The 240540-nt window shown below is 37.2% G+C and overlaps 1 long non-coding RNA gene across 1 annotated transcript; it reads left to right on the forward strand.

Annotated features, from left to right (window-relative positions):
* The first annotated feature begins 40835 nt into the window (after positions 1 to 40835).
* LOC144305306 (uncharacterized) lies at positions 40836 to 217414 on the forward strand. Its single transcript, XR_013372361.1, has 6 exons — positions 40836 to 40984; positions 65597 to 65633; positions 202143 to 202253; positions 206702 to 206751; positions 209685 to 209824; positions 217250 to 217414. It is a non-coding gene; the product is annotated as an uncharacterized LOC144305306 (long non-coding RNA).
* Positions 217415 to 240540: the final 23126 nt, after the last annotated feature.

The following is a 240540-nucleotide window of genomic DNA, read 5'->3' on the forward strand; positions in this document are numbered from 1 at the left end:
CAGGGAATGGTTTGTGAGAGATTCCAAAGCTCAGGAGAACGTGAGAGCTTTATTCAACGCTCTTACGAAGGAATGGGATATTGCTCTGGCATTTTTGATTTTATTCTTTTAATTACACAGATAATACCTTAAAATGTGCTTGGTGAGAATATTTCAAACTATATAAAAAACATAAACTGTTGTGGTCTCCTTTAGTTTATGTTGAGTTTCCTTCCCCCTATTCCATCCAGAAATTAAACACTGTTAATGTTTTAATATCTACTCTTCAAGATAAATACTACTTATACACAAATATAATGTGCAGAGTTTTAAATTTAATTTTTGTTTTTTTTCAGAGTGGCATAATACTGTATGTATTATTGTGTGGCTTGTTTTTTTTTTCCACTTAACGTGATGACTTGGAGTTCTTACTAAGGCAAGATTTCTTAACCTTGACACTGTAGGTATTTGGGACCATATAGTTGTTTGGAGGTGAGGTGTCCAATGTGTATGTAGAAAGTCTGTGTATTGTTAAAATGCTTTGCAGTATCCCTAGCCTGTACTCACTAGATGCCAGTTGCACTTCCCCCTTTGCCAGTGGTGACAACCAAAAATGTCCCTAGACATTCATTGCCAAATGTTTCCTGGTGGGCAAAATTGCTCTCAGTTGAAAGCCATGGGTATTTGATTTCCTTAATTTTTAAAAACTGCTGATTGGTATCCAGAATATGGGTTCCACCATAGTTTATCTATCTATGCTCCTCTTGATTGACGTTTAGGATATTTCCATTAGGAGCAACACTGCATCTTTATGGGTGACTCCTTCATCCATCCTTTTTTTTTTTTATTAAAGATTTTATTTATTTATTCATGAGAGTCACAGAGAGAGAGGCAGAGACATAGGCAGAGGGAGAAGTAGGCTCCCTATGGGGAGCCTGATGTGGGACTCGACCCCAGGACCCCGGGATCATGCCCTGAGCCAAAGGCAGATGCTCAACTGCTGAGCCACCCAAGCATCCCTCCTTCATCCATCCTTACATGTGACTCTTTCTTACTTGTACTAACATCACTTTAGATAAAAAAAAAACCTGGAAATTTAATTGCTAGGTTAAGGAAGAGGCACATTTTATATTTTAATAAATACGATCAATTTATCCCTCCAAAGCTTTGTCCATTTCTCCACAGCCTTGCCACAACTGAGTAGTATAGCACCTTCTAAATTTCGCTAGTTAATAGATATAAAAATTTATATCTTGTTATTTTCCCCCAATTACTAGAACTTGAGTGTCTATGCACTTCATTTCCATTTCTGTGACTATTCATATTTCTTGCCCCTTACCATTTTTATGAGTGGTTTGAGTTGTAGGAGTTCTTCATGTATATTCTGATTCCTGATCCTTCTATTGCTACATACATTGCAAAATATTTCTCCTAATTTGTTATTTGTTCTTTAACTTTGTTAATAGAGTCTTTTATGATTATAAATTACAAATTTAAAAATTTAAAATGCTTAACTATTTTAAGCATTTGAATCTTATTTAAGAAAGCCCTTCCAAACCTCTGTTGTGTAATACTTTATATTTTAATTCCTCTTCATATATATTTTCATGCTTCACGTTTTATCTTTTACATCTTCAGTCATCTATAATACATTTTTTTGGTATATGTTTTTATACAGTGATATTTTCTCTATTATTGACTTAAGCATTTGTATAAACAAGTCTGAAGCTCTATGACCAATCTGTATATGGATCATCTAATAGAAACCTGAGAATAGAACACAAATAAAATTTGCATTTTTATCCATTTAAAATTTATTTGACAATCTTCTATCTCTCTTTTATATAGAAATTCATGGCAGGTGAATTTCCGACTGTTGTCCCTGCTGCCTTCACCATTCCTGCTCACTGCACGGTGTAGGTAATGGTATAGAGCTCTCCCTTGTCAGGGAGCAGAAGAGCGGGATTCTGATGATTTGTAGCTAGTGGCTCCTTTTCAGAGAGCAGAGTCACCATCCAAAGAGGCCCCTGAATTCCTCCTCCATTTTGCTCTGAGCCAGCCCCGCTTTGAAATACACACCATGCAAGACCAATGGCTTTTTTTTTTTTTTTTTTTTTCATTCCTGGATTAGTTAGTCTGGCTGGTTTCCAAAGATGCAGGGCCATCACAATATTGGAGAGCTTATTCTTCTTGGGTTGCAAAACCTGAATGACTGGCTGAGGGCCTGGGAGGGCCTAAGAGGCAGGGAGTTGAAAGGGGCTCCTGAAAAGGGAGCAGCCCATAGTCCAAAGCTTTAGCAGAGATGGAATAAATCAGTAGTTTCCTTACATCTCATTATCAATCCTGCCCTCACACTGGATGAGTTCAGACCTTTTCATATTCATTGCAGATTAATTGAACTTTGTACTCAAGAAGGAGAACGATGAAAGAAGTAAAGAGAGTCTGGAAGAATGTAACACTAGTGAGACTGTACCTGAAAAAGAATGAAATAAAACCGGGTGGGTGGAGACATCTGTTTCTTCCTCTCTGACCCTATCTCCTACCTCCTCCAACCAACCTTCTCACAGGACTCTGGCCACCCTGGCTGCCCTGCTCCTCTGCATACATTGCAATATGTCCCACTTTGACCAGAGCACTCTTCCCAAATGTTCCAGGCCCACTCTCTCACTTTCTGCCTTGGGGGTACACAGGGAGCCTGTTAGTGAGAGCCCTGTGCACTGTCTATGCAATAACACACCTCTCTGCTCACCTGGCTCCAGTTTCTTTCTCTGCAGCACATCGTACCTTCTGCTGTGCTGTATACTTACGCATTGTGCACACTCACTTAGGCACATAGATTGCTGTCAGCTTCCCTTGCTGAAGTGTAAATTGGAAGAGAGGGTTTTCTGCTCCTTTGGTTCATGCTGTATTTTCAGGTCTTGGCACCACAGCTGGTACTCAAAATATTTTTGTGCTGAATAAATGTCCCCATTGAGATAACTCAGCTAAGACGTGGGAAGAATAAGGTGTGATACATCCTTTGATTCCTGGTTGACTTCATAGGAACCCCAAAGTATTAACATTTAAAACGGATATGACAAAAAAATAAAAAAAATAAAATAATATGGATATGACATTCTGTGTTGAAATAAATATACTTTTAGTGTATATTTTTTGGTATCTTGTACTGTACATCCAACCTGTGGGAGTTTAAAGGGCATGTTACATTTGCTACAATAAATGCTTTTGTCAGTAACTTTGAAATTCTGTAAGATTGGAAAGCAGAAACTAGGGGAGGCAGCATTTTGTGATAGATTTCCACTGGGCTGTGGCTAGTGTGCAGCTCTCTCTGAGGCCATTCATGCAAATCTTTCTATTCAGGCTCATTTCAGTAAGGTGCACTTTTAGTCAGAGATTTCTCTTTTTGTGAATAATGGAATTGATAAAAGATTAGCAGGATGTTTCTTGAAAACTAACACGTCAGCCAACAGAGTGCATATTTAGGCAAAGGTAATATTTTTTCGTTTGTAGACTCTGTTTTCCAATAATTGTGAACATGATCTCTTCATCTTGTGATATTGCTATGTGAAAAACAGAATCAACTGTATTCAACTTTAATGAATGCTATATTTTTACAGAGGGCCATATAAAACCTGTGAATCCTGTTTTGTATATTTTGATAGGATGTTTGAATCTTTTTATTGTATAAAATAAGAAAAATGAAGTAAATAGAGAGTATTGCATTGAAATGGAATCTGTTTCCAAATCCTGTCTCAAATTCGATATTCTTAGCAAGCTTATCCTGAGCGCCTCAACCAGTTTGAAGCTTTCCTGCCTTAGAACAAGGAAGGACTTTGGATTTTCCTAAAAACACTTGCTGGCTTTGTATTATGATAAACTATACACATGTCCCATTCACTCTATGAGTTTGTGATTTTAAAATTCATAGTTGCTTCGGAATAAATGTCGAAAATGTCAGCTTCATAATAAGATAAAATATAATTTAATCTTATTAAATTATATTTAGGACACAACAAATGTTTATTTAGAATAGGGATATGATTTAACATTTAACAAACTGCATGACTAAATGCTGGGAAAAGAGAGACTGCCTTGTACTCTTAAAGGGCTCTGGCAAAAAAGCATTAAAATGAATCTTTGGAATACATGGGGGAAATAACAAGAAAGAATGAGCAAAATTAAATTCTTAATTCCAGTATTTAAGCATCGTGCTGTTTCGAAGAGTTCTCACTGTAAAACTATGGAGGAAAGACAAATTAATAGAAAATTTCCTTTGAGTGAACAATGCAATTACTAAAATTACCAAAGTGAATATTTAAGTTTATGAAAAATTGAGTGCTTACAGTTTATATATGCACTGGCAACATGACTGCTAGGACTATACCATCCTGCAATACCTAGTCTTATTAAATGATGTTAAGTGTATGGCACGAATTCACTTGAATTATTTAACAAATAGACTTATCTCCAATATTGAGTTGTTTGCATGATTTTCTTGGAAATCTTTTACTTGTTTTTGAACATTTCAGTGTTTGCCTTAATATCAGTTGTGACAGAACCATCAGCTCTGAGCTTTCTTTTGCAAGGATGATACTCAGGGATGAGTTAACTAATGCTTTCTTGGAAACTTTCTTGGATTTGTAATGCTCTGGCTCTTTGGTTCTGTCCAAGTGTTGTCCATTTAATAGCTTCACTGACCTAATGAGATACTACTAGAGACTCATTTAGAACCCATCAGTTCAGTGGGAACCCCTAGTGGATCCAAAAGACATCCTGTATTTGTTGGCGATTGTGAAATGAGGTGGGAATGGTTTCTAGTGAATGTAAAATGAAAGCCAGGGCTATAGATGATATTTGCAGAAAACAGTGCCCATAAAACTGTCAGAAAAATAAACTTTCCTTTGGTTAGAAACAGAAAAACTAAAAAAAAAAAAAATGTTTCCAGCCAAGCCTAACTTATATGACTTTACATGGTGGTCATTTTCAAGACAGCATTTCCTTCCTCCTCCCTGATAGGCAGCTACTAGGTATTTGGACAGGCGATAAAGCAGAAGTATTTATTTCTGAAAAGAAATTCAGGAAAGAATGTCATAGAAATTGGAACGATTTCCTCCTTCTCTTTCCTATCTAAATATTCATATAGTTGCTCTTCCCTCTGCTGGGCACACAGTATTGGATACTATGTCTATTACCAAGGATAATGTCAGGATTGCACACTTCTTTCTGCATGTCATGCTTTTATAGGGCATTGACTCTAGAAATAATCACCGACAATTACTACTGTTAGTTACATAGTATGACAGAGACCCTTAGACTATTATCCTTCCATGGCATTTTCATTACAAATCCCATTAAAATGTGATTTACTGTCTCAAGTACTTCATACATTATCCAGAATCGCTGTTCAAGGATGATATTATAAACTACTCTATACCTTTCTTTTTTGATATATCAAACAAACTAAGGCTCTACTGTCTAAAATCTGTGTATATGTCATAGTAGAAGAATGCCTATTGCGAATTTAAAAGAAACTAAACTTTTATGTGAGACCATTTTCAGTGGGGACTCATGCTGGTCATTTCTTTATTTATTGTGTTACTGTTGACATTAAGCAGCACAAGTTCTCTCAGGGCTCCCCCACAACCCCCAAGCCCAGGGCCTAAGCACATCTGTAAAATATAAGTTGTCTCAGAACAGGATCTACATCTTTGGAAGCTGTTTGAATTTATAGTACTTAATATCCATGTATACAGAGTACTAAGTGATAATGAATATAATAAAAACAACTGGGTTTTAATTGCAATTTATTGTGAGAATCATAACAATATTAGTACTTTTGATCTCAAAGATCTCACTGCCTTTTAGATAATTTAATAAACCGTCTCAGATTTTCTCCCTTTGCCCTAGATTAGTTCCTGCATAGGTATGCAGTGGGCCACGAAGCTCGGTTTCTTTAGGTAGGACAGAACACCACAGGGGCTTACTTAGGAAAGAAGCTTGCTTCTTCAATTTCTTTCTTTCTTTCTTTCTTTCTTTCTTTCTTTCTTTCTTTCTTTCTTTCTTGATTTATTTATTCTAGAAAGAGAGAGAGAGAGCACAAGCGTGAGTTGGGGAAGGGACAGAGAGTAGAGAGAGACAAGCAGACTCTCCACTGAGCAGGGAGCCTGATGTGGGGCTCGACCCCAGGACCCTAAGATAATGACCTGAGCCGAAATCGAGAGTCAGTCACTTAACGGACTGAACGCCCCCCAGGTGCCCCAGAAAAGAACTTTCAAAGTGCTGGATTACGTGCTCTCCCTGACAGGAGAGCAGGCCCAGGCTCAGGGCTGTGTAACTGAGTAGGGCCCTGGAGTCTCTAGGTTACTATCCACCGTAGTTCCTCTTTGTTATTGGTAGATATGAAGAGTCCAGCTCTCAGGCAAAAACCTGTGGTGTGTGTGTGTGTGTGTGTGTGTTTTCAGATCTGACCACAGGAAATAACCAAGACTCAAAGGGAAACCTGCCCTCCCCACACCAGGTTTGGTGCACAGCCAGTGCATTGTTGTCTCAGAAGGGAGTTACAGTCAAGCACTCTAACCCCTGGCTAGCTGCCATGCTCTCATGTATTTCTGGCTTCCTAGCCCATATGCCTTTATTTAGGGGCTTCTTTACTGGGGGACTTTGGCAGAGTTCTTCCGCCAGTGCCTCTGCTAAGACCTCTGTATCCAGTGGAGGGAGGAAAGCCTTGAGGACAATATTCTCTATTCTGCCCAATACTTGGTAGTATTCCATGTCTAGCCTTTCACACTCCTCCCCTTTCTGGCGTCTAGGTTCTTAAAATTTCAAGAGCTTTTTAGGGGAGACCCTTTTGGTAGAGAGATAATTTCCCACATCTGGGCTGATCCACCTGATGGTGACGCAGTGGAGAGCCATGGGAAAAAGTGGAATAGTGAGGGAGCTGGCATTTTTTCCTATTTGACTTCTTGCTCCTACTATCACAGTAAATGATTAAAGGCTTGACTGTTTCATTTTTGGCTTGTCATCTAAATCAACAGCACCATATAAGCTAACATCTGGTAGCTCAGCTCAACTGAGCTTAACTCTTGATAGTTGACATTACTTTTGTGTAGAATCAGCTCACCTCCCAGTTTCACATCTGAATTCTAAGCATTAGAATTCAAAAAGAAATCTAACCATTAAACCAAACTTGGAGTAGTGTACAGAGAAAGGGAATCTACTTTTGACTGTTGCTAGGATAACTAATTTTGTAGTGAAGCCTGATTTTGGTGGTAAGATTCATCCCTGAACTGTGTTCCTTCATCTGTCCACCATTCCGACTTTACCTTTGATAGCGATAGAAATGTAACCAATCATAATTAGAGAATTAAGTAATAATGATGTTTATTGATTGAAAGCTTGGTGCCACACACTGTGTTGGGAAGATGGTAATAAAAAAAATCTCACAAGTTCTGTATAAAATATTAGAAGAAAATGTGGGTGGATAATGCCTAATTAGGTGAGCACAGTATTATTTTTGCAGAATCCATTCTTTACAACAGCAGGGTACTGGTTAGCACATGGTACAGGTGTAGATGAGCAGTTACAAGAGTCTGGGTGGATGGCAAAATTTAGGTAGCATCATTATTCTGGCCATATAGGATGGAGCCCAGGGTATGATACTAATTTCACTAACATGTCAGATGAGAAACATGTAAGATTAGTCCTATAAAAAAGTAGAAGCAACATGGTAAGGTTTTTATGATGTGGAGAACAGTTGGTATATTAACGTATGGTCAGCCAGGCTAATCCCATAAACAGACTCTAATCCTAAACCTTCCACCTTCATCTCTCTGCATATAACCAGAGGCTGGTAGGCAAGGCAGCGAAGCTGATGATCTGCTGCTCTTGTGAGGATTGGTTTATGAGTGGACCAGGAGGAGGGCATCAATCACTCTAGTTGTACAACTAGTAAGTAGGAAAGAAGTTTGAGTAGGTATTGAGAGCTCATTTAGGACTGGCTAATCTGTTGAGTGAAAAGGTATAGATCTTAATATATTTAAATACAAGGACTTCTGCTTTCTGTTTTGAGGTAGGAAGTTGCAAAAGACCATTGTTTCCACGGTGAGAACAACCCAATGAATTCTAATAGCAAAGAGCTAATTAATCATAAATGAATTAAATTCTAGAAAGAGATCAATCCTTCCTAGCAGAGGAGGACTCATGACTGCTGGTGTCCCTTGGGGAATGGCAAAGGATGTGTCCATCCACCTTAGACTGCATAAAATGAAGTTAGGTGAATTTTTAATAAACATTTAACAAAGCATGCTGGTTGGTTTGTTGGATTAAGGCCTAAGAAGCTCTAGTCAGAGAGCAAAGCCATACCTGCTTTCCAATTCTGGCCTATTGAGAGTTCAGAGATAGTATGCTGAAGGTTGGGGGCATCATAGGGGAACTAAGAAAATTACCTTGAGGTACACAATATCTTCTTAGGGTTTAGGGTAAGTCAAGTGCATGTCACCTATAATGCACTTAGGGCTGGAGGCAGAGCAAGAGACCTGAGAGAAATCCCTCTGGTATACTGATTGCAAGGCAGTGGCCCACTGAAAGCTAGGGGCGGGACAGGAAACTGGAGAAAGATCTTCAGAGTTTGGGACAGAGCAAAGGGGCCCCAAAGGAACTTAAAAGCTGATGGGTAGATTATAAAGCATAGAGAGACTTTTGAAGCATTACTGTTATTCAAATCACAATTCCTGATCCTGCCATTAAAATATTGGGAAGCCATTGATTACTAGAATTTAAGTAAAGCTGAAACAAATCCAAACAGCTCAAACAAAACAAATCAGCTCAACTACAGATTAGGTTGACTCAGCATGGAACTAGCACAGCATAACTTCTGTTGTATTCTGTTGGTCAAAGCCAGTTAACAAAGCCAGTGTGGACTCACAGGTAAGGTAAATAATCTCCATCATTTTTATTTTTTATTATTTTTATTTTTTTTAATCTCCATCTTTTGATGTGAGCAGTGGCACGCATGCATGGAGAGAAGAGTTGTTGGGTCCATATCTGTAGAGTAATTATGATATTAAGCAGTGCATTTGCAAATAATCCATGATTTTAAGAATGAGCCATAGTTTTAAGAATAAACTAGAAGAAGTTAGAAAATATTTCAAACAATGAAAATTCAGTCTATCAAAATTTGTGGAATGCAGCTAACACTGTACTTAGAGGAAAATTTGTAATTAAGTGCTTATACAGTTAAAGACCTAAGAGTGAGACTGGAAACCATAAAAAATCCTAGAAGAGAACACAGGCAGTAATTTGTTTGATGTTGACCACAGCAGCGTTTTTCAAGATATGTCTCCTAAGTCAAGGGAAAGGGAAACAAAAGAAAAAAGAAACTATTTGGAGTACCTCAAAGTTAAAAAAAAAGTACCTCAAAGTTTGCTGCTGCACAGCAAAGGAAACAACCAACAAAACAAGCCTACTGAATGGGAGAAGATATTTGCAAATGACATATCTGATAAGGAGTTAGGATCCAAAATATGTAAAGAACTTACACAGCTCCACATGCAATCACAAAAAATACTACAATACTATACTACAATTAAAAATGTGCGGAACACTTGAACAGACTTTTCAATGATGACATGCAAATGGCCAGCAGACACACGAGAAAGTGTTCTGTTCAACATCACTAATCATCAGGGAAATGTACATCAAAACAATGAGATATCACTTCACACTAGTCAGAATGGCTAAAATAAAAACCACAAGAAACAAGTGTTGGTGAGCATGTGTGAACCCTCATGTACTATTGGTGGGAATGCAAACTGGTATAGCCATTGTGGAAAACAGCATGGAGATTCCTCAAAAAATTAAAAATTGAATTATCATACAATCTAGTTATTCCACTACTGGATATTTACCCAAATAATGCAAAAACACTAATCCAAAGGTAGATGCACTCCCGTGTTTCTTGGAGTATTTTTTTTTTTTAACAATAGCCATGCTATGGAAGCAGCCCAAGAGTTGATAGGTGAATGGATAAAGAAGTGGTTTATATGCATGATGGAATATTACTCAGCTATAAAAAAACACAATCTTGACATTTACAAGAACATGGATGGATCTACAAGGTATAATGCTAAATGAAATGAATCAGAGAAAGACAAATACCACGTGATTTCACTCATTTGTGGAATTTAAGAAACAAAACAAATTTACAAAGAAAAAGACAAACAAAAAACCAGACTCTTATATACAGAGAACAAACTAGTGGTTACCAGAGAGGGGGTGGGTAGGGGAATAGGTGCAATACGTGAAGGGGATTAAGAACACGCTTATCTTGATGAGCACTAAGTAATATATAGAATTGCTGAATCACTGTATTGTACACCTGAAACTAATATAACACTGTATGTTAACTATATTGGAGTTAAAAAACAAAAGCTATTTTGAAGAGAGATGGACAGCAAATGACAAAGTAAATTAAATGAAATATTAACAGTATGTACAATGGATATTCATGTGTTTTGATACTATTCTTAATTGTGCAAGTTTTCTGTAAACTTGAAATTATTTCCAAATAAAAATTTAAATTAAGACAAACAAAAATTTGTGGAATGAACCTAACATGGTACTTAGAGGAAAGTTTGTAATTTTTTTTGTATATTTTTTTATTGGAGTTCGATTTGCCAACATATAGCATAACACCCAGAGCTCATCCCTCAGTGCCCATCACCCAGCCACCCCATCACCCTCCACCTCCCCTTCCACCACCCCTTGTTTGTTTCCCAGAGTTAGGAGTCTCTCATGTTCTGTCTCCCTCTCTGATATTTCCCACTCATTTTCTTTCCTTTCCTCTATAATCCCTTTCACTATTTTTTATATTCCCCGAATGAATGAGACCATATAATGTTTGTCCTTCTCTGATTGACCCAACAGCAAAGAAACAAACAATCCAATCATGAAATGGGCAAAAGACATGAACAGAAATTTCACCAAAGAAGAGGTAGACCCATATGGCCAACAAGTACATGAGAAAATGCTCCGCATCATTCACCATCAGGGAAATACAAATCAAAACCACAATGAGATACCACCTCACACCAGTGAGAATGGGGAAAATTAACAAGACAGGAAACAACAAATGTTGGAGAGGATGTGGAGAAAGGGGAACCCTCTTGCGCTGTTGGTGGAATGTGAACTGGTGCAGCCACTCTGGAAAACTGTGTGGAGGTTTCTCAAGAAGTTAAAAATAGAGCTACCCTAGGACCCAGCAATTGCACTACTGGGAATTTACCCCAAAGATACAGATGCAGTGAAACTCTGGAACACCTGCACCCCAATGTTTATAGCAGCAGTGTCCACAAAAGCCAAACTGTGGAAGAACATTTGTAATGTTAAGTGGTTTTACTGTTGACCCTTGAACAATGTGGAGTTTAGGGGTGCCAATCCAATGCACAATTGAAAATCCATGTATAACTTTGGACTCCATCAAATGATAACTTAGACTAATAGCCTACTGTGGACTAGAAGCCTTACTGCTAAAATAGTCTATTAACACATATTTCATATATGTATTATATATTGTGTTCCTACAATAAAACAAGCTTGGGAAAACAAAATGTTATTTAGAATATCATAAGGAAGAGAAAAATACATTTATAATATTTATTGAAAAAAATCCACGTATAAGTGGATCCGTGCAGTTCAAACCTATGTCTTTCAAGGGTTAACTGGTTATAAATACGAAAAAAGTTTTAAAAATTAATGGTCTAGTTTCCAGCTTAAGAAAGTAGAAAGACAAGAGCAGATTAAATCCAAAGTAAGAGGAAAGCAATTAACAAAGATAAGACTACAAATTAAAGAATTATAAAGTGCACAAACAATAGAGAAAATCAACAAAGCAACAAAACCCAAAAGTTAGTTCTTTCAAAAGATTAACAATATCAGTAAAACTAGAGCAAGAGAGCACAAAAGAAAAAGAGGAAAAAAAAAAACCCTAGTAATTATGAATGCCAATAATGAAAATGGGATCTCACTTCAAGAATAATATAGGAAGGGCAGCCCCGGTGGCTCAGTGGTTTAGCACCGCCTGCAGCCCAGGGCCTGATCCTGGAGACCCTGGATCGGGTTCCACGTCAGGCTCCCTGCATGGAGCCTGCTCCTCCCTCTGCCTGTGTCTCTGCCTCTCTCTCTCTCTCTGTGTCTCTATGAATAAAAAATAAAAATAAAATAAAAAATCTTAAAAAAAAGAATAATACAGGAATATTATAAACAATTTTATGCTAGTAAATTTGACTAGATAAAAATGAATAAATTTATTGATAGACATATATTACCAAAGCTGAATCAAGAATAAACAGACTATTTGTATAGCTCTGTATCAATAGAAGCAATTAAATTTGTGATCAATCACAAGAAAACTCCAGGACCATATAGTTTAATGAATTCTATTAAACATCTAAGGAAGAGAATGCCTACTAATCTTACACAAACTTTTTCAAAATATAGAGGAGGAGAGCCTTCTTCCTAATGTGTATTTTGGTCATATCCCTAATACCAAAACCTAAAAAGGATATTTCAAGATAAGAAAAACACAGATGAATATCCCTCATGAGCATAGGCACAGAAATCTTTAGTAAAATATTAGCAAGTAAACTCTAGCAATATATTAAAATTATAATATATTCCATATAAACATTCTATGGCCATCCATTGTACCAAGGTAAGTATTACTGTTATTGTAAACCAGTTTCAAATGATTATAATGACAAAAAAAAAATCATGATAGAAATGCCTTCCAGTTAATCACAATCACAAAATCAGTTGCTGGGTAAGACTTTATTTTTAATTAAAAAACTTTTTTTCTAAGATTTTATTTATTTATTCATGAGAGAGAGAGAGAGAGAGAGAGGCAGAGGCACAGGCAGAGGGAGAAGCAGGCTCCATGCAGGGAGCCCGATGTGGGACTCTGGGACTTGATCCCAGGTCTCCAGGATCACACCCTGGGCTGAAGGTGGGGCTAAACCACTGAGACACCTGGGCTGCCCAGTTTTTTTTTTTTTTTTTTTTTTTTTTTTTTTAGAGAGAAAACGAGTGTGTACTTGAGACTTAGTGGGTCAGGGAGGGCAGAGGAAGAGAGCGAGCAAGCCTGAGCTCTCTGTCCACTGAGTGGGGAGTGTGACACAGGGCTCGGACAACCCTGAGATCATGACCTGAGCTGAAATCAAGAGTCAGACACTTAACCTACTGAGCCACCCTGGAGCTGCAGGACTGCAAACATGTTAGTCAAGTTAGGTCTTTGCCTTTAGGCTGGTGAATGTTTAAACAGTTGCAATTATTGCTGATTGAATTCTTTCTTTCTTTCTTTCTTTCTTTCTTTCTTTCTTTCTTTCTTTCTTTCTTTCTTTCTTTCTCTTTCTTCTTTCTTTCTTTCTTTCTTCTTTCTTTCTTTCTCTTTCTTTCTTTCTTTTTTCTTCTTTATTTCTCTTTCTTTCTTTTTTCTTCTTTCTTCTTTTTCTTTCTTTCTTTCTTTCTTTTTTCTTTCTTTCTTTCTTTCTTTCTTTCTTTCTTTCTTTCTTTCTTTCTTTCTTTCTTTCTTTCTTTCTTTCTTTCTTTCTTTCTTCTTCCTTTCCTCCTTCCTTCCTTCCTTCCTTCCTTCCTTCCTTCCTTCCTTCCTTCCTTCCTCCCTCCCTCCCTCCCTCCCGTCTTTCCTTCCTTCCTTCCTTCCTCCCTTCTTTCCTTCTTTCTTTTTTCTTTCTTTCATTATCTATCACATATCAGGTTAGAATTATTCCACTTTCTTTGATTATGTCCTTGTTATTTATTAGCAAGTTTTAGTAGACTTTATCTGTCTGCATTAGTGCTTCCTAAAATGCACCGATCCTTAATTCTATGGGCTGTTAAGAGTTTAAGTGAAACCAAATGGGCTTCTTTACAGCCAGGCTTCGCAGAGCCTCATTGGTCCTGATGTGTGTAACACTAAGAGAGGTGAGCTACTTTGCAGCTGTCTCTGTTGGTGTATTCCCCAGACTCACCACTTTGACTCCAAATGCCTTAAAGAATAATGTGAATCCTAACCATCAATAGTCTTGAAGGGATAAACATAGTTTGTAAAGTGTATTACAAAGCAAAGCATCCATCATTAAAGCAGCTGCTCAAAAAATATTTCCTCTGTGCCTCTTTCTCCTTTTTTTCTGTCTGCCTTTCTCTCTGTCCTTTGGTCTGTTTCTCCACCCATTCATTAATCTATTTATTTCATTCTTTTTGCAATATTTTATGTTTCTTTGCTATATATATATATATCACAAGAAAACTCCAGAATATATATGCATTCTGTTCCCAGTTATGAAAATGATTTTTGTGTTTTGCAGCAACCTTGGAAGTTTATCACAGTTTATGCTGTGTTTCTTTTTCTTTTCCTTTCTTTTTCTTTTCCTCTTCTCCCTCCCACCCCCTTTCATTCTGTGGGGATAAACACCCTGGATTAATGGTAAGCACAATTTCCCATCCAATTACATTTCAGTTCTCTGAGAGAGGTATATATTATATAGGGTGTGTTGTTTCCTAAACTTATTTAACCACAGAATATATTTATATATTTTTTTTCCCTGAGAAAACAGTTTTTGGCACTAATTTTATATGGAAAAATATGGGCTACTCGGCTCTATTTTAATAAATGCCATTTTCTTGTTTGCTTTCAAAATATTTTTTCAATAATAAAAGGAAAATAAATGCTCATTGTAAATGAAAAATTTATAGAAATGTATAAGGTAAAAATGTCACAATTTTCTATACTTATAATTTCAACACAGATGTGCTCCAGGAGGGGAGGGGCTGTCTTTGCTTCATAATTATATCTTCCGTGTCTAGCATGTGCTGGATATGAGCAGGCCTTGAAAAAATATGTGCTATATTTTCTAAACTGGTACAAACATATAAAGCGTATTGACTATCAGAAGCAAGATATAACTCTTCTGCATTTATACACCGTCTAGTTCTTATTGAGTGACTCACGATGAACTCATAGCTAATCTACGTAATGCAAATGTCCCTGTCCAAAAGAGCAGATGCAATCCAAAGTTTTAGATTGAATTATTGCAAAAATTTAGGAATATATTCTGAGAAGCAGTGGGCTACTTGAGATCCCTGCATGCAAGCTTCATTTGGGGACCCAGAATTCTATTTTATGCAACAATCTCAAGTTCACCTGCCATTTCTCTGCATTATTCATACTACAGGCAGTGGTGGCTGTACTATCATTCTGGGAAAATATTAGAGACTTTTAAATCACAGACCAAGGTAATTGCCATTCTGTCTATAGGAGGAATCAGTGTTGGCAGCTGTCTTCTAATTTAAAACCACATTACCCTGTGTACGGTTTGTGGCAGATCATGATTTAAATGTATTTTGATAATTAGTTCTCATTTGTGGAAACAAATTCAGGCAATTATTGAATGTTCAAACAGCATGGAAGAGAATACAATAAAAAATGCCTAATGACTCCCACCCACCTAACTCATCCTTTCCAGAGACAAATGTTATTTCCTTTCAGAATTTTTTGGATCACAAATTTTAGCTTCCAAGATTGTTTTTTTTTGGGGGGGGGGAGAAAGTTAAACAGAGATACATAGAGAAAGGACATAGGACATAAGAAAAAGCCATTAAAAAAGAAAAAAAAAATAAGAGCCCTACAGAGTCCATATATCAAAATAGGAATACACACACACACACACACACACACACACACACACACACACCTTTGTACCCCAAGCCTTCTGCTTTCCTCCATGGGGGTGTTGTGAATCCTAGCCAATCTTTGGAGCAAGAGCACTTGTAGAATGGGTGGTTTCTTAGCTGTTGCCCTGGGGATGAGTCATTCGATCGACCTTCCTTTTAAGGAGTCATGTTAAAAAACAATCCCTGCCTGACTGATAATTATTCATAGTATCTTGGATAAGGGATGTTAATGACAGATTAGGAACTGGGCAAGTGTTTATGGGCTTTCTTTAAGCCAGTAGTCTACAAATAGGAACAATTTGGTCTCCCCACGGGACATATGACAGTGTGTCTGGAAACACTGATTGCCATGATTAGGGACGGGCGAGTATCCTGCATGTAGAGAAAGAGGGCAGGCATGCCGCTAAACATCCCGCAGGGCACAGGGCAGCCCCTTGCAACCAAGAATTATCTGGTCCAAAATGCATAGTGGTCGGATTGAGGAACTCTGCTTTACATGAACTGTTTTGCCATTTGTTCTTTTGGGAACAGTGATTTTCATTCAGAGAAACAACTCAACATAGGGAACAATGTCAACAGTGATAAAATCCTATGCAGTTTTCCACTGTGTTTACAGTTAAGGCTCTTGAACCTCAGAACATAATGGGAGGATGTGGTGTCCTACTAGTTCATACAGAAAAATAATTTTCTCATAGCATTATCAACGCTTAGCCTTTTCCCCTTTTCACCTTTTGAATATATTGCCTATGGAAAACCCCAATATATTGCAGGGAGATGAAACTTGAAAAGCAGGGAATAATAGCAAATAACTTCTATATTTGTGTGGAAAAAGACTAAAAAGTAGTAAGTCATTTGCTGGGTTTTATTACCAGCTACTTTTTCCTCTGGTTCTCACCAGAATCTGCACAGATGCCATCTTTCAGTTAAAAGATGATACGTAAATCCCTCTCAGGGTGAAGCCTAATAACTGTGTTCTGGTGGGCTAATTGTATTTAATCCACTCATTTCTGAATGTCATCACAGATTAAAGCATGTAAAATATTAAATAATGTGAGATTGCATTGACTCTAGGTTAGAAAGATTCTTGACCCATAGTAAATCCTGTCTTTGCTTCATTTCAGTGTAGTTATGTTGGCCTAGAGGAAAATGTGGAATGTTGAATGCTTAAAGTTGTCTTGGTGAGGGGAATCAGATTGTTGGATCTGTAATAAGATGGTTTAGAGGGTGTGGAATACATCTTCTTAAGTTATTGATGAGGAAGCAGCAGATAAGTGTCTGGCCCTGGGAAACAGGTCAGTGGTGATCACAGCTCAGTAGTGATCCTGGGGCTGGAGTCCAATTTCCTTCATCTGAACCCACTGCTTTTTGGCACTATTTCTGTGCAGCAGCTCATAGTTACTTCCATGTGGCCAGAGATACTCAATATAAAATATGCTAAGGTCAGACCATAATATCTTATATGTGTCATCACTTTAGACTGTTAAAGCTACTTTCATATGAATTATCTCATATCAAAAACAACCCCATTACATAAATAAAGCAAGAGTTTTGTCTCAATTGATTACGAGAAGTAAGTAGAGCTACTAAATATCTTAGATGAAGTTAAATAACTAGTAAGAGATAGATGCAGGTGTCCCAGTCCAGGACTCTTCTCTCCAGTTCTCCACAGATTTATTGCAGAGGTGAACAATTCCATAGTCGTATTAGACCAGCTGCTCTTTATTGGTTGCTTACAGTATACCTGGCACTGCGTAGGGTATGCTGTAGTCCATCTATTTCTCATCACAACTTTAAGAGATTGGCATCATTATTAATATCATGTGTTCAATAAATAAAGTGATGCTTGGGGGAGGTTCTAAACCTGCTTAAGCTTATACCACTATTAACTTTAGACTAAGGCCTGTTTTATTCTAAAATCCATATCATAACAATTATACTTTACTACCAGCACTGTTCAATATGTTTTTTCTATGGCTATTTTGGTAACCAGTATGGCTTCCTGATTGGAATAGCCATTGCACATCCAATTTTATTCATTGATGCTTTAATTATTTAAAAAACATATATTTTTTTTTCACCCTTATTTATAGCTGATGCTGAGAATGGAGGCAACAGGTTAGGATAATCTTCTCTTCCTCCTCCACATTTATACAGTAGTTCCTATCTGATTTTTCTCCTTCAGCATACCCGCCTGTACACATTCCATCTAACCTACCCAATGCAGAACAAGCAAGCTTTGTAGAAATCTGATTGTGTCACTGTTTAGAAGCCTTTAATAGATCACCGTAACTTAAAACACAAGATACTCTAAAATCTATTTCCTGCTTTATTATGCAGTTTAATCTTCTTCCAATCTACCACAGACTCTGCTCTAGTCATCCTGAAATTTGATAGTTTCCTAATGACATCATGCAGTTTCATGTGTATGCATTTTCATTTTTCAAATCACATCTCTACACTGCCATCTGCTTCCATCCCCTGGACCAACTTGGCTCTTATTTCATTCTTTTGTTCTTTTTCAAAAATCAATGTTTATAATTTTCAGAGGACAGGTCTTTCACCTCCTTGGCTAAGTTTGTTCCTACGTATTTTATTCTTTTTTGATGCAATTGTAAATTGGATTGTTTTCTTAATTTCTCTTTCTGCTACTTCATTATTAGTGTATAAAAATGGAGCATGTTTCTGCATACTAATTTTGTATCTGTGACTTTATTGAATTCATTTATTAGTTGTAGTAGTTTTTTTGTTGGAGTCTTTAGGGTTTTCTATATATAGAAATATCATGTCATCTACAAATAGTGGAGGCTGTACTTCCTCCTTGCCAACTTGGATGCCTTTTATTTTTCTTATCTGATTGCTGTGGCTAGGACTTCCAATACTATGTTGGATAAAAGTAGTGAGAGTAGACCTCCTTGTCTTGTTCTGGAGCTTAGAGGAATAGCTCTTAGTCTTCCAACATTCAGTATAATAGTAGCTATGGATTTTTCGTATATGGTCTTTGTTATGTTGAGGAATGTTCTCTCTAAACCTATCTTGTTAAGAGTTTTTATCATGAATGGCTATTATACTTTGTTAAATGCGTTTTCTGCATCTATTGAAATGATTGTATGGTTTTTATCCTTTCTCTTGTTAATGTGATGTATCACGTTGATTGATTTGTGAATATTGAACCACCCTTACATCCCAGGAATAAATTCCACTTGATCGTGGTGAATAATTTTTTAATTTATTGTGTTATTCAGTCTGCTAATATTTTATTGAGGACTTTTGCATCTACATTCATCAGAGATATTGGTCTATAGTTTTCTTTTCCTTTTTTTCCCCCACATAGTGTCTTTATCTGATTTGGTATCAGGGTGATGCTGCCCCATAGAATGAATTTGGAAACTTTCCTTCTTCTTCTATTTTTTGGAATAATCTGATAAAAATAGGCATTAATTCTTTAAATGTTTGGTAGAATTAAATTGTGAAGCCATCTGGTCCTGGACTTGGGTTTGTTAGGACTTTTGTGATTACTATTTCAATTTCATTGCTAGTATTTGGTCTGTTCAAATTATTTATTTCTTCCTGATTTGGTTTTGGAAGGCTATATGTTTCTGAGTATTTATCCATTTATTCTAGGTTGTATTTTTGTTGCATATAATTTTTCATAATATTCTGTTATAATCATCCTTTGTATTTCTGCGCTGTTGGTTGCTTTCTCCTCTTTCATTTCTTTTTTCTTTCTTTTTTTTTTTTTATTCATGAGAGACACAGAGAGAGAGGCATAGACACAGGAAGAGAGAGAAGCAGGCTCCATGCAGGGAGCCCAATGTGGGACTCAATCCCAGGACCCCAGGATCATGCCCTGAGCTGAAGGCAGATGCCCAACCATTGAGCCACCCAAGCATCCCTCCTTTTTCATTTCTAATTTTATTTATTTGAGTCCTTTGTCTCTCTCTCTGTCACTGTCTTTAAATGAGTCTGGCTAAATGTTTATCAGTTTTGTTGATCTTTTCAAAGAATCAGCTCTTGGTTTCATTGATCTGTACGGTTTTTTTTTAATGTCTATTTTATTTAGTCTCTATTTCATTCTAACCTTAATTATTTTCTTCCTTCTATTGACTTTGGGCCTTATTTTCTCTTTTTATTCTATCTCTTTGGTGTAAGATTAGGTTCTTTATTTTTTGTTTTTTTAAATATTTTATTTATGAGAGAGAGGGGGGTAGGGAGAGGTAGAGACACAGGCAGAGGGAGAACTAGGCTCCATGCAGGGAACCTGATGTGGGACTCCATCCAGGTCTCCAGGATCTCATCCTGGACTGAAGGTGGCGCTAAACCACTGAGCCACCCGGGCTGCCCCAGGTTCTTTATTTTAATTATTTTGCTCTTTAAAACTCCCTTCAAGGATATTGCTTCTGACACTTACCAGGCACACAGAACATAGTTCTATCATGGCCCTATTGCTGTAGTTGATAATTGACTTTCCTTTCCAACTATGTTATGAACTGTTTGATAGAAGGCACCATTTCATGTCTTTATTTTCCCAATGCTTAGCTCAATTCCTGGCATATGATACAGCAAACTAATAAAGTTGAATGAATGTGGTAGTATTACAAGAATTTGGGGATTGAGTAGATAAGAGAAGTAAAAGAGAAAGGAGTGAAGGATGGTTCCAAGATATCTCCTCTGGGTAACTGGGAAGATCATTAAGCTGTTAACTGAAACAGGAGATTCAAGAGAATGATATGAATCTAGTGGTGACAAGGAAAGTTGATAAATTTAGGTTTGTTCATGTGGCATGTTGAATATGATAAGATGACCATAGAATGGTAATCTCCAATGTCCTAAATATATTATGTGTTGAATAAAGTAATTAGAAATTTAGATTTCATGTCCAAAAAAAGATTTAAGAAGGCTCTGTTATCATTTGCAATTATAAAATAAATAGATCTTGAGTTCCTTAAAATAAAAGGAAAGAGCAGACTGACTTCATTGGTCAGACTCCAGGTTTTCCTCCATTACTTTTCTGACATGTCTCATGCAGATGCAGAAACTGACTTGAAGCTTTGTGAGCAACTGATCTGCATCAAGCAAGAAAACTTCATGAATTTGGCTGAAATGGAATGCTACATATGACGGGAATGTTTGTGTTTATGTTTGTTTTCCTTTTTTTGGTAGCCAAGTGATTCTTAATAACACTGTGTAAATATTAACAGACGAGGAGTAGTTCTCTTTAAGATGCTTATGCCTTCAATTTCTAAGCCTTTTTATTTAAGCAGAAAATTTGTGTACGCATGAGGATTTTCTTTTCTCAAAGTCTGGCTGTGGGAACCCAATCTAGACTGGAAACAACAGGGAACAGAGTCCTATGAGTAATACATTTGCTTTGTGAGTTTTATACAGATAAAACGGAAGTGTAGATAGTAGACAGCTAGCCATTTTGCTCTTTCTAGAATGGACCCGTCTGATTACTTCATTCCCATTTAGCTTCTGTGTGCATGTATAGCTCTTGGCAAATAAAGTCACAGTGATTTGTAGTTCCACAAGGATTTTGAAAATATCGAATGCCTCCCTAATTCTCTGGTAGCATGGCTTGTTAACAAAGCTTAGAAATCTCTTAATAGAGAACTTACTGCAAATGCGGTTAAAATATATAAAAAAAAGGTGCGCTTACTGCTGGAAAGTAGGATTCTATCAGGCAAGTGCTAGATAGCAACACAATTTTTGCCTTCCCAGGCATTCCTGTGGGCATCTCCATGAACAATCACATATGTGTATTCTGAAATGAGAGATGTGTCCATTATGGGCTGAATTGTGTCCCTACCAAAATTAAACTGTTGAGGTCCTAAACTTAAAATGTCTTCCTATTTGGATATAATGTCTTTCTGGAAAGAATTGAGTTAAACTAAGGTCGATAGGGTAGACTCTAAGCTAATAGAAGGGGAAATTTGGATACAGATACACATAAAGGGAAGATGGTGTGAAGATCCAGGGAGGAGTCAAGGAGAGAGGTCTAGGAACAGATTTTTCCCTCATGGCCCTCAGAAGGAGCCAACCTGAAGACACTTTGATCTTGGATTTCTAGCTTTCAGAACTATGAGAAAATAAGTTTCTGTTGTTTAAATTACCTAGTTTGTGGTACTTCATTGTGACAGCCCTATCAAAAGGAGTCTTAACTTTGTTTCCTCAGGCGTTAGCATGTGGCCGGGGATAGAGAATGTTCTCAACAGGTGTATCTGAACCAAAAATGTAAAAAGGGGCCCTTTTGGTCTTTGTAAAAGGGTTATATAACTTGGAATAATATTCATAACCCACAATTCCATTTTTAAAAGTTTACTGACCAAACAGGGATTCTTGGGTGGCTCAGCAGTTTAGCACCTGCCTTCAGCCCAGGGCGTGATCCTGGAGTCCTGGGATCAAGTCCCACATCAGGCTCCCTGCGTGGTGCTTGCGTCTCTCTCTCTCTCTCTCTCTCATAAATAAATAAAATCTTAAAAAAAATAAAAAATAAAAGTTTACTTACCAAACAACAGTTGATACAGCTTTAGATTTTAGGTCTTGTAGTGGGCCATTTAGGTCAGTTATACTCAGAATGAGTATCTGTCCTGCCCTCAAATTGCTCATTGTTTGAATTTGTCCTTCCTACGGAAGCAAAAACTTAGTGAAAGTTTTCATGTTTTCATGATAGCCCTATCTGCTAGGCGATCCTTCCTCTTTACTTCTAGTCTTGTCTGTACCAGTAATGGGACTTTTTTATTTTTTATTTTTTTTGGTGGCGGGGGTTGGGGAAGTCACCAATCATTCTAAGAGCTTTTTTTTTAAAAAAGATATTTATTTATTTATTTATTTATTTATTTATTTATTTATTTATTTATTTATAGGCAGAGACACAGGTAGAGGGAGAAGCAGGCTCCATGCAGGGAGCCTGAGGTGGGACTTGATCCCAGGTCCCCAGGATCACGCTAAACCGCTAAACTGCTGAGCCACCCGGGCTGCCCTAAAGAGCTTTTTAAGCATAAATGTTTGGATTTTCCTGCTAGTAGGTAGTGATGTAGGCTGACATAATCAGGGATTGGTTTTTGGTCTGGGCTAATGATCAGGTGATCATTAGGATCCCCTGGGATTGAGGTATCCCCATACTTTTGTCAATATCATTTTAGTCTTCTTTACTTAAACTTGCGGCAGAAGAGAATATTTACTCTGTGGATGGATTTTTTAACTGAATTTACTGTGGAGTTGAACAAAGCACAGAAGGTTGTATTTAAGTTATATTAATAATCTTTTCTCATACTGAGAGCTGCTAAGTATTCTTTGGCCCTCCAAGGATACTTCAATGTTTTAGTCTTGCCTTCTAGAAATGAGAATTAGACTTTATTGCAACTTTCTCTGTATAAAACATATTTTGTTGATCCTTTTAGACACTGTGTCATTGAATTCTTACTACAGCCCTATGCACCGAATGTAGTTGTCATGGCCATTTTACAGATGAGGGGATTGAGGAACATAGAGATTAAGATCATCTGATTCATCAGTGGCAAAGCCAAGGTTCAGGGAAAGACATAACCTGTGTCCCTTTGCTGTGTCATATCACCTTCCTGTTTCTGTCAGTATTCCTTTCTTTGAGCCACTATTTCCCTTTCTTTTATTGCAAATGTGTTGTATGTAGTGAATAAAATTTGAGAAGGCTTGCAACTTCTCAATGGCTTTATGATTGCCCACCTTTCCTACTTTTTTTTATTGGTTTTCTTTGTGACTCTGTGAGTTCTCTGAAGCATATCCACTGAGGAGTGTTCGCAGCTGCATGCCCTACTGCCACGAATCCAAATTCTGTGACTTCTCCTCACTATTCCAGCCCTCCACTTGGGGAGTTTGTCCTTGTCTGTCCTCCCATCTTCCAGTTTTTCTTTTTGTATCTTCTGCATTTCCTTTCTTTGTGTTTCCTGATACCTCCCTCACTCTGTTTACATTCTTTGGACTTGCTTGTCTTCTAGTATATGATTTAGCTCACCCTAGAGCCCTAAGCATTGGATAATTGGTTTCATGTACTCTGCTGGTCCCACTTGTTTCACTTGTTATATTTATAAGTAAAACAGAAGATTGTTTTGCTTAGAAAACTTCACTCTTGAAATGGGAAAGACCTACCTTTAATAGCACTTGTCAAGAAAATTATCTACTCAACCATGAAACAACCTTTTATGATTTTCTCATTTTCAGGAATTCCTGTGATTGATGGATATCAAATCATAGAAGTTTAATCCAGCATACTTCTAGACCTACAGTTTCCTGTCTGTGTAGCAAGGAACATCAGTCCTACGAGTTTCCTTAAAAATTATAACCACGTAACATCTCCCTTTTTCCAGTGGCGTGTTATTGGGAGTTGTGGGAGCTCGTCACAGAGCTCAGTATGCTCCTTGTGGGTCAGCACTTTCTGTCACTCTTGACCACTTGCCCCATCTCTCTATTACAGAGTGCCCGAATGGCCAGCCCATTGAAGGAGGCTACAATTACACCTAATGATCTCCCTTTCCCTAAGATGGCATCAAGCTCTGCATCCTTGTTTTTCTCAGTCACTGCAAGAAGTCTCAGACTCCCAGCCCATCCTCCATCCCTAAGACTCTCACCTGGCTCTGCACATTCTCACAGCTCCCCCACTGTACATTCTGGGACCCAGTGGTGTGTGTACAAATCATGAGAGGCTAGGTTTTACTGTGGTAACAAATCAGCCACACACACACACACACACACACGCACGCACACACACACACCCCAAAAAACACCACCAGCCCTTAAAAAAACAGTCTTATTTGTTACTTTATGTCCAACATTGGTTGGCAGGGAATCTGTTCTACACAGTCACCTAGCAAAGAAGCTGACAAAGGCTCTACAACATTTTTATAAAAAATATCTGGAAATGAAGCCTTGTTGGTGGTCTCAGGAGAGGAAGAGTGAAATGGGAGGATTTCAAAAGGGCTTTCTACTGCCTCAACCCAGAAGTAATGTGGGTAATAAATAAATAAATGGACCATTTATCACATTTCTTTACCAGAAATATTCAGATGATCCTGCCTAAGTCTAATGGAGTTGAGAAGACCTGTCTCCCATGTGAATAAAAAAGGAGTGAAATGATGTTGGTAATCAGGAGAGAAGTCAATCTCAGTCTGTCATTTATAAAAAATGACCTATTTTCAATCTCTTTTCATAAATTTCCCTTCAACCTCTTGTTCTAAAAAAATGGCTTTTCCTAAGGACACTGCTTCCCTGGCAGCCCACAAATAGTGTCTTTTTTTTCCTTCTACCCACCATCTACTCTTGGATTTGTAGGTAAGATAGTGTATCCTTTGGTAACTGTTCTTCTACCAGAATATGGCTCTCCTGTGCTTTCCTCACTTCCCTGTACAATGCCCTCATTTCCTTTAAACTACATGGCATCTGACTTGACCATCTGGTACCCTTCCTTGTTTCAGCCATCTGTCATCCTCTGGTCACTTCCTACTTGTTCTTCTTCCTCTACATTAATGGAAGATTTTTAGCACTTACTCTACTTTGGTTTACCGTATATTTCTTCTCTGTGCCTTCTGTCATCAATCTTAGTAACTTCAATATCCACAAGGATAATCATTCCATACCCTGTTTGTGACCTCTTCATCCCTAAATATTTATCTTTTCCTTACCTCTGGTATCTATTATCTTGATCATACTTCAGGTCTTTGCCTCAGAAACCTCAATTTCTAACATCTCACTTGCTGGCCATTACTTTCTATTTCTCCATTTCAGCCCTTTCATTATGGGCTTAATTGTTTTCTCCCAAGATTGTTGTGTTGAAGTCCTAATCTTTAGTACTTTGGAATGTGACTGTATTTGGAGATAGGGTCTTACAGAGGTGATTGAGTTAAAATAAGGGCATGAAATGGGACCTAATCCAAAAAGACTGATGCCCTTATGAGAAGAGGAGATTAGGACACAGACGTTCATAGAAGGAAGACCAGCTGAAGACATAGGGAGAGGGTGGCCATCTACAAATCAAGGAGAGAGAAGCTTAACTTTGTTAGCACCTTCATTGTGGATTTCTAGTCTCTAGAACTGTGAAAAAATAAACTCTCTTTTTTTTAAAATAACATTTTATTTATTTGAGAGAGAGCGTAACATGAGGGAGGAATAGAGAGAGCAGGGAGCCCGACACGGGGCTCGATCCCAGGATCCTGGGATCAGAACCTGAGCTAAAGGCAGACACTTAACCAACTGAGCCACCCAGGTACCCTGAGAAAATGAATTTCTGTTGTTTTAGTCACTCAGTCTGTGGTATTTTGTTTTGGCCTCCTGAGATGACCAGTAGAGCCCTCTAATATCTGTGTGTACTCACATCTTTCCTCAGATAGGATTACATGGTCCAGCACCATAATCATGCCCTTCTATACATATTTGTTTTTCTGTCCCCTCATCAATATTTTATAGATCATATGTTATAAATTCTGCCTGGAAAAACTTTCACTCTGGTTAGATCCAGCTCCCCACTTAGCCAAGCGGCTGAGCATGGCCAAAGGAAAAACAATACCCATCAGTATGTGTGGGAGCATTGCACTCTCAGTGTTCCTCTAGTCATTCACTCTCCACTTCTCGGAGAAGACCATTTGACCAGCATCTTCTTGGTCTTCAGACTTTCATTCCCCTTTACATTCTCAATGATCTGCCTCTTGTTTCAGGGCCCAAATTGAAGCAACTAAAAAAGTACTCTTCGATTTTCCTTCACCAAATCTCTCAACTGCCTTGCTTCTATACCTAGGTACTCTGTCGTCTGATCTGTGAAAAAGGATGAGTCAGCCCTCTATCTAGCATGGAAACTCCTTTCCTGGTACTCTGGGTTTCCTACTTAAGGTAGTTGCTCCTGCAGTTGTCCCTTCTCTCTCCTGCATAAATGCCCTTCCTCACTTTCTGCAGGCTCATACATGCCAGGCTCCCATATCTGCTAATGCTTCACTGCAGTAGGCTTTGTTGTGCTGAGGTTAAAAACCTTGAGATCTAATGTATGCAGCAGTGATTTATCTCTTGCTTATACAACAGCAAATGGGTGCTGGGTGGCTTTTCAGGGCAGGGTTTCCCCATGAGACTGACACAGGGATCCTGGTTCCTCTAGCTTATGAGGTCACCACCTCAACATATGGCTCCCAGTCTCCCTATGGCCAGGAGAAAAGAGAGGGGAAATGGTATACACATAATTGGGAGAAAAACATTTATTATTTTTTTCTAGGAAAGGTTGCTGTAGAGATAAAAATTTTAACTTCCAAGATATTTGAAAATAACTCTTCACTATCTATTGTGTGGGATTTCACCTACCATTCGTAAATAAAATCAGGATGATGATCTCCTTAGTATACTGTGGACATACCAATGGAATATTCTCTTTCATTTTTTTGGTGTGTTTTCCATAGAATTCACAACAATACACTTATTTTGGAAGAGCAAAGGTGATTTCATTTAATAAATATGCAATTAGGAGAGAGGGATTATTCATTCATTAAGTTTTCTCTTTCCAACTCTGTAGCATTTGGAATGAAAATCAGCTGAATTCATATATGAAAGGAAACTATTTGCTGTCCATTTTGTCAGAGTGAGGGCAATGAATTTGTTCATGCTTGTGCATCCCTGCTTGACGTTTTCAGTAAGCATTCATGGTGCTCCAATCTAATCTTTGGTTTTGGTTTTAAGAGTCCAGCTGCATATTCACAAATATGTCCTTTGAAACTAACATATATAATGAAGAAGAATATGGTGTATAGTTCCCTTTTATACATAAACCTCTTCAAAATTTGGTCGCTTAAGACACTGAAGTTTATGTAGTTCATGGTTCTGCTTAGGCACGTGTCCTCAGCTTCCTGTCGGCTAGTCAGCTCTGCTTCTGAGGGTTCTGGCTACAGGCTGGGTGGCAATGTAGATGACTTGGGCATGTGTCTCTCATCTTCCTGCAAGACCACCTGGGCTTGTTCACATGGAAGGTGGGCAGGGTCTCAAAAAAGAGAGGGGAAGGCTGTAAGGCGTGGATCCCAAAGTTTGGAAGTGATAAGCTCTCAGTTTTGCCACATTCTGTTGGCCTGACAAGGCACAGTGTCAGCCCATATTCAAGGAGTGAGGAAGTATCTTCTAATTCTTCATGGCAAGCATTGTAAAGTCAAGGATAACCAGATACAGAAAAAATGAAGAAAAATGGTTTATGGCCACTTAATAATTTATCACAGGACAGACACTCAAGAAGTGCACCCTGAGGTATTGAAATTGTTTCTTCACCTAACACTAGCCAGTGGGGAAAGCAGAAGTCAGAAGTATGGTTGTCTTTGAAAATGAGGCCTTTCTCAATATTTCTCCTTTGCTTGTCCATCTCTATCACTGTTAAATACATATCTTTAAGAAAATAGTCATTTTTTTAAAACTAAAAGCTTCAATTTTTAAGCTCATTTATTTTCCAGTGGAAATAGTTTTCTGAAAGAGGAAGTGTGTTGATTGCACTGAGAAGGGCCAGCATCTTGTCCCCATGGTAACAGCATCTTGAATTCTCCAAGTGTTTACCACCTGGTGTTTTGAGGCCCAATAGCCATATAGTACCATGTTATATAAGGAGGAAGAATCCGCATGCACCACATGTACAAGGACAGTGGTCCCACAGGTGCTATTTGGTATCAGATCAGGTGTCTGATGATTGGATCAGATGATCTGATACCAAATACTCCTTCTAACAACATAGGAACAGAGTATATTTTAATGCTTTCAAGTATGTCTTAGACCAGGTTTATATGCACATGTGCAAATACACAGAAACACACACAGTTCTTGAGTTCTGAATTGCAGCAAAACTCATAGCAGCTGTAACGGTCCTGTTACTAGTTACTATAATATTTGAAATTATTACTCTTGTCCTGACTTGCTGTAGTCTTTTAAAGAAGATGTTTAAGAAATACAATGTCTAAGTCATAAGATATTTGTGTGGGTGGTTGCCTTTCCATGAAAATTGTCTTCTTTCCCCAAATCCTTGTCTTAGTAGGTGTCACTAGGGCTTTTGAAAATTAGAATTTAGAATCAAACCAAGCTACATCTCCATGCAGTAATATTGGGTATGTAAATGACAGATTTAATATCTGTCTGTATCTGTGGCTTCTGTTAAGCTTCATAGGTACCACAAGAGAACAAATCTTTGCTAACTGTGGTGGCTGAATGGCTGCTGTAGCTGCTGAAACTGTAAAGCAATTTTCTATTGTAAAACCTGTAGTAATAGAATTTGAGAAAGGTGGATCCCTAGGGGGACTGAAGAGGGGATGTGTGTGGGATGTTTTTGAATGAGTCACTGGGTAGGAGTGAAGGCATTTTTCAGATTAGAAACAGGACAATAGTGGGTTGCTTGGAAAAGTGGACATGAGCTTTGAACTGAGAAGAGACAGGTCTTCCTGGACCCCAGGAGAGATCTTCCACGAGGCAGAGAAGTTCCCAGGATGACATCATGCACCTGAAGGGGACGCAGAATGTGAGGAAACTAAATTCCGATACTGCAGACAGTAGGTTAAGACTTGCCCCTCATCGACTGGTGTAATGATTAAAGAAGTCAGTGGAAGCAACATGCTTTAAAAACTGTACAACAATGTACAAAGCTCTTTCCTTTTCCTTGGAGACCCACAGAGGCAAAAAAAGGGTAGGTGCAGTCTTAAAAAAAAGGGAAATGCTGTTGATCTGTCCCTCCCTTCCCCAAGCTGCAGAAAAGCTGGCTCCCATGGGCTTGGAGATCCTGCGTATGAAGAAAGGAATATTGAGTGGAAGAAAGAAATAGGGGATCAATGCACCTTTCCAATTCTGCTTCTCAGGTCACTTGGCAGCTGAATGTCAGTTATCTGAGGAGAGGGAGTTTATCTCAGGAAAGATTTGTTTTTACTTGTACTCGGACGCCCTGAATTCCTTGGATTCTCAATTATAATCCATCCTACTTAGTCTTATATGAGGTTTTGTCCTGCATGTGTCATTCATTCCTCGCCATCACTGTAGGATGAATATATTTATAGAACACTCATCCTGTGCCCATAATTCCAAAACCCTGAAAGTTTTATTTATTTTTATTATTTTTGAAAGCTTTAAATTAGAATGTTATTTTTGTAATTTTGGTGACAACACGTGACTTGAATTGTCTTTTGATAAATTTTATTTTCTCGTTCAGTTGACTACTGATACATTTTTGTGAAGGAATATCAGTGTGTTTGCTTACTAAGTGCTGGCCCAGACATAATGGGTCTTATATAAAATTCAGTATATGCACTGTATAACTTTATGTAATTAAAATCTAGTCCCAAGGATTTCATGTAAGAGACTGTGGATGTATATTATTTCCACATGAAAGGTTGAAACTGAGTCTTTGTGAGTGCCTGACATAAGGTCACATAACCAAGAAATGGTAGATTTCAACTCAGGTACATTGGATTGTGGTGTCTTTTTCTACCGAATTGGAACTGGTTTCAGTGAATCCTTTTTTTTGGGGGGGGGGGGTCAGGGAATTCTTTTGATGCACCACTTTTAAAAGAATAATGAAAGATGCTTTTGAGAACTGTAGCCATAGGCAAACATTCACCATCAATCCATTACTAACTCTGTAGAAGATGGAGAAACCTTCTATTGTTCTTTTATTTTTTATTTTAATTTTATTTTTTTATTTTTTTCCATTGTTCTTTTAGCTTGCAGCAGACTGTTCATTCTGTCCACCTTTCTCTTTAGCATTAGTCCCTGGATGACATACTGGCTGCCAGTCATCTTAAACTGCGTGTCTTCTTAGCAACACAAATAAAATATGGTGAGAGCAAAGCAAGTTCTAAATACAGTCTCTGGGCCGTCAACATGTGATGTCTGAATCTTGTCATCCTCGTCACTCTTTGCAGACTTTGATTCTTCATCTCAGTCTGTTTCTGTGTTCCTTTGTTTTTCCTCTTACATACTCTGGGAAAAGAATGTTATCTGACGCTGTCTTCACTTTTTATTAATTTAATTAAATTAATTAATTTATTTAGTGTAATATAGTGTATTGTTAGTTTCAGTGTAGTTTAGTGATTCATCAGTCGCATGTAACACCCAGTGCTAATTCTATCAAGTGCCCTCCTTAATGCCCATCACCCAGTTACCACATCCCTGCCTCCGCTCCAGCAACTCAGTTTGTTTCTTATAGTTTAGAGTCTCTTATGATTTCTCTCTCTCTGTGATTTCATCTTATTTTTCCCTCTCTTCCCCTATGTTCATCTGTTTTGTTTCTTAAATTCCACGTATGAGTGAGATCATATGATGTTTGTCTTTCTCTGACTGACTTGTTTAGCATAATACCCTCTAGTTCCATCCATGTTGTTGTAAATGGTAAGATTTCATTCTTTTTGATGGCTGAGTAACATTTCATTGTATATAGAGAGACAGAGAAAGACACAGAAAACAAAAGAGAACAAGAGACTAAGAACTCTGGTTTCTCTCTCTTCTTCTTCTTTTTTTGGACTTTTTCCAAGTTTTTATTTAAATTCCAGTTGGTTAACATACAGTGTACCATTAGTTTCAGATGTAAGATTCAGTAAGTTAACATTTATATACAATACGCAGTGCTTATCACAGCAAGTGCCCTCCTAAATACCTGTTAGCTCATCCCCTACCCACCTGCCCTCCAGCAGCCCTCAGTTTTTTCTCTGTAGTCTGTTTCTCTCCCTTTTCTTATAAGGATACTAATTCTATCATGGAGGCCCTACCCTCATGACCTCATCTAAACCTAAGCACCTCCAAAGGCCCCATCTCTAAATATTTTTACACTGGGAATGAATTTTGAGGACAGAATTCAGCCCCTAACATAATCTATTTCACAACTAGATCCTTTTAATATTTGAAAATGCTACAATAACACTGGATTGGGAGTCAAAGAGATTCTGTTTCTTGTCTTAGAATTAGGAAAAACAGTCTTAATCTTTGGACTTCTTTTTCAGCATACATTAAAAAGTGGGGTAAAACTAAATGATCCCCATGTAATACCCTAGTTTAAGTAATTTTGTCAAGGGTCCTAACATTATATTACATGTATAACAACAACACAGAAATAATACTATCTACAGTACACTTCAAAGACTTTTTTGTAACCTCACTTTTTCTTAGTAGTTCATAATCTATCCATCTATTCTGAGTTGCTACTAATAAACATTTTCCTTGTTTCACAGATTTTGGAGTAATTTTTTCAGCTTCTGCTTGTTGGGTGTTTGTATCATAATAATTACCTTTTCCTTTTTTTTAGTTTTTTTTTTTTTTTCCCTAATGCTTGTGGGTTTTTTGTTCCTTTTTTTGGGGGGGGGGTAGCTTGGATTTTGCTATTTGGGGATAGAATTGATAGAGATAGCACTGTGGTTACACGAGGTTAAAAAGATGTTATATGAAAATCCTGTTTTTCTTAAGAATATAATTGATATACAGTTTGTAATTTCAAAATTAAACAATGACATGGTCTCCTTTTTAAAACTAAGAAAGGTATAAGATACCTAGGACATGGGTTCTAAAGCATTCTCCCAGAGTGAGCAAAAAATCATGCAAGATATTTAAAAGATTTTTTTTTTCTAAAAGACTGTCCTAAAGTAGCCCTGAATATGTCATTTCAAAATGTATAAAGAAAGAAAACTGTCACCTCTTCGGGTTGGGTGTGACTTTGTTCTTTGTCTTTTCTGTCACATAGCCTACGGTCGTTTGCTTAGCTCGGCCCACTTTTCAAAGATATGATTGTGTGGGTTTCAGGGGCTGTCAAGCTTTGCTTTCCCCAGATGCTCTGGGCCTGCTCTAGCCTCTAGACACCTCTGATGGAGGCAAATCCCAGAGTCACTAACTCTGAAGAGGCTGCTGATCCCCAGACAGATGACAAGATGTGCTAAGCCTTGGGGACAGACGCGGCAGGACGTTCCTAATAAAAGACAGCCCTGCTGCCACAGAAGGGAAAGGAAGCAGATGTGAGGGCAAGATCCAGGTGACAACCTGGGCATTATAGAGATACAGGATGTTATGCAGGAGGGAGAAGAGTAAGTTGGCATTTGGCAGTATGTGCAGAGGCGGGACCTGAGGGGAAGGAGCGCCTTTCAAACATTTCTGACCTTCTGCCTGCCAGCTTGGAATTAGATTTCTTGATGGAGGGGGAGGAGGAGGGAAGGGGTGAGAAAGGCAGATGCCAAGAGAGATTATTGACCTGGCAACCAGACAAAAGGATGCTGGGGCTGGCACCTGAGGTAAAGAGGGGCTGAGCAGAGTAGCTGTAGGTCTAACCCAGAAGGCTGAGTGCCAGCGTTTTAGCTGCCAGAGTGGCCTAGCCTAAGATGGCCTCTCCTGTTGACAGCAGAAAGTAGTCTGTAGAGAAATTAAAAAAAAAAAAAAAAAAAAAGCGATATTTCATATCTTTGGATAGGTTTTTGGGTTGGCATTCCGAAGCACATTCCACTTCCTTTCTCCTGTCAGAGAAGCATAACCTCTTGTAGTCATTTGAAAATGCTTTTTTATAAAAAATCCCATCAATATTGCCACATTTCCAATTCCAGGACTGAGGTGGTGTGGTGTTGACTACAGGCTTCCCCATCCTCCAGCCCTGAATCCTAAGTGACTTTTCCAAATGTTGACCCAGAGACACTATCATTTTCTGGGAGACAGGATTCATTGATTCCATTAGAATACAGTTTTGTTGCCACATAAATCAGGAAATTTTAAACGCAGCAGCTTGGTTCCAGGCCTTTGCTGTCGGCTCTCACGAAGCATTTGTCTCACTGTCCTATAAACACTAGATGTCACTGTTACCCGGTCCTTTGTGTGACAAGAAACCTGGAACAGGGAGAAAAATCTTCAGGAGGGGATGATAACTCTGTCTCATGCGGAATTCAGGCTAAGACCTCTTTACCTGGCATTTTCATCCAAAAACAGACACTCTGTATGTTGGGTTATTTGGGTGCTGTTTCCCCCCTTTTTTTTTGTTTTGTTTTTGAAAGGAAGAGACTGAATGAAGTTTCTTTTTTTGCATTTCTTCCCACCCATGCACCTTCCCCTCTAGCCTTACTAATTTTTGATTCTCCCTTAAAATGTGGTTTTCAGCTCTATAATATGAGGACTGTTTGTTAGCAAGTTTGGAAAATGACTGTGCTGCAGGGATTCAGAATCTATATATGGACTCCAAATATGTTTCTCTTCTAATCTCTTCAAAATCTTAGAGGACAGTTTCTAATTTCCTTAGGGAAAAAAAAATGATATAACATTAACCCCCAACTAGGAAGAGAATCCTGTGAGAGCTCAGAGTTAAGGACTCAGCCTTCATGCCCACTCTCAGATGCCCTTGAAGCCTGGCTTTCAGGTTGTTTGAGTGGTGGTGTTAGACACACAAATCATTTGTTTTTCTGCTAAATGTCCTTGCATTTTATTAAAAATTGGATACAGTTACACGTTTTAAGATGTGGTTATTAGGGTGCCTGCATGGCTGTCGGTTGCAGGTAGACTCTTGGTTTCCGCTTGGGTTGTGATCTGAGTCCTGGGATTGAGCCCTGCACTGGCTTCCCACTCAGCAAGGAGACTTGCTTCTCCTTCTCCTTTTGCTCCTGCCCCCCGGGCCCCAAATAAACAAATGAATAATATCTTTAAAAAATGTGGCCATTGATGAATATATAGAACAGCATTATTTCATCATGAAATTAAGTAATGTATCTAAATAATAATACATTTATAAAATTCCTTTTTGAAAATAGATGAATTATTATAGCAAATTAAGTAAAGATGTCTCAGTATAATTTCATTATAGAAAATGATAGGCAGGGGATCCCTGGGTGGCTTAGCGGTTTGGCACCTGCCTTTGGCCCAGGGCACGATCCTGGAGTCCAGGGATTGAGTCCCACGTCGGGCTCCCGGTGCATGGAGCCTGCTTCTCCCTCTGCCTGTCTCTCTCTCTCTCTCTCTCTCTCTATGTCTTTCATGAATAAATAAATAAAATCTTTAAAAAAAAAAAAGAAAAAGAAAATGATAGGCAGTAATAATAGCATTAAAAGAAAAAAGTTACAAAATATATCTTTTTTTTTAAAGATTTTATTTATTTATTCATGAGAATACACAGAGAAGAGAGAGAAAGAGAGAGGCAGAGACACAGGCACAGGGAGAAGCAGGCTCCCTGCAGGGAGCCCAATGTGGGACTCCATCCTGGGGCTCTAGGATCACACCCTGAGCCCAAGGCATATGCTCAACCACTGAGCCCCCCCGGCCTGCCCCAAAATATATCTTTTTAAAAAAGATTTATTTATTTAAGAGAAAGAATGAGCGAAGTGAATGTGTAAATAGGGGGAGGGGCAGAGGGAGAGAATCTTCAGGCAGACTCACAGGCAGTCTTGCGCGGAGCTGGGCTGGATCTCACCACCCATGAGATCATGACCTGAGCTGAAACCAAGTGATGCTTATCCAACTGAGCCACTCAGGCACCCCCATCTCGTAGCATTTAATACTCAGTCTTTTTTTCTATATTAATGTAATTTTTTAATGTATGTTTTTTATTGGAGTTTGATTTGCCAACATATAGTATAATACTGAGTCTTAAATGGTTGGCTGTCCTCAACAACTGCTAAGGCAGTTGACGTCTGAACTAGGACCATACCAGTCTGTTTTCTCTTTATTTGTGATGCTACAGGATTTATAGATTACTATGTGTTGTGATTTTATGCCCTAGAGCTAACTCTCAACTGTGGGCCAAGTGCCAACTCACTGTGACTCAGGTTGGGACAGTTGTGTCTGAGGTGACATTGCCATGGGCAGCTCTGATGTCATTTCAGGAATATGTGAGATCTTAGTCTCTCCTGTCCTCTCCTTTCCTCTACTCAACTTCCCGCATTTTCCTCTTCCTTTCCCCTCCTCTCTGCTTCCTTCACTTCTCTTTTTTTTCTTCCTCTTACGTCTTCTCTTTGTTTTCCATTTGTATGTTCTTTCAGTTTATTGTGGAATTATATTAGAGAAAGAATCATGACCACGTCTGTATTAGTTTCCTAGGGCTTCCATAACAAATGACTACAATCTTGGTGGCTTAAAACAACAGGAATTTATTCTTACAGTTCTGGAGATCAGAAGACTGGAACCAGTTTCCTGGGCTGAAAGGAAGGGCTGCTAGGAAAACCTGTTTCTTGCCTTTCCCTGGGTTTAGAGCTACATTCTCTAGATTCTTTGGTCTGAGCGCTTCTTCGTTCAAAGTCAGCAGTAAATCATCTTCAAATCTCTCTGCTGAGAGACTATGACATTGTCTTCTCTCTTCTGTATCAAATTTCCCTCTGTCTCTCTCGTGGGACAACTGTGATCACATTTAAGGCCCATCTGGGTAACTCAGGCTGATAATCCCCATCTCAAGATCCTTACATCTCCCTTTTGCTATGTAAGGTAACATTGTAGTTTCCAGGTTAGGACCTAGATGCCTTTAGAGGCCATTATTCAGTCAAGCACAGCTTCCTAGCTATATTTTTGGTCAATTTATTTAGTCCCTCTAGATACAGTGACTTTGCCTAATAGTGTTCCTGTGAGGATTCATGAAAAAAACAAATGCTTGTAAATTGCTCAGTGTAGTACCTGGCAAAGAGTAAGTCCACTTTAAATTAAAATAATTTAAGTGCTAATAAATACTGTTCCTATTATTAAGTATAATTATCTTAAAGATCATCTGGTTCTTTATCTCCCAATCACCTTTATGGTACTTCGGTCTGGCTTCTGTCCTCACTACTCTCCTAAAACATTTACTTCAAGGTCACTGCCTCCTCCAGCTGGTCAGATTCGAAGACCAATTTTGGGACTTCATTTTAGCAGCATTTGATATAGTCGACCATTTACTTTTACACAGAAACACTCCTTTATTTCTGCCATACCATATATATATATATTTTTTTTCTTTTTCTTTTTTTTTTTTTTTTGGTTGTTTTCTTTCCTCACTGGCTATCTCTCCTGTTTCCTTTGCCATCTTTTCCTTCTTTAAACCATAAAATGTTGGTGTTCCTCAGTACTCTGTCTGGAGTGCTCTTCTTTACACTGAAGTGGGGAGTAGAATGGCATGTTTGATGATCATAAAGAAGATAGTGATGGGGCACCTGGATGGCTCAGTTGGTTAAGCATCTGCCTTTGGCTCAGGTCTTTATGCTGGGGTCCTGGGATCATGCTGAACAGGGAGTCTCCTCGTCCCTTTCCCTTTGCCCTCCTTCTGCTTCTGTACTCTCTTTCACTCTCTCAAATAAATAATAAATACAATCTTTTTTTAAAAATAAAGAAGATAGTGGGGGAGGATACAGATAGCAAGGGGTAGGAGTGGCATGGGATATGGTGGGTGTGGTGGTATAGGTGAGAATTTACAGTGATTGAAAGATCTTTATGATAAGGGTTTTGGCATTAATCTTATGTGTACTGGGTGCCATGGGAGGCCTTGATGTTAGTGTGTTGGGTGGGTATTGGTAGTGAATGCCTGAGTACTTCCCTTTCTATGAGGTCTACAACTGATAACCTTCACTGTCCTGAATGCTACTGAACCATTGAGCCAACATACCACCTGATAGTTCTGGGCTTGGATAAAAGGGCAGGAGAGAGATGACAGAGATGTGGGTAGAATGACAGGCTCAACTCCGTTGTCCACATTTAGCAAGGGTATATGATTTTCCTGTTTGTAGGGAGTATACCACTATTGTGGCTGGTATTGAGACAGGAAGGAATTGACTTAGCTTCAGCCTGGACTCCCAACCAAGGGATTGTGCAGGGAGAGGCACAGTGCCCACATAAGAACTGGCAAAGAGCCCACACTTGGATATCTCTTTCAAAGGTGAAATGGAGAAGCAGTCAGTCTTCAACAGAGAAATCTCAACAATTAAAGGGGATGGTGGGCTTTTCACCAGGTATTGTGGTCACTCAAGTGATAAGATGTCTCCCCACCTCCTCTCACTGACACTGAAGCTTAGGCAGAGGGTACTATCTCTGGAGTCCACACTCCTTCCTCCCCACCCCTTGCACTTTCAGGTAGTAGTGTGCCCTGCTTCTATAGAAGAGGGAGAAATGTAAGATATGAGATCATCTTAAGACTGAAGAAATGGTATAAGCATGAGCTGAGAGATCTTTAAGGAGCTTACCTAGGTAAGAGGTTGAAAAGAGACATTTGAATAGATATTCTTTTGGAAAATGGTAAAACGATTTCAGATTTATAGTTTAATGAGTTGAGAATTTTTAATCAAACCCAGTAAACATATGTTAATAAATTTTATTATTAGTTTGATAAATGTAACAAAACTTTGAATTCAGTGTTCCTATTCCCACACTGCAGATGGGTAAGAGGAGGTTTAAGGAGGTCTGGTGCTTACCCAAAGGTACACAGCTAGTGAGATATACATCAAGGATTGGAACCTTCATCTCCTGGACTTTATTATTATTATTAATATTTAAAAATTTTAATTCCAATATAGTTAACATACAGTTTTATATTAGTTTCAGGTGCACAATTTAATGATTCAACAATTCTATACATTATTCGGTGCTCATCATCATAAGTGTAGACTTAAATCCTCATCACCTATTTTACCCATCCCTCCACCCACCTCCATTTTGGTAATCATCAGTTCTCTATAGTTAAGAGTCTGCTTCTTGGTTTCTCTCTCTTTCTCTTTGCTCATTTGTTTTGTTTTTAAAGTTGCCTTTATAAATGAAATCATCGGGTATTTGTCTTTCTCTGACTGATATTTTCACTTAGCATTATACTCTCTTGTTCCATCCATGTTGTTGCAAATGGCAAGTTTCATTCCTTTTTATGGTGAGAAATATTCCAGTGTGTGTGTGTGTGTGTGTGTGCGCACGTGTATGTGTGTGTATGCACTCCCATGTGTGTAAACCACATCTTTTTTTATCAATTCATCTATTGATGAACACTTGGGTTGCTTCCATTATTTGGCTACTGTAAATAATACTGTAGTAAACATTGGGGTGTATGTATTCCTTTGAATAGTGTTTTTTTTGGGGGGGGGTAAATATCCAGTAGTGTGATTTTTGGATCACAGATTAATTCTACTTTTAATTTTTTGAGGAACTTCCAATCTGTTTTCCTTAATGTCTGCATTAGTTTGCATTCCACCAACAGTGTACAAGGGTTCCTATTTCTCCACCTCTTCACCAACACTTCTTTTTTCTTGGGTTTTTGCTTTTAGCCATGCTGGCAGGCATGAGGGGATATCTCATTATCATTTTGATTTGCATTTCTCTGATGCTTAATGATGTTGAGCATCTTTTCATGTGTCTATTGGCCATCTGTAGGTCTTCTTTGGAGAAATGTCTGTTCATGTTGTCTGCCCATTTTTAATGGATATTTACCTTTTGGGTGTTGAGTTGTAGAAGTTCTTTATATATTTTAGATACTAATCCTTTATTGGATATATCATTTACCAATTTCTCTCCCATTCGGTAGGTTGATTTTTAGTTTTGTTGATTGCTTCCTTCAGTTGTGCATAAGCTTTTTATTTTGATGTAGTTCCATTAATTTATTTTTACTTTTGTTTGTCTTATTTTGGGAGCCATGTTTAGAAAAAAATTGCTATGGCCAATGTTAGAGAAATTATTGCCTGTGTTCCCTTGTAGGATTTTTATGGTTTCAGGTCTCATGTTTAGGTCTTTAATTCATTTTGAGTTTATTTTTGGTGATAAATGTGGTCCAGTTTCATTCTTTTGCATGTAGCTGTCTAGTGTTCCCAACACCATTTGTTGAAGAAACTGTCCTTTTCCCATTGCATATTCTTTCCTCCTTTGTTTTTTATTTTTATTTTTATTTTTTTAAATTTATTTACGATAGTCACATAGAGAGAGAGAGAGAAGAGGCAGAGACACAGGCAGAGGGAGAAGCAGGCTCCATGCTGGGAGCCCGACGTGGGATTCGATCCCGGGTCTCCAGGATCACGCCCTGGGCCAAAGGCAGGCGCCAAACCGCTGCGCCACCCAGGGATCCCCTCTTTCCTCCTTTGTTAAAGATTAATTGACCATATAATTGTGGCTTTATTTCTGGGTTTTCTATTCTGTTAAATTGGTCTATGCCTATTTTTATGCCAGTACCACACTGTTTGATTACTACGGTTTTATAGTAAATCTTGGAATCTGGGACTGTGACACCTCCAGTTTTGTTCTTTTTCAAGATTGCTTTGTCTATTTGGGGTCTTTGTATTATCTTGAACTTCTTTCATCATTTTTTAACAGTTTTCAGAATACGGTCTCTCACCTCTTTGGCTGAGTTTATTCCTAGACATTTCATTGTTTTTGGTACAATTGTAAATGGGATTATTTTCTTAATTTCACTTTCTTCTGCTTCATTATCAGTGTATAGGAATGCAACCGATTTCTGTACGTTGAAGCCTATACCCTTTCTAGCCCATTATACTGCTCCATATACCACACTGTTTACTTTGTTTTATGGCAGTGGCAAGTTTATATAGAGATACAATTAAATAAATGCTAACGATAATAGTCTCATGTGAATCAAACTATCTTAGGTTGCAATGGGTGGAATGATGTAAATAACTCTAGTGTAGTGGCAATTCCAATTTTGAAGTTAGTTTCTGGTAAGACTACAGAAAAAACTATGGTACTTACCCATTTGTTCTGTTTCAGATAGCCTTGGATTATTCTAACCATAGGACATTATTATTTACTTTTGTATCATCTATTCCACACTCCTTCCCTGACTCCTGCCACCCTTCTCCACCTTTAGAGTGACAGCTCAGTGATCTTATTTGTCTTCTTTTCTCATGTTTTACCAGCAACTGAGAACCAGCTCTTGGCAAACAACAGGCCTTCCATAAATACTTTTTGGATGAATGAGCGAATGAGGAACTTATATTTAAGCTACCACTTAAATTTTACCTTAAAGAGTTAGAGGCAAAAAGGAGAAAAAAAAGACGATTCTATGAATTGAATGTTTGTATCCTCATGTGAAGAACCTCACAGAATCTCCCAGAAGATCATGAGGGGAACTGAGGGATAAATGACAGTGAGTCATTACTGTTGTAGTTGGTGAAATTTTCCAAGTAAGTTTACTTAGGTGTTTGAGGAAGTAGAACTACTCTTCAAAACATATCAATACAGATTCTACTTAAAGGTAAAACACATGGGGAGGGGCAAGATGGCGGGAGAGGAGGGTCCCCAAATCACCTGTCTCCACCAAATTACCTAGAAAACCTTCCAATTATCCTGAAGATCTACGAATTCGGCCTGAGACTTAAAGAGAGACCAGCTGGAACGCTACAGGGAGAAGAGGTCGCGCTTCTATCAGGTAGGAGGACGGGGACAAAGAAATAAAGACACCAAAGTCCTCCGAGGGGGAGGGGCCGCGAGGAGCCGGGCTGAGGCCGGGGCGAGGGTCCCCAGGACAGGAGAGCCCCGTCCCGGAGACGCAGGAGCTGCACCGACCTTCCCGGGGGAAAGGGGCTCCAGGGAGGTGGAGCAGGACCCGGAGGGCGGGGAGGCCCGCGGGCTCCCGGGGACACTGACAGGCACCTGCGCCCCGGGGGAGTGCGCCGAGCTCCCTAAGGGCTGCAGCGCGCACGGGGGACCCGGAGCAGCTCGGGGGGCTCGGGGGCGGCTCCGCGGAGGGGGCTGCGGGGGGGAGCAGCTCGGGGGGCTCGGGGGCGGCTCCGCGGAGGGGGCTGCGGGGGGGAGCAGCTCGGGGGGCTCGGGGGCGGCTCCGCGGAGGGGGCTGCGGGGGGGAGCAGCTCGGGGGGCTCGGGGGCGGCTCCGCGGACGGGGCTGCGGGGGGGAGCAGCTCGGGGGGCTCGGGGGCGGCTCCGCGGAGGGGGCTGCGGGGGGGAGCAGCTCGGGGGGCTCGGGGGCGGCTCCGCGGAGGGGGCTGCGGGGGGAGCAGCTCGGGGGGCTCGGGGGCGGCTCCGCGGACGGGGCTGCGGGGGGAGCAGCTCGGGGGGCTCGGGGGCGGCTCCGCGGAGGGGGCTGCGGGGGGGAGCAGCTCAGGGGGCTCGGGGGCGGCTCCGCGGACGGGGCTGCGGGGGGGAGCAGCTCGGGGGGCTCGGGGGCGGCTCCGCGGACGGGGCTGCGGGGGGGAGCAGCTCGGGGGGGCTCGGGGGCGGCTCCGCGGAGGGGGCTGCGGGGCGGGAGCAGCTCAGGGGGCTCGGGGGCAGCTCCGCGGAGGGGGCTGCGGGGGGGAGCAGCTCGGGGGGCTCGGGGGCGGCTCCGCGGAGAGGGCTGCGGGGGGGAGCAGCTCGGGGGGCTCGGGGGCGGCTCCGCGGAGGGGGCTGCGGGGGGGAGCAGCTCGGGGGGCTCGGGGGTGGCTCCGCGGAGGGGGCTGCGGGGCGGGAGCAGCTCGGGGGGGCTCGGGCAGAGGAAGAGGCTCCGTGCGGAGGGGGCTGCGCGGTTCCAGGAGCAGCTCGGGGGGCTCGGGGGCGGCTCCGCGGAGGGGGCTGCGGGGCGGGAGCGCGAATCCACCAGCGCAGGCTCCGGAGCACAGGGCGCCGGGACACAGCCCAGGATCCCGCCTCCCCCGGGACAGGCAGAGGCCGGGAGGGCCCAGGACAGCGAGGACGCTCCTGCCCCAGCTGAGCAGATCAGCGGCCCCGCCCCGGAGCCTCCAGGCCCTGCAGACGGAGTTCCTGCCGGAGCTGAATCCAGGTTTCCAGAGCTGGCCCCGCCACTGGGGCTGTTCCTCCTGCGGCCTCACGGGGTAAACACCCCCCACTGAGCCCTGCACCAGGCAGGGGCACAGCAGCTCCCCCAACTGCTGACACCTGAGAATCAGCACAACAGGCCCCTCCCCCAGAACACCAGCTAGACTGACTGACAACTTCCAGGAGAAGCCAAGGGACTTAAAAGTACACAGAATCAGAAGATACTGCCCCGTGGTTCTTTTTTTCTTTTCTTTTCTTTTCTTTTCTTTTCTTTTCTTTTCTTTTCTTTTCTTTTTTGTTTTGTTTTGTTTTGCTTTTTGATTTGTTTCCTTCCCCCACCCCCCTTTTTTCTCCTTTCTTTCTTTTTCTTTCTCTTTTTCTTCTTTTTTTTTTTCGTTTTTTTTTCTTCCTTTTTTTTCTCTTTCTCTCTTCTTTCCTTCTTTCTCTCCTCTCTTTTTCTCCTTTTCCCAGTACAACTTGCTTTTGGCCACTCTGCACTGAGCAAAATGACTAGAAGGAAAACCTCACCTCAAAAGAAAGAATCAGAAACAGTCCTCTCTCCCACAGAGTTACAAAATCTGGATTACAATTCAATGTCAGAAAGCCAATTCAGAAGCACTATTATACAGCTACTGGTGGCTCTAGAAAAAAGCATAAAGGACTCAAGAGACTTCATGACTGCAGAATTTAAAGCTAATCAGGCAGAAATTAAAAATCAATTGAATGAGATGCAATCCAAACTAGAAGTCCTAACGACGAGGGTTAATGAGGTGGAAGAACGAGTGAGTGACATAGAAGACAAGTTGATAGTAAAGAGGGAAACTGAGGAAAAAAGAGACAAACAATTAAAAGACCATGAAGATAGAATAAGGGAAATAAACGACAGCCTGAGGAAGAAAAACCTACGTTTAATTGGGGTTCCCGAGGGTGCCGAAAGGGACAGAAGGCCAGAATATGTATTTGAACAAATTCTAGCTGAAAACTTTCCTAATCTGGGAAGGGAAACAGGCATTCAGATCCAGGAAATAGAGAGATCCCCCCCTAAAATCAATAAAGACCGTTCAACACCTCGACATTTAATAGTGAAGTTTGCAAATACCAAAGATAAAGAGAAGATCCTTAAAGCAGCAAGAGACAAGAAATCCCTGACTCTTATGGGGAGGAGTATTAGGGTAACAGCAGACCTCTCCACAGAGACCTGGCAGGCCAGAAAGGGCTGGCAGGATATATTCAGGGTCCTAAATGAGAAGAACATGCAACCAAGAATACTTTATCCAGCAAGGCTCTCATTCAAAATGGAAGGAGAGATAAAGAGCTTCCAAGACAGACAGCAACTAAAGGAATATGTGACCTCCAAACCAGCTCTGCAAGAAATTTTAAGGGGGACTCTTAAAATTCCCCTTTAAGAAGAAGTTCAGTGGAACATTCCACAAAAAAAAAGGACTGAATAGTTATCATGATGACCCTAAATTCATATCTCTCAATAGTAACTCTGAATGTGAACAGGCTTAATGACCCCATCAAAGGCGCAGGGTTTCAGACTGGATAAAAAAGCAGGACCCATCTATTTGCTGTCTACAAGAGACTCATTTTAGACAGAAGGACACCTACAGCCTGAAAATAAAAGTTTGGAAAACCATTTACCATTCGAATGGTCCTCAAAAGAAAGCAGGAGTAGCCATCCTTATATCAGATAAACTAAAATTTACCCCAAAGACTGTAGTGAGAGATGAACAGGGACACTATATCATACTTAAAGGATCTATTCAACAAGAGGACTTAACAATCCTCAATATATATGCCCCGAATGTGGGAGCTGCCAAATATATCAATCAATTATTAATCAAAGTGAAGAAATACTTAGATAATAATACACTTATACTTGGTGACTTCAATCTAGCTCTTTCTATACTCGATAGGTCTTCTAAGCACAACATCTCCAAAGAAACGAGAGCTTTAAATGATACACTGGACCAGATGGATTTCACAGATATCTACAGAACTTTACATCCAAACTCAACTGAATACACATTCTTCTCAAGTGCACATGGAACTTTCTCCAGAATAGACCACATATTGGGTCACAAATCGGGTCTGAACCGATACCAAAAGATTGGGATTGTCCCCTGCATATTCTCAGACCATAGTGCCTTGAAATTAGAACTAAATCACAACAAGAAGTTTGGAAGGACCTCAAACACGTGGAGGTTAAGGACCATCCTGCTAAAAGATGAAAGGGTCAACCAGGAAATTAAGGAATTAAAAACATTCATGGAAACTAATGAGAATGAAGATACAACCATCCAAAATCTTTGGGATGCAGCAAAAGCAGTCCTAAGGGGGAAATACATTGCAATACAAGCATCCATTCAAAAACTGGAAAGAACTCAAATACAAAAGCTAACCTTACACATAAAGGAGCTAGAGAAAAAACAGCAAATAGATCCTACACCCAAGAGAAGAAGGGAGTTAATAAAGATTCGAGCAGAACTCAACGAAATCGAGACCAGAAGAACTGTGGAACAGATCAACAGAACCAGGAGTTGGTTCTTTGAAAGAATTAATAAGATAGATAAACCGTTAGCCAGCCTTATTAAAAAGAAGAGAGAGAAGACTCAAATTAATAAAATCATGAATGAGAAAGGAGAGATCACTACCAACACCAAGGAAATACAAACGATTTTAAAAACATATTATGAACAGCTATACGCCAATAAATTAGGCAATCTAGGAGAAATGGACGCATTCCTGGAAAGCCACAAACTACCAAAACTGGAACAGGAAGAACTAGAAAACCTGAACAGGCCAATAACCAGGGAGGAAATTGAAGCAGTCATCAAAAACCTCCCAAGACACAAGAGTCCAGGGCCAGATGGCTTCCCAGGGGAATTTTATCAAACGTTTAAAGAAGAAACCATACCTATTCTCCTAAAGCTGTTTGGAAAGATAGAAAGAGATGGAGTACTTCCAAATTCATTTTATGAGGCCAGCATCACCTTAATTCCAAAACCAGACAAAGACCCCACCAAAAAGGAGAATTACAGACCAATATCCCTGATGAACATGGATGCAAAAATTCTCAACAAGATACTGGCCAATAGGATCCAACAGTACATTAAGAAAATTATTCACCATGACCAAGTAGGATTTATCCCTGGGACACAAGGCTGGTTCAACACCCGTAAAACAATCAATGTGATTCATCATATCAGCAAGAGAAAAACCAAGAACCATATGATCCTCTCATTAGATGCAGAGAAAGCATTTGACAAAATACAGCATCCATTCCTGATCAAAACTCTTCAGAGTGTAGGGATAGAGGGAACATTCCTCGACATCTTAAAAGCCATCTATGAAAAGCTGACAGCAAATATCATTCTCAGTGGGGAAGCACTGGGAGCCTTTCCCCTAAGATCAGGAGCAAGACAGGGATGTCCACTCTCACCACTGCTGTTCAACATAGTACTGGAAGTCCTAGCCTCAGCAATCAGACAACAAAAAGACATTAAAGGCATTCAAATTGGCAAAGAAGAAGTCAAACTCTCCCTCTTCGCCGATGACATGATACTCTACATAGAAAACCCAAACGTCTTCACCCCGATTGCTAGAACTCATACAGCAATTCGGTAGCATGGCAGGATACAAAATCAATGCCCAGAAATCAGTGGCATTTCTATACACTAACAATGAGACTGAAGAAAGAGAAATTAAGGAGTCAATCCCATTTTCAATTGCATCCAAAAGCATAAGATACCTAGGAATAAACCTAACCAAAGATGTAAAGGATCTATACCCTCAAAACTATAGAACACTTCTGAAAGAAATTGAGGAAGACACAAAGAGATGGAAAAATCTTCCATGCTCATGGATTGGCAGAATTAATATTGTGAAAATGTTAATGTTACCCAGGGCAATATACACGTTTAATGCAATCCCTATCAAAATACCATGGACTTTCTTCAGAGAGTTAGAACAAATTATTTTAAGATTTGTGTGGAATCAGAAAAGATCCCAAATAGCCAGGGGAATTTTAAAAAAGAAAACCATATCTGGGGGCATCACAATGCCAGATTTCAGGTTGTACTACAAAGCTGTGGTCATCAAGACAGTGTGGTACTGGCACAAAAACAGACACATAGATCAGTGGAACAGAATAGAGAATCCAGAAGTGGACCCTGAACTTTATGGTCAACTAATATTCGATAAAGAAGGAAAGACTATCCATTGGAAGAAAGACAGTCTCTTCAATAAATGGTGCTGGGAAAATTGGACATCCACATGCAGAAGAATGAAACTAGACCACTCTCTTTCACCATACACAAAGATAAACTCAAAATGGATGAAAGATCTAAATGTGAGACAAGATTCCATCAAAATCCTAGAGGAGAACACAGGCAACACCCTTTTTGAACTCGGCCATAGTAACTTCTTGCAAGATACATCCACGAAGGCAAAAGAAACAAAAGCAAAAATGAACTATTGGGACTTCATCAAGATAGGAAGCTTTTGCACAGCAAAGGATACAGTCAACAAAACTCAAAGACAACCTAGAGAATGGGAGAAGATATTTGCAAATGACGTATCAGATAAAGGGCTAGTTTCCAAGATCTATAAAGAACTTATTCAACTCAACACCAAAGAAACAAACAATCCAATCATGAAGTGGGCAAAAGACATGAACAGAAATTTCACAGAGGAAGACATAGACATGGCCAACATGCATATGAGAAAATGCTGTGCATCACTTGCCATCAGGGAAATACAAATCAAAACCACAATGAGATACCACCTCACACCAGTGAGAATGGGGAAAATTAACAAGACAGGAAACAACAAATGTTGGAGAGGATGCGGAGAAACGGGAACCCTCTTACACTGTTGGTGGGAATGTGAACTGGTGCAGCCACTCTGGAAAACTGTGCGGAGGTTCCTCAAAGAGTTAAAAATAGACCTGCCCTACGACCCAGCAATTGCACTGTTGGGGATTTACCCCAAAGATACAAATGCAAAGAAACTCTGGACACCTGCACCCCGATGTTTCTAGCAGCAATGGCCACGATAGCCAAACTGTGGAAGGAGCCTCGGTGTCCAACGAAAGATGAGTGGATAAAGAAGATGTGGTTTATGTATACAATGGAATATTCCTCAGCTATTAGAAATGACAAATACCCACCATTTGCTTCAATGTGGATGGAACTGGAGGGTATTATGCTGAGTGAAGTAAGTCAGTCGGAGAAGGACAAACATTATATGTTCTCATTCATTTGGGGAATATAAATAATAGTGAAAGGGAATATAAGGGAAGGGAGAAGAAATGTGTGGGAAATACCAGAAAGGGAGACAGAACGTAAAGACTGCTAACTCTGGGAAACGAACTAGGGGTGGTGGAAGGGGAGAAGGGCGGGGGGTGGGAGTGAATGGGTGACGGGCACTGGAGGTTATTCTGTATGTTAGTAAATTGAACACCAATAAAAAATAAATTAAAAAAAAAAGGTAAAACACATAATTGTAATAGTTTTCGGGTAAACTCAATTACTTTTATGTGTTGTCTTACTCTTTTTGATGTAAACTGAATTAACTCAGAATTTTCCGTCTCCCCTTACCTTCTCCTCAAAGTGGCATCAGAGGCAGGCATGGGGTCCAAGTTGTCCTTTCTCCCATACAAACATCCATAAAGTGGGATATCACTCATCCTGTCTGGTCTTTGGCCTTTGGTGTTGCTCTGTGCTCCCTACTTTGGAGCTGTCTGTGTTACCATCTGGAGGCTGGCTGCAAGTTCTCTGTTGTGGTGGAGTGCGGGGAGAGGACTTGTCATGACTGTAAGAAACTTCAGGACTCCCTGTTCAACTGTTCTGTGCAATTCTAAGGGCCAAGGACATTGGGCTCTGTCCCATGCCATTCCTGCCTGGGCCAAAGACGTCCTGGCTTGGCTGCCTCAGGCTCTCTGCTACAGGAACAAACTTTGTTCTGTTGCAGCTACACTAGGGGGCACTGCCCAGTGCTGGGGATTCTAGGACCCATTCCCTATTTAGAGCCCCTGCCTTGGAAGAGAATGTCTCCCTTTCTCCCAGATTCTTAAATATTTCTCTTATTATCTTCCAGTTTGGAGCTAATCAAGTCATATTTTGATTATACACTAAGGTGGAGGCTGAAGACCAACTGTATATAATATATTAAAAACTGAACTCTTGCTCTCAGCTTTCCCATTCTTCCAATCTTTCCTGCTTCAAAAAAATGGTACACTATCCACCATGGGAGTCATCCTAAAGTCCCGCCTTTTGTGCATCCCCTGCATTCATGCCAAAATCAAATCTTGTCAGCTCAGCTTCTAAAATATACCCTGAAGGTGTCCATTGCTCATCATTTCTGGCATGACATGTAACCACCACAGCCCTTTTCTTTGTCTCTCCATATTTACTCTTGTTCTTCCAATCCATTTCCCACAAAACAGAGTTTTTAAAAAATATAAATCTGATCACATCACTCTGCAGCTTAAAACCCTATTAATAGCTTTCTGGTGCACTTTGCCCAAAATGAAAACTCCCTGCGCATCTGTGAAGTGAGGGTCATAATAGGGTGGTTTTGAGGATGACATATTTTTAATGCATTAATGTATGCAAACATGCCTGGCACATGGCAAGCACTATGCGTCAGCTGTTGGTGCAGGAGAGGAGATGGAGCCAGGCCATGGTTGATGTGGGCCCATAGAAGGAGGGTGGTGGTACTGACAAGCCTGGAGAGGGGAGAGGGGACAGCTGAGAAGTCAGAGACAGCCTGCAGAACAGCATCTGCCTGAAAGGCGGCCTCCAGGAATGTTGTTATCAGATGGAGGCGCCATCAAAAACAATTTATCCTTTGCCTAATTTTGCCTGCAGCTTGCAGGAGGGCTGTCTGTCACTGCAAGGGACCAAACTGCTCCTGATTTTGGCAGGGGTTCATGAAACTGATATTTTGGAATTTGTTCTTCTCCATGAAAAAAACAAAAATTAAAAGCTTGATTAACAATCACAAGAGAAATGTGCAGGCTTGCAGACTTGTGGTTTGCAAATTGCTTATAATTCTCCTCTTACTGTCTGCCACCAAAATACCTCCGCCTGACGAGATCAGAGCTACCGTCATCCTTTTACATTTAATTTTAATTTACACGAAATAATGTTCTCACTGCTCCATTTCTTCCAATTCTTTTCTTCTCCTCCCCTGTTCATTTTTCCTTATCACTTCAAAGTTCCTCCTTTCAGCAATGTCATCTTCTCTTGCTGTAATGTGCTTCACCTTTATCCGTCTAATAAACGCATTATTTTCATTTCAAGTTTATGTCCTCTGCAGTCACACTTCTTAGCTGTAAAATTAAACTCAGAAAAAAATATCAAGCTGACTAATGTATAGAGACTATTTCACTTTTGTTAACAAGCATTAGGGTTGACATTTCTTGATTTTGGAAACTTGTTTTGGATTTGATTTAGAAATTCAGGGAGCACTAAAGAACTCACGAATGACTCCTTTTCCCTCTTCCTTTTTGACTTTCTTTCTTTCTCCTCTCTTCTTTTCCATGCTTTACGATCCACTTATAACATGAGCATTTAAAAAAAGAATAGAGGGGACTACTGGCTTGTATATTTTCTCTACCTTGGATGTATTACTAACAGATTTGCAAGCAGTTTTCTTTACAAAAATATTGGCTGTGATGTGAGACCCTGCCTTAGGGAGTAATTTCACCGTAAGATCATTTCCCCTACTTGAGATAAGTATACAACGTGCAGCCTTACGGATAGGCATTTACTTTCTTCTTCAGCTCAACAAGTATGCATTTCCCAGCTACCACTTTCAGAGACTGAATACTATCCAAGGTGAATCATAAACCTGCTCTAATTTGGTAATTCTTCATGCTTTTATGTGCTTGCACCAGAGCTACACATTTCATCATAATTTATTGCCTTCATAATTGTTCTGCTTTGGAATATGGAAATACTACTTAGTGCTCTCATTTCTCCGTTCTGGTAAATTCGGGTTAGCTTTGCCTCCCATTTCAACTCTAACCTCTTACCAAAGGCCACCACATTCCTAATATCACATGTTGAAGGTTCTGGCCAAGAGACTTTACTTTTGCTAATTCATTTTTTTCCCCAAGAGACGATGGCTACTATTCTTTTGAATTATTGCCTCTATTTTAGAAAAGGAACTAATTATTCTTTATTTAACAAGGAATATCCTATGACTGATATAGTTGGATTCATATAAAAATGCGTAAGTGGTAGTGAGGACATCATTTTCTCCAACAAAAAGTAATTTCAAAAGTGATTTAAATGGAGCATAAAGAAATACTCATGAAAAAAAAAAAAAGAAATACTCATGAGTATGGTTGCTCTTCTAGCTAATGCAGATATCTTACTCCTACCACTGATATTCCTGAATTCCTTATGCTCAGCAGGTTCTCAGAAAACATTTCTTGATACTAAGAGTTTCCCAATCCTGACTTTCTTTGTCGGCTCTTGAAAGATTTACACTGTTTAGGAATGCATGTAAATACACAGATATGGATCTCATATTTTCTAAGGTGATATAATAATAGCTGGTGACTTGGATAATTGTGTGTCGATGTGGCCCCAAGAGACTATCAACATTCCTCTTCCTACTGCATAAGGATCCATTTATGTGCCCTGGCTTGCAGCAGTTCCTTCAATTACAGATAAAGCTCTGCTTTCTTTCAAGGCACATGCTTTGCTTCACTGTAGGATGTTTTGTAACAATTATAAATTTACTTTTGAATTTTCTGCATTACAGATTCTACTTCAGTGCACTGCAACTGCCTGCAATTAAAAAAATATCATATATTCTGTGTATGCTTTGCATTCCATCATGAATGCTTGGAAGGTAACAATTTTTTTTTCATGCTATTGACTTTGATGAACCTCATCACTACTGTAAAAGGAAGTCACAGCGAAGCAAAAATACCCCTGACATTTGAGCCCCAAAGAGGACTCTAGATAGAAATCTGGCATGGGAATAGCGATGATCAATGACTTCACTGATTTATTGATTCTTTCATTCAAAATCTTTAAATAAGTGTTTATTAATTGCCTATTATCAGTCAGGGCTTCTTCTGGGGACTTTGTTTTCCTTTCATATCTGCTTTTTAAAAAGGCCTTTTATTTTACAATTTAAGCGGGATTTTGTTTCATTTGGGCCATGTTGTTTACATGATGAACAGTTACAGTTAGAATGGGTTTCAGTGATTGCCAAGAAGACGGATTAATCTGCCAGGTAGGGTATCAGTAGGAATCTAGTTGTCACATGGAGACTTAACTACAACACCCTTCCTTTTGGAGCTTCCGATTGGTTGATGGTGTTCAGGTGAGTGTTGACACGGATTTTATCAGTTTCTAAAGGCATGCCACACCTGGACTTGATGTTTTCTCTGGTTGTTTGCAGATTCCTTGCAATGTAAGATGTCTACTTCACTCCCAGCCACAATCCTATTATTCTGAGAACAAATCTCCAGAATAACTTTTGAAACCTGATGCAGGCTGCTGACTCACTTGTTTTTCCTTAGGCAAATTACCATATCAGAATAATATATCATCTAAAAAATGTTTCATAGTTAGATATAAAGCACATTTAAAGTAAGTTCCAGTAACGAATTATCAGCATATTTGGAAGCTTCCATATGACTCCTCTGGTGTGTTTTGTTGAAGCTTACAGATTAGCCCATGCTAATTTTCAGAACTATGTAAGGCGGGGATCAACGTGTAGTATTTGGTACTCCTTTGGTAATAAAGGAACTAAATAATAAAAAAAATATATCATTGTTTATGAAAAAAAGGCATTTCTTTTTTTTTTTTAAAGATTTATTTATTTATTTGGGGGGGGGCAAGGGAAAGAGAGTCTTAAGCAGACTCTAAGCTGAGCATGTGGGCTTGATCTTACAACCCAGAGCTGAAACCAAGAGTTGGTTGCTTAGCTTCCTGCACCACCCACATGCCCCCAAAGATACTTCTAATATATAAAACACTCTGCTAACGCCCTCACCTCAATACTCTATTGTGGAAAGTGTCAAGTCATCTAGCTTCAACTCTGCTTGTCCTTTTTTTTTTTTTTTTCTCTGTTTGTCTTTTAATTGCTCTGGCTGACCATTGTGTTCTCCTCATTCTTTCAAGAGGGGAAATATGCTGGCATAGATGTGAGCATAATGTAAGAACTCGGATCTAGAAGTACATTTATTTATTTATGATTTTTTAATTTATTCATGAGAGACACACAGAGAGAGAGAGAGAGAGAGAGAGACAGGCAGAGAGATAAGCAGGCTCCACGCAGGGAGCCTGATGCAGGACTTGATCCTGGGTCTCCAGAATCACACCCTGGGCTGAAGGCAGGCGCTAAACCGCTGAGCCACCCAGGGATCCCCTAGAAGTACATTAAATGACAATAGTATTAATAGGAGATATTTGGCCCGCAGGTCCAAACTTTCATAATGGCAGGACACTGAATCTACTAGAAAGCAGATTCCAGTGAGATTTAGGCCAGAGTTATGCTTCTCAAACATTAGGTACACATGGATCTTCCTGGGGACCTTGTGAAAATGTGGATTCTAATTTAATATGCCTGGAATGGAGCCTATGATTCTGCATTGCTATGAAATCAGCACTCAAAACGGGTCTAGAGGAGCAGAACACTTTTGATTTTAAATACAGTCACTAAGTATTACAGGTTTTAGGTAAAATTTATATTCTTAGATTTCCATGCAGAGGAATTGAACCTGAAGCAAAGGCCTTGCCACTGACATTGTCATGCTGGGTGGGCCCTCTCAAAATTTTCAACCCAGAATTCTAGGAGTACAAATTCTTTATTCTAAAGAATACCACACTTCTACTGGGCCTGAAATCATTTGACCTGAAATTATTTTCATGAGTCTTGTGGAAGTATCAGAGATAGCTTGGATGGATGGGGAAAGCAGAGTACCTGGACTCAGAAGTTCTGAATTTGAGCCCAGCTTTGCTTCTGCTGGGCTCCATAAGCTTGAATAAGTCATATATCCTCTTTCAGTTTCTATTTCCTTCTGTATGAATTGCTAATAGTAAAATACAACTTTATAGGTTTGCTTTGATATCAAGTATGAGAATATATATAAAACTGTTTTGTAAATGTCACAAATGCTATGCAAATATTAGTTGAGGAGCTTGTAATCTAGCAGTGATAATTTACATTCACATCAGAACATTTGTGGTGCCTCAGATCCTTTCATTGTTTATTATTAGCAGTGAACATTCTGACCAAGAACACAGGTATTTTATTGTTTCCCTTAGGTGTCATTTGTATGCAGTCATTGGTTATAATCCTATAGTAAAAACCCCATTATTTCTTTTCTCCTTAAAACACCGGTATTGTTGGTACCACTCTGGTTGTTTTGGGGAAGGGGAAGTAATGAGTAGCAAGTTTGAAAGTTGGCATAAGACTCTGCTCAGAACTAATTAGTGTTCTGTGACAGTGGTGGATGGTACCCTGACTTACACACAACTGATGAGAATTGCTTAATCAACACAGAGGCGTGCTTGGTCTGAGGAGAGCATGCCATCTTCATCACCTAGGGAAGAAGTCGGCCTGCAGGCAGCTTGCATTTTAATTGATTTTATGATGAGCATTGACTTTATTAAATTTTAGACAAAATGCCCTATGGCATCTGTCAGTGATAAGTGACAGGAAAGACATTAAAAGTTTAGTGAACACTTAGGAATTCTTTATCAGCAGGCATTTATTGAATGCCCCCTGGATGAGAATAATAATGCTTGCATTTATATCGTGCAAGTCATTTCCACAAATTTTATTTATGATGCAAATTTTCATAGAGTCTATTCCCTTTTCTGATGTAAAAACCAATTTTTGTGGGGCTTTCATTCATCATTATGTTACAAACTCAGCACAATTTCCATTTTGGGGAGAGATAATTTATCTTTGAGGGAGGAAGTAAGGAAGGAGGGAGAACCAGAAAGTAGGGACCAGAAAGCTCAATAGCTGTTTTGGCATGTGTTTAGTTAGATTTAGTACCACTTTCTGCTTTTCTTCCTAGACCCTGTCTGATTTGTTTTCAGCCTTCACCATGTCTTTTCATGCCTGTCATTCTCTTTTATAATTAGAATACTCTGAGGATTTTCATTAAAGTGTAACCTACATTGAGCACCCAAGGTCTTTTCTATTAAGACAGTGTTTTGAACAAGGTAGATGACACTTTTCATGGATATCTTATTTAGAAAGTCTTCCCATCACTAAGGTGGCCTCACCTTGGATTCTAATATCGTCATCCTGTTGCACAGATTTGTTGGTTGAACAGGTGGTACCCGAGTGAGGCTCCATTTACTGCAGGCTGCTTCTGCAGTGCCTGCTTTGGCTCAGACCTCTGTGGTGATCCAAGTCATGGGAGACTAGATCAGAGTAAGTAGAGAAAGGCAGCAAGAATTTCTACAAGTTCTGAATTAAAGGATGATTCCAGAAAATGGAATTTTTATTTTTCAGAAATATGTGGGACATACTATATCTGATTTGATTAGTAAATAAGCATCTACACATGAAGTTAGAAAGAATGAAATGAAACAATCTGCTATTAACTGGTTAATAAAAAGAACTTTTCTAAATGTTTGATGCTTATATTCAACCATTATATATAATATAATTTATGTTTAATCACATCGAAGCCTTGCCAAGTAGTAGTCCTACAGGAATTACTCTAATGAATACATAAGCACCTCTTATATTGAGCATATTAATTGCTTATATGCAAATTATTTTAAGTACTTGAACAGTTTGACTTAAGAAGGATAAACATTATCTCTATAATCTTATATGTGATATTCATTTGCTTAGCAAGCCTTTTTTTCTGATGGATTACATAAAAGCAAACTTTATAATCAACTGAATATAAATTATCCTTAGTTTGGAAAAACAAATTAATGAGGTTTTATGATCTTAATTCCTAGACTTCTCTATCACCTAACTCAATATGGGACAGTAATATACCATAAGTTGGTGTAAATGACTCCTAGTTTTACATTGACTTTTTGTCTTTATTTTTTTCCACTACCTTTTAAGTGAACTAGGCAATTTTGAAAAATAGAATTTGTATTAGTATCGAATTAGACATCAGGCAACTCAGTCTACTTATATATATGAGTGGGAGTACCATAATTTTCGTCATTAATATGAATGGATCTTCTAGTACCTTTGAGTCCAAAGACACCTTTTTTTTGAAGATTTATTTATTTACTTGAGAGAGAGAGAGAGACCCTGAGCAAGTGAGGGGAGGGTCTGAGAGAGAGAGAGAGAATCCTGAAGCTGACTCCCTGCTGGGCACAGAGCCTGAGGCAAGGCTGATCTCATGACTCTGAGATCAGGACTTGAGTGAAAATCAAGAGCTGGCTGCCCAACCACCCAACCTCCCAACCAACTGAGTTGGGGGCCCCCAACTACCCAACCCCCCTTACCCCAAGAGCTCCCAGAGAGATCCTTGATGATATTTCTCTAGGGTCTCAAGATATCACCCATCTTTTGGGGATGTTAATTCTTAAGTATGAAAAAGTAGAATGATAATACCTCAGAGTTAGCAAGACCTTTAAGATTAGCTTGTAAAAACCACTGGTTGATGCAGAAATCATAATTTCCAGAAAATCTTTTCTTTGTAAAGTTCCCCTACTGCAATGAAAGGAATTTTCTATATGCAGAGCCAGGCACATGCATATTAATTCATCATAACCCCACACATACACACTCATAGCAATCAGCTTATCATATAAATTATCACTAGAGCCAAGTAAACATGTCATAATTAATTTTAACCACACACATATGGATCACTGTATTTTAACTTTGATCACAGGGTCACCAGTTGATGCAAAAGAAAAAGGGAGAGATCTGTTCTTTCAGAATTCACCTGAAAATTTTCAAGAATATGTCCTCAACTCTCCTAATCAGAATTCTGCTATTTGCTCATATCCACAGATACATGATCTTCTGGCTTTTAGACTTGAGTGAAATTTCCTCTGGATTTATTTTTCAGTATGTATCTTTATCCCAGGGAAGTTCAGATTATTGGCATGTTTCCTGGAGCATGTTTTGCATAATATTAAACAGAATATTTGTAAGTAGACCTTGCAGTCTTTTTTTTCAAGTAAATTAGGGGAATTCTGTGTAAATTTAGTTATTCTTTAAACAAATGTTTATTACCTATTGTGTGGTGAGCAATATACAAGATGCTGTACATATAATGACGAGCAAAATGGACATGATCCCTGCCTCATATTGCTTGTGATCTAGTAAGGAAAATATACATGAAGTGCTATGGCTTAAACATTTGTGCCCCCTCCAATTTAAGTGTTGAAATCCTGGTGCCAAAAGTGATAATATTAGAAGGTGGGCCCTTAAGAGCTGATTAGATCATGAGAGCAGAGCCTTATGAATGGGATTAGAGTTCTTATAAAAGGCTACACAAAGGTCCCTGCCAGCCCCTTGTACCATGTGAAGATGCAGCAAGAAGGCTCTGGCTGTAAACTAGGAAGAAAGAGGGTCCCCTCACCTGACCATGCTGGTGCTTGCTCTTGGACTTCCAGTCTCCAAAACCATGAGAAATAAATTTCTGTTGTTTATAAGTCATGCAGTCTATTTGGTTATAACAGCCCAAATAGACTAAGACATTGATCAGCTAATTACAGAAATATATAATATCTAATTGAAATAATTGCAATGAACAGGAAGTATAGGACACATATGGTAGACTGTTCTAGGATGTCTTGTATAGTTTTGGAGTATTTGGGACCTAGAGAAACTTTTCCAGGAGAAGAGGGAAATTAGCAATGTGGGAATGGAGCAGCATGTACAGAGGACTTGACATAAACAGAAACATGGTGTCTGAGAAATTTAAAGGTCATTGCAGTGGAAGCATACACAGGGAGGCTGGTGAGGTAAGCAGATACCAGGATGAGAACACCTATGATTTTTTAAAGACCGTTTTTGAAAGAAAATGGCATGGTCAGATTCTCATCTTAAAAATAACGCTTCGGTTGCAGTATGGAAATTAGAGTAGAAATGGGTGGTATGGACTGAATAGTGACCCCATCCCCCACCAGATTTTTATGTTGAAGGTTTAATATGACTATATGTGGAGTTAGGGTCTAAAAGGAGGTCATAAAGATTAGGCGAGGTTATAAGGATGATAGGACTGGCATCTTTATAAAAAGAGGAAGACACGTCCCCATTGTCTCTCTCAGCCTGGGCGCGGCCTCATGAGGACAAGTAAGAAGGTGACCATTTGCAAGCCAGGAGGAGAGGTCTCACCAGGGACCAAATATGCTGACACTTTGATCAAGGACTTTCTGGTCTTCAGAGCCATGAGAAAGTACATTTTTGTTATGTAGGCCAGCCAGCCTGTGGTATTTTGCTATGGCAGCCAAGCTGACTACTATGGGCCGAGAGAATGTATATGGGAGTTCTGGGTAGGGGACCACAGCAATAGTTCAGATAAGAGATAATGGGGTATGTGCTATAATGGGAATGGCAGACATTGAGAACAAATTACAGAAGCAAGAGACTTCCTTTATGTGGAATTAACAGGATTTATTGTTGGATTATATATACAAGATGAGAGAGAGAGTGAGAGAGAGAGAGTTAAAGTTTTCTGACTTGCACCCTAGACAAATGATTTGCATAGCTCAGGTGTCACCGGAAGATCAGGTTTGGAGCTATAACCACTCCATTTTTGATACATGAAGATTTTTTTTTTTTTAAGATTTTATTTATTCATGATAGACATGACGAAGCCGGCTCCATGCAGGGAGCCGGATGTGGAACTCGATCCAGGGACTCCAGGATCATGCCCTGGGCTGAAGGTGGCACTAAACCACTGAGCCACCCAGGGATCCCCTGAGCCACCCAGGGATCCCCAATACATGAAGATTTAAGTGCCTTTGGGTATGTCAAAGAGGGAGATGGCAGTGGAGTTTAGAGAGGAATTAAACAATGCGTAACAGATTCTGTGACTATGTGACTTCTCAGAGGTTTTGATGTGTTTAAATATGTATGTGAATTGTGACTCTCCAAGACAGGGTTTGGGGTTTTTTACAGCACCTTTCCCAAATTGGACCTCTTGTGAAGAGAAAGAAATCAAATGACTAGTAAGTACTCTGTAGAATGTATTTGGTAATTGCTGCTCATTTTTAATTATTCTCCTTCCCTGCTGCTTAATATCCGTAACTTTTTATTTTTTATTTTTTGATAAAGCATCCTTTGGACACATCATGGCCAATGTACTTGCAAATTGTGGAAATGAGGTAGAGAAAGATTCAAGACAGGGCATTCGGTGTCTTAGGGTTCCTCAGCAGGAGTGCCAGTGCCCTTTCGAGTGCCAGGCAGGAGCTGAGCTGAATGCTCAGAGCAGGGGAGACCCTCTGCCTTTCAGGCCACATCTGGTTACTCTCTTCAGGTAAGAGTTCATGAATAACACCCCTGTCCCCAAATCCTTGCCTTCTGCATAAGTTGTTGGCTCTCTCTCAGTGTTATTCCGCTCCTGGAATACTGAAAGTATTTAATATACTGAAAGTATTTCAATACTTGAAAATGTAGACTGTTTCTCCCTTGGGTTTGTCTATCCCAAGATTTCAAAGTTATTGCCTAGAAACTTTAGTCAATTGAGTATTAGAGGCTTAAAATTTAGTTATATAGTATTACATATGTTATAATGAGTTTTCCTTAGTGCTTTTTACGTATAAAATATGATACTGTATGCGACATTTTACAACTGGCTTTTCTATTCAACATATATTTTGGAAATTTATCTATCTAACCACTTGTAAATCTATCTTTTTTAAAAACTATTAATATTTTACAGTATGAATATATCGAAATATATTTCGCCATTCTACTATATTCAGCTAGATTAAACAAAACAAAAGGAAACAAAACACTATCCACTGGGTAGTATCAGTAGTAAATACAAGAACAGGAAGATCAAGCAAAGGGTTGAATGATTCCACCTGTTTTTTGCCCAAAATATTATATGGACTATAAGAACTTACATTTATTAATTGTAATTACCTTCTCTTCATATTTATTTTGAGAAATAACTGACCGCTAAACAGAGCTCCAGAAAAACTCTTTATGCCAAATTTTATTCCTAACGTGCAATCCTGCACAATGCTTTTGTTGTTGTGCCAAAAAATACAATCTCTCAGTTTTTAAATGATTCCTCTCCACTCTAGTGAACTCACTTGGAACCCTATATTCTAGTTATTTGCAAAAGCTTGTTAAGGCATGCAGGCCCTTTATGTCCTCCAGAGGTCCTTGCTCACAGGAGATCTCCAGATACTTTTTGGTTTGATTTTTGAATTCAACTAGATTATTTATTCAGTTCTGGTTGTTAGGTGACCAGCATGTTCCTGAGACTCATGTGTACCATTACACTTTTGAGGGACAGTTTGTTATAAAATGCTGAATTAGGAGGTCAATAATGATTTATTTATTTATTTATTTATTTATTTATTTATTTATTTATTTTTAAAATTTTTATTTATTTATGATAATCACACAGAGAGACACAGGCAGAGGGAGAAGCAGGCTCCATGCACAGGGAGCCCGACGTGGGATTCGATCCCGGGTCTCCAGGATCGCTCCCTGGGCCAAAGGCAGATGCCAAACCGCTGCTCCACCCAGGGATCCCCCAATAATGGGGGATCTATTTGTTGTCCATGCTTCCTAATGCCTCTTTCCACCTTATTCTGCCGGTGTCTGCATGAAGTACAGCAGCAGAATAATTGCTAAATAGTTAAAAGCCTTGAAATCCATTTACCATTTACCACAAAGTAGAAAAAAGAAGCCATAAGCCATAATTTTCATTATGAAATATTCATAGAAATGAGATAAAATCTGTGTTTTAATAAAATGTTAGTAAGACTTTAAGAAAACCATTAAAGAAACATGTTTACTCTTCGGATAACTGAATTCAAATCTATTATTCCTCAATTTGGCAAAAAAGGAAATTTTGGGGATAATTTATGTGTAACATTTTCTGGTAGGTACTTGCTTTCTCTAGGAAAATGTTCCATTGCTAGGAAGTTTCCATATGGATAACAATAATTTGCAGGATTTCCCTGTGGCAAAAATAAAACAATTGGAAGTATATCTAGATATGTGCTCATACCTAACAGCAGTGTGTTTATTTTTATTTTTATTTTTTTTATTTTTTTTAGCAGTGTGTTTAAGAGCAACTGATATCAACTTCATTTTGGGGAGCTCAAATTTGCCATCTACTGTCTAAGATTCTTTGCTGTCCAAGTGAAGATCGCAGTCAGGGAATAATAACATTGCTCAGAGTTTAGGATTTCCTAGGTGGAGACAGAAGTAGGAAGTCATAATGTCTGCCAAGAATTAATAAGCTATAATGGGATGAGAGAAGTCTCTCCAATATTTTCATACTCCTCAATTGACTGACTCTCAACAAATGTATACAGTATCAGTCCCCTGTCACTTCACATGGAAAGTCTAACATCAGCTGAGCAGATTAGCCTATGAACTCTTTGCCTCCATCAATTTCACTGTTCATGGAACTGACCATCCTGGATGAGAATGCTATGAGTTGCTTTTCTGAAATGTCAAGAAATCATTGATTGGAAATCTTGCATTCTGTGACAATAGTAAGTTCTTTGAGGGACGTGTAGCTTGGCTGTTTACACTACAGGGTGTGTGTGTGTGTGTGTGTGTGTGTGTGTGTGTGTGTGTATTTAAGACAATTCTGGAGTCAGCAGTTATTCTGTTGGAATTGCCAATGTGATAGCCTCAAATTTTACGATATGCACTAATAATACAGTGTTCACCATGACTTGGGGTATAAATCATCATTAGGAAGCAACGTTAGTATTATGTTGAAGCCAGAGGAAAGAGGAGAAGGCCGTAGTATGTACACAGGAGGCTTGAGGTTTTATTAAGAACCCAGGTTCTTCTGAACTTTAATTTAACATGCCTTGGGTTTCTTCAATTCAGCCTCATTTTTAAAACATGTTCCTTTATAAATTATAGGCAAATGGACAACAGTGTCCTCTCACTTCTACATAAAACTACTGGTACTGAATTGTTATAAAGTGCTGAATTAGGAGGTCACATTAGGGTCACATTAGGGTGTTTTGGCCACACTGTGTGTATTCGTGGCTATTGCTTTGGTTGGTGTTCAGATAATTGCACTTATCATCTCTATATGATTCCATGATTAAAACATTAATATATGAATGTAATTCTGGTGAGTACTGTACTTACGTTTTATTATCGATTTTCAGCACAGAATTATGCAAATCTAGGACCTCATGAATGTCATTTAATGCTAATGATTTGCAACTTGGTGAGGAGTTGCAGCTTTTCAGAGGAATTAAAAGAATAGAGAGAATTTTACATTTGTGGGGAATACAGTATAAGTGAAGTTCCTAATTGGAAGAACAGTTAATTTTTTGTTTTTCCCTGCTTAAGAAGGATGCTAATGTCCCCCTTTCTCCCTCCTCAAGCCTTTCTGAAGATGGAGACACCATCTCTATCACCTGACTTGGGGTGAGAAAGCAGTGTAGAAATATTGCAGCTTTTTGTTATCCCAGCAATATGAAACACTAATTTTCTGGGATAAACCATGAGTTCAGAAAAAATAGAATTTCCTAGTGTGTCAATTGTGGGCATTCTGTGAGTGTCCAGCAGAGAATGCTGTGAATTGCTTCTGTCAGTATGACTGGCACAAGCTCTTAAATCTGTTGACAGCTTGCAAATCCTTTTGCTGACTTTCAGATTATTGACACCATTATGCACTGACTTTCATGTTAGTGCAATAACAAAATAAATGATTGAATATACATTTTCAAATAAAATCTCATAATCAAAAATTAAACTTCAGATCTATGTTTATTGTCATTCAACAGCCACTTGATTGTACCAGGGTGTTGCACTTGAATTCAGTTTTAAGTATATTAGAAAATGTGAGGGGACTTCTGGGATGTCCACATATTTGAACGGGATAGGGCTAACATTGTATTATTATTATGGATTGATCAATCTGGATAAATTGCATCTGACTTGTGCTTTTACTCTGTGGCCAGTATACTTTGAATTATGTTGTAAACTGTGCCTTACCAGATTGTTACTGTGCTTTAACTAGTTGTATTCCTACATACTTTAGAATTGTTTATAGTCTAATAAAGTTAACCTAATTTATCCTACTTTTCCAAGCCCGGATCTCAGATGATAACACTTATTTATTTTAGTGTTTAATGCTAAATTTCACCTTTTGATTAAAACCTTATTTAGCCTACTAAAATAGGGCTTGGTTTAAATTCCAATTAACCTTTTGTTTCATCTATGTGATTTAAATGCATAGTATTATTATACCTCAATAATAGAGTATAATTTTATCCTTTAATTCTTCATTGAAGCTGACTATATTTATTAAGCTAGCTTGAATTTCCTGACTCTAGCTATACTGCTGAGATGACTCAACTAATCATTATTAAATAAAATAAATTGTTCCCTTTACAAAATTCATAAACCTTATTTCCTTAAATATTTTTGGAAATCTGAATAAGCTATTTTTTTCATAAAAGTGAATATGAATCACATTTTTGCAAACTTGGATGAGCTTAATATGAATCTAGCTTGGTCAACACTGCCTATACTGAAATATTTAGTAGTACCTTATATTCACTTTAATTCAACAAGGCACTTGAGGCCCTCACAGTATAGTATAAATGTTGAATAACATTTCTGGACTTTGAAGAACTCACTGTCTAGCAAGGAAGATAAGCACATGAGTAGTTAGCATATTATGCTACATGCTGTAATGGAGGGGTGTATGTGAAGTATGGCTTCAAGACTGAGAATGGAGCACTTGATGTGGGACCACAAGGGAAGGCTTCCCAGGAGACATGGGACATTTGAACAAGGTCTAAGTGAGAGTACATCAGATGAGATGAGATCCCGGGCTGAGAGGGTAGCGTTAGCAAAGGCACAGACCAGTTAAAGTGTATTGCAGATTTGAAAAGTTTGAGCACTCATGAATGACTGGTTCATGGTATGTGTGTATGGGGCACAGAAGATAGGTAGAAAGATAGGAATAAGAGGGATAGGAGATTAAAATGTAGAAGATTAGATAACTACATGATATTTTGATGCTTCATATCTAACACTTGCATTGTCAGCTGTTCTATAAACTACCTAGAGATAGGATGAAGGTCAAGGTTGTAGGGTGCTGTAAGAAATGGGAGGGAAATCCAGATTGGGTACAGGTTAGGGTGATTATGTTCATATTAACTGGCTTCCCTATGAAAGCTATGAAACTAGTCAAAGAGAGTCAACACAATTGTCATAAGTTCACCCCTTTTCTAATGACTAAGACCATGCCTTACCATAGTTTTCCCTACTCAATCTTGGAACTTGGGTCCCACATCTAGAGACTTTATTTATTCCATAAAGAGAAGTTAAGAGGAAGTTCCAGACACCTAGCCTTTCCTCAGATCAGATCATTAGCAACTCAGATCATTAGCAACACAATTTACTTTGAATCCACCAGGATAAATCTTACACCTCTATCTCATCAGACTATAAGAGAAGCCCTACACTAGCCCTTCAGTGATCTTGTCCTGTATCTTATTTCAGCTCTCACTCCTATGGTATTACTCTTGATCATATCATAATCAATAATTACAGCCCCTCCAATATATTAATTTAATGCATCACACTCTCTAACCGGGCTTGAATTCTATGGACAATCATTATAGATGCTTCCGGCCTCTAGCTCAGTTCTTTTGTTTCTCTGTTTCATATTGACTTACTTGGGAAAAGGCCATTACCCTAGTTAAAAGCAGTTCTTTGCTTGCTCCATGCTTACAGTTGTCTTCTGACTAGAGAACAATTCCCAAATATGCTGAATGATTCTACTTTAAATTCATGACCATGAACATTAGATGGGTTTTTAATGCTGCCTGGCAATTATACTGAATTTTCATAAACTAGCATGAACTCTCCTATACTACTCTTTCATATTAGTCCCTTTTTCTCAAACCTAAAACTTATCCTCCATCTATAATCTCAGATAATGGCATCCCACTGAGAAAATTGAAACCCCTCAAATAGAACTTCTAAGGACTCCCACAACTGTATCTCCTCACCTATCAGCTTTTCCAATTCTGTCCTTTTCCCTTTGTGCTTGTATCAGCACTCCTATCTTAACCCAATCCTTTTATATATGTTATCAGATTCTATTCTTGCTTTCTATTTGACTATCTTTCCACTTAGCTTTTCAAAAGTGGCATTGCAGCAATTATCTACACTCTTTAAAAAGTTGCAGTGAGGGGATGCCTGGGTGGCTCAGTGGTTAAATGTCCGCCTTTGGCTCAAGGCGTGATCTCGGGGTCCTGGGATCAAGTCCCACATTGGCCTCCTTGCATGGAGCCTGCTTCTCCCTCTGCCTATGTCTCTGCCTCTCTCTCTCTGCATCCCTCATGAATAAATAAATAAAATATTAAAAAAAATGGTGACGAATAATTGGTATTCAAGTAAACTGAAGATGCTTAAAATACAAAAACCCGTGAAACCATCACCATATTTACAATAATGCACATATTCCTTACCCTTCAAGGTTTCCTCATGTCCCATTGAAATCTTTCCCTCTCCTCTCCCCACCCACTCACTATCATCAGACAACAACTTTGTCACCATACTCTGTCACTAGAGATTATATTTTCATTTTCTTTAATTTTATATGAATGGAATAACACAATATGTACTCCAGTTTGGCTTTTTTTATTCAATATATTTAGTCTGAGATTCACTGATGTTACATGTATCAGCAGTTCATTCCTTCATCTTGCTAAATAATATTCCCTTGTGTAGATATACCAAAATTTGTTCATCCATTCCTCTTGTCAATTTCTACAAAGCAAAAACAAAACAAGACCTTTGACAGGCTTTTAATTGAAATTGCATTCAATCTATGGATCAGTTTCAAGGAAATACTGAATTTTCTGACCCATGAGTATGGATTATCTACTTAGTTAGGTTTTCTTTAATTTCTCTCAGCAGTGTATTGTTTTTGCACCTTTTGGGGGGTTAGATTTATTTGTAACTATTTCATATGTTTTGTGTTATATGTGGTATTTTTTTCAACAACTGTTCATTGCTAGAATTAGGAATAAAACTGATTTTTTCATATTTATCTTTAATTTTGTGATATCATTAAACTCACTTATTAGATTTAGTATTTTGCTTTGCAGGTATCATTGGATTGTTTTCAAGAAGATGATCATATTGGTGAGTAATCACAGTTATTTATTTATTTATTTGTACTATGGATGCCTTTTATTTCCCTCAAATACTGCACTGGAGAACTTCTGGTATAATGTTGAATAGAAGAAATGAGAGCAGAAACATCCTTGTCTCATTACTGATACTAGGAAAAAAAAGCAAGCTGTTTCTGACCTTGTAATATGTTCTTAGCTGTAGATGTTTCATAGATACTTTTTATGAAGTTGAGAAAGTTCATAAAAATATGGTTTTTCTATTTTAGTTTGTTGCTGTGATTAATTACATTGATTGGCTTTGAATTACTAAATCAATTTTGCATTCCTGTGATAAAACTCACTTCGTTAGGATATTATTCTTTTTAATACATTTTTGGATTTAATTTGCTAAAGTTGTGTTAAGACTTATTATAGCTGTTTTTGTGACATTGACTTGTCATTTTCTTTTCCAGTAATGTCTTTCTTTGTGTTGGTATCAATATAATGGTGGCCTTATAGAATGAGTTGGGGAGTACTACCTGTCTTTCAATTTTATGGACTCTTTATATAAAAGTGGTATTATTTCTTAAATATTTGGTAGAATTCACCAGTGAAGCCATCTAGTCTAGTAGTATTTTTTGTGGGAATGTTTTCAAAAGCAAATTCTTTAATAGATATAGGGCTATTCAGAGTATTTATTTCTTCTTGACTGAAATTTGGTAGTTTTTCTTCCAAGTAACTTTCATTTAATCTAAGTAGTTTATCGCCATGGTATTTCTCATATTGTGCTCTTAATAACAGTAGAATTTGTAGTTTGTGATTTGTTCATTCCAGAAAATGATAACCTGTATCTTCTCTTTTCCTGGTTAGTACAACTAGAGATCTATTAATTTTATTAATCTCAAAGAACCGGTATCAATTTTTGTTTTATTGATATTCTCTATTGTTTTTCTGTTTACTACTTTATTGATTTAAGTTCTGATATTTTTATTTCCTTTCTTTGTTTTAAGTTTATTTTGCTCCTCATTTTCTAGATTCTTAGGTGAAAGCTGAGGTCATTGACCTAAGATCTCCTTTTTTTCTAATTTGGGCATTTAAGGCTATTATTTTCCCTATAAGTACTATTTTAGTGGCATCCCACAAATTTTAATATGCTGTGCTTTCATTCTTTCCAGGATACTTTCTAATTTCTCTTTTGATTTCTTATTTCACCATTGGGTTCCTTAGAACTGTGTTATTCAAGTTTCCAAGTATTTAGGAAATTTCTAGATATCTTTGTGTTATTTATTTCTAATTTAATTCCATTGTGATCAGAGAACATAATACGTATAAATCCAATTCTATTATGTTTATTCATACTTGATCTATGGTCCAGGATATGGCTTACCCTGGTAAATAGACCATGTACATTTGAGAAGGATGTGTAGATGTGTATTCTGCTGTTGTACAGTAGAATGTTTTCTAAATGTAAAGTAGACCTAATTGATTGATAGTGTTACTCAAATCTATTATATCTTTACTGATCTTGAGCCTCCTTGTTCTATCAGTCATTAGAGTAGTATTGAATTCTGACTGTAAATGGATTTGTGTATTTTTTTTCTAACAGTTCTATCAGTATTTCCTTTATGCATCTTGAAACTTTATTATTAGGGCACAAAAATTTATGATTTTTAGGCCCTTTTGAAGAATTGACCTATTTATCATTATGAAATGACCTTGTTTATCTCCAGTAATATTCTGAGCTTTGAAATCTAGTTTATCTGATATGAATATAGCCACTTCTGTTTTCTTTTGATTAGAATTTGCATGGAATCACTTTTTCTATTCTTTTACTTTTAAGTTATTTGCTTATTTATATTTAAAGTAGGTTTCTTGTAATCACCAAGTAGTTGGGTCTTGCTTTCTTATCTAATATTTGAAAATATCTGCTTTTTCATTAGAGTGTTTAGATCACTTACATTTAGTGTGAATCAACACCCACAGTTTGCTACACCTGTAGTCTTAACATTTGATGCCAACTCCATTTTTTTCTAGGCACAAACAAAAAAGCATAAAAAATCTTGGAATTAAACTCGATTCTTTTCTTTCTCTCATAATCTCCATACAATCTGTTAAGACATTCTATTAGTTTTACCTTAAAACTATATTCAGAATCTGACCACTTTTCATCATTTTCAATCTTCAAAAGTGATGCCATCCTGTTCTGAGCCACCATCATTTTTTTACTTGGCATTCAGTAGCTACTTAACTTTTATCCCTGCTTTTTTCCTTTTCTTTTTCTCAAGGCAGTCGCTAGAATATTGCCTTGAAAATGTAGGTGTAGATCAGAACATATAATTTTGCTTAAAATCTTGCAATAGTTTCCTATTTCATTAAGAATAAAGCTGTCATCTTTCTAATATTAACCAGGATTCCAAATAATCTATCCTTACCTTATACTACCTTTCCCTTCACTTCCTCTATTCCAGCCATACAAGCCTTCTTGTTATTCCTTGAAGATGTCATGCCCTTTTCTTTCCTTACAGCTTTTGGGCTGGTAGTTCCTTTTGTCAGTAACATACCTCTTCTGATATGTCTATGGTTAACTCCTCAGCTCCTTTAAGTTTTTTGCTCATATGTTACTTTCTCAATGAATTCTATGCAAATAATCATGTTAAAAATGTCAAACTTCCCATTTTCCAAATCCAGCATATTTGGTTCTCTTACCTCTTCAGCTTCTCATTGTGCTACTCATATTAAAACTTATCAATTTCCAAATGACATATTAGGTAAAGGGATATTATCCAAGATCTCTAAAGAACATATCAAACTCAACACCCAAAAAACAAATAACCCAGTCAAGAATTGGGCAGAAGACATGAACAGATAGAGACATGAACAGATATTTCTCCAAAAAAAATATACAAATGGCCAACAGATGCATGAAAAAATGTTCAACATCTCTTGTCATCAGGGAAATACAAATCAAAACTTTACACTAATAAGAATGGCTAAAATCAACAAGACAGGAAACAACAGATGTTGGTGAGGATGTGGAGAAAGAGGAACCTTCTTACACTGTTGGTGGGAATGCAAGCTGGTGCAGCCACTCTGGAAAACAGTACAGAATTTCCTCAAGAAGTTAAAAATATAGTTACCCTATGACCCAGCAATTGCACTACTGGGCATTTAGCCCAAAGATACAGATGTAGTGAAATGAAGGGGCACCTACACCCCAATGTTCAGAGCAGCAATGTGTGTATATACACACTATATATATAATATATATTATAATATATATAATTTATATATTTTATATATACATAGTTACACAACGCAGCAATATGTGTGTATGTGTGTGTGTGTGTGTGTAAAGGACTATTACTTAAACATCAGAAGGGATGAATACCTACCATTTACATTTACATTGGAGGGTATTATGGTAAGTGAAATAAGTAAATCAGAGAAAGACAATTATTATATGGTTTCACTTATATGTGGACTATAAGAAATACTACAGAGGACCATAAGGGAAGGAGAGGAAACTGAATGGGAAAAAATCAGAGAGGGAGACAAACCATGAGAGACTCTTAACTCTGGGAACTGAGAGTTCTGAAGGGGAGATGGGGAATAGGGTAACTGGGTGATGGGCATTAAGGAGGGCCTGTGATGTGATGAGCACTGGGTGTTATAGGCAACTGATGAATTATTGAAAACTACATCTGAAAATAATGATATTTTGGCTAATTGGATTTAAATTTAAAAATCTTACAAATTTCCTTTTATATTAGTTTATTTTTATTGTCTTTCTCATTTCACTAGGCTTTAAACTCCCCAAGGCATGATCTTTGTTTCATTCACTGATATATATACCTGTAAGTGCTTGGTTAATAACAGGCACTTGAGAATGATTAGTTGAAGTAACAAATAAAAGTGTTTTGTGTTGATATTTTGATGTGACCATTTTGCCATGGGAATGATAAAATAATTGTGTCTAGAAAATAACAACAATGAAAGCCATGCTTACACATAGAGCAGATTTGTGGTTGCCAAGGGGTGAGGGTGGGTGAGAAAAATGTGTGAAGAGGTTCAAAAGGTAAAACAAAACAAAACAAAATAAAAATGCCAGAGATGGTTGGACTGAGTTGTGAGAGAACTGAGCTGTGCTTTTCATAGAAAGTGAGCAAACAATATTTGCTGAACTAGTCAACCCTTGGTTTAAAACAACAGCCCCCCATTATATACTTATATTAAACATGGGGAAAGGGAATTGAATACTGCAAAAATAACCTATAAAACCTATTTGTTTCAATAATAAAATTTATAATAGTATGTGAATATGATATGTTTTTGTCAATCTAAGCATCTGAAAAAACTACTATTATACAAGGCAAGTAGTCCAGAAAAAAATTGTGACAAAAGAAATATTAACATTGTCAAAAATTATGTCATAATTATAAAACTATGTCAAAATCCACTTATTGCCACCACTGCCAATAGGTTAAGCCCATAGTCCTATTTCAAGCATGGGCCATGCATGCTTAGAGGCAGAGTTTATGCTATGGGAAATAGGGGATATACATTTTTTTAGGAGTTGCACTACACAACCAGACATGTTTTAGAAAAATAAGTCATGTAAAGAAGGGTGTAGATGAGAAAACATTTCTGGCAGAAAAACACAGGATATTACTATGTACCTCTATTCCATGGATATTTGGCTATTTGACTATCTTTTTGTGCGCCTTGATCTTTAGCATCTTGCTGCCTTGTACATGCTGTTTCCTCTCCTTAATGTAGACTTCAAAACCATATATCTACATTGGCCTTGCTCAAGGAAAATCAGTTTTTTTCTTTCTAGAGTATTTAACATGATGTATTCAGTTGTTTGATTATGCATCTGTTTTTGCATCTATACTTGGATATCTGCTGTTTTCATTTCATTTTTTGGAAACCCAGTAACAAGCATGTTATTCAGTATAATACAGTGAAGTGATCAATAAGTTATTTGGGAATGATTGAGCAAGATGATGAGGATGTGAGTTGCAGTAGCAATCAGGATGGAGGGGTGTGTGTGTGTGTTTGAGCAGTTGTGTAGCAGAGAGGGAATTAATCAGTTGAATGTGAGTCATGAAGGAGATAGTGGAGGTAGGAGTGTCATATAGGTTTTAGTTTTGTCCTTTGGATAAATATTTCATTCACCAGAAGCTTTAATACTGTGGTAGACACAAAAATACTGTCTCTATTATTCTTTTGGAAAAATTGGGAAAATATCCCTGGAATGTTTGTGTGCTCTCTAACTTATAAAGGAAAATAAGATGCTTTCTCAGACTTCAAACATAGGTCCAAGTCTGATTCAACCAAGTGTTGGAGGGAAAAAAGCTTTTGCCAGTATTGTGTTATCTTAATTGAGCACAATATTGTACATTGGCCGTGTAGCCACATTTACAGTCATTAATATCTTTTTAAAAATGTATGGCTACAACATTGGAGAGCTGCTGTATAAAAGAATTCTAAGCAGCAACACAACAGCTTAGTGATAGCATCTGTTTGAATTGAATTGATAGCATCTGTGGCTCTAAAGGCGCTGACTGAAAATTGATTTGGAGGAAATCTAGAAGTCAGTTCAATTTGGTGGGTTCTAGTGAGACATACAGGGCGCAATTCAGAGTAAGAATGTAAAATTAAACAAGTGGGCAATTCTCCTCAATGATAATCTGGTTTACTATAGGATGGAAAAAAGGGAGCTCCCAATCACAAATAGTTTCTGACTCAAATTGATTTAGTCTCCAAATCTGGAAGAACATCCTTAAATATGAAATAAGGGGCAAACACATTCAGATTTATCTATTTTATTTGTTGTCATTAGCTGTCATTAATTTACGCAAAACAAAAATTGTTTTGCATGTATCAATGACAGCAGTATTTGAATGGAATCAGGTTCTCATAAATATCTATTGATTTAGATACAGACCATGGATGAATTAATATCAGACCAGTCTCAGGAATTATGAATAGAGTGTGTGCTTATTTATACAATAAAGCACGTATATTTTGAACTAAGGTATTTGGAGATATTTTCTGCAATTGTGTTAATATGGATTCAGAGATAACTAACTTCTTATACTACTGTTGTAAGGATAAAAGAAAATATATAAAGGACGTCTGATTGAAAAAGAAAGAAAACTCTGTCCATATATATGAGGATAGGAAAAATTCAATTTTCTGTATACCAGTAAGCTTTGACTTTTTGCTATCCACCCCCATGAGAGAGTCATATTTTACAAAATGGCAGATTGGTGTATTAAAACTCAGTTAGTTATGTTCTGTTCTCTTCTATACAGGTGGGCAGACTGGTAGATTCAGTCCAGTTCTTGCTGTTTCTTGTCTTTTACTCTCTTTTCACCTCCTCTGTTAATATAGGGCATGGGGTAGTTGAGATAGGGCCCAGTCTGTAAACCCAACTGATTCTTTTGCTTCCATTTCCCATGTAGCATGTAGATTCCTTAGATTCCAATTAGTTGAATTAAGAACTGTCTAGTTGTTGGACGGGTATTCAGAGACATTTATTTTTCTTTATACGAGTATGAGGAATACAAACTCACAAAGATGCACAAAACACAGGTAGCCTTACAGATATAGTGGTGTTTACTTGGGGGTAGGAAGATCAATTTTATGAGTTACCATCTACCTAGACACAAGGTTTAGTTTAATAGGGTGAACATCAAGGGGTAAACTGTTTGCTGTACTTGAGCTCTTATGATGAAATTCTAGATTGAATTATTGGGTCTTTATCATGTTATAGGAAGCAATATAGAGGAATGTTAAGAACACAGACTGTGTATTCAAATCCTGAGTTGAAATCTGAGGTTTACCACTTATTGACTATTTGACTCAGCTTCTTTTTGACTCTTTCAGATTCACTTTTTTCTTATAAAATGGGAGATAAAAATGAAATTTGTTTTATAGATTTTCTTTGAGAATCAAATAAGATAATGCATATAATGCTTAGAATGAGCTCTGATACATAGTAAGTAATTAAAAATTTTAGTTGTTATCATTACTGTTTTATTCTATTTTTTAAAGATTTATTAATTTAATTTAGAGAGAAAGAGGGAGTGAGTGTGGGAAGGGACAGAGGGAGAGGGAGAGAATCTTAAGCAGACTCCCTGCTGAGCATGGAGCCCGACCTAGGCTTCTATTCCATGACACTGAGATCATGACCTGAGCTGAAATCAAGTGAGGCTCTTGACTGACCAAGCCACCCAGGAGCCCCCTATCATTGCTGACTTATTAACAAAACTATACTTTAGTTCTTATTTATTACTCTTGGTATAATTCCTTTGGGAAAGCCTTGAAAACAACAAGTGATTGACAGGATAGGATTTAGGAACTCTTCCAGGGTCCCTGGAAATAATATTTACCTCAACTGAATAACTTCTAATGCAGTTCTAAAAGAACAGGCTATTTCTATTAGCAAATTGAAGGCTACTTGTATCATCTATGGAGGTTAGCATAATGTTTTACATATGGTTGGTACACAGTAAATATCTGGAATGAATGAACCCTCCTTGTTTATGGGGAAGCAAACCATGACATAGAAAGGAGAAATTAGCGGAAAATCTCACAGCTAGGTACCAAATGGCCATTAGATGCTACCTATTGTAACGAATCTTAGTCCCTTACTTTAAAATTTTTTTTCTATTGCTTTTTGGATTGTTTTGTATTACCTTAAAACTACAGCTCTTCTTAAGAGTTCAGAAAAAAGATCAACAATCTACCTGCAAAGCCACTTGAGCTCAGAAATCAAACACAGCCTTAAGACACTGAGTGTAGTGTGTAATCAAATTCTACATTGGATTCCAGAAATTGGAAGCAAGAAGCAGCTCTTCTGAATGAAGTTCACATTTAGACAATAGTGCTGGTGCCTGGCATATCGTAGTTGTATGTATGTGCGTCAGTTCTTCCTGATTTAATCTTGATTTCTAAGACGTTTGAGGGGTTGTAAGAAATCATGGAAAAGTCTGGCCAAAGCACAGAAGGAGTTTATTCTGATTACAACACTCATTGCCTGAATCCTGTTCAGCAGGATTTTCATAGACAGGTATCTTGAAAATTGACTTGATTTTTAAGAGAAAAAATTTAAAATATCATTAGAAAAACTCAGTAGGCTTACTTATCAGCAAATATGTATTAGTTATGAAAATATATTTTGTACATTTAAAGAGCCTTTAGCAATGTAGCTTAATTCTTCATTTATATACATGTAAAATATAAAAATATATATACATTGGTATAAATAAATTTAGAAAAATATGTATTTTTCAGGCTTGAAAAAAAACCCTTATATATTTTCCAATTTCATAGGATTCAAACTACCAAGAGAAATACTGTGCCCTTCTCTTGTGAAGTGTCACAGTAAAACAATTTTAATTGAAAATCTGGAATGCGAACTGTTTTTGCCATGAAAGAATTGGAGTAAGGCTTCAGAAATATGTTGGTTATAATCCTTGAAACATCAGCACATTAAATTATATTTTAATAGGATTTCTTCAGTAGTGCTGATATATAATTGACATACAGCACTGTGTAAGTTTAAGGTGTACAGTGTAATGATTTGGTCTACATATTTGGTGAAATGATTACCGCAATGAGTTTAGTTAACATCCATCATCTCATATGACACCGGAAAAAAAAAAGAAAAAATGTTTTTATTTCTTGTGACAAGAACTCTTAAGTTATATTCTCTCTCTCTCTTTTTTAAAGATTTTATTTATTCATTCATGAGACACACACACACACACACAGAGAGAGAGAGAGAGAGTCAGAGGCAGAGGGAGAAGCAGGCTCCATGCAGGGAGCCCGACGTGGGACTCGATCCCGGGTCTCCAGGATCACGCCCTGGGCTGAAGGCAGCACTAAACCACTGAGCCACCCGGGCTGCCCAAGATTTACTCTCTTAACACCTTTTATATATACCATACAGCAGTGTCAACTGTAATCATCATGTTGTACATTAAATCTGTAGTACTTATTTATCTCATAACTGGGAGTTTGTATCTTTTCACCATATTCGTGCAATTCCCAACCCTCTCTACCTCCACTTTTCACCTCTGGTAACCGTAAATCTGATATCTTTTTCTCTGAGTTTTTTATTTTTCTCTTTTTTTTTCTTTTTTTGAGTTTCCACATATAAATGAGATCACATAGTATTTGTCTTTCTCTGACTTATTTACTTAGCATAATGTCCTCAAGGTCCATCAGTAGTTGCAAATGGCAGGATTTTCTTCTTTTTTATGGCTGAATAATATTCGTGTGTTTGTGTGTGTGTATACACAACATTTCATCCTTTGATTCATTGATGGATACTCAGGTTTTTTCTGTCTTGGCTGTTGCAAATAATGCTACCATGAACATGGGGATACAGATATCTCTTTGACATAATGTTTTCACTTCTTTTGGATAGATTCCCAGAAATGGAATTGTTAGATCATATGGTATTTTTATTTTTAATTTTTCTGAGGAATCTCCATACTGCTTTCCATAGTGGCTGTACCAATTTACAATCCCACCAACAGTGTACAAGGGTTCCTTTTTCTCCACATCCCTGTCAACATTATGCTATTTCTTATCTTTTTAATGATAGCCATTCTAGCAGGAGTGAGGCGATATCTTACTGTGATTTTAATAGGGTTTAATTTTGAAATAGAATGCCTGTTATTATGTTCAATACTATAATGTAAACTCTGTGAGGGTAATGGCTTTGTTTATTCACACAATCAATACTTTATGAGTACCTGACATTTCCAGGGTAGTGTATGAGATAGAAAAATAGGTAAAACCTCAAATTCTGCCCTGCGTCAGTATGGTGAGATAGGCAAGGAAATAAATCTAAGAAAATATGATTAGCATAATTGTAGAGCCAAATGCAAGGTATTGTGGAAGCATAAAGATTCCAAAGAGGGAATATATCTTGGACCACAGGTTGGGGACTATAGTAGAAACATCTACTGAATTGGATGTATTGTATTTTCTTTGGGGGTGATTATCTTAAGGACTTTGAAGCTGATGCTGTATCTTTAAATATTTGCATTCAAATGATTCTAGTGCTTTCATGAGGCAGATCTAATACCTTTCTTTAATGGTGCTTAGAAAGAGACTTTATGAGATTGAGATTGAGTTTGGAAAGGTCCAAATTACAGTCTGTGGTTCCTCATATGGAGTTCACTTTGTGTGGATGGCAGAGTGCAGATTAAAGGCTTGGTATTTGGAGCCAGATGCCCAGGGATTAAGTTTACTCTGACTTCGTGCCCATACAGAAGTAATCAATGCATTCTTGCTTTGTTTTCTTCACTTGAACAAATTTGGATGAAAATAGCACTTACCTTTTATAAGATTGTGATAAAAATTAAATGGGCTTATTCTTTAAAAAAAAGATCAGTTTCTGACACATAAGGGCTGAATAAGTAATAACTATTATTATTATTATGTGATAAGAAAAATAAGTGTGTAGGCTTTTGACCTAACATTGTTTGTGGATATTTTATATTAAAACAACAACAAACAGAACAACTAAATGCCATACAATGTGCCTATGTGTTTGCACCTCCAAGACCAATCATGAATGTCTGGTTAGAATGAGTTGGGTCTCTTGAAGGAGTGGAGCTCATTGGAATGCCTCATATGTGGAATAAGATTGGATTGTACCGTTAGCATGTTTTTCATGACAGTAATCCATTGGATACAGTTTCCAGAGATACTAGGCAAATGTCCATCAAGCTTAAATACACAGTTCATTGGACGTATTTTTCTGAGACTCTCTAGTTGGATTGACCTATGAAAGATTACAATTCAAGCCTTTCCAAACTCAATCTGTCCTCATCCTTGAAGTGAATTGGACAGAGGCCTTACAAAACATCCAACTCATATGAGACAGACTTTTTATGACCTGAGTGAAGAGAAGGGAGTAAGAGAATGATAAACTTCATTTTTAAATCTTTATGGGGAAGATATCAGTAATCTATGTGTAGTGAGTTTCATCTGGATAGAAGTCTATGAGAAAAAACTAAGGTGGGGGGTGGTGCTAAGATTGGAGAGACTCACATGAGGTGGCTCATTACAAGGAAAGTATTGTATACTTCAGTGTTCTGTAGAGATTCAATCAATCAGTTACTAGCAATATATTTTACCTAATTTTCCTGGTATTCAGTTTCCTCATCTATAAAATGGTTACAGTGTTTCCTAATTTCAGAATTGTTATGAGGAATAAACGTGACAAAGTATGCAATATAGGACATGATTATTTCCTAAGTATCAGATCTTTCCCCCATTCCAGAAGTTCCCAATAACTAGCTACTGCCTTCTGGGAAGAAAGCCAGTCTAGGAGATTGTGAATGGATTACTATGGGCAGGTGCTCCTTTCTTCCATCCTTCTACAGGGCATTCTGTAGTTCCATGTCTGGCAGATGAATCTTCTCTCTACATCTACTTAATAGATTAAAAAAATTCTCCTTTTCTTGCCTAATGCTTCATTCTAGAAAATATTAGGGAAAAGAGTGTATGTGCAGTCCCAGCATTGGCTTCTTTCCTAGTGAGTCTTCTGATACAATTTAACTTACCTCTTTTATATGTAGTTAAAAAAATGTAAATATTAAATCACTGAATTTTATTTTCAATGAGGAGGAGGATAAAAGGAAAAAGAAAAAAAAAACTAGATGCACAGAAGAAAGGGGAGAAAAACTTGATTATTTTGGAATTGCAGCCTCTGCTGATGCAGACAAATGGTGGCCGTGTGTTTTGCAGAGCCCTGGCATGCCGCCAGCCATGATCCACCTTAATATTTAATAGGCATTTGTGCAGAAATACTGTGTAAGTATGAGAAATGTTAATTGCTCATAACATTTTTGTTTTATTTTATTTCGCAGCCTGTTAGACATAAAATAAAAAAATGTTGTTTGCGTAGGTTGAAATTTTTCTATTTGGCTCTTAATTTTTTCTGAGATAATTTTTTTCTGTGGAAAGTTAGTAATAAATACTTTGTTTTTGCATAATGCCTCATTCTGAGAGGATCAAAGTCCTGATCACAAACTCATTGAGACCTGGGAAGGATTCCAGGCTCTTCTGTACTCTGCTCAGCTCTCCTGAAAATGCCATTCCTAGTGGTGGGGCTGAGCTGTGGGGAAACAGTCTCTTTTATGTACCATCAACTTCTTGAAGTTGATTTAGCCCTTGTGGAAAACATCACAAAATCACAAATTCTGAAGGTTCACTGCCTGTCTGGTTTTAGCTTCATTACCAAATGAAATTTTTTCATGTTTTTGTTAAAATTTCACTTAAAAATCAGTTTTAGTTTGGATAGAATTCTGTAAAATATCTGTACAAAGCACTAAGTAAAATAATTTCTAGTAACTTCTTAGGTTTACAGCAGAAGGAAAAGTGATACCTGCTTGTAAATGTAGAGAGAATAAATGTGTTTTGATAGAGAATTCTTACATAATGTGAGATTTTTCTGGCCATTCGTAGTATAGTACAAGTCTATAATTCTGTGTGTGTGTTTTTTTTTTTAATGCAACGTGCTGTTCATGCTTTTAATGGGCTTCTTTTTACTTCTGTGAAGCCTTATTCTTTTTTTTGTCTGTTCAAAAGTTACTTTTGTCGAGTTTTTCTGTGCCTACCATATGCTCAATTTGTCATTATTTACCCCAGCCTACATATTTCCTCAAGTCTAATGGCACTTACCCATGGCACTGTAATTATGTGTATACATGTTTATTTCTCTCACTATGCTCTGAACCTTTTGAAGAGAGATTGTCTTATTGTTTTCTGAATCTTTATTGTCAAACAGAGTACCAAATACTTTTAAAATGTTCAGAAACATTTTTTATATGAATTATTTTTATACATAAACAAAAGATGCTACAAAATTTAAAACTTCAACAGATGTTTCATTTCAAATTGACTCTTCAAATCAGTATCACTTCAAGAGACTTTTTAAGTGGTGTTTTAAAAGCAATTAAACTATATCTTTTATTAATTTTAAATGAATATTTGAGAAAAATAGGAGAAAATAAATAACTTGAAATCCTAAGTAATAATTGGATAAGAGATAATTATAAGGATCAGTGTGGACTTTAGAAAGTGAATTTGCTTTACTATAAGGGAAAAATTGTAGGTGCTTATAAACAGAAAGGTAAATATACCTGTTTATGAAAGGCGACAAGGTATTTCAATCTCTGGAAGCTTCTACAGATAATGTAAAATGTAATTCTTTACAATTTCACCTAAAGCAATATAGTCACTTGTTTGCTCTTGTGTGTTGTATTCAACTCTTCATTTTTATCTCATTTTGTCTGCTTGAATTTTGTAGCATACGGTACAATCTTCAAGAGAATGTGAATGTTACTTTCATTCATGCTTACTCTGTGGAACTTTGAGGCAGCTTTTCAAAATAGTTCATTGAATTGCCATAGGCCACTGAGCAAGTTAGCTGTAAGGAAGGGAAAAAGGTTCAAGTCTCTTATTTCCCTGGGATCCCATTCTCCTCTATGATGAGTAAAATGTTCTGTCTTTAGACTACATACTTCAAATGATCTATAAAGGTATAGAGTTTCTACAATAGTGTGAACCTCCATAAAGAAATACAGATGCATATCAATAATAGAACCTTAGTACAACATGTCTGGAATGCAGAGCTTTAAAGTGTTCATCCTACTAATTTACATTACTGAGAATCTATCTTAAAGAAATAATTAAAGAAAAGTGCAAAGGTTTATACTAAATGACTTCAAATTGTTTTATCTTAGTAAAAAAATGAAAATGATTAAATGCTCAACAATGTAGAATTGGTAGATAAATTATAGTATGTCTGTGTGGTGAAATATAAAACAAAAATTCAATTATTGGAAGATTTTTGCAAAGACATTGGTGAATGGCGGCAATATAATGTTACATGAAGAAAGATGAAAATAAACTGTTATATAAAGCATGATTTTACTTTTAGCAAAAAGTATCTACACACATACACATTAGAATAAGAAAAAGAAAAAATGTAAAGGAATTAAGAACAATTGTATTAATTTTTTCAATATCCTATAAGAGCATATATTGCTGCAAAATTAAAAAAATCGCTCTGTACCTCCTTATAGGTTAAGCCTCTATTACAATTTGTAAGAAGTTACTTGTCAGAGTAGATTCAGCACATGGTAGAGCATTGATACAAATGTTGTTTTGCTGCCTGATGTCCTGGAAAATGCAAATAGATCTCATTTGAGATCATGGGCTGTGCATCAGAGTGACGTGGGTAGAGGGACGCTTTCCTGCCTGGATTCATCTAAATCCTATTGCATAAGTACATCTGGGAATGTGGCTGTAGAATCCGGTATATATATTTTCACAAAGCTTTTTCTAGGTAATTCAGCCTCACTGATTGTACTCCTGCTTTGGTTAGAAATAAAGAGACCAAATCTTGATTCAAACTTAAAAAGAAGAGGTAAGGATGGATGAGCAGGAAACATTTAACTTCTGGCAGAAGGGACCAGTGAGGCACTCAGAGGTCTCTGAAGAGGGAGATAATCATTGAAGCATATTTAGTGGTAGTAAATCTGTCTGTTATAATATAGAATAGTAGTTCGTGACTTATTACTTTCTTAAACTCCTGAGTTGAGGGTAGGCAAAGGGGGGAATGGATAGATATCCTTTTTTATTGGGATTATGACCTGAGAAAGATATTTGAATCATCATGAGGATATGCAAGTCTAAATTAGCAGTTTAATTTAATAAGTATTCCTATCCTTTATCAGTATAATACACATAGCTCAGAAAGTTTTAATTCCTATACCCTTTCCCATTATATCTAATAAAACTACTTCCACTATTTAGTTTTACCTAGTTTTTATATGACATTTTTTGGTTTGTTTTTTTAGAGTCAATGTTTGTTCAAATTGGCCCAGAAATTTGGCGATTTATTTGCTCACCTTATTTTTTTCATACCATACCTGTTTTATCTAAATTGTTTTTTATGAAAAGTTAGTGGTTCACTTTGAGAATCTACGTGGTAAATTTTCTCAGGCTTTGATGTTTTAAAATGTCTGAATCTTACCCACACTCTTGAATATGCAAAACAAAATATGAGCAGATGTTAGCAAGATGGAAGAACAGGAGGTTTGTGCTCTCATTCTCCCATTAGGAGCACTGATTTAGCAATAAGATACAAACCAAAATACCTTCATTTGATTTTCAGAATTCAGTTAAGAAGCTTCAGTACTCCAGGTGAGCAAAAAGCAGAGAACAGTTGCATTGAAACATATAAGAGCAATTTCATTTTACCCATGTCAACCCCTCCCCCAAGGCAGCACAGCTCAATGCCTGGAGAGATTATTCTGGCTTCCACTTCTCACTTGGGGAAAAAGAGAAGAGTGGAGCATGTGTACCAGTGTTCTAGCTCTTCAGAGGGCTGCCCAAGAGGCTAATATCTGTCTTTCCGACTCAGGGAACTGATAGGAAGCCAACATACTTTGGATGCGTAGGGCCTGCAGCTTGCTGCTGAAGAGTCTGAGAACTTGCAATGCCATAGACAGATACTAGCGGAAGGAAGAAATTATGAGCTCCTGAAAAAGAAACCAACGGGTTTCTCTAATTAGGAAATTTCATATACAGACCCAGAGAAATTGCTTCCTAAAATGGTTTCAGAGATCCTCATAATCTGTAGTTGGACAGATTGGTGAGGGCCTCTACCTGTACGAAGCCAGGCCTGCACAGGAAGAGGGATGCTTCTTCAAGTGTTTGGATATTAGGTCAAAGCTATGAGGCACATGAGAGGGAAATATGGCCCAATCAAAGGAACAAAATCTATCTCCAGAAACCAATCTTAATGGAATAGAGGTAAATTAATTACCTCACAAAGGATTCAAAATAGTTTTGGTACAGATGCTGTATGAACTCAAGATAACAGTGCATGCACGAAATGAGAATATCAACAGACACAGAAATAAAAAAAAAGAACCAACAAATTTTGGAGTGGAAGAGTACAATAGCAAATGAAACATTCACAGAGGAGTTCAACAGCTGACTTATCAAGCAGAAGAAAGAATCAGCAAACTTGGGATGCCTGGATGCCTCAGTGGTTAGGCATCTGCCCTCAGCTCAGGTCGTGGTCCTGGAGTCTCAGGATAAGTCCCACATTGGGCTCCCTGCGAGGAGCCTGCTTCTCTCTCTGCCTCTGTCTCTGCCTCTTTCTATCTGTGTCTCTCATGAGTAAATAAGTAAAATTTTTTTTAAAGGATCAGCAAACTTGAATATAGGTCATTTGAAATTATACAATCAGAGAAACAAAAAGAAAAAAAAGTGAAAGTGACTGAAGACAGCTCACAGGATATCTGATATATTAAATGGACCTATTATGAGAGACCCAGAAAAAGAAGAGAGAGAAAGCTAATTTAAAGAAATAATGGCCAAACGCTTCTTAAATTTGAGGAGGAAAATGGACATACATATTTAAGTAGCCCAACAGAACTCAGCTACGGTGAACTCCTATAAATCCATGGTGAGACACTTGATAATCAAAAAATCAAAGAGAGAGAGAATTTTGCAAACAACAAGAGAAAAACTACTCATCACAATAAAGGGAACTCCTATAAGACTATCACTGGATTTTTCAGCAGACCTTGCAGGCCAGAAGACAGTGGGATGACATAATCAAAATTTTGAAAAAAAAAATAAGAATATTATATCCACCACCATTAAATCAGCCTCCTTGTTGATCTAGTAAAGCAGGTTGATTTCTGCATGGTAATTTGCCTGGGTACATTTGTGTGTGTTCTCTGGCCTGTAGAATTTGTTGATTCTAATTTTGTTATCTGTTTCATCAGGCCTGCCATTGCTCTTCTTGATACAGAAGATTTCTTTTGTTTAGCCAATTTGGTATGGCTCAGGGGACTCCAAGTCACTGCCTTTGGTGTAACTGAAACATTTCCAGTAGTGTTCTGGATATAGATCATCTTTATCCCAGGTTCCTTCTGTGGGTGTTTCACAGGACTGGATGGCTTGATGTTGAACGTGAAGCCCTCAGGGAGGAGGTACACGCCATCACCCATTTGATACCAGATGTCATTATTAGTGACTGATCTGTAGAGAACATGGCTCTCCAAGTCTTCAAGCTATTAAATGACCCCGGGAATTTCTTTTTTGCCTCATTTCAGCCAGACTGGCACAGCTTAACAGAATGTATATACTTGTCCTCCATTGACTGAAGGGGACTCAAATCTTGCTTAGTCTTGATCATATCACAGCTGATAGAAGTAGGTCTTTCCATAATTCTATATCATCAAAGCCTCAGGATCCACACCTCCCTAAGGCTGAGTTTTCTGATGCAGCTTTATAGATGATAGATATACTCACACACCCTGCAATATTACTCAGCCACAAAAAAAGAATGAGATCTTGCCATTTACAACAACATGGATAGACCTAGAGGATATAATGTTAAGTGAAATAAGTCAAAGACAAACACCATGTGATTTCACTCAAAAGTAGAATTTAAGATATGAAACAAAGAAATAAAGAGACAAAAACTCCCAGACTCTTAAATATAGAGAACAAAGTGGTGGTTACCAAAGGGGAAGTTGTTGGGGGGAGGGGATTGGGTGAAATAGGTGAAGGGGATTAAGAGTACACTTATTATGATGAGCACTGAGTAATGCATAGAATTGTTGAATCACTATATTGCACACTTGAAACCAAAGTACTGTATCATACACCTTAAACCAATATAATATTGTATGATAATTATGCTGGAATTAAAAATATATATACATAACTGTCATATGATTTAGCAATTCCACTTTTGGGTATTCATCCTAAGAAAACAAAAACACTAAGTTGAAAGATATATGCACCCTATGTTCAGTGTAGCATTATTTACAATAGGTGAATTATGGAAACAACCTAAATGTCCATCAGTGGATGAAATGGATGAAGAAAATGTGGTATATATACATAATGAGATACTATTCCATCATAAAAAAGATTAATTGCCATTAACAATAACATGGATGGAGCTTAAAAGCATCATGGTAAGTAAAATCAGAGAAGGACAAAAGCCATGTGATCTTGCTTATATGTGGAATCTAAAAAACAAAACAAAACAAAAGATAAGCTCATACATACAGTGAACAGATTGGTGTTTGCCAGAGGGGTTGGGGATGGGGGTGGGTCAAGTGGCCAAAGGGGTTCAATAGTTACAAACTTACAGTTAAAAAATAAAAAGTCATGGAGATTAAAAAAAAAAACAAAGAAATTATGGGTTGGTTTCTTGAAAAGATAGACAAAAATGGACACATCTTTAGCTAGATTAACTAAGGAAAAAGGAGAGTACTCATGAATAAAATCAGAAACGAAAGAGACATTACAACTAATACTTAAGAAATACAAAAGATCATAAGAGACTGCTAGGAACAATGATAAGCCAATAAATTGGATGGCTAAGTCCAAAACTAGCATCATATTCAATGATGAGAAACTTAAAGCCTTTCCTCTAAGATCAAGAACAAGACAAGGATGCTCACTCATTTTTTAAAATTTAATTTAATTTATTTAAAAATCAATTAACATACAGTATAGTCTTAGTTTCAGAGGTAGAGTTTAGTGATTCATTGGTTCTGTATAACACCCACTGCTCACTACCTCAAATGCCCTCCTTAATGCCCATCACCCAGTAACCCCAACCCCCCACCCACCTCCCCTCCAGCAACCCTCAGTTTGTTTTCTAGAGTTAAGAGTCTCTTATGGTTTGTCTCCCTCTCTTATTTTATTTTATTTTTCCCTCCCTTTCCCTATGTTTATCTGTACTGTTTCTTAAATTCTGCATATTGAGTGAAATCATATGATAATTGATTTGCTTATTTTTCTTAGCAGAATATCCTCTAGTTCCATCCATGTTGTTGGAAATGGTAAGATTTCATTTTTTTTGATGGATGAGTAATATTTCATTGTATATAATTACACCACATCTTCTTTATTCATTTATCTGTTGGTGAACATCTGGGCTCTTTTCATATTTTGGCTATTGTGGACATCTCTACTATAAACATTGGGATACTGGCATCCCTTTGAATCACCATGTTACAGAGAAACAGAAGTCACCTACGTTGGAAAGGAAGATGTAAAATTCACAGATGACAGGAAATTATACGTAGAAAACAGAAAAGATTGCACAAAAAATTAACAGTTAAATAAATTTGGCAAAGTACAAGATACAAAATCAACATACAAAACCCAATTGCAATTTTATACACTAACAATGAAAAATCGAAAAGGGAAGTAAGAAAGTCCTATTTATAATAGTATCTAAAAGAATAAAATACTTAGAAATAAACTTATCCATGCTGATGAAAGATTTCTGCACTGAAAACTAAAAGAAAAAAATAATAATCAAAGAAACTAAAGAAGTTACAAATAAAGGAAAAGATTTTTATTGTATTCATGAATTGGAGTACCTAATATTGTCAAAATGTCCATGCAACCCAAAGCGATCTACAATTTCAGTGAATCCCTCTGAAAATCCCAATGGCATTCTTTAAAGAAGTAGAAAAAACAATTTCAAAATGTATACGAAACAACAAAGGGCCCTATATAGCCAAAACATGTTGATAAAAGAGAACAAATCCAGAGGTCTCATATTTCCTGACTTCAAAACATATTATAAGGTTACTGTAACCAAAACAGTATGATATTAGCATAAATACAGACATATAGACCAATGGAACAGAGTAAAGAATTCAGAAATAAACTTATGCATATTTGGCTAAATGGTCTTTGACAGAGGTGCCAAGACCACACAAGTGGGGAAAGTATAGTCTCTTCAATGAAAAATTATGTTGGAAGAACTGAATATTGACCAATACAAGAATTAGACCTTTTTTTTTACGTTGTACACAAAAATCAAGACTTAAGTGTAAGACTTGAAACCATAAAATTGTAGAAGAAAATATAGGGAAACATCTTCATATCATTTGTTTGGTAATAGTTTCTTGGATATGACACCAAAAGCAAAGGCAACAAAAGCATAAATAAACAAGTGAAACTAAATCAAACAAAAGTCTTCTGGGCAGCAAAGGAAACAATCAAGAGAGGAAAAAGGAAGCCTATGGAATGGGAGAAAGAACTTGTAAACTGTTTATCTGGTAAGGGATTAATATCCAAAATATATAAAGTACTCCTACAATTCAATAGCAAAAAAGCAAAAACAAAAAACCCCAAAATGAAAACCTGATTAAAAAGTATACAAAGGACTTAAATAGGTATTTCTCCAAAGAAAAAAATATAAATGGACAAGTACATGAAAAAGTACTCAACACAACTCATCGTCAGGAAAATGTATATCAAAGCCACAATCAAATATTACCTCATGTCTGTTAGAATGGATATTATCAAAAAGATAAGAGATAACAAGTGTTGGTGAGAATGTGGAGAAAAGGGGACCCTTGTACGTTGTTGGTGAGAATGAACATTGTTATAGCCATTATGGAAAACTATATAGAGTTTCCTTAAAAAACTAAAAATAGAACTACCATATTATCCAGCTGTCCTACTTCTGAGTATCTATCCAAAATAATTGAAATCAGAATTTTAAAGAGATATTTGCACTCCTGTGTTCCTTGCAGCATTATATACTTTAGTTAAAAGGTGGAAATGATCTAAATGTTCATTAGTGAATGAATGAGTAAAGGATATGTGGCATATACATACGATGGAATGTTTTTTTTTTAGCCATAAAAAGAAAGCAATCTTGTCATATACTACAATATCGATGAGTTTTGAGGATATTATAATAAGTGAAATAAGCCAGTAACACAAGGACAAACACTTCATGATTTCTCTTATTTGATGTATCTAATCGAGTCAAAGTTATAGAAACAGACAATAGAACGGTGTTTTCCAGAGACATGAGGGAGGAGGAAATGGACAGTTGCTATTCAGTAGATATTGAGTACCAGTCATGCAAGATGAAAAAGTTCTAGTAATCTGCTATACATTGTGCTTCTAGTTAACAACACTGCATCATATGATTAAAAATTTGAGAAGAGAGTAGTTGCTTTTTTTACTACAATTTAAAAAAAAAGAGCCAATTGAACTCAGTAATACATAAAAAATGCTAATCATAAATGAGGTGTATTCTAAGGAAACATTGTTAGTTTAGCATTTGAAAACCTCAGTCACTGTGTTGACTAAATTAACCAAATCAAGGTAAAAAGCCTTGATTATCTTGTTAGAAAACTAAAAAAGATTTGATAAATTAAACATACATTTATCGAAGAAAGTTTCAGTAAACTAGAAATAGAACTTTCTAAATCTGAAAAGAACATCTACAAAACATTTACATGAAATACTTAATAGATTAATAGAATACTTAATAAAATGTTGAATCGTTTGTTGTTTAAAATCTAAAATGAGACAAGGATAGCCATTATCACTACTTCTCTTCAAATTATACTAATAGTTCTGATAAGTATAACAGTGCAAAATGAAGAAATTAATATTCATAGTATTCATATTTAGTGAATATTGAAAATATAGATTAAAACAGCTGTTATTTGACAAAGCTTATATATATAGACCATTCCAAAGGAATTAACTATGAACACATTAGAATTAATAAGTGAGGTTGGCAGTTTTCCTGAATAAAAGGTAAATATAAAATAATTTGTATTTCTATATACCAGAAAAGGTGTTTGAAAGAAAATATCAAATACCTAAAAAATAAATATAATAAAAGATGTGCTAGACTTTCTAACCCTGAACATAACAAAACATTTTAAGAAAATATTATAAAAGACCATAATAAGTGGAGGGATATACAATGATAAGACATCAGAGAACCCTATATCACTAAGGTGTCAATTTCCCCAAAGTTGATTTGTAAATTCAAAAGAATGTGGATCAAATTCCAAGCAGGTTTTATTTTCATGTGTGTGTGTGTCAAGTTTGCAAGCTGATACAAAGGATGTAAAATAGGCAACAGACAATATGATATGGAGAAAGAATAAAATAGTTGAAGGACATCGCCACACAGTAGTAATCAACACAAATGAAATTTATGAAATTATCAAGGCAGTGTGGGATTTTGGTGTAAGGACAGAAAACAGTTTGAACATGTAAATGTTTACATTGATGTAATTTAGACTCTGATCTCCTGATCAAATATAAACTACTTTTATTTTCCCAGAAAGCTTTGCCTTCTTGCTTTCCAGGCTTTTCCCACCCTTCCCCAGAGACTAGCATTGCTATAATTTCTATGAGCATAGGCTATTATTTTATTTAATTATTGAACATCATATAAATGGAATGAAGCAGCGAGTACTCTTTTGTGTCTCCCATCTTTTACCTCATGTAATATGAGAGTTTCATTCATGCTGTTGAATGTCTCAGGTTTTGTTTTTGTTTTTGTTTTGTTGTAAACGCTACTACCCCCAACATGAGGCTTGAACTCACATGACCTGAGAGTAAGAGTCCCATGCTCCACCATCTGAGGCAGCCAGGTGCCCCTCACCTATTATTGTACTTTTTTAATTGTTGAGGACTAGGAATATTACATTTTGTTTTTTCATTAGCACTTAGGTAGGTTTTTGGGTTCTTTTCAGTTTGGGCCAATATGAATAAAGCTGCTATGTAAACTAGGTACCAGTCATTTCATGGACATCTGTTTTTATTCTTCTTGGACAAATGCCTAGGAATTGCTAGGGCAGGGGTAAGGTGTGTGTTTTATAAAAACTGCCAAATAGTTTTCCAAAGTGGTTGCACTATTTTGCACTCCCAACCACACATTTTGAGAGTTATTCATCATACATTCTTGCCAATGTTTGGTTTTGTCAGCCTTTTTAATAATTTTCTGAATATATAATTCCTTATCTGATGACTAATGATGCTTAGTACCTTTTAATATACCTATCAGCCTGGGAATTGACCTCAAAATGACTTCGCCGAGAAGTCTTTTCAAGTTAATTGCCTTTTATTTTCCACTTGGTTGGTGTTTTTCTTATTGATTTTTAGGAGTGCTTTATATATTCTACATATATGTTTTTTGTTAGCTATATTACAAATATTTTCTCCAATCTTTGGATATCTTATATATTTTAAAGCATGTTTTTAAATACATATATGTTAAGGATTTTTTTATTTTTTATGTTAAGGATTTTATTTAATGTATTATTGAAGTAACTGGTAAAAATTTTAACTGGTTCATGTGAGAATTTGAATTATAAAGATTTATATTCTCTACTGAAAAAAATTGATTTGCCCTGTTATGAACAGGGATCATTTTATTGCTAAGAATCCTTTGCATGGCTATCAGTTTTCTACAGTTTAATCACTACCACTATAAAGTCATAAAATTGCCCAGTCAATAGAAAGTTAATGAAAGGTACATTCCCCTAAAGAGCCAGATAATTAGAAAGTGCACAAAGCAATGCCTAGCAGTCCACGAAAGTATACCTACTACACTCTTCTGTCTCTTTCCAAGACTTGGGACTTTTTTTTCTGATGGTATTCCTCCCTTTAATCTCCTGTGACTGACTATAAATAATCTCTAAAGCTTATTCTTGTTCATCCACATGCACACAGACACACAAGTTTGGTCTCATTAGATTTGGTTTGATATCTTACTTAGGTGCTCCAATAGTATTAATTAATTATATATGGCTCATTCAATTTTCTCTGCAAATCTACAGCCAACAGTAAAGAGCAGCTACTAGATTTAAAGAATTTTCTTTTGCCTAATTTTTTTTTTTAAGTAGGCTCTGCGCCCAACAAGGGGCTTGAACTCATGATCTTGAGGTCGAGTTGGTATGCTCTTCCAACTGAGCCAAACAGGCACCCCTTGCCTGAAATATTTATAATGATTCTTGGACTGGAATTTTTAAATCCTTTATGATTTGGTTGTCCATCTTGAGGCTAGAAAGTCAAATCCAAGAAATTTCTTCCATCAGATTTCACCTGCAGTATTTCTAGATTAGATAAATTATTTCTAGTAGAAATTCTCAAAATTTGCTGTTTCCTGGTCTGCTGGGAAGTGACCCAGGTACAAGGCCAGTTTTCTTGGAAGGGCTTTGCAGCCCTTTGCAGACCTGACTACACATCTGGTTAGTACTTCTACCTCAACATTGGGTTTGTCATTCCTAACTAAAAGAAAACAATGCTAACATGACCTTGGTTGCACACATTTGATTTGTCTAATTATTTTCTGGTGAAATGACTTATTCTTATTGAATGAACTTTTACAAATGATATTTCTCTGAAGTGTAAGAGGAGTCAATAAAAGTGTCTGCATTCTTGGGGGGTCAGTGAAAATCAAAGTCCATGTAAATGTATTTATTTTAGTTTATAAAACAATTTTATTAAATTGGGAGTTAGATATATCTTAAGAAGAAAGAGAAAACTTTTCTCATATGTCCATAAAAATAAGACATTAAAAATTGTACCAAAAGTATTTCAAATAATCACATTTAAATTCCCCTATTCATTTTTTTCATCTTTATAATATTACTGCTTGTTCCGTCCAATCTCGAGTCCATAATTTACCCCTTGACAGGAAAAGAGTTCTTGAGATCTGACTCAGTCTACTGCTATTATCCAAAAATAGTGTAGAGGTGTCAGCTTTGCAAGTCTGAATTCAGAGTCTATACTTTGAAGTATTGCATATATATATATATATATATATATATATATATATATATATGATAGCATATGTATTATATTTTACATAATTTTGTAAGTTATAAATTATATATATGTATATGTGTGTATGTATATATATATATGTATATATAATGATATTTTGACATCCTAAAAAAAAAAGAAAACTTCCTGGCTGCGAGAGACTGCTCCTCTCTGGGCTAGCCAATTCTTAGAGACACCAAAGGGCTCTACAGGGATCATGCTTTTTTTTTTTAAGATTTTATTTATTTATTCATGAGAGACACAGAGAGAGAGAGGCAGAGAGAGAGGCAAAGACACAGGCAGAGGGAGAAGCAGGCTCCACGCAGGGAGCCCAATGTGGGACTCGATCCCAGGCCTCCAGTACCATGCTCTGGACCCAAGGCAGGCGCCAAACCTCTGAGCCACCCAGGAATCCCTGGGCTCATACTTTTGGTATGCAAACTGACCAATCCAGAATCATACCTCCTCTATCTGGCACAGGTACCCCAGGAGGCAATATTACTCTGCTCTAGGCATCCCAGGGCAAGGTACCAGGCAACTAGAGACCACCCATAGACCAAAACCCAGCAAAATTCCTCAAACCAGACAATCCTTAACTGTTCACTATGCACTGCCTTAACTTTCCCATGGAAACCCCAATAAAGTCTCTGGCTTAATGCTTTTCCCTTGCTCCTGTCTTCCCCCCTCTGACCAGAATGGGGTCATTCTCATGTAGCCTGGTAGGGAGTGCTGCACCTACTAACTTTAGGACTTATAATATTTTCTTCTCTGAGCCTCTTCTCAGTCTCTTCTTGTAGCTGTACCTGACTGAACATTGCATAAATAATACAAAACAAGTATCAGTAGTAGAGTGTACCTAGTACAGAGCTTTCTGTGAGCCTCCAACAATGTCTTTCCTTGATGAAGATGCAAATTCTGGCCTGCAGTTTACAACAGCACCATCAGGCAATTGCTAAAGTAAAGCAGAAATAACCTTAACTTAAAATGACTAAATAGGGGGGCTTTTGGGGGGCTCAGTCAGTTAAGTGTCTGCCTTCAGCTCAGGTCATGAACCCAGAGTCTTGGGATCGAGCCCGGACCTGGGCTCCCTGCTCGCTGGAAGTCTGCTTCTCCCTCTCCCTCTGCCTCTCCCCACCCTCTAGCATACCCTCTCTCTCTCAAATAAAATAAAAATCTTTAAAAAAAATGTCAAAATATTTGTAGTTTATTGTATGAGTCAATAATTAAACTGATGTCAAGTAAAATTTTCTCCTCAGATTTTATAGATCAACTTTAAGAAAATTGCATCTATAAATATTGACTCTTCTGATCCATGAACATGGTGTATTTTGGCTTTCTTTAAAATACTTGCAGCAGTATTTTGTAGTTCCAGTAGGAATATTTGGCACTTAAAAAATTTAAGTATGTAATATTTTTTATATTACCTTTGACTTTCAGAGAAAAATGGAAGGTAATTTTTTGGTAATATACAAGAATTTTAGCAGCACTAAAACTCGTGAATAAAAAAAATCACTCTCTACAGCTATTCATATCCTTTAAATATTCTTTAAGTGCAAGAAATGAACATACTTTTCAAATAGACCCAAATGGATGCATGTAAACCTAAAATTATGCTCAGTGATCAGTCTTCCAGTAATCAGCCCTTTCTAGAAATCTTCTACATATCCAGTAATTACCTAATTATTAAGTCAATTTTAATATTAGTCAAAGTTTTTACAGTAGTTAAAGATTTTGAAAATTATGGTCAGGTTGACTCTGGAAAACATAATTACTATTGGTAAAAATAATTGTCAAAATCATGTTTAATTTAGGTAAAAATTTACAAGCATTACTTTAGACATTAAGCATTAGCCTCACTTCTTTGAGAACAGATTCCAAGATGGCATTGATTATACAAAAAAAATCCATTGGTGGATCCTCCTGTGAGGAAACAATGAGGAGGGGGCTGGAGGAGGCTGGGAAAGCATCTTATTGCAATTCATGTCCAACCTCTGTGGAAGATGGAGGGAAACAAAGAAGGAAAGAAGGCAAGAAAGAAAGGTCTTCGGCTGCAGTGCAGTTTTATGAATGTATTGACAAGGCCAGTGGAGAGTCTTCATGCCAAAGTGGTTTGTTAGGGAAGCCTCAAATCTCACAGGAATTGGCTTGCCAAAGCACCTTTATTGCACGGAGTCGTGGTTGGGAACAGCTAAAGGAAACACGCCCTGCGTTATGATGCAGTGATATATTCGGGGTGTAGTAGCTGGGGCTGTCAGTCAATTGCGACCTTATATTGGGAGATTTGGGAGATGCAGGTTTTGCCTACCACAGTCTATACCTTCTATCAGACAGATCTACTTCTCTACACAGATTCAGAGACCAGTTTCTCCAAGACTTCTATGAGTCTAACCTTCCTGAGGGGAAACAGGGAAGAAAAGAGATCAGTGAAATAAAGGATAGCTCTAATAGTTGCAGGCGATATTGGGGCTAAACCTGTGCTCACTCTTTCCCATCTCCACTCTCATTCCATCACCCTCTGCTCTTACTTTCAGTAGCTTACCTGGCGGGATGACCCAAAGTTCCATTCAGATCTGAACCTCTGGCAATCATTTGCAGGCCAGGGTTGCTATAAATGTCCACTTACAGCTGCAGTGGGCAAAAGAATACCAGTTGGCCTCCAAGGGGATCACCTGGGTTCCATGTGTATTCTTTTGTCTCCCCGTTGTTCAGAACCACTTTACTCCTATTGTTTGGGTTAAATACCCTGGATGATATGGAAACTCCCCTTCTTGCCTGCTGGTCTCTGGACACAAGAGATGCAAAGTGCCTAGCAGTAGCTCTAACTTATAGTTTAAAGGAACCCTTGCTCTGTCCACCAGCAAGAGTATGTCCTTATACTATCAATTGATGCTTCATATATTTAGAAGTTGTATTATTAGGTACATACATCTGGAGGACTTATTTTGTTCTTGATAAATGGACCTTTATTAGTACAAAATGACCAACTTTTCTCTGGTCATACTTCTTCTACTGAAGTTCACTTAGTTATTATGACTACTTCAGTTTTCCTTTTTTTTTTTTAATTTTTATTTATTTATGATAGTCACACAGAGAGAGGGAGAGAGAGGCAGAGACACAGGCAGAGGGAGAAGCAGGCTCCATGCACAGGGAGCCCGACGTGGGATTCCATCCTGGGTCTCCAGGATCGTGCCCTGGGCCAAAGGCAGGCGCCAAACCGCTGCGCCATCCAGGGATCCCCAGTTTTCCTTTTATTATTGTTTGCCATAGTATCTTTTCCCTTTTTAATCTGTTTGTATCTGTAAATTTAAAGCAAGTCTCTTGTAACCAAGACTCTGTTCTTGACACTTTAATCACTTTGACAATGACTATTAATAGGGATGTATTGTCCATTTGCATTTTACATCTATATGATTTTGGTGTAAGTCTATCATTCTTTGCTATAAATAAACATGAACGGAACCAAGATACGTGATAGTATTTAAACCTTCTAAAGTGTTCTTAGAACTTCATCCGATTTTATTTTCATAACATTTCATTTTACGTATCAAGAACTTGAATGAGGATGCATCCATATGCCTGTTAGACACCTCCATCCTTCAGTTTTCAAAGTACATTTCATCTACATCATTATTACCTTGATCCTAGCAACCGTCCTTTGAATCTGCTGCTCATAAAACATGGAAAAGCAGAAGAAGGAACTGTATTTGAAAGGAAAAGCCGAGGGCGGGGGATAAGTCTCAATGAAAAAAAAGTTTGAATCTCTGCTCATCTGCTTGCTGGCTGTGTGACTTCCCCATAACCTCCATGAACCTCTGTATCTGTTAAAATGAACAATAATTCCTACTGGTAGAGTTTGTGCCTGACCTCTTTCTAAATGTTGGCTCATTTTTTTCTTTTCTCTGAACTTAGTTTTGTCCCTAGAGATCAATTCTTCCAAATATAGTTTGTTTGTTTTCCTTTCTTCATGGAAAAGAGTATTTTTAGGTCTCTAATTTATCTGCAAATTGGCTTGGGCCTGCACATGAGAAGGTAAACATGAACTGCATCTGGCTGTGTACTAGACTGCTAGAGCTGTACCTCTTTCTCTCACATGAAACAAAGACCCAGGAGACATCTCATTCTGTGCAAAATTTATTTTTTAATAGCACATCAAAACACCCCAGATAGAATAATCTCTGGAAAATAGAAAAAAAAAAAAAAAAGGAACCTGAAAACTATTATGTGGCATGTGTGTAGCTGCACAAATTCAAATCTGGTAAGAGTTCAAATATAACAATTAATGTCACACCTCACTTCATTCAGATTAGTCTAAAGCTTATCTGCCTCAGGCAATAATAATTGGGACTCAATAAAAGATGTTGGAGCAGATGGAGGTACTACAGTTTCCAATTAAACTCTTCTTTGTTAAACTTTGTATTCTTTCATGATTTATTGAACTGACTTCAGCTCTCTATCACCTATACAACTGTTGTTTGTGTTTGACACAACCCTGTAACTTTGGTTACTTTTTAGGGTAGAGAAAGGCTTTGTTTAAACAGAGAATCTCATTTTACCTTAATGAGATAGTTGTAGAATAGATAGCATTTCCTTTTGTAGCTGGAACAAAAAGAGAAGTAGAAGAAGGCATCTGATGTTTATTGAGCATCGGGAATGCCTGGTAGGCATTTTGAATAAATCTGCTCTGGGGCAGCACTTTGTATGTATTACTACTCCTAACGATCATAACCGTACTATGAGGAAGAGGTTGTTTCTTATTTGCTCACAATTTTATTGTGAGAAAACTGAAACTGTAAGGGGGATGGTGGAGCTTGAATGAGTTAGCAGATGTGAAAAACAGAAAGACCTTTTTTGCTGCTCATAAAATCATATCACCACAGGAAAGGTAAGAAAGAATTTTAAAAGAGAATTTTGAAAATGATATGAATAAAAACTTCTTGTTTTATTAAAAGAAACATAGCACATACATATGCATACATGAATCCAAAGAGCTGATCTTTAAAGAATTCTAAGAGCTTCTTTTGCATGCAGATAGCATCACTATATGAAGCATATAACAAACATGCATGTGGATATCACAAGGCCAGACACTGTGCCTAAATATTGGTAGCTTAATCGTGGGAAAAAAATGGGCTCCATTTCTGTTTTCATAGAAAAAAATAAATACAGATATTTATGTAATTTCAGTAAGTCTTTGTTCACTAAAAAAATGGGAGTTTTGCCTGCTTCACGGGTCCGAGATAACAAGGCAGAAAGGATGCACTACTATGTGAAGTGCAAAATAACTCAAAGAAGAAAATAGGAAAAAGGTAGGTCCTACCTAACCTAATTAGTTCTTGAAAAGGAATATGGAATGGAGTAAGGTTCAGATCGGGATTTTCAGTGTTTCATTAAGAAGAGCAGGGTCGGGACGCCTGGGTGGCTTAGCAGTTGAGCCTCTGCCTCTGGCTCAGGGCATGATCCCGGATTCCCAGGATCGAGTCCCACATCGGGTTTCTTGCATGGAGCCTGCTTCTCCTCCCCCTGCCTGTGTGTCTCTGCCTCTCTCTCTGTGTCTCTTATGAATAAATACATTTAAAAAAATAAAAGAAGAGCAGGGTCTAAGGATTTCTGATGGGTCAGTCACTTAAGCATCTGACTCTTGATTTCATCTCAGGTCACGATCTCAGTCAGGGTTGTGAGATTGAGCCCTGCATCAGGCTCTGTACTGGGCATGGGACCTGCTTAAGATTCTGTGTGCCCCTTCCTGTCCGAAAGAAAGAAAGAAAGAAAGAAAGAAAGAAAGAAAGAAAGAAAGAAAGAAAGAAAGAAAAGACACACAAATAAACCAAAAAACCTTGATGAAGTCCCAATAGTTCATTTTTGCTTTTGTTTCTTTTGCCTTCGTGGATGTATCTTGCAAGAAGTTACTATGGCCGAGTTCAAAAAGGGTGTTGCCTGTGTTCTTCTCTAGGATTTTGATGGAATCTTGTCTCACATTTAGATCTTTCATCCATTTTGAGTTTATCTTTGTGTCTGGTGAAAGAGAGTGGTCTAGTTTCATTCTTCTGCATGTGGATGTCCAATTTTCCCAGCACCATTTATTGAAGAGACTGTCTTTCTTCCAATGGATAGTCTTTCCTCCTTTATCGAATATTAGTTGACCATAAAGTTCAGGGTCCACTTCTGGATTCTTTATTCTGTTCCACTGATCTATGTGTCTGTTTTTGTGCCAGTACCACACTGTCTTGATGACCACAGCTTTGTAGTACAACCTGAAATCTGGCATTGTGATGCCCCCAGATATGGTTTTCTTTTTTAAAATTCCCCTGGCTATTCGGGGTCTTTTCTGATTCCACACAAATCTTAAAATAATTTGTTCTAACTCAAGATAAGAAGCTTTTGCACAGCAAAGGATACAGTCAACAAAACTCAAAGACAACCTACAGAATGGGAGAAGATATTTGCAAATGACATATCAGATAAAGGGCTAGTTTCCAAGATCTATAAAGAACTTATTCAACTCAACACCAAAGAAACAAACAATCCAATCATGAAATGGGCAAAAGACATGAACAGAAATCTCACAGAGAAAGACATAGACATGGCCAACATGCATATGAGAAAATGCTGTGCATCACTTGCCATCAGGGAAATACAAATCAAAACCACAATGAGATACCACCTCACACCAGTGAGAATGGGGCAAATTAACAAGGCAGGAAACAACAAATGTTGGAGAGGATGCGGAGAAAAGGGAACCCTCATACACTGTTGGTGGGAATGTGAACTGGTGCAGCCACTCTGGAAAACTGTGTGGAGGTTCCTCAAACAATTAAAAATATACCTGCCCTACGACCCAGCAATTGCACTGTTGGGGATTTACCCCAAAGATACAAATGCAATGAAACGCCGGGACACCTGCACCCCGATGTTTCTAGCAGCAATGGCCACGATAGCCAAACTGTGGAAGGAGCCTCGGTGTCCAACGAAAGATGAGTGGATAAAGAAGATGTGGTTTATGTATACAATGGAATATTCCTCAGCTATTAGAAATGACAAATACCCACCATTTGCTTCAATGTGGATGGAACTGGAGGGTATTATGCTGAGTGAAGTAAGTCAGTCGGAGAAGGACAAACATTATATGTTCTCATTCATTTGGGGAATATAAATAATAGTGAAAGGGAATATAAGGGAAGGGAGAAGAAATGTGTGGGAAATATCAGAAAGGGAGACAGAACGTAAAGACTGCTAACTTTGGGAAACGAACTGGGGGTGGTAGAAGGGGAGGAGGGCGGGGGGTGGGAGTGAATGGGTAACGGGCACTGGGGGTTATTCTGTATGTTAGTAAATTGAACACCAATAAAAAATAAATTAAAAAAAAAAACCAAAAAACCAAGCAGTCTAAAAGTGATTAGACTTCCCCAGAAAGTGGAATTTCTTTCAGTGTAACTCTCTTCACTCTCAAGAAGTTAATGTTCTTGGACTTTTTAATGAACAGTCTAGCTACCCAATAAATAACACTTGTTAACAATATATTTCAGGAGACACTTAATTGTCTTAAAAACAGCATATTTGATATGTCACTCTACATACAAAGATTCAGTTGTGTGTCACAACATGAATTCTCTATGTACCATAATTTGAATTAAGCCAGAGACTTTATTGTTGATAGCTTAAATGTAATATAAATATCTTATTTAAAATATTTTGAGGCCACTGAGTTTGTCTGATGAATAGGTGTGTTGGAAAGGCTCTAATTTCACAAACTTTATCAAAAGGTCAGAAAAATGAGCTATAGAGAAAACTTTAATTAGAAATATAAGTAGGCCTAACCCCTTATTACCATATGACTCGTAACACAGATTTGAATGTAACACAGTCACATGACTCCTCAAAGAAGACTTCCCAGTGAAATGATCAAATGCTTAGCCTATAACATAGCAAGCAGTTCTATCTCCTATCTTAGCATTTGACATTGGACTTAAAAAGAGAGCAATGAGAACAGACTAAATAGCTTTTGGTAATAATTCTTTATGTGGTAAACCAAAAACTTTTGGAAGAAATGTAAGAAGATGAATGATTTTGAGATGATGGCAATGCACTAGTCCAAAACAGGAACTGGATTCTAATTCCAGTTCTTTGTAGCATGCTGGATATATCTTGCTCATTTATATGTGGAGATTACACTTGATTTATTCATTTAATAAAGTAAGAGGATAGATTAACATGCTTTCAGAAAAAGGCTTTGAAAATTAAAATTACAAAGTAAACTTCTTGCACATTGAAGTCAAATGATAGAATGGATCGAAGTAGATAGTTGTGATGATACCACAAGCAGGGGGAAATTATTTCAGTCTTGACTCTAGAAAGTTACAGAGACACGATGACCTGTTGTCACTCAGAGACCTGAAATTTTGATTTCTTTAGGTTTTAGCAAAGTTCCATGTATAATTTAGTGGCCTGCATTCTAATCTGGGGTATACGAATGTGAAGATTCCAAAGGTACTTCTTAACATGCTATCTTGTTCGTCTCATACAATAGTTTGTAGACAGGTTACCCCACTCCCCAGTCTATTTGTGGGTCTATGAAGTAAAAAGCTAGAAATCCAAACAAAATCTGTTGAAGAGGTGAAAATGTGAAGTTCTCTTAGTGCTGTTAAAAGAACCCATGAATTAGGAAAGGATTATCTTTCTGCAGTGCGGCTCTCCTTTTAGAGCTGATTTAGAGATTTATTTCTGAGGGGTCATCAGGAAGTAAACAACTAAGTATGAATAATAAAATGTGTTAGGAATATGAGAATTTAATGTCATGAAAATATATGAGCCTAGTGGGAGGTACTGCAATGGTGAGCGTGTGAAAGAATTTATAATTTTAAAGTGTACGTGTGTGCATCTGTGGTGGATCCACATTTAATTTCCTATTCAGTTTTAGGAATATATCTACTCTGCTAGAAAGGGAAGTCAAAAAGAAAGTGAGTTAATATTAAGCGTCTGACATTTTAAATAGAAATAAGTCAATCGGAGAAGGAAAATCATCATATAGTTTCACTCATACGTGGAATATAAGAAACAGTGAAAGGGATTATAAGGGAAAGGAGGGGACTTAGTGGGAAAAATTAGAGAAGGAGACAAACCAGAAGAGACTGATAACTCTGGGAAACAAATAAAGGGTTGCGGAAGGGGAGGTGGCTGGAGGGATGGGGTAGCTGGGTGATGGGCACTGAGGAGGGTACTTGATGCGATGAGCACTGGGTGTTATAAGTTGGCAAATTGAATTTAAATTAAAAAAATACAAAGATGAAGAAGCTCTGGGAAAAAAAAAAGAAATTTACAGAAGACAATAATATTGAAAGCCAGGTTTTGTTAAAACAAGATGATTTTCTAGGTTGTTTTTGTTTTTCATCTCTGCAAGAGGCGAGTGAGGCTTATAAAACTTGATCATAGAGTTCTATTTTCAGGGGGTCCCTATCAAGCAGAGACAGAGGTGGGGGTAAACTGCTACTTTTAGTAGTTGGTGAGGAGAGGACAGTGAGAGAAAGGGCAGAGAGGTAGTTGAGTAGATCAGCAAAAAGTGCGGGTATGATCTGCCTACATTTGAAAAAAGGCAGTTGCTGTTGGGTATATTCACATGGGTATGAGGGGCCTGAGTTCATCCAGGCTGGTCATGCTTGCCTGGGTGTACTGGAGGAAATCTAGTGCTCAGACACTTTTAACACAGCATGTGGTGGCTATGCATGTCCTTGTCACAAGGCCACTAGCATTCTGGGATCCCAGTGATGTAATGAAAAGATGTCGAAATGGCAGGGGTCTGAGGTCAAGACAAAGTGGCTGCCATGGGTGAGGAGCTTGAAAATGGATGAAAATGGTGCCAGAGGTTTCAAGCAGAGGTGCCAACATATCACCCTAAAGGCTTGGGGGAGCGAGCTGTACATCAGCAGTCACCAACCCGAGGAGCAGACCAGTCCATATATTCCACTGAAGAGACTGTAGAGATCCAGGAGACACCACATGGACCTGAGGAACAATCCATCTCCTCAGTGCTCTCTCTGTCCCTCACCCTTGTCTGTGAGGGCAAGGTTAACTTTCCTTACATGCCCTTATAAACTTGAGGCTAAGAGGTGAAATCCAAAAGACTAAACATTTACCTAAACATTTACCTAAAAAGTCTGAAGTATATGTGATAGAGGTTTTTTTTTTTTTTTTTTAAAAAGCCCCTGCTCAGCAGGAGTCTGCTTCTCCCTCTCCTCCTTGCTCATGCTCTCGCTCTCTCTCTCTCTCTCTCTCAAATAAACAAATAAAATCTGTTTAAAAAGGCGGGGAGGAGGCACCTGGGTGGCTCAGTAGGTTAAGCATCTGCTTTCGGCTCAGGTCATGATCCCAGGGTCTAGGGATGGAGCCTCATGAGCTCCCTGTTCAGCAGGGAGTCTGCTTCTCTCTCCTCCCTCTCTGTCTCTCTCTCATATAAATAAATAAATAACTCTAAAAAAAAAGTCCCAATGTAGAGTTTAACTTAGAAAAGACTAAGGATTGTTGAAACCAGAGGAGGTAGAAATGTATTTTAACTGTCTAGTTGAAAAAAAAAATTTCTATCTAGATGAAACATCTATCTACAACATCTATCTAGTTAGATGTTGTAAATGTTGCATCTCTGCTGTTCGTATGAACTCAGAGGGTTTGGAAAAAATAATAGTTGGAGAATCAAAATGTTGGCATTTCTCTTCCATTCTTAGGGGAAAATGATGATAATCTCAATTGGTACAACCTGGAGATTAGAAAAAAATATCAATTAAGAAAAATTAATAAGACTTTACTGTTGCCTCAATGAACTAGCCTCCAGCCTTCTCAACTTGGATGTAGTAAGTCAGACTTGACCTAGGAAGTCCTGGTTGGATGAATTCATTATTTGCCTGGGTCACCTCCAATAAGTCAGTTCATTTCTCTGAACCTGAGTTTTTTCACCCATAAAATGGGTAGCACCTCAGGGAGTTGTGATGACTATCATAGGTGAGTGTGCCTGTGACCTGAAGTGTAGAGTGGGGCCTTGTTGGGCCTGCTGCATGTTGTGTGTGTGAAGTGTTGCTAGAAAATGGCCTTGCCCATTGCTTTCTTACCCCCTTCTCCATGCTGCCTTGTGCTGCAAAGGCAGGGTTCAATAGTTGTGCCAGAGTCTGTGGCCCATGTTGCTAGAAATATTTACTTCATGGACCTTTATGGGGAAAAACTTCCCTAGCCTGGTGTAGAATGTCATAAGCGCAATGAGCAAGTGCTATTGTTTGTCTTACACTAACCCCATTTGCTGAGTTCATCCTCAGATGTATCTTGACAAGCAATTATTTTTTAAAATCTACCTTCATTCTGAAGAAGACTCTTCTTAAGTCCGAAAGCACGTTTCTCATTGTAAATTAACCAGTTGGCATCAGGTTTATCAAGCCAAATAGTTATTCAGAATTTGGTTACATTTTCTTCCTTTGCCAAGGCCTGATCTCTCTGACTGAGTTGATAAAATTAAACTTCTGCATCTATAATCTATGGACCACCTGTTCCTCTGAAGCCACAGCGAGCCATCCCCCACCCACCAATGTCATTGGGATCAAGGAACCTGCTACTTCACTCAGATTTATACTTCCCACAAAATTGTCAGCCACCATCTTTAGTTCCTTATGTGAATGTGAAATCAAAAGATAAACCACTTCCAAGAAAGACATAGCATATCTATTTTGATATTTTCCCTTTGTCTTTTCTCCAGTATCTATCCTCACTCACATGGACTGTGATTTCACCTGCTGCAGGGCAAAATCTAGTGAGAACAACAGACGGCTGTTCTGTGAAAGGGAACCTTGGGTAGATTTGGCAAGAGGCTAGGATTATGAATAAATAATAATTTAAAATGTTAGTTTATTATTAAATGAAGCCTTCTTCTTCTTCTTCTTCTTTTTTTTTTTTAATCAGGAACAGGACATCCAGCCATGGGAATGTAACATACTTGGACTAATTATGTCACCCTTTAGGTAAGAAGTTGGTTGTTAACAGCTAACCACCTGCCATGTGTTAAAAAATAAGAAGCTTTAGATTCTTTTCTGGAAATAGAACATTTTTGAAGTGGAGATGCTGTAATTTTGCCAAGTGCTGATGAAACTCTGAAAGGTAATTATGTCAGCTTGAGAAGACTATGATAGTGAAAATAAGATTAAAAAGAAAAGAGTTGTGGGTTTTCAGCCACAATCAGCAGACAATTTTAATTTTGGAAGTGAATGCCATTGTGCTTGGGCATAGTTTAAATCTTTTCCTCCCTACCAACTGTTCCTCTCATCTGCCTGAAAAACTTCCAGATCTCTCTCTCCCTCTTTTCTCTAGTTTCTTTCTTTCTTTTTAAAATTCCTTTCTGAACTCTGTAGTGCTCTTCACCCCACCTACAGCCACAAATACTTTTAACACAGAATTGTATAGAAATCTGTGCTCTTTCAACAGTGAGGGGAAAGCAGAGTGTTTTCCCAGTGTATCAGTATTGCTTCTCATTATTCATGGAAAAAGTAATTAACAGCCCCCTCAAGTTCAGTGCAAAAAATTTGTCCTGTAGATAGACTCCCACCAGTGTGCAGGGTTCTATTATGAAAACACACATTACAGCATGAACACAGAAAGAGAGCTGCAACAGCAGGAGCAAGAGGGACAGGAGACACCAGGACTGGGGAGGGGAACAGAGCAAGCTTGAGGAACATAGGAGAGAAGAAGTAGCATGGAGGGCTTTTCTCCTTCCCCATCCCCAGAGGGCTCTGTGCCAGGAGGGTCCCCCAACAGCCTACTCAGGAGCACTGGATTCTGAATATCTTCCACATCCAAGATTAGTCTGTGCTCTAACTGAAATGATTAAATTCAGTGATGGGGACCTTTGGCCTTGTAAGATGGCACGGCAAGGGGGGAGAAAAATCAGTCTGTAAAAAACACGGAATGAAAATGAGTCTTTTCACAGAATTCATTTTTGAATACTGACCATTTCCTGCTTGTTTGATCAAGGAAAACCTAAATCATGTTTTCTCAGATCTTGGCACGTTTTACACCAGTAGTTGTTAGTGAACACATTATTCCTGGGAGCCGTTTCGTGTTTGTCCCTACTCCAGGCCAGCATAACATTAAACATCCGGTGATTTGAAATGTTAGTAAAACACTTAAAGGAATATAATTTACTGTAGTATAACAAAGCATGCCGGTGCCAAGAGACAGCGAGATAGTCCTTTCGGACGCCTCAGTTAAAGATAATTTAGTAACTCAAGGTTTATCAAGGTGCGGTAACTGTTTTCACTGTTGTCCAGCCCCTTTCAGGAAGTCAGATTTGATGTGATGTGAAATATTACTCATTTCACCTGTCAGTATTATCTCACAGATTCCCAGTAAGGTCAAGATTAAGAACCTGAAATAGTTTTTCAGCCACTTCATAAACTCTGACAGAGGTCTACTATGGGTGACTTACTCTTCTAGGCGGTATACACCTAGGTGGAGGACACCTTGAGAAGAAGGTATTATCCCGTGTATGTTATGGGCTGAATTGTCCCTCTTTTCCCGTAGATCCATATATTGAAGCCCAAACCCTAGAACCTCTGGATAAGACTATAATTGGAGATAGGGCTTTATTTTTTTTTTAAATTTTTATTTATTTATGATAGTCACAGAGAGAGAGAGAGAGAGAGAGAGAGAGAGAGAGAGGCAGAGAGAGAAGCAGGCTCCATGCACCAGGAGCCCGATGTGGGATTCGATCCCGGGTCTCCAGGATCGCGCCCTGGGCCAAAGGCAGGTGCTAAACCGCTGTGCCACCCAGGGATCCCGGAGATAGGGCTTTAATGAGACAACTAATTTAGCATGAGACCATTAGAGTGGGCCCTAATTCAATCTGACTGGTGTTCTTATAAGAGCAAGTTTGGACTCACAGGGAGACACAGCAATATGCACAGCACAGAGCCCATAGAGGACACAGAACGAAGGTAGCCATGTGCAAGCCAAGGAGAGAGCCCCAGGAGAAACCAAACCTGTCATCACCTTGATCTTAGACTTCCAGCCTCCAGAACTGTGAGAAAATACATTCTGTCACTTAAGCCACTCAGTCTTGGTATTCTGCTATGGAAGCGCAAGGAAACAAATGCAATGTGTCACAGACTCTATACAGCACAAACTATACAAATATTATTAACTCAGTATCATAACCATAGATAGTCTTATATTGTTTTGCAGATAAGGCATTAGAAATAGGCTCAAGGTATCCTAGAATAATGCTGGGTGCATCTGAGGGTGCTTTTCACTGACATTGTATTAGTGAAAGATGCCAGAGAGAAAGAGGAGAGCATTAGGCTGCCAATAAGGTACTTACTGGAATAAATGTAGTAAGGCAGATCATGTGACCTGATTGGGCTAAAGTCGTTTGGCCTGCAGCAAGAGAAAAATATGTTAGGAATAGGCAGTGCCAGGGCTAGGGAAACCCGCTCAGCTGGAGAGTTTGCCTGCAAGAATGGTGGCAGGAATCTGAGTCAAGATCCAAGTTGATGTAGCAAATTTGTTCTCCATCTGGGCTCGAATTGCTATCCTGAGACCCAGATTAGGTGATGGGGGTCTGTGGCCTGACTTTCCCCACAGAAGCGCTACTCTGAGACAGGTGGGCGGGAATCGTGTGGTTTCTGGAGTGTGGGAGGCCATCTGGGTTAAGGCAGGATTCTAGCTGGCTGTTGGCAGGAAGGGCAGAGGGTGCAACTTCTAGGGGAGACAGGCTTGTTTGAAAATGATATTGTGACTGTTCAGGCCGAGGAGCCAGATCCAATCCTAATCAGGAAACCGGGGGTGTAAATCAGGGCCTGAGACAGTTTCCCATTCCCAGGGAAAGAACTTGGAAGATTGGGCTGGGGAAAGAAATAAGCTCAGTAGGCAAAAAAGCATTTTGGAACTCACACCTGTTACAGGGCTGAGAGTTATTCCAGACCCTAATACAAAATTATACAGTTGAGTTTGTTCATTTGGTTCAGGCTTGGAGAGGGCAGTGTGAGAAGCAATAGAGATGATAAGAAATGACATCCATGGTGAAATCATAAGAAATGTTTTGAATGGTGCTGACAATTCAAAAGATCCTGGAAACACAAGCAAAGGAGATAATTTTCTGGAGGGCAAATAAAACAGTTCAGGGCTGATTACTTCAGTCTTTAATTTATTAATTTATTCTTCAAAAAGTTAGCAGTGTTCTACTGCCCTGAAGGATAGACGGCTCAACATTCCTCGCTTCAATTTCATAAGAAAAATGCAAATGAGCAAAAAGCAAGCTAATCATCTACTTTACATAGAAAGCAAGTATCTGAGTATGGCTCTGGATCCATCCTACTTACTCTCTGTGCCCCATATCAGGAGCAGCAGTGGCATGTAGAGTTGACGGATGTTATAATGATAATTATGAGTAGTTAATAAGATGTGAAAATTGGCTATATTGTACTTAAGAAGGCAAAGAAAAATATGCTATTGAATGTGTTGCTTTAAGAGGCTATATTAACATTGTAAATATTTTTGGAAATTTGGTTTATGCACATTTTAATCCTTAAGTCTCTATTATATAGTATCAGATCTCATTCATGTTTTGCAACTGTGAAATTCTATGTGGTAACTCAATTACAACAACATTTCCAAAGAGGTATAAAAATAAATTATTTAACAGCTGTAACATGTTTTCATTCATAATATATATGTGGGTATGAATATTTATACCCAGATATATCCATTGTATGATTATACTGACTGGAATGGATTTTGTGCACATCATGATAATTCTCGTTAGCGGGTGCTTACTAGTTGTCAGACACTGTGCTAAGTGATCTTACAAACATTAACTCTTTACTCAGAAAAATTCTATGTAGTGAATACTCTTGTTCTGGTTTCACAAGGGAAGAAAGTGAGACTGAGGGCTCTAAAGCTAAGAAGGGGCAAAACTGCCTCGTGCCCTGGAATTGGAAGTGGTGAAACTGGAATTCAGAGCAAAGTCTATCTGCACCGACACTCTTAACCTCTCTGCTGCATTGCTCACACAGATTAATTTACTTGCATATTCACGGATGAAGCCACAGTTGTAGTCAATTGATACACAAGCCAGTTGGCTTTGCAGGGATGAAGGAGCACTGCTTTATTGTCACCGTCCTTGACACCGCTTGAAACATCTGTGCCTCTAATTTCAGTGCGCTTGGGCAAGACCGAGGAGATATTTTTGATATAAAACTTGCAAATGAATAACTCTTAAATTCCACATTTTGATGCTGTGGTTTGTAACATAAAGAACAGTAATTTATTACACTTTAAAACACTTTTTAATTTTATCTAATTCAACAGCAGATGGTAGGATGGAAAGAGGAGCATGTCATTATAGACAATGCCACTTACTTTTATCTACCCCACTTTGCCCATCTGTAAAATAAGGGTCTCGATTAGATGTTTTTTTCAGATCACTTTTATTCTTGGAATTATTGTTCTGAGCATGTAATCCATTTCTGGTCAAATTATATTTATTATGAACATAAATATAAGTTAGAAATACAACTTTGCCTGGATGAGTGTAAGGGTATGCCTGCATGCGCGCGCACACACACACACATTCATTTATTTAGTTATGTAACATAATTTGTGTAGCAATCCTGTATAACGTGATATGCTATACATTTTATAGAAAAAAAACATACTGAGATTCAAAAGTCACTTAACTCTCTAAAGATCTCAATCACAAGATACGAGCTTGGTCTTTAAAACCAGGTTTTACCAAACTCCAAAACCAATGCACTTTTAATGACTTCAGTTTTAATAATCTTCAGTTTATCTGGAAAGTAACTTGTTTAGAGCACATTGCGTATCAGTTAGGTCAGGTAGGTATATACTGTGTAACAAATTGGGACGTGAGATAACAGTGACTTAATATGGCAAGAGGTCTTAAATGGTTCTTCAGACTACAGTTTACATGGATCAATTCTGTTCACATTCTCTCTAGATGGACTAATCAGCTCTGACCCAATAACAAGAGCAATTCGTAAATGTGGTCTTTTTGTATTTTCAGAAGGAGAAAAATGAAATAGGATTTCATAAACCCATAACATTCGTTCTACCTACACTGTTCCACCACTGATCATGGTGCAGATCACCGAAGGGCTGCTACATTGTTTTTTTTATTATTATGCTCACAGACAAAAAGAGGATAAAATAGACCTTTGTTATATCTTCTGGATAGCAATGTTCTTTGTTTGGAAATTTCTGGAAAGCTGGAGTATATATAGTAGGACAGCAGAGCCTTCCTGTTGATACAGGAGTTCCACACTTTAGTATGTTCTTGTGTTCACCATTTCACCTCCAGTATCTCTCACAGAGTATAGGCTTCTATATGTGTTGCATGGCTATTGGAATGTGGCTGTAGTGACAGCGGATAATTAGTGGGGGAAGTTGCTAATATTTTACATGTACTTGAAGATCCTCTTAATGAAAGTAAATATTTAGAAAGACACTACTGAAATTTTGAAACGTTTTTACAGTAAAAGTTTTATGATAAACTACCTTTTCTCAATCTCAACTTATCTCTGTTAAAAAAAGAAGGCAGGCTTCTTCCCTAACGATTTAAGCTATTTCTGACCAAAGGCCTGACCTTTTTGCCGAAACAGAATTCACCAATGTAGACAAACTCAGGCAATGATGCCCAGAGCCCTTTTAGAAGAGAAGGCTTAGCAGGAGCACTTCTCGTCTTTGTATATCCTTGACTCAAGTGCCCTTTGCTGCTTTCCCAGGAGCTTGGAGAGGCCAAGTTGGCATTTTAGTGATGAAGCATGACCTAGATCTCTGATTCTCAACCTTTCCAAGTATATGATTCCCTTTTAAATGTCAAACTTCTCAGAATCCCAGAAGACACTAGTTTTTTTTTTTTTTTTTTTTTGAATCAGTTGCTAAGGAGCTACAGAACAAGGAACTACAAAACAATGAGAAACTAACAGAACAATGATAACTTCATTGAAGTCAACAATCATTTTAAATGTGTTTGTGTTTCATTAATTATAACCACATATACCTGAAAAGGAGTTATGTAAATGCAAGCAGGATTTAGTCAGTCAACTATACTCAGATCACTATGGACTTGCAGATGCTTTGCAGTATCTCTGGGGACCATCGTTTGGGAAGCATTGAGTTTGGCTGAAGCATGGGTCCCCATGTTGCCAAGTGCACTGCTGGGCTTCATGATAGCAACTTCATGTTGCATGTATATATTTGACTTATACAGGTACTTTGAATAGTTTTAATTATTTAAAAAGGAACACCTGATTATGAATATTTCACATTTCAATAGCAAGTAGGATGTGCAAAGTGTACCTGTGTCTTTGTGTGTTTGTGCATTTATCCATTCATTTGCTGTTCTCAGCATTAAGGCAATGGTGACAATTAATCAAAGCTAACATTTATGCAGTGGTTAGTATCTATTAGATATATTGTGTTATTGTGTATTTTTAAATATATTAATTTGATCATTAACTCTGAGACATTGAGAGTTTAAGTGATGTGCCCAAGGCTATAATCTGAGTGTTTAGTCTTCAATTCCATGCTTTTAATCATTATGCTGCATTACTTCTCAAATGATTATTACCCTATGTCTCATGACCTTACATCCATTAGATGAAAAAGAAAATAAACATGTAAAGAGATAAATAAACTCTGTAAATTAATGCATAGACAAGTTTTGTGATAGAGTGAGTGTAGGGCACCTAAATTCTATAGGAGTGTTTGGGAAAGTCTCACCGAAGCAATTACATTGGAGTATTTACATAAGGTTATGTTCAACTCCTCGCATCTCAATCAGATTATCCCCACTGAAGCCTCTCTATAGGGTACCAACTGCAAACACAGTGCTCATGAAGTCATAATTTACAGCATCTATAGAATTATTAGATTGCTGGCCCCAATATATCTCTCCAACATAGTTTCATTACATATTTGCCACTTTGTATGCATAATGATCTCTGGGCTGGTCCTATAGTAAAAATTCTCAGGAATTGTTTTCAGTTTGTGATTTTATTGCAAAGCTATGTTGTACTGGATCAACTGTCATCCTTTTGTTACCACGCACCACATCTTGCAAGAACTCTGAGGATAAGTTATGCCTAGAAGTTGAATTGAAAGAAAACAGTATCTACTCAATTTAAGACAGCAGCATATTAAGGTGACTCGCCATGTGGGCCATGCTACCAAACTCCATTTGAATGGCTTTCACTCTGTTCCAGCAAAGGGAGATTTGAACTTACTGTTCATGAACTTATTGATCATGAGCCTTGCGCTCATGCTCCTTATGAGCATTTCAGGGGCAAGTTCCATCCCATCGGCACTATTGCTTTTGATTCTTATATCCTTGTTGTTTTTACCCAAGAGGTCTGTTTTCCACATTTGTGTGACCTATTGGTAGATTGTTAGTCTAGATGCCCTCATATCTTTATGCTATTTGCTCACATTTGTCCTGAAACACATAGTATATACACACATATCCTTCTAACCTTTGTGGAGAGGGTGAAACCTCTCTTCTCTAAGTAACTTTCTCTATTATTCATCTCCTCACATACAAATCTCTGTGTCTGTGGTTTCCCATATATATTTTAAAAGACTCGAGGCTCCATTCTCTTTAAAGAGCCCTCTTTCCAGTTTATCTCTCCAGCTTTCCTGATCCCTCTTAAATCCCCCATGTGATTCAATATCTGTTTGGGGAGACCTAGCATGATTAAGCTGTCAGCTTGCTCATGTTCATAATTTCAGGAATTTTTCATATATTTCCTTGGAAAATGTTTTGGGCATTGGTTCAATGAATTTCTCTAGGTTGAAGTAGAGTTGAAAGAGAATTGGTGCAATGTCATTACCATCATGAACTCTTCTAATAGTTTAACCATCAATATTCAATATTAGCCTATTTCTCCCTTTCTGTATTGATTGTTTCCCATGGGAAATACTTATTGCCTGCCTAAATCTATGAATAGCACTTTGTGAACTGCTGTGAATATAGTTTCAAAAAATTCACGATCCTTTGTCCTCAAGATAATTTTTACAAAATAAGGGAATTAGTGTAAAAACTTGTTTGAATATGCAACATGTACGTGTAATAAATAATAATGAGTAAAATAATAGTGATTTTTTATTGAATATTTATGATGTGCCAGATCCACTCCAAGTTTTTTCTTCCACTTATAATATGAATTTAAGTTTCCTCCATGTCTAAAATGGCTGCATATTTGATTTTATTTTTAGCAATGAAAAATATTTTATTACCCAGAAGTGCCACAGTTTACTTATTCATTTTATCTAGCAAAGAACATCTTGGCTGCTTCTAAGTTTTGACATTTGTAAATAAAGGTACCAGATACACCAGCTTTTTTGTGGACATAGTTTTCAGCGACTTCAGGTATATATCAAAGAGTACAGTGCTGGATCATGAGAGAAAAGTATATTTCACTTTATAAGAAATTCAAGCTGTCTTCCAAAGTGGCAATACCATTTTGCATTTCCATCAACAATGAATGAGAGTTCCTGTTGCTCCACATCCTCACCAGTATTCACTATTGAAAGTCTTCTATATTATGGCCGTTCTAATATGTATGTAATGTTTTGTCTTTTTAAAAAAATTTTCACTTCCTTGATGATATATGGAGTATGTGTGAAGTATTGTGTGGAGTATCATTTCATACTTTTTTTTTGCCATTTTTATATTTTTTGTATATACTACCTCCTTGGGTAAGGTGTCTCTTAAGTTCTGGACCGTTTTTTTTAAATTTGATTGTTTGTTTCTTATTGTTACATTTTAGGCATTCCTTGTATATTTTAGACGGCAATCTTTTATCGGATGTATCTTTTAAAAATATTTTATTTTATCTATGAAAGAGAGAGCGCGAGTGTGTACACGAGTGGGGGAAGGGCAGAGGGAGAAGGTGAGGGAAAGCAGACTTCCTGCTGAGTGGAGAGTGTGAGATCAGGGTCCAGGACCCTGAGGTCATGACCTGAGCCTAAGTTGGGCTCTTAACTGGCTGAGCCGCCCAGGCACCCCTGTCAGATGTATCTTTTGCAAATATTTTCTTCCAGTCTGTGACTTGTCTTCCCATTCTTTTACATTGTCTATTTAGAGTAAATATATGCATTTATTTTAATGAAGTCTAGTTGATCAATTATTTCTTTCATGAATTGTGCCTTTGGTATTCTACCTAGTATGTCAACACACCCTTGGTCATTTAGATTTTTTCCTATCTTTTGTTATAGGAGTTTTATAGTTTTGTATTTTGCAGTTGGGTCTATGATGTGCTTTGAGCTAGTCTTTGTGAATACTGTAAGGTCTGGTGTCTAGACTCAATGCTTTTGTATGTGGATATCCAGCTGCAGCATTTGCTGAAAAACAAAACAAAACAGTCTTTGCTACATTTTATCATCCATTCTCCTTTGTCAAAAATCAGTTGACTGTGTTTCTTTGAGTCTATTTTCTATTCCAAACCCTTAACCTCTATTAATCCATTTAATTTTCTTAATAACCCAATAAGCTAGGTAATTTATTATGCCAACATTTTAGATGAGGAGACTGCAATGCAGGAACTTCAGAGAGTTCTTCTAGGTAATGTGGCTAGTAAATAAAGTTGCTGGGAGTCTAACCCAGACACACTCATTCTAGAGCTTGAATTCTTCCAGTATATTATATACACTTAAAGTGCCCAGGAAAATCTTTAGTTTCTTAGTTCATTTTGCCCCTGCTTCCAGATTAAGCTTCCAGAACAAAACCTACAGCTTGTCATTTTCCCACTTCAGTCCTTTTAATGGTTTGTTTGTCTTTACAGATTCTCATGTGACATTTAACACTCCCCATTAACTAGATAGTATCATAAATATCTTATTGATGAAGCTGCTTCAATCATATTGGTTAACTTCTACTTCCTACGTGCTTTTCCCCATTTTGTACCATCTTCCAGTTCTCCCTCCCACACAAAAGATCTCCTTGCTTCTTCACCAGTCAATCAAACACCTATTCTTCTTTCAATGACAGTTTGAGACCAGTCTCTTCCATTCTTTGCTAAATTCCAATAGTGAGTAAAGCCTGAAAACATTCTAGTGTGCCCTAAAACACTAGACTGTAATTATTTTTTTACTTACTTCTAGTTGTCTCTTAAAAAACCATCCAGACTTGGTTCTTTAGTGGTAGAGATAACATATTTTACTCTTTTTTAAAACCTCCACAGTGACTTGAATATATTTGATGATGACTAACTCCTTCTTGATTGACATCTTTTGGGAGAGTAAGAAATAATAATTTGATTTCAAGTACTTCTTCTTTATAGAAAGGATGTTTCCAGAGAAGAGTTAAAGATACAGGTTAATGCTGTCTCTTTATGCAAGTAACAGTTTGTAGCACATGCAATATTATGTGATATAACCCCAGAATTTTACAATTCTATGCATTTTTTTTAATTCTATGCATTTTGATTGCAACATAGTATAAATGAAAGTACTCCTCTGACTTACTGGTATTTCTTGGATGCTTTCTAAATATGTATCTGTTTTGACCTTGTCACTCTTGGAACAGACTGAATAGGGATAGCAGAAGAGGTAGCTTATGTTGCATAGGACATTTCCTTATTAATCCTATTTCTTTTACCATTGGCTCTGTGGAAAAGGTTGCTAGGCCAGGCAGTAACACATGCTCTTATCACTACTCAGAATACGAAGTGGGTGAGTAGGCTTCTGATAATGTACTCTTGGCACTCCTGCTTTTTTTCATTGGATGAAACTATCTCTGTTTCAAATTCTGCTTTCTTTATAAATTATAGTTGAAAATGTCTATCAAGAAACCCAGAGTAAGTATATACAAGTCTCTACTAAATAATTATAGTGAATGGCATGTCACCAAGGTAGGGAAGGCTGTCTTACTTTCTGATGTAACTCACTATGCCTTAGTCACCAAATGCAACAATATAATAAAAGATAAGACTATAAGGATTTCAACAATAGTTTTAGTTATAGTCCTTAAGCATTCATATCAATTCTTGTTGCTCATATATTTTTGAAAATATATTGGCAAATAACAATCATTGTATTTCATAGGAGAAGTTGCACATCAGCTGCATACTTTAATTTGCAATATTTCATTCATATGGACTACAGAGAAGTTGGCATTTCCATTATAGACAGTGTTTTAGAGCATTAACAGGACCATAATAATTGGCCACCAGACAAAATCTGCAATGCCAGGACTAACCTTGGAGCAGTTTTTAAGCAATTACTGCTATGAAGTCAAACCACTTTGGAGTATTTATTTTACAAAGTACTGTATACTGAAATAGACCAGGGAAATACGACTTCATTTTCAATATGTTTTAAAAAGATTTCTAGCTTTGAGGCTTGAAAATACATTTCCTCTTAAATGTAGAGGATTCATAACTCACCATCAAGATAAAGGCAATCAGAACCTACCAGCTTTAATACATAAATATTCCATACATATTTTAAGCATATACACTTAAGGATAATTACTCTATTTGAATACAACTTTAGTGAATTCATATGAAAGACTTGAGATTTATGCTGTTCTGTAGAAGATTAAAAAGCGTTTTTGTGAAAGCTCTGATAAATGGCTTGTTAGGCAATATGAATATTCAAAATTGTGCCAAGTACGCAACAAAATTTATCTGAGATATCCTATTACGTGTACAATAGGGACTTATTATTCTGCAAAAATGGAAATAAATGTCATTGAATATTTTAGAGTGATATATATTTTTTCAAATTATTTTACAATCATTGCATTACTTTTCCTTCAAGCACACTGGCTGGAAATGGTGCTATTTGTTTTAAATTGGAAGGCTGGGGAATAGAAAGGTATATACACAGATGGAAGGAATCACAATCTCTCAGATAAAGATAGTGCCACATTACTAAACCTTCTCCCCTTACCCCCTTACTGTCATTTTACTGAGGGAGCTTAAGCATGTATTTTCTCAGAATTCCTATCTTTTTTGACAGTATGTAATCTCCTTGGGCCTCTGTGGACTTGAAACTATAGGATTGGTTACCACTGGAGAGCTGAATGGACACTGGGGAGCAGAGAGAATTGGGGGAGATCATGGAGCTGTTGCTCTCCAAACCACAGCCGAGTCTGAGTTGAATTTAATATTAACCATGGCAGGAGTGAGGCTGTCAAACTAATCTCAGGGTTATTTGAGTACTTGGGTTTCCTACTTAGCACTGCCACTTGAATGGATAACTTACAACACAGATGTGAGTGATGTGACTGCTTGAAATACTGGTTATGCCCCTTTAGAAGGGATCATTACCTATGCCTGGGCCATTTACTTTTTTTTTTTTTTAATGTCAATTTCCCCATCTGTAAAATGGAAATAATAATAGTACCTATTTCATAGTGCTGTTGGGAGATTAAATCGTATCTGTTTGCATTTCTTAGAACAGTAAAACAGTACCTGATACAAAATGAGTCCTATACAGGCATTAGCCATTATTATTATTGCATACCTTCAAATATCTAATGAGATGTTTCTCTCTGAGCTTCCATGTTCTCAGATTCTGATAATGGTAGAAATTCTGCTCAACATTAAACGTTTGTTTTATTTTTTAAAAAGATTTTATTTACTTATTCATGAGACACACACACACACACACACACAGATAGAGACATAGGCAGAAGGAGAAGAGGCTCCTTGAGGGGAGTCTGATGTGGGACTCAATGCCAGGACCCCAGGATCACGACCTGAGCCAAAGGCTCAACCACTGAGCCACCCAGGCATCCCTAACATTTGTTTTTTACTGGGTTTCATGACTGCTACATAATCTTAAAGGAGTATAAAAGTGTAGGCAACAGTTGTTTGACAGATTTTTTTTAAATTCAAGAATATTCCCTTTATGCAAAAAGCAAAAATAAAATTATATATGAAATCTTTGACCTTTGTAGGATTTTCTGTAAGAAAGAGGCATGGTCTGATAGTGAAATAGAGAAAGTTATCTTCTTTGAATGTTTTTATAAAGAGAGTAAATTAAATAAAGTATGAAGATGTATCTGTTATTGGATAGTTTAAACATGCTGAGAATGTTGTCAAGGTTGGGAGGGAGATAGAAATGTTGTAGAATTTATTGGAAAAACTTGAGTATGTAGCTTATAAACTTAAGGGTAGCATCTCACACACATACAGGAATAACATACAGAACTCCCAGATTAGTTATAGGAAAGGAGAAGAGGAAAGGAAAGAGCAAGAACACTTGGTCAGTGCAACAGAAAGCAGGAAAAATGGAAAAAGAAGAACAAAGAAGGGAAAACCCAAAACACTCAGAAAAGTATGGTAGCGATAAAATCAGTTATATTCAAGCTAAGCAATCCAATAAGAAAAAAGTTAATTTGTTGGCTTGGTAATATGTGGGTGTTAAATACTATTCCTATAGAACAGAACTTACCAGCATGAATCAGTTTCTGATGCTCCCAGCCAAAAAGTGAAGGTGACTGAAATGCCCATCAGCTGATGAATGTATCAACAAAAAGTAGTATGTATCCATAAAATGAACAGTATGTAGTAATAAAAAAGGAGAAAGTATGGATGTATGCTATAATGTGAATGATCATCACAAATATTTTGATAAGTTAAAGAAGCCAGTCACAAAAAGCCCACATATTTTGCATGATTCCATTCGTATGAAATTTCCAGAGTAGGAAACTATAGCGATGGAAAGTGATTGTCCAGGGCTAGGCAGGTAAGGGTGGGGAGTGAGTGCAATGGGTGTGAGAGTTCTTTCTGGAGTCATAAGAGCTCTTAAAGTTATATTATGTCAGTGGTACCACAATTACATGACAGTGCTAAAAACCATTGAACTGTACACTTTTAGATGAATGATATTACGGTATGCATATTGTATCAAATAAAGCTTTTAAAAATACATTAGTGAAAAAGCAACTGATATAATTTACTATACCAACAAAATAGCAAATAATTTAATAATCATCTCAAGAGATTCTAACAAAAACCTTGATTAAAATACATTTATTTATAAGATGTATTTTAAAAACCCTGCAGTGATCATGAACTTAATGGTAAAATTTTGAAAAATTGTCCCATCAGAACCATAAGAGCACAAAGATGTCTGTTATCATACTGAAGATCTTTGGTAGTGAAATAAAGCAAAAAATATAAAAATAGGTAAAATATATACAGGAAAAGAAGAAATAAAACTTTCATTATTTCCAAATATGATCATTCATATAGAAAATCCATAAGATAACCGGAATTTGTTAATGCATATAGCAAACTTGCCAGACATATACGTTTAAGAGAAAATCACCAGGGTATTAATATATATAAGTAATATACATGTAGAAAACAAGACAGTAAAATAGTTACCTCTATCTAAAAAAAATCAAATACATAGGAATAATTTTTAAAATGGGCAAGATCATTGCATAGTGAACTACAGAACCCCACAATAAAAAGTATTGGGAGAAGTTAAAGAAACAGGTAAGCAGAGGAATAGACCATGTCCATATATCTTTAGTATCAATATTTTAAAGTTGTTTATTTTGCACCAATGGCTTGTAGATCTAGTTCAGCCGTGTGGAACTCAACAGATTTCTTTAGAAATGACAAATTGATCATACTAGGTACATGGGAATGCAAAGTGCTAGTATAAGCTCAACACTGTTGAAGAAAGCAAGTGGTAAGTCTTGCTCTACCAGATATTAGGATGTGTTATAAACTATACTAATAAGAAAGTGTGACATTGGCACAAGGATAGTCAAATGGACATGTAGAAGAAATTTGAGAGTTCAGAATTGGAATAATGTTTGGAAGGACATTTAATTTAAGAGAAAGGGGCACTACACAATGCAATGAAGAAAAACCCATCTTTTCAGTAGATGTTGCTGGTTCAAATGAATTCTATTGGGTAAGAGGGAAGGAAGGAAGGAAGGAAGGAAGGAAGGAAGGAAGGAAGAAAGGAAGGAAAGAGAAAGGAGAGAAAGAAGAGAAAAGAAAAAGAAATGACCCACTTCATCTGATACATAAATTGAGAGGCAAATAATAAAGTTTTTAGAAATTAATATAGGAGAATAATTCATGACCCTGGGGTAGGGAAAGATTTCTTTCAAAGAAGACACACACACACACACACACACACACACACACCACTAACTATTAAGGGAAGAGGAATAAACTGGACTATAGTAACATTAAGAACATGTTAATCAAAAGGCACCATTAAGAAAGTGAAAAGGTAAGCCACAGAGTGAAAGACTATACCTCAAATATGTACAGCTAACAAGGCATAGCAAATATTTAAAAAAAAATCAACAACAACAAAAAGACAATCCAATCTAAGAATAGGCAAGAGATTTGAACGGGAAGGTCATATACTTGCAAAATTCCAAATGACTAAATGAACATATAAACAGGAACTCAGCCTCATTAGTGATGAGGGAAAAGCAAGTTATATACCACTACACACTCATCAGAGTGACTGAAATTTAAAAAGACGACATTACCAGGGTTTGCTGAGAGTGTGGAGAAATAGGAATCCTTCTACCTTCTGCTAGGGCTAAAGATTAGTGTGACCACTTTGGACAAATGCTTTATCTCTTAAAGCTGATCTTTTGCATATCTTATGATCGGGCAATATCACCCCTAGGTACCTCCAGCAGAAAAATATGTGTGTCTGTGCACCGATAGAAATGTAAATGAATATTCATAGTATCATTATTCATTATAGTCCTAAACTAGAAAACAACATAAATGTCCAGCAAGCAGTATTGTAGATAAATAAATGGGTTATAGTTATACAATGAAATACTCTACAAGAATGGAAATGAAAGGACTGCCATCACACCCAACGACATGGATGAATTTCACAATTATAATAATGGAGGTGGGGGAAGTCAGACGCAAAAGTGTATATATACTGTGTAATTTAATTGATATAAAATTTTACAAAATAGTCAAAACTCAGCTGCTATGGTGGAAGGTAGGAGAATGGTTTCCTTTGAGGAAATAGGAAAGGACAGTGTTTGGGAGAGGACTGGATGGAGGCTTCGGCAGGGTTTGCAAGGCTCTTTGTTAACCGAGCGATAGTTATATAGCAGTTGGCTTTGTGATAATCGGTTGAGCTGTACATTTATATTTTTTGCACTATTCATTGTGTGTACAATAGTACAAAACCGTTTTAAAAAACCAGCTATACTGACACAATTGTGGATCTTTCAGTGTGCGGGTGGTGAGTTTACATCTCTAACTGTATAAAAGATCCCCAAGTAAAATACAGACATAAAGTACAGTAACCAAAATCACACAATGAAATGTCATGTGGCATACCCATGAATATTTTAAATTTTAATATTGCCTTCCATTCTGCACATTTTAATAGCAAATCAGTCTACTTTCCTCTTTTCATCAGCCTAAGATTTAAACAGGCATTCTTAGAATGGCTGGTTCACGCCAAGCTGTTGAAGAGGCTGCTATTGAGAACGGAGCTGAATACCACTGCCTAGGGTTTTTAGCAGACAAGAACACAATCAAGGCAGTTTTTCTCCTGTGCCAGCAAGACTGGCATCATGTTATTGGCTCTAGCCCTCTAAATAGGGCCTTGAGAGCAAATGCAGTTGAGGTTGTTTGTCACTAGCCTATCTGGAAACTGTTGAACCTTAAAAATGTCCTGCATATTCATTAGTGATTGCTGCTGCAGACAGGACTTTAAAACAATCACACAGATGAATGAGTACCTTCCACTGACATTTTTTGGCACAGTTCACAGTCCATGAAATTGTAAATAAAAGCATCCTGGAAACAGCTGCGTGATTTTTCTGGACCTCACTGGCTATTTTATCTTAAAGATCTGAGCATGGTACATTGATGCTAATCATTTGTCTCTTGGAAAGCATACCCTTCCTGGCCCGACACATGTGTCACTTCCTGGCCTGACACATGTACCACAGAGGTGTTTAGGTGGATGCAGGTTACAGGCCTCTTTACTTTTCTTTGAACTTTTTGACTCCTCTTAGCAAGAAGTGGGCTTCTGGATGGTGAAGAGTGGTTTATGATTTTGGGACATTGTGTGAGTTTAGTTAAGATTTAGTATAAAACTCTTTGCATTCTGGTGGTAACGTTAATGCATTAACAGTAAAGTTACATCCGTAAAGTATTTAAGTCAAATGTATAAAAGAGCTTTTGGGCAATTGAAAAAAATATTAGGATGGATCATCACAAAGGAGGAAATATTTCTTACTTGGAAGTCTCAGGAAATAGGATTTAGCCTCATCTGTGTGGGATACTGTAAGTGGAACACAGACTAGAAGACCTGACAATGGTTCATTCTAAGCACTTTAACTTATCTTTCATTGGGAAAAAGCATATGGGTGGCTTTAGACAAATGGTGGGCACCTTATTACCGGGTTATAAGTTTTTACCAATTGTAGTCCTAATGAATTTGTGACTCTTGCTGGAAAACCATTGCAGCTCACTACTCTAAGCCAGTATTTTCCAAATATTCCTCATGAAAGATCCTACTTTGGATGTTTTTTGAAAACATATTAGTCTGGATCTCCTGAATCTGAATCTCAAGATGACATTCTAGAAATTGTTACTTATGTAAGAAGCAATCCAAGAAATTCTTATGTTTAAACGTGATGGGGACACATGATTTATAACTGAAATTTCAGACTGAGATATTAAGGAAATCAAGGAAATATTATTTAACTATCTATCTCTCTATGAAATCAGGATGGGATAGAAAGATATGATTATTTACATAGACAAAAACATTGCAAAATTTCTTTCATACATAATGAATTAATTTAATAATAATAAATAGCATTCATTATCTGTTATATGGCAAAAGCCCGAATATGTGGCAAAGTACTGTTTTAGAAGATTTTACAGTTTATAAAAAATAAAATCAAATATACTTACCCACTTAGTCCTCACAAAACCCTGTGATGTGTATGCTGCTATGATCAATCTCAGTTTCTAAATAAGTCACTGAGAGTTCACGGAGGTTAAGTGGCTTGATCTAGCGTTTTTTGCAAAGTTAGATTTCATCTGATTTTAGAATAATTTACATTGAAATTGATTTTTTACTCATGACTCTGTTAGGAGCTGAGATTCTGAGTGCCATGGGCTACATCTTTTCTACCAAACTCCTTTTCATGGACTGGCTTAAAGAAAACAACTTCTTGGAACAAAAATCATCATTTTGATGCAAAACATCTCCATCATGATTTTTCTTTTTGGAGAAGGATTATTTTTGAGCTGTTATTTTCATACTAGAATCTGGTGGTGGTAACATTCTACCCAAAGTTCTCTAAGAAATTATTTGTTTTTGTCTTCCAGGCAAAATAAATATTCAACTTGATTATTTCATTTAAAAGCTAAAAGTACACTCCAATTGTCTAGAAGGCTAAACGTGCCAGAATAGAGTTTATCTTTCTATTAGCTGTTCTGTCAGCATTAAATTCATTTCAGGGCAAAAGCAGGATTGCAGTATAGCAAAACAAAACAATGAAATGAATGCTACAGAAGGCACTCTAATAATGGAGAATCTTCCCCTTTAAAAAAAATATTTAAATTCAATTTGCCAACACGAAGTATAACACCCACTGCGCATCTCATCATGTTTTCTTCTTAGTGCCCATCACCCAGTCACCCCATCTCTCCACCCACCTCCCCTTCTGCAATCCTTAGTTTGTTTTCCAGAGTTAGGAGTCTCTCCTTGTTTGTCTTTCTCTCTAATTTTTCATCATTCAGTTTCTCCCCTTCCCTTAAGGTCCCTTTTACTATTTCTTATATTCCACATATGAGTGAAACTGTATGATGATTGTCTTTCTCTGATTGGCTTATTTCATTCAGCATAATACCCTCCGATTCCATCCACATCAATGTAAATGGTAAGTATTCATCCTTTCTGATGACTAATACTCCATCATGTATATAGACCACATTTTCTTTATCCATTCATCTAATTGAAGGACATCGTGGCTCCTTCCACAATTTGACTATTGTGGACATTGCTGCTATGAACATTGGGGTGCAGGTGTCCCATAATTTCCCAACATCTGTATCTTGGGGTAAATATCCAGAAGTACAATTGCTGGGTCATAGGATATCTCCACTTTTAACTTCTTGAGGAACCTCCCACTTTTCCCAGAGTACCAGTTCACATTCCCACCAGTGCAGGAGGGTTCCCCTTTCTCCACATCCTCATCAACATTTGTTGTTTCCTACCTTGTTAATTATAGCCATTCTCACTGATGTAAAGTGGTATCTCATTGTGGTTTTGATTTGTATTTCCCTGATGACAAGTGATGTGGAGCATTTTTTCATGTGCTTGTTGGCTATGTGTAGATCTTCTTTGGAGAAGTGTCTGTTCATGTCTTCTGCCTATTTCATGACTGGATTGTTTGTTTCTTGGGTGTTGAGTTTGAGAAGTTCTTTATAGATCTTGGATACTAGCCCTTTATCTGATATATCATTTGCAAATATCTTTTCCCATTTGTAGGTTGTCTTCTAGTTTTGTTGACTGTATCCTTTGCTGTACAGAACCTTTTTATCTTGATGAAGCCCCAATAGTTCATTATTGCTTTTGTTTCCCTTGCCTTTGGAGATGTGTCTTGCAAGAACTTGCCATGGCCAAGTTCAAAAAGGTTGTTGCCTGTGTTCTCCTCTAGGATTTTGATTCTTGTCTCGCATTTAGATCTTTCATCCATTTTGAGTTTATCTTTGTGTCTGGTGTAAGGGAATGATCCAGTTTCATTCTTCTGCATGTCATTGTCCAATTTTCCCAGTACCATTTATTGAAGAGACTCTCTTTTTTCCATTGGATATTCTTTTTCCTGCTTTGTCAAAGATGAGTTGACCATAGAGTTGACCATAGAGTGTCCATTTCTGGGTTCTCTATTCTGTTCCATTGATCTATGTGTCTGTTTTTGCGCCAGTACCATAATGTCTTGATGATCACAACTTTGTAGCACAGCTTGAAGTCAGGCTTTATGATGCCCCCAGCTTTGGTTTTCTTTTTCAACATTCCTCTGGCTATTTGGTATCTTTCTGGTTCCATACAAATCTTAGGATTATTTGTTCCTACTTGTGAAGAAGTCCATAGCATTTTGATAGGAATTGCATTGAATGTGTAAATTGCTCTGGGTGCCATAGACATTTTCACAATATTTATTCTTCGAATCCATGAGCATAGCATGTTTTTCCATCTCTTTGTGTCTTCCTTGATTTCTTTCTTAAGTGTTCTTAAGTGTTTTTTAGAGTACAGGTACTTTACCACTTTGGTTAGGTTTATTACTAGGTATCTTATGGTTTTGGGTGCAATTATAAATGGGATTGATTCCTTAATTTCTATTTCTTCAGTCTCATTGTTAGTGTAGGGAAATGTAATTGATATCTGTGCATTGATTTTGTATCCTGCCATGTTGCTAAATTGCTGTATGAGTTCTAGCAATTTTGGGCTGGAGTCTTTTGGGTTTTCTATATACAGTTTCATGTCATCTGTGAAGAGTGTGTTTGACTTCTTTGACAACTTGAATGTGCTTTATTTCTTTTTGTTGTCTGATTGCTGAGGCTAGAACTTCTAGTACTATGTTAAACTACAGTGGTGAGAGTGGGAATCCATGTCGCGTTTCTGACCTTAGGGGAAAAGCTTGAAAAACTCTCCTTTAAAAAGACACATGAGATAAAAATTTGAGTATCCAGAGAAATTCATCACGTGAAAGAAAAACAACACAGAAGAATTAAACCCAAAGAAATTGTTGTTAGGACAAACAAAAGGATTTCATTTTAGAATATATTTTAGCACAAATTGTTGCAAGAGGATATTGCTGCCTAAACATTTATTAATTATATTATATGGATAATAAAAGTTGGTCATTTAATACAGAATAGATAAGCTAAGTAGAGCAGAATTGTCCCTGAAGTTGAAGAGTAAATTTACGCATCAAAAAAAAAAAAATTGAACTGAGGAATTCTTGCAGAATTCAGTTCAAAAGAAAGAGATGAAAGGTAGGAAAGGTAAGGTAATCTCATATCTTAACAAACTTCATTTAATAGAAGATTCATAAAAAGAGTAGAAGAGACATAATAAATAATATTAAATAAAATAATTATTTAAAAAAATTCTCAAAATTGGAGAAAGTTGTCTCCTTAGAATAAAAGCACATAACCCCTATAAACACTCAGCAGAATTTAGAGGAACCTATCCTAATGAAATTTAGAACACCAAGAACAAAGACAAAACCCTAAAAACTTCCAGAGAAAGAGACTAGGAAAGATTGTTTATCGGGAAATAATAGACAAATTGAAAGTAGATTTAGTTCAAAATTCATTAGACTAACTACGTGCAAGAAGATAGTGAAAAAATATGTTTTAAGGCAAATTACTTTGAATTTATAATTCTGTATCATAGTATTCAATTGTGTGAGAGAGCTAGGGTTGTTTTGCTCATGGAATGATTCAAAAATAAGTTACTTACAGATAAAAGTTGAATTACTGTTGGATATTCTCCAGCAAGAAGACAAATATGAATCCAAGAGGAAGAGTAAGGATTCCAAAAGCACTGATAAGCAACTGAATTAGTAAAAAATATTGTAAATTCTAAATAAGTATTGACCATAATTATTTTTTTCTAAAATTAGCTGTTTATAATGAAACAGCTAATGAAAAATTTCCAAGTGGTATCAAGATGGCAAAATAAAAGCCTAAGCATGCTACAAACTTGATTTTTAGAGAAGCTATAATATATACACAGTTGAATTCCAGCCATTGCCAGAAACAATAGAATTACAATTAATTATAAAGTAGTTTAAAAATTAAAGTTATTACTGGAAGAAAAATAGATGTATAACTTTCAACCATTAGTAAAAAGAAACAGAAAAGTTGATTGATTCAGTAAAAGGCAAGAAAGGGGGAATACAAATATTTAGAAGTTTGATAAAGATAAACTCATATGTAGATTCACAGAGGAACAAAATAAACAAAGATGCAAAATTCTTAAACATTTATAAAAAGTATCAAGGATTACATTGGAATTTAAAATATGTCATGAACATAGGTTTTATCCCAGAAATGTAACAATATTCAACAACACGAAAATTTGTCAATGCAATGAACAATAGTGACATGGCAAAGATACAAAAACCTTTGAAATAAAACTTAAGTGCCATTCCTTATCAAATAGGGCAGAGACTGTAAAGATTATCCTGATGAAAGTTTTTTCTGAAAACCTACAAAAATAAATATCATGTTAATGACACTTGATGTTTTCCCATTGAAAAGAGGGACACAAAAGAGGACCATTATTGTCATTATTATCTACTAGGACACCAGAGGCCAGGTCAGTGAAACAAGGGAACAGCAGCAATAATCTTGTAAGTGGACAACCTGCAGGAGGTGACTGTCATATACACGTTTCAAAGGACCAGTTGACAAGCTGTCCCAACTCATAAACCTGTTTAGCAAGGTGGCTAGAAAAAATATTAACATACAAAAGTAATCATTTTTCTGTATATAACTTAACAAACCAAGGAATTCAATATTAATATTAAAGGGATTCATGTGAAAAAATAAATAAATAAATAAATAAATAAATAAATAAATAAATAAAGGGATTCATGTAAATGTAGATTATAAAACTATCAGAAGACAACATAAAGAATATATATTTGATCTTTAAGTTTGGGAAACCCTTCTAAAATCAGTCGCATAGACAAAACATATGAAGGAAGAATTTTTAAAAATTGACATTATGATTAAAATTTAAGTAGAGCGTGAGACACAATACAAAATCAAAATAGAAGAATATTTGAAGCATAGATAATAAGAAAAAAGTAATTTTTAGAATCTACAAAAGCTCCACAAATCAATAAGGAAAAAAATAAAGAACTTTATGGGAAAAAAATGGAAGAAATAATTTGTGTAAGTAATTCATAGATTATGAAAGAAAAATAGCCCAAATAAAGCTCATTCTCTGTGGTAACAGGTATATTCTTATATTGCTATTATAACGTTTATGGATTTGTGCTTATATATGTATAAAACATATGTAAAGCACTGTATAATTTTACATACATATGAAAGTATGTAGTATTTTACGTATATGAAAATATATAATATTTACATACATTTTATATATGTAGTTATGTCATAAATATGTGCACACACACACAAATCTATAAAAAGGAGAATGAAGGATATACAAACTCTGCTGATAATGGTTACCTCTGGAGGGGAGCCTGGAATTTAAGTTGTATTCCACACTTTCTTCAATCTTATAATTTCTTAATTTTGCACAAGGAGAATATGTATTATATACTGTTGAAATTACTTAAATTAACTTGTATGTAAAGTATTAAATAGGCAAAATGAATAGCTCATATCAATAGTTTTTACCTAATTCCAAGCTCTAGATATCAGTAACCTAAGCCTCTTCATATAACAAAGTAACCTGACCAATGTTCATTTTGGAAAAACAGTTGCAAATATTTAATGAAATGATCATTAATAAAACACCAAAGTTTTTATGCTGCTTCTAATTGGCATCTAGAAAGCATTCTGTGTTCCACCCACAAGGTAACCCTCTGTCCCTTGTAGAATTTGTTTCACAAAGTTGATGTTAATCTTGCAGGCCTCATTGACTTCTTCCAGAATTTGTATATCAGTTAAAGCATGCGCATATTGGTAGGAATAAAACTATTACTTATTAAAACATTATTATCATTTGTTGAGAGCAGCATAAACAAACATTTAATTCCACTTTGGGAAGATTTCCTAAGGCAGTTTTTCAAAGGAGAATTTTTAGATTTACTTTGAAAGACAGGGGAATGGTGTTACAATGTTTGTAGCACAGAGATGCAAGAACATTCAAAGTATGCTGTCATTTAGAGGTCACCAAATGTTAGATAAAGACCAGTATATTTTGGGAATAGATAATGATGATACCATAGTCTGAAGAAAATTTTCTAAAGCGTTATTTCCTAAAAAGAATTGTTGGAGACAAAGCCTTGACATCCGTGAGTCATCACCTTATACAGAAAACATCCTACCCATAGCATGACTGAGGAAGGTGGTGAAATAGAGCCATCCTGTTCTGTACTTCAGTGGTTCATTTACTTGCCAGAAAGCTTTTTACACTTGAGAAAGACTAGTACAAAAGAATAGAATTTCCTTACTCACAGGAGAGCCGCCACAGAGGAATAGTATGCTAGACAAATTATTTAATCAGAAGCTCTTGAATTGATAGTGCTATTGACAAGCCCCTCTATACACACAATTAGCTCAATTTTTCTTGTAGAGAAAATGACTTCCTTGACCTCCTTTTGTAGTCACCTTCATAGCATTTATGCTCAAAAAGTCCATGATTTATCTAGAGTCCAAAATTTAAGACAAAAACAATTGATTAAATTTAATTTTACTTTCAAACCTTCAGTAATTTGATAACTTGTGTCCAGGATTAATTATTCAACCTTACTCATCATCATACCAACTCTTTTAACTTGTTTTCACATATTCTACATTATACACATTTTTTAAAAAAAGGATGGTACCATCTGCTATAACAAATCTATCATAAAATATAAATGAAAACACCAATAGGCAAGGCAGGTAGATAACTGTATTAAGAAAATAGAATTATGTGATTATTTTTCTCTGAATGACACTTGGCCCTGCATTTCCTGGTAGGCAAGGATGAAAGAGAAATAAGTAGGTATGTAATTATCATAATTCCTTAAAAAGAATGACTCAGATTTTCAGAATAAAAAAAAATCCTGTTGAGAATTATAAGAGAAAATCATTTATTGAATTTTTACATGAAAGAGAATGAGTAGAGTTTTCCAACCAAGCTTTAAAATTACTTTTACCTGTTATTTTACTAATACTTGCCAGATGCTGATGTTTCTTTTTTATTTTTCCTTTCCAAATGTTTCAAATATTTTCTCTCCTTATTCCTTTTTCTGGTAGTAAGTGATAGAGATTTGTTTTGAAAATATAGAAAGCAAAAACAAATTAAATCTCTCATACTATGTCTATAGAGCTAGAATTACTCTCAACTTTTTGGGCTATAGTGTTTCGGGCTTCTGTGATGAATATTTTATGTAGTTGAGAATTTGTGTATTCTTATTATTTCATATGCAGTTGTTCAAAACATTAAAGTCTTTGTTTATTAATTATATATCAGGATTGCATTTGATCATTCCCTAAAGTTGAGTGTTTATATTGTGTTTATGTTTTATTGGTAATAAACAATGCAATAATAAATTGCATTGGCATACATTTTTATCTTTTTAAAAATTTACATTTCATAAAACAGACATCCAAAAGTAGAATTACTTGGTCAGAAGTTTTAGATGCTTTTCAAGCAACCAATAACGATTATTTTTCATAAAAATTACATCAATTCAGACTATTATCAGTTGTGGTTGAGAGTGCTTTACTCCAATGCACCATTTCCAAAATTAGATATTCTTGTTGTTTTTTTTATCATTGCTAGTTTTATGAGTTAGACTGGATTAGATTCATTTAATTTGCAAAGAAGTATTTATTAGTGATGTGAATATTTGCTCAAATATTTATTGTGCATTTATTTTTGCTATTTTTTCAACAACAGTAGTTACCCCCACCCCTTATCCACAGAGGATATGTTTAAGATCCCTTGTGCATGCCTGAAACCATGGATAGTAACAAACCCTAAATATGTACTATGGTTTCTCCTTTACATACTATGTAAACTTTAATTTACAAACTAGGCACAGTAAGAGATCAACAACAATAACTAATAATAAAGTAGAACAATTGTAACAGTATCTTGTCATAAAATTTAGGTGAATGTGTTTGTCTTTCAAAATATCTTTTTTTTCCCCAAAATATCTTATTGTACTGTACTCATCCTTCTTCTTATGATGATGTGAGATGACAAAATGCCAACATGTTAAAATGAAGTGAATGACAAAGGCAACGTGACATAGTGTTAGGCTGCTGCTGACCTTCTGGTGACATATAAGAGGGAAGATCATTGTCATCTGGATATCAGTTGGCTGGGGGTAACTGAAACTATAGAAAATGAAACCATGGATAAAGAGGGACTGTTGTACTTCTTCAACAGTGTTATTTTTTCATAACAGATAAAAAGTTCTTTCATTTTTATTAATTAATTTACATAGTCCTTTATGTGTGAATAATAATGCTTTGCCATATTATAAAGTTTTTATGTTGTGATTTTAATTCCATATTGTTGTAGATATATTGCTTAAACTTCTGTAATTGACCTTTCCTTTCTTTCCGAGTAATCAACCCCCTTACCATACAATTTCTTCATTTTTAAATATGTTAAGCCTTTCTTTTTGGCTTATATCAATTTTTGTTTATAGTTCATAGATACAGTAAGATAATTCTCTCTCCATGAAATAAATGGTTTTTCTTAATTTGGTTTAGAGTCCAAAAAATTATTCTGATGTGGATACTCATTGGATAAGTACATTGGATGACTAATGTTTAGTTACAATAATTGAAAAAAAAACAATAATTGTATTATGTGATGGTATAGATTGGTTTATTTTGCATCTGTTTTAAAAAAATATTTATAACACTTTCTAAAAATGGGTTAGTAGTCTAATATTTATGGGTAAACAGCAATATATATTCAGTTATTGCAGTCAGCTACTTGATTTTTATTTATTTTTGTCATATTTTATTACTTGTTTGACAGAGAGCACATGATAAAGCACATGCAGAGGGGTTAGCAGAGGGCAGAGTTCCTGCTGAGCAGGAAGCCTGATGTAGAGCTCCATCCTAGGACCCCGGGATCGCTACCTGAGCCGAAGGCAGACACTTGGCCCAGTGAGCCACCCAAGTGCCCTTATTTTTGTTGATTTTTAAATAAAGAATACTTATTTTTACATCAGAGTATGACTACAGGTTCTGAGTGAGAAGTAACATGTTGCTTTCTAAAGACTGAAGGCATATTACATGTTAATAGGTTTTTATCTTCATTCAATATTCATATATCACTATTTTTAGAAATTAGACCTTTAAAAATATTCTGTTCACAAATGAACACCTTTAAAATTAGACTCCAACACTTCTCTACAACGTGTATGAAACATTCCAGAAGAAAGTGCCTTAAATGTAATTATTCAACCTTTGACAGCAACTGAGTTGAAATTTGTCAGCATTCAAGTTATGAAGTGTCAGTGATTAGCTGTGGATGAGAGGAACATTATAGACTCTGAACTCTCAAGGTCAATAAATGTCTAAAAACAAATTTGGAGTAATTATGTTTTTGCTGTGCATTCCTCTATAATTCTAAGTGGAGATGTCAGCTTAGCACACCTGAAGATCTTGCTCAAACTGCTTGCTTATTGTAATATTTAAAGTTTCCTGAAGCTTTGTATGTAGCTGTATGAAGTTAGCTTATTAAAAAAAGAAGTCATAATCCTTATTACTAAAGCTTCTCAGAAAGAGTGAAAATGCTATTGATGACTTGGGCATTATTACAGATACCATAATAAATGAAAGATGATAGCATTTTAAGCATTTAATATAGCAGAGTATATAATTGGAAGAGAACTCTGTTGGAAGTTAAGAGATTTTGAATTGGAACTTAGACAAGTTATTGAAATTATCTTTGCCCTACTATATTTGTTTATTAACTAGGGGTGTTTGATAGAGGAGCCCTAAATCTTCTTTTTAGCATTAAAATCAGAGAAAAATGTTTGTATATCAAATACAGACTCTTAAGATACAAGACTTGAAATATTACTGCACCTTGAGTTTTAGAGACATATAAGCATGGACATTTTAGTTTTCTTTTACTGGTATGTGTAGCAAATTGTAGTTTCCCAAAACAGTTGCAACAAGTTCTCCTATTCCACCTATACTTCTTATAATGTGTTATAGGCATTTCTTCTCCGGAAGATTTGGGGCAAGTGAGAAACATTGTCTGTGTTACCTTTCCTTGAGTTTGGGCATGACTGTGATTAAGGAGTAAGTCACACTATGTGACTTCCAAAGCTAAGCCATAAAAGACAATGCGGCTTGTTCTTTGAACACAGTCACCATACTGTGAGAAAATGAAGAGACCATCTGCAGAGGATATATGTAGGTGTTCTCACTGGTAACCCCAGTCAGGGTCCTAGCTGAAAGCTAGCATCAGCCTTCAAGTCATTGCCAGCCTTTGAGTCTCTCCAGCTGAGAGTCAAAACATTGAGGGGCAGATGCAAGTCATCTCCTCTCTACTTTGTCCAGATTTCTGATATTCAGAGACTGTGAGACATAATAAAATAGTTGTTAGGTGTTGGAGTGATTTGTTGCCCAGAAACAAAAAAACCAGAACAGATTGAGTGCTGGGAATGGAGAGCTAAACAATTAAAACATATAGTTCTGGCTTTGGATGGCATGTAGAAGCTGGAAAGATATTGAGAAGCCTGTTAGTGAAAGCCTAAAAGGTCTTAAGGAAAAGTTAGGGAAAGCCTAAGGCATCTTAAAGAATGAGTTCCATGGACACTTAGAGGGCTACAAAGAAGCTCTTGGAGAAGGCTTAAAGGAAAGTGAGAAAAATGTTATTGGGTAGTAGAGATAGAGGACCAATGATTATGTAGTGGCGGTAAGTTTGATGACACTTTCATCTGCAATATATAGGAAATAGTATTTGTATCTAATAAATTCAATGACTGAGTTAAAGACTTTTCCAAGAAGAATATTAAAAGTACCACTGAACTTTTTGACATCTGTGCTAAAATGTGAAAGAAGGGGAATATGCTGAAGAACAGACTGTTAAGTATAAAAGGGTAAGGACTTGTGCATAAAACTTTTTATTCCCACCTCTACAAATGGAAAATGATTCTAAAATTAAGAAGAGTCTTCCTAGTAGAGGTCAAATCCAGTTCATTGTCAGGAAAACATGGTCAGAAGGAAGAGCCAAGAGTGACCATAAGAACATTTTATAAAGACCTCAGGAAGAGGTCCTTTTAAGGAAGGACCTTCCTTCCTTTTAAGGAAGCCAAGACAGAGAAGAGCTCTTCTAGAAGAGATTTGTGCTTATTGTATTTGCCTGATGAAGTGAACTCCAAAAAGATTCACAAAAAACCACAAAATTTTTAAGAGAACTATTTCCATGGGAGCATCACCAACTTGAACTAAAAAGGACATAGAGTATTAAAAAAAAAAAAAAAAAGGCTTTTTGTCCCTTTTCCCCCAACTTCTCCTAACAAAACACATCTTTAGAAAACTACTCAGTTGCAAATGTTCGCTGACATACATAAAAGGAAAGATAATTCAGAGGTCAGATAGGACCATTCCTGGGGAGCGGTACTATTTCTTAAGGAACTGGCAATCTGTATGAGGATGGATTTCAAAATTGCTTTTAACTGGTGACTGTGGTGTGCCTCCTGTTTTCTCCCTTTTTGAATGGGAATTACAGGGTTTGAGGGTTTGTCTTGAGCCCATTCCACTCTTGCTGCCTAAGTCATTTATAGGAAAGATATTGCTCTGGTAATCTATTATTGCATAACTTGTCTTCTTAAACCATAGGTCTCAGGCTTGAGAGGAAGGGTACTTAAGGAACTGTACTGGAGACATCTCAAGAAGGAACCTCATCAGCTTGATTTACATCATTCTTATGAACTTTGATCTGTAGCTTTAGTGAAGTGAGATTTGGTAGTCTTGGTGGTGGGAATGGAGGTGTTTTGTATCTTTGGATGATTATGGATTGTTATGCCCAGAGGGTGGACTGTATTTTTCATGTAGACCATGGCAATAAGATCTCCTATCCTTTGTGCTTTTCTTTTTTTTTTTTTTAAGATTTTATTTATTTATTAATTAGACACACACACACACACACACACAGAGCCAGAGACACAGGCAGAAGGAGAAGCAGGCTCCATGTAGAGAGCCTGATGTGAGACTCGATCCCAGGACTCCAGGACTGCTCCCTGGGCTGAAGGCAGACACTCAATCATGAGCCACCCACGGATTCCCCCTTTGTGCTTTTCATACAATGTGTTGATACTCTTTTCAGAGTCTGAATGGATCTGTGACTATGGTGGAAGTGAAGCTATGTAACTGCTGGACCTAGATCACAAATGGTGATAGAGCCTCTGCAAGTTCTTGGGAAGCATTTTCTTAGAACCCACTCATTATATTCTAAAGTAACAGAGAATCCAAGGGTTTATTAGCAAGAATTTTGTCAAGTAGCCCCAAATAAACCCACAGCTGAGGCCCAAGTCAGTGGCAACAGCCTCCAGGTATTTGAATGAATGGGCATGTAGGTGATTTTGGCCTCCAGCCATCCAGCCACTTCCAGCTCTCAAATTTTCTCAGCTGAGATGTCAAACGTCTTGAGACGTCTGTCATAAAGAAGACACAAATTGTTCCCACTGTGCCCTGGTCGAATTCCTGACTCACAGAAACCATGAGAGGTAAATGAAAGATTGTTGTGGTTCTAAACCACAAAATTTTGAGGAATTTGTAGATAACTGGATGGGTATCTTTTATATAAATGATTTAGGAAACAAATACTTCATTTGTACCCATACTCCCTATGTGCATGAGTTACAGTCATGGGGCTATGATTCAGTACATTTCAAAATAACAATTACACAATCAAAATAAATCTTCTGATTGAATTCCAATAATTAGTCCATGTATTCTGAATAATAGTCATATAACATTGAAATAGAGTTTAGTACATTTTTTTTCTTAGCCAGTGTCATTTACCAAACTCTTTTTGAACACCTACTGTATTCCAGACACTACATTAAGTTCTAAGGATATAGCGATCAAGACTCCACTCTTGTATGTAAAGAACTCTTAATTAAGGCTTTCTCAGATTGGGAAATTTATGTCTAGTTATCAGAGTTCTGTACCTTCTTTATCCGGAGTTTATTTCTTTGATGAACCAAATTTATACTAATTAAAATATGCTATTTTGAGGAGAACTTTCCTCAAGTTGCCCAGCATATCAAGGTTTTAGAAGTGTTGGTTCTCCATTTTCTGTTATATCTCAGTTGGGACAGCTTCGTTTGTTTTTGTCTTTGTTTTTATTTTTGGTTTGTTTTTTTGATTTGGTCATTTAAAATATGTTAATTGAACATTTATTAAACATTATACTGGATTCCTAGGGATAAAGTAGTGATACAGATTAATAATCTCTCCTTCATAGAACTCAGCCAAGTGGGAGATGCTGACAAGAAAGTAATTCTAGTATATTCCCATAATAGGACAAGATATGATGAGACCATTGATGAGGACACTTGACTTATCTGGGGAAGTGAAGGAAGTTTCCCTGGAGGCTCTACTCTTACAGTCTTGAGGAATTTCATGATTCCCATGTTTTATAAAACTCCCTCCCTCCCTTTTTTTCCCTTTCTTAACTGTCCTATGTTCCCAGGGATATAAACAGTTGGATTACGCAGTTGGAATTCCAGATTCTAGCACTCACTTTGGAACCAGATCCTCTGATTCATAATTAGCAAATAATTATAGATATTTACTCTTATAGCACATAGATTCACCCTAACTCTTAAGCTTTAACTCTCATTTTTAAAAGACCTCAAGAAGATATATACAAAAAGTGGCCTATTTGTCATATGTCTAAATATTTAAAAGTTATAAATCAAGCCAATAAATTGCTAAAAATTATTAATTCTATACTTCTTCTTTGATAAACATAGTTTTATGATTACCTGGAAGACCATGTTCAAATTTCACTTACTGTTCTCTTGCATTCACATCTTCTGCAAAATATATCCTTGACCATACCACAGGCTGAGGGTTATTCACACCAGTTTATATGCTCTTAGGAGTACAGACCCTGGGAAGTGCCTTGGTCAAATCCTGAAGTTTAGGCCATTTGGGTGAATATCTAGTAGAGTTCTAGGTACACAGAGAATGGCTCAACAGCAGCGCTATGGATCTGGGCGGACCTAGCCCCATGGCTTCAGAGACTCCTCACCTTATAGAGTGAGTGGGAGAGAACAGGAGCAATATCCTCTTTCCCTGGTACAAGGGTGGTACCTCTTATCTTAAAAAAAAAAAATCTTAGTTACATTCCATTGGTGATGAGATTTGGGGTCTATCTTCATTACCTTTTGAAGTGAAATTATAGCTGATTGAACCTAATGCAAATCTAAGAGGCAAGTGGGTGACCAGTGAAAGAAGTATTGATGGAATAAATGTCCTCAGCAATTAGCTATGAGTGATAGTTGAGGATATTCTCATGGTCTATTTATCTTTTCTGGAAATCCTTGTCCATTGAAGAGTGAGGAGTCTTCTTGAGATACGTTGATTTTCCTTAGCTTATCTACCAGACTTTTAAGGTCTTTAAAAAGTAAAGTCTGGAGGTAAGGACTTAGTGATAAGAGGGTGCCAGCTCCTTACCAATCCTCACAGTCGTTCAGGGAAAAAAGGGAACAAATGTCAGGAAAGAGCAAAGACAGAGTAGATAGTCCTTCCAGATATGAAAGATAGTTCTAGATGTGTGCATCTAAATGGCATAAAATTAAATCCTCTGGCATATAGTGTACCAGCAATAAATTGTTTTGACAAGGAGTTGTTTATTATAAATTTTGCAACTTTTTATTCAGATGCCTTCAGTTTCATTAAATTAAACATTGAGATAGGGATCCACAGCTGAAGATGAATATTCCAGTATGAGTCTTATAGATGTAAAATAAATTTAGTGTCTCTACATTCCTATTAGCATATTTTAAGTCCTACCTCAGGAAAGTGCTTGCCTGGCAGTGAGCTGAGCAAACTGTAACCAATGATTTTCAGATCATTTAGGGCGGCATGTCAGAATCAAGCATGGAACTATTCAAAAGACCATAGGTACAGGGAGAGATTTCTTTCTTGAACTTAAGAGGCTTTATCATGGCTCAGGATTTTCTAATGTGACCTTCACGGATGCTCTGAGACATAGGGAACTGTCAGTGTCAGTAGAAACCAAGTTTAGAGTGATAGCAGTAACAATAACAACAGTAACAAGAACAATAACAATGTCCTTTCCAGCTAGGGAGTTATCAGTGTTGTCCTTTTGTGCTGGTGGAGTCCCAACCTTTGTTCAGCAGTAACAAGTAGCCCCCACTTTGGGTACAAGTGAAAGCTGAAAGGAGCACCTGGATATCTACCTCCACCTGGCAGCAACAAGTCAGTGCCTCTCTTTCCTCTGCTTGACCTTGTTTCAGAGAAAGTCAGTTAAAGCAGAAGACTTGAGTGAGATAAAGTGTCCTATGATACCCAGATGTCCAGGTTTCCATGAAAAAAAAAATCACTCATTATACCAGGAACAAGGAAGATCTCAAACTAAATGAAAGAAGCCAATCAATAGATGCCAAATTCCAAGGAGACAGAGATGTTATCATCATCTGGGGGAAAAAAAAAGGACTTCAAAACAGCCATCATGAAAATGCTTCAAAAAGCAGTTACTAACATGCAAAAAAAAAAAAAAAAAAAAGTCTTAAAAAATAGAAGATATAAAGAAGAACCAAGTGGAAAATTTAGAACTTAAAAATAGAGTAACCAAACCAAACCAACCAACAATAACAACGACAACAACAAACTTAATAGACTGACTGAAGAGTAGAATGGTGAGAAAAGAGAGTCAGTGAACTTCAAGATAGAGCAATAGAAATTAGCCTTTATGGGAAAAAAAAAAGAGAGAGAGAGAGAGAGAAAGTAGGCAGAAAAAAATTTAGCAGAGTCTCGGACCTGTGGAACCATAATTAAAAAAATCTAATATTTGTGTTATCAGAGTCCTGGCTGTGATGTTGGTGGAGGGATAGACATGTGGCTTGATGGAACAGTGTAGAGAATCCAGAAATAGGTTCACAAATGTACATCCAACTGATTTTTGACAAAAGTGCAAAAGAAATTTAATGGAAGAAAGATAGTCTTTTCAACAAGAGATATTAGAGCAACTAGATATCTGTAAATAAATTTTTATAATAGAACCTTGATATATATCTCACAACTTGACATTTTATTCAAAAAGTAATTCAAAGTGGATCACAGACTTAAGTTGACAATTTAAGACCATAACACTCGTAGAAAAAACATAGGAGAAAAAAATTATATCCAGGGCTAGGCAAAGAGTTCTTAAAGTTGACATTAAAATAATAATCCATAAAAGGCAAAAGTTGATACAAATGAACTTCATTAAAATTAAAAACCTTCACTCTGCAAAAATCCTGTTAATAGGCTGAAAAAAAAAAGCTGCAGACTGGGAGAAAATATTTATAAACCCTATACTCATCAAAAGATTAATATGTAGAATATGTAAAGCACTCTCAGAACTCAATTGTAAAACAAACATTCCATTAGATAATGAACAAAAGACATGAACAAACATTTCTCTGAAGATGATAGACAAAATGGCAAATAATCACATGAAAAGATGTTCATCATCATTAGCTATTAGGGAAATACTAATTAAAATCACAAGATTTCACTACATATCAGAATGCCTAAAGATGGCTAAAACAAAAGCAGTGACAACACCAAAGGCAGGCAGGAATGTGCAGAAATTACATACCTCATACATTGCTGGTGGGGATGTAAAATGGTAGAGATACTCTAGAGAAGAGTTTGGCGTATTCTTAAAAAACTAGACATTAAAAAACAAAAAACAAAAAACTAGACATTCAGCTCCTGTGCAACCCAGTAATTGCTCTCTTGGCATTTGTCCTGAAGAATGAAAACTTAGGTTCACACAAAAACCTGTACATGAATTCCAGAGCAGTTTTATTCTTAATAGCTAAACCCAAATATCCTTTAAGGGGTGAATGGTTAAACTCAAGTGCCATGGGATCCTCCTTAGCAGTTGAAAGAAACAAACTATTGATAAACTCAACAGGTGTGAATCTCCAGGTAAATTATACTTGATTTAAAAGCCAATTTCAAAATTTACATATTGTATGATTCCACTTCTATAACATTCTTGAAATGACAAAATTAGGGATGCCTGGGTGGCTCAGTGGTTGAGTGTCTGTCTTGGGCTCAGGGTGTGATCCCCGAGTCCCTGGAATCCAGTTCCCGGTTGGGCTCCTGCAAGGAGCCTGCTTCTCCCTCTGCCTGTCTCTACCTTTCTCTCTGTGTCTCTTATGAATAAATAAATAAAATCCTAAAAAAAAGAAATGACAAAATCATAAAAATGGAGACCAGATAAATGGTTGCTGGGTTATAAGGAGTGTGTTTCTCTAAAAAGGCAGCATGAGGGATTCCTGTGGTAATGAAAATTTTCTGCACCTTGACTGCATCAATGTCCACATCCTGGTTGTGATATTTTACTGTGGTTTTACCAAATGTTGCCATTGGAGGAAGCTGGATAAATGGCATGTGGGATCCCTGTGTATTATTTCATACAACCACGTATAAGTCCACAATTACTTCAAAGTAAAATGTTTAATAGAGAAAACCAAAATGTAAAAGTACCCCCTCCCTGCTCAAAATCCTTCTGATTATTTCCCATGACTCTAAAATTCATATTCCTCTCTGTGGCTCAAAGTAGCTCCTGCTTACCTTTCCCCTCTCATTCCTTTGCTCTGACGTACTGAGCTGGCTTCAGGACCATTGTGTCTGTCATTTCTAACATAGTTCTCCCTGTTTTTGTTTTTGGTCTTTTTTTCATGGCCAACTTCCTCACATAATTCACATTTCTGTTCAAATGTCAGTTCCCCAGAGATGTTTTATCTCTCAGCCTATTTGAAGAAGAACCCTCGCTGCTCCTCACCAGATTTCTCTGTCTCTGTCTCTCTCTTCTTTTCTGCATACTATCTATAATTGCTCAAAGTTCAGTAACTTGTAAAATAATTGATAATCTGTTTCAAACCAAGTGATACATGAACATATTTTCCCTATACAAACAAAATATTATAGAAAATGCTGAGGTCCTCTTTGACCATGCATCTAAATCTGTGTGTTTTTTCCTTATTTCCTTTTTAAGGTATGTTTATTTTCAGATGTTTTTCTGTAGATTTCTGTGTATGTGTGTGTGTGTGTGTGTGTGTGTGTGTGTATCTACACACTGTGCTCTCCATATAGATGGCATAGTGTATATAGTGTTTCTTCTCCTGTTTGTAGGTGGATGATATTATATGCTACACATCATTTGGAGCATACTTTTTTCCAGTGATATGTGTTAGGAATCTATTCATGGTAGTGTCTACAGATATAACTAGCATTTCATGGTATATATGTCCTGCATTTTATTCAGCAATTTTATTTATCCTATTGAAGAGCAGACTTTTCCCTAGAATTTTATTTGTTGTTTAAAATAATGATTGACTGGCATCTTTGTACATGTCTCCTTGGGCATAACTGGGATAACTAGTTTGTAATTTGCATTTAATTTCCCATGTAGTGCAACGACTGGGAATGTGGGTTTTAATTTTAAGATGTGTGGATCTTTGTTCCTATTTTTTCTTTCTTTTCTTTCTTTTTCTTTCTTTCTTTCTTTCTTTCTTTCTTTCTTTCTTTCTTTCTTTCTTTCTTTCTTCTTTCCTTCTTTCTTTCTTTCTTCTTTCTTTCTTTCTTTCTTTCTTTCTTTCTTTCTTTCTTTCTTTCTTTCTTTCTTTCTTTCTTTCTTTTCTTTCCTTCTTTCCTTCCTTCCTTCCTTCCTTCCTTCCTTCCTTCCTTCCTTCCTTCTTTCTTTCTTTCTTTCTTTCTTTCTTTCTTTCTTTCTTTCTTTCTTTCTTCTTTCTTTCTCTCTTCTTTCTTTTTTTCTCAAATAGCCAGTGAACAAGCCTTATAAGATTACAAGTTTTGGAAACTTCTTGATATTTTCTTTATAACTTGATACAGAATTACTTTTTTGCATGCAAATGTGCTAAAAAGGAATGTGTTATCTTTTTGCAATGTGTGTTACAGATCAAACTTAAGTGTTGCATTAAAATCTTCTGTACTAATAGTCTTCTTTATTTTATCTGTTGATTTCTAACTGAAGTGTGTTATACTCTCCTACTGTGAACCGTGGGTTATCCATTTCTCCTTGGGACTATCACTGCTTTTATAAGTTTTGAACTTATGTTGTTAGATGTGTAAAATTTATTATTTTTCTATCTTCTTATTGAATTATTGATTTAGGTATGTTGTCAACCTGCTTAAAAGCTGTCTCTTTTAAAGCTTTTGCTTTGAATTGTCTTTTGTGTGCTATTGTCAACTCAACTTTATTTTGCTAGCATTTGCCTTTATTTTCAACTTTCTTGTGTCCTTTTTATAAAAGCTATGCCATTTTGAAATAGAATATGGTTAGAAGATTAGTTTGTCTTAACAAATTTGAAAATGTCTTCTAAATGATGAGCTAAGCATATTTGTATTTACTGTGTCCACTGAAATCCTGCCATTTTGCTTCATGTTTTCCCACCACACATCTCTTTGTTTCTGTTGCCTTCATTCCTGGATTTTGTTAGATGCATCATGTTTGCCTTTTTTTCCTATCAATTTTTGTGTGTTTTCTAAGTTGAAATGATGCTCCCATTTTTATTCTTCTAATGTATCCTTTATTTCACAGAAATAAAACTTATGCTTAAAAATTAAAGTTATTAAATATCTGCATGCCCCAAAAGATGGTAACTAAGATGGGTTTGCATCCTTTAATTTCCACTTCTGTGCCCCAGTATCAGCGCAGGCACTTCTCCCCTTCCCCCACATACACACACTTGTTAAATGTTTTACTTACCATTACTTCCTGAATTATAATATATCCCTCCTGGCTTCATTTTTCTATTTGCTGTGGTAATTTCCCCAATAGTTTTTTGACAAAATAGCTCTCAGGGATGGATGTTCTGAGGCATTATAGATCTAACATGTCCTTATATTAGTCTCACTTTTGAATAATAGTTTATCCTTTTGTAGAATTATAATGTATAAAATGACTTGGAAACTGGTCTCTGGATACAGGTGCCACTCTAACTTACAGAGATCACCAGCCACTGGGTCTCTCCTGACCTCTGGAACCTACACCCTCACACAGTCTTGATCCATCCACGGCAGATGCACACATTGCCTTGGTTTCCTTCTTTCTCTTTCTGTAAGGGTGTGTGTGTGTGTGTGTGTGTGTGTGTGTGTGTGTGTGTGTGATGAGGGTGTGTCTATGTGTGTAAGTGGTGGATGCTTGAGAATCTCTCCTGGCTCACTGAACACTGAATATACAAAAAGTATTCCTGTTGCTGCAGGGAAAAAAGTGTGAGACACAGAACTGCTTAACCATCAACATAATGATGTACACTTCTCTTTCCTATATCCTTGCCTTTAGAAGATAATGGTACTAACCCAGTACTCATAGGATGCCTTTGTTATTTAGCTATGGTGGATATGTAATTGAGCTTCATACTCTTTCAGCTGAATGCTTTCAACGCAAGCTTTTCAGTGTGAGCACTTGGAGGTAGGGATGTGTCTTAGTCTCTTTTCAAAAGGCTACTGTAACAAAAATACCATAAACTGGGTGGCTTATACATATTGGGTGGCTTATAAAAACTGGGTGGCTTATTTCTCACAGTTCTGGAGATTGGGAAATGTAAAATCATGGCATCAGCAGATTTGGTGTCTGATGGGGACCTACTTTTTAGACTGCTGCAGTTTTTTTTGCTGTAGCCACAAAAGACTAAAGAAGTAGGGATCTCTGGGACCTCTTTCATAAAGGAACTAATCCCATTTGTGAAGGCTCCATCTTCATCACCTAAGCGCCTCTCGAAGGCCTCACCTCCTAGTTCCATCACCTTGGGGGCTAGGATTTCAGCATGAATTTGGGGAAAAGGACTATTAAACACTCAGGGTTTCATCAGTGGTTGTAAACTTCCAGGCCCTAATGGGGACTGAACTTTGTGTTCATTCTCATTCTCTTTGTGTTTTACGCTCCCCTCATTTATCTTTTCTTCAGACTGTTACTTCATTATTATGTGACACTACTTGGCACTTTGCTCATTTTGTCCTTGAACCCCATTACCTGCTTTTGCCTTAAATTTGGAGAAATGATGGAAGAGGAAGAATTTTTTGAAAGACGATATTTATGGAAATCATTGTAAGGAGAATGGGGAATATTATTACTACTACCGTGAAGTGTTTGGAAACAGAGACTTTTTGCTTGTTTAGTCATGCATTTGGCGAGTATTTATTGAGGATCTCTTTTCAATAACAGTTCTAGGTGCTGGGGATAAAGCAATGGACAAAATAGAGGAGATAAATATGGTCTTGGAGTTTGTGTTCTACTGGTAAAGACAGAGGAGAGTAATTTGGACCATGCATTCTTTGTATATTCTATCAAATCACATAGTTGGGCTTTCTGAATTCAAGTTTATTTGTCTATACTTGTTTTTCATTAATCTTTTGCATTCATTTTTCTTTTGATTCGTTATTGTTACATTGTGTGTGGAATCATGAATCTGAGAAATACTTCATTGATAATAATTAATCCATTCTCCACATTGTGGGCAAAGTGATCTGTTAAAACATGAGCCTACTTTTATCAGTGTATTGCTCAACACCTTTCAGTGGTTTCTTATTGATAGTAGAGTAAAAGTAAAGTCTTTGATATGGTTCCATGATCTACGGTCCACCTACTTCTCCTTCTGCCTCATCCTATTCTCTCTTATCCTTGGCTGTTCTTATTCTGGTTTTCTTCCAGTTCTCAAACTTTCAACACTTCAATCTACTGTGGGACCTATTAGCACCTGTTGAATATTTTCTTTCTTGCACTCCTAGTTCCCGGATCTTCCTCTATTAATGCAGTTTGTCCTTCAAAATCAGGTTTATATGAGTGCCTGGGTGGCACAGTCAGTTAAGCATCCAAATCTTGGCTTTGGCTCAGGTTGTGATGTCAGGGTTGTGAGATTAGCCCTGCATCAGACTCTGCACTCAACATGGAATCTGCTTGAGATTCTCTCTCGCTCTCCTTCTTCCCCTCCCTTTAAAATAAATAAATAAATCTTTAAAAAAAATCTTATATATTCATTCCCTATGAGTCATTCTCTGAGGTCCTACTTAGTAAAGTCTATTAAAAGCTCCCATAATATCCTGTTCTCTTTCACAACACTTTTGAAATGAATAATTGGTTGTTTATTGTTTGTTGTCTACAGGTAGACTGTAAAATCTGTGAGGGCAAGGACTATACCTGTCTGGATCATTGTTTTATTCTTAGAATTTAGCAGAAGTCATAATACATTATAGATGCTCAGAAAAGTATTTTTTGACTAATTAAAATTTTCAGCATACTTATATGGAAAGCACTCTTCTGTATCTTAAAGTAGTATATTAAAGCCTCTTTAGACTAGGGTGGACTCAGTAATGTTTTCCCTTACATGAGAAAAATAAGAGAAGTCTAACTTCAGAAAAATGATGAAATGCACATTAGGGCATGCTCTTGGATAAGAGAGGAAATGAGTTTTGAGGAGAAAAAGTTCTTTAGTATTTCTTGAGTTTTCCTATATTGACTTGCCTAAATTGAACTTACAGTATAAACCAAGGGTTCCCTGATGAAATGATCACTCAGCTTTTGTTTCTTTCATTTGGTTTTACTTTCAAAAAGCCCTCTGGACATCTATCAAAACTACAAAGTGGAAATTGGTTAGCTTCATTTAACACCATATCCTGCTGCAAAGGCCTCACACATCAAGGCACTTGCCATTTTACATTCTTCTTATTTTAATAGTTTTCCCAACTTCAAAAAAACTTAAGAGTTGTAGATAGCTAAAGGCTCCCATTGTAAATCCCTTAAGATCCAATTCTATGAAGATGTTAAAACCTCAATGTTCTAGCAGCCATAGGAATATAAACTTTCTCTGATCCTTCATCCCAGGATCGATGAAATCACACTGATGGAATCAGGAAGGCCTTTGGCAGCATCACTGGCTCTCCAGTGCTCTGATGAGTGTAGAATACCTTTGCTTTGGCTGATAGTATTATATGTGTCTCTAATCTCTAGTTGTAATTTTACAGTTTAAAGGCAATAACAGTTTTATTATTTTCACTCAAATTTCACAAGACAGGAAGCCATAAAGTAATTTTCTAATAGGAAATAATATCATAAAAAGACAAACTACGTTACTTTGATATATTTTGTTCATGAGTATGAAGGCCTATAGATGGAGTTTGCAGCTTACAAAACTAGTTGATGAAAGTATGAACTTTACAAGTGGGACTTTTTATAGATTTTGGATCAAAATATACACATTGATATATATGCCACAGATACTACACCAAGAAGCTCTTCCAGTTGTTTTATTGATGAAATCCCCCTCTTTGATGTTTGATAGATTTTCTACTGGAAACAAGCTTGTTTTATTAAATTGTCAGTCCATAAATATAGCATTAGATATTTTGACAACCAAAATATTTCCTGTAGACAACTGTAAATATTGTTCTTTTAATTTATAGTATAATATAGTTATATTTGCAGTTAGATTTGTCTTAGATTTGTGTAGGGAGTGTATTATCTGCTAGATATTTAGCACCCAGTGTAAAAAATGCTCTGTATATCCTAGCTTAATTGAGGTTTAAAGTAATTTGTGTATGATCAGCTAGGTTAGAAACCTTTTCATTTTGAATACTGACTTGGGGAGGTGGTGTCAGGAACTACTTAATGACCTAAAGGAGCTAGAAAGAGAGGTTAGTAATTATATTTACATTGTAAGATCTATCTAGCTCTTTATTTATTAAACTGACCTCTAACTCAAGTCAGAAAACTATTTAAGTCCTCTGTGATAGCCTGCAGACCATAAATCTTCCTATTGGTGTTCCTTGAGCTGAATTAGCATTCTAGTGTTGTCTATTTTTAGTTTTGTGATTATGGCATTTGGAGCTTTGTATAATTTAATTGTCAAAACATGACCATTTCTTTAATTTGTTATTGGGCAGTTCATCAGGCAATTTTGTAAAGTATTTTAATGAAAGGAGTTATAGCTCTGTAGGAACTCTCCTGAAGCCAGATTCCATGCTGGAATATAAATGTACATTTTAACCATACAATGGGAAAATACTCACACAGGTGTTCCTTGCACAATAACAGAGTCAAAACAGGTGAAAAGTAGTTTCTATTTACCTAGCGACTACCCTAGACCAAGCCCTGTGGTTGGTACTTTAGGGGCATGATCTTTAATCCTTATACCAATCCCTTAAAAACATTGCTATGATATTGCAACAGTCCCCCTTTCACATATGAGAAATTGAGGCACAGATTTCATGAGTAACTTACCTGCCATCACCCCGCTAGTAGGTAGATGAGCCTAAAATTCAAGCAGCAGGTCATTCTTTGGTAAAATAGACACCCCCCGCCCCGCTCATATCTTTTGGCTTTAAATTTTATGACATTTGTTTTTACCGTAGAGGAGATGTTTCTCTCCTCATCAAAGATGCTTTGGTTTATTGTATCATGTAACACAGATGTGAACCATTTCTTGGATATTAAGTTGAACAATTTTGCTTCTTGGAATCATACTACAAATGTTGCTATCTAATCTTCAAAAGTACTTTAACCATCATTTTTTTTAATACAAAAGAGGTAGAAGCTGCATCTTTTTAATTATAAGCTCTTTTAAGTCTTTGTTTCCAGATCAGTGAATACAAATTCCAGGCACATATGGTGTGGTAGGCATTATACCAGTCCTCCAAAGATGTCCACATCCTAATTCCTGGTCCCTGTGAGTTTAGGTTATGCAGGAAAAGGGATTTTCCCAACGTTATTAAATTAAGGACTTTCAGATGGAGAGATCATTCTTGAGTTATCTGAGTGGGTCCATTGCAACCACAAAGATCCTTAAAAGAGAAAAAGGCAGGCAGAAGGGATTGTCAGAGTCGGGGAGAGAGATTGGATGTTGCTGCTGCCTTGCTGGCTGTGAGACAGAAGAAGGGGCCATTAGCTAAGGTCTGCAGGTGACGTTTAAAAGCTGGAAGAGGCAAAGAAATTGATTTTCCTAAAAAGCCTGCAAAGGAAATGCAGCCCTGCTAACACCTTGATTTTTTTTTTTAACACCTTGATTTTTATACCAAGTAAGGCCTGCTTTGGATCTCTGTCTTTCCAAATTGTAAGATAATAAAACTGTGTTGCTTTAAGTAATTTGTTATAGCAGTAATAGGAAACTAACAGATGCTATTGATTTAACTTTAATTTTAGGTGTAAAATCAGACCTAGATTGCCTTTTCTCCTCAGTGGGAGCCCAGAAATTCTATGTGGAAGGTGCTTAAGCCAGCAGTATGACAGAAATTGGAAGCTGGCACACTTATATTGACTTGTACTCTACTACCTTCACATAGCAAATCATTATTATTATTTTTTAAAATAAAGCACTGTTTCTTCTTTCTCAGTTATTCATTCAGTTATTTATGCCTTGATTTTACTTTACTAGCTTTTCAGCATGGGTGAAAGTAAAATCGCACTTGGGTTTCCTCTTGTCTAAAGGGTGTTGTGAGGATTTTGGCAATGTAGGATCCCCCAACAGAGTCATTAGTACACGATAGGCTCTCAGAAATTGATAGTGATTCTGAAATAGTCATGTTTCCGACCTGACTCCAGGACTGCTGTGAGTGTATGGAGAAGCAGTCAATGATAAAACACGGTATAATCTCTGAAGTGCTACCCGAGGGCCCGTCTCTTGATTACACTGTCAATAATTGGATGCAAAATGTTGAAATATACATCCATGGAGAAAATGATGCCTATTTTAGTGATTAAAAGATTCCTTTTTGTTGTCCCCTCCCTGCTTAGCAGTCTTGTCACTTAGTAGGTAGGCCCTGGAAAGGGTTTCTTTGACTTTCTTGCTAATCTCACTGTGGCCTTTGTGCAGGAGTCCCAGACATTGCTTCCTTGTGATCTGAGAAGGCAGACGACATGCTTCTTTTTAGCTGTAGCCCTCCCATGAGATTCCCAATTCCCTATGGTTAAAAAAAAACTACTCCTCACTGAATATCAGTTGTGACTCATTTTTATGCAGAGCAGTAGAAAGAGCAGAGCTGTGGAGTCTAATACACTGAAGTTTGCATCAGAGTTTTCTCACTAATTAGTTGAATAGCCTTGGGTAAATTGTCTTAACTTCTTTGAACCTTAGTATTCTAATCATAAAAAGTGAGTAATAATGCCTACCTCACAGTATCTCAGATACTTGAGATAATGTATGTAATGGGTTTAGGACAGGGCCTTGAATTTAGTAGGCATCCAAAAATGGTCAATAATTTGCAGATGTGTTGGGGAGAATTTGCAGCACTAAACTGGTGATTGTTTTCAACATTTAGACTTCTCTAGATCCTGGTTCCACGCAAATCTGAAGGGTGAAAGTTAGAAACTAGAAATAATCTAGAAAATGTAATCTTTCAATCTTCATAACACTTTTATTTTTTTAATGGCCTGATGGAGATAGAGAGGCAAGAGTTTATAGGACTGGTCTGCTTTGCCTGAAAGACTAAGACTTGCTTGTCAAGCACATCTGCATTGTTAATGACTGTTTCAATTTGCCTTGTTCACTTAATGGGTTTCTCTAATGTGAGATTAACTTCAATTAAAGCCTTTTGTGTCTATGCACATTCTTAGCTTTTCCCTCTAATTGGTCTCTATGCATTTCTTTTGCATTAGCACCAATTTACTTGTGACTGGGATTGTAGTTAGAACTAAGCTGAACTTCTGAATTTTAGCTAGGAATCTTTTTTCCTGGATAGTTTATAAATGTAATCTGTTATTAAGCTAGTGAAAATAAAACCCTGTAAAAATTCATATTATAGTTATAACTAACCTGTTTCCTTTCATGGAGCTGAAAGGATTAGAGAAACTCAACATCTGAAAGTATTGATTGTATAAGATTCTTCATTCTCTTTCATAGAAAATGAGGGTTTCCTGAGTAAGAGCAAATGTACTGCAGAGTCACACAAGCCTCTGATATGGATTATCGTTAGAGTTGTAAAGTATTGACTACATCGACTTAAAGTCTTATGGACAATGAATACTTATAATCTGTGTCTGAATGAGAGAGAGGGAGAAAGAGAAAGTGGGTCATTGAAATTGCTGAAACTGCCAATTAGTGACACCAGTTATTATTTCCTATAAAGAAAGGCAGGTAAGAGCTGCAGGGCCCTGATGATGGAAGTCACAAGGTTTTAGAGCGGCTCCAAACAAAGTGATTACTTATGTGTTACTGCTGTTTTATTCCAGAAATACAGTAGGTGCTCAGGGACCACGAGGAGGGGAAACTAAAATATGCAACCATATTACCTCGAAGGTAGGAACAGAATGCTCTCAAGTATGGAAGAAGAAAAGATGGTGTCTTTGAAGAGATGGACATACCAAAGCTTGCAGGTCTATCTTTATCTTCTGAAATATGTAATTGACCCTCCGGGTATGCAGGCAATTATGGTAATATGTGTTTCTGTATGTATAACATTGGAATGAGGAAGGGTAACATAGAAGGCATTTTTAATTTGTTGGCATGATAAGTCCCTATAACCATGTCTGTTTTAGCTCATTTATGTTTTTAAAAATTTTCAGTGAGGGGTAATTCCCTTTGCTTTGTAATAGTTGTATACTTACACATTATGATAATATAATATATATAGTACATACAATGTATTTATAGCTAGGAAATGTGAAATGTAAAAAAGTTGGAAAAACTTGATGATCTATAATATTTCTTGAGGTCCGATTTAAATAAAATAAGATAGAGAGGAAAGGGAACAAGATGAGATTTTTTTATATATATAAATATATATATATATATATATTTATACACACACACACATATATTTATTGAAGTTCGATTTGCCAACATATAGTATAACACCTAGTGCTCATCTGGTCAAGTGCCCCCCTCAGTGCTCATCACCCAGTCACCCCCGCCCACCTCCCATTCCACGAACCCGTTGTTCGTCTCCCAGAGTTAGGTGTCTCTCACGGTTGGTCTCTCTCACTGGTATTTCCCACTCATTTTCTCTCCTTTCCCTATAATCCCTTTCACTATTTCTTATATCCCCCATATGAGTGAAACCATATGACGATTGTCCTTCTCTGATGGACTTACTTCACTCAGCATAATACCCTCCAGTTCCATCCACGTCAAAGCAAATGGTGGGTATTCGTAGTTTCTAATGGCTGAGGAATATTCCACTGTATACATAGACCATGTCTTCTTTATCCATTCATCTTTCAATGAACACCGAGGCTCCTTCCACAGTTTGGCTATTGCGGACATTGCTGCTAGAAACATCGGGGTGCAGGTGTCTTGGTCTTTCACTGCATCTGTACCTTTGGGGTAAATCCCCAGCAGTGCAATTGCTGGGTTATAGGGCAGGTCTATTTTTAATTCTTTGAGGAACCTCCACACAGTTTTCCAGAGTGGCTGCACCAGTTCACATTCCCACCAACAGTGTAACAGGGTTCCCTTTTCTCCGCATCCTCTCCAACATTTGTGGTTTCCTGACTTGTTAATTTTCCCCATTCTCCCTGGTGTGAGGTGGTATCTCATCGTGGTTTTGATTTGTATTTCCCTGATGGCCAGGGATGCGGAGCATTTTCTCATGTGCTTGTTGGCCATGTGTATGTCTTCTTTGGTGAAATTTCTGTTCATGTCTTCTGCGCATTTCATGATTGGATTGTTTGTTTCTTTCCTGTTGAGTTTAATAAGTTCTTTATAGATCTTGGATACTAGCCCTTTATCTGACAGGTCATTTGCAAATATCTTCTCCCAATTCTGTAGGTTGTCTCTTAGTTTTGTTGACTGTTTCTTTTGCTGTGCAAAAGCTTCTTATCCTGGTTAATTCCCAATAGTTCAGTTCTGCTTTTGTTTCCTTGCCTTCATAGATGTATCTTGCAAGAAGTTGCTGTGGCCAAGTTCAAAAAGGTTATTGCCTGTGTTCTCCTCTAGGATTTTGATGGATTCTTGTCTCACATTTAGATCTTTCATCCATTTTAAATTTATCTTTGTGTATGGTGTAAGAGAATGGTCCAGTTTCATTCTTCTGCATGTGGATGTCCAATTTTCCCAGCACCATTTATTGAAGACACTGTCCTTTTTCCAGTGGATAGTCTTTTCTGCTATGTCATATATTAGTTGACCATAGAGGTGAGGGCCCATTTCTGGGTTTTCTATTCTGTGCTTTGATCTATGTGTCTGTTTTTGTGTCAGTACCACACTGTCTTGATGATCACAGCTTTGTAGTACAGCTTGATATCTGGCATTGTGATGTCCCTAGCTTTGGTTTTCTTTTCAATATTCCCCTGGCTACTCGGGGTCTTTGCTGATTCCACACAAATCTTAAGATGATTTGTTCCAACTCTCTGAAGAAAGTCTATGGTATTTTGATAGGGATTGCATTGAATGTGTAAATCGCCCTGAGTAGCATAGACATTTTCACAATATTAATTTTTTCAATCCATGAGCATGGAATAGTTTTCCATCTCTTTGTGTCTTCCTCAATATCTTTCAGAAATGTTCTGTAGTTTTTAGGGTATAGATCCTTTACCTCTTTGGTTAGGTTTATTCCTAGGTATCTTATGCTTTTGGGTGCAATTGTAAATGGGATTGACTCCTTAATTTCTCTTTCTTCAGTCTCATTGTTAGTGTATAGAAATGCCACTGATTTCTGGGCATTGATTTTTGAACCTGCCACATTGTCGAATTGCTGTATGAGTTCTAGCAATCTTGGGGTGGAGTCTTTTGGGTTTTCTATGTACAGTATCTTGTCATGTGTAAAGAGGGAGAGCTTGACTTCTTCTTTGCTAATTTGAATGCCTTTTATTTCTTTTTGTTGTCTGATTGCTGAGGCTAGGATTTTTAGTACTATGTTGAATAGCAGTGGTGAGAGTGGACATCCCTGTCTTGTTCCTGATCTTAGGGGAAAGGCTCCCAGTGTTTCCCCATTGAGAATGATATTTGCTGTGGGCCTTTCATAGATGGCTTTTAAGATGCTGAGGAATGTTCCCTCTAGCCCTACACTCTGAAGAGTTTTGATCAGAAATGGATGCTGTATCTTGTCAAATGCTTTCTCTGTATCTATTGAGAGGATCACATGGTTCTTGTTTTTTCTCTTATTGATGTGATCTATCACACTGATTGTTTTATGAGTGTTGAGCCACCCTTGCATCCCTGGGATAAATCCCACTTGGTCATGGTGAATAATCTTCTAAACGTACTATTGGATCCTATTGGCTAATATCTTGTTGAGAATCTTTGCATCTGTGTTCATCAGGGATATTGGTCTAGAATTCTCATTTTTGGTGGGGTCTTTGTGTGGTTTCAGAATCAAGGTGATGCTTGCCTAATAAAATGAGTTTGGAAGTATTCCATACCTTTCTATCCTTTGGAACAGTTTTAGTAGAATGGGATTATTTCTTCTTTAAATGTTTGATAGAATTTCCCTGAGAAGCCATCTGGCCCTGGACTTTTGTGTCTTGGGAAGTTTTATGACTGTTTCAATTTCCTCCCTCATTATTGGCCTGTTCAGATTTTCTATTTCTTCCTGTTCCACTTTTGGTAATTTGTGGTTTTCCAGAAATGCATCTGTTTCTTCTAGATTGCCTAATTTGTTGGCATATAGCTGCTCATAATACGTTTTTAAAATCATTTGTGTTTCCTTAGAATTGATTGTGATCTCTCCTCTTTCATTTCATGATTTTATTAATTTGAATCTTTTTTCTTTTTAATAAGGCTGGCTAAAGGTTTATCTATCTTATTAATTATTTCGAAGAGTCAACTCCTGGTTTTGTTGATCTGTTCTACAGTTCTTCTGGTCTATTTCATTGAGTTCTGCTTGAATCTTTATTAACTCTCTTCTTCTGCTGGGTGTAGGTTTTATTTGCTGTACTTTCTCCAGTTCCTTTAGGTGTGAGGTTAGCTTGTGTATTTGAGTTTTTCACATTTTTTCTAGGGAGGCTTGTATTGGGATGTATTTCCCTCTTATGACCACTTTTGCTGTATCCCAAAGATTTTGATTAGTTGTATACTCATTGCCATTACTTTCCATGAATCTTTTTAGTTCTTCTCTTATTTCCTGGTTGACTCTTTCATCTTTTAGCACGATGATCTTTAACCTCCACGTGTTTGAGTTTCTTTCAAACTTCTTCTTGTGATTGAATTCTAGTTTCAAAGCAATGTGGTCTGAAAATATGCAGGGGACAATCCCAATCTTTTGGTATCAGTTGAGACCTGATTTGTGACCCAGTATGTGATCTATTCTGAAGACAGTTCCATGTACACTGGAGAAGAATGTGTATTCAGTTCCATTTGGATACAAAGTTCTATATATATCTGTGAAATCCTTCTGGTCTAGTGTATCATTTAAGGCCCTTGTTTCTTTGGTGATGTTGTGCTTAGAATATCTGTCATTTGCAGAAAGTGACATTTTGAAGTCTCCTATTATTAGTGTCTAAATATGGTTTTACTTTGGTTATTAATTGATATACTTGGCAGCTCCTGCATTAGGGGCATAAATATTCATGATTGTTAGGTCTTCCTGTTAGATAGACCCTGTAAATATGATACAGTGTCCCTCTTCATCTCTTACTATAGTCTTTGTGATAAATTTTAATTTATCTGATATGAGGATTGCTACCCCAGCTTTCTTTTGTTGACCGTTTGAATGGTAAATGGTTCTCCACTCTTTCATATTCAGGCTGAAGTGTCCTTAGGTCTAAAATGGGTCTCTTGTAGACAGAAAATATGTGGGGCTTGCTTTTTTCCAGTTTGAAACCCTGCACCTTTTGATGGGATCATTAAGCCCATTCACATTCAGAGTAACTATTGAAAGATATGAATTTAATGTCATTGTAATACCTATTCAGTCCCTGTTTTATGGATTATGTCTTTGGGCATCCTCTTTGTTTTACAGGTCCCCCTTAATATTTCTTGCAGAGCTGGTGTGGTGGTCACATATTCTCTCAGTTTCTATTTTAGAAGCTCTTTATCTCTCCTATTCAGAATGCCAGCCTTGCTGGGTAAAGTATTCTTGGCTGCATGTTCTTCTCATTCAGGACCCTGAATATATCCTTCCAGCCCTTTCTGGCCTGCCAGGTCCCTGTGGAGAGGTCTGCTGTTAATCTGATATTTCTCCCCATATATGTTAGGAATCTCTTGTCTCTTGCTGCATTAAGGATTTTCTCTTTATCTTTGGAATTTGAAAGTTTCACTATTGAATGTCAAGGTGTTGAATGGTTTGGGGGGGACCTTTCTGTCTCTTGGATCTGAATGCCTCTTTCCCTCCCCAAGTTAGGGAAGTTTTCATCTATGATTTGTTCAAATATACTTAGTGGCCCTCTGTCCCTCTCGGCATTTTCTGGAACCCCAATTATACATAGATTATTCCTTCTCAGACTGTCATTTATTTCCCTAAGCCTTTCCTCATGGTCTCATTGTTTTTCTCTTTTTTCCTCAGCTTCCTTCCTACATCAACTTGTCTTCTATCTCATTCACTTTCTTCCACCTCATTAACCCTAGCAGTTAGGACACCCAGTTTGGATTGCATGTCATTTATTTTAAATTTCAGCCTGATTAGATCTCAATTTTGCAGGAATGAAGTCTCTAGAGTCCTTTATGCTTTTTTCCAGAGCCACCAGTAGCTTTGTAATTGTGTTTCTGAATTGGCTTTCTGACATTGAATTGAAATCCATATTCTGTAACTCTGTGGCAGAGAGTATTGTTTTTGATTCTTTCTTTTGTGGTGAATTCTTCCTTCTAGTCATTTTGTTCAGTGCGGAGTGGCTGTATCAGTAGGCTGAGTCAAAAATATCAACCACAACCTATGTAAATTCCACCCTAAATGATTCTAACGATGTCAGAGACCAGAAAATGAAAAAGAAGATCAGAACAAAATAAAAGGACCACTAAAGTGAAAAATTTTAAAACAAAGTATTAAAAAATAAAAGGCCAAAAGTCCTTACAAAGAAGAATAAAGAAAAAGAAAAGAAGAAGAAAAAAAAAGTACAGAGGAAAAAATGAAAAAAGAAAAAAAAAAAGGACGGAACTGAGAGATGATGATAGTGAGGAAATGGTAGTGGAGAGAGAATGTAGTCTACCTGAGGGGTTCTAGAGGGTGATCCTTTGGTTCTGAGTATATTAAGTTTTGTATGTTAGAAGATGCTTAGTCCAAAATTTATATAAACCGGCAATACTTGCAGAAAGCCCCAACATTGACACCAAAACAGAAATGAGATAAAAGGGGGGGGGGCAGAATGGGAATGAAGAGAGAATATAATCTCACAGAATGAACCAGCATGGTGTTCCACTTGGTTCTGGGTGCATGCTGGTCATGTTTTGGAAGGTATTAACTTCTGCCTTTGTAGAACAAAATGAGGCAGAGAAAACAAAAACAAAAACAAAACCCATATCTCATAAATCACCAAGATTAAATTGAATATGTTGAAGAGAATAAAGAAGTGAAAAATATATCTAGGACCTGTAATTACAGAAATATGAAAGTCAAAAAGGAAGAAACTTAAAAATGAAGATTGGGTAAATATTGTAATTAAGGTGGGAAAAAGGAAAAAATATTGGAAATTTTTAATCTGATATAAAAACAAGTTGTACTGGAAAAAGGGAAAAAAAATTAAAAAATGGGTGGGGAGATCCTGTAGCCCTATATACTATATTCCTTCTGACTTCCCCTGGAGCTTTCCAGCATTGCTCCATCAAGAACTTGCTCTTAGAAGGGCTGGAGCAATTCCTCAATTTCTGTTTACATTTTGGTATGGGGCCTTCAAGGGATTGAGCTCTCTTCCCATTCTAATAGGGACTTCCTGCCCTTGGCCTGGGCTCAGTTTTGATTCTATTGTGGGGCTTTCTAGGTCATTAAGCTGTAAACTTTTGTTTTTTTCCTGTAACTGAAGTAATGTAAAATTCAGCTCTTCTTCACAGGTGCCTGGGATGGCTGGGTGTGTGATAACACTGAATTTAAATTGGAATGGCCTTAATTTTCTAGGCCTCCATGTGTCCTGTCCCATCCTATCTAGCTCCTTCCCCCTTCCCCAGAGCTCCTAAGAGAGCCATTGCAAATGACCTCAGCGTGGCATCCTGTGTTGGGGGACAGGCCCAGGGATTTGGGATCAGGAAGACCTGGAGCGCGAGCGTTCTAGCTGTGCAGCGGGGTTCGATGCTGCAGATTCTTATTCCCTAAGGCTATCTTGACAACTGTCTTTGTACATAGAAAACCTCTCCTTTGTCTTTTAAAGATGAGGAGCGAGTTAAAGCATTTTTTCTCTGCCCATCTCATTGCTGAGATTCCAATCTGAGACGTATTTCCTGTTAATAAGGAAAATTTACTACTATCCGTAGTACTATGATTAAAATATTCTGACACAAGTAATTCAGAGGGATGAGGGTTTCTCATCTCTTTCTTCACAGTTCAGTCACTCATCAGGAAATGCATCTTTATGGATTTGGAAAGAACAGAGAGACATTATTACCAATAGTCCTATTATAATGTGAAGGATTCTTCCCTGAGATTCTTCCCCTATTTCAACTGACACTGAAACACTGTGAACTCTTTGGAAGACAAATGTCAAGGAAATAAATGTTATGCATTGCTAATTTTAAATGCACTTGCAATATGGTGTCTATTATACTAGAATTATTTTTATCTGATTTTTGTTATTTATTATCCGTTCCTGCTTTTCAGGTTGAGGAGGCATTATGCGTGTTCATAAGTGTTGTTATTTCCTTCTGATCTAAAATTCTTACTTTGTTTCCATCAAAGGAACTCTTTAAGAATAAGGCAAAAGTTAATTCAACTATTCTTAAAATGTCTTCACACTTGGAACCTGATTCATTTAAGTCAATTTTCAAAATAAATCTTATTTATTAGGAATAAAACAAAGATTTATAGGGAAATTGAGAAGATAGTACAGTGCATTCACATGCACTTGCACTCAATTTCTCTAATTATTGATATTTTATATTAGTACGGTACAAAGATTAGCTAATGAATCAATATTAAAATAGTCGCATTAACCAAAGACCATATTATGTTCAGATTTCCTTAGTTTTTGCTAAGTTACCAACCCTCATATCACATTCCGTTTGTCCTCCTGTTTTCTTAGGCTCCTCTGGATTGTGACAGTCTTTCAGCCTTTCCTTGTTGTTGTTGAACTGGAACACTTTGAGAAGTAGAGTATTTTGAAAAATTTCCTTCAGTTGGACATGTCTGTCATTTATCTCATGATTGAACTGTTTTTGTGGATTATATACAGAGATATAATGCCATTTTCATTATATCATATAAAGGATAGATATTATCAACATGATTTATCAGTCTTGGTATCAATCTGATCATCTTGCTGAGGTAATGTTTGTCAGCTTTCTCCGTAGTAAACTGATTCATTATTGTTATTATTTTATTATTATTAGTATATTATCATTATTATTTTAGGTTTTTCTAAATATATTTTGTAGAGGAAAGTTACTTTGTGTATTGCACACTTAAGAGTGGGAAGCTATGCTCATGAACTTGTGGGTGGAATGTCTGCACAAATTGTTTGAAATTCTTCTACATGGGAGATTTCTCTTCCTTCTGGGTTTGTTTCTTTTTCAAAGATGTTATTTATTTATAGGAGAGAGAGAGGAGAAAAACATGAGCGATAGGGGCAGAGGGAGAGGGAGAAGCAGGTTCCCTGCTGAACAGGGAGCCTGCCTTGGGACCTGGATCATGATCTGTGCCTAAGTCAGAAGCGTAACTGAGCCACCCAGGTGCCACTCTTTCTTTCTTTCTTTTTTTTTAAATAATAAATTTATTTTTTATTGGTGTTCAGTTTGCCAAATCAGAATAACACCCACTGCTCATCCCGTCTAGTGCCCCCCTCAGTTCCCGTCACCCATTTACCCTCAACCCTGCCCTCATCCCCTTCAGTCACCCCTAACCCCTAACCCTAACCCGAACCCGAACCCCTAACCCTAACCCTTAACCCTAACCCTTAACCATACCCCTAACCCTAACCCTAACCCTAAACCAAATCCTAACCCTAACTCCTAACCCTAACACTAACCCTAACCCGTACCCTAACCCTAAACCATAACCTAACCTGTACCCTAACCTGTACCCTAACCTGAACCCAAACCCTAATCCTATCCCGTTCCCTAACCCGAACCCTAACATTAACCCGTACACTAACCCGTAACCATACCCGTACCCTAACCCATAAACAAACCCATACCCTACCCCTAATCCTAACCTGAACCCGTAACCTAAGCCTAACCCCAACCCTAACCCTAACGTGTTCCCTAACCCTAACCCTAAACGTATCCCATACCCTAACCCAAATCCTAACCCTAACCCATAACCTCACCCTAACCCTAACCCTAACTGAAACCTAACCCTAACACTAACCCTAACCGTAACCTACCCTAACCCTAACCCTAACCCGTAACCGAAACCTAACCCTAACACTAACCCTAAACAGTACCCTAAACCTAACCCTAACCTGTAGCCTAACCCAAACCCTAACACTAACCCTAAACCTAACCCTATCCTGTACCCTAACACTAACCCTAAACCTAGGCCTAACCCGTACCCTAAACCTAACCCAAACCCTAACCGTTACCAGTACCCTAACCCATACCTAAACCCATACCGTAATCCATACCATATCTCTAAACCATACCCTCACCCTAACCCTAACCCGTACCCTAACCCTAATCTGTACCCTAAACCTAAGCCTAAACCGAACCCTAATCATAACCCTAACACTAACCCTAACCCGTAGCCTAACACTAACCCGAACCCTAAACATAACCCGAACTCTAACTCTAACCCTAACCCGTACTCTAACCCTAACCGTAACTCTAACCTGTAACCTACCCCTGACACTAACCCTAACGCTAAACAGTACCCTAAAGCTAACCCTATCCCATACCCTAACCCTAAACCTAACCCTAAACCTAACCCAAAACCTAACCTTAACCCGTACCCTAATCCTAACCCGTACCCTAACGCTTACCCTAACCCCCACCTGTACCATAACCCAAACTCTAACCCGTACCCTAACCCGAACCTTACCCCAACCCTAAACCTAACGAAACCCAATCCCTAATCCTAACCCTAACCCTAACCTAATCCTAACCTTAACCCTTACCCTATCCCTAACCCTAACCCGTAACCTAACCCTAACCCTAACCTAATCCTAACCTTAACCCTTACCCTATCCCTAACCCTAACCCGTAACCTAACCCTAACCCTAACCCTGAACAGTACCGTATCTTTAACCCTAACCCGTACCCTAACCCTAATCCTAACCGTAAACCTAAACCGAACCCTAAGCCATATCCTAACACTAACCCTAACCCTAACCCGTACCCTAACCCTAACACTAACCCGTACCCTAATCCATAACCTAACCCATACCCTAACCCGTAACCTAACCCTAACCCTAACCCTAAACCGTAGCCTACCCCTAACCCTGAACCTACCCCTAACCCTAACCTGAACACTAACACTAACCCTAACCCTAAGCTTAAACAGGACCCTAACCCTAACCCTAGCCCATAACCTAACCCAAACTTTACAGCATTGGACGTCATTTCGTTCCATGAATAAAGCTCTATTGCACCTGGAGACGCAACCGTTGAAGCCCGCAGCGTGCCCCGTGCGTCCCATGAGCTTCTGACAAACCTGTCTAGTGAGGATGTTCGCAGCTCCATGTGCGGGCAGCGTGGGACTGGGAAGGACCGCGTGTCACCTCACCTCGCAGAAGGACGTTCCCCAGAGAGACAGCTTTCAGCGAGGTACTCAGGGTTGGAAGTTAGTATGTAGCTCCGTTCTGAGGGAGGAATTGCTCAGAAGTCGCTGGATTGAGCCAAGAGACACCTGCCGCTCACAAAGCTTGCGTCCTGGATCGAACGAAATCCTTTGGAAGCGGAGCGTCCAGGCGGTCAGCATGTGGGAGGAACAAGCCACCAGCTCCATCCAAAGGAGTGTGCGTGCCCTGGAGGCCGCCGTCTGCCAGGCGCGAGATTGACGAGGCAGACACTTGGTTCTCACTCGCTACTGTCCCGCATACAACGGATGCGGTGGAAGCAGACCGTGCAGGCCGTCCGGGGGGCCGAGGTCAAGGCCGTGAGCTCAACTCTCGGAAGTGTGTGTGCTTTGCAGGCCGAGGTCTGAAGACACGTATTCAGCGGAGCTAGAACCGAGCCACACTCGAATTGAACAAACCTGTCCTTCCAGCTGGTCTCCGGGGAAGGGGCCTGCTGTGCTGTCTCTCGGGTGTGTGCACCTGGGGAGATGCCCCCCCACCGTCGGGTGCATGGCGCAGTGGGAGCTGTCGACCCCGTGAGGCCCCTGCTCCCTGGGGCCCCGCCCCTCCCAGGCACACGGTGACACCAGGAGGAACAATCCCACAGGCGGTGTCCAGGTCTCCTGCCCCGGAGTCAGCTCCCGCAGTAACTCCCTCAGTCTCGCAGTCCGCACAGGCCTGGATGCTCCCGGGTCAGCGGGGGCGCTGATCTGCACAGCTCGGGGGCACCCGGCGGCAGGAGCATCCTCGCTGTCCCGTGCCCTGCTCGCCTCCACCTGTCCCGGGGGAGCCTAGGATCCCGGCTGTGTCCCCGGCACCCTGGATCTGGGGCCTGCGCTGCTGGAACCACGATCCCCGGGCCTGGCTCCCGAAGGCAGCAGGCGCAGCCCCCTCGGCCCGGAGCCGCCGCCTGACCCCGGGGTCTCCCAGATGCCCCAGGACTGCAGGCTCCAGCCGGTTACTGAGATCCGCTCGGGCTCGGGGAGCTTCCCCCGGGCGCCCCTCCTCTTCTAGTGACTCTGGGAGTCTGGAAGCTTCGCTGCCCCTCCTGCGCTTCTGCCAGGGATCCCTCCTGAGCACGTTTCCATCCGGGAAGATCCGGCGCGGATTTTTCAAGTTCCCGCTTCTCCGGGGCTCGGCTTTCGAGTCCCGAGGCTCTGGCCTCGGCTTTTGCCCAGCTCCTCGCGGGGCCCCTCCCCCTCTGGATTCTCTTTTTATTTATTTGTTTTTTTCTGCCTTCCTACATCGTTAGAAGCGAAAACCTTTCTCTGTAGTGTTCCGGCTGTTCTCTTTGTCAAATCTCCGGTCAAATTTGTAGGTGTTCAGGATGGTTTCAAAGTTATCCAGGTGAGTTGGTGGGGCCAGGTGAGGCGAGGGCCCTACTCCTCTGCCATCTGGCCCCGCCTCCCCTTCCTCCACCTGGCCCCGCCTCCCCTTCCTCCACCTGGTCCCACCCCCTTCCTCCACCTGGCCCCGCCTCCCCCTCCTCCACCTGGCCCCGCCTCCCCTGTCTCCACCTGGCCCCGCCTCCCCTTCCTCCACCTGGCCCCGCCTCCCGAGATTTTTCAAGTGGGAGGAACTTCATTCAATTTCTTCGTTTTACAGTTGGGGAAGTTGTTATCCTGTTGTGGTGAAGTGATTTCTCACAGAGGAAGAAGGGTGAGTGGCATAGTCCTCATTAGACGCAGGTTTATGAATCTGTAGTGCTTTCCCTGTACTCATTGGAATTCCTTGAGTATAATCATATAGAAATCTCTAAGAAATGCTGGAAAACATAAATTGATTTAGAAGTTGGTTTTTGAATAGCTACTATATTTGAGACGCTATATTCTCAGTGAATATAATAGAGATCTCTTGCCTTCTTGGAGCTTAGATCCTGGTGGGAGAAGATAGACAATAAACACCTAAGCACAGCAGTACTTAAAAATGTATGTCAGATTGGGATGACAGGGGCTATGGAGGATAAGGAGGTGACGGTAGTGATAGTTGAGCAAAATCTAAGCAAAGTAAAGAGGAGTCTTTCAGACCTTTAGGGAAGAATGTTTCAGAAAGAGCAACAAATGTCCCTAAAGAAAGAAGTACTTGATGATTTCTTTAAAAATGATTTATTTATTTTAGAGAGAGAGCATGAGAGCAGGGGAAAGGGCAGTGGGAGAGGGAGAGAGAATGCCAGACTGTGTGCTGAGCACAGAGTTCTCACAGGGCCCAATATCACGACCCTGAGATCATGGCCTGAGCTGACTATGCCACCCAGACGCCCCTACTTAAAGAGTTTGAAAAGGTTCAAGAAGGCCAGTGTGGCTGGAGCAAGTACAACTCAGAGAATGGAGAGAGATTAGGTGAGAGCTAACACAGGGCTAGATTATAGGGGGCTTTTGAGGTGATTTTGAGCATTTTTGATTTTGAGTCATGTGATTGTTAGTTTTATACATCAAATTGGCTATGCTATAACCCAGGTGATTTAATCAAACACTAATTTACATGTTGTGAAACTATTTTGTAGATGTAGTTAGTAATTACAATCAGTTGAATTTAAAGAAAGTTCCCTTGATAATGCGGTAGACCCAATCCAATTAGATGAAAGGCTTTAAGAGCCAACCCTGAAGTTTCCTGGAGGAGAAGACATTCAGCCATATGACCACAACATCAACTCCTACCTACGTTTTCAGCCTGCTGGGCTGCCCTCTATTTTTCAGACTTGTGAGCTCCCACAATCACATGAGCCAATTCCTTAATATAAATCTCTTTATTCTGGTTCAATTTTCTGTTCAGTTGGTTCTATTTTACTGGTTCAGTTTATTTTCAGAACCCTGACTGATATGGCAAGATGGGAAACTATTCCAGGGTTTCGACCAGAGAAGTAATGTGATCTTGTTTAGGTTGAGAATAAGGTGTAGAGGCTTAAGAATGAATATAGGGCATCTAATGAGAAGTCAGTTGCAGTAACTCAGAAGATGATAGCTTTGCACTAGGGTAGTAGAAACGGAGGTGGCTAAAAAGATTCTGAATATATTTTGAAGGTAGAGTCAACAGAATTTGCCAATGGATTAACCGGAAGTGTGAAAGGAAGAAGAATCAAAGCTTTTCCAAGTTCTTTGGCTGCAAGTAGAAGGAGGTTGCCATGGACTAAATTGAGGAAAATTTAAGGAAGGTCATTTTTCATGAAAGGGGAAAGATGCAGCTTCAGTTTTTACGTGATGAATTTGGGATTCCCATTAGACATCCAAGTGTAGATGGGGAGTAAGGAGTTTGTACATAACTGTCTGGAGTTTTCTGAGGGAAATCAGGATGGGATATATAATGTGTATGGGAGTTTCAGAATATGGATTGTATTTATAGCCTCAAGAATAAAGAAGATATCCAAAGAAGTGTGTGTAGACAGAAAAGGAAATGATATCCAGGGACTTGAGCCCAAGATACTTGCTTAGAAATATGGAGACTGGGGAAGAAATGAGGCAGCTGATGTGATGGGAGGAAAGGGGTGACCTAGAAGACAAGTGAAGACGGTATCTGAGAAAATGTCAATTATGGCAAATTATGTTTATGGGCTACGTTAAGGACTAAAATTTATTTACTTGATTTAATAATGCTAACCTTCACTAGAGCCATTTTGGAGAGAGAGAAAGAGAGAGAGAGAGAGAGAGAAGGAAAAAAGTGGACCTATATGCTTTTAGGAGTTTTCCTTTTGAAAAGAGTACTTACTAGATCTGCGTGTGAGATCAAGGCTACACACACACTCTCTCTCTTTTAAAGATGGAAGATAAAACTGCATTTCTGTGCCCCTGTGAATGATTTAGTGGACAAGGATGTTACCCACAGGAAAAGGAGAGAGTCATGCCCAAAGAAACAAGATGAGAAGGCAGCTAGTGTGCCAGTGGAAGGTCTGGTTCATAAGGGAGTTAACACTATCCATCGCAATGGGAGAGAAGGCAGTGGGCGTGCAAGGGCTCACGTGCAGGCAGGCCGGTAGATACGGAAATGGGATCATGTGGAAAACCTCTTCTGATGTCCTTGCTCTTCTGATAGGAAATGACAGGAAATAAGACCATCAGCTGAGAGTGAGCACACCTGAGGAGATGTTAAGATTTGAAGGAAAGAAAGCTGATGTGGTCATCTGGGGATGGAGAGTAAAAGGGTTAAGAAAATATGGGCAGCATAGGGTTCTGGCCAGGGGCATATGGAGTTCTGGGCTTCTCTCTTTACCACTGATAATAAAGGTGGGAAAACGTCATTAGATTTTCTCTTAAATTGGCATTTTTTTTCCCATACCGATTAGTGTAGTAGAAATGGAAGCCAGAAAAAGAATGAATTCTGGAAAATGAGTTTAAAGGTCAATTCTTCTGAGATTTGTCACAGTCCATCGTTCACAGTATGTCACAATATGTCACAGTCTCCTCTTACCTGTGGTTTTGCTTTCTGTGGTTTGAGTTTCCTGAGGTCAGCCACAGTCCAGAAGCAGATGATCTTCTTTCTGACTTATTGTCAGAAGGTCAGTAGTAGTTTAATGGTGCATCATGGTGCTGATGTCGCACATCACTTCATCTCATGGAGGAGGCATTTGATCAACTCACACCATCGCGAGAAGAAGGGTAAATATAGTATAATGAGATACTTTGAGAGAGATAGACTGCATTCACATAACTTTTGTAACCGTGTATTGTTATAATTTATAATTTCTTCTGGATTATTTTGTTATTGTTGTTAATCTCTTGCTGTGCTTATTTTGTAAATTAAACCTTATCATAGGTACATATGTATAGGACAAAAGTGTATATAGGGTTCTGTATTGTCCATGATTTCAGGTATCTCCTGGGAGTTGGAACATATCGCCTATAGTTAAGGTAGAATGATTGTGCCTCCAGAAATTCTATTAGTTACCCACTATGATACAACTAAACCTCAATATGGCAATTAAGATATGTTCCAATTCCCAGGCCAGAAGTTGAGTGGAGAGATGTTGGTGACAGAAATCCAATATTACCAAAGGTATCAGAAGACAGTAGGTCTCATCCAGGCTATGGTTGTGACAATGCCCATATGATATAATTAAGTCTAAAACTATATTTCGGAGAACAGTTTGTATTGGGAATTCTTACATTCATATACATAAGAATGTAGAAGTTTCGGGTAAAATATGTATCCTTAATTATCATATCATCACCAGTATGATGTTGATATTCTCAAATATGAGACTCATCAAAGAACATGATTTGGCAGCTGCTTTTGAAGATGACTCTTCTTTTAGTGTGTTGCCAAACTTCCTTTCCTCTAAGACACTCAGTACTCTTAAAAAAAAAAAAAGGCCAACTTCTAATTCTTTTTGATACTTGTGAAATAATAATGGAAGCTTTGAACAGTTTTGCTTAGAATTCACACCTATTTAATTCCAAATAGAGGCACTGAGACAACTAAGAAAAATGGACTTAAAACAAAGATATATGCATGCAGACAGAGCAATCTAAGAAAACAGTTTTCTCTTTCAAATTGCATTTTAATAATGCCAGAAAACCAAGCTCCCTCAAAAATTATCATGAGTGTTTATTAAAATGAATTTTTCTCAGAGCTGGACATGTGCCCTTGAGGTTAAAATATTTTTCTTGGCCAAAACCTTGAGGATGTTCTAACTTCAATTAAGCATAGCTGCCTAATAATTTTACTGCTTTGATAAAAAAACACAGTCATCTTAGGCACAAGTACAATTATTATAACTTCTGTTGTCAAATGGTGGGTTGATTCTTAGCTAAAATTTGAGGCTTGGATGTGGTCATTTTGGAGTCCTTTCTTTAGTGCGCTGTTCTGGAGACAACCTGATAGTAACACTTTGATGAGTAGAGCTGATGTAGTGTTTTTATTAAGAGAGAGTGATCTTTCATGTGCAGGACTGTGACGGTGCACCATTTAGATCTTCCTCATGGAGAGAAGTTCCTCTCCGCCTGCAAGAAGTACAGTTAGCTGACAGCTTCTAGTTTGGGCACTTTCAGGATCCACCTCAGCTTTCAAGCTAAGGCAATACACTTCCTAGGCAGCCATACCGGTGGAGGTACTGAGCCTGCTCATTCCTGCCCACTATGTGACTCAACTCCACTCATTGCTCTGGGTTGGCCATGACTTTTTCAGGTCTGCGCTGAAGTCTGCAATGTTTCTGTACTCATCTTCTTCTATCTTTTAGCTTTCACGAGTGTTGATACCACCTCCATAATCCCTTTGCACTCCTAACTCCATCTTGGTGTTTGCTTCCTGTAGGGTTCAACTGACATAGTAACTTACCCCTGAGATGTTCAACTTCCACTTGTTGAGCATTTTTCCTCCCTCTGTGTGTCAAGTACTATGTTAGACACTGGGAATACAGACATCCCTTAAACATGATTTCTATCTTAAGCAGCTCACACACTAATTGAGGAGAGAACACCATAAACATGAAATGCAAGGGAGCCACCATAATGAGCTATGGATTTGTATTAGTTGTTAATTACTGTGTAACAAGTCACCACAAACTTATCAAACTTAGAATAGCTTTCTTTTCTTTTCTTTTCTTTTCTTTTCTTTTTTCTTCTTTTCTTTCTTTTCTTTTCTTTTTTTTAAATTTTTTTTTATTCATTTATGATAGTCACAGAGAGAGAGAGAGAGAGAGAGGCAGAGACACAGGCAGAGGGAGAAGCAGGCTCCATGCACCGGGAGCCTGATGTGGGATTCGATCCCGGGTCTCCAGGATCGCGCCCTGGGCCAAAGGCAGGCGCCAAACCGCTGCGCCACCCAGGGATCCCTCTTTTCTTTTCTTTCTTCTTTTCTTTTCTTTTTTCCTCCTCTCCTCTCCTCTCCTCTTCTCTCTCTCTCTCTCTCTCTCTCTCTCTCTCTCTCTTTATCTCAGAGTATGTTAGATGTCTGAGCAGGCTCAATTGGATTCTCTGCTTAGGGTCTCGCAGGGCCAAAAATGCTATCAGCCAGTCCGGGCTCTTATATGGAGGGCCTAGGGAATAATCTGCTTCTAAGTTCATTCAAGTTTCTGGTAGAATCTAGTTCCTTGTGGTTGTGGTACTGAAGTTCCTACTTCTTTGTTGGCTGTCATTTGGGGCCTCTCTCAGCTTCTAGAGATCCCTCATCATGTGCCCTCCCCGCCCTGGCCCATCTTCAAGTCAGCAATGATGTGTTGAATCCTTCTCATGCTTGGAAACTCTCTGACTTCCTCTTCTGAAGCCAGCCCAAGAAAACTCTGCCTTTAAAGGGCTCCTCTGATTAGATTAGACCCCACCTGGATAGACTCCCCTTAGATTAACTCACAGTCAACTAATTAGTAACCTTAATTACATCTGCAAAATCCCTTATATTAATTAACATAATCAGGGCTTGAATGAATTCTCATCACATTCATAGTCCTGAGAATTAGGCAGAAAATCTTGGGGGACTATTTTAGGATTCTGCGTGCCACAGGAACGTAGAGGAAGGGTTCAGGATGGTGAAGTTGAGGAGACAAACATTTCCAGGGGGAAGAGTATAACTGAGCTGAATTTTTGTACGTGCTGCCGAAGCAAGCACTGAGCTGAATTTTTGAAGAAGAGTGACAGTAGGGTCAAATCGGGGCATTATTAGCCAAGAGCTGAAGATCTGAAGTTGTATAGTATGTGCCAGGGTGTGTGTGTGTGTGTGTGTGTGTGTATGTGTGTGTGTGTGTATATATATGTTTTCACATATATTTTCAAATATATATATATATATATATATATATATATATATATATATATATATATATATATTTAAGACTATTGCTTAGAACACTAGTGTGATGTACCAAGAGATTAAGCTTAGGACTTGAGCTTGGTTGTTGGGAAACCATCAGAGGTTTTTAAACAGGTAATTGGCATGTGTATTAGAGCATGTTTTGATAGGAATATAGTTGGCAGTTATTATAGAGTAACACTAGACAAAGAGGTCAAGTGGAAGCTGTGAAAATTATCTGAGAGTGACTGTCTGAATCAGGACCTTGGTAGTAGGATGGGGAAAAAGGGGGACTTTTCTAACTTGGCTGATACATTTTGTATCATTTAATGATGGACAGTGTATGGAAAATGCCAGAGAAGCAGTTTAGGATGACTTTTGATTTAGCTAACACTTGGTGGAGCTTCTCTAAATTGATTAAAGAATGAGGGCATGACAGGGAGATTGGAGGGAGGAAACAATTCAGTATTGGAGGTGTTGAATCTGAAATAAGGTGGAACAGCCACATCATCAACTTTTTTTTCTCTTACTGCATCAGTACAAAAAACATACTCTTCTAATTCCTGTTAAAACAAGAAAACCGGGATTCCTGGGTGGCTCAGGGGTTTAGCACCACCTTCAGCCTGGGGTGTGATCCTGGAGACCTGGGATCGAGTCCCACATTGGGCTCCCTGCATGGAGCCTGCTTCTCCCTCTGCCTGTGTCTCTGCCTCTCTCTCTCTCTCGAATAAATAAATAAAATCTTAAAAAAAAATTCCTCAAAACCTCATAGCCCTCTTGCTACTAGCTTGTATTTTCTTTTGTGTCTTTGTAGCTAAACTTCTACATATCATCTTGTATTCACTATCCTTTTACTTCTCAGTGCTTCTCTGGTTTAGCTTCCTGATCCATCCAACCAGTCCATCGAAACTGCTTTGTTAAGGTCAGAGAGGGCTTTAGTGTTCCCAAGCCAAAAGGGCATTTTTCTCTTCTCAATTTATTCAGTGGCTCAGCAGTATTTGATGGAGTTGACCTTTATCAGTGTAATATAAAAATTATCATTTATTATTCTTGACAAAACAGTATTTTCAGAGATGTGAAGTTAGATCTAAGGTTGATTTTAATTTTTACTTCCTTCTTTTCTACTAAGGTTCTAAGGTTGAGTATCCATATTTCATATCTACTAGTTGATTTTCATTTTCTATCAACTGTCTATTCATATCTTTTCATTCTTTACATTGGATTTGTAATCTTTTTATTTTTTAAATTGAGGTGTAAAATTGCCATACAACATTATATTAAGATGTACAATATAATTATTCAACATTTGTATGTATTGCAAAATGATCACCACATAAGTCTAGGTAATATCATCATCATACATTGTTACAATTTTTTTCTTGTGATGGAAACTTTCAAGATTAATTCTCTTGGCAACTGTCAACTATACAGTGCAGTATCATGAACTATATACATCCCCATGAATTATCTATTTTATAAATGGAAATTTGTATCTTTGACTCTGTTTACCCATTTTACGCTTCCCTTTTGCCCTGCCTCTGGCAACTGCCAATCTGTTGTCTGTATCTATGAGCTGTTTTTTGTTGTTATTGGTGGTGGTGGTGGTGGTGTTGCTTTTGAAGATTCTATGTATAAGTGAGAGATCATACAGTATTTGTCTTTCTCTGACTTAGGATAATTTGGATAATACATTCAGGGTCCATCCATGATGCTGAAAATGGTGTGATTTCATTTTTTAAAGGCTGAATAATATTCCAGTGTGTATACATTTCCTTTATCCATTCATCCATCAATGGGCACTTAGGTTGTTTCCATATCTTATCTTGGCTATTGCAAATAGTGCTGCAGTGAAGGAGGGAAGAGTGTATAGTTTTCTTTTTTTTTATTTTTTTTATTTATTTATGATAGTCACACACAGAGAGAGAGAGAGAGAGAGAGAGAGAGAGAGAGAGAGAGAGGCAGAGACACAGGCAGAGGGAGAGGCAGGCTCCATGCACCGGGAGCCTGATGTGGGATTCGATCCCGGGTCTCCAGGATCGCGCCCTGGGCCAAAGGCAGGCGCCAAACCTCTGCGCCACCCAGGGATCCCAGTTTTCTTTTTTTTACTTAGTGTTTTAGCTTTCCTCAGATAAATACCCAGAAATGGAATTGCTAGATCATATAGTAGCGTTATTTTTAATTTTTTTGAAAAACCTCCACACTGTTCTCCCTAGTGGCTGCACCAATTTGCATTCCTACCAACAGTGCAGAGTTTCCTTTACTTTACATCCTTGCCAACACTTGTTATTTCTTGTCCTTTTATGACAGGCATTCTAACAGGTATGAAGTAATATCTCATCGTGGTTTTGATTTGTATTTCCCTAATTATTAGTGATGTAGAACATCTATTCATGAGTCTGTTAGCCATCTGTATTTATTTCTTGTTTGGAAAAATGTCTATTCAGATCACTTGCCCTTGTTTTAATTGGATTGTTTGTTGGTTGTTTTTGTTTTTGTTTTTGGGGGGTGGAGGGGTTTTGTTGTTTTGTTTGTTGTTTGTTTGTTTGTTTGTTGAGTTGAGTGAGTTCTTTACATATTTTGGATATTAACCCCTTATCAGATATATGATTTGCAAATATTTTCTCCCACTCATCAGGTTACCTTTTTATTTTGTTGATAGTTCTCTTTGCTGTGCAACAGCTTTTTAGTTTGATATAGTCCCATCCATTTATTTTTGCATTTGTTGCCTTTGCTCTTGGTGCCGAATCCAAAACTCATTGCCAAGACCAATGTCAAGGAATTTACCGCCAATGTTTTCTTCTAGGAGTACTTTGGCTTCCCATCTGATCTTCAAGTCTTTAATCCATTTTGAGTTAATTTTTATGCGTGGTATAAGATGGTGGTCCAGTTCTGCTTAATTTTTTTGCATGTAGTACAATTTTCCAAACACAGTTATTGAAAAGATTCTCATTTCCATACTGCAAATTCTTACTGTTTGTCATAATTAGTTGACCACATACATGTGGCTTTATTTTGGGGCTTTCGATTCCATTCCATTGATCTATATGTCTGTTTTTATGCCAATACCATACTATTTTGATTACTCTAGATTTACAATATAGTTTGAGCTCAGGGAGAGTATTGCCTCCAGCTTTGTTCTACATTCAAGATTACTTTGGCTATTTTGGGTCTTTTGTATTTCCAAACTTTAGAAGTGTGTGTTCTCTTCCTGTAAAACAAACAAGATAGCAAAAAACATTAGAGTTGTGACAGAGATTGGATTTTATCTATAGATTGCTTTGGGTAATATGGACGTTTTAACAATATTAATTTTTCCAAATCATAAGTGTGTAATATCTTTCCTTTAATTCTTCGGTTTCTTTTATCAGTGTCTAACAGTTTTTAGTGTACAGGTGTTTCACCTTCTTGCTTAAGCTTATTTCTAAGTATTCTATTCTTTTGATGCAAATGTAAATGAGATTGTTTCATACTTTTTACTTATTGGTTTGTATGAAGCTTCTGACAAATAAATGTGGTAGGTATTATTATACATTCACTCAGCATCCACACACACACATACTCTTCTTTGTTACTAAACTCTGATATTGCCTGTGGCAGCAATGAGTCTGGCTGAAAATACTTTATTTCTCAAACACCTTTGTAGTGACAGGTAGCCATTTGATACAGTTCTCATAAATGAGATGTCAGCAGAAATCCAAGAGAAGGGCATCCTATTCAAAAGGAAAAAAAAAAAAAGCAAAAGCTCTAAAGTTGTAAGCAGTCAGCTCTCTGCGTTTTTCCTATATTTTCCTTCCAAACTGATATGAAGTTGTATTGAAACCAAGTTGTATTGAAGCCATGAGGCAGCAATGTGAGGATATATTTACTAATAATAGTGAGAAAAAAAGATAGAAAGAGCCTAGATCCCTGATGGTATCTTGGAGTCCATTGCAGTCCCTCCTACCTTTGAACTTCTCATTGCATGAGACTAATGTGTTTAAACAACTGGTGTTGTGTTGTATTTTGGTTTTGTTTTCTGTTTTACCATATGTTTTGCAAGTATTTTCTCTCTTTTTGTGAATTATCTTTTGACATGTTATGTATCTAAAAAAATGTTTTATACTTTAGCATTGTAGGCTTTTGGAGATTCTTTATCACATTGAGAAAGATTTCCTCTATTCCTTGTTTACTGAGAGTTTTTATTATGAATGGGTGTTGAATTTTGTCTGATGCCCTTTCTGCATCTATTGATATGACTGTGTGATTTTTGTTTTTCATCTGTTGATGTGATAGATTATATTTATTGCTTTTTAAATTGGACCCACCTTGTATACCTGAGATAAATCCCATTTGGTCAAGGCACATGATTCTTTTTATACTTTTTGGATTCAATTTGCTAATATTTTGTTGACGATTTTTGCATCTGTGTTCACAAGGGATACTTGTCTATAGTTATCTTGTTTTGCAGTGTCTTTTTTTTTTTTTTTTTATGATAGTCACAGAGAGAAACAGAGAGAGAGGCAGAGACATAGGCAGAGGGAGAAGCAGGCTCCATGCACCGGGAGCCCGACGTGGGATTCGATCCCGGGTCTCCAGGATCGTGCCCTGGCCAAAGGCAGGCGCTAAACCGCTGCGCCACCCAGGGATCCCCTTGCAGTGTCTTTATCTGGTTTCGATATCAGGGTACTGTTGGCTTCATAGAATGAGTTAGGAAGTATTCCTTTACTTCTATTTCCTAAAAGATACTATTGAGGATTGTTGTATTTTCTTTTTTAAGTGTTTAGTATTATTCATCAGGGACCTCATCTGGGTCTAGTGCTTTCTATTTTAGGAAGTTATTAATTATTGATTTAATTTCTTTAATAGATTTCCTAGACTCATTGATTATAAATGAGTGATGGATTTTTATCAAAGTCATCTTCTGCATTTATTGAGGTACATTTTTCCTCTTAACTATTATTTTGTTAATTACATTCCTGCATCTTCTAATGTTAAATATCCCGCCTTTCTGGGCTTACTGGATTGACTTAATAATGTTTGATTTAGAATGTCTATATCTATCATCAGGAAAAATATCAGACTAAAATTTAACCTTGTGTTTGTGGCTATGTATAATTTTTTAATCTAAATTTTCTCACCACATAAAGTGTAGTGTAGAGTAGTCCATCTATTTGTCTTCCATGGAAAAGTTCACTTTGGTAGATTGAATCACTTGGTCCTTTCTATAAGAATATTGATTACAGAGGAAGCTGAGTGGCTCAGTTAGTTAAGCATTTGCCTTCAGCTCAGGTCATGACCCCAGGGCCGTGGGGTAGAGCCCCAAGTCGGGCTCCCTGCTCAGTGTGGAGCCTGCTTCTCCCACTCCTCTCCAGTTGTGCTCTCTGTTGCTCTCTCTCAAATAAATAAATGGAATCTTTAAAGAAGAAAAAGAATATTGATAACATCCTTGCCTGGTACCATTTGATTTGCACTCTCTCATAGGAATATTTCTTGTGTATTCATGTGGTGATTGGACATAAAAGATTGATGAGAAATAAAATGATCTTTGTTGTTGCAGGTCACTGAGATGTTTGAGATTGTTTGCAAAAATATCATAAACTAGCTATTTGACACATCATCTAAAATTACAACTATATATGTATTTTTTAAGTTTTTATTTTAATTTCAGTTAGTTAATATACAGTGTTATAGTAGTTTCAGGTGTACAATTTAGTAATTTAACACATATGTTTCTTACATATCTGGTATAAATCAATTATAAAATTATTTTGGTCTTTTTCAAATGAGATTTTTAGATGTGGGTTTCAGAAATTTATTTCTGAACTACATTTTGTAATTTAAATAAATTAAAATTGTCTTGCAAATTCTCCATTTTGTTTAAATTTTTTTGCCAAAGGTTCGTATAATATTCATTTTTAAATTTCTGCTTCCTCTTTATATATCCTGCCCCCTTTAAGATGTTATGATTATTTCTGCCTTGTCTTTTTCTTTCTTGATTAGTGTCATCAGGGCTTTGTCCTTTATTAGTCTTTTCAAAGAACAGACTCTTAGTTTGTTGAACATCTTTGAATCTTTATTGCATGTTGTATCTTTCATTTTTTTAAAAAAGATTTATTTATTTATTCATTCATGAAAGACACAGAGAGAGGCAGAGACACAGGCAGAGGGAGAAGCAGACTCCATGCAGGAAGCCTGATGTGGGACTCGATCCCGGGTCTCCAGGATCACGCCCTGAGCCAAAGGCAGGTCCTTAACCACTAAGCCACCCAGGCATCCCAATTTCTTTCATTTCATTAATTCTACTCTTTATTTCTTTCCTCTGACTTTCTTTGTGTTTACTTCCTTCTTTTTTTAACCCCCTGAATTTAATATCTAGAATTTAAGGCTATGAATTCCTCTGTAAGTATAGTTTAGCTGCATCCCATTTTTGTATCATTTTCACTGTAATGCTTTTCTTTGTATTTTTCATTTTTAAAATAATTTCTTCTGAGTTTTGTTTGTTTTTACAGTTTACACTTCCATAGGTATTAGTGGGTATTTGTAGTTGTTTTTTGGTCTTTGATTTTTATGTGTTTTTTAAAAGGATTTATTTATTTGAGAGAGAGTGCTCACGTGTGGGGGGTAGGGACAAAAGGAAAAACAGAGAATCCTAAGCAGACTCCCCTCTGAGCTGGACCTAATGCTATTACTGCCCTGCTGCCGGGCTTAGTCTCAGAACCTGAGATCATGACCTGAGCCGAAATCTAGAGTCCATCGCTTAACCACCTGAGCCACCCAGGCATCCCTGATTTTTGTCTTTACTGCAGTATGTGATAATTGATTCATTGTTACTGTGTGCTTCATATATCCTTTCCTACCCTTTTACTCTCAACCTCAGTAACTTCTCATGTTTTAGGAGTGTCTCTTGTAAAATTTCTAGAATTCATTATGAAAATCTCTATTTTTAAAAGGAAATATATTTGCATTTACTTACAAGAGCTCATATTTGTAACTTTTCTATCATCTTTTAGTGCTTTCTAAATAAATGCATTTGTTTTGCTTGTGCTTTTTCTCCTGTCCACTAGGTTTTCAAAATGTTTGTCCCTTTTGTTCTTTATCCTTTATTTTTGGATCTACATATTCTTAAAGTTTACTCTTAAAATTATAATATACATATGCAACTTCCATACCATCCAAGGATTTAAGAAGATGTTAGCCTCAATCATCACATTCTCATTTTCCATATCATAGTTATCTAGTGTTTCTATTTTGTCCTTTTTAACCCTTGAATTAGCTATTACTATTCCATAGTCACTTTATATTTACATTTACCCATATTTCTGCTGTATCTTTGTGACTTTCCTTCTGATTTCATTTTCCTTACACCTAAGGTACATTTTTATTTTTTTTATTTTTAAAAATTTATTTATTTATTCATGAGAGAGAGAGAGAGAGAGGCAGAGACATAGGCAGAGGGAAAAGCAGGCTCCCTGTGAGGAGCCCAATGTGGGACTCGATCCAGGGACCCCAGCCAGGATCATGCCCTGAGCCAAAGGCAGATGTTCAACTGCTGAGCTACCCAGGTGTCTCCCTAAGGTATATTTTTAGAAGTTCCTTAGTGATATTTGTTGGTGGCAAATGCTCTAACTTGTTTGCCTAAAGTGCATTGATTTTGCCCTTTGTTTATATTTATATAGTAAATAATATAGAAAATATGTTATCTGATTTTTTCAGTTGTTACTTCTCTATGCTTTAAAAATATCAACCCACTGTCTTCTGGCTTTTGTTATAATATTGAACACTTTGTGGTTGTGCTAATTGCTGTTTTTTGAGATATTTCATCTTTTTTCTCTAGGTGCTTTTAAGATTTTTTTCTTAGTATAGATTGTAGTTTCACCTAAAAGTTGAGTTGCTTTTATTCAGTTCAGTTTGAACAAATTGTGTTTTAATGTGATAATCCAGGTGTCCGTTCCTGGGAAACTCTTATCTTTAAACATTGTCTCCTTCGGGTACTCTTCCTTTTTCTTATGTTGTGATTTGGTGCTTTTTAGACTTGATCATTCAGTGCTTTTGAACTCTATTTTCCATAATTTTCTCTTTCTGTACTGTATTTTAGGAAATTTCATTGAATACTTCTTTAGTTCAGTTAACTAATTCTTTTTCTGTGTCTAATCTGCTTTGTATACCATACTTTGTGTTTTAATTGCAATGAACTACATTATATTTGATTTCTAAGATACTCTGTTCTTATTCCAAATATGACTCTTTTTTATAATATATTATTATAGCCCATGTTTTCAATTACTTTTATTTCTATTATCATTTTGAGTTTTTCTGATAATTTAAATATTTGAAGTCCTTGATTTTAAACATATTGTGGTTGTTTCTGTTTACTTGTGGTTAATTTCTTCCTGTGTTTTGAAACCGTGGAATGTAAGCAAATGTTTGAAGTACTTGCCATTATCTATGATACTCTTATGCCACCTAAATTCTTTAGAAGTGAATTGCATTTTTTTTTTCTATGCACTGCTGACATGCTGAAAACTAGGGCCATTTTAACTAAATTTCTCAGCTTGGTTTTCCTGGATCATATGGGGAATATAAATTCAAACCCAAACTCACATAAAATCAGGTACTTGGTTATATTCAAGGACATAATTTTTTTAGTCCACATGTAAAGATCAACCCAAATATATTTCCTTGTTATCATCCTTTTTCTACAGCCAACTTATCTACTGAAAATATGGTTCTTTGTGTATTAGACTACATTCTAAATTAGGAGTATTCACTTTGTGGGTTCGAGACACAATGTCTTGTCCTCTGAGTGGCTATTAGAATGCAGGACAATAAGTAACACAGAATGGGAAATGACCCATGATAGCTGCAGGTTAAGTACCCACTTCCAACATTGTTTTTTTTTTAACATATTTTTCTTTTTTGACTTTTGGAATTTCCATTATTTCCTGGCAGGGTCAAGTGTGAAAGGATTGTTAAAATTTATTCATTATATTTCATTTTTTATGGGGAAGATTTTTGAGGTTGTTTAATATAAACTACTCTAGAAATGAGAGTTTCTTTCCATTCTAAACTCTTTGCATTCTCAATTCTTGCCCTCACATCAGTTTTTGTAAATGTTCTAGATAATCTCATAAATACCAAATTTAATGGCCTCTCCTCAGTGCTCACCTGCTTATCATTTCCCCCTAACTTCTATTTTCCATTTTTGTCCTCTTTTCTTATGCTCTCTTTGTAACAGTACCACAATTTCCTAAGTTTTCCTGAGATCCTAACTCCAAAATTATATAATACATTTCTTCTCTGTCCTACAGCCATTTGGGGAGTCCTTCAGATTCTGGCTATTACGTTTTTGTTTATTCTCTCCCTTCTACACTCTTAGTCCACTGACAACTCAGATCCTACATTGTTTCTTGTTAGTATTTCCATTCCTCACTTCTATGTCATTCATGGCCTTCCCCTCTTCAAAAATATGTAATGTCATATATATAATATATATATTCCTTAAATTAACTTTCCAATCTTTCAGTGATTTGACAGTAGCTATTTTCAGCTATATCTCCTACAAAACAATTTTGAAGAACCTCAAAATCATTTCATTCAAAATTATTTACTGTTCTGTAAACATAAAATCTCTTTTTTGATTTTTTTTGGCTTATGATTTCTTTCAGCTAGTTCATATTTTATAATATGCATGCATTCCCACAAGTTGAAAGTGACTTTTTCCATGGTTTGGTATAATGCTACATTCTGCAAGGACTCTACCAAGATTTTACAACTTGGAAATTATCCAGAGAGACGATTCTTTTCTTCTGTCATACTTTGTACTTATTCTGTTTATCAGATGCCACCTGGTTAGATAGAGAGACTGTGTGTATCCTTTTCCCTATTAAACTAAAAGGTCCATGATAATAAGATTCTTTCAATATGTTTATATCACTATTGCTGCTTTTCACAATGGTTAAAATATAGAAGATGTTCAACAAATGTTTATTAATTTGATGTCTGGAGGTAGATAAATATTATGAATGCAAACTAATCTTTCTTTTCATAAGGGCTATTATTCTATATGATAAGGAATCAGAAATCAGAAAAGGTAGGTGAAGTGTTGTATCTAGATGATGATGGAATAATGTCTTTACTGAAACATACCTATCCTAGTTTACTAAACTGAAAACTTATGAATAACATTGTTATATCACCATTTTTATCTCATAAAGAGCAATACTCAAAATTAAGTTTTACAGCTGAATATAAAAAGGATGCCCCATATTACATATTACTTTACCTACTTAATTCTCATTACCTTTGGTGTTGGTTTAGGATTGCGTAGCAAGTGAGTGGTGGAAACAGAATTTAGAAATAAATAACTTACCTAAAATCCAAATCCTGTGTACCTTACACATGCTTATTCCACTGTTTTATACTTTTTTTAAAAAAAAGATTTTATAAAAAAAAATAAAATAAAAAAGATAAATAAAAAAAGATTTTATTTATTTATTCATAGAGACACACACACACACAGAGAGAGAGAGAGAGGCAGATACACAGGCAGAAGGAGAAGCAGGCTCCATGCAGGGGGCCCGATGTGGGACTGGATCCCGGGACTCCAGGATTACGCTCTGGGCTGAAGGCAGCACTAAACCGCTGAGCCACCCAGGCTGCCCTGTTCCATACTTACATTGGTTTCAGGGTTTTCCCTCTGAGACTGCTTCCTAACCAAAAGTCAGAGATGGTGTTCAGCTCTTTTCTAGGGTATATTTAAATATAGCTACACTAAACTGCATCATGTTCACTTTGCATATGTGGGAAGTGGTTTCCAGATGTAGATGGAGTTATGGAGTTGGGACAAAAGCTCTAAATTACACTCAACATTCAATTGGAGCTGATATACCATGTTAAATACAGAACATAAATTGTACGTTTTTGTGCTACATGAAATTATCTCTCACTATTAGGGAAACTCTGGTCTTTCTAATTTCTGAAGGTAATATTGGAAGTACCAAGAGTTATATCCATATGGATGTTTAAAGGTGCTGTTACTGGATGATTTTAATTAATTTTGCCAAATTTGCTTATCAGCAAATTACTATTTATCTCTGTTTTAATACAATTGGAAATAAACTGGTGAAAAAATAAGTTAGAAAAAGTGAGATCCTCACATCTGTGGAGGCATTTTTTCCCAACTCTTCCAGCTGTGTCCAAGTACTACATTGACGTCAGACTTCAAGATTTCTTCCCCCACAGGTGTCTCCTAAAATTTACTTTGTTTAATCTAGTGTTTCTCAAACTAAATTCCATATATGTTTCTGCAGGAAATGTTAGATGATTCACACACCCTATACATTTGTCTTTTAAATTTTTTTTAAGATTTTATTTAATTTATTCATGAGAGACACACAGAGACAGAGGCAGAGGGAAAAGCAGGCTCCATGCAGGGAGCCCAGTGTGGGACTCGATCCCGGGTCTCCAGGATCACGACTTGGTCTGAAGGCAGGCGCTAAACCGCTGAGCCACCCAGGGATCCCCTTGTCTTTTTATTTTAATGTTAGTTTTTAAGTCAATTTAAGAATATTCTGTGTTGCCCAATGATCAAATTAAAACTATTTCCAAATGATTTTATTTTTATTATTTTTTAAAGATTTTATTTATTTATTCATAGAGACACAGCTAGAGAGAGAGAGGCAGAGACACAGGCAGAGGGAGAAGCAGGCTCCATGTAGGGAGCCCGACGTGGGACTCGATCCCGGGTCTTCAGGATCACGCCCTGGGCTGCAGGCGGAGCTAAACCGCTGCGCCATCGGGGCTGCCCTCCAAATGATTTTAGATGTTAATTTAGTATTAGTTTTGTGATTCTATTCAAAATAAGTGGCTATCACAATTGATAACACTTAGCTTTTAATGTATTAGGCATACCTGCAATCATCTTAGCGTTTCCTAATGTCAAAATGATTACTGTCTGCCACTATATTCATGAATGAATTTATGTTTTAAGTATATCTATCATTGGATTCTAATATCAAAATAATAAAACTATTCCTTGGGTAACACTATTTTCATGTTTGAATTTTTAATAGTTAATAGACAAATTTACACTGATAAATTACTGTTAAAACACTTTTATAGAGTAAGACTTCAGCTTATTAAGCTACATAAAAAAACTTGGATCTGATATTATGAAAGAGCATTGAATTGAGGTGGAATCACGTATCTCTTGTCATTGCCAGCGAAGAGGAAGATGGAGGCAGACTTAATTGTAAATGTAATGTTTGTATAGAATGAAGGTCACATGATACCACAAAGAAACAGAGGCAATGTGGTGGTTTAGAAAAAAATGATGAGGGGATTGTGCCATCAGGGCACCACTAGATTGTTAAAACTGAACTAACTTATACTACAGCAGTCAGTATTGTATTTATATTGTGAGTTTTAATTTAGTTTCAGCAAAATATTATCCATTACATTAATTTAATGTGTTACTGAATGCTGTTACTCTGAATTTTTATTTTCTTAAATTTTTTAGTATTTGCTATAAATGGTTGGTTTTATGGTTGGGAGAGAATTAGGCACATGAAAGATTTATACTGTTATATATTTGTATGTATTTAAGCAAGTTAAAAATAATTTAAGTCAACACTGCTGGTCCATGATATATCTCTGTATATGTCTCTCTTGTTCTCTAGCTGGGAATCATAGGCTTGAACCATAATCATTCATACAGCAGTTTTAAACAAAAACAACACATTTATTTTTTATTTTTTAACGATGTATTCATTTCAGAGAAGGAAGAAGGAGAGGCAGGGGGCGAGAGAGAGAGGAGGAAGAATCCCAAGTAGACTCCCTGCAAAGCGTGGAGCCCCCCTAGGGGTTCAATCTCAAACCCTGAAATTGTGACCTGAGCGAAAATCAAAAGTCAGACACTCAACCAACTGAGCCATCCAGGGACCCCAAAACAAACACATTCTAAAAACTTACTATTGTCTATTTTTGAAATGCTATAATGGGTTTCTCAATTTTAGAATTTAGAGCAACTCATTATCAAAACTAGTTGACAAAAGCTGGGAGTAATGATCGCTGAAACAATATTAGGAAAATATGAACAGTTAGCCTTTGAGCTCTCAAACTTTTATTTCATTATGAGTTAGTTACCAAAAGTTGCTTCTTTATTCTTTGTTTCTTGGAGTTCACACAATATACTAGTGATGTTAAGGCCAGTGATATGGTTTTTGCTATGAGATAGCAGGAAGCGATAATAAGTAGATGGCTCCTACACGTAGGCAGTTTTTTCCCTTAGTACATTTGGGGAGTTTGAGTTTCTTCTGATAATTGTTCAATTATATTTTCACAACTGCTGACATTTTTGTATTGGACATAGGAGTGAGTGAAGTGGCCTTCTTGTGAGGCTATTCATTTGATGACAATTGGTCACTAAAGACAACACAGTGACTGTTGGCAAAAGTTGCACAGTAGTCCTAAGATGTTTTATTTTAGACACGAATCCATATAATTGGATTTTATAGCATTAGTGTCAGTGTCACCTGCTCTTAAACAGCACTTTCTTTTTTCTTCCTGAGTAGCCCCCCCTTTTCCCCCCAATCACTGCTATCTTCTAACTATGTTCTAAAACAGGTAGCAAATATTTAGTTTAAATGGTAAAATATAGTTATCATTCCTTTCTCTTCTGTCCATAGCTCACTGATGAGGACTATTGAGGTTTGGGAGGCTGGTACTTGTGAGAGACTTGGAAAGTGTGAACTTAGAAATGTACCCATGGGATTTATTGATAGCAGTTACCAAAAAAATAAAAATAGGTTCATATCTGAGCAATTATTAAGACTATTCAAATGTCTTGAGTATTCAGAGGAATTTTCTAAGTTGATTATGCAATCCTTCTGTGAATAACTTAAATGCTCTGGTTGAATATGTAAACTAGCCTGTATTTAATATTTAATACTTAAAGATTGGATATCTAGATGTATTCCTGTTTGTTTGTTTTTTTTTTGTATTTAACTGAAAATATTCACTCATAGTGATATCTCACTTTGGAAGAAAGCTGGCTCCTCACTCTTTAGACATAAAACATCTTAGGAGAGTTTTGCAGTGTTTCAAAATGTTTTAAATGTTTTAAAAATTCTCTAGTCGCAACATCCCCAATGGCCACAAATTGACAGTATCCATCCATGAAGGTCAGTTTCCATCACCAATGTCCCGTTTCTGATTTTCTTTTTATTAGTCCAGATTTCTTTCTCTATCTGTATTCTTCCATCCATAACATGGAACTATATTTTAGTATAAATATACGTGCATATACTTATTTAACATATGCACATAGAAGTTTGAATAGTTTAAAATAGCATTCAATGACGTAAAAAAGTCAGTTATCTTTTTTCTGTTGAGACAATCTTGTGACTATATACTATCTTCACATTTTCTTTTGAGTGAGGAATTAACTCATGTCTACCAACATTTATCTTTCTGCCTCCTAAGTTTTGCTACTTATATTATTATCTTTAATTATGCTGTTTACTAAATGAAAATAGATCACTATGAAGTAGTATAAAATCAGAGTTCCCTTACTTTACAGTCCATCTACTCCTCATAATCCCCAATATTCATTCTGTATACCATATAATTCTTTAGTCTGTAACATTTACATTCTATCAAGTAATTAATAGAATTCAATTAAAAAAATTTAACATTCTTTCCTTATAGGCTGAATTTAAAAAATGGCAAATGAATAAAGGGTTGCTATAGTTTTATGATTATATACATATGGTTTACTATAGGACTAAATATTGTGAATAGACCCTCAGAGAAAGCATGTAATCCTATGTCATATTAAAAAGAAAGAGAATGATACATGAGACAGGACAAATGGATTCATATTCTTACATTCTAATGCTTGTTTAAAAATCAACGAATAATGAAAGATAAGCTCCAAATTGAGAGAATATACTTGCAAATCACATTTCTGACAAAGGACTTAAATCTGGAATATATAAAGGTCACTTGAACTCAAAATGACACAGCTACTTGGAAAATAGGCTTGCAGTTTCTCATAAGTTACATATACACTTATTATATGACCCCGCAATTACACTCTTCGGTATTACCCTAGAGGAATGAAAACAAACTTTTGCACAGAAACCTGTCTACAAATATTTATAGCAGTTCTTTTCACAATTGCCAAAACCTAGAAATAACTCAAAGTCCTTTAGTGAGTGAACAGACAAAACAAATTGTGGTACATCCATACACTAAAATACTCCTCAGCAATGGAAAGAAACGAAATACTGATTTTCACATCAGCACAGATAGATCTTGAAGGCATTATGCTATGTTAAAAAAGACTGAAAAAGTTATACACCATATGATCACATTTATATGCCATCCTGGAAATGACAAAACTATAGCAATGATGAAAAGTATAGTGGTTGCTAGAAACCAGGGATAGAGAAATAGTGCAACTACAGTAGGGCAGCCTGATGGAGATTTGTGAGTTGTGGTAACCATTTTTTGTCCTGATTGTCACCACATGTGTTAATACTGATAGAACTATGCATGGAAAAGAGCCAATTTTACCATCCAGAATTTTTTTACTTAAACATTCCTGAGTTAGTTCTGTTGTTTGTTGAATTTCAAGTCTTCTCAGAATCTTTTTTTCAAATTCCTAAATTATGCCTTTTTTTCCAGAAAATGTGTATCAAATTATGTACCTTTACATGTCTGAGAATATATTTTGCTTTCATGCTTGATAATAATTGGGCTGGCTGTAGAAATATAAGTTTCTTGTATATACTGATGTTGATAACAAGTTTGTTAGTCCGATGGTCTTGATTCAGGTTCCTCATGAAAGCAGAGCCTAAGACAGAGACCTGGGTAGATGTAGTTTATCTGAGTAAATACGGAGAATTAGAAGTGAGAGAGTGGGAAGATGAGATTGATAAAGAAGAAAATTCAGTATGAGGGTGCTTTCTCAAAGTAGCTGCTATGGGCAGCAGGGCTTAATTCCTACAGCATCTTCTGAAAAGTGTCCATAATACTGTCTAGATTTTCCTACCTGGAGGACAGAAGGCTGAAGCATTTGTAAGCAGGCTACCACTCCTCTTTGGTTGTTGGTTTCTCTCTAGATGCATTAAATCTCCCCTTACCCCTGCCATTTGTTGTGTCAGCACTTCCAAGTTTTTACAGTTGTGGAAAAGGTTTTCAGGTGAAATACAAAAGAGCACATACTTGATGTGAGAGGCTGTCAGCATTAGGTAACTTTGAGCCCACATGGAACTGTCTACTGCATCTGAGAGTGAAATCACGTGTAGATTGATGGGATATGACTCAGTGCACCAAAGGTTCTGTTATTCTCCTTTAACTACATAGATCCCCTTATGTCCCATATTTAAGTCCACTCTGTTTCTGATACTGCCAGGTGAAGCCTAGCTATAATCTTTATAAGATTTAGTATAGGAGTCTTAGTGAAACAAGCTTTAGTTTCCAGTGCTGCCACAGCTTCCAAGACCATGATGTATATTTACTATCTCTCTCCTCTAGCACTTATTCTAGATTTTTCCCATCTTTGGCCGGCACTTCAGGTGGTCTAAATTGCTTGCCTAGTGATATAACCTAAAGCTTAATCTTGAAAAATCAGTGGGGTTACTCAGAAGTTCTTTCCAGATTCCAGATTATCCACTGCTGGATAACAAGCCACTGCAAAATTTAGTGGGTTAAAATAACAGTGCATTAGCATCTCTTATGGTTCTGTGTGTTGACCAAGTTCAACTGCATGTTTCTTGCTTGGGATTTCTCCTATGGTTTCAGTCAAATAGAGGCTGCCTTTGAAGTCATCAGAAAGCTCAACTGACCTGAATGTCCAAGATGGTCTACAGATGTGGCTAGCAGTTGCTGACTGTTGTCTAAGTGTTTAGCTGAGGCTTTTGACTGGAGTACCTACAAATTGCCTTTCCAAATGTCTTAGGCATCTCATATATGGCAACTGAGCTCTAAAAATAAGTATTCCAAGAGACTGGGGGTTGAAGCTGCCAGTTTCTTGCTATGACCTAGAACCTGGTGTAGTATAACTTGTGCTATCTTTTATTAGCCAAAACAATCACAGAGCCTGCCCATATCTAAGGTAAGGGGTAAGGATAGACCCCACTCTTGATAGGAAGATTGCCCTTTATATAGAAATAACCTATGTTTTCAACTAAGTAGCTTTCTTAGGCTGCTTCCTGTTTAGAGGTCCAAAGACAGATTTTCCTTTTGTCTTGTTTCTCTACCTTTCAGTCCAAGCTGATATCATACTTTAAAAATCTTTGTGGACTTGCTGTGTATCAAAATATCATCTGTTACTTTAGACCAGTGGTTCTGAAATGCAGATGATCCCCTCTCCCCGGTGACATTTGGAAGTTCTAGAAACCATTTTGATTGTTAAGAATGTACGGGGTGAGACTATTGGCATCTAATGAGTAAGTCCAAGGATGCTGCTAAACATCATACAATACAAAAGATAACACACAACCTTCCCGTATCTACCTCACAACAAAGAATTATTTGGCCCCAGATATCAATAATGCCAGCCTTGAGAAACCTTGTTTTAGATAAAAGCCACATCCATAAATCTTTTAGGGACAGGCCTTTCTCTACCTCTGGTCCCCTGGGGGATGATGTTCTTAAAATTATTAGAAACTTTTATGTCTAACAGAGAAGCCTGTATGTCTGCAAGGTCTTTTGTCTACCTGGAATTGTCTTTGGGTTACTGCCTTAGTTTTCTCTGAACTTCATCAAGAAACTTGCATCCCTTATGATGTGATCTTTGTTTTGAAGAAATTCATAGTCTAAGAATCTTTCTCTGGAGAGACTGGTGATGAAAAACAGTCTTTTTTTGATCCTAGAAGGCTTGACCCTTTATGTTTTGTTTAAACTCTGCTAAAAAAAAATATTAACTAAAGAATTTCTTCTTTATTTATTTTTTCTTATTTTTTATTTTAGGCAACTAAAAGAAGCCACGGAGGCTTGAAATTTTACCTTCACGTATCTCCAGGCATCCACAATAACTAGTAGGCACTCTTTCTAGTTTCCTCATTACCATAGGGGACAATGCTGCCAAGTTTTCTGCCACTGCATGACAAATGCCTCTTTGGCTTCCAATAACATTTTCCTCACTGTCTTCAAGCCCTCCTCAATAGCCTGCTTGAAGTCCTATGCTTAGCAGTCTCCTTCAGACCCTTCTAGCTTCCGCCCATTTCCTACTCCCGAAACCAATGCCATAAATGTTTAGATTTTAATTCTTGGTAGTAAAGGTCACCTTGCTCTTGTCACGGTGTGGTTGCTGCAACTATTCATTTGTCATTGCCACCAGGCATATGGGCATCAAAATTTTAGTTTGTGTTTCTCCAAACTAAAATCTGAATGAAGTAGATAGATACTGGAAACAGAGTTGAGAGAGAAGAGTAGTGAGATGAGGAAGGATGAAAATATAATATTAATGTGCATTAATGAGGTTTAGAGGAGCTTGAGTCTGCTGAGATATTTTGAGAAGCACATATAATGCCACTCAGAATTTGTCCGCTGGATAGACAGGGATCTGGATCATTTATTTACTAGCTCCTCTGATGATAAAGTTTTCCTGGGTGAGTTAAGAGTCTTGGACTCTGGAACATGTTTGTGCCTGAGCAGTGCAGTCCTGTAGGGCTGGAGAAAACTTAGAAAGAGAAAAGGTGTACAATGTGTGCATGAGGTGGGATCGTGTCTCTGTGAGGTGAGTTCCAGTTCACACGGAATATCTTCTGTGTATGTAGCTGAAATCAGACCAGCACAAGGGGATAGGATGGCGGAGGGGGCATCAGAAACATCTGCTACACTAAAACTCATTATTTTGTAGGATATTTTATATTTCTTTCTGGAGCCTTTTAGGATTTTGTCTTTATCTCAGGTTTTTTAGAATTTCATTATTACATATCTAGGTATAGGTCTCTTCAAATTCATCCTGCTTGGCACTTGGTAACCCCTTTAAATAGGAAGTCTCTTATCATTTTGAGAATTTTGAATTCTTACGTAATTTCATTTCCTCCATTTTCTCTGTTCTTTCTGAAACTTCTATTTGTTGGGAATTGGATCTCTTGTGTTTTCCATATGTTTGTCTTTTTGCTATATATTCTAGGTGGTTTCTTTGTCAGCCAGACTTTATACTAAACTTTCAAGTTCACTAATAATAATTTTAATTTCTAAGAGCTCATTCACAGATATTCTTTTTCATGGCATTCTGTTCTTGTTAGATGAATGTGTTATCATATCAATTAAGGAAATCTGTGTAGTGCAGGGAGCGGAGCAGACACCTTCGGTGCAGTCATATCCCATCAATCCACATGTGATTCCACTCTCAGGTGCAGTAGACAGTTCCATGTGGGCTCAAACTTGTCTAATGCTGACAGCCTCCTACATTTAGTATGCATCCTTTAATATTTCACCTCAGAACCCTTTCCAGCATCTTTATTATTATCTGTGTTTTCTCCAGGATCAGTTATTTGGCTTGTTCTTTTTGATACTTTTCTTTGAATTGATGATTTTTTCCCCCAATTGTCTCATAAGAAATGGTTTTACATTCATCTTTATGAATAAAACATAATGCTGATTGACCTGAGCTGCTGGAATAATTTTTTCTGCCACTGTATAGAGTTGTTTCTTTATCAAACCATTGAATATTTTCCTTATCTAGGAGGGCAGTGTGTGTGTGTGTGTGTGTGTGTGTGTGTGTGTGTGTGGTATTATTGGCAATGAGCAGATTTTATTTTAAGATATATGGATATGGATGGCAGGTTTCCTCAGACAACTTTAATCTGAGCACAAAATCCCACACATGTAACATTTGCTGTTCCCAACCTATTGATTCAGTTTCTTTAGAAAACAGTTCTCTGGTTTATGCTTCTGAACTTCAAGACCTGTCATTCACTATTCACAGAGGAATGGGAGCCTCTTTGGAGGAGCCAAGTTGCAGTGATGGAGGCAGTTTTTAAATTATTTTCTTTGGTTTCTTCTCTATGATACTCTCTTACTCCCTAGGCCTGCCAACTCTTAGCTGCAGGCTTTTCTGTTTCTCTAGAAAGAACAGTTCCTGCAATTGCTGACACCTGTTCCTCTTCACTTTCTAATGTATGGTTTCATCTGCCTTGCATAGTTTATCTGCCTGTGTAATCTTCTACTTTTTATTGTGTGAAAAGCCATCAAAATATTTGGCCTGTGGATGGCCTCTCCACTCTAAATCATAGAGTGGTTTTGGATCCATCCTCTATTAAATGTCTTTATCATCATCAGTTAAGTGAAATTTTGAAAGTGCATTTTCCAATACATGTTTTTAGTCTGCCATTTTAACCTGGCATTTAGAAATCTTTCTTTTTTTCTTTTTATTGATTTAATAAAGTTTTATTGTTTCTAGTAACAATTTAAAAGTCAATGTAGGAGTATTTTATATTTCGGGATTTTGTCTTTCTAAAACCAAAAAGGTTTTCTTTTATGTAGAAGTTGACTAAAAAAAAAAAAAAGAAGTTGACTGATTTTTTTTCCCCCTTTGATCATTAGAAGAGGGCAGGCAACCCAAAAGCTGTACACTGCATATCGGAAACATTTTCCCCAGTGGTTATGAGCTCTTTTTTTTTTTTTTTGTAAGATTTATTTATTTGAGATAGAGTGAGAGAGCTCACAAGTGCAAGAAGGGGCAGTAGGAGGAGCAAGAGAATCTCAAGCAGTCTTTCCACTGAGTGAGGAGCCTGATGGGGGGAGGTCAAGCCCTCACAATCCTGAGATAATGACTTGAACCAAAATGAAGAGTCAGATACTTCACTGACTGAGCCATCCAGATGCCCTGGTTGTTAGCTCTTCTAAAGAAAGTAATGTTGTCTCTCTGTTGGTTGCCTTTTCAGCTACTCTTTCCTAAGTTCTGCCCCTTTCACTGCCGTCCCATTTACTTAGCTAGATGGCTCACCCTAAGCAGCAATGCTTAGACCACATAAACCTTTTTTTGACCATTGTTCCTTATCTAGGAGTTCTTTTCTCTTTGACACCGGGGGGGGGGGGGGATAGGGGTATGAGTGACCCTTTTTCTGGATATTTGGTGTTGGTGGCCATATTTTTCTAGTATATCTACAAAAGTGACAACTAGTTGGCAAGGTGGGATGGCTGGGAAAATGAGAGTTCGCAAGTGTGAGAAAGAGAATAAAACAAACTGGCAAAAAGAAGGAGAGGCTAAAGGAATCCTGTTTATTCCAGAGGGCTGCCAGGTTCTCTGCCCTTGTATATAGCATCCTTGTAGCCTGGCTTTCTCATGTTGGCTGGAGTAGGTTTCTCTAACTTGAGGCAATTAATGAAACAATCAATAGTCTGAACTAATATACCATCCTTCTAGTGAACTATAAAGAATATTGGGTGATCAGTTGTTTTTAACTAATGCTATTCTAGATTTCTTTCATAAGATTTGGTACTTCTAGTTCTGAAACCAAATGGTAAATGGTTCCACAATATTTTTTTTTAAGATTTTATTTATTTATTTGAGAGAGTGATAAAGAGAGCATGAGGGAGGTGAAGGGCAGAGGGAGAAGCAGACTCCCTGCTGAGCAAGAAGCCTGATGTGGGGCTTGATCCCAGGATCCTGGGATCACCACCTGAGCTGAAGGCAGATGCCTAACTGACTGAGCCACCCAGGCGCCCCTGGTTCCACAGTATTAACACAATTTTAAACTGTCCACAATAGTTTAAAAATGGTTACTCTAAGATAATCTCTTTTTTTTTAAGATTTTATTTATTTATTCATGAGAGACACAGAGAGAGGCAGAGACATAGGCAGAGGGAGAAGCAGGCCCCATCCAGGGAGCCTGATGTGGGACTCAATCCCAGGACCCCAGGATCATAACCTGAGCCGAAGGCAGATGCTCAACCATGAGCCACCCAGGAGCCCCTCTAAGATAATCTTCTATGATCCTCTGATCCTTTAAGTTGGTACTCCCACAAAAGAGAAACACCTCAATGCCTGAGGCCTTGAGGCAGAAGTGTTTGACAGATTTTGGCGAATGAACTTTGAGCACAGCTTGACAAAGTCTTGGTGTTTTGACTGGGAAAGTTAGCGGACAGTAGAATCAGAAGTGCCAGGAATTGAAGGTAAATTGGAGACAGTTCTAACTCTGAAACTGAATGCAATATCGGGAGGAATTGGTAGTGGGAGAATCCATGGAATGGAGTCCATAAAGTCTGTATTATATTGCTACTCATTTAGGATCAAACTCTACCTTCTGGTTCCTGAAGTAGGGAAAACTGCTAAAAGTGTCATTGTGACTAACCATTTTCTGAAGGCTGAGCAAGATTTAGGGCTTATTATGAATTAAAGAAACAACACTAACATATAGTTTGAGCATCACAAAGCAACATGATGAAAGTTCTACTGAACGTTTTTGAAGACTAAAATATTTCAAGGGGGATCACATTTGGTTACTGAGAATATAGGCACACAAAATTTCAATTCCTGAAGGAATTACCATGTGTTTGAGTTCTCAACAATGCACGCTCCCTTGTGAAATGTTTAAATGTACATATAAATATTAGGAAACAACTTAAAAAGCTCCTTTTTTGTCCTTTTCTGCAAGCTCTCCCTTCTCTATTTCCTCAGCCATATTTCAGATCACTATGTTTTTTCCTTTTAGATTATTTACAGTAAAAATGACAGGAAGCATTTGTTGCTCTCTCAACAATGTTGTCATGTAATTGACTATTATTATTCCCACTTTACAGTCAAAGAAACAGGCCAGAGAAGTCACCCAGCTAGTGAGTGTTAGTAACCTTTGGCTTCTGAGCCTATTGTTATAACCATAACATACTGTGCAATACACAATCTCCAAGTTATATTTGAGGCAATTACCTGTCCTCAGCTGTCCTTATTGGTAAATTCTTCCAACCCACATGCTAGACAGAAGGAGTATGTATCAAGTTTGTCTCAGGTATCCTCCTTCCTCTGCACACAAGGTCTTCAGCCCAGGAATGTGTATCTCCCAACTCCTATCCTGATAGTTTGGAATTAAAACAACAGAAGATGGACCAGTTAGCCAAAGGGAGCTGCGGTGAAAGATCTTAGGAAGTTGAAGTAGGGTTGCTGCATTACTTTGCCAAAACCATGTGCAAAATGCATATGGAAGGGCAGAAATGGAGGGTAAATAGAGGAATCCACTCTGCACCATAAATAATCTCTTGGCCTAAATATTTTTTCATCTTTAATAAATATTGTAGCAATTTATCCTTTTTGCAACTGTCTGAGAATGCCTGTTGACCATACCTTCATGGATTACAGGTTGTTTATCTTTTTTATTGTTATTGATGCTAAGTATTTGATCTAAAATGGTATTATTTTTGGTATTAGTCAAGTGGTGTTGGTTAATGATGAGTTGAATATCTTTTAAAAATATTTTTATATTTTCTCAAACACTTGCTTTCTTATTTTGTGAATATCCTGTTCATGTCTTTCTATTGGTTTGTTCTTTTTCTCCTCATTGTATTGAGGAATAGTTGACATATAACATTGCATTAGTTTAAGATGTACAGCATGATGATCAATATATATACATATTGTGAAATGTCTGCCTTGATAAGTTTAGTTAACATCTATCACCTCCTGTAGTTATAATTTCTTTTTCTCACAATGAGAACTTTTAAGGTCTACTCTCTTAGCAATTTTCAAATATACAGTACGATATTGTTAACTATAGTCACCATGCTGTACATTATTCATTTGATAACAAGAACTTATTCATCTGATAACAGAAAGTCTGTATTTTGTAACTTTCTCCGCATCCATTATTTCCTGATGTGTGCTTAACAAATTGAATATTCATCACAAGTTTATCCACAAACTTTTTGTTATAAATCTAAGTCTCTCTTCAGTATGTTCAACCATCTAAATATATCTCCCTGTCTCATTTCTTTTTCCTTAGAGACACCACCTTTGGAACTTTCTTTTATCTTTTTTTAAAAAGATTTTATTTATTTATTCATGAGAGAGACAGAAAGAGAGGCAGAGACATAGGCAGAGGGAGAAGCAGGCTCCCTGCAAGTAGCCTGATGTGGGACTCGATCCCAGGACCCTGGGATTATGACCTAAGCCAAAGGCAGACGCTCAATCACTGAGCTGTCCCAGGTGCCCCACCTTTGGAACTTTCTGACTCCCTGTCCTAAAATGTACTAATTGTTCTTCAGGCCTACCATACATCTGTTTTTCCCTGTTTTATTTTACCATCGCTGTTGGGATTCTCTCTCTTCTGTGTGAATCCCCCTGCTTCCTGATCCTACACCTCATCTCTCTTGGCTTATTTTTCTTTAGTCAGTGAAGCAGTTTTGCAATTGTTTTCCAGGAAATGATGCAAGATGGCTAAACTTTTTCACATCTGATTTACCTAAGATGCCTTAATTCTTTCATCACATTTGATTGATATTGTGGCTAAGTATAGAATACCAAGTTGGAAATCATTTTCCCTCAAATAGTGTTTTAGATTCCTAAAACATTTTAAAAGTTGGATGTCATTTTTATTTCTCTTCCTTTGTATGTGACCTATTTTTTCTCTCTTGATATATCAGTATCTTCTCATTATTGCTGATTCCTGAGACACTGTGATGATTTGTCTTGATGTGAACTCTTTTCATCCACGGTGGGGGAGTCCTAAGTGGGTGCTTTAACCCAGACTCTCATGTTCTTCAATTTGGGGAATTGATTGGAAGCATGATAGGCATTTTCTTGAAATTCTTTTCTTGACACAGAGAATCCCTACTAGCATTTCAAGTTGAAGTTTAAAAATTACTTTCATTGAGATTTCTGACTCTCCCTTATGTTAAAAGCAAAGCAAAATGAAACAGCAGCAACAGCAATGCAGGCTATCATTCTACCTTGTGCATATATCTATCATTCTATTTTGTTGTAATGATGTTATTATTTATATTTCCTTTTAGACACTTAGCAATTTGAAGATGCTGTATTTTAAAAGGCAATTATTTTTTTTAAATGTATTCCTCACACTTTTATGTATTTCCCTTATTGAAAGAAAGTTAATATTTTTGAGAAAAGGAAATGCCCACTGTAAGATAGATAATAGATAAGTACTACAAAAAAGAAAAACGTATGATGTTCTATTTTTTTAAAGATTTTATTTATTTATTCATGAGAGACACACAGAAAGAGGCAGAGACACAGGCAGAGGGAGAAGCAGGCTCCGTGCAAGGAGCCCGACATGGGACTCAATCCCAGGTCTCCAGTATCACGCCCTGGGTTGAAGGCGGTGCTAAACCGCTCCACTGAGCCACCCAGGCTGCCCTGATGTTCTGTTTCTTAGTGGAAGTAAGCAAAACTATTTGCTCTGGGCATTAGCTTAGTAAGCAAAACTATTGCTCTGGTCAGTTATAGGGTATGTTTGTGAATTGCTGCTGGGGTCCTCCTGGTGGGTTTGGAAGGGCAGAGGTTTACTGGCTTCCATTTGCATTAACCAGAGATGGAAATCTCATTTCCTAAGAAGATCTTTCTGGTGAGATCTTTCTTTCTGGTGACACTAGCAGGAAGACAGCCCTTTCCATCCAGATGGCTAGATTCCTGAAGGACAGAAATAGCTCCTTCCACTGTGAGTGAAAGAAAAGCAAAATGAGATTGAGAGACTGAAGACAGGTCATCTAGAGGAATCAGCAGAAAACTAGTGAGGTATTAATGCCTTGTGTGAGGAGGAATTGGTTGTTTTGGTAAAGATGACATATTAATAGTGTTGGAACCCTATTGTGTATGCTTCAAGGACATACATGACTGTTATTCTCCTAAGCAATGCATGTATATTAATTCTAAGGAAATATTCCATTTTTAGAATTATATAGCTTATTCACAAAACCCAGAAAGGCATTGTGCCTAGTTCCAAACAATGACTACACACAAGTCATCATTAGACTAATATCCAGGCTGGGAATGACAGTACTTGAATCAGCATATTTGTTCTTCTTAATGGTATGAAAGAAAAAAAATGCAGGATTGGGGGTGGGGTGGGGAGCCTGGGTGGCTCATTCAGTTAAGTGTCTGCCTTTGGTTCAGGTCATGATCCCATGATCCCGTGATCCTGAAGTTCCCAGATCAAGGCCCAAGTTGGGCTCACTACACAGCAGGGAGTCTGCTTCTCCCTCTCCCTCTCTTTTCCCCCCATTCATGCTCTCTTTCTTTCTCTCTCTCTCTTTCTCTCTCTCAGATGAACTCCCTCTCCCTCTGCTCCTCCCTCTGCTCATGCTCTCTCTCTTGTTCACTCTCTCAAATAAATAATTTTTTTTTAAAAAGGCAGGAGGAATAGTGACATCAATAATTTAGATAATTTATTTACATTTTATCAGGCAATCCAAGAATAAACTCAATGATTTTAAAAAAGACTTACTAATGAATTAATTGATTCTGATTCCCTTTTAAAACATGCATTTATTTTCACAACAAAGCACAGCAATGGCCATAAACAAATATCTTTAGAATATCACAGTCATCAGAGCCTTTCATACACATTGGCTCATTCAACTTTCATTGGTTAAATAACATCTCAGTGACATAGACTGTATTATTATTCTCATTTTATCGATTATACACTAAGACTCAGAGAGGTTAAGGATTTTTTCATGTTCACATAACCATAAAGTGGTAAAATTGGATCCAATTATATTTTCCAAGTCTTTTGTACTAAATCATTGTCAAGGTATAATTTGGGGTGTTTAATTTTTAATATGCTTGCTCTGATTGAATAGCAAAAGTAGTTAATGTTGCAGAGAGTTGTAACACACATAGTTACCCTCCCCAAGCTCCTCTTCATCCGCCCCTTCCTCTTCTTTAAAAATTTTCAGCTTTCCTTTTGTGAAATATGCATACTCTGAGCAAACCTAACATTGGACCTCCTCATTGCAGTTCTTTCCCCACAATGATATCGCATGCTAAGGAGCTTGGGGTGTGAGGAATGCATTGTAGGAACTAGAGACTGTGTACCACTGAAGGCTCTGGCAAAGTATGGGCTATATGTTTGTGCATCAATGTGTAGGTTAATTCCTACTATAGATTATAGGAGGAAGAAATAAGATTGCTAAACCAGCAATGGGAAAAAAAGGGATAACAGAGGAAGAGGTAAAAATGTAGAATTGTATTAGGAAGTTGGATTCATCGAAATGTTTGAACACCCAGGAGCTTATATAAATGATGTTTTTTATTTTCTTTCTTCTTTTCTTTCTTTTGCAATAAAGAACATATTTTACCTTTAATCTGGTGATTTTTATATTTAACAAATTAAAAAAATAAATGAAGATGCTGATTAAACTATAATGGGAAGTAGGTCTAAAGCAGAGAGAGACCTTCTTCTTTGGTTTTATTTTCTGTTTTGTGGTCTCCCCTATTGGTTTGTTTTCTTAGTCATAAGTGATTTGTTTCTTGTAAAATTAAATTGATCCTCTCATTACTGGAAAGGGCTACAAGTGACAAGAAGATGTTTTTAAAATCAAAAGCGAACTGCTAATTAAAAAAAAAAGAGAGAGAGAGAGAGAATCTGCCTCACAGAGTTGTTTTGCAGAGAGGGTGTGGAGGTGGGTGAGCAAGGCATTTCTATTCTGAAGCCTGTAGTCACTTGGCACATGTGAGAAGATCAGATGCTGACCTTTTCTTTTTGGTGCCAATATCAGCATTAAATAAAGTAAATATTTTGATCTGGGGTTTCACATAAACACCTCCATGTAACACAAACTATTCACTTAATTTTCTTCAAGTTTAGTAGAATATGGCACGTTAATATATTTCAGATGACTTGCAGTGTTACTGTATATGGTGTGTGTATATGCATGTATTTCTACACATTCCTGCAGTCCTGTCTCCTTATTTCTTTATACACACTGCAGTTGGTTTGTTGTTCTTCTTCCCTGCGGGGAATAATGAGTGAGCATTACAGATAAGACGTTAAACAGCTGTTTGGGTTAAACTTCCTTAGCCTAATTGGCAGAATGACTAGTCTCACAACATGCAAAAGATGAGATGTTGGTGGGCAAAGGAATGTCTGGAAGAATGTGTGAATATTTCACATTTCTAGTTTGTAAATTCGATGGACCTCAGATTACAGCTTGATGGCCACTGCTGTGTTCTGCATACAGCAGCTTCCAAGTGTGACTATAGAAGGGCTTATTAGAGGTCAGTTACAGCGGAGACAAGGTATTAATCCTTCTTGCTGTTGCTTCAAGTTCCTGGGTTGAGGTACTGATAAATTAATTGACAAACCTAAGATTCTAAGAGGCAAAACCCACAGAATATTCAGCGGTTGAGGGTCTCCTACTGTGACTGGCATTGCCTAGCTTTGCTTCTCTTTTTACAAATGAAAGACATAGGTACAAAAAGAAGAAGAAGAAAAGAAGAAGAAGAAGAAGAAGAAGAAGAAGAAGAAGAAGAAGAAGAAGAAGAGTGGAAGGAAGGGAAAAAAGTAGGGAAGGAAGAAGGAAAGAAGGTAGGAAAGAAGGAAGGAGGGGGAGGGATGGAAGGAAAGAGGGAGGAAAGGAGGAAGGAGTGAGGAAGGCAGACAGGAAGGAGGAAAGAAATCCTTACTTAAGGTCTAAATGTAACATAACACTGAACATCAGAATTTTCTCATTGAACCATCTGAAACATAACTGTGAAAAATGCAAGACTGTGTACTATTTTATAGAAGGGTAAGATTTCTAGGACGATGCTTTAATACTCATCATTAAGTATGAAAAAGAATTATTTGCTGATGTTTGTGTGTGCAACCTCCTGAAAATTCCAGTCTTCTCTTGGATATCCAAGTTCCAAAATATTTCAGGAAAGAATGTTTCATAGAAGTTAGGACTAAGGTTTTGAATCCAGACGGCCTGTTTATGACCTTAGAAAAGCTACTGAATTTCTTTCTTTCTCAGAGTTCTCATTTGTAAAATGGGGAAAATAATAACATGTTCCTCCTGGTTGAAAGGTATTGCTTTGCACATGTCTCATAGTTGAAGGGTAGGTTGACTTGTTCTGAGAACAAATGGAGCCTAGCTACTGGGATTAAATTCAGGCTCCTCCTTTTGTTGGCTCTATGACCATGGGCAAGTCACTCAACCTCTCTGTGCCTCAGTTTTGTCTTGTGTGAAATGAGAATAATAGTCTGAATTTCATGAATTGTGTCATATAAAAAAGGGAGGACTGAGTCAAAACTCTTTTCCCCAGATTAATTGATATATAACATTGCATAAATTTATTTGGCTCATTCAGTTAAGTGTCTGCCTTTAGTATACAACATTGATTTATGTATATATTGCAAAAATGATTACCTCAAGGTTAGTTAATATTTATTACCTCTCATAGTTTTTTTCTTGTGATGAAAACTTATAAATACCTAGTCTCTTAGCAATTTTCAAATATACAATACGTTATTAAGTATAGTCATTATGTTGTATATTACATGCCCTGAATTTACTCACCTCATAACTGGAAATTTGTACCTTTTGACCACCTTCACCTAATCCCCTCACCTCCTAGCCGCCCCCCCCACCCCGCCTCTGGCAATCTGACCACCATCCCTTCGATCTTTGTTTCTATGAGTTTGAGCTTTTTAGAATCCACGTATAGGTGAGACACACAGTACTTGTCTTTCTCTGTCCCACAATAATGTGTCCATGGCTTTCTCAGATGGGTCACCAGTCGAGGAGTTGGAAACATAAGGAGAGGACAGCATGTTGGGACACCTTTGGAAGTTGAAAGGGAACACTGAATAATTATGCAGGAATACTAGAGTTTCTACAGTCTGCATGGACTGTCCAATGGCAAACAGAATTTAAGGCCACTGATTTTACTCAGGCTGAAATAAGGAGCCCTGGTCTGGCATCGCCTTGGCATCCTTAGAATATTTCTAAGTACCAAATGTAACCTGTTTGCCTTTATCCAGGCCTTTGATTTACTAAGAAGGAAGTGGCCATCTGAGATGGATTTAGGATTCTTTCAACTTCTTCATCCTCCAGCAGTTTGGTATCTATTGCTACCTATGGCCTAGTCCTCTATGTGGCTTCAATAACTGACCATGTGTTCCATATTCTCTTCATAAGAAACAAGAACTTAATTAGAACAAACTGATGGTTACTAGTGGGGAGGTGGGCAGAGGGATAGGTAAAATAGGTAGGTAATGGGGATTAAAGAGTACACTTATGATGGGAAAAAGAAAAAAAGAAAAACTAATGAACTTAGAACAAAAACTCCCACAGTCAAATCTTGGGTAGTTTATTAGTTTATTCTTGGGTATTTTTCTTTTCCCATCAAAAACAACTTTCAAGGAAAAAGAAGGAATGGGAAAAATAATACCATTTGCATGTGTGGTGTCCCCCAACATCTGCCATACCCACGACAGTGTGTCCATGGCTTTCTCAATGGGTCACCAGTGGAGGAGTAGGAGACATACGGAGAGGACAGCATGTGGGTACTGGCTCCATGGGGAGCTTTCTCAGAGTCCTGTTAGACTATGTCACCACTTTAAAAAAGGAAGTAAGAATCAGTGGGGGATATGGTTCTTGTACATTAGGGAAAAACTGGCAGAATTAATTTGATAGTGCATTTGGAAGTTCATTTTATCCTTGTCTGGATTTTGGCAGCATCAAAAATTATATTAAATTCACTTAGAGGTAATAAAATATGAATGTTCCGCCAAACTCCTTAAAAATACTCATATATTTAATTTCAGAAAAGAGTAAAACAAGGTAGCACAGACATCAAATTCTTTTGTGAGCTCAAAACAGAAATTAGTTTTGATTTATTTTGTACATATTTTGAGTAAATTAGAAAATTATCTTCAATCCTGTTAAGTAATCAGGAGAGTGGCACCTGGGACACCTGGGTGGCTCAGAGGTTGAGCATCTGCCTTCGACTCAGGTCATGATCCCGGATCTGGGGATCAAGTCCCACATCAGGCTCACCCGAAGGAATCCTGTTTCTCCCTCTGCCTGTGTCTCTGCCTCTCTCTCTCTCTGTGTCTCTCATGAGTAAATAAATAAAATCTTAAAAAAAAAAAAAAAAAAAAAAGGAGAGTGGCACCTGTCCAGAGGCATTCCAAAATTTCACCCTAACAGGGTGGTGACCTTAGATACAAGGCTTAGTTAAGTAATGAAATTTCTTTCTTTTTAAAATTGTTATTTTTAATGAGAATAGTTGACATACATAGTATATTAGTTTCATGTATATAGCAGTGATTCAACTATTATACACATTACAAAAAGGTCACCACAGTTAGTACAGTTCCCATCTGTCATCATACAAAGTTATTACCATATTATTGACCATATTCCCTATGCTGTACTTTGCATTCTTGTGACTCCTTTACTTTAGAAGTGAAAGTTTGTATCTCTTCAACCTCTTCACCTACCTGGCTCATCCTTCTACTTCCTTCCCCTCTGGAAACCACCAGTTTATTCTCTGTATTTATGAGTCTGTTTCTGTTTTGCTGTTGTTTTGTTTTGTTTTTGTTTTTGTTTTTTGTTTGTTTTGTTTTAGACTCTACACACAAGTGAAATCATATGGCACTTGTCCTTATCTGTCTTATTTCACTTAGCAAAGTATTCTCTAAGTCCATCCATGTTGTTGCAAATGGCAAGATTGCATTCTTTTCTATGGATGAGTCATATTCCATTACACACACACACACACACACACACACACACACATACACCACATCTTCTTTATCTATTCATCTGTTGATGGATACTTAGGTTTTCCTCCCTGTCTTGGCTAGTGTAAATAATACTGCTATAAAGATAGGGGTGCATTTTTTTTTTCAAATTAGTGTTTTTGTTTTCTTTGTGTAAATACAGGTAGTGAGATTACTGAATCATTCTGCATTTCCATTTTGAATTTTTTGAGAAAACTGCATACTGTTTACAGCCACAGTGTCTGCACTAATTTACATTCCCACTAATGGTACATAAGGGTTCCCTTTTCTCCATATCCTCACCAACATTTGGAATTTCTTGTCTTTTTGATGATAGCCATCCTGACTAGTGTCAGGCGATATCAGATTATGATTTTGATTCATATTTCCTTGGTGACTGTGATGTTGAGCACTTTTTCATGTGTCTGCTGACCATCTGAATGCCTTCTTTGGAAAAATGTCTATTCAGGTCCTCTGCCCATTTTTAAATTGGATTATTTGTGTTTTTTGGTGTTGAGTTGTATAAGTTCTTTATATATTTGGATATTAACCCTTTTTCATATGTATCATTTGCAAATATCTTCTCCCATTTAGTAGGTTGTCTTTTTGTTTTGTAGACTGTTAGCATTGAGGTTTCTAAAATGGGCCCAGCACCCAGTAGTTTTTTACTTTTGGGTCTTTGTCACATGGAAGACTTGCATTGGGTGTCATTTATCTCATATGACCTGATTTTGCTTTTCTTTTTCTTCTACTTTAGGAGATTGAAGTTCCCATTGACCTTATGAATCTTGTTCAAGATTTACCACCGCTGTGAAATCTTTACTTTCAAAAGATGGAATTAAAGATGTTCCAATTGATCTTTGACTTTACCTCTATGAGAATACCTTTTATGTTTGATGAATAATGCTGACTTGTTTATTTTCTTTTTTAAAAAAAAGATTTTATTTATTTCTTCATGAGAGAGAGAGAGAGAGAGACAGAGAGAGAGAGAGAGGCAGAGGGAGAAGCAGACTCCATGCAGGGAGCCTCATGTGGGACTCGATCCCGGGACTCCAGGGTCATGCCCTGGGCCGAAGGCAGGAGCTAAACTGCTGAGCCACCCAGGGATCCCCTATGTTTATCTTCTGTATTAGTTTTTGAAATTTCTGGAAAAGCATCTGAATCATCAGAGTCCAGTGAATTACTTAGTATAGATCCCTCATAACTTTCTCCAAACTGAACAGAACTTCCTTCTGAGATTCAGGATTAAATTTGATAATTTGGAGTGAAGAATTGCTGAATAAGTCCATACTTTCTTAGATCAGTCCAGATCATAATGTGATGGATTAAAGATGCCTAGGGCCTGGCTTGCATGTGTTAGATTAGTTAGTATGTCAGGTTACATAGAATTTCTTGGTCATCAGGTTGGCATATTCTGTAGTCCTCCTAAATGTTTTTCAACATTTATGGATGTATTTATGGAAGATCATCTGTATGAGAATTGTCTGAGTAGGTTCTTACTGTTGCAGATTTCTTTACCTTATCCCAGAACAGAGGAATCAGAATAACCACAGATGAACCCTGTAATTCTGCATTTTATCAAGATACTCAGGAAATTCTTATGCTGAATAATATTTAAGAACCAATACATTATAGATAGTAACTTTCTCATACTTAAATACACCAAATGACATCTATATTAATGATAATAATAACAATGACTAAACTTTATTGAGTTCTTATTAGGTGCTTAGTAATAGTGGTAAGATCTATTAATATTCTGTAATTTCACAGTTATATTATGAGGATTATGAATTAATATAGTGCCTGAAAGACATGCACAGCTGTGAAATACAATTATCTTTTTATTTCCATGATCACAGAGTGATTTGGTAGCAGAATTGGAAATTGATTCCAGGGAACCATTTTTTTTCTACCAATGCTTACGAGAAAGACTTGCATGAATAAAAAGAAAATGTAATGTTTAATACCCAGCTCCAACATTGTCTTATCTGTCTACTTTTCCTCTTATTATATGGGTCCTTCCTCACAGAAATGACCAACTACTCATGGCTTCTCCTTTTTCTACATTTCCAGTAAAGAAGTATATTTTCATGGCTTCAGGAAATTATAATTCTTGGTCATTGACATATTCTCATCATTGGCACTTGCATACAACCAGTTGATTTATTTATTCAGATAGATGAGTCTATCAAACAACTGAAGAACTAAAACAGTGACAATAGCTTTCATGTACTTATCTGCTTTTTTTGATTGTTTTTCTTATCTTAATTTTGTCTTTCCCTTAACTTGTTTCCAATAGTTTTATCCTAAGTGTATTTACCTAAATAAGAAGTTAATTAATTTTAATTGCTTTAGAACAGTAATAGGGTCACAGTATTTCTTACTCACTTGATATTAATGTACTGAATTTTCTCCCTTTTATTGTGGGTAGCCATAGTTCATTTGTTTTCATTTCAGTATTACACTGCATTATTTGAATATACCAATATTTTAATTCTATTCTTCATTCAATAGGTATTTTTCATGTTTATAGTTTTGTTCTATTACATACACTATTTCTATGAATATAGGTGTATGTATCTCCTGGAGCTTATGTGCAAGATACATAGGAGTAGCAGTGTTCGGTCATAGATATGCATATCTTCATATTTACTAAATAGTACCACACCACTTTTCTGCCAGCAACACATAAGAGACCTGGTTTGTTTGCCTATTTATTTTAGTATAGTCTAACTTTAATCAGAGTCTCTAATATCTCCCAAAGTGATAGAAGGAAATTGAATAATTTCAACTCCAATCACTCTTCTCCATTTTAAATATTATTGTTGCCTACATTTTTTGGTATTTTTTTCGCTAATTCATGGTGATAGTAATAGATACTCATGAAAAGTACAGACTCCCTAGATTCAAATCCTGGGTTTACTGTTTGTCAGCAGTGATTCTTTAACAAGTTGTTTAGTCTATTTTGGCCTGGTTACTCCATCTGTGAGGATACTATTAGTAACTATCCCTTAGATTTGTTAAGAGAATTAAACTTTTAATAAATATAAAGTACTTTAAAGAATTTCTAGCATATAGAAGTACATTAGCTATCACTTTTTATATTTTATTTGCTCTGAACTTTCCCTACATTAGTAATGATTGTTAGTATTTTTGAACAATTAATGCTTGATTGGATTTATTCATGCTTGCTAATTTCTTTGTTTACCATTGCTTCTTGCATCCTACTCCTTCCTTTATTATCATAAATTTCTAACCTTCCTGAATTATGTCTTGCAATCATTTCTTAGATAAATATGTGTGAGTGGTAATTTTTTTGTAAATCTAAAAATCTTTTCCTTGTGCTTCACTTCGGAATTGTGGTTTAGCCAAGCATAGAATTTTAGTTTGCATATTTTCACTCAGCAGTGGGAAGACTCATTGTTTTTTTCCTCTATTCCTGCTAATGAGCAGTATACTAACTGTTTTTATTAGCTTGAAGATGGCCTGTCTTTTTTCTTTGGGTACTTTCGAGAGATTTTCTTTGTTTTAGTATCTGGTTATGTCAAAATATTAAACTTTATATATTTGTATATATGACATCCATTAATTGTGGATAATGTTCAGCTATTATGTTTCTTTCTCCTACTTTACAATATATTTCTGCAATATAGCAAAGTATATAGTTCCATGGTCTCAGTAGCTGAGGAAACGGAAACACAGAGGTTAAATGCTTTTCTAACAACAAAAGTAATTTTAAAATGTTAAGTGTCTACAAGAAACCAATAGATGAATATCTTAGTAATAATGATAATTATTATCACAGAAATTAGTTGTGATGTTTGAGCCAAAAAGACTCATGATTCATCTCTATGTTATAGAGTGCCAAGCCAGACAGAAAAGGTATTTGAAAAATGAAATGATCCAGAAAAAAATAGGTCTGTTGAATGTTGTAAGATATTTCAGTGCTTCTAGCACCTGTATGCTAGAGTTACCATTGGGCAGATGTTGGTTCAAGTGGCAGACTGGATAACTTTTGGGAGGTTCCAGGAGGCAGGTCCTACAGCTCCTTTTAGGTCCTAGAATTTTATTGATGTTCATTACTGATTCTACTTTGGGCATTCAAATAATCATTCTCTACAGTAGAATTCTCTGAGTGATGGTTCCCAAAAAGATGTGTTCACATTCTAATCCCCAGAACTTATCAGTATTACCTTATATAACAAAATATGTGATTAAGTCAAAGATCTTGAGAGGAGGAGTTTATCGTGGATGATCTGGGGTAGGGGGAGGCCCAAAATGCAATCACATATATTCTTATAATTAAGAAGCAGAGGGGATTTTGAGAAAGATGATGAAGCAGTGTGATACAGTGATGTAGCCATAAGCCAAGAGCCACTAAAAGCTGAAAGAAGCAAGGAATAGATTCTCTCATGGAGCCTTCAAAGGGAGAATGGCTCTGCAAACACCTTGATTTCAGACTTCTGGACTTTGGAACTGTGAGAGAATCCATTTCTCTCCTGTTTAAAGCCACCAAGTTATGAGGTAGTTTGTTATGGCAGCCATAGGAAACTAATGCATCTTCCATCAGAGATGTTCTATGTTAAATACTTTAGGGCTGGAGTTTTGCTGTAGACTGAATGTTTTTGTACCCCTCCCTCAATTCATATGCTGAAATCTTAATCTGCAGTGTGATGGTGATTTGAGGAGGTGATTAGGTCATTGGAGCAGACTCCTCATGAATGCAATCAATGCCCTTATAGAAGAGGTACCATAAAAATTTCTGTCTCTTCTGTGTGAAATTACAGAGACAGATGGCTATGAACTTGGAAGCAGGCCCCCATCAGACAGCTGATCTCCTGGCACCTGCATCTTAGACTCTCCAGACTTTAGAACCCATGCAAAATAAAGGTTTGTTGGTAAGCCACTTAGCTTGTAATATTTTTTTGTTAAAGCAGCCAGAAAGGACTAAGATAGGTTTCTATTTTCCTGGAATTTTCCAGTTTTACCATTACTCCTGGTGTTACTGCTGCAGTCTGGCACTGCTGAACTTACAGGATAGGATAGAATACGTGATGAAGAGAATTTACAACTGGGGAGTCTGACAGTGGGTGTGTGATGAGGAGGCTGTGTTGATGTGGATGGAGGCATCTCTAACCCACATTCACACAAGGATGAAGAGGGCTATCCCATTGAGTAGAGACAAGGTTTGTGTTTAAATTAGGAGCTGATTTTGGAACTAGAGAGATCAAGTATCATAGATCAGAAGAATGGAGCACAGAGCAGGCCAGACATATTTTCTTCTGTAGTTTACACAGGGTCTTAGCCATGTTAAATTGATTCCATTTTGAGGGGTGTGAGTGGCTCATTTGGCTAAGTGTCTGCCTTTGGCTCAGGTCATGAACTTGGGGTACTAGGATCGAGTTCCATGTCAAGCTCCCTTCTCAGTGAAGAGTCTGCTTTTCCCTGTCCCTCCCCCCACCCCATGTTTCCCTCCACCCCCTGCTAGCTTGTGCTCTCTGGTACACAAGTTCTCTCTCAAATATATATATATATATATATATATATATATATATATATATATACACACACACACACACACACACACACACACACACATAAAATAAAATGACTCCATGTTGTATATGGACTCTTCTCTCTCCACAATCTACCACATCCAACCAAATAGAATTCGGTGCCTTCAAAATGGTACCACGTCCAAATGGAGTTAAGTCATCCTTAACTCTTTCCTTTCAATAATCTATCACCTCCAAATGGTCCTAATCCACTATATCTGAATGGTACCAAGTACCAAATGGTATTTGGCTTTACTTGTTAAGTGTCTCTAAAATCACTTCTATCTTCTTTTTTACTGCAAACACCCCTGTTGTCTCTCACCCTGGCTATTGTCAACACATCATAGTCCTCTGTCTCCAAACCCTTTCTCTTTTAGTTAATCCTCAAAATTTTGTACATTGTTATAGAAGCTGTATTTCATGCACTGTCCTTCTCTGTTCTCAACCTTTCCGGGATTCCTGTCTGCAATGGATAAAGGATAAGCTCTTCAGCCTAGCTTAAAAGGCCATTCATAATATGGCCCCATACCTCTTCCCAATTTGTTTTCTCAGCACTTCCATATTGTCGATGACCTCATATCATAAGTATTCACTGTTCTCTACATCTGTCATGCTATTGAACATGATTATGCCTTTACACTTGCTACCTCTCTTTGATGGAGATTGTTATTTTCTACTTGGTAAAGTTCTGTTTATTTTTTAAGATTCGGCTCAAAAATATTCTCTTGTGAAGCTTTCCCCTACTCCTCATCCATTCTATACTCCCATAACACACTATAAAGAGCATTTTCACAAATTGTTTCATTTGTCTATTTCTTCTACTAAACTGCGAATACCACCACGCTAATACCATCATGTATTATTTACCTTATTCATTTTTGTATACCTACTTTTCCCATTTAGTACCTAGTACACAGTAGGTACTCCATATTTTTTATCTGATAAAAAAAATCTTGATATTTTTATCAGATAAAAATAATAAATTTATTTAAATTTGCCTACAGTATTAAGTAGAAGAGTACAATGAAATAGTTAATTATATTATGCACTCTGACACATTTCATAGAGATAAATCTCTGTGGAAAAAAATGTTAAAAGAAGTTGAAAATTAAACTATAACTCCATGTTTTCCAAGTTGCTAGATCTCTACTTTTGATAAATTGTCAGGCATTCTTATCAGATTTTTATCTGATATGTGACAAAATAGAAAATAATCTTTAAGCAAATGCATAATACATGTAGGGTTTGCTACATTTAAAATAATCCTGCCATGAATCTTTTTGTGAAATTGAAAAAACTCTTATAACATAAATAATTATCCCAAATTGTAGCTTCAGAATTTCTTAGATGGTGGAATATATTAAAATAGCAAAATGGACCGCATGTACTCTTTTCTTGTAAAAAGTAAGTTGAAACGTTTTCTTGCAATGATTGACGTATTGAGGACACTGAAACTCTAGTCAGTAGTGGTGAAATTTCTAACTTTATATCAGAGAGTTTTCACTTATTGTGAAGTAAGTGAAATAGTTTTTTTGTTGTTCACTGTTTTCTTCTTGAGGGCAACTTATATCAAATTGGATAACTCAAAGTTCAGGTTGAGATTTTTTTGTACTTATGAGTAAAATATCTTCTTTTGTGTCTCTAACTCTTGTTTTATTTTTTCTCCTTTAAATTATCTTCCAGATTCAATACTAAATATGATTTCATTAAAAGGAAATTTTCTAAACAATTCTTAGGAAATCAAAACAGGCTGTTCTGCTGAAATATTAGCTTTTAATGCAACTTAAAATAGGAAATGTTTGTATTTCTTACATGATCATTTTAATAAAATAAATAATTGAATATCTAATAAGGGATGATTTAGTAAATTTTGCATTAATACCATAAATTTTAATTAACAGACAATGCTTTAAATGACTTCCACATATGAACACTAGCATTAGCTCTTAGAAACAATGGCAAATGACTTATATAAAAATTAATCCTCGGGGTAGCTGTTTTTGTGTAAGCTCTCCCTCCTTATGTATGAAAAATAGGAAACAGTTCTTAGCTAACATTTAATAAAATGGTCACAGAAATGTCTTTCTGTGAAAGGGTAAGCTCTCAGGCTGTTTGGGTTAAAAAAAATTCAAAGAAATGAACTCATTCCTGCTTCTGCTTCTTGTCAAAATTTCACTGAAATGAATATAGGTCTCTTATCAAAATGAACATGAGATGAATTGCAGAGTTCACTGTTCCCTTCTTTGCTGTTGGAGGTGCTGTTGGTTTTTCTTGCAGCTATAAATGATGCTGAAAGAATGCAGACCAGAATCTAATGAATTTTATGCCAAGCAGTCATAGAAGCAGCACACTTTCTACTGTCATCCTATTTATGGAGGTTTTTTGTGGGTTTTTATTTATTTTTTTTTTTAGCTATTGATATAGAAAAGTCTGTAGAATTCACAATGTTTGATTAAGACTGGGGGGCAAAGTCTATCTTTTTGAGCACAACAGGCTCTAGTTTCTGTTTTTGCATTTCTCTTGAAGATAGAAATTATAAAGAAGGACTGTCTTTTAGGGAGGCTAATACTAATGCGAGATTATATTTAGAGATGTTTGCTTAAACAGAAATCCACTGGTGAAAGCCCAGTTGACTCATCAGTCACTAAAAAGATGCTGTAACAGTTTTCACTCTGGAATGTACTGTTGTAAGATATGAAACAAAACTTATATTTTTAAGGGGGGAGGGTGTTCATAGTACCACAAAAAACACAACCTAAAATACTAAGCAACTTGATTCAAAAAGGACTCAGAGCCCTAAAAGCCTTGGTCAAAAGTGTTTGTTCATGTGAAGCCAGCCCTCTGTGTTTTGTAAAGGGCCAATAAGTCAGATGATTTGATAAAAATGTTTTTGTGCACTTATCTTAGGAAAAGGAACTAAAAATTGTTTCCATTTTGGGATGTTTTAAACAAAGCCTTAGGAATATATTTTATTTAGTGGCCATATGGAGCCCAAAAGAATAGATATTTGCATTTCAGGGGCTTCTTTAAATGCATCAACTGAAGTAGCATATTTGCATATAGAGTAATTGAAGAAGGGTGGGAGTAAAGAGAGTTCTACAGAAATGTCAATTCCATCTGCTGTTTTAAGTCATGGTATAACCTTAATTTCAATTTTAGTTTTCTTGTCCCAAGTAATAATACAGAGCGAACTAAACATAAAGCACTGTAAGGGAAGAATAAGAAAAAAACCAGTGCTGCCTTTGAGGAGTTTGCAGTTCTACTTGAGACTTGACTTTTTTGTTTGGTGTGTAAAAACAGCACAGAGCTGAGCAAATGGTTTGTAGGAGCACTGAAAGGTTTTGTAATGACCACCAGTTCACCAACCCCATTTGGTTTCAGTGTTTGGAAAATCATTAGGTAAATTGCACATGAGATTTACATAACATAAATATAATATAAAAAAATAAATAAATATAACATAATGTGATATTATATAGATATAATCTGTATTTTACAATATTAGCTTTATGATTCTTAGTCTACTCTTCATTACATTTTTTTTTTTAAATTTATTTATGATAGTCACAGAGAGAGAGAGAGAGAGAGGCAGAGACATAGGCAGAGGGAGAAGCAGGCTCCATGCATTGGGAGCCCGACGTGGGATTCGATCCCGGGTCTCCAGGATCGCGCCCTGGGCCAAAGGCAGGCGCCAAACCGCTGCGCCACCCAGGGATCCCCTTCATTACTTTTAAAGTATTTGTCAACACTGCTGGAAAAAATGATCAATGCTATTTCTCTCTTTCTTTTAGATTGATTTTGAGGTAACAAGATGACAGAGTTTCAAAGAAACATAAATGGGGTATGTGACCAAAAGACATTGGAGTTGAGAATATTATCTGTAAAAACTAATTTTGAATTAAGTACGTTTGTTGGTATGTGTTCCTTTTTTTAAAAAAAAATTAATAGGTTGAAAGTGAATATCCATAAGGTCTTTTCTTGAAGTATTTATGTGACCATCTACTGCTACTGAAGGACCCTTAAAAAAGCAGAACAAGATAAAATATAACTACATATGTATATATTTTACAAATGACAATGCTTACAAAACTGATTAGATACCTAATGTTAATGACTCATGAGTTTTCAATGAGATAATCTATTTCCAACATATTCTCTCTGGTTGCCTGTAGGGAATAGTCAGTGTAGCACTGAGGACAGGGGCAGCTTATGTATATATAAGATCTAGGTTTGTTTCTAGGTACTAGATGTCAAATTATTCAGCATTGATGACTGTGGTCAGGGAGATTTGAACACCCAGGAAAGTTTCAATAAACTAAAGGAATTCAGTTGCTTTTAACCAATGTGATGACTAAAGGCAAAATTTCCAGGACTTGTATATAAAAGGGGAAGATCCAAACCCTGTAGTAATAAAATTTGATAATGTAGAAAAATACTTTGAATACAATAGAAGAAGGAGGAGGTCATAATCTCTCTCCTATAATACCTTTGCTTGAATTGTTTGGAAGAGTTATTTTGGGGTTGAGGTGTATTTCATTTAGAATTGGAATATTTTAGGATGAAAAAATTGGTCTGGAAAGAAAATACATTTTTGATTCTAGGACACAAAAGAAAAATATCAGTTCTAGTTCATGTTAATCCTTTTTCTGTAATTATTATGCACATGTCACTCAAGTTAATTTCTTTTTTCTCGAGAGAGTAATTATTGAATATTCATAGATTACCTTTATTAGTTGGATTTATTTACTCTGCAAGATTATTTATTATTGAAAATGTTTTGAAATCAGTTCATTATGGTCAATGAACCGTCTGCTCATAATGTAAAAAAGCAACCATATTGATTAAAGTTTTAGTGTATATACATTTATATGACTCATTAGGAAGTAACATGGAATTTACATTTTTTATACTTAACATCATAAGGCCTTAGAAGATATAAAAATATCCCCTTATAAGCTTCTTACAAAAACCCTGAAGTTTTGCTTTTCATATTTAAGTAATGAATTCACATGCACTGATTTGTGTCATTACCATAAATTGTATATCATCACCGTAAATTAAAGTGAACCTCATTTTCCCAGTGATCTGAAATGCGACCTCTCTCATTTGTTTTTTCCGTTTATATATGGACCTGGTTCTGGGCTCTCTAACCTGGTTCTGGGCTCTCTAGTCCATTCCATTGAGCAGTTTGGAGTTCCCTAAATTAAATCACATTGTCTTAATTCATATAGTATTAAAAAATGCACTGTTTTCATTGAAGGCAAGTGTGCCCTCATTATTATTCTTTTTTTTTTAATTTTATTTATTTATGACAGTCACAGAGAGAGAGGCAGAGACACAGGCAGAGGGAGAAGCAGGCTCCATGCACCGGGAGCCCGATGTGGGATTCGATCCCCGGTCTCCAGGATCGCGCCCTGGGCCAAAGGCAGGCGCCAAACCGCTGCGCCACCCAGGGATCCCACATTATTCTTCTTCTTTATGAGTACTTTGAATATACTTGTCTATTTGCTCTTCTATAAGCATTTTAGAATCAGCTTATCAAATTTTACCATAGGATAACAAATCCTATGGTAATTTTGATTTGGGTTGCATTGAATCTTCTGCTCAATTGGAAGAGAATTGACATTTAAAAAAATGCTTTTTCATTCATAGATGTGGCATATGTTTCCATTCGTTTATCATCTAGAGTGTCTTAATGCTTGTACAATTTTCTCTATATGGCTCTTGAAACAATGTTTCCTAGATATATTCCTAAGAACCTTATAATATGTGTTGCTAACGTTAAATATTATTTTTACAAGGTCTTTCCCCTAATTGTTTATTAATCGGATTTAAAACAGAAGTTTTTCTGTAATTAATCATGTAACTAACCACCTGGCTGTATTTTTATCAGTTCTGATAAATTTAAGGTTGATTATTTTGAATTTTCTCAATTATATCATCTGTGAATAGTGAATTTTGTCTCTTCCTTTCAAATCCCTAGTCTCTCATTTTCTTCTAGCCTGATGCCACTAGACATCGCAACTAAATATTGATTTGAATTAATTGAATCTTTGTTAAATGTATGACTTCAAAAGAGCTGTTTCTTATATTTTACCAGGCTTTTATCAGGCTTATCAGGTTAAGTTAGTTAATTTCTCTTATTATCTTGCTAAAGTTTTTATCCTGAAAGAGTGTCTATTTTTTTCAAATGTTTTCTTTTTCTTCATTGATTGAAATGATCATATGTTTTTCCTTACCTTTTAAATAATTTTATTGATAATGTTAAATCATTCTTGGATTTTTGGGGAAATTCTAAACTGTTCTTAAGATATTACATATTTTATTCATTGTTTGATTTGGATTGGTATTATTTTGTTCGGAAGGCTTATCTCTGTGTTTATGAATGAGATTGGCCTGTTCTTTTTCTTTTTTTGAACTGTCTTTATCAAAGCTGTATATTAAGGTTTGAGACCAGTATACTGGCTTTACTGAATGATTTGGGCAATATGCTCCCCCTCTTTTTTTTTTTTTTCTATTATCTGGAAGGCTTTATATAAAATTGGAAAGATTTTATCACCTAAAGTATATTAGACCTTCCCTGGTAAATCACTCAGGCCTGGAATCTTTCTCTTTTTTAGTATTGATCAACTTTTATTATAATTTTAGGTCCGCTCAGTCTTTCTACTTCTTGAAGAATTTATAGTTCTATTTTTTATGAATTTGTTGATGATTTAGCTAAGTTTATGAATTTACTGACAAGCCTTTCTTTTATTCTCTTCTCTCCTTTCTTAGGACTCCAGTTGAATATACAGGATATTTTCATTCTATCTGCCATGTGTTATATGCCTGATTCTATGAATTCATCTTTTATTTCTATATTCATTTTATATTCTACATTTTGCACCTGCCAATTCCACTGTCTTAAGAGTTTGGTGAGTTAAACCTTTTTTTTTTTTCCCCCTTGTTTCTGCCACTTCATTCATGATGTCTTCACTCCTTGTTTGTTTGATGGTGTTTAGAAACTTAATGTGATTGACCTTAATCTGGAAATACTGGGGACTTAGCTTGGGAATGCTTTTCTTCAGTTTTTGTTTCTGCTGAGAGTCCAGGGGTAGTGTAGATCTAGGAGTATATGAGGCTTTTAGGATGTCCTCGTTTAAATTAGATGTCTCATCTTCAATTTCTTTACTCTTTTGCTGGCCCAAAGGTTAAGGTATAATTCAGTAGTATTAAAGGATGTTCCCTTGGAGCAATAGTGTTTTTCCCACATGCTTATCTCTCACATTCAACTCATAGTTTATTCCATCTGAGTGAGGAATAACAGATTTCTTCCACTTCCTGGAAGCAATGAATGCATTGAGAACTTGTAGCCATTATGTAGTTGACTTTTTGTAGGAGCATCTTTCAGAAAATTCAGTCTACCACGCTACCAGGTGTAGAACCCTCACACTCTTATGTGATGGTTGAACTAGTATAGAATTTTTGTGGCTCTTTGGAGATGCTCTGTCAATATTATCTAGCATTTATTTTTTTCTGATGAGAATTCTGCTAATGCAATTATTATTGTTTGGTGAGTAATTATCTATTTCTGGTAAAATTTTATTTTATTATGCCATTTTTAATGTAAGCTTTAAAAATTTCAGCCCAGTAATTGGATGTCCTTTTGCTTGAAGTCTCTTTTCTATCTCCCTTCCATCCTTCCTTCCCTTCTTCCTCTCTTCCTAATATCTTTAACCCCCTGCGCCATGTTCATAGTGAATATTCTATCACTTTCTTCAAATTTAATAACCTATTAATTCAAGAATATTATATCTGATTTATTAATTTTTATTTTTATTTATGTTTAAGATTTTATTTATTTATTCATGAGAGACACACAGAGAGAGGCAGAGACACAGGCAGAGAGAGAAGCAGGCTCCACACAAGAAGCCCAACATGGGACTCGATCCTGGGTCTCTAGGGTCACACCCTGGGCTGAAGGCAAGCGCCAAACTGCTGAGCCACTCGGGCTGCCCTGATTTATTCATTTTTAATTTCAGTGTCTGTGTTCTTAATTTCAAAAATGTTGATTTGTTTATTTTCATTTTTAGCTGCTCATGTTTCATAATATATATATATTTTGCCTTGGTTTGTTTGGTTATTATAGCATTATTAATTGTCATAGACTAGACTTTTACTTTGCACTATGTCTTCAATGAGATACTGTTTTTCTCTCTCTTTGCTCTTTTCTTTATTGGTTAGTAGTATTGTGGCTGCCACTATGTGGCTCATAAGTCCTCTTTCAGATAGGAATCTTAGATTAATAATTAAGAGGTTTTTGCTCTAAGGACTTTTGGAGAGTTTAACAGACCATGTAGGTTGTCCAGTGAGTTGCTTGGCTTAGGATGAGATTTTGAAGCTGTAACCTGCCTTCTCAAGTTGGTAGCTTTATGGAAGCTATACCCTCCTGCATTCAGTTGTCTATAGCAGTTTTCAACCAGCTTTCAGGCACCAGAAAGGCCAGTCCTGGCTCATTTCTAAGCAATAAACGTAGTTCAGGTTTTTCCCTCTTAGTTGGTCATTTTCATTCCCTGGCCACTTCTGTCTGCTTCTGGACTCAGAGCAACAAGGCCTGCAGCTTTAGGACTTCTCTCTCTTTGATGTTTCTCTTTCATTTTCTGTTCACAGAAATATCTTCTTAATTTCTATGAAAGCACTTAGATGCACTTAAAATTGAGTTAAATATATATTCTGGGCCATATATAAATAATGCTTATCTTAAGCATATTTTAATGCTTATTTTTATAATATATAACAATACTACTTTATTTTATTTTTTAAGATTTTATTTATTTGTTCATGAGAGACACACACAGGGAGAGGGGCAGATACACAAGCAGAGGGAGAAGTAGGCTCCATGCAGGGAGCCCGACGTGGGACTCGATCCCGGGTCTCCAGGATCACATCCTGGGCTGAAGGCAGGCGTTAAACCACTGAGTCACTGGGGCTGCCTAATAATACTACTTTAAAAATGATGAGACTCAATCGACTGTACTTGCTATGTTCAGGAATAAGTTTATTTATTTATTTTTTCAGGAATAAGTTTAAATTGCATATTACTTTTTTTTTTTAACTTGCAGAGTTTAACTTTTTCAAAGTAATTAAGTCCAGAGTTATCTTATTATACATATTTGGATAACTGTCCTTCACGAACTGTCTAAATGTTGCACTATGCTATAGTGAAAACAGCATAGATTTTATTGTCAGGCCAAAGTAGGCTCCCATCTCAGCTCCAATAACCAAGGGATTGAGAAAATTTCTAAACCGTATTTTCTTTCTAAAACCAAATCATTCCTTAAATATGAAGGAAGAATTAGATCAACATGCTCTCTAATTCTTATTCAACCTGATTTTATAAAAAGACACAAAGAACTTGACAGGCAGATCTTCATTTATTCACTTGTGATCTGTGGCAGGTATCACCAGTTACACTCAGGAGTTTCCACCTGAGCTGAGATCCAGCTGTGGAATTCTCAACAAAGAGCTCCTATCAATTGATAAAAGATGACTGCAGAAATCAATATGTGATTTTAGCTCTCCCTTTCATCTTTTTCTAATATGTTGCTTTTATTTATTGCTGATATGCATCTAGCAAATGAATGAACAGGTCCAAGGAAGTGTTAATATCTCATATGATTTAATTTTAGATGTGTCACTTTTCTTAAACACACTAGGATATAGAACCAGTCATTTTACAGAATAAATTCTATTTGAGTGGCAATAACTATCAACTGGTAGGAAAGGATATGGATAAAAATTCCTTGGCAGAATAATAGTGTAGCATAAAAGCACTTGGGATAGCATTTGCAAAATGTATTCTACAGACTGTGAGTGTAAGTTGCCAGAAAAGAAAAAAAAGAAGTTTTCATAAGAAAATAATTTTGTGATAAAATAGAAGTTTAGATTCAGTGAAGTTAAGGATATTTTTTTTTTCTTCTCACAAGAATTCCCGAGAAGGGGAAATAGTAAGCATTCTTTCCCAAAGGTAGTTGTCGATGGAACACTTTTTTTGTAGGGTTTTTATCGGCTTTCTAATAGATCTAAGGCTGGTATGCCCTGCTTCATTCTGCCAGCCAGCTTGCTTTCTGACTGCTGCGCATTCGCTGTTAATAGTTTCTATGTGTTCCATATCAGCTGTTAAGTATTTTGAAAATCATTTTCTATAGACTACATCTTAGAAAATGTCATTTGAAAGGTTGTGTCATTGACAAGGCAAAAGTTATATGAAATTGGGGACATTTATTATATTTGTTTTTGTTTCAGACCTTTTTATTTTATGCAAAATAAATTTTACTTAATATGTTGATTGCTATGGGATACATAAAGTGCTAGTCTAAGCCTTGTATTTATAAAAACACATTCAACTGAAACACAACTAATTCATGTCCAAGGTAGAAATTTGGGAAAACAGATAAACAAGAAGGAAAAAAAAAAAGTATAAATATATTAAAAAAAAAATCAATCTGGGATATTTCCCCCAGTCCTTCTGTTAAGTGCAATGAAAAATACTGAATATTATGTATAAAACAAACATAAGAAGACTCAAAACGTGGAAGGAGCAAGGCAGACTAGTTAGGAATCTTTAGACACAAGAAACCACACAGTGGTGACTTCCTTGTATTTTCTTTTTACCTCCTACATCCCAAACTGGGACTTGAGGAAGCTAAAAACCTACAAAACACTGAGGGCAGAAACATAATGAAAGAATAGCCGAAAAAGCCATTTCTTCTTTTTAATCACTCAAAATACTTCACTCTCATAACTTTTTTCTCTAAAGAATACTTCTCTTTTAAAATTCATCAGTGATTTCTAAACGAACTCTTAAATAGTTCATTTATTATTTTCCCTTTGCTGCTGTAAATGCATCAAATTATCACAAAATTAGTGGCTTAAAACAACATAAAGTCACTATGCTACAGTCCTTAGGTCACAGTCTGAGATGGATTGGTGCGGCAACATTCTTTTCTGTGGACGAGAATCCATTTCCTGGCATTTTCCAGCTTTTAGAGATCATGAGTATTCTGTGGTTTATCTCTATCACCTCTGTCTCCCTCCTCACATCTTTTTTGACTCTGACCTTTCTACCTCCCTCTTATAAAGACACATGTATTTGCCTTGACTTTACCCTGATAACAATAAAGGAAAATCCCTCCATCTTGAGATCCTTAATCACACTTGGAAAGTCCCTGGCCTTCCATGTAAGACATCTTCATTGTTTCTGAGGATTTGTACCTGGACATATTTTTCAATGTTCCAGGACCATTTTCTTTTGTGTAGCAATTATGGTATCAACTTTCCTTGGATTCTGTGACACTATACCACTCTGTTTTATATTTATTTAAAAATTTTTAAAAATTTATTTATTTTTTTATTTTTCTAAAGATTTTATTTATCTATTCATGAGAGACACAGAGACAGAGAGAGAGAGAGAGAGAGAGGCAGAGACACAGGCAGAGGGAGGAGCAGGATCCATGCAGGGAGCCCGACGTGGGGCTCAATCCCGGGTCTCCAGGATCACACCCTGGGCCGAAGGCAGGTGCTAAACTGCTGAGCCACCGGGGCAGCCATATTTCTTTCTTTCTTTCTTTCTTTCTTTCTTTCTTTCTTTCTTTCTTTCTTTCTTTCTCTCTTTCTTTCTTTCTCTTTCTTTCTTTCTTTCTTTCTTCTTCTTCTTCTTCTTCTTCTTCTTCTTTCTTTCTCTTTCTTTCTTTCTTTCTTTCTTTCTTTCTTTCTTTCTTTCTTTCTTCTTCTTTTTTTTGATGTTATTTATTTATTCATGAGAGACAGAGAAAGAGAGAGAGAGAGAGGCAGAGACACAGGCAGAGGGAGAAGCAGGCTCCACGGGAAGAGCCCAATGCAGGACTGGATCCAGGGATCCAGAGATCCAGGATCACACCCTGAGCCAAAGGCAGATGCTCAACCGCTGAGCTACCCAGGCGTCCCTGTTTTAGATTTCTTAAACAGCTGGCCATTTCATCTCAATTTTCTTTTCAATATTTTTATTTTCTACTCTTTCCTTAATTATTTGGGTTTCTCAGGTTCTTTTCTCACCTCTTTTCTCCTCCTGAGCGACAGAGCTCATTCTCTATGTGAATCCTATAGATCTCTTTCATACTTCTGACCCTGAGATTGAATTTCACACAAATGACCTAAAGACATTTCAAATACAGCATATCCTAAACTGAAATAATTTTTTGCACCATCAGAAGTGAACCATTTTGCACCATTCAGTTTATGCCACTTCCATGCACCCTTTGCCTAAGTCAAGTCCATCCTTCCTCACTTCCCCAAGTCATTGAATCCACATATCACATTAAATCTCTACAATCTCTACAATTTCTCCATATGCACAGCCACTCCCCAGTCTAGGCCACAGTGTCTTTTTCTTAGATTTTGGCAACAGACTTCCAAATGGTTTTACATCTAGGCTTGTTTCCTTTGAATCCATTCTTTACATTGCAGTCAGGCTAATAGTCACTCAAGCAGCTGTAGTCCTCATTTGTAAATGACAAATCTAATCCTATCCCATTCCTATTTAAAATCTTCCAGTGGAGGGTATTATGCTGAGTGAAGTAAGTCAGTCGGAGAAGGACAAACATTATATGTTCTCATTCATTTGGGGAATATAAATAATAGTGAAAGGGAAAATAAGGGAAGGGAGAAGAAATGTGTGGGAAATATCAGAAAGGGAGACAGAACGTAAAGACTGCTAACTCTGGGAAACGAACTAGGGGTGGTAGAAGGGGAGGAGGGCGGGGGGTGGGAGTGAATGGGTGACGGGCACTGGGTGTTATTCTGTATGTTAGTAAATTGAACACCAATAAAAAAAAAAAAATAAATAAATAAATAAATAAATAAAATCTTCCAGTGGGGGCACCTGGTGGCTCAGTGGTTGAGCATCTTGCCTTTGACTCAGGTGGTGATCCTGGGGTCCTGGGATGGAGTTCCGCATCAGGCTCCCCACAGGGAGCCTGCTTCTCCCTCTGCCTATGTCTCTGCCTCCCTCTGTGTGTCTCTCATGAATTAATAAAGAAAATCTTTAAAAAAAAATCTTCCAGTGACTTAACTGGTGTTAGAATAAAGAGGAAACCACTGGCTCAGCTTTGTGTGTAGTCTCCTGTATATTGAGGAACTGGCTTCCTCTCTACTCTCATCTCCTATATTTTTACATGCTCCAATGTTTCCCTTTCTCTGTCTCTTTCTCCATCTCTATCTTCATCTCTATCATCTATCTCTCCTCCTGGCTCTCATATATGGTGTTTATGCTATTTCTTCCATCTAGAACATTTTTGTTTCACTTGTCACCTGTCTGTTACTCGTTTTTCAGATTTCTTTCTAACTCCTCCAGGAAGCCTTTTCTGGACAGGAGCTCAGGTTAAATGTATAAATGTATCTTCTTAAAGACTCCAATACCACTCTATATACTTTGTTTCAAATTACCCTCCTGCCCCTTTATAATTACCTACCAGCCCTAGGCTGTGAACCTTGTGAGGATAGGCATAGAGCTTATATAATAGGTATTCATTAATTTTCTGATGAAAGAAGAAATAAGAAATTATAATATTTTATGAATACCAACTGAGTGTGAAGAATTGTAAATTTTATTTTATTTGAAAAATACAAACATCCTACTGGTGTAAATATCATGTTTTCTTAACAAGAGGGGGAGAGAAAAAGAATCAAGATAATTTTTTTCAAGATAATTTTTAATATCCATCAATGATATGTTTGAATTATAATAAATTAACAAAAATTAATAATAAAATTGGTTATGTAAACAAAATCCCACATTATTTTTGGAATGAACAAACAGCATTTTGAATTGCTGACTCTGTATTTGTGACTACCTATAAACTGGGAATGAGACGCTTACAGAACTTAATCTTGACCAAGTACCATAAAATTAGGGCTATTAAAACAATATACCACAGATTTTTTTAATGACAATAATTACAAAAGGTTTAGGTTCAAATTTTGATTCTTCACATCAATAGCAACCTTCTTCTTTAAGTCTTAAACAAGTCTTAAATTGGACTATTAAGTTTTATGAACTAAATACAAGAGTTTTAAATTGTCTGAAAATAGTCTGTATGTTAAAATTGCTAAGCTCTGAACATCTGTGTTTTTTGGTGCCCCATTTTCTTTGATTTGGATGAGGAGATATTAAATTCTTCTTAACTCAAAACAAGAAGCTATAAGAAATATGCTTCAGTATAAAAACCGTTCAAAAACGATAATCATTCCTAAAACTCTGTTCTGCAGAAGATTTATTCACTTGCTTTCTCTAATCATAGATTTTTTTTTCTACTTTGTCACAGAGTAAGATTGTTTCCTTGAGGCAAGAAAGAAAAGCAGAGATCCTGACAAATAAGAGGTAGCCTCAGGGGAAAGCAGCTACCGTCAACACTTAGAACTTCTTCCCTGAACTCAATGAGAACCTTTGAAAGTAAACATCGGAAGGCAAAAAAAAAAAAAAAAAAAAAAAAAAAGATGGTGTGAGTTACTGGCTTTTTATCACATAGTTTAACATTAAATCTTTTTATTATGTGGTCATTTAATACATATTTCATATATGCTAAGTAAATGTTATTAGTAATACTGCTTCATGATGAAGATTATTCAGTTTTCAGATTTGATTTATAAATACTCAAACCAGAGTTGTTTGAGTTGGAGAAAGTCAAGGATAACACAAATTAACTGTAGGTGAAAGTAAGACGGAGCTATAGAAAGAAATCCAGGATACGAAGGTGCTTTAAAATAAAAGAAATAATAAAGGCCAACTTAGTGATATAAAGGAAAATACATTTTTGTTTTAATCAATATTTGTGTTACCAGTCTGAAGCAAGTAATTTACATTTCTAAAAATCAGTTTACTCATCTGCAAAATGGTTTCTGCCTAGGGGATCAGTGAAGATAACAAATGCCTATTTCAGTGGGTGTTGCATTTTTCTGACATATTCTGAGTCAGAAAATCAAGAGAGAAGAAATAGGGGTGGGGTTTCTCTGAGAGGGAGTAAACATTTGCTAGATTCCAGTGATGATGATCCCAGAGCATTAGTTCTCACATGTTTGTTTTTAGCAGCTGTGAGAAAACAATGAAATTAGTTTTGGCCCATATTAGGAAATGTGTATAATCCTGAGTCTGTCTACAGCTCAACTCAAAATCTGGAAAACTGGGTCTGTGATTATCGTACATGTAAACAGGTGTTGGAAGGGGGGATAAAAAGAGTTACAAAAAAAAAAAACAAAAACAAAAACAAACAAACAAAAAAGAGTTACTTATCTGGAGGGATAGTAAATAGAAAATAAATGCTTAGAGATGCCTGAGATGTTAAAAAAATGATAAAAACATTAAAGCAGGCTCCATTTGATGATATTTTAGTTAAATATCAAAGTCTTTTTGTAGATTGAAATGCTCAGGACAAATCTCTTTAAAATGTCATGGATGACAGCTTTGTAAAACTGTGTGAACCCATCATCCTCACGAAATGTTAAACATTGATGGTTCTAAAGAAAGTAAATGCAATTCTTTTGAATTTAATAAGAAATTTTGGTAGTGGTTTTTTAACTGAATGCATCACCACATTGAGGTAAAAAAATTCTTAAAGTGAAAGGAAATAAAGAATTATGCCTCTTTATCTCTTAAAAGAAAATGAACTGGTAAATTAAGAAGGATGTAAAAGATGAATGAAGAGTTAGATATTTTATTGTGATCAGAAATATTGAAAAGGATTGAGGATTCAACCAAGGGAGGGGAGGTGTGGATACTGACATTTTTCTCAGGCTATCTTTTGCTGTTGTCAAACATGAGTGATTATGTGATCCATACATGGCATCTATAAAACACACTATGACCTAAGATCATAGAAGTAGAACAAGAAAATGTTTTCAGATTTTTATTATTATAGTTGGACCACTTGAACTTGATATTCCTCTGGGATTTTCTCCCTTTTTCTGATTGTGTTGGATACCTTGGATTTTGCTCCGTGAAATTTTAGCATCCTTTTTCTCTTGTCCTCTTTAAGAATAGTCTTAGCGATGTTTTCAAATCACATGAATCAAGGGCCTTGAATAAAATCTATCTCATACCTTCTCTGATCCTGTTTCCTATTTCCTTGCACACTTCTGTCCATTTCAGAAAGTAAATGGAGTTTCCACTTTTCATTGCTGCTCTTCCAGTATGACTTTTAAGGACATTAAAATAATCCTTTCTATTTTACTAAAAGTGATCTTGCCCTTCTCCTCCCTTTTCTCAGTTATTCAACAAACACCTCTGAATCATTAAGGTTTGTTGTGTGTTGGTCTTATTTTGGGAAATAGCCTTACTTTTGAAAATGGTGAAAATCCTGACCCTTTAAGGGAACAAGGAATATGGCTTCCAGGCTAGAAGGACACTGAGTTATTCAGCATCATAACAATTTCTTACTTCTTAATATACTGCAGTTAATTAAATCATCAACTAGACACATCCTGTTTATTGCTCTTTTGGATTAAAATAAATTAAAGTAGAAAGGAAACACAACTTAATTGGCCTTAGAAAACTTGTTATACTGTTACTACAACAGTTTTCTTGGAATTTAGTAATCATAATTATGCAAATCTTAATTAGGTAATTATTGTTGTGCAGTTTTTCTTGACTTAAGGGGGAAAAATTCATTGGTACAATCAGCCATATCATGCCATGTCAGAAACTTTAAATCAGAATATTTTTTAGAATAAGCCGTAGAGTGCTTTATTATTTACTGGGGTATAATTTCCTAAGCAACAAACAGAGGAAAAGCCTGAAAATACTCCTTGCTTCAGTATCTGTTCTCCTTTGTAGTTGCCAAAGTGTTGGTCTGATTTGTCAGAATAAGACTGATGGAAGAAAGACAAGTCATCAGGCATGGGTGATTTTTCATCAAGGTAGACACCAGATAAAAGAGACTCATGGCTTCTTGGTTCTTTCAAGAGTAACTTTTGAATAAAATTTGAATAAATTTTTGTCTTAGCCCATCAGAGATTCAGTTCAGCTATTTCCCTTCTAATTAAGTGTTTCTGCCATAACACATTATTATATGCGTTCCTGGAAATTTGCATATTCTGCAAAATAGAAGAATGCACATTTTGAGAAAACTTGAGTTGATTAACATAAGAATTTGTAACCAAAATGCTAACAAAACAGTGATAAATGTTTCAGGAGATATGTCAGTAAGCCAGAAAGGCAGCTCACTGTGGACAGAGGCTACCTGAGGGGACAGAGTAGAATGACCGATGGCATCTAGACAGGAGAATGCCATGGATCTCTGAGCCTGTACAGCTTTTGCTGAGATGGCCACAGAGGAAGAACGTCTTGCTTCGAATCTGAACTTTGCAAAGCCAGAATGCTCCCTGTTGGGAGGATGTATGGGTTTAGGGATCATTTACATTATTTTACAAATAACACTATAGGCATACCATGTTTTATTGGGCTTTATTATCATTCCCAGATGCTATGTTTTTACAAATTGAAGGTTTTTGGCAATCCTGAGTCTCTCTGCACCATGTTTTCTAACCTCATTTACTCATTTCGTGTCTCAGTGCCACATTTTGATAATTCTTATAATATTTCAAACTTTTTCTTATTATTGTTTGTTATGATTATCTCTGTTCAGTGATTAGGTTTCACTGAAAGCTCGGATGATGACTAGCACTTTTTAGCAATAAAGTGTTTTTTAACTAAGGTATACACATTGAGTTTTCAAATTTTAATTTTTTTTTTTAAGATAGAGAGAATGCACAAATGGGGGGAAAGGCAGAGGGGGAAGGAGAAGAGAGAGAGCATCTCAAGCCGACTCCCCACTGAGCTTGATTCCTGCTATGAGGTTAAGTCCCACAAAGATGAGATTATGACCTGAGTGAAATAAAGAGTCTAAAACCAAATTAGCCACCTAGGTGCCTATTAGGTTTTGTTTTTTGTTTTTTTGTTTTTAGACATAATGCTATGGCACACTTAATAGACTATAGTACAGTGTAAACATAACTTTTATATACACTGGGAAACCTAAAAATTCATTTGACTCACTTTATTATGATATTTGCTTTATTGTGATCATCTGGGACGGAATCCATGATATATCAGAGGATGCTAATAATGAATCCACTTTATGTTCTCTCGGTTCCTTTGTCAATGAGTTAAAGAGATCTATTTGCAAGTTCTTTCTAACTCAGTTTTTTTCTTTTTTTAAATTTTGAAAATTGCATTTTGACTACTTCGGAGGTTTCACCAAGATGTTCAAGTAAGTGCACTTCTCTTCTCAGAGCTAAACTGCAGAACTTGAAAATAAACATTTTTTCTTCGTTCCTGAATCAAATCCCAAGTGGCAGTAGAACTTTACCTTCACTTACTCTTTGTTTCTCTTTTTCCCTTGATTCTATGCTTTTGTTTTTATGTATTGTTCTGGTTCTCAAATGATTCAGGTTATTCTTAATTTTCCAACAATGTTTGTGAAATCAGTGTTATAGGCCTATTTGGTGATCTTTTTCAGGTACAGACCTATTCTTTTGGGTGAGAGATGACAGAAAAGTGTGTTTGGTTTGCTTGTTTATTCAAGAATACATCAACTTTCCACTGCAAAGGTTAAGATTTCTTTTTGAGATTTAGATTTGTGAGGTTTTGTTCTCTGTGCTTATTTTAGTTCATGACTGAAGCTACAAGCTGTGCGTCTATGTGTTCATAATTGCGGAAACCTATTACCCTCATTTTGTGTTTGATATATTTTCTTACCTCTGGAGAAATAAATAAATTGGATATAAAGTATCTTAAAATAAGGTATGTTTTGTTTGGTTTTTGGAAGCTAATAAGGTTTGCATAGGTCTAACATAAGGGAGTGTAAAAATCCCTAGAAAATAAAGAAACTAAATAATACTAATACTTTAGATATGGCACCCTAAAAAACCCCACAACAACCCACTTTTCACAGAAAATGCCAGCTCAAATGCACTTTAAAAAACAACAAACATAAGAATACCAGTTTCCATAATTAAAGAGAATTCTTGGACAATTCAGACTAGTGTGACTATTTTCTTTTTAAGATTTTATTTATTTATTTGAGAGAGCACGCACGTGCCCATACTCAAGCTGTAGGGAGGGGTAGAGGGAGAAGCAGACTCTGCCTAACAGGGATCCTGGCTAGCTGGCTCAGTCAGTAGAGCATGAGACTTGATCTCTGGGGTATGGGTTCAAGGATTCTGATGCAATTGTAAGACTTGATCCCAGGACTCAGAGACCAAGACCTGAGAGATGCTTAAGACTAAGCCACCCAGGCACCCCCTATTGTGACAATTTAGGTTGAAAAACAGTTGTCTTTTCTCTGATTTTATCTGTGTGAATTTTTTTGTAGATTCCTGTCTAAATATACTTCTTATATGCTTCCTAAACTTCTAATATACTAAGCAGATAAATAACATTATTCCTAGAAAATTTGAGGATTTTAAAAAAATGTGTTCTATTAAATAATAATCTTGATAATTTTTTTGAAAATAATTATCTGCATTAGATAGCTGAAATATAATTTTTAGGATATTTAGTTAAATTTATGTATTTATTTTAATTGGTAAATAATTGACATACGATATTATATTGCCTTCAGGTGTACAACATAGTGATTCAAGATTCATATACATCGTGAAATGGTCACCACAAGTCTAGTTATCATTTGTCAATATACAAAGTTAATACAATATTAACTATATTCCACATGCTATACATTACATTCCTTTGAGTTATTGATTTTACTTCCCATCCCTCTGGCAACCACTAATCTGTGTTCTGCATCTGAGTCTAGGTTCTATTTTGTGGTGTTTATTTTGTTTTTTAGATTCCACATGTAAATGAAATTATATGGTATTTGCCTTTCTCTGACTTACTACTTCACATAGCATAATATCCTCAAAGTCCATCCATGTTATCACAATGGCAAGATTTCAATCTTTTTTTATGGCTCAGTTGTATTCTGTTATATATTTATACTACATCTTTATCCATTCATCTGTTGATGGACACTTATGTTGCTTCTATGTCTTGGCTACTATACATAATGCACATAGAGGTGCATATTTCTTTTCAAATTATGTTTTCATTTTCTTCAGATAGATACTCCATAGTATAATTGCTGGGTCGAGACAGTTATATTTTAAAATTTTTGAAGAACTTTTATACGGTTTTTTTTTTTTTTTTTTTTTTTTTTAGTGGTTTACCAGTTTATATTCCCACCAACAGTGGTGGGAACACCAACAGGGCTTTAGGGTTACTTTTTCTTGATATCCTTGCCAACATTTGTTATTTCTCACTTTTTTGATTTGTTGATGGCTTTGCTTGCTGTACAGAAGCTTTTTAGTTTAATGTAGTACTACTTGCTTATTTTTGCTTTTGTTTCCCTTGTGTTTAGAATCAGATAAAAAACCAAAACCAAAGCCAAAACCAAAACACCAAGACTGATGTCAAGAAGCTTACCACCTGCACTTCTAGGAGTTTTATGGATTCAGGTCTTTCACATATTTAATCCATTTTGAGATCATTTTTGTATATATTGTAAAACAGTGGTCTAGTTCCATTCTTTTGCATGTAGCTGTTCAGTTTTCCCAACACTATTTATCAAAGAGACTGTTCTTTCCTCATTGTATATTCTTGCTTCCTTTTGTGTTACTTAATTGACCATATATGTGTGGCTTTATTTCTGGGCACTTTATTCTGTTCATTGATCTGTGTGTGTGTGTGTGTGTGTGTGTGTGTGTGTTTATGCCAATATCATATTGTTTAGATTACTATAGCTTGTAGTATAGTTTGAAATCAAGGAGTGTGATACTTCTGACTTTGTTCTTTTTCTCAAGATTGTGTTGGCTATTTGAGGTCTTTTGTGGTTCCATACAAATTTTAGAATTATTTGTTCTAGCTCTGTGAAAAATAACATTGGAATGTTGATAGACATTGCACTGAATCTGTAGATTGCTTTGAATACTATGGACATTTTAACAATATTAATTCCTCTAATCCATGAGCACAGAATATCTTTCCAATTATTTGTCTTCAGTTTATTTCATCAATGTTTTATAGTTTTTAGAGTACAGATATTTCACCTCCTTGGTTTATTGTTAAGTATTTTATTCATTTTGATGCAAGTGTAAATGAGATTGTTTGGTTAATTTCTATGAGTTCATTGTTAGCATATAGATATGATTATTGTTTTAAAAGGTGTTTTTGCTGGCATCTGTGAGTTTTCTGTATATAAAATCATGCAAACAGTTTTACTTCTCCCTTTTCAATTTAGATGCCTTCTATTTTCTTAATTTTCTTGCCTCATTGCTCCAACTAAGACTTTCAAGGATGTTGACTCATCCTTGTAACTCTGGAATAAATCCCATTTGATCATGGTATACAGTTTCTTTAACATATTGTTGAATTTGGTGTGCTGATATTTTGTTGAGGATTTTGCACCTAGTCCATTAGGAATATTGGCCCATAAGAGTGTGTGTTTGTCTGTGTGTCTGTGCACACGCATGTGTGTGTATGGTGTCCTTGACTTGTTTTGATATGAGGGTATTTTTGATCTCAAAAAATGAGTTTGGAAGCATTCCATCCTTAATAGTATTTTGGAAGAATTTGAGAAGGATAGGTATTAAATCTTTGAATGTTTGGTAGAATTCACCAATGAAAGTAAGGCCTCGAACTTTTATTATTGGGAGATTTTTGATTACTGATTAAATTGCCTTAATTGGTCTATTCAAATTATGTATTTCTTCATGATTTAGTCTTGAAAGATTGTAAATTTCTAGGAATTATCCATTTCTTCTAGGTTGTTGGTATATAATTGTTCTAATTTGTGTCTATGATTCTTTGTATTTTGTGGTATTAGCTTCTCTTTCATTTTTCATTTTTTAGAGTTTTCACTCTTTCATTGTTGAATCTAGCTAAAGATTTGTCAATTTTGTTTATCTTTCCAAAGAACCATCTCTTAGTTTTAGTGATCTTTTTTATTGTCTTTTTAGCCGTCATTTCATTTATTTATACTCTTGCCTTTATTCTTTTCTTCCTTCTAATAACTTTGGGCTTTGTTTTTCTTTTTCTAGTTCCATTAGATACAAAGTTAGATTTTTTTTTAACTGATCCAGTCAATTAAAGTGAAATTTTATTGAGACTCCAGGACATAGTGCTCAGTGTATTTTTCCATTCAGTTATTGTATTCTTCAGCTCTGTGACTTCTGTTTGGTATTTTCTTATACTTTCTATCTCTTTGTTGATGTTCTCACTTTGCTCGTCCATTCTTCTCTCAAGTTCAGTGGGCATCTTTATGACCATTACTTTGAATTCCTTATCAGGTAAATTACTTCTCTCCATAGCATTAAGGTCTTTTTCTGAGGTTTTATCTTGCTTTCATTTGGAATGTTTCTGTTTCTTCATTTTGTCTGACAGTCTGTGTTTGTGTCTATGCGTTAGGTGAAACGGTCACCTCTCTGAGTCTTAAAGGAATGACTTTGTGTAGGTGATGAACTTTCAACCTTATCCTAGCTTCTTGTTGTCTCTTGAACCTTTGTGATTGTCTAAACAGTCTTATTTATTCTTGATATGTCCCCATTATTGAGGGTGTGCTAAGACCTGTCAGTGTTCCAAGGGCAGAAATTTCATTTAGTACCTAGTTTCAGGCTGATTGGAAGCCAGACCCTCAAGCAGTAGCTTTTAAAGAATATACATATGTACATCTGTAAGTCATAAGGCATGAGGCCTCACTGGCCTCTAGACAAACAGTTTTGGAGATGTCCCCTGGATGATAGGTGCAAAAAAAAAATAGGGGCTCCAGATGAGTGTATAAACTCCTTTCTGGGAAATCTTGTTGAGCTGTAGTTAGGCCAAGGTGGTACAGAAGGATAATGTCTCCTTGCTTATATTCTCTGGAAGCATGTTGTTATCAGCTAGATGTGTGGGAAATCTGAAGAATGACCCTCAGGCTGATGCACCAGGCTTCACTCCAGGCTAAGTGAATAAGACTTTTTCAAAGGATGACAAAGGTTGTGTTTCAGTCTGCCCTCTGTGTAGTGCCTTAGGGGGCTGGCCTGCCAAGAACAGTCTTACCGATTGTTACATTCCCATGGAGATCAGGAACACCAGGTTCCAGATGACCAAATGTCACTACCTGTGTGGATTGCTCACACCCATTGACTTTAGTTAGGCAACTGCAAAGTGTAGGACGTGGGGCACATTTACCAGCTTCAGAAAGGCAGTGGGAAAGTATATTGATTGTGCACACTGGTGGGCTTCAGGAATGCAATGAGAGAACGCCTTGTCTATGAACACGCACTGGCTTTAAGCTGGGAGAGGGAGAATGAGGATGCTGTGACCACTCACATTTGCCAGCCCATGCAGGAGTTAGGGTAGTGCAGCAGGCATCATGCTCTCTGGCTTCAGCAAGGCAGCAAGATAGAGTCAAGACTGCTCACCCCCACCTGTCTTAACAAGATAGTTAGGGCAGGTGGAGAGTACAAAAATGGCATCCACCTGAACCTCTATCTTTGAGAGAGTCCCCTGTTTCTCCAGCAGATGCTTTTAGATTAGCAAGTGAATCTCCTTCCTCTAGGTACTTTTCACACTGCTAATTTTTTATTGGGTCTCAGGGCAAGTGAGACCACACATGAGCCCCTTAAAAAGGAAATCCACGTTTCCTATAGTACTTTAGGTCCCTTGGATATTAACCACTTTGGTTTTCTAAGCCAGGTGTTTTGAGGGCTTATATCTCTGGCCAGATCCCAAGGGTTTGGGGTGCCTAGTGTGAGGCACCAACCCGTCTGTGAAAGAAGTGTCAGGTTAGTGAGATCCCTCCCTGTGGTGGGTCATAGCACTAATGATAGGATTTTTGGTGAGTGTATGTGTGTGCCTCTCCCACCTAGCTTGATGTGGTCTTTTTAATCCTTTGTTGTAGAAAGCTGTTTATCTAGTTCTCAAAACTTTTTTTTCAGGGAGAAATGATCCATTTGTAACTGTAGATGTGGTGTGTCTATGGGAGGACATGAGTTCAAGATCTTTCTATCCTGCCATCTTGCAGACTTCTGACTTTTAGTTAATTTTAAAATGTTGAATTTACATATATTTTTAATTTTTTTATTAGAGTTCAATTTGCCAACATATAGTATAACACCTAGTGCTCATCCCATCAAGTGCCTCCCTCAGTGCCCGTCACCCAGTCACCCTAATCCCCTGCCCACCTACCCTTCTACTGCCCTTGTTCCTTTCCCAGAGTTAGGAGTCTCTCATGGTCTGTCACCCTCAATGATATTTCTCACTCATTTTCTATACTTTCCCCTTTAATCCCTTTCACTATTATTTATATTCCCCAAACGAATGAGACCATATAATATTTGTCCTTCTCTGATTGACTTATTTCACTCAGCATAATACCCTCCAGTTCCATCCATGTTGAAATAAATGGTGGGTATTTGTCATTTCTAATGGCTGAGGAATATTCCATTTTATACATAGACCACATCTTCTTTATCCATTCATCTTTTGATGGACACTGAAGCCCCTTCCTCAGTTTGGCTATTGTGGACATTGCTGCTATAAACATCAGGGTGCAGGTTTCCCGGCAGTTCACTGCATCTGTATCTTTGGGGTAAATTCCCAGCATTACATTGCTGGATCATAAAGTAGCTCTATTTTTAACTCTGAGGAACCTCCACACAGTTTTCCAGAGTGGCTGTACCAGTTCCCATTCCCACCAACAATGTAAGCAGGTTCCCCTTTTTTCACATTCTCTCCAACATTTGTTGTTTCCTGTCTTGTTAATTTTCACAATTCTCACAGCTGTGAGGTGGTATCTCATTGTGGTTTTGATTTGTATTTCCCTGATGGAAAGTGATGCAGCAAACTTTCTCATGCATGTCGGCCATGTCTATGTCTTCTTTGGTGAAATTTCTGTTCATGTCTTTTGCCCACTTCATGATTGGATTGTTTGTTTCTTTCCTGTTGAGTTTAATAAGTTCTTTATAGATCTTGGAGACTAGCCCTTTATCTGACAGGTCATTTGCAAATATCTTCTCCCATTCTATAGGTTGTCTTTGAGTTTTGTTGACTGTTTCTTTGCTGTGCAGAAGCTTTTTATCTTGATGAAGTCCCAATTGTTCATTTTTGCTTTTGTCTCCCTTGCCTTCATAGCTGTATCTTGTAAGAAGTTGCTGTGGCCAAGTTCAAAAAGGGTGTTGCCTGTGTTCTCCTCTAGGATTTTGATGGATTCTTGTCTCACATTTAGATCTTTCATCCATTTTGAGTTTATCTTTGTGTCTGGTGTAAGAGAATGGTCCAGTTTCATTCTTCTGCATGTGGATGTCCAATTTTCCCAGCACCATTTATTGAAGACACTGTCCTTTTTCCAGTGGATAGTCTTTTCTGCTTAGTCATATATGAGTTGACCATAGAGGTGAGGGCCCATTTCTGGGATCTCTAATCTGTTCCATTGATCTATGTGTCTATTTTTGTGCCAGTACCACACTGTCTTGATGACCACAGCTTTGTAGTACAATTTGATATCCAGCATTGTGATGCCCCCACCTCTGGTTTTCTTTTTCAGTATTCCCCTGGCTATTTGGGATCTTTTTCTGATTCCACACAAATCTTAAGATTATTTTTTCCAACGCTCTGAAGAAAGTCCATGGTATTTTGATAGGGATTGCATTGAATGTGTAAATTGTCCTGGGTAGCATAGACATTTTCACAGTATTAATTCTTCCAATCTATGAGAATGGAATATTTTTCCATCTCTTTGTGTTTTCCTCAATTTCTTTCAGAAGTGTTCTGTAGTTTTTAGGGTATAGATCCTTTACCTCTTTGGTTAGGTTTATTCCTAGGTATCTTATGCTTTTGGATGCAATTGTAAATGGGATTGACTCCTTAATTTCTCTTTCTTCAGTCTCATTGTTAGTGTATAGAAATACCACTGATTTCTGGGCATTGATTTTTGAACCTGCCACATTGTCAAATTGCTGTATGAGTTCTAGCAATCTCAGGGTGGAGTCCTTTGGGTTTTCTACATACAGTATCATATCACCTGCGAAGAGGTAAAGTTTGACTTCTTCTTTGCCGATTTGAATGCCTTTTATTTCTTTTTGTTGCCTGATTGCTGAGGCTAGGAATTCCAGTACTATGTTGAATAGCAGTGGTGAGAGTGGACATCCCTGTCTTGTTCCTGATCTTAGGGGAAAGGCTCTCTGTGTTTCCCCATTGAGAATGATATTTGCTGTGGGCTTTTTGTAGATGGTTTTTAAGATGCTGAGGAATGTTCCCTCTAGCCCTACACTCTGAAGAGTTTTGATCAGGAATGGATGCTGTATTTTGTCAAATGCTTTCTCTGCATCTATTGAGAGGATCATATGGTTCTTGTTTTTTCTCTTGTTGATATGATCTATTGCGTTGATTGTTTTATGAGTATTGAACCAGCCCTGCATCCCAGGGATAAATCCCACTTGGTCATGGTGAATAATATTCAAAATGTACTATTGGATCCTATTGACTAGTATCATGTTGAGAATTTTTGCATCCGTGTTCATCAGGGATATTGGTCTATAATTCTCCTTTTTTGGTGGGGTCTTTGGTTTTGGAATCAAGATGATGTTGTTCTCATAAAACGAGTTTGGAAGTATTCCATCATTTCTATCTTTCAGAACAGATTAGTAGAATAGGTATTATTTCTTTTTTAAACATTTGATAGAATTCCCCTTGGAAGCCATCTGGCCCTGGACTTTTGAGTCTTGGGAGGTTTTTGATGACTGCTTCAACTTCCTCCCTGGTTACTGGCCTATTCAGGTTTTCTATTTCTTCCTGTTCCAATTTGGCAATTTGTGATTTTCTAGAAATGCGTCCATTTCTTCTAGATTGCCTAATTTGTTGGCGTATAGCTGCTCATAATACGTTTTTAAAATCATTTGTATTTCCTTGGTATTGGTTGTGATCTCTCCTTTTTCATTCAAGATTTTAATTAATTTGAGTCTTTTTTCTTTTTAATAAGGCTGGCTAATGGTTTATCTATCTTATTAACTCTTTCAAAGAACCAACTCCTGGTTTTGTTGATCTGTTCTACAGTTCTTCTGGTCTCTATTTCATGAGTTCTGCTCAAATCTTTATTAACTCTCTTCTGCTTGGTATAGGTTTTATTTGCTTTTCTTTCTCCAGTTCCTTTAGGTGTGAAGTTAGCTTGTGTATTTGAGGTTTTTTTTTTCAATTTTTTGAGGGAGGCTTGTATCATGATGTATTTCCCTCTCAGGATTGCTTTTTCTGTATCCCAAAGATTTTGAATAGTTGTATCTTCATTTTCATTAGTTTCTATGAATATTTTTAATTCTTCTCTAATTTTCTGGTTGACCCTTTCATTTTTTAGCAGGATACTCTTTAATCTCCACATGTTTGAGTTTCTTCCAAATTTCTGCTCTTGTATAATTTCTAGTTTCAAAGCATTGTGGTATGAAAATATGCAGGGGACTTTCCCAGTCTTTTGGTATCAATTGAGACCTGATTTGTGACCCAGTATGTGGTCTATTCTGGAGAAAGTTCCGTGTGCACTTGAGACGAATGTGTATTCAGTTGCATTTGGATGCAAAGTTCTGTATATATCTGTGAAATCCATCTGGTCCAGTGTATCATTTAAAGCTCTTGTTTCTTTGGTTATATTGTCCCACATCTGTCAATTACAGAAAGCGCTGTGTTGAAGTCTTCTACTATTAGTGTATTATTAGCTAAGTATGTCTTTACTTTGGTTATTAATTGATATACTTGGCAGCTCCCACATTAGGGGCATAAATATTCATGACTGTTAGGTCCTCTTGTTGGATAGACCCTTTAAGTATGATATAGTGTCCCTCTTCATCTCTTACTACAGTCTTTGGGATAAACTTTAATGTATCTGATATGAGGATTGCTACCCCAGCTTTCTTTTGTTGACCATTTGAATGCTAAATGGTTCTCCAGTCTTTCATTTTCAGGCTCTAGGTGTCCTTAGGTCTAAAGTGAGTCTCTTGTAGACAGCAAATAGATGGGTCTTGCTTTTTTAATCCAGTCTGAAACCCTGTGTCTTTTAATGGGGTCATTAAGCCCATTCACATTCAGAGTTACTATTGAAAGATGAATTTAGTGTCATCATAATACGTATTCAGTCCCTGTTTTGTGGATTATTTCTGTGGGCGTCCTCTTTCTTTTAGAGGGTCCCCCTTAATATTTCTTGCAGAGCTGGTTTGGTGGTCACATGTTCTTTCAGTTTCTGCCTATATTGGAAGCTCTTTATCTCTCCTTCTATTCTGACTGAGAGCCTTGCTGGATAAAGTATTCTTGGCTGCGTGTTTTTTTCATTTGGGACCCTGAATATATCCTGCCAGCCCTTTCTGGCCTGCCAGGTCTCTGTGGAGAGGTCTGTTGTTAATCTAATATTTCTCCTCAGATAAGTTAGGGATCTCTTGTCTCTTGCTGCTTTAAGGATTTACTTTATATCTTTGGAATTTGTAAGTTTCACTATTAAATGTCAAGGTTTTGAATGGTTTTTACTGATTTGGGGAGGGGAAGGAACTTCTCTATCTCCTGAATCTGAATGCTTGTTTCCCTCTCCAAATTAGGGAATTTCTCAGCTATGATTTGTTTAAATATGCTTTCTGGCCCTCTGGCCCCTCATGCTCTCTGGAACCCCAATTATATATAGATTTTTCCTTCTGAATCTATAATTTATTTCCCTTAACCTTTCTTCATGGTCTTTTAATTATTTTCCTCTTTTTTCCTCAGATTCCTTCCTTGCCATCAACTTGTCTTCTATGTCACTCACTCTTTCTTCTACCTCATTAACCCTTGTCGTTAGGACCTCCAGTTTGGTTTGCATGTCATTTAATTGATTTTTAATTTCGGCCTGATTAGATCTCAATTTGCAGTCATGAAGTCTCTTGATTCCTTTATGCTTTTTTCCAGAGCCACCAGTAGCTTTATAATTGTGCTTCTGAATTAACTTTCTGACATTAAATTGTAATCCAAATTCTGCAACACTGTGGCAGAGAGTACTGTTTCTGATTCTTTCTTTTGTGGTGAGTTCTTCTTTCTAGTCATTTTGCTCAGTGCAGAGTGGCTGTATGAGCAGGCTGCATCAAGAATATCAACCATGACCTAAGTAAATTTCACCCTATATGATTCTGCTGAGGTCAGAGACCAGAAATTGAAAACAAAGATCAGAACAAAATAAAAAAAGGACCACTAAAGCGAAAAACAAATTTTAAAACAAGGTAATAAAAAATAAAAGGCCAAGAATCCAAAAGAAGAAGAGAGGAAAAAAAAAGAGAAGAGAAAAAAAGAAGAAAAAAAAAGCAAATTAAAGAGGGAAAAAAAAAAGGAGAAGGAAAAAGGGGGGGAGGGACTGGAGATGGTGGCGTGACAAAGTTGTAGTGGATGGAGAATGTAGTGTACCTGAGGGGTTCTAGAGGGTGATCCCCTCGGTTCTGAGTATACTAAGTTCTGTATGTTAGAAGATGCTCAGTTCCAAATGTATATAAGCCAGAAATACTTGTAGAAAGCCCCAACATTGACCACCGAAACATAAATGAGATAGAAGAGGGGAGCAGAATGGGAATGAAGAATCTCACAGAATGAACCAGCACGATGTTCCACTTCATTCTGGGTGCATGCTGGTCATATTTTAGGAGGTATTAACTTCTACCATTGTAGAACAAAATGAGGTAGAGAAAACAAAAAACATAAAACAAAACAAAACGTATCTTGTATATCTCCCAAAACTAAGTTGAGTATGTTGAAGGGAATCTAGAAGTGGAAAATATATGGAAGCCCTATAATTGTAGAAATATGAAAGTCAAAAAGGAAGAATCTTAAAAATGAAGAGGTGGTAAAATATTGTAGTTAAGGTGGGAAAAGAATAAAAATCGGATATTTACAGTTTGATATGAAAACGAGTTGTACTGGAAAAAGGAAGAATAAAAAAAAGGAGAGGTACCCTCTCGTTCTATATACTGTAAAACCCTCCACTTCCCCTGGAGCTTTCCAGCGCTGCTGGGTCCAGAACTTGCTCTTCCTCTGTCCTTCCAGCGGGTCTTCTGGGGGAGGGGCCTGCTGTGCTGATTCTCAGGTGTGTGCACCTGGGGAGATGCGCCCCGCCCCGTCAGGTGCCCGGCGCAGTGGGAGCTGTTGACCCCGTGAGGCCCCTGTTCCCTGGGGCCCCGCCCCTTCCAGGCACAGGGTGACACCAGGAGGAACAACCCCACTGGCTGCGGCCAGCTCTCCAGCCCTGGAGTCAGCTCCCGCAGTAACCACCGCAGCTCCCAGTCCGCAGGGGCCTGGATGCTCCCGGGAGCAGAGGGGCGCTGACCTGCACAGCTGGGGGTGCCGGGGGCAGGAGTGTCCTTGCTGTCTGGTGCCCTCTCTGCCTCCCCCTGGGGGTGCCGGGGGGCAGGAGCATCCTCGCTCTCTGGTGCCCGCTCCGCCTCCGCCTGTTGTGGGGGGGAGGAGCGCAGGATCCCGGGCTGTGTCCCTCGGCGCCCTGGGCTCCCGGGCCTGCACCGCTGGAATTGCCCCCCGAAGGCAGCAGGTGCAGCCCCCTCGGCCCGGAGTCCCCGCCTGAGCCGCTCGGAGGCCCCGGGCCGTGCTCCAGCCCTTTACTGAGCTCGGCCCGCGGTGTGCAGCGCCCCCCTCCCCCCATCAGGGCGCCACTCCTCTGTTAGTGACCCCGGGAACTGGGGGCCCCACTGCCCCTCCTGGGATCCTGCCCAAGTTCCCTGCCAGCACCTTTCCCTCCAGGAAGAATCCAGTGCGGATTTTTAAAGTTCCTGCTTCCCTGGGACTGGGCTTCCTGGTCCTGCCGCCCCCCTTCCCCACTGGATTCTTTTTTATTTTATTTTTTCCTGCCTCTTAACTTGTTGGAAGCAAAAACCCTTCTCTCTGTAGCATTCCAGCTGTTCTCTCTTTACATCTCAGGTTGAATTGGTAGGTGTTGAGGATGGTTTGAAAGTTATCCAGGTGAGTTGGTGGGGACAGGTGAGTCCAGGACCCTACTCCTCTGCTGTCTTTCCCTGCCCAAAGTATTTACAATGTTGAATTTATATTAAATCTTGTTCTTAGTTGATGACCTTTGGATTTTGGATGATTTATTTTTTAATTTTGTAATTTTAATTTTTTTTTTAAAGATTTTGTTTACTTATTCATGAGAGACACACACACACAGAGAGAGAGAGAGAGAGGCAGAGACACAGGCAGAGGGTGAAGCAGGCTCCATGCAGGGAGCCCAACATGGGACTTGATCCCCGGTTTCTAGGACCACACCCTGGGCTGAAGGTGGTGCTATACCACTGAGCCCCCAGGGCTGCCCTGATCTCTGTTTTTAAAGATTTATTTATTTATTTTAGAGATAAAGAGAGAACATGAGTGGGAGGAGCAGAGGGAGAGGGACAGAATCTAAAGCAGACTGCCAAGGGCAGAGCCTGAGGTGGGGTTCCACAGCCCTGAGATCATGACCTGAGCCAAAACCAAGAGTCAGATACTCAATGACTCTGCCACTGGGGTGCCCCACATTTTGGATAGTTTCTAACAAGATAAAATACTGAAACATTTGTCACCATGCATGGTTTGAGTATACACGTATATATATTTAATATATATATGTGTACATTCTTAATATGTAATATGTATATAATTAATATATATGTGTATACTTTTAATATATAATATGTACATATTTAATATGTATGTTATATATATATCTGTGTTTCTTATTTTTATATGTTATAGACTTGCTATACCTTTGTGTAGTAAATACTGTGATATGTCACACAGATCTCCCTTTAGGATAAAATATTTATTTATTCCTCCAGAAGTTGAGAGTGCTAGTAAAAGAAGGTCCTTAGCCCATTTGTAGAAGGGCCTGTTTTAGAAACCTGACTTGCCCATGGTCTCACTTCCTTCCAGAGGAAGCTTATATCCAGTGACTGATCAAATGTGGGTCTAAGAAGCTCTCTTGGATCAGCTTGGGTTAGCTCTCAATAGCCATCCTAGTCCTGAATGTATGGTCACCTGGGACTTTCAGTGGATCTCCATCCCAGGTCTTCTCTGCCTGCCTGATACAGCTTCTTTCCCTTCCTTTCCCCAGGTCTTGATCCTGAAAGTACTCACTGATAATCATCCTTCATGCTTATATGCATTTCAGGATCTGCATCCTGGGGATTCCAGTCTAGGGTACTTATCTATCTGTCTACCTACCTACCTATCATCATCATCATCATCATCATCATCATCATCATCATCTACCTATCCACTGTAAGAAAGTGTGTGCCTCCTGTGCATTTATAAAATTTTTGGAATACCAAATATTTGTATATTACAGCCCTCAATTACCTATAAAAATAAAATAAAAATTACTTTGTTAAGTTATAATATGCACAATGGCTCTCCCATGAGCAATAGTGCCCAAGAAATATGACTGTGTGAGCTTATGAGGTGTGTTTTGTTTATCAAGGGAAAATATGATCTAATTAGTCATATGCAAACATAAGTTGGTACAGAACAGTCTGTATCCTGGTAGGTCTTGAGAATGTAACAAAGAATTTTACTGAGAAAACTGTAGTCGGTAATTTAAGGATGATGATATCTGGCCGAAACTTCTGAAAACAAAGTGTAGATAGAATTCTTTGGCACATAAGCAACAATTCAAGAAGGATGAGCAAGGTTAATTACAACTAAACAAATCTTTCTTATTTCCCAGTATCTGTCAAAGGAGGGCTATTGAGTGGCATTTATTTTCCAAAGTACAGAAAATTGATGCATTTGGCTGAGGCCCTGAAGAGTTACTTTTTTGATGTATCATACATAGCCAGAGCCTGATGACTATCACCATCTTTATTGAGATCATTAGCAGTAGTTTTGTAATTTCTATTAACTCAAGTTTCTTCCTAGACTGACCTCTACTTATCACTTCTGCTTCATGTCTTATGTTTTTTTGACTGCCCATACCCTGCTACCCACCCCAAAAATCATACAGGTAGGTTCTGATAGTGGAATACTCTTTAGTGTTGTTGCTCTAAGACACAGTCAGATGGTTAGATTGGGTCCAGTCTAGCACTATGTTTACCACTTCTAAAATGTGTGACTGTAAGAAGTTACTCTATCACCTTGTGCCTCAATTTCCTCATCTGTAAACTTAGAATAGTATTCGAACCTTATTTGGTTGTGAAAGGAGTAAGTAGTGAGTGGTTGGTTCATAGCAGCTCAAATATTCTTTGATGCTCTATCATTTGGTAGCAATGACATATTCCTATTCAAGGACTCTTTTGCTCCATTTTGCACTCCAAATCTGTTACTGTTTTTGGGACTACGTTTAATGTGAGTGCTTAAACATTTCAATTTCTCCTTTATGAATATGTATGATAAAAGGAGTTCATTTTGATAGAGTACTTGCACATGTAGATTATTGCATAGCTGTTGAAAAATTAATAACAGTTTTATTAAAAATGTTCCTATTGCCTACAGACAACATAGGTGCCTAAAAGTACAAATTTTATACTGAACAACTGAGTTATATGTGGATTTGTTTCTTCCTGTAAAAAATAAAAATAAAAAATTAATGTGTAAAAGGCCCAAAGAAAAGTCTTTTTTTGTTTTAACCTTGATTGTTTTCACTACAAGGTGAACATTCTGGAATTGTCTGAAAGTTCCTCCCAGGTGTGCCTCAAGAAGAGGCTGACCTATGTGAGGAGACAGAAATGCTCCTGCACATTCATTTCCTTGCTCTGGCGGTTATCACCTCTAACAGGATTTCTGTGCATCCAGCCCTGCTGTTATGTCCACGTCTCTCACAAACAGCAGAAGGCTGCAGGAAGGCTTTAAAAAGTACATATTTGTTTTTCCAGGGATTAATGACACCGTTCTTTGTTTAAGTAATGAATTTTACATTGCATATTTTAAACTTGAGTGTTAGTTAATTGCTATAATGCATCTAACAATGTGATTAAAGCCCATTTCCACTAGATCAATTGTCTGATTAATTGGTTACGAGTTCGCCTCCCCAGGTACAGTTTTTCTCTTCTAAGCACTAAAAATACATCTTTCCAGGAGCCTCCAAAATGCAGACTGTAAGCCAGTTGCCACAGCCAAAATGGAATTATTTATTCAAGCATTTTATTGGCATCTGAATGTTTGACAGTTGTGGCAAATAGCAACATAACAAATATGAGGAAATGTTTTGGATGTAATTTTTCCTCTTTTGACACTTAATTTTGTTGCCACACATTCACTTCAAAAACACTCCCTGTAATATGCAGAATCCCCAAACATTCTCTTCATCTATTTGTTTTCCTTATTTCTACATTAGATTTCCCTTGACTTCCCACAGACACTGTACTCTATTCACTTTTATTCACTTTTAAATCTTTATTTTCCTAATTCCTGTGGATAAAAATGAACAAACTAGCAAAACATACATCAGGTAACCAAAAGACCACTCAAATTTAAATACATATGCTCCTATGAAAATATAAAACCCAAGACTGTCCTGTCTCTTGATTCTTTTCTGCTCACTCAACAAATCAGTCAGTGCATCCTTATATTTATCATTTTCTGGTCATTCTTTTTCTACTGTCTCACACTGGGCCTCATCGTTCTCTGCCCATATTACTGCAGTACCTTCTTACCAGGTCTCTGGGGCTCTAGTTTATCCCATTGCTACTTTTTTCTATTCAGTACTGCCGGTGTAACTCCCCATTTGCATCTTGGTCATTTCTTTGCTTAAAAATCTGTAGTGCCTATTATTTAGTTATTGAAGGGAAACCTTTTAGCTTTTTGAACTTAAAGTCAAGTATTGAGTTCTGGCCAGTGGAATGTGGGCAAAGGGGATATGCCCATCTGCATGTCTGGACCACAAAACCTGCCACACCACTGGTCATATGCTTTCTGTCTTCCATCCTCCATTGGCTGAATGGTGGGAGTCCAGTGCACAGCTCTGAGGTGATGGGGGTGGAAAATAAATAGATTAAAAAGATTAGGGGGATCCCCGGGTGGCTCAGCGGTTTAGTGCTGTCTTCAGCCCAGGGAGCGATCCTGGAGCCCCGGGGTCGAGTCCCACATCAGGCTCCCTGCATGGAGCCTGCTTCTCCCTCTACCTGTGTTTCTGCCTCTCTTTCTCTCTGTGTGTCTCATGAATAAATAAATAAAATCTTTAAAAAAAAAAAAAGTTTAGGGAGGTTAATAGGTGGGTTTGGGATTTTTTGTATACAATATTTTTATTAGTTCCTTGTGTATGGCTTTTTAAACCTAACAGTCTTTTATTTTTATAATTCTTTGAGCAAATGATATTTAATCTTGTTTTGGAGCATTTGAAAATGTCTATTCATTTGTTTATTCATTCATGCATGCAACAAACATTTATTTAGCATTTATTTTGTCCTAGGTATCATATTTATACAAACAGAAAAAGGAAAAAAAAAACAGATTATATTGTCAATTAAAAAAAAAAAAAGCCAATGAATTGTATATTACAGTTTTACCTTGAGCCCATTTACTACTTAATTTTTATGCTTACTATAAAACCTCAACAATATCACTCCTCAGAATCTCAAGTGATTAGAGTCTAATTTTCAGGCCTTATCTGAGACACTGATAATTGTTATGCTGCCTGATTATTCCTAGAGCTTGACGCTAATGGAAGAGATTAAAAAAAAAAATGGATTCTCAAGGCAGAATTCTCTTCTACAAATTCTCACCCTTGTATAGAATCAACATAGATTTTCTTTTGCAAGCACCATTTAGGCATTTCTTTTCATGACTTGAGTGTTCTGATGGCAATACCACAATAAAGAAAGCACCTCCTATAACTTCTGGAAGTTGAATTTTTGAAGTTAGGTAAGTAGGTCTAGGGACAGGTGAAGGAAATCATACTTGACCTGGTTGAGCCGTGAAGGAGTTGTCATTCTTTGTCATTTCTACTTTCAACCATCCTTCTCTCTGTCAACCGATTACAGTCTATCTCTCTTACTTGAGGATTTAATACTGACATTTACTAGCTTACTACTTTGAATTCCACACTTTGGATAAAATACACAGGTGTCAAGAGGGTCTTGATCCTATTTCAGAATGCTGTTTTGCTCCCTAATAGCACCAGTGGTTCATTCTTCACTTTTCCTACTATTGGAAAATATATATGCCAAGAGCTTTAGGTTTGACTCGTAAGTTACTTCAAATAAAATGCAGACTCATCACTTAATAGGTCAGCTTTGTCAATACCATTGTTGGGTATGTGTAAAAGATTGTTCGGCAATCTCTCATAATATCTTTCACAGCCTTTCTGAATGTATAGGAATTAAGTCATGTCAAGAAAGGTCAAGATAAGGGGGAGGGTTATAAGAAGAAGCCTGAAGTTTGGTTTCTGAGCTTGGCTCTGGATCCACACTTGAAAGCTGTAGGGACCAGCCATCGTAGACACTACATTGGTAACCTTCTTTGTTTTTCCCATACTTTTAATGGGCTCAATAAGATGATGACACTTATCCCATTGCATTGTCATTAGTTGTTTCTTTTCAATGCTTGAAGAAAAGGACCAAGGTGTTAACTTTAAACCAAGTATATTTGAAAGAAATATATTCAGTAAAGTTTTGGTAACTAAAGTGAATAAATGGAGTGACCTTCATATTTGATCGTCACTGTTGTCTTACAGGATGATATAATTGAGCTATAGACTTGGCCATCTCTCGATGAGCACTGAATTCTCATCTAAGCTTTTTATAAAATAAGAACAAGAAAGGAAAAAAATAGTAGTGAGAAAAAGGAGTTAAGGATAGAGCAGTGTAAATGGGGGAGAGATAGGTGAAGGTTTATCCATTAAACTAGAGAACAGAAGAGATCAAAAAGCGAGAGGAGATAGGATTTATAGATGCAGATAGAGAAAGGGCTATGAAAGAGATGAAAACGCTGGTGGAATCAGCCAGTAAGCATTCAGGATTATAGTCAAGTAGTTCTCTGACCTACCTAATAGGATGTTGTGAAGATGTAGTAGAGTAAACCACAGAGTTTCTCAGAGGGAGGCTGCACTGTAGATAAGAAAGTCCCATTATTCCGTATTATTATTTTCCTTTCATGTTGGGCGGATGTACCAGTGACAGTTGGAGTCTCCTTTCAGCCAAATAGCTCCCATATGCTACATAATGCTGCTGCTGATTAAAATCCTATGGAAGATTCAGGCTGTATGTGGAACAATAGCAGTCTGAATTCGATTTATCAGTCTTCTGGGGAAGCAAAGATAATCAAATTTCCCCCTTCAGCAACTTTGGGGCCAAGCCATTTGCCGAGATGACAATGGATGTGAGTCGAACACTTTCAGTTTGTACACCTGCTGCCTTTTAATCACAAGTTTCTGACATTTTGTGAGGATTTTTTTTTCCTATTCTCATCTTATAGGCTTTGTCATTTAAAGGCAAGGGTCCTTCTGTAAAAACTAGTTACAGAAACATGCATGAAAAATTAGAGAGATCACTACTAGGGAGACAACTGGGTGATGTGAGGAAAAACACAATCTTTAGTCAGAGAAATCTAAGTTCTAACATGCTTTTTAACTTATTAGTATGTGACCTCAACACGTGATTTAAGCCCTCT

Source organism: Canis aureus, chromosome 35 (assembly GCF_053574225.1).
Source record: "Canis aureus isolate CA01 chromosome 35, VMU_Caureus_v.1.0, whole genome shotgun sequence".
In the NCBI taxonomy this organism is placed as follows: Eukaryota; Metazoa; Chordata; class Mammalia; order Carnivora; family Canidae; genus Canis; species Canis aureus.